Consider the following 286,147-nt stretch of genomic DNA (forward strand, 5'->3'; position numbering starts at 1 on the left):
CCCTGAACCCCTAGCCCTCATGGATCCTTTTACTGTCTCCATGGTTTCGCCTTTTCGAAAATGTTACATACTTGGAGTCATTTAATGTATAGCTTTTTCACATTGGCAACTCTTCCTTAGTAATAAGCATTTAAGGTCCTTTCATATCTTTATGGCTTGCTAGCACATTTATTGCTGGTTAATATCCCACTGTCTGGATGTACCACAGTTTATCTGTTCATCTATTGAAGATTATCTTGGTTGCTTCCAACTTTGGCCATTATAAATAATGCTGAGATAATTTTTGCGTAGATATTTCTGTGGACATCGTTTTCAACTCATTTGGTTAAGTATCAAGGAATGTGACTGCTGCATCATATGGTGTTTAGTCCTCTAAGAAACTGCCAAACTGTCTTCCCATTGGCTTTTGCATTCCCACCAGCAGTGAATGCCCCGTGTCCTCACCTGTATTTGGTATTGTCAGAATTTTAGTCATTCTCTCATTTTAATATTGCAGTTGCATAATAATATATGATCTTGAACATCTTTTTCATATGCTTATTTGCTATCTATATATCTTTGAGTTTTCCATATTTTTGCCCATTTTTAATTGGGTTTTCTAATTATTTAGTTTTAAGAGTCCTTTGTATATTTCGCTAATCCTTTACCCAGATTTTTTTTCAAGATTTTTTCTGTGGATTGTTTTTTCATTCTCCTTTTAATGAAATTCAACTTACCAGTTTTTTCTTTCACTGATCATGTCTTTGGTGTTTAAGAAGTCATCTCCAAACCCAAGATCACCTTGACTTTCCCGTGTATTATCTTTTAGGAGTTTTACACTTTTACATCTTAAAAAGTTTCCAAATAAATGGATAGTTCTCAATTTTTGTTATTGATTTCCAATTTAACTCTTTTATAATCAGAAACCACTCTGTATAACTTCAGTCCTTTAAAATTTGTTGAAACTTGTCTTACAATTCAGGAAATAGTCAAATTTAAATATTCTACCTGTGCGTTAATGTATGTGCTGAAATTGTTGCAGCATGTCCTAGAGAAGCCTATTAATAGTATTTCCATCTTCTATACTTCATTGATTTTTATCTATTTTTTATACTTTTTATTGTTCACATCAAATGAGACAGCTATATTACAAGTCTCAAGCTGTGACTTTGGACATAAGTTATATTTTTGCTTTTACTTAATATTGAGAACATATCATTGCATGCTAAGTCACTTCAGTTGTGTCTGACTCTTTGCGACCCCATGGACTGCAGCCCGCCAGGCTCCTCTGTCCATGGGTTTCTCCAGGCAAGAATACCGGAGTGGGTTGCCATTTGCTTCTCCCAACATATCACTGGAAGAATATATATTTAAAATTGTTACATAATATCTTCCTGGCTAAATGAAACTTTATGTAGGCTGTATCCCTAGTCATACATTATTTTACAGATGGTTTTATCTTGATATAGCCACAGGTAGTGAATGTTACCATGTTCTGCCCAAACCTCCGTCAGGAACTGCCAGCAACCAACAGCTTTTGGTCATCAGCCATGTACAGGAATTGTCCTTGGCTGAAGGAAGTCACCTCAGCCAAAGGCATGTCCCCTTTCTGGACACAGCCAGCATCCTTTGTTAAGAACAGAGTTGCCGAGACCCACCCCCTTGGCCAAAGCCCCTCTTTCTCCTCTCCTCTGAGACTCCAGGTAAATCTTTGCACTCGCCACCTGTCCTCTCCATGCTTCCCTGTGGGTTTCTTCTAGCCTCTCTTCCAGTTCTCCAATAGCTTTTAACTGTCAAATCTGACATTAAACCTACTTCCATAATATCTAGGTTTTTTTTTTTTTCTGTCACTTCTTGTGGTTGTTAATTATTTATTGCTTTTTGAAGTTTGGCTTTATCTCCATGTTTAAGCATGCTCAATCATGTCCAACTTTTCGCTACCCTATGTTGTAGCCTGCCAGGCTCCTCTGAGGTTGGGTTTTTTTTTTTTTTTTTTTCTTTTTTTTGCTTAAACTTTCATTTGAGAATTTGTTTTTTGGAAATAATTGAGAACTAAGATGATGGTGGCTTTCTTCAGAATGAGGTTTTGTTTCCTCTAAAGGACCTTGGTATGCCATAATTCCAAAAAGTGAAGCTTGAGATTCTTGAGTTTCCTCTCCAGAGTAAGCCCTTTGGGGACCACACCCACAAAAAGGAAGCCGTGGTAGGTACTGTGGCCTGTGTTACGTAGTGCACAGAGGATGGGCTAAAGAGGAAGGTGCATCTTGCTACTCCAGAGATGATTCTCCCTATCACTCTGCTCCCCTCGTCTGTCACTACCTGAGTGAAAATGCAACAGAGATGCCTTTATGGATCCTATCACACAGCTCTCTTTTAGCTGCAAAGCATGCTGGAAAACTAGCATTTTAAGGTGTTGTAAAGAGTGTTGCAGACAGAATCCTAAGACAAGCCCCATGATCTCTGCTTCCTAGGTGTTGGCATCTCCAATTAGGTTATACTGCATGGCCAAGGAATTACGCAGATCTAATTAAGGTCCCAAATCAGCTGAATTTGAGTTCATAAGGGAGATTTTTCTGAGGGTCTAATAACATGAGTTTTAAAAAAGTTTTCTCCAGCTGGTAGCATGAGATGAGAGAGATTCCACGTGTGAGAAGGACTGAACATGCCACTGCTGCTTTGAAGGTAGAAAGAGCCACACGGCAAGGCAGTCTAGTCCCTGGAAGCGGTGAGCACTGGCCCACCTGCCCGCCCTCCAGCAGCCAGCAAGGAAACGGGCTCCACACAGCAATCACAAGGAATGGGACTCGGCAAGTAACAGGTAGGAGCTGGAAAGTAGTCAAGCCACTGCTTTGATTCCCGTCTTACGAGACTATATGCAGAGAATTCAGCCAAGCCATCCTAAACTTCTGACTTTAGAACTGCAAGACCATAAAGGAATGTTATTTTAAGCCACTGAGTTTGTGGAAATAATAGTTATTCTTTGTCTTCCACCAAGATTCACAAAGGGGTAAAATGTCCCAAGTACAAAGGTTCAGATACTGGGTGGCCAAAGTGAACAATAAGGTGTTTACTCCAAGGGTTAATAACTGAATTATTTGAGATAAGCTATTCAGTCACAAGGTTTTGTGGAAACTCTTAAAGAAATAGGATGGCCCAGTTCTTAAAAATGCCCCAGCGTTTTAGAGCAGCTGAGGCCCACATGTATGCAAAAAAGAGCAGACAGACAGCTTTCATACTAGCTACAGATACCTTTTGAGTAGAACTCTGATTTAGCTCAAAATGCAGCAAACTTAAATGTACTAAAATGAACACATCCTACAGTAAATTAAATCACATCAGCATGAAAGAACAAGTATATACAAAATCTTTATAAACTCACATATTTTTGCCAAAAGTGTACAAGCAGTCTCATTTCACTGGGACAAAAAAGAATATTTTTGTTCTCCACAGGTCACTGAATGAAGTCATTGTACAATTCAGAGAAGCTATACATAGAAACTGAACTGGGTGTGAAAAACAATACTGTTTCACTCACAGTTGAACTGAAACATTGTAAATGTGTTAATACCTGCTATAAAACAATGTTTTATCTAATAAACAGTATTAACCTGCTTGCTAAATAGGCTTTGATTTATGCACATATTTCCAGAACTGTTAAACATCTCATACTGATACAGGATTCATACAGTTGCTAATTTTTAGTTTTAATAGGGTATTAGCAAAAAATAATATGAACTGGTCTCTTTGCAAAGCCATACACTTACTTTCCTTCTGTGAAAACGACACATTAGTTAAATTTTGTTAGCCTCTCCTCCAAAAAGTCTGGTGTTTTACCAACCCTGAAACCTCACTAGCTGAGTCCACTGCTATTCTCCACTGACAGACTGGCCCAGACCTCAAGTTGCTCAGGACCTGGAATATCTTTATACCCAGAAATGTTCCACTGATAAAGGACAGTGGTCCAGGGGGGACGCAGCCACAGGTGCCACCCCACCATGGGCTCAGCTGCTGCAGTGACAGGACACAGAGCAGGTGAGCCAGGCTCGCTCACCCCCGGCACTGGGCTTCTGCAGTCACTCACGACAGATAAACTGGTTGGCAGACATGGCCCTGAGTCCTTGAATGGTGTTCCCTTTGCCAGGCCCTCCGTGGAAGAGAATGGAGTAGAGGTGGAAAGTAGCTGCCAGTAAAAAATGTCATTCCTCCCCCTCACTCTTCCAAACCCTCCATTCCCTCTTTATGAAAACATTCAATTATAAGAACTCTTCTCTCTCCTTGTACTAGTGGAAGAAATAAAGAGTTAAGAGACTTCAGCAAGCAAGGCCTTTAGTGCAAATAAAATGAGTTCCCATTAAGGTCAAAATGTTATGTTGTAATTAAGTACCATGCTGGCTTCTTGATACCTTTTAAGGTCCAATTTTACCTTCTTTGAAATGGTTAAAGTATGTTTCAGCCAATTTCCTCCTGCAAATAGAGGAGTAGGAACTGTCAAAAACTTCATGTTATTGAAGGCAAAGCAGCCTCACGTCATCTAATCAGCTCAGTTGAGTCTGTTTTTAAAAAGCAGGACCCTTGTCCTATATTCAAGATTTTCTCACGTACGTGAGGCATCTAAATTCTATGTTGTTAGAGTAGCCTATGTTTTATTAGAATATATTTACCTAAGACCAAAGTTAGGTGAGAAAGATTTAAAAAAAAAAAAATCTTCTAAGACTCCTTCCCTTCCAATGAGGAAAGGGGTGACAAAAATTCAAGTGTCAATTTCCCTTTTCTGGGAAGAGGTTTAGAAAGGCTGGGCTCACCTTCAGAACTCTAGCAGTTCCTGTTGAAATCTATCAGATCTAAAATATAAAAGTCAGGAAAAATAGTTACAAAACTGGGTATTTCTTAAAGACATAAAACCTTGGTAATACCGGAAGAACCATGTGAAGGAAATGTTTAAAGAGAGCTAATATACATTCTTGGTTAAGTGAAGATAGAGAAAATGAGGATGCAGCATCTTACATATGTTTTCTTTTTATGTCAGGATATGATACAATGAGGAGTCGCTGAGGCAGCCTGACCCCTGAAGTGAACTGCTCAGCTATTCTGTTACCCTAAAGAGGTTTGCAAAAGGATTGCTGTGCACAGACTGAGCTTTGCGGACTAACCGTGTCCAGTAGCTGTTCTCCTGAGAGAACAAAACCACCTGGCAAACTTAAAGGCAAGTGTTTCCATTCTTTTAATTAACTAGGCTATGTTAAAATTAACATCAAAACCAGCTCTGAACCAACCAGCCCACCATGATGTAGTGCAAATCTCGCAGTGGCAGAATACCCTCGGAAAGGCTACACGTTGGTCTCCAGTCCCAGCAAACGCCCCATTCTCTCCACATTCTTATCAATTGTGGCTTGGCACGTTATCTCCTTAGCACATTCCATAGGAAACCAGCCCCGTTCTCCGTCTCGAAGTCTTTCCCCTTCATACCAGCCTGCAAAAAAGAGCAGAGGTCTCAGGGGACACCAAGTATTTGGAGGAATCTTGATTGTGTTTGGCTCCAAGGGAGGAGCGTAGGGGCAAATTTCAGAGCCAGCATTCTGCTCCAGGTTGGGCACCATGGATGATGCAAGGTGAGGAGAGAGGTGGAACAGAGGGAAACCTTTCAAGAGGGAATCAATGGCATGCCATGATGAAAGGCAGGACATGATCAGAGGCCCTGAAGTCAGCTGGTTGGGAGAGTTTAGGAGCTTGGGCTGAGTTGAAGAAAGGAATGATGATGCTTTGGGTAGCGAGAAAGTAATTTTTTTTTACTTTATTCTTTTAATTGAAGTATAGTTGATTTACAGTGTTTTGTTAGTTTTAGGTGTACAGCAAAGTGATTCAGTTATACACATATATATATATATATATATATTTTTTTTTTTTTTCCAGATTCTTTTTTTCCCTTTAAGGTTGGTTATCTCAGAAGTCTCGAACTGTCCTGATTTGTTTTCATTCCTTTATTCTGTTCCATGGCAGTGATTTCCACTACTGTGTATTCCAACTCACTTATCCATTCTTCTGCCTCATTTATTCTCCTGTCGATTCCTTCTAGGTATGTTTTTCACTTCAGTTATTGTATCCTTCCACTCTGGTTGTTATCTTTTATAACTCTTTAAAACTCTCTGTAACTTCTCTGTGCATCTGTTCTTTCCCATATTCTTGGATCATCTTTATGATCATTACTCAGAATTCTTTCTTGAGTAGATTGCTGATCTCCACGTCAGTTAAGTTGCTTTTCTGAGGTTTTATCTTGTTCCCTTGTCTGAAACATATTCCTGCGCCATCTCATTTTGTCTAAACTTCTGTGTGTTTTTTTGTATATTTGGAAGGTTAGTTGTGTTTCTCAAACTTGGAGAAGTGGCGCTCTACAGGGGATGTCCTGTATGTCTCAACAGTACACTCCGCTCACATCACCCAAGGGCCAGAGGCTAGCTGGTGCCTTCCCACTGGTAGGTGGACCTGGGTCTTGGCTCTCTGGTGGGCCAAGTTAACATGGCCAATCAACAGGGCCATGTTATGGGTTGTGTCTACAGGTGGCTGTGGGTTCAAGAATTCTTTAGGGAGCCTGTCTGCTTATGTCTGTGGCTGTGTTCCTGCTCTGTTGATTGGCTGGCCTGAGGCTTGCCATTACTGGAGCCTCTGGGATGTTGGGTAGAACCAGGTCTTGGTACTAATAAGCCACTATGTCAGGCACCAGGATTGTCATGTGGTTGAACATAACCCAGTACGCCTGCCACCAGTGTCTGTCCAGACCGTGAGCCACAGCTGACTCCTGTTTCCTCAGGAGAACCTCCAAGACCCGCAGGTAGGTCTGATGGAGGTTCCTGTGGACTCACTGCTTTTGCCCTGGGTTCTGCTTACACATGACCTTGTGTATGTCCTCCATGAGTGAAGTCTTACTTCCTCCCGACCTGTGGAGAGCCTACACTCCTGCTGGCTTTTGAAGCCAAATCTCTGGGGGCTACTCCTCCTGATGTCAGACCCCCAGGTGGGGAGCTTGAAGTGGGGCTCAGAACTCACTCCTGTGGGAGAACTCTTGTAATATAATTGTTCTCCAGTTTGTGGGTCGCCTACCTGGGTGGAGGGAATGTGAGACTTGCTTGTATCATAAGTGCACCCCTTGATCTTGTTGGGTTTTTTCTTCTTTGTCTTTGGATATATAGTATCTTTTTTTGGTAGGTTCCAGTCTTTTTATTGATGGCTGTTTACCAGTTGTGATTTTTGTGTGCTCAGGAGAGGGGGTGACCTTAGAGTCCTTCTACTGTACCATCTTGTCCCCCATCTGACTTAAGTGAGGAAGGAGGAAACTCTGGAGCTGAGAACTAGGTCACTGGGGGACCAGGGAGGAAGGAAACCTTTCATGGTTCCTTTTGACTAACAGCCATGTTAACTGCAGCCTATTAAAAAACATTTAGAAACAGTAATGTGTAGATAAAGGAGAGAAAGGTGCATAGGAGAAAAACAAAGGTTAGGGAACATAAGCATTGACAATAAAATGAGACCCTGAATGCTGGACCACCACCATCCCACTGAAACACTCCCACTCACCATCGCTAACACGCTGATAAATAAGGACCACATCCGCCACCTGTAGAGAGAGTTCATCTGGCTGTTTGGCAGTAAATGATCGAATGATTTCCACTTGGGTCAGTGCTGAGGGGGAAAGAGAACATAATGAGAAATGAAACAGGGACAAATCAATAATTTGCATTTACTCAGCCAGCATGGATAGAAAAAAGGTAGGCTCCAAAAAGAAGCAGAAATGAGTTTCTAGGAACTCCCTTACTCGGCCAAGAGCTTCAGTTAGAAGCTCAGAATCAAGAGAGGCCTTTTATGATACATGAATCCCCTCAAAAATAGCCTTGATAAGTCATTAGATACATCACACAATACAACTAGGAACAGCCACAGGGGAAACTGAGGCAAGACAGACTGGGTGTGTGTCAAGGCCATGCAGCTGAGGATAAAATCCAAAATCTATGCAGTTCTCCTGGTTCTCACCCAGGGTGCTGCCCCAGCCCACCTAGAAGCACCTGCGAGCTGCCAGAGAAGTGTAGAAATAAAAAGTTCCAGCCAAATGTTAGATCCTAACAGACAAACTTCTACTTCAGTGACTTGGTCCTGGCTGACCTGAATTCTTACTTTGTTTTTTAATATGAAACTTGATTCCAGAGAAATTTCAAGCCAGTCACTTTAGCTTTGACTTTAAGCTGTGATTTGTGAGTGCTCCAGGAGATCCAGTTTTGTTGCCCCAGTTCTTTGAGTTTGCCCTTCCAGCTAGAATCACCCAGAGCAGCATAACGTCAAAGCAGAATGCTTAGCACGTGGCACTACCCTTCACTGTGTCAGTTCCTAGCTCCCTAGAAAATGAAAACATTTTTAATACTATTTAATAACAAAAAGTCAAAAGGAAGGGTACAGTGATTTACCTTAAGGTTAAAAGTACACTTTAGTATGGAGAAGGTTTAAATATGCTACTACTGCCCATTAACAAACTAGAAATGGAGGAGCTTGATAGTACAAGCAAGGCGGTCGGTGTACATTTAACTTTATTCTCACTATCGTATTATATAAATGATGCACCTAACTTGCAGGTGATTTAAGAGACTCAGGAAGGCTATGCAATGATGTGCCACGTTTATAGAGCAAAGAACTGCACTTCAGGTTGGAATTTGTCCCCTTGTCTTCCAAAGCGGGGTGCACCCAGTGCTGATGTGGGGCAACAAGAAGGAAACCTTGGAAACTTACAAAGCGAGTAGTGTGGAATTTAACCACTAACAACCCAGCAACCAGCAGGGGGCAGAGCTCTCTCTGTTTCAGATTGTCAGCCCTCCGGGTACTTACAGGTCCGATCTGGAGGCTGCTTCCCACTGCTGTGTCCCAGGGCAGTTATCCAACGGGCTCGTTCACTCCTAAACGCAGGGAACATCCAGTTGAGAGATTCGACAGTGCTTAGATACAGAATGAGGTCTATTCTAGAATGTAAAGGCTTCTTTCCCCCAAAACAGGGCAGAGATTCTCTAGAAAGGTAAGCAGCTGGTCTTCAAAACCAATTTTAAAATGATAATCTGAAAAATGTAAATAAGCCCCAAACAAGTCATTGTCAAGAGATTCTGAATGACTCTGTCTTGTTATTAAGTGGAATTTCTCATATGACAGTTTGTTGTTGTTTAGTTGCTAAGTTGTGTCTGAATCTTTTGTGACCCCACAAACTGGAGCCTGCCGGGCTCGCCTGTCCATGGGATTTTCCAGGCGAAAATACTGCAGTGGGTTGTCATTTCCTTCACCAGGGATCATCTTGTTAACAAATAGCTGATTACACTGATAATCACAAAAAGATACTCTGTACACTCACAATCTGATATTTAACATTTCAAAATAAAATTTCATGAAAAAAAAAATCCTAGTAAATCTATCTCTTGCCACTCCCTCCTCTTTTCCCTGCACACTCACTCATTTCCAAATAAATGAGAAAACTGAAAAACTGACACATTTAAAGTTGTTCTGTCCTCCTGCAACAAACATTGCCAAATGTAAGCCTTAGTGAACTAGAAATTCTCTGTTCTCAGATGCTTAAAGTGATTTAGTGATTACAGACAAAAGCAATTTTTTAAGGTTTAAAAAGATTTTTTTTATATTACGCTCTAATTATATGAAACAATAATTATTTAACTAAAAGATCAAAAGTTTAAGATGAGCAAACATTACTCTGTAATACAGTAACCCCAAGTTTCTGATTTGGACAGTCAAATATTAGGACTGTGATTAAATAAACCACACAAACATATACACTTTAAAATCTTTTAGGAAGCATTTGTCAGACATACCACTTGAGATACATTATTTCCTTTAAGTTTCCCAAAAGCCTGTTCAAAGGATGAGAAGATTGAACAGAAGTTCCAAGGTAAGTGACGCAAACCAAGGTCAGTTTCTACTACTACACTCTACCTAAGTAAGAGATTAAGAAAGGGATGCCTTATAATAATAAAAAAATAACCAGATGGGACCTAATCAAACTTAACAAGGTTTTGTACAGAAAAGAAAACCATAAACAAAATGAAAAAATAACCTATGGACTGGGAGAAAATACTTGCAAATGATGTGACCAACATGGGCTTAATCTCCAAAATATACAAACAACTCATACAGCTCATAGGGCTTCCTTGGTGACTCAAGAGAGTGAAGTGCAATGAAGGAGACGGGTTCAATCCCTGGGTCTAGAAAATCGATCCCTGGCTCAGGAAGATCCCTTGGAGTAAGGGAATGGCTACCTACTTCAGTATTCTTGCCTGGAGAATCCCATGGACAGAGGAGCCTAGTAGGTTAGAGTGCAAGGGGTCACAGAGTAGGACTCAACAACTAACTTTCTCACTTTCATACAACTCAGTTAAGAAAAACCCAATCAAAAAATGGGCAGAAGACCTAGACACTTCTCCAAGGAAGATGTACAGGTGACCAGTAGGCATATGAAAAGATGTTCAACCTCACTAATTATCAGGGCTCCCCTGGTGGCTCAGACAGTAAAGAGTCTGCCTACAGTGCAGGAGACCCAGGTTTGATTCCTGGGTCGGGAAGATCCCTTGGAGAAGGAAATGGCAACCCACTCCAGTATCCTTGTCTGGAAAATCCCATGGACAGAGGAGCCTGGCAGGCTACAGTCCATGGGGTCGCAAAGAATCAGACATGACTGAGCGACTAGGCACATGAAAAGATAGTCAGCCTCACTATGAGAGAAATGCAAATCAAAACTACAATGACGTGTCACTTCACACCAGTTAGAATGGCCATCATTAAAAAGTCTACAAATCACAAATGCTGGAGAAAGTATGGAGAAAAGGGAACCCCTCACACTGTTGGTGGAAATGTAAGTTGGTACAGCCTCTATAGAGGTTCCTCAGAAAACAAACGAGAACTACCATAAGGATGCCTTAACAACCTGGACCTGAAAGATGCTTCTGTCATTCCATCTTTATTCCCTGACATGTATTCATCCTTCCATCCAGACTAACTTTTTATAGTTGGGAATTTGACATGCTGTTCCATACCTTTCCTATTCTTCTCAATCTTGAGTATGACCTTTCCTCTCTTTTTAACCAAGCTGTGTCCACTCATTATCACTACTTCGTTTCCCGTGGTGGCTCAGTGATAAAGAATCCGCCTGCCAATGCAGGAGATGCAGGTTTGTTCCCTGGGTCGGGAAGATCCCCTGGAGAAGGAAATGGCAACCCCTTCCAGTATTGCCTGGAATATCCCATGGACACAGGTACCTGGCAGGCTACCGTCCATGTAGTCACAAAAGCACTGGACTAAACAAGATCATATTATTGAAGAACACGCATAAAAAACTGCACTATTCTTAAGTGTATACAGATCTGTAAGTATTACTTAGGTACAACCATGTACTCACACCCCCAGATCAAGACACAGACCTACCAGGAGGTTCCTTTCTGTTCTTTTCCAATCAATGAACTCCCGCAAAGGTAACTGCTATTCTGATTTCCATCACACAGACAAGTTTTGCTTATCTTGAACTTTATGAAAATGGAATCCTATATTGTTGTCCACTTTGATATATCTGGCTTCTTTTGTTCAAAACATTCACCCAATATTGAAAACACAAGGCTCATCTCCTCCAGGTCGGCCTCCTCTGAAGCATGAACCACATTTCTGACGTCATCCCGTTCTGGTAATGCTGTCCCCAGGCCCCCCTCCACACAGCTCTGTCACACTGCTGGGCAGGTACATACTTCCTGAAGGCAAGCACCTTATCTGTGTATCTGCCTGCACATAACAGGAACTAGTAAACACTGACCTCTGCTAAATTGTTACTATGCGTCACACACTGACCCCATCTTTTATGGGCTTATCTGTTTCTCCAACTGGGCCACAGATTCCTCCAGGACAGGAACTGGATCCTGTAAATAGTATAAGGGATTGTGTATATGCCAGGTATGGTATTTAGTGAGTACCATCTCATCTTTAGAACAGTTTTGAAAACTATTACCATTTTTTTTTCCGAGGATGAAGCTGAAGTCTGGAGTGTTAAACACCTGCTCATAGTAAAACTGCTAAGTGGTAAAGTCAGACTAAGCCAGGCAGCCAGGGATCAAAGAGGTGGTGCTCCTTAGCAAGTGCTCACAAAATAACCAGGGAGGCAGGAAGGGTAGAAACTGCAATTTGCTGAAAGACAGACTTACTTAAAAGAAAAAAATGAGGCCAATCCCTGGTTGAGCTGCTGTGTCAAGTAGTAATATGCAAAGTTCATATAGAAACTCGTGACACAGCCTTGCTTTTAAGAACTTGATCTCTCTCTAATACAGGCCCAGGGCTTTAAGGAGGTTTTATAAGGAGCCAGTAAAGCACTACCTCTTTTCATATAATCCCTTTCTTAGGTAAGGGATTTTTTTAATTCAAGCTCAACGAGAATTTCCAAAGTACAAAGGCAATTGAAAACTAAACAGTATCTTAAGGATGGAAGCGCTGTTTGCCAAGCGTAACCTGAAACGATCCATCTGTGTCTCCACACGCCATATCCAAACCTGTCCAGCTCACCATAGCATCTTCACATGGCCCTTACTGCCGTCTGCAGTCCTCACCGTGGACCCTCTCTGGCCCTGAGTGACTGGTCTCAGCAGCAGCCTCACCCCGCAGCCGGCTTCCAGAAGTCCAGATGAAATCTCGCTCCTGTGGCATACTGCCTGGATGCTAATGGCATCCTTTAGACACAGCGGCCCCTCACAGGGACTCCAGGGCACAGAACAAGACACTCCTTGTTGCCTTGCTGAAAGGAGCCGCTTCTTGAAAGGGCTTCAATGGGATCAGCCCCACCCCCTCTGAGATGCCATCAAAACCGCACGACATTACCCAGGGCTTCCACAGACTGTGCCAAGGAGCTCCCGCCTGTCGTGAGGCGGAAAGCACTGCATCTCTAAAGGAGGGAGGAGACTTGCTCCACGTAAAATGGAATTCTAAGAACAAGAAAACCCTAGGCGTAGACATACCCATTATTAAATTTAGATATCAGGTCCAGGGCTCAGAAGCAGACAGCTATTTTCTCTAGGGACAATGAGACAACACAAATTAACAGTCCACACCAAACCTAGTTCATTGAGATTTCCCTCTGCCCAAACAAAGTGCCAGAATCGACAATCAATGCCACTAATGGAGACCCGAGGCAGGTCAACTTTTAAGGCACTTCTGACTCCTCCTTTCAATTGGCATTCACCAAGTCCCTGCCTTTGCAGGAGCCCTGTGGTAGGCAGGGGTTGCTAAGTGAGTAGCACAGGGTCTCTTGCTCTTCACAGCCATCAGTGAGGGATCAGAGCAAAAGACAAACACACAGAGAATCCAACGCATCCTGCATTGTGCTGGGATGGCACCTTCTCCGTAAAACCCATCTGACCAGGAGAGAACGGAGATTGAGCTGAGAGACCCCTTTGACACAGGTATCTGGAAACGCAGTCCTTTCTGTCTACATGCATGAAATGATGCACCTCCAGTTCCCCACTCAGGAGTCAGCCATCGTAGCACCTTGACCTGTCCCTTATATGATTATGCACAGGTTTAAACTTAATTGCACAAAGGTCAAAGACACAGCCAAGCTGGACTTTCATTGAATATCAGGCATCTGCTAGAAAAGACTGATACATCCTGAGAAAGTGGAAGGCAGACTGAAACAGGCAGGAGTGTGGATGAGACAGAAGGGAATGAATGTGCCCACGGAGGGCTTCACTACTGGAGGGGGTCGTCCTGGTTTTTCAATAGAAGCCCAGAGACTTCAGCTGCTGTTTGACCTTCCTTTATCCCTTTTAAAATGGCATTTGACCAGACCCCTTTTGTGCTCCTTTTCACAGCCTGCAAATTTACTTACGGTTCCTTTTGAAACTCCTGTACCCATGGCCTTTGGAGAAAAAGTCCCCTGAGCCTTCCTAAGGTGACCATGCAGACTGCTGTTTCTGTTCATTCTCTCACACATTGAGTTCAACGAGATGAATTCAATATGTGATCCAAAGAAAACCCGCAGGGCAGAAAACATTCTCATGAATGCTGTGCAACAAAGCCTTATAAAGCTGTACCAGCTCAACTTATTTTAAAAACTCGAACCAAAGTAAAGTAGTTCCCCTAGCTCACTAAGAGTTTTAAAATTCATATTCTGTGACATGTCATATAGTTAAATCAATTGTTTCTTGTCTGTCCTATCAAACAGCTCATGAGACCTAGTCTGGTCACACACATCCTAGAGTTAACTTGAAGTGGGTCAACTACCTGTTTCCTTTAAAAAAAAAAAAAAGGCCAACGCCATCACCTGCTCTCGTTTTCCTGGATATCAATGATGAGGAATCACGAAAGATTAAGTATCCTGATGGGCACCTACAAATGTAAAAGATTATTAGACGTAGATTCAAAAAATACTACAACCTAAAATAAATTTTTCCCATACAAAGTGTCATCTCTGGATTTTTCTTAAAGGGTGAAGAGTAGGTTAGACATACTATTTACAGTTTTATTCCATCCTATTTACTTCCTGTTAATTAAGTCATTAACAGAAGCAGGAAGAGAGCAAAAGACTGCCTGCAAACAATGCCCCTTTATCAGGAGGCCCAGGAGTGGGCTGTCTGAATGGCTGACAGGACTGACCACATCCATTAGGCGTCTAGTTCATCTTGTGAGACAAATTTTGAGAAGGACCTCTGATTACAGCTTAAGGTGATTATATCTTATAGCAAAATAGAAGATAAAAGTTTGTGTTCATTACTAAACATGTCCTGCACAGGCTGGACCCAAATGCCATCCAAATTCCACTGTGAACACAGGAAGCCAAGGACACCACTTGCCGCAGCCTCACTCCATGCCAGCTGCAGCTGTCTGGGCTTCCTTCTAATGAAGGCAGACAAAGGGGGCTCCCGGGCTCCAACATTCCTCTTGAAAGGCCAGGGGGAGAAGCGACAGTAGGAAAACATTCTGCCCTCGTCCTTTTATCAAGGGTCAGCTTCTGTATTTTCCACAGACTATTGTCTCATTAATAACATAGTGACTTAAGATCTTTAACAAGCAAACAGATATAACACAGTATGGCTTAGAAGTACATCCTTAAAACGGTTTAACCACATCCCTGCGAACAAATGTTGCAAAACAGGTGGAATTTAGATAACACTTGCTCTAGCAGCACAAAACTAACAACAACAAAATCCCAGTGAATAGAGATTGAGAGAGAAGCAGTATTTCCCTGCACTTGGTTGCAAGTCCACCTTGGCTTGGATATAGAAAAATGAATTAGAATAGAGATTGAGAGAGAAGCAGTATTTCCCTGCACTTGGTTGCAAGTCCACCTTGGCTTGGATATAGAAAAATGAATTAGATTAATTGTGGGGCAATTCCAAAAAATACTCATTGGGAACCTGCCATGTACAGAGTGAGAAAAAGACAAAACAAGCTGAGTGTGGGGATTAGTAGTAAAACCATGCAGAAGCGGAGAGAAGAGTTAGAGGCTCTGAGGATGCCTCAAAAGGTAAAGGATATGCGGGTTGTCCCAGGGGGAGGTGGTGGGATGGAAATGTAGGAAGATGCAATACACTTTGATTCAGGAAGAACCAGTCCAGGATGGATCTGTTCAGACCTAGAAGCATCAGAAATGGCACCAAGTCTCCCAACTGGATAATGTGAAATTAAAGAAACGTGCATGTTAGGGGAAGCAGAGGGTACTAGAGATGACCAATTTCAGAAGGCTGCATTTCTGAAGGGAAAGGGAAGAGGAAAGGTTACATGTGGGGAAAAAATGAGAGTGCACAGATAACAGGTTGAGAAAAATTCAAAAAAGAAGGGTCAGCATAAGAGACCTGGATGGCTAACGAAATGGCATTAGAAGTAAAGAAAGATGAAATCTGGGCTGCTGGGGGTGATCCCCAGGAAGCCATTGCTCATCTTCTGATGCAGTGCCCTCAACCAGGCGGCAGAGGAAGACACCATACTGAAGATAGTTAAGGAGTAACTCAGTACAGGGCATCAGCTGCTCAAGCCAAAGCATCATCGATTCCTCTCTTTCCCTCCCGGCTACCCCAACTCATCCAGTCCTGAAGCTGGCCCCGTTGCCTCTGCCTCCACAGTATGTTTCCATCTCCTCTCACAGACCACAGTCCATGCTGCCATTTGACTCATATAATAGGACCCTAACTGCTCTCCCCAGTGAATCTCCTGCCTCCACACCTGCCTCTCCAGCTTATGCAATTCTAAACCAGTGCTTCTCAAAATACCTGGGGTGAACTGGTCTTCACCACCCCAAGACCCCTACCCCTGTTCCAATTCAGTGTGGACCAACTGTTCTCAAATACAATGAAAATGAGTTGCTGTTGAAATAATCACACACTCTGATACTGCAGAAATGTCAAATTGCTGTATGTTTTTAACTGTTTACCTCAGGCCGGGCCAGGAACAGTGTGAGGGCTGGCAGCCCACAGACCCTACTGGAGCAGCTCGGCTGAAATGCTCCAGGCTCCCAGTGTCTCAACTACCCACTCTCCCCTGACTTACTCTGATCTAGTCACTTTCACTACGTTCAGGCCAAGTTTCATGGCAGTTGGGACATGCTGTGCCCTCTGCATGGACCATTCTGGCCATGCCCTTTCCCACAGGTATTCACCTTCATCCCTCAGGGCTCAGTTCAAATGTCCCCCGGAGATGTCTTTCTGCGCCATCTAATTTGGAGGACATTCTCCACCCTAGCACCTAACACTCACTCCAGAACACATTGTCTGACTTTACTGTTGCCACTGCACTTTTTTTTTTCCACTTATTTTTAATATTAGATGACGAGGGCTTCCCTGGTAGCTTCATGGTAAAGAATGCACCTGCCAATGCAGAAGACATGGGTTTGATCCCCAGTCTGGGAAGACCACACGTGCTGCAGAGCAACTAAGACCGTGCACCGCAACTACTGAGCCTGAGCTCTAAGGTCCCCGGAGACCTCGGTTGGGGGCGGGGGCGGGGGGGGTGGGTGGGGGTGGGGCGTGGTCAGGAATGGGAGAGCAGAGGGCGGGCCAGACGGAACTGAAGGGGAAAAAAGAACCAACAAGCATGGCGCCTGCAGCAAGCGCTCGGAATTCTCGGAACAAGGCCACTCGGTGCTCTCAGGAGCAGCGCTGAGGGGCTCCCTGCAGAGGAAAGACCTGGCACCGGGAGCGAGCCCAAGGACCGAGACATCTGGTAACTTGAGGAGTTCCAAGGGTATTCCAGGAAGTGGGAAAAGTGGGCAAAGGAACAGAAAAGGAAATTTTTAACTGGAAAATAACCTGGGGGGTGCAACATCTATTCAGCCTTATAAACTATTTCAAGTCATATGATGCCCTAAATTTACCACAGACCTTTTCCTGTTTTGAGTCTGTGGACTTACACACTGCACACTTTAGTAGTTTTTCACATTTGATGGCAACTGGCTTCCTGGAGTTTCCCTTTCAGATCCAGAATAAGGCCAGGTGGGAGTGGAATAGTCTCCTGGCTGGCAGCGTCTCAGGAAGAAGCTTAACATTGTTAGAAGGCTAGAATCAGAAAGGTCAAGGTCAAGTCGCATCTTTGTCAGCAACCCATTTCCTGTGTGATTTCAGGCAATTCACTTCACCTTTTGGAATCTCATCTGATATCTGGGGAAAAAGCCGAGGGAGCTGGACATGAGGCTTATAATGAGGGTCACTACATATTGTCTAAAGATGCTCTGGAGAGCCAAAGAGGGGGCTCTTAATTTTGCCAGAACAGACATAACAATGATCCCGAAGAAACCAAGATGCTGTCTTAACTTATATGTCATCTTACTTATTACGTGCTTCAAAACTCTGAAGCACCATCCTCGAGAGACATCGACAGCTCCCTTCTTCATGCTCTCTGGCTGGCTTAGTGTCTGGCCCATCCCAGATGCTTGCCAAGTGTTTGCCCCACTTCCTTTCAGTGAGCTTTTCTGCATTCTTTGTGTAATCAAAGCTATTAATCTGTTCTTGCACAATTCCACTGTCTTATGATAGCCGAACTGCCCCTGTGCCAAAGAGCTGCCCCCTTCCTATTGCTGCTTCCTATTCCCAGGTGGCCTCTACTAAGAACAGTTTTTCAAAGAAGGTAAATATTTAGGTACAGACCTCATTCTTTTTCAAACCAGAGAATAGCCAAAGAATGTAAATAATTGATCTGAAATTCTGCAATTAATCAAGGCCAGGGTGGTGATAAAAACCTTGTTTTCTCAACTAGATTGCTAATGGACTATTTTAACCACATATAAAAGCTAAAAAACATTCTCACCTATACCTTTTGCAAACCTTAGATCAAGGAAAACATTCTACACAAACCAAAACTCTTGACTGTTCAAAACCATGTAGCCCAGTGTCAACCTGCACATTTCCAAATACAGCATATAACAGCTTGCCAGGATTTTAAACAGCTGATTTGAAAAAAAAAAAAAAGTGCCTTTTGACTGTCCTGTTTTTTTCCAGCACCAAAGTATTTGTCCAGATTTTTACTTTGCAACTGTAACTGAGTTGTGATCAGGGGAGAATGAGGGAGTCATTCCTTCCATACCCAAGGAGAGAGCTACCCGTTCACATCTTCTGGAATGTTCTCTTGCTATTAATTAAAGAGCTACAAATATGAGTCATACCCACGGGTTTATGGGTGACACAACTAGATATTCTGAGAATTTCTGGTTGAGGAAATGAACATCCATTCAGTCCACGGCAAGAAAAAGGGTGGAACATGGGTACAGAAAGTCCCAGGAAAGGACTGAGCCTTGGTATAAAAACTGGACGTGCCGGCTTACTGCCTACTCTCTTGGAGTAATCTCAGAAACCAGCAGCAGAGATTACATAAATTATGGATGAGACAGTCAGGAAAAGATCTGTTGATATGTTGGCAAGATCTGAATCAAGAACAAACAATCCTTATAAACACAGAGAAAAGGAAAACATAAGCAAAACCAACAACACTTTCTCCCTTATTAAAAATGACAAACGAATGTCTTCATCTCTGAATAATTCTTTAGAATGTCTGGACAAGCAGTCATCTCTGAAGTGTTTAAGACTTATTTTCATCCTTAAAGTTCTTTAAGATCTAAAGTTCAGACATACTAAATTCTCTTTTTTGAGAGAGGCTTCCCCCAAACAGAGGAGATCTAGGTCTGTCTTTACACACTAAGGGATTTAATCATTTTTTTAAATATAAATTTATTTATTTTAATTGAAGGTTAATTACTTTACAATATTGTGTTGGTTTTGCCATACGTCAACATGAATCTGCCACAGGTGTACACATGTTCCCCATCCTGAACCCTGCTCCCTCCTCCCTTCCCGTACCATCCCTCTGGGTCGTCTCAATGCACCAGCCCCAAGGATCCTGTATCATGCATCGAACCTGGACTGGTGATTCGTTTCATATATGATATTCAGTCAGTTCAGTTCAGTCACTCAGTCGTGTCCGACTCTTTGTGACCCCACAAATCGCAGCATGCCAGGCCTCCCTGTCCATCACCAACTCCTGGAGTTTAATCATTTTTAAGAGTTGAAGAAATGCCTTCAAGAAATGCCTCAGCCTTGGCCTTAGGTGTGTCCCCCTGCTGGTCACCTGCACAGCCCAGTAAGCACCACACCCACCAAAGGTGCCCTCCCGAGACTTGCAAACACAGAGGAGCATCCTTGGAATGCGGCAGGGCTTTCCAGCCCTTTCCTGGAAGAATTCTGGGGCCTAAGGAAGAGGCATTTCTTTGTTTTATAAACAAACAGAGGGGATGGCGCTCCTTTTCTTACTCATTCCCTCTGTCAGCCTGAGAAGTGCATTTGGAATACTCCCTTTCTGCTGTTTTTAAATCTCAAATAGCTTTCTATACCCTGCCCCTCTTGGTTTTCTTTACCCTTTGAAAAGTTACTTCTAGTGCCCAAAACATGAAATGATCATTCATCATTTCACATGGATAGCTTTTCCCCTTCTTTTTCTTTTCTTGTATCTCTAACAAACCAGGGTCCCTGTTAACTATTCTTAGAAGAATATTTAAGAAGAATTTAAGAAGACGGTAGACTTGACAATTAAGCCCCCTTAGCTTAAGAATTCTTATATATTCTTAAGAATATTTAAGAAGAATTCTTTCATTAAGATTTTGTTACAGTCTTAGGGTTGTTATTCACCCTGATTCATTTTCATCACACCGTGTAAGAGCCAAGTAGGAGAGAGTATAGGAACCCCAGAGAACCAAGGATTAGGGACCTTCTTTCCCTTCAAGGCTTCAACCTCTGACCCAACATAATACCTGCCTATGATGCTATGGTTTTTCCTGTGGTCATGTATGGATGTGAGAGTTGGACTGTGAAGAAGGCTGAGCGCCAAAGAATTGATGCTTTTGAACTGTGGTGTTGGAGAAGACTCTTGAGAGTCCCTTGGACTGCAAGGAGATCCAACCAGTCCATTCTGTAGGAGATCAGCCCTGGGATTTCTTTGGAGGGAATGATGCTAAAGCTGAAACTCCAGTACTTTGGCCACCTCATGCGAAGAGTTGAATCATTGGAAAAGACCCTGATGCTGGGAGGGATTGGGGGCAGGAGGAGAAGGGGATGACAGAGGATGAGATGGCTGGATGGCATCACTGACTCGATGGACGTGAGTCTCAGTGAACTCCGGGAGTTGGTGATGGACAGGGAGTCCTGGCGTGCTGCGATTCATGGGGTCGCAAAGAGTCGGACACGACTGAGCGACTGATCTGATCTGATCTGATGACTATTTTAAGAGGAGGCTTCCAGTTTCCAAACAAATTGGCCAACTATCTCTAAATGGACAAAATCGCAATGTAACTGAATAGGATCCTACAGGGCCTTCTCGGGACAGAACCCCCACCCCCACTGTCCTCTGCTGCAGCTCCTTCCAGAGGTACCTAAATAAAAGTATCTGATGCACAGTCTTGAGCTATGTCACAGATACTAAAACCACCACCAAAATGGAAGGAATTAACTACTTGATGATCATGTACCCCCAGACCCACTGGTACCTAAGGATTGATAAGGTAAACCACCCTGTTACCTGAAATCAACCAATCAGAACTGTGCACCAGCTGACCACATACCCTGTAACCCCTTCCCTCACCGGGCCTTTAAAAATGCTTTGCTGAAATCCATCTGGGTGTTTGGGGGTTTCAGAGCACAAGTCACCCATCCCTGTGTTGGCACCTTCACAATAAAGGCTGCACTTCCCTTCATCACAACCCGGTGTCAGTAGATTGGCTTTACAGTGCACAGGCAAGCGGACTCAAGTTTGGTCATTAACAGCGAGGGCAGACTTGACAATTAAGCCCCCTTAGCTTCATCCCATATGGGCTTCCCTGGTGGCTCAGATGGTAAAGAATCTGCTTGCAGTGCAGGAGATCAGGTTCGATCCGTGGGTTGGGAAGATCCCCTGGAAAAGGGAATGGCAACCTACTCCAGTATTCGTGCCTGGAGAATCCTACAGAGAGAAAAGCCTGGCAGGCTACAGTCCACGGGGTCACAAAGAGTCGGCCATAACTGAGCAACTAACACTACCGCTACTACCTTCATCCCATGTGAGAACGGACTGCCTACTAACTGCTGCTGAAACCGCAGGCACAAACGTGATGACTGTTCTGCCTCTGCATAAACTCTGGACAGGAAAGAGGGTTCATCAAAATGTTCCGGAACCACTGAAGAAAACCACCCACCTTGACCAGACAAGACGATAACCACTTGTATGAGTTGTCTCACACCAGGAGGGTCCTGATAAGGAACGGGGTGCTGCCCCAAAAAACTAATCAGAAGAATTTTGGAGGAGCCAAAAGGAGGGAGGAGATGCCACTCTATAATGTGAGCCAACCCCCCAGAAACTGTCATGCCAGAATCCATCATGGCTGAGAGACGTGCATGCCACCAGGGAGGACCCTGAGTCAGACCAGGCATGAGCCAAACAAGATGACTCCTCATCACTATGAAACCCGAGATCGCGGGCTCTGGCAGAGAGGTCCTCCTGGGTCCCCTTACTGCTGCTCTCCACCTGGGCACCACTTCCCTATCAAGTCTCTTGCTTTGTCAGCACATGTGTCTCCTTGGACAGTTCATTTCCAACTGCTAGACCAAAGCCCACTTTCAAGGCCACTTTCCAACTGCTAGACAAGACCCACCTGCAGGGGGTCCCCCTTCCTGCAATAAATATATTTCCCTAAATCCAGTGTCTCTTCTGACAAATCACTGGGCTTTCTGCTGCCTGGCTGGAGGTAGGTGGTTGCAAAATGACTTCAATTTCAGTAGCTACGGAAACACAGGGCCTAGAATCAAACTACCAGTAAGTCATATTCCTAGGGCTTCTGGGTCATATTTTTATCAATAATTAAACTGATTTTTAAACCATTCTGTAAGTATAAAAGCACACTACCTAAAGTACAACACATCCGTCAGGACTCATGGGGACAAAAATAACATCTCTCTCTCTCAGTACGCTGAGAGGATAAGAGTGAGAAGATGAGTTATCTGTATAAAACACCCAGATGCTATGCTTGGTGCATAACAGGCAGGCAATAAAAATACACAGTAGGTAGAGTTTTACTGTTTCTAGGGAGTCTGTGGACCAAGGGTAATTAGACCATCAGCAAATATGCTGAAACCCTCGCCCTGCGCATACTTACTGCGTCTCTGCTCCCAGCAGCATCTCCACTTTCTCGTTTGCGTGGTTACTAAGGACAGTCAGCGTAAAGAGGTGACTGGCCGAGTTCTGTCTTGAATAAAGCATTGTGGAGCTGTTCTTCCCTGGAGAAGAATTAAGCTCTTCACTGTCACAAGACTCCACCAGTAGCTGATCTCTTAAAGAATAGTCATTGACATTGTAACTTTCTTCACTGTAAAGAAAAGGGAAAAGGAACATTATCAGGAATTCAGTGGATGAGACTGACACTGTCGATATTCAAGTCACACTTTGGGGGATGTGGAGCGGAAGGGAAGGAGGCCAGGGAGAGAAGGCGTTATTTTAAATAGGAATTGAACTCTGAATTATTCCTACTGATTCTGAGTCAGTATGTGTGCTCATTCACTTCAGTTGTGTCCAGCTCTCTGTGACCCCATGGACCGGAGTCCGCCAGGCTCCTCTGTTCATGGGATTCTCCAGGCAAGAATACTGGAGATCTTCAGACCCAGGAACTGAACCCACATGTCTTATGTCTCCTGCATTGGCAGGCGGGTTCTTACCTCTGAGCCACCTGGGAAGCCCTATGAGTCAGTATAACCCTCCAAAATGAAAACCTGCTAATTACTATTTTTCTGTTGTATACTGAATTGTATCTTAGGTATCAAAGCAATATCAGGACTCCCCTGGTGGTCCAGCGGCTAAGAGTCCATGCTCTCAATGCAGGGGACCTGGGTTCAGTCCCTGGTCAGGGAACTAGATTGCACATGTCACAACTAAAGATCCCAAGTGCTGTAACTACGACCTGATGCAGCCAAATAAATATTTTTAGAAGTAATTAAAAGCAATATTAAAAACAATTATTAAACGCCCCAGGTTTCCTTTTCCACTATCCTGGCATTGCTGCAAAAAATAAAACATACAGACATCTTGGTACTGCTTGAACAGCTACTCCCCAGTCTCACCTCCATCTGCAGGATGAGATCTACTCACACCCTGGGTGGCAAGGCCGCACTACCAGCCTCCAAACCACCAGGCACAGGAGGGAAGATCAGTCTTCTGGCAAGACCCCCAACCCTTCCTCCCAGCATGCACTGCCTCATCACCTGCTTCAGAAAGCACCCACTGATCCCACCACACCCTCTATCCCTGCTTGTGCCCCAGACTGGCCCCCTGGTGGTCTTCATTCCCCTGGATGCACTCTCACCTGCACAGCCCTAAGCACGTACCTAATTGGGCCTCACCTCCCCAAACCCTTCAGCTGGTTGCTAAACCCTTCCACTGCGTCTTCTGAAAATCCAGCTAAATCTTCTAAATCCTCAGCCTCTTCTCTGAACTCTCTCTCTTTACCTTCTTGCCTTAACAGATACTAGGCTCCTTCTAAAGAGCACCGCCTCCCTAGAAAGCTTTCCACCTGCTTGAGTTTCATTATTCCAGACAACAATCACTTCCTCCTCCCAGAATGTCCCCCAGTTTTGTGCTCATGCCATCAGTCTCTATTTCATCATGAAAGTCATCTCCAGGCCCCTGGATCCTGCCTCATCCTCATTCCTGAGTGTAGCTGCTGGCTTCCTGGTGCTGTCCAACACTCCTTTCTTGAATTTCCATGTGGCAATCCTTCCACAATCCTGGCCTCTCAGTTCCTTGATTTCCCCTTCAAAGATCGACCCTGTTATCATCAACTGCAACCTCTCTTCAATTCCAATGTCAAACCCACTTCCTAACCAGCCCTGCTAGTCTCTTTGACTCATCTCTTCCAATCCTCAACCCCAACAATTTTAAGCCACCATTCCAACAACCCATTGATTCCACCACCTTTCCCTCCATCCTTGAACCCTCATGTCCTCTTATTCACCCTTATTCAATTATCCAACTTGAATTTCCTGATACCTAGTTATATAATCACTCCTTGTATACAGTCATTTTCTTGGCTAATCCAACTCTAGTTAGATACAGCTCTCCTCTATCTCTGTCTGTCCTCACAGTTGAACATGGCAGAGCTCAAAAATAACTGGTGAATAAATGGATAACCATGCAATACATTCTAATGCATTCTAAGAACCATATTGAGCAATTACCTTACCTAATAACAAATGCAAATGTATGAACTCAGGAGAGCTAAGAAAAATCCTAGTGCTCAACTATACTAGGAAATTTCAAAAAAGGCCATTTTGCTCAAGATTTCTGAGAAATTTTTTCATCTGGTAGTGGGCATCTGTCAACCATTCCCTTGTAACTCTCCTTTAAAAACTTTATGGTCTTTTTAAAATTTAGTTTGATAGATCCTTCCCCCACCCCAAACCAGAAAATACAGTTGTATCATCCAAAAAAATGCCTTTTGATCAAGGCTGTTTGTTGCTAGGGTAATAAGCTGTATTAACGGGAAGTTCACATGGCAACATCATTTCTGAAACTCGCTGAGACTGCATACAGACCAGCACAACTGCACTCAGAATATATAAAATATTTCTCATATCAAAATGAGGGTTATCAAAGTTCATGTGACTTTTATAAAAGGAGGAAGCAGGGTAATATACTTTACAAACAAACAATATTATATTTTTTAAAGACCTTGTGTACCAGAACCAAAGCAGTCAATTTTGGGCAAAGCAGGTGTGGGGTTGCAGCCTGCAGGCCTACAAGCCTCGTAGTTGCCCAGCCTCAAGACAGACCCAGCAATGACAGAGACGTCAATGGTTTATGGGAGAGGGGATCTCACATCTGAAACAGAAGGGTCCCAGAGTGACAAGTGTGCTGCAGGCGGCAAGTAGACCAGGGCAGCAGTCTTCAGTGCTTGGGGGAAAAAGCAACCATTTACAGGGGGAAGTGACATCAAGTGGGCTCATTGGTTTCCATGAAAATGTCCCTCTCAGCCCCTCTGGTTAGCAATCATCATGAAGGCAGATGCTTCCCTTAACAGACTAGCATGTGGAGCTGTTCTGGCCAAAGGATCAGAACAATCACCAGCTGGGGCAGTGGGCAAGCACATTCCTGTGAGTTGGGCATAGGTGAGGGAGGGATCCAGCAGGGCATGTACAGAGAATAAGAGAACAGCCATCTTTAGTGGCCTGACCATACAGCAGGTAAGGCTTATAATACTGTCTAGACATCTGAGACACAGATTTAATAAAATCCAGGACTCAGGATAAGACCAAAAGGAAAAAGAATAAAAATGAAAGCAAAACCTCAACAAAAGCTGCAAAAACGAAAGAAAAGAAAAAAAAAAAAAAATGAAGCCTTCTTTGGTACCGTCCTCTCTCTGTACCCCTGAGCTACTCTCTTGGTCCAACTCACAAGCTTAAAAAGATCATCTTTTAGTTAAAATCATTTCCAGTTAAAAACAATTCTGCTTCAGACAGAGAACTCCAAGCTCCCTAATACTGTGCACATGGAGTATTTAGGCAGTGCCCCATGCCAGGACATTGCATAGGTATTCTCTGTATTCCCAAAGAAATAAAAGGCAAAGAAATCTGCATGCTATGAAGGCATCATTCAAGATGATGCAAGTTCCGAAAAGGCTTCAGCATAAAGTGGCCCTACTTTCTGGATGGTCCCCAACAGGATTCCAACTAAGAGTTCATAGGAAACTCATGCAAATGGACATGAATAAGCTACTTAAATCTTTTTTTTCCCCTCTTAATTTTCAGAGTTATTACCCTCTGTGTTTGCCTAAATGCAAACAATATCAGCTAGTGTGTTTCACTGATGTGTTGAATCTCTGACTTCAGGGGGTAGGTAATTAGAGACAGAAGAAGTAGAAAAATTAATAGAATTTTTTTAAATTGTTCTCTTAAGCCATGACAACTACAATCCCGTTAAGACCTAGGGTGATCATGTGACCCAGTTTATGCCTGTTGTCCTCTCAAATGTTTAGCTGGGATGGTGAAGAGCGGCCACCTCATTTATAGCTATGTGAGTTCACCTCAAGATATCTGGTGTCCACATATCTGGATCATTGAACTTTCCCACTGTTTTAACTTCTGTATCCAAAATAGGACACAGGAAACAAGTGTGCTGTTTTCTTAACTGATTCAATAGCAGTCACCCAATATCATTATTTTATCTAGACCTGCGAATGTCTTCATTATGTGATAAATAATGTCCACAACTTCTTCACCCCTCCTTTAATACACTTAATATAAAAAAAAAAACCTTGATTCAACAGTAGTCAAGTAAGCTATTTATCCTTGTCAGCTACTATTCAAACCCAGAGGAATAAACAAGGAAAAGGAACTTGCTCTTGCTAGCATGTTCGTGCTCTCTCACACAAAATACACCCTCACACAGTCAATCTCATAAAGGTTCAAATTACTATCTCCCCCTCTCCAAATCTGCTGAATACTGAGTGAAACTCATTCTCCTCATGACAACCAGCACCTACTAACTCTCTCACTCTAATACAAAAGGATAACTGTTAAAATATGTGCTTAAGGATTTCTCTGGTAGTACAGGGACTAAGAAGGTGCCTGCCAACAGAGCAGACATAGGTTTGATCCCTGGTCTGGTAAGATTCCACATGCCTTGGAGCAACTAAGCCCGTGTACCTAGAGCCCATGCTCCACAGCACGAAGCCACTGCAATGAGAAACCTCTGCACCGCAATAAAGAGTTATCCCCTGCTGGCTGCAGCTAGAGCAAGCCTGTGTGCAGCAAGGAAGACCCAGTGCAGCCCAAAATAAATAATCATAATAAAAATACGTGCATAAGCAGAAGAGGGGGGAATCCAGAGACAGACGCAGCCATTCACAACCCCATTCCCTCCTCTGCTGACCCACCTGTGTCCAGTAAAGTATAAAACAAGCTCAGCTGGGTTGGGAAAGATCCCCCTTCCCTAAGGGAAGTCGATGCTAATCAGACTTCCCCATGTTTGTTTCTTTCATTAGCAAACATATGGTTTCATAGCCTCTGAAACAATCTGGATCATGTATTTAGGAAGTTAAACTGCTCAGAAAAAGGCAAATGGAAAAACCACCTTTCCTTGCGCGGAGCAGTTTACACGTAGACTTCCTCTGATTGTCTTAGCCGCACTCCAAGTTTACCAGCTGCTCATCAAAGAGCAGACGCTTTGTGCAAGCACAGACTCCTATCAGGCGCAGCAATCAAATCGATACAAGCCTGTGGCTCTGTGGCATAAACAATGATGGGTCTCCCTGTCGAAACTTACAGTCTTAGTAACCTTTGGGATGCCTTTTCTTTTTTTAACATGATAAAAAAAACTATCAGAAGAGAACGGGATATGGTGGTAAATAAATACCTCAATTATTCTTCCCTCAGAAGGCATGCTTTTGTTAAGCGGCTCAGATACTGTTTGGTTCTACTGCATGCAACCTAGCAGCATGCACTGAACACTTTTCAGCCCATGATACACCTTTTCTGAGAATAGTTGATTCTTAAAGTGAATATTAGGGAGTGCTTTTAACTTTCTCTCCTGTCAATTTCTATAAAGGTTGGAATGCTTTCATGATGGGCATATATTTGAAAAAATAAAGCAAAAGTATTAGTCGCTCAGTTGTGCCTGACTCTCTGGCACCCCATGGACTGTAGCCTGCCAGACTCTTCTGTCTGTGGGATTTCCCAGGCAAGAACACTAGAGTGGGTTTCGATTTCCTTCTCCAGGAGATCTTCCCTCTCTAGGGATCAAACCTGGGTATCCCACATTGCAGGCAGTCTTCACCATTACCCAGGAAGACCTGGGCATATATTTATTACTTTTAAATAAGGGCAACATTTACAACTTCATACATGCATGAAGTAAAAGTCGCTCAGTTGTGTCCGACTCTTTGCATCCCCATGGACTATACAGTCCATGGAATTCTCCAGGCCAGAATACTGGAGTGGGTAGCCTTTCCAACCCAGGGACCAAACCCAGGTCTCCCGCATTGCAGGCGGATTCTTTACCAGCTGAGTTACTAGAGAAGCCCATATACATGCATGCATGCTAAGTCGCTCAATTATGTCCGACTCTTTGTGACCCTGTGGACTTTAGCCAACCATGTTCCTCTGTCCATAGGGATTCTCCAGGCAAGAATACTGGAGTGGGTTGCCATTTCCTCCTCCAGAGAGATCTTCCCAACCCAGCCACCAAACCCCCATCTCCTGTGTCAATTGCTTTGTAGGTGGGTTCTTTACCGCTGAGCCACTGGGGAAGCTGGTTGCATACAACATACATTTTTAGAATACCAAATTTTACATATTTAGAATAAATATTTAAGATATTTAAAATAAAATTTACATATTCAGAATACCAACTTTTACAATACCAAAGCTGCATATGTATACACACATTAGTGAGTGCAGGATGACAGACACCCAGCTCAGCACAGGACTTACTTTGGGAAGGAGGGGGAGAAAGAAGGGATGATGATGAAGAGGCTCTAGGTAAACCTGCAATATTATATCAGGACTTTTTTTTTAAGAGACCTGGCAGTGATATAACAGAAAAAAAAAAAAAAAAAACAAAAAAAACACCTGTATCTGTTAAACCTGGATTATAGGCATGTTGGTGGTGGTGGTGGTTTAGTTACTAAGTCATGTCTGACTCTTACAACCCCATGGACGGTAGCCTGCCAGTCTCCTCTGTCCATGGGACTCTCCAGGCAAGAATATCGGAGTGGGTTGCCCTTTAGTGTTTGATAATTTCCTGTATGTTTGAAATATTTTGCAATTCAAGGTAAAAAAAAATCTAAATAATAAACGCATAGATGTGAAGACTGCCAGCATTCCAGGTTTTCTGTGGATGCTTGAGGGTACAGGTGAAGGGACTCTTGGGCAATGGAATATTTTTTGCCTTACAATTGATTACTTGCAGATAATATCATTGACTGAAATATATTACAAGGTAAGAGTGAATTCACTAAAATGGCTGGGTTAAAAAAAAAAGGCTTTTCCATATATGAAAAACACTCAGAAAATATAATAGAAGAAGATCTTATTTATAATAGACATAAAACCCACAAAATATTTAGAATTTTAAATTGAAGTTTCTTCTATATGAAGACAGACTTGAAATACTTTAGAAGAAGTCCTGAATGGATAGAAAAGTTTGATACTAAAGAGATATTAATTCTTCCTGAATTAATATATAATTTTAACATAATTTCCTTGAAAAATCTCGGCTTTGCAGGGGCAGAGAGGAGGGGGAATAGTCAAGCTGATTCTAAAATATGCAGAAAATAAACATGTAAGAACATCTAGATTGTGAAAAAAATGAGAGTGACTAGCCATATGATATATTAAGAACATATTCTAAAGCTACAGTAATTCAAAGACTGAGACTAATGGATATTAGTCGACAGAGGGAGTAGTGAAACAGACAGTGGGTTCACAAACTGACCCTAAATACATTTAGGAATTTACTACATGATACAAGTGACATTTCAAATCTGTGGAATATTGATCGTTTAGTCAACAAATAATATTGGGACATCTGGAGAAACACCTGAAAAGTTTTAAGAAGCTGGATCCCAACCTCATTCCATTACTCAGGGTACTTCCTTGAACCCAAGGTATGTAAGCATCATGAAGAAGAGGTGGTGATGGAACAAGTTTTTCTGTAGAGCCTTGTGATTAGAGATGAGCTTTTATACATGCAAATACCATAGGACGAGTTTCCACCTCAACCCTTATGAGCAAACCTCTTAGGTACATAACAAGGATGACCCGGAATGAGAAACAGGCTGGATAACCAAATGGAAACAGGAGTACAAAAGCCAAGACAGAGATGAGGAAAGCAAGAAGAAGCGTTAGACTTTAAAAGACCAGCTTTCCCCATACCCTGATCAAGTCAGCCTTAACTGTCAGTTGTCTTACCTGCCACCTTGCATTGTTCTGGAACTTTCTTTCAGAACCAAAACCTGACAGACTAGAAGGACAGCTTCCAATTATTCCTTTTGTAGAATTAAATTTAAAAGGAAAAATGCAAGCAAGGATTACCCAAAACAAAACACAAGGATTTTCTGCCATCTATCGTCAAGAGTAAGATTTATTTTTACCTATTGAACACCTCCCTTTCCACAGGCTTTGTTTAAAACATGCACGCAGCGTCCCTATCCTGAAAAAATCTTCACTTGAATCTGTTGGTGAAAAGACAAATGTCTACTGAGCTAGCAGCTGCCTGGCATTTTCTCAGACCCTTGTGTCCACCTACCAATGAAATTGCTCTCCAAAGTCATGATGGCCCATCACCCCAACAAACCCAGTAACCTGCATATCACCACTGCTCATCTAGGCACTTGACGAGGTTGAGCACCTGTGACAACCTGAAACTCTTCCTCTCCTAATGCCTTCCAGGACAGTTCTAAGTCATCCTTTTTTTTTTAGTGGCCATACTCCAAGTTTCTCTCCTAGACACTCTTGCTTTCCTCAGGGATCTGTAATGGCTCTGCCATGCTCCCTGTATGTGGATTCACAGAAGTTCCTGGGGTTTTACAAAATCAAAGAGATTCTTCCCACTTCCCTTCAAGACATGTACAAGAATTCTTCCTCTGCAGATTTCAACTTGTTTCTCTTTCCCTTCTGAAAACATGACTGCTATTCCCACACTTGACTTTGTGCTTAACTGGAACAAGAACACCCTAGTTTAACATTTCTAGGAGGGAGGAGATAGGATTATGCTGAAGTCTACTTTGAAGTTAAGAGGTTAAAACACTTTCTTCACAGTGACTGAAGTTGATTTTAATTTTAAATCTTGGTATTAGAATTACACAATTTTTTTTACTAGAATAATATACAATTTTAAAGCTGTGAAGTACAGTATAACAGGTAAGAGTATAGACTTGATTGAGCGTGTCTGGCTCAATTTCATCACTCATGCACTTTGTGATTTTGAGTAAGTTACTGATCCTTTCTGTGTTTTCTCCAATGTAAAAAAATCTCCTGGGGATTACAATACCTCTTAGGATTGTTGGGAGGATTAAATGAAATAATACATTTATTATCTTTTTGCATGTAAAGCTCTTACAATCATGCCTGGCTTACAGCAAATGTTGTTAGCTAATATTTTAAATCTTCCTATAGAATATCATGCCTTTATACTGCCTGATATCTTGTTAAAAGCCTAATAATTATATGTACTTTGCAAATAAGCAAGTGGACTAAGCATAATTAGAGCCAAATACCTGGGTCAAAATATTCATTATTTGGCATAGGCTCCAACCAGCAAAACAAGGCATGAAATTTGCCCCAAAACTGATTTCAAACAGCCTATGTGCTCAATGCCTCAAAATAATTCTGAAGACCAACAAACACGCCACACACAGGTTATGAATATTTACTACAAACCTTTATGAACAGTTTTTATTTCTCTTAGAATGAAACACTGAATGGAATTACTGGGTCATATGGTAGGTTGCTTAGCTTCTTAAGAAACTACGGGGCCACTTTCCAAAGTGGTTGCATCACTGTACATTCCGATAAGCAGTGTATTAGGGCTCCAGTTTCTCCACATCCTTATCAACGCCATCTTTGTCTTTATTATAGTCATCCTAGTGGCTGTGACCCTACTTATTTAACTTATATGCAGAGTACATCATGAGAAACGCTGGACTGGAAGAAACACAAGCTGGAATCAAGATTGCCAGGAGAAATATCAATAACCTCAGATATGCTCATGACACCACCCTTATGGCAGAAAGTGAAGAGGAACTAAAAAGCCTCTTGATGAAAGTGAAAGTGGAGAGTGAAAAAGTTGGCTTAAAGCTCAACATTCAGAAAACGAAGATCATGGCATCTGGTCCCATCACTTCATGGCAAATAGATGGGGAAATAGTGGAAACAGTGTCAGACTTTATTTTCTTGGGCTCCAAAATCACTGTAGATGGTGATTGCAGCCATGAAATTAAAAGACACTTACTCCTTGGAAGGAAAGTTATGACCAACCTAGACAGCATATTAAAAAGCAGAGATATTACTTTGCCAACAAAGGTCCGTCTAGTCAAGGCTATGGTTTTTCCAGTAGTCGTGTATGGATGTGAGAGTTGGACTGTGAAGAAAGCTGAGTGCTGAAGAATTGATGCTTTTGAATTGTGGTGTTGAAGAAGACTCTTGAGAGTCCCTTGGACTGCAAGGAGATCCAACCAGTCCATCCTAAAGGAGATTAGTCCTGGGTGTTCATTGGAAGGACTGATGCTGAAGCTGAAACTCCAATACTTTGGCCACCTTATGCGAAGAGTTGACTCATTGGAAAAGACCCTGATGCTGGGAGGGATTGGGGGCAGGAGGAGAAGGGGACGACAGAGGATGAGATGGCTGGATGGCATCACCAACTCGATGGACATGAGTTTGAGTGAACTCTGGGAGTTGGTGATGCACAGGGAGGCCTGGCGTGCTGTGATTCATGGGTTCGCAAAGAGCTGGACACGACTGAGCAACTGAACTGAACTGAGTGGCTGTGAAACCTAGTTTTGGTTTTAACTTTCATTTCCCTACTGACTAGTAATGTTGAGCATCTTTTCAAATGCTAAGACATTTAGATATCTTATTGGCTGAAATGTCTATTCAAATGTCTGCCCACTTAAAAATTGAGTTGTCTTACTTTTGAGTTTAAGAACTCTTTATGTAATCAGGGTAAAAGTCCCATATCAAGTATGGCTTGAAAATATTTTATCCCAGTCGGTGGTTTGTAAATTCATTTTCTTAGTTTTTTTTCTATTATATAAGTTTCAGGTGTACATTGTTCAGGTCCACTTCATAGCACAGCCAGCTGTAAAAGGATAAAGACTAAGTCCAGTGGTTAAGAATCCACCTGCCAATGCAGGGGACATGGATTCGATTCCTGGTCCAGGAAGACTCCACATGCAACTAAATCTGTGCACCACAGCTACTGAACCAGCAATCTAGAGCCCACACGCCACAACCACTGAGTTCACATGACACACCTGCTGAAGCCCCCTCACCCTAGAGCCCGCGCTCTGCAACAAGAGAAGCCACCGCAACGAGAAGCCCAAGCACCACAACGAAGAGCAGCCCCCGCTCACCGCAGCTAGAGAAAGCCCATGCACGGCAAGGAAGACACAGCGCAGTCAAAAATAAAAAAGTAAATCTTAAAAAAGACTAGACTTCCAAAAAACCCAGAAATGTCACACACTTTCTATTTCATTCTTGAGAACGTGAAAAATAGTGGAGATGAGGGTCACATTTGTTGGTAAGAATCTGTTATGATTTACTGTCACCCAAAAAGACAGCCAGTGATTCACATAGGATCAGAAAACCCCCAATCCAGGTTTATCGTCACTGACCTCTCCAAACGAAGGGAAAAACATACTGAACTCACTTCTATCAGCCACAAAGTTACAGAGTCTCCTAATCAAATACAAGGGATGTTACAAGACAGTTGCTAATACAGATACGCACACATGGATCAGATCACCGTACGAAAGAATAAAAGTTGATCAATGATTATCCCTCAGTCACTTGCCATCTGACACGGGTTCTTGATAGGAAGGGAGAGACATGGTGGTAAATGCATTTACTCCTAAAGGCCACATTTCAGAGGCCATAATCCAGGTTTGGAGAAGGAAATGGCAACCCACTCCAATATTCTTGCCTTGAAAATTCCATGGACAGAGAAACCTGGCGGGCTACGGTGCAGGAGGTTGTGAAAGGGTGGGACACGACTTAGCGCCTAAACAACAACAATCCAGGTCTGGCCTTGGAGTGCACCAGACGTTCAGCTGTACAGCAGTGGCTTAAGGTTTCAAGGCTTCCCTGGTGGCTCAGACGGTTAAGAGTCCACCTGCAATGCAGGAGAACTGGGTTCAATCCCTGGGTTGGGATGATCCTCTCGAGAAGGGAATGGCTACCTCCTCTAGTATTCTTGCCTGGAGCATTCCATGGACAGAGGAGCCTGGTGAGCTACAGTACATGGGGTCAGAAAGAGTTGGACAGACTGAGCGACTAACTCTTTCTAAGGTTTCAAACCATTTTTTAAAATAAGAAAATGTTCTAGAAGTAAAAGGGCAATAATCTGATTTGTGCCAAGTCTTTAGAGAAAGACACCCAGTACTAGGAATAATGATGATACCAGCAGGTATCAGTCCCTCAGCAGGGGCCATTCACTGTGTTAAGCGCTCTGTGAGCACTATCTCAATTCTCACAGACACTCCAGAAGACCATGACATTGCTTGCCTCATTGTACAGATGAGAACACTGAGGCTCTGCGAGATCAAAGGCAACCTGCCCAAGGTCAAACGGTCAGGATTTTGAACACTGTTCTGTCTGACACCAGGATATTTATATTGTGCACTTGGTGCAACTTTTGACACTGAATGGCAACAATGACTCTTCGTACAGAGGCAGAGGAAGTCAATACTCTTAGCTCCCAGATGTCAGAGGATCAAGGCTGTGTGGGGCAGCAAGAGAAAGAGAAGAGGAGGAAGACGAGAGAGGGTTCTCACATCTCTCCCATCCCATCTCCCATCTTGATCTTAGAATCCGATACAAGTGATCACAAACAACCAAGCTGTATATTCCAGGAATAAAAGTGATTTGAGTCAGAGCCTTATTGCCTTTTCTTTATCCAGGATACTCAAAAGTTAATTTGCCGAGGAAGGAGTTTATTCTGCAGAGGCAGAGGGACAATGTCAGGTAGCCTCAGCTTTCTATAGCGGCAAAGCTGTCAAAATAGAAAAACTCGAAACGGGGCCAAACTAGGCCATGACCCTTTCCAGGGAGCCCACACCACTTTAAGCTACTGGACATTCAAACTACTTAGGAAAAGGCAAGTTCTAACAACTCTCTGAACTCCTGATAATAATCAGGTAGAATTCTATTACAGAAAATCCTTTTCTTTAAAACTTGAAGATTTGTAATGTGTCACGGAGTTCAAGTTATGTCAATATACACAATATTTATGGAACTAGGGATCAGGAAGTGGAAAGCTCCGGTCTTAAATATCTGAGGGAAGGAAATGTGAAAAGGAAACGCTCTTCCCCACACTCTGATGCTAGATTGGCTAAAGGTAGAGGAAGGCTCACAGTGCACCTTGGGACCCCTTCTAATTTCCTCTCACGACCAGTAAGACTATAAAAATATTCACTCAAACAAAAACCCTCTTTGAAAAATGTGTTATCAAAGCAAATAAAAAAAGGTGCCAGTTTCTAGGCTATTTTTCCAAGAACATTACAGGATTATAGAAAGGTAAAAATATTCTAGAAAAATGAAATTAAGAATTAATGAACATAAACTGTTAGAGGAGGTTCCGGAGTCAGACTCAGATGAGAATCCTGGCTTTGCTGAGAGACCTTGAAAAAGAGACTTTAATCTTTCTGCCTCAGTGTCCTCATCTGTAAAATGGAAGTAATACTTGATTACTGGGCTAACTCAATGACAGATTCACAAACACTCTGAGCACAGTGAATGGTAAACTATAATGCTCAATAATATAGGCTCTTACCATCATTATCACTACTACTACTCATCTAACCGTAGAGGATACCCCAAACCATCATGGATAGATCATTTGTAGGGATAGAATCTAGGAGAAACTGAAAAAAACACATCACAACATGATTGCATTTACTGGTATGATAAAAAGACTAGATTTCTACATTCCTTTGGTCTTGTGCCCAACACCCACACAAGGTCAATCTATCTGCAGCTCTAAATGTGCTCACGGGCACAGTGGGGCTGGTGGCAGCAAAAAGGCACAGCAAGCAATACACTCATGTGACCACACTGGAGGCCTAGCCCCAGCAAAGGGACGTGGGTTCTACATCTCCAGTCATTTCTGTCTTTTTTGAACCTACCCCCAACCCCATTTATCTTAAAGGCAATGTGTTAGTTCTTTTAAAGAGCTCTTGGGACTTCCTTGGCTGTACAGTGGTTAGGTCTCTGTGCTCCCACTGTAGGAGGCAACAGTTTAATCCCTGGTGAGAGAACTAAAATCCTGCAAGCCATACAGAGTGGCAAAAAAAAAAAAAAAAAAAAAATTCTTTCTCTTTTCCAAACTATCCATTGTCAATTGAGCGTCTGTGGAAAAGAAGGCTTCCCAGTTGTGGCCGTAAATGTCTACTACCTAATCCTCTGCCATCTTCCCCTGCTTCACGGCTAAACTAAAACAATCATGGTTGTCCTATTCCTCTCTGCTATATGCTGGCTTTCCCAGCCTCCTTTGTAAGGTCAAGTCTTGTGACCCAAGACAGATGGGTAAAACACAAGAAGTCTTCTGAAGACTTGTCTGGGAAAGGTTCTCCTCTGCTGAGGAAAAGAAAAGGCACTTGAGAAGAGAGTCCCTTTGTGGTCAGGCTGTATGCCTTGCTCCCCTCCTATGTCCTTGAGTGAAATCATGATGCCTGGACTTGCAACCATGGCGCTATGTGCACACGGGGCAAAAGCGAACAGTGCACAGAGCACGGTGTGGCCAAAGAGTGGGAAGGGGCTGGGTTACTGGTGAGCCCGCTCTAGGTCTTCACGTTTGGTGAGAGAGGCAAATGTCTTAATTGCTTGAGCCACTACAATTTGGGTATCCAGTTACATATAGCCAAGACCCTTCCTAAATAATTTAATAGTAAATTTCTCAAAGTGGAAGAGTATGCAGGGTTTCCCAAGCTCATCTGACTTCTTATGTGTGCGTGTGTGTGTGTGTATGTGTGTATAATAAATGAACATTTTTATTGCTTAAACCCTTTTGTATGGGTAGCTCAAAACATTAGTTGACACAATAATACAAAATAAAAGCAAGTCAAAAAAAAAACAAAAACCAAAAACCCTTCCTTTGCAGAGCACAGTTTTGCAAATACAATCCAAAGTGTTTTTCAGATTGAGGTTATATGTCATTTATGGGTAAGTTTACAGGTAAAATTCTAGAAGATGTGAGAAGCCACATGATAAAGCCCCAGATTTGTTTTTGCCCTGATTAATTAAGTGTGAATCTATAATGGAACAGAACACAAAAATCACATATCTTTTAAAAATAAAAGAGAATTCAAAGAACTTTTAGTTTGGGTGTGGAATGGGGGAAGGCCGCCCACTGAGTAATACTGTCACTCTGTTTATATTTAACCATCTTCACGACTGGTTCACATTTGACAGATATTTATTAAACGGTCATTATGGGCCAGGCAAAGGCTCAGCACTGAGGATGCAAAGGTCATCACGACAGACATGAGCACATAGTAACACAAATATTATGACAGCGAAAGTGCAGGGCTCTATGGGAACACAGAGCAGTGGAAATAAACCCACTCTGGAGGAATGGATAAGAGCTCCCAGTGGATGTGTGGCAATTAATCTACAACCTAAAGAATGAAAAGGACTTTGCCTAGAAAAGATCTGGAGTGGAATGGGGTTATGGGGTAGACAGGAGTATTTCAGGCAGAGAAAAAAGCATGTGCCAGGTTTGGGGGGCTAAAAAGGGGGGCATTATTCAGTGAGGCATTTATGCTGAGTGCAAGGTAAATCACGGAAAGGCTGTTTGCAAAGCACAAACTGAGTCTTTTAAAAAGCACACTGTGGCTGTGGAATGTAAACAAATGGAGGGATGGTGGCATGAATCCAGCTCTGGGCGAGTTCAAGGTGGCGGTACAAGGGCGTGGCAACAAGTGAGGTCAAAAGCTGATCCATCATGGGTAGAAGACTGGTGATTGGACAGATGGGGAGTACGATGAGGAAAAGGGCAAGGAGGGCTTCCAGGTTTACTGAGGAGCAACTGGGTGGATGGAGGCGCCTTTTACTAAGGAGGGAATAAACCCTGGAGAAGAGACAGTTTGAAACAGAAGATGTGTATATGAAGGTAACCTGTGAAACCCCCAAGAGCTCTTCAAGTCACATGACCATGATGACATTCAGAAGTGAATGAAAAATGGCATCGTGCATGCGTGTTAAGTCACTTCAGTCATATCTGACGCTTTGTGACCCCATGAACTGTAGCCCCCCAGGTACCTCTGTCCATGGCTTCTCCAGGGAAGAATACTGGAGTGGGTTGCTGTGCCCTCCTCCAAGAGATCTTCCTGACCCAGGGATTGGATCTGAGTCTCTTATGTCTCCCGCATTAGCAGGTGGGTTTTTTTTACCACTAGCACCACCTGGGAAGCTCATGAAAAATGGCATCAATGTTAAAAAAATAAGCAAACGTGTTCTAGAACTGGCTAAGACATTACAGCACACTCCTTCATTCTATGTTTAAGTGAGGCGGTGGTGATTGGCCAAGCAGTACAAGAGACTGAACTCTGGCCCCAAATATATGCTGAAACCTAAACTCCTGGTTCTGTGCACATGACCTGATTTGGAAATCAGGTCTTTCCAGATGGAATCTGTTAAGATGAGCCCATTCTGGAACCTAGAGTGGGCCTGGATCCCAGTAACTGGTGTTCTTACAAGGAGAGGGAGATTTTAAGACACACAGACACACAGGAGAGAAGAAAGCCAGTTGAAGGTGAAGGCAGAGATTGGAGCCACCAAGAGCAGAGGCAAGGAAGGATTTGCTCCTGGATCCTTTGGAGGTGTGTAGCCCTGCCAGCTTCCTGATTTCAGAATACTGCCTGCATGACCATGAAAGACTAAATGCCTATTTTAAGCCACCCAGTTTATGGTACTTTACTACAGCGGCTGTGGAAACGATTACAGGGAGGAAGACTTTGTTTTAGCTTCAGAAGAAATTGGAAAGGAAGGCCTAAGGTAGATATAAGGCACTGAATGAGACTGGCAAGACCATTGCAAACTAAGTGTTTGGGGAGTCTGGCCCAAGTACTTAGGTCTTGAATTCAGTTTTTATATTTCAAAACTGAGGGCAATAGTACTTACTCTGTCAAGTTGCACATGGGGGTATAGTCTGTGCACTGTCATGGATAATTATAAATATGCTATCGCAAGGCACAAATTAGATATTACATATATTTGTATAGATTATTCTGAGCAACTTCACTTTCACTTTTCACTTTCATGCACTGGAGAAGGAAATGGCAACCCACTCCAGTGTTCTTGCCTGGAGAATCCCAGGGACGGGGGAGCCTGGTGGGCTGCCGTCTATGTGGTCGCACAGAGTCGGACACGACTGAAGCAACTTAGCAGCAGCAGCAGCATATAGATTATTCAGTAATCTATGAACATGACATGGCAATCCCTTCCTCTTTTATTATAATATCACTGCTATTGCCATGTCGAGTCTGATAGATCTGTACATATTCATTCCTCTGAAGGCAAAGCTGGTTGCACTCTGCCATCATTCTAGCACAGTGATCCTCAACTGGGAGACATTTTTGGTTGTCACAGTACAAAGGGGGTCCTACTAGCAAGCAGTAGGCAGAGGCCAGGGAGGCTGCTAAAACATCCTACACAGAATACGGCACCGCCCTCCCCTCCCCCCCCCCCCCCCCCGCCACCCCGCAACAAAGAACTGTCCAGCCTCAACTGTGCCTCTAAACTCTGATCTGGAAGCACCCGACAACCTGCAGCCAAGTTTCAGGTACCAAGAATACACTTTCTCATCCACAGCAGTCAAACTGATCACATATTCTTCTGAAATGTGACACAAAAGACTATTAATACAGTGACTCACAAGTAGCCCGGAGCTAATGGAAACTTAAGTTCTTCTTGATATCCTAAAAAAGAGTGAGGATTCCTGTCTTAGAAGCAGCTAGTGACCATGCCGCTCTGAAAGCACCAGCGGGGATACACATACACACGCTGCAAAGCCGAGGCATCCACACACCCCACCCGTCAGCATAAACCCTCTGCCAGACTGGATTGGAGGAGGAACAGCAACTGTCCTCCCCAACAGTCCCTCCCAGTAGCTGGGAAACCTCCCTGAAGCTCAGAAACCACTGGAGACCCAGCAGCTGAGCTTCCTGACTGAACCCTGGAATTATACATTCAGCAGTGGGTAGCTGGATCAGTCCCGCAGCGCTGGCACAGGTAGTTGGTTATCTTTTATCTGGACCTTGTAGCCAAGCCTGAAGTACTGCCTCGTTCAAAGCTGCTGTATCTTCTCTGTGGCTGCCTCTGGCATGTGAAGCATTTGTAGTTGCCTCCTTGTAGCTATAATGTAAATACGGCTGTGCATACTGTACATTTTTAACCAAGCCTGTTTATCAAGCCTCTGTGGTCTGCTTGTCTCCCTCACCATGTATTCAAGTCATAAACAACTTGAACCTCCAGTGCTATTCTTGGAGTCAAGAGCACCTTAGAAATAGGATGAGCTAATTGTTAAGGGCAAGAAAACCCCAATTTTGGTAAAGGCAAAGTTAGGTACTCAGGGTTGCCCTCTCTGCTGAAGCTGTATGATTTTCTTTTATTGACAAAGAAGTTCAAACATATCTAAGGAAATAAATGTGGGATAGCTCACAGTGCAACATTAAATGGAAAAATCTCCCATGGAGGGCAAAGCACACTCCTAAGTAGAACAGCACGTAAGTTAATTCTAACTTTGAAAAGTCTGTATTTATTGGTTTCTAGGCAAGTTCAAGGATAAAAGTTGTGCCATACTGGTTTAAATACCCTGAATGTTTTCATCACCATAATCAAAACTACATTTACATTTAAAATTGGCTTGGTACTGCCAATGTATCTTTTATCATCAAAATCAAAAGTTAGTTAAAGCTTTTAGTCCATTGAGACAGAGCAAATATTTCAACAGATGGAAAATGTTAAAAGTCAAGAATTCTGGCATTTGAAGATTCATATATAATTACCCTCCTCTAAAAACAAAACATCATGAAGAAAGCCAAAGAAACATGCTATCTCATAGGAAACCAACAATAAAACACAAAAATACAAAAATTACAATTCCTCTCCAATCGGTAAAATAAAATTTACTGAGCTACTTGAGCTTTTTAAACTGCTCCAGATAACAAAGATAATTTCTTCTTGAAGCTATGGGAACACTATTTTCCTAAGTATGAAAAATACTCATCAGCATCTTAATGTCTTCATACAGACACATGGCTTTTCAGGGCAGAACACACAAAATTTTCATGTCACGTTGACAACCAAGCTGTTGAAGCAATTCATGATACAGTCTGATTTGAAGGAGCATAAAGAAAAGCTCAGCCTCTGTTTCAATTCAGTTTGAAAAAGGAGAATTCAAATAACTATTTCATGATAATTTGGACATTAAATTTATATATTCATAGAAGCCTGTTTCCACGATTCCCTTTGAGCAGTAGTGTGTAGTGTTAGTCGCTCAGTCGTGTCCAACTCTGTGCGACCCCACAGACTGTAGCCCACCAGGCTCCTCTGTCCATGGGGCTTCTCTGGTGGCTCAGATGGTAAAGAATCTGCCTGCAATGCAGAAGACCCAGGTTCTATGCCTGGGCTGGGGAGATCCCCTGGAGAAGGGAATGACAACCTACTCCAGTATTCTTGCCTGGAGAATTCCATGATTCCCTCTATCTTGTCTAAACCGTACCCTGTGAACTAATAACTGCTATTCCTATTATATGCCATCAAGTCAGCCTACCTTCATCACCTTCATATACGGAAACAAAAACCCCACAGATTTATATTTTAATTCTAAGCTCATATTCTGGGAAAGATAGACTGTCTACAGAGAAATAGCAGGAAGACATTTTATAATCCTACCTATGTAGAGTACATTTAATAAAGAATGCTCCCTAGGGCTTCCCTAGTGGATCAGTAGTAAAGAATCCACCTGCCAATGCAGAAGATAATGGGTTCGATCCCTGATCTGGGAAGACCTGACATTTCAAGAAGCCACTAAGCCCATGGGCTACAACTATTGAGCCTGTGCCCTAGAGCCTGGGAACCATAACTACTGAGCTCTCACACTGCAATTACTGAAGCCCGTGTGCCCTAGAGCCTTGCTCTGCAAGAAGAGAAGCCACCGCAATGAGAAGCCCACACACTGCAACTACAGAGTAGCTCTCATTGGCCACAACTAGAGAAAAGCCTGTGCAGCAATGAGACCCAGCACAGCATAAATAAATAAATAAATAAAGTTAAAAAAAAAAAAGAAATGCTTCCTAGAGAAAGGCAGTGCTAAGGGCCAAGGAGCGTGTGTATGTGTGTTTTGAGTGGGGACAGTTAGAACAAATGTCAGGAAAAAAAGGCTTGTACAGTAGTCCTCCCGGAAGTTTCCCTAGAGTAGGCCCTGACTCCACAACCAGAAGTCTAAAGTAAGAAGAAAAAACACTCTGCCAACCATGAGACTGACTTTCTTCCCCAAAGAGGGGAGTACTGGAGCATTGCTAATGTCTTCCCCATCGCGGGGAAACTTTTTTGGACTAACAATTTTTAAGAACACTGGATTTTAAATTAAGCTACAAGAAGCATTAGAGTTGCACTTCAGCTTGCTCTCAATCACAGCAACTTTTTTCTGTTTCATACAAAGGTCCTACAGCAGAAGTGTGAAAAATGCTGACAGAGAATAATACCATTGAATAATACCATTGCCTCCCTAGGGATGTCAAGAGAATCCAAGGACATAAACGTGTGAAATGCTTAGCACAGAGGTTTGCAGGCTATCAAAGCTCAGCAGCGGTTGGCTAGAACGATGATGCCGATAACAATTCAAATCTGCTGCAGAGGTAATTTAAAGAAAATGAAGCACAGATGTTCGTATGATTCCCTGTATAGAAATTTTACACTTAACATCTCAAAAGCTTTTAAAAGATGATCACCTTCAATAGTTGCTTGCGCCACAGAGTTTTAAAACTGGATGTACAGAGGGCAATGCCACAAAAAGGCTTACCTCTTCTTCTTGGTGATAATGAGCACATCATTAAAAAGGAAGAAGTAGACTTGCTGTTTGGACGTCCTTTTTGAGAAAAGCACCGTGTCTTCCACGTAGGCTGTCAACTCACCTCTTTTTACCAACCACCGGGAAGAAGAGACTAGAGGAAAAGGCTACAAAGAGAGAAACACTCAGTACCCAAAGCCAAAGTTAAGTCTTTTTAGGATTATTGAAAGTAAAGTATAGGGGAACACATGTATACCTGTGGCGGATTCATTTTGATATTTGGCAAAACTAATACAGTTATGTAAAGTTTAAAAATAAAATAAAATTAAAAAAATAAAATAAAATAAAACTTACATTCAAACAAATGATATGCCATTATTTTATAATAGTTCATATAATAGGTACATAATGGTAAAAACATAATTAGGGAACACATTCTTCAAGAGAAAATCAAAAGGAACAACTTATTTTCCAATATAAAAAAACTATTAATATTAACTTGTCTATATAAAAACTAAAAGTCAGAAAACGTTACTGGGTCAACCAGAAACTGTTACCCTTCCATTAACTCTCAACTTTTTGAAAAAGACGACTGATAAGAAGTCACTTAAAAACGAAAAACCTCAAAATGAAATGTATTGGTATCAACTGCAGCCATTTCAAATACCACAAATCAGAATCTAAATATACCAAAAAATATTGATAACTGTACTTAAAAAGAGACAAATGTAAAATAAGAGATAAATATAAAGGTCTGCATTCAATTCATGAATTAAAAAGACTTTATTCAAAAGGAAAGAAAAAAAAATCCCTGCAAATGTATGTTATGTCTATTGATTATCTACTTAGCTGTATTCTGGAGAACACCTATTCTTAAAAGTTTATGGTAGTTTCCCTCATGGAAGTTAGTCCCTGAAAGCATCATGCCACTTTCTGGTTGTGAAAATGAACTTCTTCCAGAATAATCCATCTTAATCTCATAGAAAAGGCTATATTCAAGGAATCACATATTGCCTTTTCTTTATTCAGTTTACAGTTTCCAACTGGAAAACTCTCAAAACCTCAGAATAATCCTTACCCTTGAGAGTTCTTTTTTTTTTTTTTTTAATTACCAGAAATGCTTACTGCCAAAAATCTGATTTAAAACACGACATCCATAAAATAAGCAAAAGTTCTTGGACACACAAAAGATAACTCTAGTCAGTGTGGTGCAACCAAATGTCAACCATTTCAGAGAATAATGATTAAAAATAGCCAAAGGAAATTGAGGATATAAGGGAGGAAATTTGAAGGCTAAGAAAGGATTTCATTTCTGTTTTTTTAATTTATAAAGGACGTTTCTAAGAAGTCTGCTCACCAATGTATACTTTTTTGGTTGGCCAAAAAGTTCTTTCAGTTTTTAAGTAAAAATAAAAGACACATTTTTCATTCTCATCAAGAACTTTACTGAACAGAATATTCACCATTTTGTTCCACTATCATCTGTCATTTTTCAGGCAACTTCATAATTTCATCTTCCCAAAACTTTTAATTTTTTTAGGCAAAGAACTAAGTGCCTAGAATTGAAATTTTTTTCCATTAAGAGAATTTTGTAAAGAATGAAATAGATGGAAATTCAAAGGTGCAATGTCTGGTGAATATGGCAGATGAATCAGAACCTCCCAGCCAAGTTCTAACAGTTTTTGCCTGGTCATCAAAGAAACAGGTGGTCTTGCGTTATCCTGATGAAAGATTATGTGCTTTCTGTTGACTAATTCTGGGCACTTTGTGTCGAGTGCAGGTTTCAGTTGGTCTAACTGGGAGCAGTACTTGTTGGAATCAATCCTTTGGTTTTCTGGAAGGAGTGCATAAGAGAGGTGAGCCAATCCAATCCCATCATACACACAACATCACCTTCTTTGAATGAAGACCAGCCTTTGGTATAGTTGGTGGTGGTTTATCATTTGTCCAGTGATTTCTTCCATTTATGTGCAATGTTCACTTTTCATCGCCCATCACAAAAATGGGGCATTTTCATTATTTAAGTAGAGAATGGCATGGGGAAAGATGGTCAAGAAGTTTCTTTTTCATTTTAACTTATGTGGAACCCAAACATCAAAGCAATTAATATAATCAAACTGGTGTACATCATTTTCAATGCTTGACTTGGATATTTTGTGTATGTCAGCTATCCCCCATGTGGTATAACATTGAGCTTTCTTAATTAATGTCTTGATTTGGTCGCTATCAATTTCAACTGGTCTATAATCCAGCAAGAAACTTCACAAACCACATCTGATATATTCAGTCAGTCACAGCACCTTCTCCATATACCGCACCAATCTTTTTTTATTTTTGCATTTTAGCCGCACTTTTACCTTTCCTGAAATAATAAGGCATAATATGCAGAAAATGTTGCTTTTTCTTCCATTTTCACTATTAAAATGGCTACACAAAAATTCATCAATTTTGATAAGTTTTTTTTCTAAATGCACACTGATGTGCCAGCTGTCACAGTGCAATCTAGCAAAGTTGTTTTGAATTAAGTTAAAGACAACTAAGCATTATTAGAGCTATCTTGTGAAAAAAACAAACAAACAAAAAAAACATTTTGGCCAATCCATATTTTCCTGAAAATTTAACCAAGGAAGATGAAAGATTATGGCTGATCTTAAAATTTCAAAAGTGTCTAATAAAAGAGTTCATATAGTTGTCAACCTCCAAAGTCAAATCAGTCTATGGCTGAGACTTAAAAGGTGACAGAGAGGTTACTTCAATAATTTAGGAGGACCCCCACCAGCAAACACGAGAGGTCACAAATAATCAGTGTCAGGTTAGGTCCTGCCACAGGACTATAATTACAAGATAACACTGCAATCGTGCCATAGACTGTATAGGACGAATCAATGAGAGTAGTATGTACATGCCACCCTATGCCTATTCTTAGTTTAGAGGACAAGGGGAGAAAAAAGTTTTTTAAACTCTTATTCTTGAAATAGACTGAGTTTTTCTTTTGTCTTATTTTTTAGATTGAGTTTTATTTTTGCATTTTGGCAACCCACTCCAATGTTCTTGCCTGGAGAATCCCAGGGACGGGGGAGCCTGGTGGGCTGCCGTCTATGGGGTCGCACAGAGTTGGACACGACTGAAGCGACTTAGCAGCAGCAGCAGCATAACCCACTAGGCAAGAATAAATTTCCCATGTATATCTAAAATTGACAGTGGCTTTCTCCAAAGAAGACATAGAAATGGCCAAGAAGCACATGGAAAGATGTTCAACATCACTAGTTATTAGAGAAATGCAAATTAAAACTACAAGAAGGACTTCCCTGGTGGTATAGTGGATAGGAATCCATCTGCCAATGCAGGGGACACAGGTTCAATCCCTGATCTGGGAAGATTCCACATGCTGGGGGACAGCTGAGCCCATGCACCACAACTACTGAGCCTGTGCTCTAGAGCTTGCGAGCTACAACTACTGATACTGAGCCCACGTGTTCCAACTACTGAGCTTGTGTGCCACGCCTACTAAAGCCCACACTCCTAGAGCCTGGGATCTGCAACAAGAGAAGCCACCAAAATGAGCCCATGCACTTCAATGAAGAGTGGCTCCCACACACTGCAACTACAGAAAGCTCACACATGGCAATGAAGACCCCGAGCAGTCAAAAAGAAAGAAAGAAAGAAAATATTGCAATGAGGTATTACCTCACACTGCTCAAAATGGCCATCATCAAAATTTATACAAACAGTAAATGCTGGAAAGGGTGTACAGGAATTCTACACTGTTGGTGGGAATGTAGATTGGTACAGCCACTATGGAGAACAGTATGGAGGTTCCTGAAAAAATAAAAATAGATCTGCCATATGAACCAGTAATCCCATTTTTTGGCATATACCCTGAAGAAACCATAATTTGAAAGGATGCACGCACCCTGATGTTCACTGCAGCATTACTGACGATAGTCAGGACATGGAAGCAACCTAAATGTCCATTGACCAAAGAATGGATAAAGAATATGTGGTACATATATACAATGGAGTATTACTCAGCCAAAAATAGGAACGAAATAGTGCCATTTGTAGAAACGTGGATGAACCTAGGGACTGTCATACAGGGTGAAATAAGTCATAAAGAGAAAAGCAAATACTGTATAATATCACTTATATGTGGAATCTAGAAAAATGGTAGAGATGAATTTATTTGCAAAGCAGGGATAGAGACACAGACTTACGGTTACCAAGGGTTGAAGGGAGAGTGGGATGAACTGGGAGACTGAAGTTGACATATATACACTACTATGTATAAAATTGGAGAAGGCAATGGCACCCTACTCCAGTACTCTTGCCTGGAAAATCCCATGGACGGAGGAGCCTGGTAGGCTGAGGTCCATGGGGTCTCTAAGAGCGATTTCACTGTCACTTTTCACTTTCATGCATTGGAGAAGGAAATGGCAACCCACTCCAGTGTTCTTGCCTGGAGAATCCCAGGGATGGGGGAGCCTGGTGGGCTGCCATCTATGGGATCACACAGAGTCGGACACAACTGAAGTGACTTAGCAGCAGCAGCATGCATAAAATAAATAACTAATGAGAATCTACTGTACAGCACAGGGAACTCTATTCAATACTCAATAACAGGAAGAGGGCATTATAACAGAAGTGTGTGTGTTGTTTTTAGCGAGTACTCAGCATCTTCTATGAAAAATCATGGGTCATGTTTCTGCATTTAAAATGTTACAGTCAGGATGTCATAGTGGAATAGTTTACATTAATCTTCAAGTCAGGACATCTAGACCCTAGTCCTGATTCTGCCATCATAAGTCAAACGACCCTATTAGTGATTAATTATTCTCTGAGCTGTATTTTCCTCATTTATAAAAGGGTGTATCAGTGACCCTCAAACCATATGACACAGTAGAGTTATCTGCATAAAGCCGTCATCATTCTAATTCCACTGCACAAATGAGGAACCCGTTCACTATGAAAAAATATGACCTGTCACTTTAAGCTACTTAATTACATTCAAGAGGCATCAAAAGAAATAAAATCACAACCATGAGCACTCACATCCATTAAGGATTCAACTGTGAGCAACAAAGGACTTGACAATGGCCTAGCCTGGCCATTGTCATTTCCTTCTTTGTTTATCCTCTCATTTGCCCCGAGCAGTAAGACACAAGGAGCAATACGTAGCACATACGCAAAAAAAAAAAAAAAAAAGAATTATGTAAGAAAAAAAAATGTGAAAAGAATAATCCACTAATAATCCTTTTTGCCAACTGGGAAAGGAGCCCCCTTATTTGATTGAGGAGAAATATCCTAGTCCAGCTCATGGGATACCACTATTTTGCAGGACACTTTGGCTCAGAGAGTAAATAATCTGCCGACAATGCAGGAGACTCAGGTTCAATCCCTGGGTTGGGAAGATCCCCTGGAGACGGGAATAGCCACCCACTCCAGTATTCTTGCCTGGAAAATTCCATAGACAAAGCAGCCTGCTGGGCTACAGTCCATACAGTCCATGGAATTAAGCGTTGGACATGACTGAGCAACCAACACTTTCACTTTTATTTTTTTGGAGAATAGGAAAGAAATCTCCTTTCCAATCTAAAAATTCTATCATTTTATTACGTTTCCTCAAGTTTGATCTCTTCCGAGGAAGAAAAAAAAAAGTTCTAGTTAGATAATACCTAACTCAGTGGTTTAGAGAAAGGTCACTTTATCTGGGTTAAGCAAGAGCAGAATTACCCACAACAAAGTATCTGCTGCTCCGCCTGCCAGCCTCTGTGTAATCAATTTATGGCCCCGCTCTGACAAGCAAATTCCTCCACACTTTGTTACTCTCCACTATCTCCCTATTCACTGAAGATTTCAACAAAAGCAGTAATAAATCTGTTTATGAAGAAGTACGAGAGAGTACCTTAATTTTAAATTCCAGCTGGGAGTTAATTGTGTACATCATTTCTGTCCTTTCCATCTTCCGGGCTCCTTCATTGCAGAGTCGCACCAACTGGAAACAGAATAATCAGGGAGGGTTAAGAGGTGAAGGAGAGAAACCTCACTTTCAAATGCAGATCTTGCAGGAAATAATTAGCACTTTGGAAAACTCCAGACAGTTCAAGAATTTACAGCTTCACAGTCGAGATTCTATACCCAGTGGGAAGTGGTGTCATTAGGATGTGCAAACAGAGGAAGAGTGTCCTGAGAATTTTCAGGGACAGACGGCCTCGTGTTATGTGTGTTACCACATGACACGCTTCACATACATGAGGCAGGCTCGTTGCGTGGTCCAATCTGTCCGTTCTGCCCCTGCTCCTTGCCTTCACCCATGGGAACCCCACCAACTTCAGGGCAAGCTGCACCTCTCTCTCCTCTTCAAATCAGAGCAGCTGAGGGCAGAACACTGGACTTCAAAGACAAATTCTCAGCTGAATGCTACGCTCAAAACATGTGACGGGTAACCTGGATGCTGGAAGAGGACAGCCTTCCGCTGGAACCTAATAGTCAGTGATTCTTCAACCTGAGGGGAATGCAGTTTAATTAGCACTACTGAGTTATCTACAAATAGATGGACTAATAGTCCTTGGATGAGTAGTTGTGATACTGTGATTTGTAATAAAACAGATATTTTTGTCTTTTATCCACTGTTTCTGGCACATGGCTCCTAAAACCCTTGTAATGTCCTATATAAGAGCCTTGGGGGCTTCTCTGGCTATAATTTAGTATTGTTACCAGTTTCTGAAATAGCTCCAGGACATAAAAGTGAAGTGGGTATCTTCTGTTATTCATAACAAGCCGCTTTCAACCTTGTCTGAATTTATATTAATAAGGCAACTTTCAGAAAGTCCCTAAAGATGGGGTTGGTTGCCAGGGGAACCATTCAAATAATTAGAGAAAAGACTGGAACTTTCAGGCCTACCACCTGACCTCCAGGGAGGAAAGAGGGGCTAGATATGACTTGATCACTACTGAGCAGTGGTTTACTAAATCATGCCCATGTAAAGAAGCCTCAATAAAAACCGCTGAATTTTGGAATGGGGAGAATTTCCAGGTTGGTAAGAAGATGGCCATCTCAAACTCTGAGGACAGGACATCTGGAGCTTGGGACCCAGGACATCCAGAGCTTGGGACCCTTCTGGACCTCACCCTATCTCTTCCTCTGGCTGTTCACTCATATTCCTCAGCATCCTTTGTAACAAACCACTAATCTAGTAAGTAAACTGTTTTCCTGAGTTCTATGAGCCCCTCGAGCAAGTTAATCAAACCTAAGCGGGGGGTGGGTGGTGGGAACTTCTGATTTATAACCAGTGGGTCAGAAGCACAGGTAACAACCTGGACTTGTGAAGAGTAACTAGAGTGAAGTCTGGGGTGTGGCCTGCTGGGCCTGAGTCCTTATCCTGTGGGATGGGCTATCTCCAGGGGGAGTGAAAACTGAATTGAATAGAGTAAGCCATGTGGGCTTCCCAGATGGCACTAATGGTAAAGAACCTGCCTGCCAATGCAGGCAGACGTGAGACACGCATTGGATCCTTGAGTTGGGAAGATCCCCTGGAGGAGGGCACGGCAACCCACTCCAGTACTCTTGCCTGGAGAATCCATGGACAGAGGAGCCTGGTGGGCCACAGAGTCCATGGGGCCACACAGAGTTGGACACGACTGAAGTGATTTAGCACGCAGGCATGCACAAGCCACCCAGCTGGTTGGGCAGAATTGCTCAATGTGGGGAAAGCCTGCACACATTTGGTGACCACAGTGTCAGAAGTGAAGTGTTCTGTGGGTAAAGTATTGAGCACAGAGGATCCACCCAAGAGTTTCTCCTTTATATTGTACTTAATATATAATTATTAGTTTGCTGACCTAAACCAAAAGAAATTTTGTATTGTTAATTTCTCATTAACTGAAAAATCTGTAAAACATGCCCATAACAAGGATCATTGGCCATAAAGACAGTGTGATTGTCAAAAACAGAAGCTAGAAATTCTGGTTAGATTCACTTTAATATTGGTGCTTTATTATAATGTAGCTCCCACTATCAAAAGAAATGTTAACACATAAGTAAACAAAACAGGCCATAAAAGGCTCTGACCTAATCCTACTTCATGGAGGTAACTGGAAACAAGATGGGTTACACTCTTCCTCTTTTTTTCCCATGATTATATGAACATATAAGTACATACATATAATGTGTAAAAATTCTTTTATTTTTGTAAATGGATCGCCGAATGCTTGTCTGTGACTTACTTTTTCACTTGACAATATTTCTCCTTATAACATTCACTGAAAAACAAGTTTATTTTGTACCTGGTATGTGTCAGGTGCTAGGGTAGCCACATTTAAGATACAATCCCTATTGTCATAAAAGAAGGTCAGACACAATAATCAGAGACTGAAATCTTAAGAAAGAAACTGGGGGGCAGGGGTCCAGGGAGGAAGAAGGTGGGGAGAGAGGCGGGCCCTCTCCTTCGAGTCCCTCTGAGCTGCACCGAAGGACAAAGGTAGTGGTAGCACACAATCAAGGGACGGCACTGGTCCAGGCAGAGTGAACATCAGCAGCAGATTGCTGTGTGCCTGAGACAGTAAGATCCTGACGCAGGAAAATGGCACAAGAGGAAACTGAAGGACCAGCCAGGGTCAAAGCATGCAGGTTCTTTCGGCATGTGGGTTGTATTCTAAGTGCAAAAAGAAGCCACCAGCAGGCTTTCAGCAAAGCAGTGGCAGGATGCAATACACGCTGTGAGCACATGTGCTTTCACAGCGCACCTATTCCATTCCCAATTGATGGACGCTTGGACGATTTCCAATCACTTAACAGATATTCTGGGCTTAAAGTGTATGCCTATCTTCAGTTCCAGCACATCTTTAGGTCCCAGTGGTATGAAGAGTTTACTGATGCAGGGACTGATGGTCCACCTGATCAAAGCTAGGAGCTGAGGGACTTCCCTGCTGGTCCAAAGAATCTGCCTTCCAATGCAGGGGACACAGGTCCGATCCCTGGTCAGGCAACTAAGACCCTACATGCCTTGGGGCAACTAGAGTGCCCGCTCACTAACTACTGAGCCCGCACACCACAACTAGAGATGCCCATGTGCTGCACCGAGGAAAGCCTGCACACCTCAACAAAGACCCAGCACAGCCAAAAAAGACAACTCAGAAAGCTCAGAGCCAAAAACATTCTGGCTGGGCTTAGGGGCAACCTGCAGTTAAAGTATCCTAAAAGGTTTCAGACAGATAAATAGCTGAGCTGCTTGGGACATTTTTAAGATTTCTTTTATTTGTAGTTCCCCAATCTGTGTTCCCAGACTTCCATCGTGGTCTGTTCCCCAAGCTCTACCTCCAGCTACCTGGATGGTATCTCTTCTCAGATGTACCACTGCTGTCTGAAACTCAAAATGGGAATGCCCAAACCTGAACACCATCTTCATCTCTCCCTGTTCCAGCCCCATGTTCTCTATGTCAGTGACTAACCCCAGCATAATCCATTTCCCCAAGTCAAAAAGCTAGGCCCTCACCACTCAGGTGTGCCCCTCTCCCTTGTCCTCTATCCAAACAGTTCATAGTATCTCCTTAATGCTGTGACCTCCAGAAAAACATGTTCAGTCTTTATAAGTTCAAATCTGATCATGTTACTCCTCAGCTTGAAATCTTTAAAAGGCTCTTTGAAGCTTCCAGAATTAAGTCTCACTAAGACCAGGATCTGGCACCTACTTACCAGATCCTACTTCTGCTATCTTGGGCCTCAGTGCTACTGAATGTCTTGCCAAAGGCCCTCCCTCTCCCATGTCCTTCACACTTTTGATGTGTTTCCCTCCACCTGAATGCCCTTCACCCCACTCTGTCCAACTGACTCCTTCTTATCTAGATTTATACCACTCTATTTGCCTTTCAGATCTCATCTTGGGTATTACTTTTCTTAAAAGACTGGAGAACAGAGACCGAAATGTCCATATCTGTTAGTTAAGTGCCTGGCCCAGTGCCTAAGACACAAGGAATACTCAGCAAATAGCAAATGTTAATGTGTAAACTTTAAGAATTCTTAAAGAGATGGGAATACCAGATCACCTTACCTGCCTCCTGAAAAACCTGTATGCAGGTCAAGAAGCAAGAGTTAGAACTGGACATGGAACAACAGACTGGTTCCAAATCAGGAAAGCAGTACGTCAAGGCTGTATATTGTCACCCTGCTTATTTAACTTATATGCAGGGTACATCATGTAAAATGCCAGGCTGGATGAAGCACAAGCTGGAATCAAGATGGTAGGGAGAAATATCAATACCTCAGATATGCAGATAATAGCACCCTAATGGCAGAAAGCGAAGAGGAACTAAAGAGCCTCTTAATGAAGGTGAAACAAGAGAATGAAAAAGCTGGCTTGAAACTCAGCATTCAAAAAACTAAGATTATGGAATCCAGTACCATCACTTCATGGCGAATAGATGGGGAAAAAGTGAAAACAGCGACAGACTTTATTTTCTTGGGCTCCAAAATCACTGCAGATGGTGACTGCAGCCACGAAATGAAAAGACACTTGCTCCTTGGAAGGAAAGTTATGACCAACCTAGACAGTGTATTAAAAGCAGAAACATCACTTTGCTGACAAAGGTTTGTCTAGTCAAAGCTATACTTTTTCCAGTATCATGTATGGATGTGAGAGTTGGACCATAAAGAAGGCTGAGTGCCAAAGAATTGATGCTTTTGAACTGTGATGCTGGAGAAGACTCTTGCGAGTCCCTTGGACTCCAAGGAGATCAAACAGTCAATCCTAAAGGAAATCAGTCCTGAATATTCATTGGAAGGACTGATGCTAAAGGTGAAGCTCCAATACTTTGGCCACATGATGCAAAGAGCTGACTCATTGGAAAAGCCCCTGATGCTGGGAAAGATTGGGGGTAGGAGGACAAGGGGCAACAGAGGATGAGATGGTTGGATGGCATCATCAACTCAATGGACATGAGTTTGAGCAAACTCTTGGAGATAGTGAAGGACAGGAAGCCTGGCATGCTGCAGTACACGGGGTTGCAAAGAGTAGGACACAACTGAACAACAATGCATAAACTGCATTCAGAGATCATTTACAAATACTTTAAAAAAAGGGGGGGACATATAGACCAATGGAACAAGATAGAAAGCCCAGAGATAAACCCAGGTATCTATGGGCACCTTACCTTTGACAAAGGAGGCAAGAATATAAAATGGGGAAAAAATAGTCTCTTCAATAAGTGGTGCTAGGGAAACTAGACAGCTACATGTAAAAGAATGAAATCAGAACACTTCCTAACCCTATACACAAAGATAAACTCAAAATGAATTAAGACCTAAATATAAGACCAGAAACTATAAAATTTTTAGAGAAAAACATAGGCAGAACAATGTATAATATAAAACATAGAAAGATCCTCTATTACCCACCTCCTAGAATACTGGAAATAAAAACAAAAATAAACCAGTGGAACCTAATTAAGCTTAAAAGCTTTTGCACAGCAAAGAAACTACAAACAAGGTGAAAAGACAGCCCTTAGAATGAGAGAAAATACTAGCAAATGAACTAACTGACAAAGGATTGATTTCCAAAATATATAAGCAGCTCCTACAACTGAATACCAGAAAAACGCAATCAAATAGTGGGCAAAAGACCTAAAGAGACATTTCTCCAAAGAAGACTTACAAATATCTAACAAACATATGAAAAGATGCTCAACATCAAATTGCAAATCAAAACTACAATGAGGTATCACCTCACACCAGTCAGAATGGCCATCATCAAAAAGTCTACAAACAATAAATGCTGGAGAGGGTGTGGAGAAAAGGGAACCATTTTGCAATGTTGGTGGGAATGTAAATTGATACAGCCACTATGGAAAACAGTATGGAGTTTCCTCAAAAAATTGGGAGTAGAACTACCATATGATCCAGCAATCCCACTATTGGTCATATACCCTGACGAAACCAAAACTGAAAAAGGCACATGTACCCCAATGTTCACTGCCAACACTATTTATATAATAGCTAATACATGGTAGCCACCTAGATAGCCAACATCAGATGAATGGATAAAGAATTTGGTACATGTATACAATAGAATATTACTTAGCCATAAAAAATGAATCCATTTGAGTCGGTTCTAATGAGCTGGAAGAACCTACAACTTATTATATGGAGTGAAGTAAGTCAGAAAAACAAATATCGTATATTTCTCATATATATGGAATCTAGAAAGACAGTACTGACGAACCTATTTACATGGCAACAGTGGAGATACAGACATAGAGAACAGACTTATGGACATGGGTTAGGAGCAGGAAGGTGAGGGTATGACAAATGCTGAGAGAGTACAGAAGCATATACCCTACTATGTATAAAATAGGTAACCAATGGGAATTTGCTGTATGATGCAAGGAACTCAAACCAGGGCTTTGTAACAACCTAGAGGGGTGAGAAAGGATGGGAGGTGGGAGGGAATTTAAAGAGGGAGGGGACACATGTATACCTGTGGCTGACACATGTTGATGTATGGCAGAAGCCAACGCAATATTGTGAAGCAATTTTCCTTCAGTTAAAAACAAATAAGTTTGGGGGAAAAAAAGGTGGGGAGACAAACTCATTGTAAAAGACCCTGATGCTGGGAAAGACTGAAGGCAAAAGGAGAAGGGAGTAGCAGAGGATGAGGTGGTTAAATAACATCACCAACTCAATGGACATGAATTTGAGCAACCTCCAGCAGATAATGGATGACAGAAGAGCCTGGCGTGATGCAGTCCATGGGGTGGAAAAGAGTTGAACATGACTCAGTGACTGAACAACAACAATTGGCTACTGGCTTCTGCACTGGGTAGTGCAACTCTACAAGGGTTTTCAGTATCATTTGAGCAAGAAATTGCACCGCAGTTCTTGTGCTGGGAAGTTGCCAGCCCTGAGAAGATCACAGCTCTAGAATTTCTCATTAGAAAATGGCCTCCGACTTGCTCATGTACCTATGTAGTGTATTCTCTTGATCCACGTTCCTCTTCCTCAAAGTACAAGGATAAATGTTAATTTTATACTCTTCAGGTGGGAAATGGTGGCAAACTGATAATGAAAAATTTTCCAAAAGGTAAAAAAAATAAAAAATAAAATGAGTGGGGGGACAATTCCTTTATCCCATTTTAAAATGAAAGGGAAAATGGAAAATAAATTCATCATCTTTATTTCCTAAACTTTCAAATATCAAGCTCATCAGCCACCACTTCTGAAGGCATATTAAAAACAAAAACATTCCCCAAGCATCTCAAGCAATGGTATCCTCAGTGGACTCTGTTTAGTGACTATTTTAAGGGACAAGCACTAATTAGGATATGTGTGCTCTCGTATTTTCTGTAAAATCAGCTTCTGCATATTGAAACTGTGCCTTCCTTCAACATCTGTCAAAGCTTTATTAAGTTTAGTTCACTAAATTTTTTGCTTTAGGCAAGACTTATGTGGGGAAAAAACCTCAATCTCTTTAATGAAGTATAAATAAAAACAAAATATTTTCAATTTGTCAAATTCACAAAGATGAAAAGAATATTAGACGCTGGGGAGTGTGGAGAAAGATAAGATACTTAGAAATACTTCCGGTTGTCATGGACACAGGGACAATTTTTCTTACAGGTACTTGGGGGCCCTTAAAACATACCAAGCTTTCCTCCCCAATAAACCCACTTCTGGAAACTTTACAACAGAAATCATTGGAGGAGCACAGTCATTTATGCAAGGCCACGCAGCACTATTTACAGCAGTAAATGAAACGGGCACCACATGAATCCATGTTTAAATGTACATTTACATTCACTGGAAGCACACACCATAAAATGACAACAGTCATTACCTTCAACAAGAGTACTAATACATTTTGTTTTCTCTTATTTCAAACTTTCAAATTTTCTGTAATGGGCACTTACTACTTTTAAAAATGTACCTTTGTAAACTTTACATACATTCTTTCAGAGCAATACTTAAAGAGTGAAAACAAAACAACAAAACATTAATTCCTCCCTGCCACACTCCTGTCTCTTCACCATCAGCAACCACAGTTGAAAGTTTGAGTGTGATTCTAAATACTATTTCTGACACACATATGTATATAAACGCATTTTATTATCTAGATATCATTATGCTATTTGTTCTGTTCTGCAACTTCATGCTCTTCACTTAACAATACAGCTTAGAGATCTTTTCATGTTAACAGATATCTACCTCTTTGTAAACAGCTGAAGCAGTAAGTTACAGGAAAAGATTCAGGAGGACTTGGCTCTTCTGCCACTAGCAGAAGAGCTTAGAACTTAATACTATCTCCAAATAGAAGTAGAATTTTTATGAGGTATGAAGTAAAGCAGTTATCCTCTTTCTGTGGGAGAGTAAATAGAAGACAACAGCAGGGGAGATTTCACTGGCATCAGAAACCATCTCTTAACCACCATTTCTTAGACACAGACAGCTCTGCACCAGCTGAACTATCAGGCTCCCAGGAAATTTCCCTCCTCGCAGCTTCACCTCCTGCACAGGAGCAGAAAATCAGAAAGTACATACATGTTTCACTTAATAGAAACATCTTGTTTTGGGGTTGTTTGACTAAGTTAATAAGTCTCTCCAAATGCCCCAATTCCAAAAAATTGTCACCATCATTTCATCAATCAGATCAGATCAGTCGCTCAGTTGTGTCCGACTCTTTGCGACCCCATGAATCCCAGCACGCCAGGCCTCCCTGTCCATCACCAACTCCCGGAGTTCACCCAGACTCACGTCCATTGAGTCAGTGATGCCATCCAGCCATCTCATCCTCTGTCGTCCCCTTCTCCTCCTGCCCCCAATCCCTCCCAGCCTCAGAGTCTTTTCCAATGAGTCAACTCTTCGCATGAGGTGACCAAAGTACTGGAATTTCAGCTTTAGCATCATTCCTTCCAAAGAAATCCCAGGGCTGATCTCCTTCAAAATGGACTGGTTGGATCTCCTTGCAGTCCAAGGGACTCTCGAGAGTCTTCTCCAACACCACAGTTCAAAAGCATCAATTCTTTGGCACTCAGCCTTCTTCACAGTCCAACTCTCACATCCATACATGACCACAAGTAAAACCATAGCCTTGACTAGACGAACTTTTGTTGGCAAAGTAATGTCTCTGCTTTTCAATATGCTATCTAGGTTGGTCATAACTTTCCTTCCAAGGAGTAAGTGTCTTTTAATTTCATGGCTGCAGTCACCATCTGTAGTGATTTTGGAGCCCAGAAAAATAAAGTCTGACACTGTTTCCACTGTTTCCCCATCTATTTCCCATGAAGTGGTGGGACCAGATGCCATGATCTTCGTTTTCTGAATGTTGAGCTTTAAGCCAACTTTTTCACTCTCCACTTTCACTTTCATCAAGAGGCTTTTGAGTTCCTCTTCACTTTCTGCCATAAGGGTGGTGTCATCTGCATATCATGAACAATTTCACTGAAGTATTATTTGCACTAGGCAAATACATTTCATTAGCATTTTAATCACCAAAAAACATATTACTCATTTTTTCCCAAGAATGAATAACTATTTAGAGAGACTTGCCCAAGGGCCTTAGGTGGAATCTGCTTCTAAAAAATTTGGGCCTCAACACACAAAATTTCACTGTAAAATAAGTGCTGGGAACTCTCAGTTTCTCTCATTTCAGAAAGAGCAAGCAAGTGAAAGTCTGCATTTTTATTTCAAACCATAAACGCTCTATGTGCACAATCTTTTTGTTAAGAATACTGACATTGTTTTCCCATCTATAAAAACTCATTGGTAACTTGCACAAATGAAAAAGAAGATGAATCCTTGAGTTGGCGGTACTGATGACCTCAGTTTCCTACAACACTTAGAGACTGAGGTTATAATCCTGATGTTCATGACTCCTACGCAAGAGAGAAAAATGCTGTCCTAGAGAAAACACTTGCTTAGGCCACTCGAACAGCAATTCTTCACAGAGGGTCTTTCGTATAGTAAGTATCAAGGTAGTGCATGCTTAGTTGCTTCCGTCGTGTCTGACTCTGTGCGATCCACAGACTGTAGCCCACCAGCTCCTCTGTCTATGGGATTCTCCAGGCAAGAATACTGGAGTGGGTTCTCATGCTCTCTTCCAGGGGATCTTCCCAACCCAGGAATCAAACCCACGTTTGTTAAGTCTCTTGCATTGGCAGGCAGATTCTTTACCACTACCGTCACCTGGGAAGCCCTGTGTCAAGGTAAGGCAATTAATTTTTGCCAGCCTGCCCTAAAAGCACCAGTGCCAAATCAAGTGAAACAGAGATGCCTAAAGGAACATAGCAGTCTACTCAAACTGGGACGTAAAGTCTCGAAAATATTAGGTATCGTTCCTAATTCAATTCAATCACTACTACCTTCCTCCTTTTTCTGTGCGAATTTTTTTTCCAGCTTCTCAGTTACAACCAAACAGAATCTGACAATCTCTTTCATATCCAAGACTCAACTTCTCCATGTAGCTTCTCCTAAAGATGCCCCCATCCACTACAGGATTTGGGGTCCTGGAGGAGAAACCCACAGGCAGTAGGACCATAGGCAACTTCATACTTGTCAGGCTAAGTTTCTTCACTTAGTGTTTCGCAAAGTGGGATATGTGTATGTCCTTCTCTGATGGAGCAAGAGATGCATTCAAGTGGTTGGCAGATCACTATGGTTTAAATGTTCACATCCTCCCAAAATACATATTGAAATCTTAACTTCCAAAGATGATGGTATTAGGAAGTGGGGACCTTTGGGAGTTGCTCAGAAGTCACGGGATAGAGCCTGCATAAATGGGATTGTGCTTTATACAAGAGGCCCCAAAGAGCCGCCTTGATCCCTTCTGCCTTGTCAAGGCTACCAGAAGTCTCCAACCTGGCTGGAAGAGGGATCCCAGCCAACTCTGCTTGTTCCCTGATCTTAGACTTCCAGCCTCCAGAACAGAGAAAGAAATTTGCTGTTTATAAGCCAATCAGTCTGTGGTACTTTGTTCTAGCAGCCCAAAAGGGCTAAGACACAGATAAACTAATTTTTAGTATAAAAATGTGTTAGAAAAATGAACAACTAGCTTATAAAACTCATGATTTTGTAGTAATTATTGGCAAGGATGAGGATACATAAAGTGGAGTCAGTTTAAAGTTGACTGAGGGACTTCCCTGGTGGTCCAGTGGTGGAGTCTTTCTTTGACTTCCAAAGCATGGGGTACAGGTTCAATCCTTGGTCAGGGAACTAAGATCCCACAAGCCTTGGGGTCAAGAACCCCAAACATAAAAAAGAAGCAATAATGTAACAAATTCAATAAAGACTTTAAAAATGGTCCACATCAAAATATTTTAAAAATAAAGTTGCAACAATAAAATTCAACATAAAGTTCAATTGATAAAATGGATTGAAAGAAACAGTGCTTCATAGTCAAGTATCACAAAGATGCACAAAACTCGAGGCAGCTTAGAGATGCTTAGGATGCTTCTGTGATCATGAGCTTTGCTCTCCTGGGTCTAGCTCATCTCATATCCTCACTGATTCTCAAACCTTCAGCTGCTTTTTCTCAGCGAACTATTTCTATTAGCATTTAAACATACCCACAATTTTCTAATCTTTAAACAAAAGAAGACCCTCCCCTCACTTCCCTTTCAACTACAGCTTCTCTTTCAACTCATTTTACCCTCACAGCCCAGTGGTTGAAACAGCTACACTCACCATGCTTCAATCTGGCTTCCACACCTACCCTGCAAGGACACAACTCACCTGATAATAAATACACCCAGTGAACACATCGATCATTATCTCACTTTGTCTTTCCAGAGCAGCCAAGGGGGCTGCCCTTCCTTCCACCAAATTACATGCCATTTGCCAGACCATTAGAAGGCTTCCCTGATAGCTCAGTTGGTAAAGAATCTGCCTGCAATGCAGGAGACCCCAATTTAATTCCTGGATCAGGAAGATCCACTGGAGAAGGGACAGGCTACCCACTCCAGTATTCTTGGGCTTCCCTTGTGGCTCAGCTGGTAAAGAATCTGCCTGCAATGTGGGAGACCTGGGTTTGATCCCTGGGTTGGGAAGATGCCCTGGAGAAGGGAAAGGCTACCCACTCCAGAATTTTGGCCTGGAGAATTCCATGGACTGTATAGTCCATGGGGTCTCAAAGAGTTGGACATGACTGAGCAACTTTCACTTTCTACTTTAGTACTTCTGTTGTTTTTCAAGTTTCCTCTGCTGTTTCCTTTTCCCTACGGCATTCTTCATGGCTGAACCTCAACACTCTTCTTACTCTACACACTCTTGGGTACTTTTCATCTACTTTCCCAGCTTCAAAAATCATCCCCGTACTGATGATCCACAAACCCATGTCTCCAGTTCAAGTCTCTCCACTGAGCTCCTGACTTGGATATTCTATAGGAATCCCACTCAATTCCAACACACCCACAATGGAATCGTCAGCTTCTCCCTATGCTCATACTATGGAAATAAGAGTATCCATCTAGTTACCCAAGACAGGGACGATTTTCCTTGGCTCATGTCCATAAATATACCCACCCAAGTCATCTCCACGCCTACCTCCCCAATGTTGTAGGCTTGCTTCTTTGCCTTCTAGTATCATATCAGTATAGTCTCCAGTCATCTGTAACCTAAGCAACTATAAAGGCTTCATCACTGGGGCCCATTCTTACTGTCAACTTCACAGCACATGAATCTGTAGCTTCCACAGCAACCTAGGATAAGGTTCACAATTCCTTAACATGGATCCTCTGTGCTCTCTCTCCTGGACTGGGCTCTAGTCACACGAAGAACATTCTAGTTCAAATTCTACAAACAAGTCTTTGGGTCTTTGCATGTTCCTGAAACACCCTCTCCAGTCCCTGGCTCAAAGCTGCTCTTGCTCCAGGTTTCAGCTTCAACATTTCTATGTTCTTCCTCTCATGTCACTCACCATCCTTTATTATAACTCTTATTTCATGTCTGCCTTCCCCTTTATACAGCACATTCCATGAGGGCAGTAACCACACATGTCTTACTCATCCTCACATTTTCAGGCGCTGGCACTGTCCCTGGCACTGTAGTGGATATGCAATAAATATTTCTTGAATGAGAGAATGAAAAAACAGCTATTCAGACACCAAAAGAAAATGAGATCTCTAAAGGCCCTTAAGACTGTCTGAAATAGTAAAAATACCAATTTCATTTGAGTGTAGAAAACATAACTTTGTTTTTCAACTACTTAAAGAATGGTGCACAAATGGCTGTGAGAATCAACCAGTTTTTAGCATCAAATCCAGACAGGTTCTCTTTGGAGAGATCTGAGTGTTTTACTGTCTGATAAGCTACTCAACAGTTACCTTGCTCACTTCTTTTAAGGCTCTTTTGCAGACTTCATATTTCGGAGAATCCTTAGGAGTCTTTTGACAGATAGTCTGCAGTGAAATAAAAGAAGAACAAAATCAGCTGATTTATTCTTTTAAGTAAAATAAAACCAAGGTCCTGCCATATACTCTTACTCATAGCAAACTTAACAATGCTGAACACAATACTATGGATGAATATAAAGATGACATTAAAAAAAAAAAAAAAAGGAAATAGTCTTTAAAAGCATAGGATCCATGTTCATCCAGAGGATGATTTAATAAGAGGATAGACTTCAGAGGTGGGTGAATCTGGTTTCAAATTCTAGATCTGCTCCTTATGAGCTATTCGACCTTGGGCAAGTCACCTTCCCTTATAAGCTTCTATAAGCCTAAGTTTTCTCATCTGTAAAATTGGGATAAAGCCACCTATAAAGCCACAAGGCTGTTAAAAAAGTTAAATGATAATGCATGGAAAGTTCTTTATGAATAACCTGCACACAGTAGGTTTTCAATTAATGACAAAATTACTTCAATGATCCCTGTTACCATCATCATTATTAGAGGTTATTATATTTGCAGATGATATAATGTGAATAAAAAGGTCAAGAAAAAATGGCTGCTGGGTTTTTTCTTGATATGCTTATACTGCAATTTTTGTGATGGTAAAATTGAGTTCAAAAAACATCAACTGAAGATATACTGAATTATATATAACTTCTGAAACTAGATCCGTTCAAAGCCAACAAAACCATTTCAATTGTTAAAAATGTTAACCTCAATTAACAAGTTTAACTAAATCTCCAAATGAAGTAAAATCAAAGAGATCTTGTTTTAAGTACATTTAGATTCTTCCCAGGTGGCCAGATTCTCACACATGGACAACAGATCAGGGCAACTGGCATCTAGCAGAAGCAGAAGATACCAGAAACTAGCAAACCACTGAACCTTACATGCAGAGGAACACCAAGCCAATGAATCTGGAAGTCAGGTGTCAGGAATATTATGTGTGATATGTAAGAAGTACAGACTGGACCGCTGGTGGTTTTATATTAATGTACTCAAATTTTTTTTGACTATGACACCACTGTAAGAAATACTTTTACACTGCAACTAGTACACATGCACACAAAATGAAAGTTTTTTATGAAATAATATTTAATCACATTATGAACAATGTATATATCATATACTGTGTGTTCTACTCTATATTCATTTTCTAAAAACACTACTCATGTTCCAAAAGTCAACTTCATGACCCACTAATGAATACAAAAGCAGTTTGAAAAATATTAGTTTTTATTTCTGGGAGCAGGCCACAGTTTCTTTTGTACACTTCAGTTTTATAAATCTTGCACACACTAGGAAGTCATTCTTCTAAGAATGACTACAGCTTAATCTACAATCTCAAAAGAGTCTCTGACCCCAAAAAGTATCATTTCTTTTTAGACTGTGTGATAGACATGATAAATATTGATACAAAAAATCAGAGCTGGATTTGCAAAACTGCAAGTTTCCCAATATTTACAAGGAGAGAAGTCCCTAAATCACACAAGATGGACAAGGATGGGTGTAAAGGTCACAGACTAGTAGACTGAGGTGGCCCAGGAGAGCAGCAGGTGCTGTGAATTCTGAAGACAGCTGAACCTCCTCAACACTGTGCGGCTGGGCCAAGAAAGTGACCATAATCCCACCTTTTTACTAGTTTCTAAATTTCAGTGCTTCTTTGAATTTATAATGGAATAGAGAAAATGGAATTTATTTTGTAATCTTAGACAATCATAATTTTTGCTATATTTTTATCCTGTATTTTGACTTATAAAAAGCAAGCATGTCAAAACTGACATTATATTATCATCCAAATTCAAAGCAGAACTATGCCAAGATATTTTAACTTGATCAAAAAGATACTTTTTGAACTATCATATGATCCAGCAATCCCACTCCTGGGCATATACACGGAAAAAACAAAAACTCTAATTCAAAAAGATACATGCAACCTGATATTCAGAGCAGCACTGTTTACAATAGCTAAGACATGGAAGCAGCCCAAATGACCATCAACAGACAACTGATTTAAGATGTGGTACGTATATGTAATGGAGTATTAGCCATAAAAAGGATGAAATAATGCCATTTGCAGCAACATGAATAGACCTAGGGATTATCATACGAAGTGAAGTAAGTCTGACAGAGAAAGACAAATATTATATGATATCACATATTGGAATCCAAAAAACAATACAAACGAATCTAAAGATAAAAGAAAAAACTCACAGACACAGAAAACAAACTTAAAGTTACCAAAGGGGAAAGGAAAGCAGGGGAGGGATAAATTAGGAGTTTGGGATTAACAGATACAAACTACTACACATAAAATAGATAAGGAACAAGGAGTTACTGTATAACAAAGTAAATATCCTATAATAACCTATAATAAAAATAATCTGAAAAAATATATACATTTGGTATATCTGAACCACTTTGCTATACACCTGAAACTAACACAATATCATATATCAACTATAGTTCAATTTTATTTTTAAAAAAAGGCGCTTGTTGGCACACTAGCTGGATGGGAGTCACGTCAGGGCACCCCATTCTCTTGTGGCTGCCACTGTGGTTTCAGCCCAGCCAGCGTGCGGCCATCCTGGGCCACTGCCTGGCTGTCCTCCCAGCTGTGCTTCCCACCAGTCCGTCTCTGCTCTTCCCGCAGTCACGTCCTGCACTACTCAAAAGCAAATAGCATTTCTTCATGAATGCTCCCTACAAAAAGATCAGATGTCTGGATTTTCCTCACTCATTCTGAGCAATGCAAACTAGGGCAGGTGTATGCCTTGTGATGCTGAAGAGACTCCTTCCTGTGTGAAATGGGAGCACTTCAGGAGCTTGGGGCAGCCCAGGTGGCACTAGCAGTAAACAAGCTGTCTCCCAATGCAAGAAGAGATGTGGGTTCAGTCCCTGGGTTGGCAAGATCCCCTGGAGGAGGGCATGGCAGCCCACTCCAGTATTATTGCCTGGAGAATCTCATGAACAGAGGAGCCTGGTGGGCTACAGTCCGTGGGGTTGCAAAGAGTCGAACGTGACTGAAGCAACTGGGCACACACACAGCAGCTCGGAACATGACCCAACAGAGGAAACTGAGGCCCAAAGAGATGAATGACGTGCCGAAGGCCTCATGCCTGGTGTTTCAGACGCAAAGGAATTCAGGACTCCTGACTTCAAGAAGTCAATATTCTTCCCATTTCAAAAAATGTTAAGTGAGGGTTGTAATCTAACTTCTTTAGAGTGAACACACAAGCCTAAATTGAAGAGCTTCCCATGTGGGACTTTCTAACCAAAGAGCAACTTCTCACTGAATTGGGAACTTTTATAGAAGGGATATAATTTAAGCAGAAGAAGAATAATTTTCTTAATCAGATTTGTTGCAGCAACAGTTATCCACAGAGGAAAAAGACACCAGGTCACATCTTACATCCATCAGCAGGGGAAGGCGGGTCACCCTCTGCATGGGAAGAATGAGAAACGAGATCATGGGTAGGTTCCTACAGTCTTCATGGGACTCGATTCGGGACAAAACTTCCTTGAAAGATGGGTTGGTGGCTCTGAGGGGAAAAAAAGAGACAAAACTTCAAAGTATTTCCTCTTTAAGAAGCAAGTCAAAATGTATTACAAAACACTGTGGTAAACTTATAGATTATCAATGATTTTTCAATATATAAACAACATAAACACATAATTTCATAGGTGGACATGGATGGCTTGATTGCCTTTTACAGTCAAGACTGAACATAAGTTTAAGGCAGTAATAAGAATAATAAGATGAAAATATAGGTGCCAGAAATTTTTAGAAGTAGAAAGTAAACAAATGAAGAAACAGTGGTATCATAATGGTGAATATATACATTAAAAATTAGTATACATACTACATCTCATATCTGATCATCTACAAACATTTCACTAAAAAGATGACACATATGCTTTAAACCACATCTCTAGCCTGAGATAATAATCTAAGAAAGAAATCTCAGGATTTACTTACTAGGAGGCTTTTGGACTTTTCCAAAGCTTCTGAGACAGAAAACCTTCTGACTATGTCAGCCAGAATATCCTTCCTCTCCCAGGGACATTAGAACAGGGACAACACTGTCACATTTCTATGGAATTTAGCAAAATACACGACATAAAGGATCTCATGTGGCACCATCCATATAACTTTGAAGGGGATTCCAGTAAGAATGTGGAGTCTCAGCAAGGTCCCCAGCTTGCCAAATAAAAGACCTAGCATTCGGTGTAGACAGAAGTCCAACCAAGGTCTATCTGACTTTCAGTGGGTCCCTGACACAGCATCTCTCGTTCTGTCATCTCACTTCACTCTAAGGGTAGCTGTGTGGAGTTACAGTGTGACCTGTGAAGGGGAGGTGGAGGAGGGGTTGGCCCCAGATTCTGTGATCCCCTGGAGAGGGGAGGGGGAGGCCAAGAAGCAGGGTAACGGCGATTGAAACCTTTTTTCAAAACAATATGCTTTGAAACTTTGGTTCAAGGCTGCTAGAAAGAAATCAGGAAATACCCAGAACAGCAAGTTAAAAGAAAGTACTCAGAAATGTTATAATTTCTTTTTCTTAAACTGAGGAGTTAAGTTTCCTGCTAACTTTGAAAAAAAATTTTAGGAAATTAAAAAAGAATCAAATTTTAAGCCAGTTGCATATTTAAATCACTTCTGCTACCTCCAAAGATTCTGAGGAAACCACCCAGTCTAGGATGGACCCCGGGCATTGTTTGTTTGCTGGTTTTCAGATTCCAAAGTGCAGGTAAAGCTCAAAGTCACAGCCCAAATGTAAATTTACATTCTGAAAACACTACTAATTTCCATGTGAAAGCTCAAATGATGATGTCATTGAGCTAATTTAAATAAAACCTCTATTTTTCGAGAGTTACATAAAGTACAGCAGTACTTATTCAAGTTTTTTGTTTTGTTTTGTTTTTTAATCTTGCAAAACAAAACTTAATTTAGCTCTAATTCCAGGCTTTGGCTTTTACACGTGTCACTTGGATTTTCCAATAGTTAAAGAGTAACGTTTACATCGCAATTCCCATGGTGGATGAGGGCATCAGGTAACCTCTGGAGACATTCCTGGTTATCAAGGCTGAGGTGAGGCTGTGCTACCAGCAGCTGATGGACAGGAGCCTGGGGTGCTACAATGTATAGAACAGTCTCCACAACCAAGACTAATCTAGAACAAAATGCCCCGCAGTGCAGACAAATCCTACTTTGTGCTAATAACCTCATTTAGGGCTGGCAGCTGTGGGTTTTCCTCCCTGCCTGTACAAGATTTTAAGGAGGATGTGGAGGGGGAATGGGGCGTCATCAGCCCTTCTCACCCACGTGGGGGCTGTTTCTCTAAGTGACCATGAGGTAATCATCATCATAGGGTCTCTCACATTGTCTAGAGACTGGCCAGCGTGCCACGCTTCGGTTGTAAACACCACAGCTCACAGAAGGAAAATAACAGCCAGTCAGCCCCCAAACTGAGTTTACAGCGATGTCCAACTGTACTGCCAGACACGGAGCTCCTTGTGATAAACAAGCCCCGGCCCCAATAAAGCAATACAGACATTGCTGAACCACTGCTGAATGCTTTTCAGACTAGAGATGGCATATTCATCACACCAAAACTCTCAGTAACCTAAATAATAGAAAGGGAAAAGGTGTGTGTGGAAATTTAAGATTTACTTCTTTTTCATTTCACAATTAGAGCCTTTAAGAACTTAAAAAAAAAAAAAAAAAAACCTTCCTTCAGCCCATCCTTGTTCTCCTCACACCTAACCACCCAGAGGGAAAAGATGAGTGATTCCCATAAACAACTAAATACAGAGTTGTCATTAGAATGGGGGAAGATTAGAATACTAGAGGACACTTTGGCTCCTAGGCACTAGTTCAAGAACTATACCTTGGCCTCAGGCAAACTATTTAATGACCAGATAACAGCTTAGAGAACAACCTTCTCACCATTTAGAAAGATGATCACCGATCATCATTACCCTCCCCCACCCCACGACCCAGTCTTGCAGGAATTTAAAAAAAAAAAAAAAACAAGGAAAAAATCAACAAGCTATAATTTCAGAAGAACTTTAAAGAAAATTCTCCACAACTGGGTTTTTCTAATCTAACACCCCTGCCCAAAAGCACTTCTCTTCCCAAAAGACATTTAAGAGATCAATTAATTTCAATCAACGTGACCCAATTAAAACATGATTACATCATTAAAGCGGCAACATTCAATACTGCTTACAACAGTTTTTGCAGTGTCCGCTGTTGGTAGACTTCATTTGTGCAGTATTTCACATATGGGTCAAATGTGGATGTTGTGTGCTTTTCCACAATGTCACTTATATCTTCTATGAAGATATTATTCTGATGCCTTGCTTCCAACTCTGTAAAGAATCTAAAAAAAAAGAAAAGCATTTACACTGCCTTCCATATGCTTTAATAGACAACAGATTATCCTCATGAAATGTTATTATACAGGGTTTGAAAATACCAGAAGTACATGGTACCAAAAAATTACAAGAAAAAACTATAAAACAGTCTAAATTTAATCTATCATCAGTTAAGTTCAGTTCAGTCGCTCAGTCGCGTCCGCATGCGACCCCATGAATTGCAGCACGCCAGGCCTCCCTGTCCATCACCAACTCCCGGATTCCACCCAAACCCATGTCCATCGAGTCAGTGATGCCATCCAGCCATCTCATCCTCTGTCGTCCCCTTCTCCTCCTGCCCCCAATCCCTCCCAGCATCAGAGTCTTTTCCAATGAGACAACTCTTTGCATGAGGTGGCCAAAGTACTGGAGTTTCAGCTTTAGCATCATTCCTTCCAAAGAAATCCCAGGACTGATCTCCTTCAGAATGGACTGGTTGGACCTCCTTGCTGTCCAAGGGACTCTCAAGAGTCTTCCCCAACACCACAGTTCAAAAGCATCAATTCTTCAGCATTCAGCTTTCTTCACAGTCCAACTTTCACATCCATACATGACCAATGGAAAAACCATAGCCTTGACTAGATGGACCTTTGTTGGCAAAGTAATGTCTCTGGTTTTCAATATTCTATCTAGGTTGGTCATAACTTTCCTTCCAAGGAGTAAGTGTCTTTTAATTTCATGGCCACAATCACCATCTGCAGTGATTTTGGAGCCCAGAAAAATAAAGTCTGACACTGTTTCCACTGTTTCCCCATCTATTTCCCATGAAGTGATGGGACCGGATGCTATGATCTTCGTTTTCTAAATGTTGAACCTTAAGCCAACTTTTTCACTCTCCTCTTTCATTTTCATCAAGAGGCTTTTTAGTTCCTCTTCACTTTCTGCCTTAAGGGTGGTGTCATCTGAATATCTGAGGTTATTGATATTTCTCCTGGCAATCTTGATTCCAGCTTGTGCTTCTTCCAGCCCAGCGTTTCTCATTAACATCTTATTCCTTCATATGAAAGTGAAAGTGTTAGTCGCTCAGTCGTTTTGGATTCTTTGTGACCCTATGGACTGTAGTCCACCAGGCTCCTCTGTCTATGGATTCTCCAGGCAAGAACGCTGGAGTGGGTTGCCATTTCCTTCCCCAACCCAGGGATCAAACTCAGGTCTCCCACATTGCAGGCAGATTCTCTACCATCTGAGCCACTGGTGAAGCCCATTACTTCATATGGTTAGCTTAAAACATTGATAGTCCAGGACATTTCTGTGCTTTCAGGTATATTTTGGAATGTACAGATTTCACTATTTTTTCAAGAATTCCCTAGATACTTGGGGACGGGGTACAGCATTAATCCTTAAATATATTATTGTATTGAAAAGCATATGAGCAAAATACCTAAATAAGTGCCTAAAAACAAGTCTGAAACAAACCTAATTCTATGGGGCCTTTCTCTCCAAATAAAAATAATCATATCATTTACATCTAATTAATACATGACATTTAAATGACTTTGTAAATGATTTAGATTGCAATTTAGAGTTGCCTTGTGTGTTGTGTGCACTCACACACACCTATATTGTGTCTAGCCCAGTCAAAATTAAATTTCAGATAAACAATGAATAATTGTTTAATACAACTATGTGCCAAATACTGCACAGGACATCTTGGGTGTCTTGTATTTCTTTTGTCAACCTTATATTGGATCCAATTTTAACAAAGTATCAAATCAGCTATTTGAAATGGAGTGTTCTTCCTCTGGCCCACAGACCAGCAGCATTGGTACCACTTAAGAGCTTATCTAAAATGCAGAATTTCACCCCTCACCTCTCCCAGTCTGAACCTGCACTTTATCAAGACTGCCTGATAGTCTGAATGCACACTAAAAACTGAGAACTTCCCTAGAGCACACTTACTGACCACATTCAGAGCAGCAGGCAAATCTATCAAAAATAACTATCACACAGAGACTAAAGGGTTTTCTTAAGAGGGTGAAATCAACAATAATGTCTAATGTTGACTCTATAATATTAGTACAAAGGAAGGTTAGTTTTGGTATTTAGCACGTCATTGCTCCTTACCAGTTTGTTGGGTGGACTCCATAATATAAAATTCAAGACAGACAGTGAATGAGACAACAGAAATTTATACAAGATTGTTAATAGTAAATATGGGCTAACATTTTCTTACATTTATATCTCAGTTCTTTTCAAAGAAAATCCTGGCACTCAGAAACAAAACAATTATGACATTAAAGATCTTATTTTTATAAGGGTTGGGAAGATCCCCTGGAAGAGGAAATGGCAACTCACTCTAGTATTTCTGCCATGAACAGAAGAGCCTGGTGGGCTACAGTCCATGGGGTTGCAAAGAGTCAGACACGGCCAAGTGACTGAGCATGAACGCATATTGACACATACATTAAACTCATTTTAATACAAATTGTATTAGCTTGTCATCATTATCTATTCTACTTTTATTTATTTATTTTTTGACTGCAGCACACAGCTTGTGGGATTTTAGCTTCCCAATCAGGACTATGCTGAGAAAGTGAAGAGAAAGTGCCGAGTCTTACCCACTGTACCACCAAGGAATTACCTTTACTCAATTTTTAAAAGTCTCCAAAGGAGCTTATGAAACAAAGAAATGTATTTTAACTTCTTAGAAGAATTAACATTTATATTCTGGGAAAGCACCTACATGTTTATTACCTTTAAAAAGGACTCAGGAAAATAGTCAATATGGCTCCTATCCACATGACCTCATCATCCAAACTCCTTGTTTAAAGAGCAAGAGGAGCAACTAAAAGCACCCTGTGCTAGACTATTCAGCCTTTCTTCCAATGGGATCAGGCTGAATACGCAGTGTCCCTCAGGATTAGCAGGTCAGAAGAACAGACAGCCCGTCAGAAGAACACATCTGTGTTTCAAAACTCAGTCAGTGACTTCATGTCACTTTGTCACGCTGAGTTTATTCAACATTCAAATAAAATACCAAACCCTCTCTAAAAGGTTTCAGAATTTTAAAAATATCCAACTCCAAACCCTAAACAAACAAAAACCATGTTACTTCCTATTTAGACTAGTCCCTCACTTCAAGAAATCTGTGATCTATTAAGGCGGTAAGAATGATAAATATAAATGATACAGGAAAACAACATGCTTATATATAACTAACTACATGTTGAAACATACATGCATAAGAGTGCTGGTGGCAGTATCTTTTTAAAAAATTACACAAGCTATATATCTTTTATTCTAGTAAAATATATATTACATAAATGTTGTCATTTAAACCATTTTCAATGGCTTCGATTACTGTCACAGTATTGTGCAACCATCATCACTATTTCCAAAATACTTTCCTTTCCCCAAACAGAAACGCTGTACCCATAAAGCAACAACTCCCCATTCCCCCCTCTCCTCAGCCCCTGATACCTGATAACCTCTTATCTGCTATCGCTCTCTGGGAATTTGCCTATTCTAGATATTTCATATGAGTGGAATCACACAACTTTTTCTCTAGCTTATTTCACTTAGTATTGTGTCTCCTAGGTTCATTCATATTGAGGCGTGTATCAGAACTTTTTCTTCTTTATGGCTGAATAATATTCCATTGTAGGTACTTATTATAATTTGTTTATAATATGAACAGGTTGTTTCTACCTTTTAGCTACTGTGAATAATGCTTCTGTCAACATACCCATCTGGGTATCTGTGTGAGTGGCGGTTTTCAGTTCTCTGGGATATATATCTACAAGTTGAATTTCAACCTTGCTGACTCTGCTACTAATAGTATATACCAAGAAATGATAGTATAATAACAAGAATCAATACAGAAGAAGCTGAGTTAGATGCCAAGGAGAGGTTATTTCATTAAATGAAGGTTGAGTAAGAAATAAACGATAGAAATGGTACAGACCTAACATAAGCAGAAGATATTAAGAAAAGGTGGCAAGAATACACAGAAGAACTATCCAAACAAGATCTTAATTTCCCAGATAATTATGATGGTGTGATCACTCACCTAGAGCCAGACATCCTGAAGCCCGAAGCCAAGTGGGCTTGAGGAAGCATCACTATGAACAAAGCTAGTAGAGGTGATAGAATTTCAGTTGAGCTATTTCAAGTCCTAAAAGATGATGCTGTGAAAGTGCTGCACTCAATATGCCAGCAAATTTGTAAAACTCAGCAGTGGCCACGGGACTGGAAAAGGTCAGTTTTCATTCCAATCCCAAAGAAAGGCAATGCCAAAGAATGTTCAAACTATTGTACAATCACTTTCATCTCACACGCTAGCAAAGTAATGCTCAAAATTCTCCAAGCCAGGCTTCAACAGTACATGAACTGTGAACTTCCAATTGCTAAAGTTGGATTTAGAAAAGGCAGAGGAACCAGAGATCATCTTGCCAACATCTGTTGGATCATAGAAAAAGCAAGAGAGTTCCAGCAAAAAATCAACTTCTGCTTTATTGATTTCACCAAAGCCTTTGGTTATGTGGATCACAACAAACTGGAAAATTCTTAATGAGATGGGAATACCAGACTACCTTACCTGCCTCCTGAGAAATCTGTATGCAGGTCAAGAAGCAACAGTTAGAACCAGACATGGAACAACGAACTGGCTGCAAATTGGGAAAGGAGTACGTCAAGCCTGTATATTGTCATCCCGCTTATTTAACTTATATGCACAGTACATCATGAGAAACGCTGGGCTGGATGAAGCACAAGCTGGAATCAAGACTGCTGGGAGAAAGATCAACAACCTCAGATATGCAGATGACATCACTATTATGGGAGAAAGTGAAGAGGAACTGAAGAGCTTCTTGATGAAAGTGAAAGAGGTGAGTGAAAAAGCTGGCTTAAAACTCAACATTCAGAAAACTAAGATCATGGCATCTGGTCCCATCACTTCATGGCAAATAGATGGGGAGACAATGGAATCAGTGACAGACTATATTTTTGGGCTCCAAAATCACTGAAGATGGTGAGTGCAGCCATGAAATTAAAAGACACTTGCTCCTTGTAAGAAAAGCTATGACCAACTTAGACAGCATATTAAAAAGCAGAGACATTACTTGGCTGACAAAGGTCCATCTAGTCAAAGCTATGGTTTTTCCAGTAGTCATGTATGGATGTGAGAGTTGAACCATAAAGAAGGCTGAGCACCAAAGAATTGATGCTTTTGAACTGTGATGTTGGAGAAGACTGTTGAGAGTCCCTTGGACTGCAAGGAGATCAAATCAGTCAATCCTAAAGGAAATCAGTCCTGCATATTCATTGGAAGGACTGATGGCTAAAGCTGAAGCTCCAATACTTTGGCCACCTGATGCAAAGAACTGACTCTGATGCTGGCAAAGACTGAAGGCAGGAAGAGAAGGGAACGACAGAGGATGAGATGGTGGGATGGCATCACCGACTCAATGGACATGAGTCTGAGCAAGCTCCGGGAGTTGGTTATCGACAAGGAAGCCTGGCATGCTGCAGTCCATGGTGTGGCAAAGGGTCAGACACAACTAAGTGACTGAACTTAACTGAGTAAGAAATGGTTCTTTACCTCCTGATGCTCAGAGGCGAGTGGCCCATGGGGGCAGGGAGCCAATCACTTGCAATTCGAGACCTATGACAGGGCCATGCAGTGGCGACAGTGTAGGGCAGGGCACCTGGAGGCCCGAGGTGAGGAAAGGCGTGAGGGGCCATCACTGATGAGGACGGTAATGCAGGAGGCCAGGGGACAGAGCAGCTGCAGCAGCACACGATGTGGGCAAAGACACGAATCTCCTTCAGAAAGACTGTGGGGTTAGCAGGGCGAGATGTCAACCACAGGAGGAGCAGGAGCAGGAATGGGAGTGGCAAAGCAAGTGGGCCTGGGCTAGACTGCAAAAGTCTGACTGTCTACTGAGGAGCTTGAACTTAATCTATGGACAAAGAGAACCTGCTGGAGTTGTTGAAGCCAATAAATCATCCCGTTGGACAGAGACAACTGACACAGAAGTGGGGAAGCCCATCTGCAGGCCAGTGAGACACTAACCTAGGCAAGTAACAATAAAGCCTGCATGGGAAATCAAAAGGAGAGGACACATTAGGGTAACAGTTTGGAGGGAAAGTTAATACAATGGAGAAACTCATTAGATAGAAGAGTCAAGGAAGACACTGCGGTTTCTGCTCAAAGTTTCCAGCTGGGCAATAAGTTGGGTCATTAAGCCACCCATGAAGACAGGAACTTAGAAGCAAGAGGGAGAGGCGAGAAAAACGCAGTTTAATTTTCCCTGAAAATATACATCTGTGAGAATTCAGAGCCACAGGAATTCTAGGTAGTATGTAACCAGGACTAGTTCATTTTTAGCTGGTTTTCATATAAATGCAAACTATTTGTAATTTCTTTTAGCTCCAAGTGTCCTTTAAGAAAATGTTCAAATAAAATTGAAAAAATAAGAAACCATTCATAAGATCATTATCATGTAAATCTAAGAAATATCTCAGAGGCAAAGATCTCTTCCAATTTCTTGTCTTCAGCTAACTGTTACAGTCGGAAAGAATGCAACTATATGACCAAAAACAACAGTAACTTGGCTTTTCCCAATGAAAAGGGAAATTCATCTATCACTCTTGAAAGTTTGCCAAAGTACAAGATTAAAAACAAAGCACTAATGAAATATCTGTTTACGCTACTTATTTTGATACAATATAAACGAAGCCACCCATCTTTTATTTTGACATAAGCATAATTAAGACATAATTCAAAGCCTTCTATGTTCAATTCTCTATTGGTTATTTTGGGCAAATTTGCATATTTCACTAAATGAGCTGAGCTACCAACAGGCCAAGAAAGTATTACTAAAGAATGAGGTATTATTTCAATAACCGAGAATGCTGGAGATCCAAATGAAATCTGAAGCAAAAATAAAAGCATTCTGATTCCCTGGGTGAAATCTGAATGGAGTCTGTGAAGCAATCTGGCTTACTTGAAGAACAACTTTTTAATGGAAATCTATTTCAGCCCAATGAATTTTTTTTTCCTGGCACAATACCTTCATTATTTCTTCTTTGTAGCAGTACCAAGATGATCATGTTTTACAACCGATCATGTTACACAACCTTTCATTTTTTTTTTCCAACCAAAATTTTAATGTCATCACTAACATCTAGACTTTGAGAAACCTCTGATGGACCAGGAAAGGCCTCTTGGAAGCACTGCCTCTTAACCAGATGCCCCAGTTAACCCTGTCTGACTCTTGACTAACCATCACCAGCATCCGGTAGCTTTGAATTCTCGCAGATGTGTCTTTTCAGCATCTGTTTCACCTCTTTAAAGGGAAATTAAACTGCTTCTTGCTTTTTCTCCCTCTATCTAATCACATCCATACTTCACAGGAGGGCTGCAAATGATTGCAGCCCCTCCAGGAGAGCTCCTTGGCTGTGCAGAGAAAAGGTCAGGGCCACCAAGAAACACCAGGCCAGCCTCCCAGGAGGTGGGGACTTCAAGATGAGAATCACATGGTCACATCTGAGGAGCCTGCTCGAGGCCTGTAGCCTCTCCTCTAATATTTCCTATAACTACAAGGCCTGCATATTCTTTAGGCCTTTCATGGTTGCTTTATCAAATGATGGTTTTAATTGTAGCACTGCATTTTTAGGGAAAAAGCAAAGTCAACAGGGAAGTAGCCGCTTCTGACACACTCAGTACATATACTTTTGTGAGCATCATTTTCTCCCTTCTGTAGTAGGTGGAAAAGACCTACCATATGAGGGTAAATGTTGCCAGACCACAACTAACAGCCTCTTCAAATTCAACTGGTAATGTCATTGGCATGTCAGGGATGAGTAATCTTGAGAGATCTTTGGAGACAGTATATCCACTCATCTACAGAGGAGAGTAAAATTTATTTAATACAGACAACAAATCTGGCTTCAACTGTCAGCCAACAAAATCTCCTCCCATGTGTTTAGCACAGGATGACATGCTTTGACGGATGTCAAGTAGCCAACAATTGATAACCATGAACACCACTCACTGTGCCAAGTCCAGCGCTTCCCACACACTGCCTCATCTAACTTAACCCTCAAGTTGACTTTATGACTGCCAATGAACCCATTTTACAGATAAGAAAACCAAGGCTAAGAGAACTTAAGTCAAAACTCTAAACAACAAGCTTCTGTTTGAATGCAGAGCCTTTCTGAGTCCAGAGCCTGCTTGAACTACTTCACCTACTGCCTCTGCTCACAAGTACCCACTACTCTGTTACTACTGGCCAGTCCTCAATCCGAATATCCAGCAAGAAGGCTGACAGCTGGACCTTAAAGAGGAAATACATTACTTTCTAAGAATGACTACCGAATTGTCTCAACAAATGATTTACACACATCTACAGAGTAAAGACTTTCACAGTGGATTTATGCCGTGGCAAGAGGTGCAAGACAGCAGAGGAGCTGACCGTCTCCCTAGATGCTGCCTCCAGGAGGGTGGCAGCCAGTGATGTGTTCTGGCCCTGGTCCACAGAGTGAGAGCAGATATTGGTTTAGGGGTGGCTGGTGAAACCCTCTGGGAGTCATTCCTTGCCACCCCGCCCCATTCCCTGTTACCTTCCCCTTTGCCCAACTCATCCTTCAAGTCTCAGATTCACTTTCACCCCCTCCAGGAAGCTTTCCCTGACCCTTCTGAGTTGGGTTAGGTCCCCTTATTTTATGTCTTAATAAACCTCTATGCTTTTCTTTTGGTGTGTCTACTATGACTGTAATTAATTATATAATGATTTTGTTTACCTTTATCTCTTTTAGCAAGGGGGCTAGAGGACAGAAGTCATGTCTGTTTTGTTCAACACTCTATACGTGGGGCCTGGCCATAGGACTTGAAGTATAAAAGACAATTAAATAACTGATGGATGAATAAATCTAATTTGTGTTTTAAACAGTAAATATGAAGATGGAATCCATTCAAGGAATTTTGTTCTAATGCTATTTATATGACACCTACAAAGAAGTCACTCTCTACCTTGATCTGTGCTGTGTCGTGCTTAGTTGCTCAGTTGTGTTTGACTCTCTGTGATCTCGTGCACTATAGCCCACCAGGCTCCTCTGTCCATTGGGATTTTCCAGGCAAGAACACAGGAATGGGCTGCCATGCCCTCCTCCAGAGGATCTTCCCAACACAGGGATCAAACCCAGGTCTGCCACATTGCAGGCAGATTCTTTACCCTCTGAGCCACCAGGGAAGCCCCTACCTTGCTTTATTCACTGGTAAATATATATTAATATTTACTGACCACAAACTGAGTTCCCAGAGTTATTCTTATTCTAGGCACAGTGAAGGTTTCAATGAAGACACCATCTCCCAGCACAAACTTTTACAATCCTGTCAAGTATGGTCAGCACTTCCTAGGTGGCTCAGTGGTAAGGAACCCACCTGCCAATGCAAGAGATGAGGGTTCACTCCCCGGGTCAGGAAGATCCCCTGCAGAAGGAAAAGGCAACCCACTCTAGTATTTCTAGAATTTCTAGAAATTTCTAGTATTTCTAGAATTTCTGTCCTGGGAAATTCCATGGACAGAGGAGCCTGGTGGGCTAGAGTCTGTAGCTCACCAGGCTCCTCTGTCCATGGGGTTCTCCAGGAAAGAATACTGAAGTGGGTTGCCATGCCCTCCTCCAGGGGATATTCCTGACCTAGGAACTGAACCTGTGTCTCTTAGGCTACAGTCCACGGGGCTGCAAGAAAGACAGATTTAGAGACTACATAACACGTATGATCACTAAGATGAGATGCAGTTTAGCCCAAGTTTCTTCAGTGCCAGCTGCCCTTACTGAAAACCTTGCCAGACTGGCTCCAGCTTCACCAATTTAGGGAGGATTCCGGGCGACTAAGAAGCTCTGCAGTGAGTGCTCAGGCTGAGGAAGCAGAGAGCAGGGCTCTGGTTATGATCAGCGCTGCCTTGTGCCTTTCTGAGAATGGCATCCTTTCAAGGTACTTTTCCTTCATTAATATGCATGTGCCTAGCAAACTCAAATCATTCCTGGATACCTTCCTCCCTTGGATGAGCTGACAATCTAAGTGGCTGTTGTATAGCACTGGAGAGGGTCATATTCATGTACGCCAGAGGCATGTAACATACCAGGAAGGTTTCACATGTCTAAATTGCTATTATATAATAAAAAATATCTTCACTAAACAAAGAAATATTCCAGATAAGTAGCAGCAAACTATGTGCTCCTGGAAATACTTTCCTAACAGATCAACAAGAGAACATTCTGTACTCCACCAAAATGAATTTCTACTCTGCTGAGGATAAGTGAAATTTGAGGCTTATTTGTTTGCATCTGTTGGGGGTTTTGGGGTCTTTTATTTTTTTGGTTTTTTGGTGGTGGTCACGTTGACATTAAAGCAATTTCTTTTAATACAATAGACTGGAGAGCAAACTCATGGCAAGAATACCACCACTAACCCACAGCAGGCATCATTAACAGATTATGGTGCTCTGCCCATATGCAGAAGCTGTACTCAAGGGAGCCATTATCAGTCAATTAAAATAAATGATGAACATGATGAAGTTCACCTATGAATCCTTCACTGGACTCACTGATGGGAAATCTGTTAATTCAACAGAAATAGAGGGCTGTTGCTGCTCAGTAAGAATACCCTACGTCCTGATCTGGAAATGGCCTCGCAGGGTTTCCTCCCCAGCAGACTATACATCTTTTCCCATTCCATTTTAGTGTTTTGTGAAACTTTCTCTCTGGATTGATAATAAAGGGATAAGGGCTGAATCAGAAGTGTTTTAGGAATGCGAGAGAAAAAAAAAAATTCTCAACAAAGATGTCCATAACTTCCATCCTGAGAGCGACTGTTTAATCCTGAAAATCTCTAGGATGGATTTTGTTAAAAGATTCTTATCATCTTATCAAAACCTTTTAAATCAACCTGGACCTAGGACAGAGGTGATGGAGGTGAGAGAGATAAACAAAGGGTTTTTTTCTTATCCTTAATACCACACAACACAGAGCCTAGAGGTTTAAATCCAGCTCCCCACAGATGCCTTCAGTCCAGGGCATCCAGCAAATCTCAAAGATGAAAGGCGGAACTGGGGGCTGGGGAAGGGATGGGAGGGAGCGAACACAGAACCAAGTGCTCCCAACACTTCCCTGCATCAGTTAAGGCTCCTGCTTGCTTAGTTCTTTCTCTCACTGATCACAGACAAGCTAGAGGGAAAAGAAACAGGACCAAACAAATAGTAAAAAATACTATTTTTAAATTTCTTGAAATTTTAATACCATTAGAACAAGTTTTTACTTAAAAATGAGAATTTAAAGTATTTCTCATATGAATCTGCTTCACAGAAGCTGGAGGAAAGGGGTCTCGTTCCCATGGCAACCTTCTGCATACTCGATTCTTTTCTTTCAGCACTACTCATGAATTCACTCACATTTTAACTTCACTCAGAATGAAGATAACGCTCTAATGAATGACAGGAAGCATTTGCCAGAACTCTTCTCAAAACACCCTGAGAAGAAGCTTTGTGTAGGCATAGGCCTGGGATGCTTGGGCTATGATGGACAGTTTTGCAGTTTTTAATTATGGTTTTTAAAAATCTGAACACAACTGTACATTTCTATCTGAAAGAAAATCATACCCCCTCCCTATAATTTTATATATAACTGTGAAGACCGAATATGCCTGGCTCATCACTGGATTTCCAGGACCTAACAAAGAATGAGGACTCTATCGCTCTGCTGTGCCCCCGAAACCGTTACAACACTGTTAATCAACTATTCTTCAATATAAAATAAAAAGTTTTTAAGAAAAAGAAACCTTTAATTTATTATACAATTATTTCAGATGTGGAGGTGAGAATGGAGGTGAAATTCGCCTACTGTTTTCAATCTGCTGGCCTAACCAGAAACACTGTTAGCTTATCTTGAAATTTATTTTGATTACAGAATTGAAGGTTACTCATATACAATAAACTTCAAGTGTGTTCAGTTCAGTTCAGTTCAGTCACTCAGTCATGTCCGACTCTTTGCAACCCCATGAATTGCAGCACGCCAGGCCTCCCTGTCCATCACCAACTCCCGGAGTTCACCCAAACTCAAGTGTGTTACACACTGTAAATAAAGGGAAAAAAAATCATGATTGTTTATTTTTCATGGCTGACCTGATTGCAAACTTTTATTTAGTGTTGTTCTTGAACATTGTTTCCTTGTGATGAATAAAGATTTGGGGCTAATTTAAAGAAAAAAAAAAGAATGAAGACTTGATAACTGAATTGATTGAATCAACACTAGGTTCCTATTATTCATCCTTGCCCCACTGTTAAAGTGCTGACTTCCAAGGAGAGGAGCAGTGGGTGATAATATGAAACAAGTATCTCCCAGGAACATGAGTTAATAACTTCAGACATGAGTTAAATTATCAGGGTCCTCACAAGGCGGTGGGCAGGGCCGAATGGCCCTAACGGCTGGCAAGCAAGGCAGGTGTGTGTTTGTGCTCCTGACACAGCATGCAAGACACGGGGCGTGTAACTCAAGAACAGTTTTGCTAATCCACTGCCTGGCCAAAATTCTTTGAAAACTCCAAACCTAGAAAAAATTTATGACTTTCGGAGGGACTGTTTCCTTTTATTAGATGACAGTTACACAACCAATTCCATGACCCTTTCCCCTTGGCCACCTGGAAGGGTGTTTTTGCATTTAACCCTCACTTGAGCTAGCAGCTCTAGCAGGAGAGCTGGCTGGGCGCACTGGCTACCCTTGTCCTCGCCCTGTTCCCCATTTCCCACTCAAACAGATGGACTGTGTACATGTCATCCACTGCTGGTAGTCTTGAGCCTTTGGTGGATGCAGTTGGAGGATAAAATATTAATTATGAACAAATAAGCCAGGAAAATGTGGATGCTTGGGTGTGCTTGGAAATAGCACCAAGAATAAATTTATAGAACGTTTGAACAATATCAAGTAAAACAATAATATCTTTTCATGCTGAAGCTCCCTTTCCTATTGTGAACTGATCTATTTCAAGTCAGAATTTAACCCACAAGGAAGAGTAACATTTCAATAAGCCCCAAAGCTTTGCATCTTCACTTCTCTTTATTAAATATGCTCCCAAAAGTTGTCTTCCTAAAGGGAAGCAATGCTTTCTATAGTTCCCATCAGTTTCAGCAGAAAGAAAAAGGAACCAGGACACAGAATTTTGAAAAACTCTAGCAGCTGGTTTCCTAAGCCATAATATCCTAAGAAAAAGGATGCCTGTCTGAACGAGGGAAACAGAATTCCATGTCTTTGCTGATATTTTTCAAACCTGCTCCAGTTTATCGGCAGCTGGCTCCAGTCAGGCCCTTTCTCACACAACCCTCTCATTCACCTTTCATCGTGGATTTTTTAAATACTTTCTTTTTAGATGGCTATTAGCGCTGGCCAGCAAAGTAGCCAAAGAATATGATCTACAGGGTAAACAAGTTCTTAACCTGGTCTTAAGTGGATTTGCGATGATGATAAATTTGTTCCTGCATTTATTAAAATGGAAGGAAACGAGTACAGAAGACTGGTCAACCATTAGCCCTGCAACATGCAGAAATCAGCTCAAGACCAGTGGCAACACAGGGAAGCCAGAAACCACAAGGAAGAGGGGAACAGATGCTACGGCCCAATGGCAGGGGAGCATGAAGACATGAAAAGAGAAAATGTGCAAATATTAAACCTCCTCAATACCAAAGACCAGATTTTTCACTTTCTCTTTTTCTCAGTCTTTACACTTTTCTCCAACATTAGCTGTATGTGATCTCTTATCTCATGAGTATTAGATAACAGTATCTATAAATAAATACACTTCCAGCTGAAGTCTGTTTTGCACTGTACTACTATATAGCAAGCCTATCATGTACCATTCCATCATACCTCCAGAAGATGGATGCAGGGTACTGGTTACAAGTGCAGGCTCTTACAAGACCCAGATGGCCTGGGTTCAAATCCTGACCTGTCTTCTGCTAGCCTTGTAGCCTGAGGCTACTTAATGTCTCCATGACCTATTTCCTCATTCATAAAGTGGGAATAATAATGGTATGACCTCATGTGGTTCTCACGATGACTTAATGAATTAAAACAAGTGGCCAGAATGTGGTCTGGCATGAGGTATGTGCTCGTTAACATTAATTATTACTCAAGTGCAATAAAATTCCTTTCCCTCCCATGTGAATTTACACAATTCACATGTCTTTTAAATGAAGCCACTAAGCTTTCTTGATTTTCCAATCCACTCTGTTCAAGGACAGCAAGTCTAGCTCCTATATTTCCATCAATTAAGTCCAGGTGGGAAGATGTAATATCATCTTGCCATACACCAAATCTGCTCAGAGTCATAGGCATACACTTCTTCATCAGCTTACTAGAAATTGTAATAGGTACTTATCAGTGACAAAATTAGAGGAGGATTAGCTCAGTTCTTCATTGGGCTTAAGAACCACTGGCTTTGAATCAAAATAGTTTAAAGTTAAATTTCTAATTATTTGAGAATTTTATATCTCATTAAATTTAAAAATGTTTTCTCACCATAAGTTTGTTTTTGGTGTCTAGGAGTCTGTTTCTGCTTTGCAGATAAATTCCTTTGCATTATTTCATTATTTTTTTAGTTTGGAAAACTCACGGTTACCAAAGGGAAAGGGGAGGGGGAGGAATAAATTAGGAGTATGGTATTAACAGATACACACCACTGTTCAGAAAATAAACAGTAGGATTTACTGTATAGCACAGGAAATTTTAAGGGCTTCCCAGCTGGCACAGTGGTAAAGAATCTTTCTGCCAATGCAGGAGACATGGGTTCCCCTGGAGGAGTAAATGGCAACCTACTCTAGGATTCTTGCATAGAAAATTCCGTGGACAGAGGAGTCATGGGGTCGTAAAGAGTTGAATGCAACTGAGTGACTGAGGACACACACACAGGAAGCTGTATTTGATATTTTGTAATAACCTATAATGGAAAAGAATGTGAAGCCTTACCCCTGGAAAAAGTCTGCTCACAGTTCTAGAGTTCAATATCCATCTCATTGATCTCATATCCTACCCCAGTCATTTCTCTTTCCCTTCATTATCACAGAGATCACTTCCATATGAAGAGGTCTGATTCATTCCAACCCTGTGCAACATGACTTTTGCCCATTTCATCCCATAGACATCACTCCCTCAAAAGTCTCTAGGGTTTGACACTATCATTAGGTACTGCTTGCTTTTTAACCTAAACAGATAATTCTAAACGATTTAAAAGAAAACCATTTTTACTGAAACCATGATAAATAATTATAAAATCTGCATGTTCTTTAATTCACATTTTAATGACAATATATTAAAATTTTGTAATTTTTTAAAGTAATATTTATTCTTATTTATTTGATGGTGCCAGGTCATAGCTGCAGCACGTGGGATCTAGTTCCCTGACCAGTGATTGAACTTGGGCACCCTGCATTGGGAGCATGGAGTCTTAGCCACTAAACCACCAGGGAAGTCCAATTTCGTGCATTTTGAATCTAATGCCATTTTGCTTTTTTATTGTTTAGATTAGGACTATCCAATAGAAATATAATGTGAGTCACATATGTGAGCTACATAAGTAGAAACTTCAGTGGTTCTCTATTCCTTAAGGAAGGAATTGAAGCTATTTGATATGGCAGTCTGAGTTCCCCCCAATCTAGGCCCTGGCAACAGGTATAAAATTTCAACTTCCAGTAATTTCTTTTCAATTCAGTATTCAGTATTCAATTCAAAATTCAGTATTTAGTAAGTATTAACAACTTACAAATAACAACTTATTTGTATGGTATGTGAATCATTCTCTAATAAATCTCTTTTAATAAAAAGGGCAGCAGCTGGGAAATGGACAGAAGGGGTAAGAGCTGATATGCACACATTCTGTTCATGGATAGAGTCCTCTTTTCCTACTTTCCCAGAGAGTGAATTCTGTGTGTGTTTCATCTCTTTTCAAGAGACTCTTATGAAAAGTCGCAAGATTTAAACAATAAATGAGAGCTGCCCTGGTTCAGGCTGGGTCAGGAGGCCCAGAGTCCAGTTGTTTGGACCAACACCCAACTTGGCCGACCCTAAAACGCCTTCAGGGAATTCCGGGCCCCTGGGAATGCAATCTGAAACCACTCAGTGGATCCAAAGGGCTGAGAGATGTGGGAATGTGAAGCATCTTTGTAGGGTCAGCAAGAGGGAATCCAGCCAGACTCTGCCTAGTCACACCAGGAAACTGGAGACGAGAGTTTCCGCACCAAAGCAGCCCTGCCCACTGCTCACACCTTCAATACAGTGACAACTGTCTGCCCTCTGCCCTCTCACCATACACACTCCCTTGTAATGGGTTCATTTATAGAAAGCTAGGAAAGGTCTGGTTTTACACCCTCCCTTGAGGTTTTCAAAGAGCTCCAATGATGGTAACTGTGTTCAGAAGAGTCAAAATGATCCAAAATCTTACCTGGTATTTGACTATAACTAAGACGCTAGCAGCTTTCAGTTTTCTTTAGTAACAGTGAATTTAGAATTACAAAATACATTATAGCATGCATAATGGAGTTTATGTTTCCTGCTGCCAATCTGTAACCTATAAACCATGAGAAGTGATGTTTCACCACTGTTTGTGTTCTGTTTTATACATGTACCCCTTTTCTTGCACTTATTTCTCTACCAAAATCCTGGTCCCCAAACACAAGTCTTCAGGAAAAGTATTTTGCACTTCATGTTATTCCCCACCCTTTTTTTTTTTTTTTTCCTGCTTCAATCCCACTTTTTCAGAACTAACAAAAACCACTTCTAAAAGCTCTGGCCCCATCATCCCATTCCTCAGGACTATCAGTGAGATCCAGCTGTCCGAATCACATCTCCAATTGCTAACTTCTAACCACACAACTGCCTCTGAGAAAAGCCCATGGACGCCCTTCTCCTCCTGTTTCCTTTCTAACCAGCTCTGTGAGCCACTCTGAGCCACCAAGTCAGCCTACTACCTGCACTCACCTACATCTTGCAGAAGGGCAGTGCCATTGCAGAACCTTCTTTCATTGCTTCTTAACAATGTTGACAGTAGATCATCACAACTATTCATTCACTAGGATATGCAATGGCTGTAGAGAGGTATCTATTTGTTTGTAGGGAGTTAGTCACTCCCTCGGAGAAGGCAATGGCACCCCACTCCAGTACTCTTGCCTGGAAAATCCCATGGGCAGAGGAGCCTGGTAGGCTGCAGTCCATGGGGTCGCTAAGAGTCGAACACGACTGCGTGACTTCACTTTCACTTTCCACTTTCCTGCATTGGAGAAGGAAATGGCAACCCACTCCAGTGTTCTTGCCTGGAGAATCCCAGGGACGGGGGAGCCTGGTGGGCTGCCGTCTATGGGGTCGCACAGAGTCGGACACGACTGAAGCGACTTAGCAGCAGCAGCAGCAGCAGCAGCAGTCACTCCCTAGTTTTCCCTCTTTTTTTTAATTGACATCTTCACGGTTGTGGCAGAAACAGTTATCAAAAGCTAATCTGGACTTTTAAAAATTTATTGGAGTATAGTTGCTTTACACTGCCATGTTATTTTATGCAAAGTGAATCAGCTGCACATATACATTATTGTTTAGTCACTAAGCCATGTCCAACTCTTTGTGACCCCATGGACTGTAGCCTGCCAGGCTCCTCTGTCCATGGGATTTCCCAGGCAAGAATACTGGAGTGGGTTGCCATTTCCTTCTCCAGGGGATCTTCCCAATTCAGGGATCAAACCTGCATCTCCTACATTGCAGAGGGGTTCTTTACCACTGAGCCGCCAGGGAAGCCCATACACATATGCCCCCTCTTTTTCAGATTTCTTTCCATTTAGGTCACCACAGAGCACTGAGTAGAGTTCCCTGTGCTACACAGTAAGTTCTCATTAGTTATCTATTTTACACATGGTAGTGTATATATGTCAGTGTCAATTTCCCAGTTCGTCCCACCCTCTCTTTTCCCCTTGGTGTCCACATGCTTGTTCTCCAAGATACATATACACTTGCCTTTGGTCACTTCGCCAGAGTAGCTCCCAACCATCTTCACTCTCTGCCACAGAAGCAGGGAGGGCAGGCTCCCTGCAAGCTGCAGGAACTAGAAAAAGAAACTGCCTACTTTGGCTTACTCGAGGGAGAGCTGCACTGTGATACCTTCATAAGGTGATGGTCTGATGGTCTGGAGTTTAAAAGGAATGTGAGCAGTTATACCTGGAGGAGGGGAGGGAGCAGCTCCCCGAGAGCTGGACCACAGGATCCCCTGCCAAGGCATGTGACCGCTCAAGTTGTCAGCAGCTTCTCTAGTTTGTCTAGAAACTGAAAATGCCTGGGCACCTGTGCTAATACGGTCAGCACGAATTTCAGCCTCAAAACTGTTATCTGTTATTACACCTGATAGCTTAACTAGACATTGTATAGTACTTCACAGTTTCCAAGGGGTTTTCTTCATCTTTCTATTATACAGTAGTACCTTTTCCAAGGGCTGTCTTTGGCTTTTAGCTATGAAAACTAAATCCCCACTGGCTACTTTCTAAAACAAAATGAAACAAAACATAACAGTATAAATTCTTTCTGGGGGATGAACTGAAAAATTGTAATTCAGCGATAGAGGACTACTCCATGAGAAGCAGTTTCTCAAATAAAAGGTCATTTAGAGGTTTTATTATTTTTAATGCATCAGTGATATCATAAATAAATCAGAGGCAGTCAGCTTTTAATCTCTAGGAATTTTAAAAGAATTCAAGACCTTTGAAAAATATAATTGTATTAAGGTTTGCTTTTCCTTTATAAACCTTCAGGTTTCAGTATATTAATTATATATATATATATATATATATTTTTTTTTTTTAAGGTTGACTTTAAGATAAACAATAGGAAAAAAAGAAGGAAGTTCTTCATTTCCATAGAAAGTTGATGGACGTATGAGGTTCTAGGTAGGAAGAGTCACCACCATGCCTGCCCTCCTTCCCCAGTGGTCTAAACGGCCTACAATACGGCATGTCCATGCTCTCAGCTCTATGTGCAGGCCGAAAGCCAAGTTAAACTTGAATTGTTTGAAGTGCAGCTGCAGGTATGAGGATACAGATCAAAAGTCTAACCCTCCCCTCCTTTTTTTTTTCTTTTTGGCCACACCACCCTGCCAGGTGCAACTTTTAGTTCCTCAAATAGGGATCAAACCAGTGCCCTCTGAAATGGAAGCTCAGAGTCCTAACCTCTGGACCACCAGGGAAATCCCTGACCACGTCCTTCTACAGAGACCGATCAAAGGGATGTCAGCACAGTTCCTTAGATTTTCAAAACCTGGACTTCACCCTCTACTCTATGACACAGGGTAGTAAATTCAATTTTCTAAAAAGTTAACTCTTCAAACATTCTAAAGTAGGAGACTCTTCAGTGGTAAAATCCCGATCTGCAGGTGGATGGTGCTTCTACTACATCTAGGACCTCCCGAGTCTCGGCCTAACAAAGATCTCCGTCATCACCTTCTTCTGCTGTGCTTTTACAAGCTATGTTTCTCTTATTGGGCTATTTCCTAATTTCAAGCATTTCTCAGTTTTCAATGGTTGCCTCACCTCTTTGTCAGACTAATACCTTGAAGCCAACTCAAGTTTTTTAACTGTTTTAAGCAGGTGAGAAAAAAAAAAAAAGTGTGCATATGTATCTTTTGGGTTTTTTTTGTTTGTTTTCCTGTTCCTTTTTTATTTAAAGCGCATTGTTTTTACTCCCATATTAATACTGTAAAAAAAGACAAATCAACCTGATCCCTCAGTTGCTCTAATATCAAAAATTGACAAAGGAGTATTATTTAACCCATCTAATTTTAACAGAGGGGGAAAAATAAAGGAAAAATAAGCATGAGTTATTAAAAATTAAATAACTGTACTTTCTTAATGCCTCAAATTATACAGTATTAGAGACAAAGGTATACTGAAAGTCCTTATGCTTAATTTCCCTAAGTCCTGGTGAAAGCATTCACCCTAATACATGAAAACATATTCTCCTTCCACCCCCTCCATACTTGCTGAGTTGATAGAGAGGGTCTCTGAGGAGCTTCAAGATTGTGACCCTGTGCATGCACACAACCCCATCGATTTTCAGGCTAATTCAGAACAAATGATCAAACCAACAAAATGAACACCCGAGCTCTCAAATGGGTGGCTGATAGGTTGAAACTGCCCTACATATGTGTATTTTTAACACATGTATACCTGTGGCGGATTCATTTTGATATTGGGCAAAACTAATACAATTATGTAAAGTTTAAAAATAAAATTAAAAAAAAAAGTCTGAATTATCTTCCAACACTTAAAAATCAAGAGACTGTATCCACACACCCAGATTTCCCACTTTTGAAATATCAGCTCTCAACACTGAGCTCACATTCTCACAACAGCCACAGTGGCTGGGGCTGTACTCACAACCCCATGTACAGTGATCCACGCCCCCACCCCCCGCCCCCACCACCACCACTCAGAACCCATCCTGCTTTTCAGCTATGTGACCTGGTCACCAAGACAATTTCTCCCCCTCTAGAGAGGGCTCAGAGTCAGATTTGGCTCTCAGTTTTGGCTCATTCTTTAGCATCTAAGTACTTACACAGCTCAGTTCAGTCACTCAGTTATGTCTGACTCTTTTTGACCCCATGCACTGCAGCACTCCAGGCTTCCCTGTCCATCACCAACTCCTGAAGCTTGCTCAAACTCATGTCCATCGAGTCGGTGATGCCATCCAACCATCTCAACTTCTGTCATCCCCTTCTCCAAGTCTCTAAGTTCCCTTCTTCTCCAAGTAGTAAGTAATACTTACTACTTGGGTGCAATTTACTTAACCTCTATGCTTCTCATCTGCTTAAAAAGATCTATTTCCTGCATAGATCATGGCAAGCATTAAATAACACAAAGTCAAAAAGGACTTAGCATAGTACCTGGCACATGGGGCTGAATAAATGATGATAAATGTTGTCATTAACATCATCATCAAATGAAAAAGCATCCAAGGGACACTTGGGAAGATGCAAATTTCCATGCAAGTCAGAAAGTTTCTGAAATCACTATTTCCACTTCCTTAAATGTATATATTATTTAGAAGAAATCTAAGTTACTAGGGACTCATTAAACTTTTGCTTCCATGTATCAGGATCTTGCAAGCCCAGACTCCACATATGTGGGAAAAAAAACAAAAACCTACATAACACCTGGTTTTCATTTAATTCCTCAGAAGAGTAACATATTGTTCAGAAATATTTTTATACACAAATCAATCTGCCCTATACCCCTGAGAAACTTCTCCTATTAATATAAAGAGAGAGAATACAAGCTTTTATCAGCTTGAAAAAAACGTTATTTAACTGTGAAGAAGAATTAATTGCAGCAATTAGCATCAAATTTTAACAAACATATGGCTGTAAAATGTTTGTCTTTCACTATAAAGGCTTTGGAGTTCACAGATTGCCATAACTGATACCTCTGTAAGAACTGTAATTAATTGGGAACTTTTACAGTTCAATTACAGCAGAAATAAGGAAGAAAAATTCAGCTATCACTTCATAACCTTAATGCAACCTATGTGAGTGGAAATCAGTAGGAAAGTCTTGTCAATTATATTCATAATTTGAGCCAGAAGAAATTAGATGAGAGGCTAAATCCAATTATTTATAGCATTCTGGCAAAAGTCCATAATGAATTTTTAGACGGACTGGGGGAAGAGGGGAAAAAATACCCATAGAAACCTTACTAATAAACTCTCTTGCAATGGCCTATTTGGATATTAATAGCACCTGGCTGAACACATCATATTCTGATGGTAAGTTAACTGTGCTATAAAGCCTTAAGTTTTCCTCAAATGTTGATTTTGGCTACTGAATATTTAAGAAAAAAAGAAAATTGGTATAAAAAGGGTTAAATTATGATCCTCATAACCATTTTACTTCAAAGTCAGTAATAGTAAAGCACAGCCCAACCCTTATACAATAATGTGAAGTTATAAGAACAGGCACCTTGTTTATGCAATAGATGTTTTTATAGAGCTAACTTTTTTTTTTGTTTGTTTGTTTGCAAATCAAGTCACTACAAATGACTAAAAAATACCCTGGATGTTTCATCTTGTAAAAAGAAATGCAATCTGGGAGTGCAAATGCTCCCCGTTAGAAGGCATCTGTGCTATGTGTCTGGCTCTTAAGCCGGTCTGTTTTTAAACACAACCAGTACTTCCTGCATTCAGAAAACAAGTGAGACCAGAAGAAACGTCCACTCCCACTGCCACAGCGAAACTTCAACAACAGCATTGTTGCCTCATAGAGTATGCACTCTCCCCTTCCTTTCTGTTTAGAAATGATGCCAATTACTCTGACAATCCTGTTAGTCACAAAAGCCACGTGGAGACCAATGGGTTCTGAAGGTGCATCCTTGATCACTTGGTCCAGAGCAAATTCATCTATTGCTTCCTGTGCAGAACTTTGCATCTCACAGACATAATGCCAAATACAGTTCCTCAAAAGGATTCCACAAGAGACTAATGTCATTGTTAAGGTACGTTGATTTTTTTTTTCCATAAAGGAAAAGAACAAAACCTAGATGCCACTTGGCTTCTAGAGCACACCATTCTTCTTGGGTTTCCTTCTGCCCCCACTGGCTGTGCCATCTCAGTCTCCTTTGCTGGCTCCTCCCCCATCTTCAAAATCTCTTAAAAGCTGGAAGGTCCAAGCGCTTGGTGCTTGGTGCCCTCTCCTCTGTCTCCATCCTTTCTCCAGGACACTCATCCACACCATCGCTTGAAATTCCATCTACAAGTCAACCACTCCCCAGAATGTCTCCACCATTCAGACTGGCCCAGTCCAGATTTATATAACGAAATGCCTCTTCAGCAGTACCTCTGACAGCTCCCAGCCATCTCCAAAGGTACAGGGCATGCGGGGCAAAGAACAACATCAGGACTCAATGCTTTGTTAAAGGCAAAACTACAGAGACACTAAAAAGATCAGTGGTTGTCAGATGCCTGAGCAGAGGGAAGGATGAACAGATAGACCACTGAGGATTTTTAAGGCAATGAAAACCATTCTGTATGTTACTATGATTGCAGATACATGTCATTGTTCATTTGACAAAACCCAGAGGCTGTACAACACCAAAAGTGAACCCTAATGTAAGCTAGGACTTTGGACAATGTCAAAGTAGGTTCAGAAATTGTTTAAATGAGCCTCTCTGGTGAGGATGGTAATAATAAGGCAGGCTGTGCTTGTGGGAGCTCAGAGGGGCTATATAAGAAATCTCTGTAGTTTCCACTCAATTTTACTCTAATCCAAAACTGTTCTAAAAAATATAGTATAAGGACTTCCCTGGATGTCCAGTGGTTAAGACTCCACACTTCCAATGCAGGGCACATGGGTTAAATTCCTGGTTGGGGAATTTAAATCCTACATGCTGCATAGCAAAGTCAAAATAAAATTGCAATTTGTTAAAAATAATAATAATAAAGTATTAAAGAATACAGCTTAACAGTGAATGAACAAAGTGAAAGACAACGAAAAGCTTATCATTCCATGTCTGTTCCACTGTCCCAGGGTGTATTTCCAGCATCCCAATTAGACAGGCACATAATGCTTTTCCTAAAAGACCTCCAGAAGAAAGGAGAGTCATAGGCCCCCTTCAGTAGGTGTGACATCACTCACTGGTGTATACCTGCTGACATCCACAGGCAACCTGACTCTTCTCATGAGGTTAAAATTTAACACAGGCTTCATGAGAACTTTCTTAACAAGACTCCGATCTCTTAGCTCCCTTGACCAGCGGTATTTCCCACAAGTTTCTCCCGGCTCCTGAAGAAAAAACTGACCAGTGGGAAAGACATGGACTCTCAACTCTGGTACCAGGGCCAGACTCTGGACCACTCTTTCATAGAGCAGGAAACAAAATGAGTAAGACTCACATAGCTTCGTGCCACATTGTCTCTCCCTCTCCTTTTCCACTTCTCCAAGCAGCTGTCCAAAACTAAGAGGAGTGAGTTCTCAAGTTAGTTCTTGAAGAGGATAAAGAAATTAATCATCCCAATTTGTATTTGCAGAAGTAGCCACTGATTAGGTATTAGGTCATACTTAAGAATCATCCTCACAGCTGACTGGCATCACCACCTAATTTATCCTTCAAACTGGGACACCTCTTGAGTGAGAAAAGACTAATGAATGATTACACCCAACTACTGAAATTAAACTGGGCCAACAAGGATGTGTGGTTATCCTAATAAATTAAAGAGCACTTCTATATACTAGGAACTACTCCAGCTGCTTTTCATGTAAGGACTAATTTAATTTCCACAACAACCCAGAGTAGGGACTGCCATCACCTCCACTTTGCACACACGCATACTGAGAAATGACATTAGGAAGCTCGCTCAAGGTCGCACAGGCCAAGTGGAAGAGCCAGGATTGGAACCCAGACGGACTGATGACGCTGCTAGTCACCACCCCAATACTGTCAGTAGCACTCTGCTTAATGACATTCTAAGAGTCCCAATGTTTACAGTGTTTTAGAATAAACAAAAGTTAATTGTTGTTTTTCACAGTCCTGAGTTATTTCATTCCTGAGAATTTTTTTTTTTTCTCTCACCATCTAACTGAAATTAGTCCTGCCGTACCTCTGGATAGAATGAGCAGAAATAAACCCAGCTAGAGCTAGCAAGCAGCTGGCCGCTTAGGTTTTGCGTGTGTTGCCTGTTCTTGCTATTTGCGGTAGTTATGTTCTATAAAGTTACTGGGAACACTGAATTAGCAAACACTGAACCATTACTCCTAAGCAGAAATACAGAGATTCCTATAAGCCTCTGATCACAGTAGTTTCATCAACTGATCGATACATAACCTTTGATTTCTTAGCACTACATTCATGCCAACAGCACTGTCAATTATGCCTGAATAAAGGTTACCTAACACATGTTTTCTCCGTATGATACACTGCAGTCCTCCTGCACTTGGGAACTCTACACAGCGCTTCAGCACTACATGTGAGGACCATTTTAAACAGCAAAATCACCCACCCCAAAAACCCACAAAAATGCAAAAAATGTGGATTTAAATAGACCACAAGTCTGAATGACTACAAGAGCACAAGCATTGATTTGGCGTTACAAATAAATTTTAGTGGGAGGCAAATGAACAAATATGGATACCACAAATAATAAGTATCAGCTCTTCATGTCCCTCACTCACTAAGGTACCAAGCCTGTGATACAAAAGCAGCACAGAGACTTCAGTTCTAGCCAGCAAATCTGAGTGCAAGTCATCAGTCAGACACCCACGACTTGATGGCTGTGGGTAACTTACTTTAACCTCCCTCTGAGCTCTCTTTCTTCAACTGTTAACTAATACTGCCCCAAACCTTCTCTTCCTTGGGTCATATAAGAGCAATTTCAGTAGTTTTCAATCTTGAGTCTTATTTTCCACTTCTCATCATTCTTCACTACCAAGTCTTTACAGAGCTAAGTTCCCATATTTGTCATGTGCTATGGAATTCAGGCTGGGGCTTCCGCAGGGTCTCAAGATGATAAAGAATCTGCCTGCAATGCAGGAGACCTGGGTTTGATCCCTGGGTCAGGAAGATCCTCTGGAGAAGAGAATGGCACCCACTCCAGTATTCTTGGCCTGAAGAATTCCATGGACAGAGGAGCATGGCAGGCTACAGTCCATGGGGTCACAAGGAGTCACACTATTGAGTGACTAAAACTTTCACTTTCACTTTTTTCTTCTTGGAGTCAGGCTAAACAGAGCAACATGGTTCTGCTCTAACTAGCAAATGAAATATGATCTGTAGGTACAGAGGCTTCTCAAAACTTTTCACTTAAATTTCAATGAGAGGGGGAAAAAAAGATGCAGAATAGTGTATATCATCAGTATGCTACATTTTTTAAAAGGGGGACAGTAAGAACTAATTTGCATTTGCCTGAATTTGCATAAAGAAATGCTGGAAGCTGAAACAAGACATCTAATACATTAATAGGAAGTGAAGGGTTAACAGGGTTGACAGAGAGGGAGTGAGCAGGTGTCTCTGAATACAAGTAGGTATCATTTGATATGGTTGTACTTTTACACCATGTCAGTATATAACTTATTAAAACCACAATGAAATATCCTTTCCTGTAAAATAATGAGCCAAGAGTTAAAGGTTCCAGGTTCTAGCCTTACCTCTGATTCTAGTTAGCTGTGAGGCCTGAGGTAGTCTGTGGGTCTCAGAATGGGATAGATGGCCTCTAAGCTCCCTCTCTATCCCAAAACTGCACAGAAGTAATCAGTCACAAGACAAAATAAAAGAGTAAACCGAGCTTGTACCAAAGTGTTTACTAAGAGAATAAATTAACAGCAGGTGAGCTCTCTCTTAGCCAAGCTACCATGACTGACAGATTTTACAATTTCTATCTCCTATTTAAAATAAATTATCTGAATTTTTAAAAACAAGATAGTAATCATGAGAAATTTTAACAAAACCAAATGTTACCTAAGGACATGATACAAAAGGAGTTCTTAGTAAAACTGAAGCATAAATGACTTTCCCTTAAGCTAGATTAACTGAAGGTGTCCAAATCTCCCAGATTTGTAAATAATTCAGAAGCAAGGAAATTGAAGAATTATGCACTCTAGCTAGAAGTATGTTCAGTGTTTTGAACCAAGACACAACCCAGACTCTATTATTTTTCAAGTAAAAATCTTCATATTGTAGTTAAATGACCAATTTAATATGCTGTAGAAATGTTTATTAAGTTCCACTCTGTACATCCCAATTGCCCATTTAATAAAGTTACCAGCAAATATAAAATCAATAATAACAAATGACTACTGTGGAACTTCTACATATAGAGACTAGGCTGACTTATATTTGACCTAAAACATCTATTAACAAAGTACAGCATGGGGACGTACAGCATGGGGACTATAGTTATTAACATTTTACTGTATTTTTGATAGCTGCTGAGAATGAAGCTCTTAAACATCTTTATCACAAGAAAAAAATGTTATCACTATGTACAGTGGTGGAGCTTAACTAGATTTACTGTGATCACTTCACAATAGTTTATACGAATATCAAATCATTACATTGTACACCTGAAACTAATGTTATATGTCAATTGTATCTAAATTAAAATTAAAATATATTAAAGACCAGGCTTCCCTGGTGGCTTAGAGGTTAAAGCGTCTGCCTGCAATGCAGGAGACCTGGGTTCGATCCCTGGGTCGGGAAGATCCCCCGGAGAAGGAAATGGCAACCCACCCCAGTATCCTTGCCTGGAGAATCCCATGGATGGAGGAGCCTGGTGGGCTACAGTCCACGGGGTCGCAAAGAGTCAGACACGACTGAGCAACTTCACTTAAAGACTGTTAATCTTAGGAGACTAATATGATGGAGCATAAGGAAAGACAAGTAATTAAGAGTTAGAGAAAAGACCCTTCCCCAGTTCCCCCACTGCAAGGTCTTGCTTTGAGGGGTATCCTGTTCTCAGGTTTCTGTACCATGTGCATTTATCCCACCAGATCACCAGGACAAAGATTTTTGCCGCCTGCCATCTTCACTGTTGTACTTCCAGTGCCTAGCATGTTGTCTGGTACCCAGCAGGTCCCCGATAAATGACATTAAAGCAAGTTAACTCTAAAATACTTCATTAAAGAATAAAGACGTAATGCTCAATAAAAATCTCATATTCAGAATAATGCCTAGCTCCCCAAGAAAATAAATCCCATAACTCATGTGGAACCACTCATTTAAAGTTCCTAAATAGAAGAAACTAGGCAGAGGTCACCCTGGCTTACTTTAAGTATAGGAAGAGAAAAAAATGGATATCTACTGTTTGTCTTCATTCAAGACTCTGGCTATTTTAAAGACTGAAAGAAAAGTAAAACATCAGTGCATAATAGTGTGGACAGTAGGCTATCATTGTATTTTTTAAATAATTTATTTATCTTTGGCTGTGCTGGGTCTCCACTGCTATATGGGCTTTTCTCTAGTTTCAGCAAGCAGGGGCTACTCTCTAGTGGCGGTGAGTGGGCTTCTCATTGAGGTGGCTTTTCCTGCTGCAGAGCAGGGCTCTAGGGTGCGCGGGCTTCAGTAGTTGCGGTTCTCAGGCTCTAGAGCTCAGGCTCAACTGTTGTGGCACACAGGCTTAGTTAATCCCCTGTATGTGGGATATTCCCAGATCAACGATCGAACCCAGGTCTCCTGCACTGGCAGGTAGATTCTTTACCACTGAGCCACCAGGGAAGCCCTATAACTGTATTTTAAAAATCACACTTATATATGCAGAGAACATCTCTGGAAGCTACATCACAAACCAGCTGTATGGGGTAATTCTCACTGCATACCCTTTGGCAGAATTTGAATTTTTCACCAGGTTATGTATTATTCTGGGCAGTAGTGGGTGGGATGTCTCACCCACTGTCTGTTGGATGAAAGCAGAGCGGCCTCCTCCATGGGAATCAACACCAAGCCAGCCCTTGATGAGGACATACAAGGCTCACAAGGGAAAAGCACACAGAAAATGTCAAACGGATGACAGATGTTCTAGACAAGTCTAACAGGTATCATGTCAAACTTTGCCTACTGCTCAATCCTAGGCTTGTTGAAAGAAACACATCCACTGAGATTATCAAAATGCCATGCCACGTTTCCCCAAATGCGGTCGGTGTTCAATGGTTCCCAGGGGAAGGAAAAGGCAGCCCTGCGTCATCTGTTTTTCATAGCTTGGATGTTCACTCTCAGAAAACTGTTTCCATATATCACCCTCGTATTAGAGGATTATTCACATCTCTTCTTCCTCCAGGCTCTCTTTCCCACATTAAAAAGACACAACGTGTACATTTTTTATACCATCCCTGAAAGGCTTTTTACTATAACCAGGCTCTCTAATGGAAGTCAGATTTCTGAGCTTAAGCTGGCATTTACAAAGTCCACCCTCTGTGAGACCAACCTGCCCAAGTTCATATGCTGTACAGAGAATATACTGTGTAGAAAAAGCACTGATAGGAATAAGTAATTCTCCAGTGTGAGCTGTGATAATAGACTCACAGCAGGCTAGGACCTCAGTGACCTGGTTTTTGATTCTTCAGTTATTCCCATCACCATTAGCTCGCTGCTTATGGAGCAGCTGACATGCAAAGGGATGAAGTGATCTTCCTAAGGATATTAGGAGGATTCCTTATCCAGGCCTCAGGAAAGAGAAACGTGTTCAATAAAGACTCATCTTCAATGTTGGGAATTAAGTTCATGCCAAGAAATTCTGCAATAAAACAAAGGAAGACAAAGTTCCTCCAGTTTGAACATCTAAGTTTCCAAATACAGAAGGTCTTCAAGGAGTCCAGAAGAATCTGTTGTATTCAACAGTATGCAGGGGAAGAGTTTATGGAAGCTAAAGAACTATACTTTCCTCGCTAAGTTGGAAATGATACCTCATGAGCAAAAAAAATATTGCTCAGTCTACCTTTCAGAAGTATCAATAAAATAATACTCTGATCTTTAAATGTACTAATAAATTGGTAAAATTCTGATACTCTAAAAAAATTTCATTCTGAACCCAAAAACTGTTCTATGGAAGTAAACTGGATATTAGCCAGGAAGACTAAAAAAGAAAAAGGGATTAAGAGATAAACAAAGGTTAAAACAGAAATGATTTTAACACAAGTGAGCTCCTGGGACAGCAAAAACACAAACAAGGTAAATTCTTAACCCGTATTTAACATGAATTCTCAAGCGACTCAGATGCTCCAAAATTTATACATACAGTAGCTAAATCATATAGGTTTTAAAAAACCTTCCTCCTAAAGTTTTTTAACTTAATGCCACTTAGTGAAATCCAAGAGAACAAATTCATGGTTTAATCATTTCTGACCTCTTTGGAACTGGACAGATGCAAGGAAAATTGCAACTTGTTGAGAACAACTTTCAAACATATCCTGCAAAACATCTTATTCCTGGCAGATTTTTCAAAGATATCTGTATGTACACACAAATACATACCTAAGTATCTATATAACTAAGTGTCATGCATCAAGTAGATATGCAATAGAAGAAAAGTAGGAGTTACATGGCAGGACAACTTCAGCAGATAAACACAAACACTACTATTGTACCCTGTTCTGGTTGTTCATATCACTTCTCTGCTAGAAAAGAAATTCCAATGAACTCCCGATATACAGACAGTTTTCTCGCTACAAAGGGACTTTTGTTTGAATCCCCCACAAGTGACAAGGTCAATCTTAACCAATCTTGACATTTCTATGGAACCTTTCCACCAAATTTTTTTCCAAGTTCAAATCATTTCCTGAAACCTATTTGAAATCCAAAGAAAACACTTCATAGATAAAGTATAGGGTAAATTCTTTAACAAATGCCATTCATGACACACATTTTCCTCAGTATTTTTCTACAAATATACTTGCAAAATCTAAAATCACAAGGCTTGATTGTGAGTTAATCCACATCCTTAAAAAGTTAGACTCAGAGTATGGTAATAATACACTGAATTAATATTTAAAACTGTGTTCACCTGTATTCCTAGCATATGGAAAGTGATTTCAGAATTTTTTTAATAAAACCGTATTTTCACAGCTTTTACACAAGTTGACATTTTCAAAAGTTAAAACATTTTACCATGGGGTTTCTCTGTATTTACATAACTAAGGGATAAAGAATTCTTTCATTTAAGTCCTAAGAAAGACTTGTAAACTCATTTTTTATGAAAGTTTATTTTAGAAACATTAGTTTTTCAAAGAAGCAGAAAAGTATAATTGGAATTCAGACAGCATTTCCCAAATAAGCATTTTCTTTTCTTCCTTGGAGTTTACTATAAGCAACTTGGATATCTTTTTAATTTTACTGTACTGTTGAATGTTGGGGCACCTGATGAGATAGCAACTATGTAGGGCACTTCTGTAATCAACTGGCTTATTTCTAGAGAATACTGCAACATTTCAACCATGGAGAAGCATTCAGATACTGCTTATGATAAAGATACTGGAAAATACCCCTCACTTAGAGCACATTATCCACAAGGAAATGACAAGCCAATGATGTCTATGACATGCCTCGGAGCTGTGTCAGAAAACTGGATGCTCTTTGCTTTTAAGGTATTCACATTCTAAGGGGTCAAAGACATTCAAGTTGAAAATGCATCTCATCACTCTCCACGACTAGCTTCATGGGTGATATATATCAAAAAGAGCAAATCCTAATATTTTTCCAGATAAGTAATCCTTAGCAGAAGCCTAAAGTGAAATTTAGTTCTTTGGGCTGAAACCTTAAACATACTTAGAATACATGTAATTTTGCAAACGTGGTCTAGGAGAATGCATTCTAAAGAAAGAAAAAACTCACTATGAGTTTCAATTTCATTTAAGTAAATGATCTTAAATTTTCATAAAAGTAATTGGGGTCTCAGTCTCCTCACCTGCAAAAGGGAAATGATGGTGCATCACAGGACATGCTAAAGGATTAAATCAGATAAAACAAGAACTGTTGGAAAAACACAAAATTGATGCCCAGAGGCTGAAGAGTAATGCACAGCAATTAGAGGCAAGATCCCACAATAAACAAGCAATCAGAAAGCTTGAAAGAGCTTGCTTTTGAAACATAATTCATCAACCATCTTCCTTGTTCTTAAATCAAGTGCTAGATTTAACTTGGCTAAATCACAAAGTTTACATTAAAATCTTTTCCATCAGCCAGAAAAACTGTGTGGTCCTGTGCTTGTTTAACTTACAACTGGCAAAGTCAAAAATCCATTTAATGGTTCAAAATCCACAGTTGCAAATGCAGTACAGATGAAATACAGCAACTAAAATCCAGCCATTGTTTCTTTTTCCACAAAGTTCTACCCTAGTTTAAGATTGATAACTGCTAGTGACTACGCTTGGTAACACTTTCGTCTATCCCAACCAGGATCGTTAGCCAAGTTTAAATCTCCATGTGACAACTCAGAATCCACAGACTCTTGGAGCTTGCAAAAGCAATGCAAAAAGGCAAAAAAGTACATAATGGCCCAAATGTCTGCAAAAAATAACCAGGAGAACAGCCTGGTTGGCAGCTGGAACATGTCAGGGCCTGTTTTGAAGCCCTGGTCCAAAGAATGTACTACACACAAGCAAACACCAGTCTGAAAAGAAGCAAATAGCTCAGCTTTTAATCCTAAGTCATGATTAATACACTTTATGATTAGGGAAGAATCCATTTATTTTGAAATCATTCAATGTCAAAATAAAGATGATCACTACATGTTGCAAAGCTCGCCACAACCGTCTTGAATTATAAACATGCACACCATTGCCCAAGAGTCTTTACAAAACAAGACCTGTTCTTTAACCTAGTCCTAGACCAATGCCATCAGAGGCTAATACAGAGAGGATGTACGATATATACCAAAGTCAATAAATACAAAATCTAGAGATATTTCAGATTACCAGATTAGATGATCAAAATGACAATAACAATATCAACAAAACCATTGCTATTTGAGAGCTTACCAAGTGTTGAACTAACCCCTCTACATGTATTATCTCATTTACTTCTATACCAACCCAAGGAGGTTAGATATACTATTATCCCCACTAGACATCAGGAAACACTTAAGATTTAGAGTTAATAAGTACTTGCCTAACATATTACTGAAATGGCTCTCTCTATATATATATAAATTTGTATTTTTTTTTTTACATCTTGGTTGTACCACAAGACATATAGGATCTTAGTTCCCCAGGGATCGAATCCATACCCTCTGCAGTGGAAGCCAGGAGTCTTAATTGCTGGACTGCCAGTGAAGTCCCAAAATGGATATATACTTTAAAGTTTGAGGCTTTATTTGTGCTGTACACCTACAAAGCTTAATAATAATAAGTTTGAATATAAACATTCTAGTTGAAAATTATAAAATGTTACTTAACTTGAATTAATGCCAGTCACCATTTGACAAGAATAGGGTGAAGGTAGCACATATGCCTGGTGGCCAGGGTTCTAAAAGGAGGGTTAGGGCAGAAGCCTTCAGGTGTCAACAATCAGTATATCCTTGTTTTCTGTACACTGGCCACTTCCTCACCTGGGGCTGGGTCTCCTGAATCTCTTGATCCAGTGTTCATCTATTTAGCCCCACTGCTGGGTTGAAGTGAGGTATCCTCCAGTGGTGTGGAGACAAAAAGGGAATCTGGGCTCTGACTACAGCTCAAATAGGCTGTGACGAAAACTCCTGTTTATAGTCACACCTTTACTCCAACTTCATCAATTCCTGCACCTTCCAGAGGTGCCGGATTTAAATCTGATTCCTTCTTGGCTTTCTTCACTACCAATTTAAACTTTCTCAGATTACCTGAAGTAATCACTGCGAGTCTTTATGCTTTTTTTAGGTTTCAAAATATCATTCATTGCTGATATCTCTTTCTTGGTTTTGTTTAATTTTGTAAAAGCTTTTGTGCCTTTGTGCATTGACTATCCCATCATTTTTAATGGGATATCAGAAGGGAATAAACGTTAGAGCACATGGCTACTCAGGCATCTGCCTCCCATTAACTTTTACAGAGACTTTAGATACCCTCCCTGCTTTTCTTCAGTCTTAACTAAAAGGACTGGATCTACTAATAAAATATTTGGGGGCTCCCTGCCAGTCAAGTGGTTAAAACTCCTTGCATCCACTGCCAGGGGGCTCAATTCCTGTTTGAAGAACTAAGATCTTACATGCCATTCAACATGCAAAAAACAATTAAATTTAAAAAATAAATATTTGTTGTCTTTATGCCTCTACTTGAAATGATACTTAAATAATGACTGTTTATTACTTCAGACACTGGTTATTGGTAAAAGCTGAATAATGGGGGCTAAAATACCCACATTATTGTAGAGTTCTTGAGGTGAATTTCAAATTAATTTCTTTGTTGATTCATCTCAGAATAGAGAAAAAGTCATCATAAAAGTAACTTCTGAATGTCACTATCTCAAATGTCAGCTAAAGACGTTTGATTTTAGAAAGAACAGTTTTTCTGTTACATCTGCGAAATCGGGCAATTGCTTTAGTTACTGAAAAGCTTTGTAAAGTTGGTACCAAATAAAGTTGGTAAATTTATACTGGATACTGTGGAAGCAAAGAACATTTGCTAATGAAAAACAATGGCAATAGCCATTACTTCAGGGCAAAACTTAAACAGGTTCTACAACATAAGGAATTCCATACTCTCTGGCCAAGTTAAATTTAATATGTTTTTCTTTTAAAATTTAGCTTTATGAACTAGTCAGGAAAGACGAAATGCTAGTATTAATACTACAAAACTTTTGATAGTTTACTATCGATGTCTTCAAGTTGACAATTCTAATCACCAAATAGAGAAAACACTGCACAATATAGATACATTGTGCTGTTACTCGAGTAAAATGTCATTTTCTGTGTAATACAGTCGTTTTATAAAATAATATTGAAACGTGCATTTAACAGTATCCAGGGTTCCATGACATTTTCATTTGAATATAATCTGATTAAAATTAGATAAAAGAATCTTCTGGAGAAGCGAGTTCTGGGTGAGCCCCATTTTGTCTGCTTACTATTACTGTAATTTACTTCTCCACACTAAGCAGAAACTGGAGAATCTGGCATTAGCTGCTCATTACATGTTGGGAACAAATTCAGTTCCTCAGGACACAAAAGCACATTGATGGATATTTTTATTTTACTCGGCAGAAATTGAAGACAGCATAGTTTTAGCTTTCAATTACTTCCCAAAGAAATACCAATGTTTTAACTTTGTAATGAGAACAAGAAAAATAAGCATCTCAAAGTTCTTTAGCAGCATAATTTTAGAGGTTACAAATAATAGTATATACTATTATTGAAAAATGTAAAAGAAATAGCATAACCTAGACAATTAGAATGAAAACTCAGAATTAAGATTGAAAACATATTGTGTTATAAAAAATCAAAGAGAGTTTCATCTAGTCTTCATGTTGCAGAAAACTTTTTAATACAGAAGACCTTACTTAGACCTTAACCCCGTAGCTGTGAGGTTGATAATTTAGCCCTATACAAAAGGCAATTTCCTTTTCTGATAGTATCAGTCTTTTACCATCAATAGAGCTTAAACTTAAAAACAAGTGGAATTAAGATCATATTCTGTCCCAAATTCATGTAAATTAATCATACTTGGTCTTTTTCTATTAATATGACATCTAGCTATAAATTATTGTAAATAAACTGATATGTGAAAGCAGAACCGCCCCCCCAAAAAAAATAAAAAATGTTGAAAGTGTTAGTTGATCAGTCGTGTCCAACTCTGCAATCCCATGGACTGTAGCCTGCCAGAATTCCTGTCCATGGAATTCTCCAGGCAGGAATACTGGAGAGGGTTGCCATTTCCTTCTCCAGAGGATAAGGATGTATACAAACAGATGAAGTATATACTATATGTGATGTTTAATAATGAATTAAGTATTCATTCCTAAACACAAGATATCTAGTACTACATTTTTTTCATGGGATGTTTAGGGTTTTAGGACATCTTTGGGCCTCAAATGACAGAGACCATGAATCCAGGAAGATTTCCCGCATCTAAGTCAGAGGGAAATGGGCACAGTCGCAGATAGAAGGAAGTAGGTTGGCAGCTGGGAGGTCAAAGACTCTGCCTTAACACTGACCAAGGACATACTGGGACAGATGTAGCTCTTAATCATCCCAAGAAAAAGAAAAAAGCCACACCCTTTGTAGGAGGGGTCAAATACAAGACCAGTGGGGTTCCAACTGCCTCCCCGTGTATGCCTTTAAAGAAGGTTACAAAGCAAACAGCTGCCTGGCCTATGGCACTGACACAGGGGGTGACAGGCAGGCATTCAAGAGAAGGGCAATTCTCCACAGTCAAGGGGCTTGAGAAAGGTGCATGCAGTGCTTCTTACCCTCTCTGCTTCAATTCTGCCCCACCCTCCAGGTTCCTTAAACGTTCCTGTGCCGAAATTCTGACTATGGCTTTCTTTTTCTCTATCCATGCTTCTCAAGGAGGACACAACTAGCATCTGGGGGGTACAAGTCACGCTTGTCTGGGGGCAGTCCTACTAACACGTCTGGCACTTTCAGCTCCCATCTACTAATGCCAGTACAGTCCCAAGGTCACTGGAGCAAGCAAAAATACATTCTGAATGCCCCAAGGAGGCAAACTCAACGAACACCAGCAGTTCAAAATCAACTCTACAAGCTCTAGTATCTCATTTAAACCCACAGTGCCAAGAACGTACACGACTCAAAACTACATCTTGTGTCAAGATTTTCCTGGATTTCTAATCCTTCTCCTTTCAACTAGACATCTTCCCCTCATGCTCCACAGTTATTTTGAGCTTGCCCCAAATTGAATTCCCTTATCTCCCTCAATAAGCCTCAACCTGCTTTTCTTACACCCTGGCTAATAAAACCATCATTCAAGGTCAATGAGGCAGAAACTGGGAGGCAAACAAAACTCTTCCTCTTTCTCAACAAGCCCTCAGAATTTTAAGTTCTAAATATCCCTCAAGTCCTTCCTCTTAGGACTGCTATCAGATTCCCATCATCTCTGGCTGTGTTTAGCAATGGCCCCAAATTTTTCACCATCTTCACCTCCTCTCTAATGTAAACACTGTACTACTATCATCTCCCAGGTCACCAGTTCACTTCCCAACTTCATTGCTCATTATGCCCACCCAGCCTTCAGGAAACAGAAAAAGATCCTCAGCAGGAACACAAAAGCCTTCACCATCTTGTCTCATCTTCGCCTCTGATTCTCACCAGGGGCTCTAGGCCCACAAACTTTAGCTTGACCTAAATCTGCCCAACTGGGGGAAGCACCCTAGTCTAGGATGCCTCTGCACACACACTGGGGAAGCTCCACTGGCAATCACCGACCAGTGAGGACCAAGAGCCACAGGGCAGATGCTTCCTGTCCAAAATGCTCTAGAACCCAGGCATCTGGCAGAATAAGAGGCTCCACATGTATTGACTGAAATGAACAATTCTTTATATAGAAAATTCAGTAGGAATATCCACTGACAAATGCATACACCCAGAATCAGAATGGTCTTGTCTGTTTTCATATAATGTCATCTTTCACAGAAGGGCTTCTTGGTGACACTTACTGGCAAACAGTGAAGAACTCAAGCAATTATAAGGAGGACCAGACATCACACTATTGAGTCAAATGCTGAGCATGCAGTGATCTCAGTCTCCACTAAATATCCCATCACCTACAGAGACAATTTTTCATCAGGTAAAAGTAAAGCAATGAAGACAGTCTTGATTATGCCACACTTAATAATGCCACACAATCAGTAATCAGTTGAGACACTGTTCATTAGTTAAGTCAAGGAAAAAAATGAAAATTTTATGATTTCTTAAGACTGGAAACTCTTTCATGGGTAGCACACTGAGAGTCGCTCTTGGAGCCCAAACGCTGAAAATTCAACAAGCAGGCATTACATAATGAAATAGGTTTTGTAAATCTTCTGAGCACTTTGAATTTTTAAAAGGCCATATTTAAGACTTCCCTGGTGGGTCCAGTGGCTACAATTCTGCATTCCCAATGCAGGGGGCCCACGTTCAATCCCTGGTCAGGGAACAAGAGTTCACATGCTGCAACTAAAGATCCCGTAGGCCACAACTAAGACTCAGCACAAGTGAAGTTGCTCAGTCGTGTCTGACTCCTTGCAATCCCATGGACTGTAGCCTACCAGGCTCCTCCGTCCATGGAATTTTCCGGCAAGAGTACTGGAATGGGTTGCCATTTCCTTGTACAGGGGATCTTCTCGAACCAGGGATCAAAACCAGGTCTCCCACATTGCAGGCATATGCTTTACCATCTGAGCGATCAGGGACTCAGCACAGCCAGATAAAAAAATTAAAATAAATTAAAAAAAAAAAAAACGCTGTATCTAAAATGAATGTTTCAAACTTAAACTTTTGTAATGTAAGTTATTATGATACAGACATAGGATTACCATGTAGAAGCTAATCATTCTTAGTTGAAATATAACAAGAGATTAAATTACACAGGTAGGCATCTCTCCAAACTAAAACACTGCATTTCAAATAAAAACAGAAAAAAAAATGTAAAGGATAAAGATGTTTCTTTTTTATCATTTAATGGAGGTTGAGATGTTTTTGTTTTAAAAATTAAAAATAGACAAAAAATGTCCAGAATAGCCTCTTAATTATAAGTTACTATCAAAATGAAAACATTTAGATAAAATCATAAGAGATTTAAATTTTGTCAGGGAAATTAAAATAATAAAATGTTCATCTATAATTGAAATGAAATGACTTATTTCAGGGTTAACCAATTATGCATTTTTTTTTAATCTCCATTTTATAGCTAAGTTGGAGAGGTTCAGAAACCTTCTCAAGCCTAACCTACTACCTGCTGGGGCCCAGGCTCTTTCTAAATCACGCACTGATACATGAGCAGTGCAATCAAGGACCCAAAACATCCTTTGTTCAAGAACTGCTGTTACTCAACAATCAGAATTGACTAGCAGCTTTCTCAAGAGCCATTGATAGGCTGTGAGAAGTGGACTCATGGCCACACAATTCAAAGAACAGTTCCAAAGAGGAGTAAAAATGTGCACCATGATTTTCAGAAAATAAATTCTAATTAAAATCATAACTTACATGCTATAGTTATCAAAACAGTAATAATTCTGTGTAGCAATATAACTAATATAGAGATTTATTGTCATAGTTAAAACAAAGTACAAGTTAAAATGAAAGAGACTCTTTGAAATCTGAACACCTGTAGAACCAGGACACACCATCTAAGGCTCTCCTTTTGTTCTCTTCACTAAAAGGAGAACGATTTTTCATTTCTCTTAACAAAATGGGCATTCTCTTAACAAGAATGGTGCCCCCCAAAAAAGCAATGGGCTGAACACAAGCAACGACTCAGGTTCTAAAGAGGACTTTTCAAGCTGCAGCACATGTCACCACCTGCACACCACAGGCCTTTCTTCTCTAAGGTTCAACAGGTCCTCTGAACATGAATTTTTAAGTATCCGTGTCAGACACAAGATTGCCAAGATCTTTTCTTGTGGCAGAATCTGGCTTCAGAAGTTGTGTAACTAGCATAAAATACTAGGAGCACTCACTGATCTGACCATGAATCTCATCTCTGCTGTAGCCCAAACTCACACACTAACCTGTTCATCACAGAATGTTCAATCTTGTAATTCCAAAGGAAAATCTATTATACCTGCACACAGAGACGGAGCCAGGAACACCTTCGCATTACCATCACTGCCTACCTGGCTCTGTCCTAAAGTGACAAATGAACAACATCCAGATTCACCAAGGATATTCACGCCCTTGTGGCAGGTCCAGCCTTTGTGGGCCCTGAAGCCTATACAATTTGGAGGCCCTCTAAGAAAAAATCAGGCACTATAGCAAATATTTAAAAGATGCCCTTGCAAAGTAAGCAGACTTAAAGCTTAAGCTTCACAAGTTGAACGATAAACCCACCTTTGACTCAAATAAAAAATTGCCAATATTCAAACCATTTTGACCACCCAAAACAGCAACTTTGCACGGCTCAATTTAGTACACTGCTGCATAAGACTCCAGTACAGCTATGTAGTTCCTCAGGACAGAAGAGTTCACAACTGAGGTACAAACTGAGCTTCCTGCCCTCATTAAAAATATAATAATAATGAAAGTTTTTCTAACAGTGCTTATGGAAAGTGAAACAGGGAAACCTACAGAAATCATTATGGACACTATGACTGCACTTTAAAAATAATATATACATATCTTAACAAAGCAAGAGTGTGAAAATGTAAACAAATAATTTTTGTATTTAAATGTTATGATCATGAGTTACTTTTTTCTTTTCCAAATAAATGTTGTTATATTACTGGCATAATTAAAAAGGGAAAATAAAAGGGATAAAGTAGGGAGAAAAACAAGGAATATGGAGACCTCAGATACAAACGTCTGCTGTGTTGATTTACTACACACTTAGCATCTATTTACACATCAGCAACTTGAAACAGACCTTAAATTTACTCCAAGGGACAAAGATAAAAGCCGACTGAACAAATGAGAGGCTTCACACCTCTCCTTTTTAGAGAACCCAGATGTTTGTTAGTAAGGAATATCTAAAGGCAAATGAAAGTGAACTTACTTTTTGCTTGCCTCACAGACATCTGTAATATTGGAGAAAAGATGGTGACTCTCGGTTTTGGTCATCGTATTACTCAGTGCTTTAGAATTTTTAAACATTCGTATCAAGATCTCCAAACTGAGTAAATATGAATGTTCAGAGGATATGACTTCAAAAATAGCCTGAAGAGGAGGAAGAAGAAATGAGTTGTTAATTCTTTCAATTAAAGAATTTAAATCGAGCTCTCATAATTCTGCTCTAAGAATAACAGTATCTTTAAAAATGCAAAACTGTAAGTATAAAAATAAAAAAAGTACATTACCAAACTACTGTCTTTATATAAGGCACATATACCCAAATTTTGAGAAGCACAGTCACTGCCTAGAATGTAAATAGGAAAATATGAAAGCACTTGGCATCCTGAGGTCATGTTTTGCCAGAGGGCAGAATCTCCGGGAGGAAGCTAGGGCAGGTCGTAAAACCTCAGGGTGACATTCATTAACCTTTGGGGTCATCTCCTCCAGCCCTGATTTCAAAGCATGCTGTTCTGGGACAGTGAAGATTTATGGACCTCCCTTGGGATTCAGAGACAATTTCTCACAAATCCATTTCTTCCTCCCCTATGGGTCCTTTCTCTCCCTGTGTTTTAATTCAACTAATTTGTAGTTAATATGAGCAAATATTCTGGGTGTATTAAAGAGCATGTCTGGACCTACCCTCAAAAGGTTCTTATCAGCCACAGGAATTCTTTTATATAAACTCATACAATCGAAAGTAATTCTGTCCAATAAGTCACTCTTTCTGCCCTCTTCAGTGTCTCAAGAAGGAGTGAAGGACCCTCAGCAGAAACTCTTGGTGTCAGGCACACAGTGGTGGTTCACCTGATAAGCCTTCATTAACGATGAAAAGCCAACCCACATATGTGGAGAGATACCAACACCCTGTGTAAGGAATTCATCTCGGGCCTTAACAAAATCAGATTCTCCTAGAATGGCCAGGCAGAGAGAATTCCTCCTCAGGGAAGGGTGAACATCCTTGCGGGCTTGCAATTCCCATCCTTCCTGGAGATCTTCCCTAATAACAGAGCCATCATCACCTTGGCCTCCAGGGCTCCTCCCCTTAGGGCTTGGCCCAGAGGGACCCAGAAGAGTCTCCTTATAAGAACTAATGCTCCAGCTGAGGTCAGGTGGGAGCAGGCAGGCACAGGCAGGTGGATGCCCCGCTGCTGGCAGGTGGGCCATACTCTGTAATACTCTGTAAATCAGGTTAGTGGTGCTAATCTCATTGTTCACCTCTATTCTTAGCATCCATAATCATTTAGGTAAGTCTTACTTCAACGTGCTGATCTAACCTTGGTTGTGTTCCAGGGACTTTAAGTGATATAACCATCTAATGATTATGTCATTAGATGTAAAGACAAGGACATTAATAAGAGTTTCATTTAACTTGTATCTTGTGTGATTCTACTCAGTTAATAAAATTATCCCCAGGAAATGTAATACAGACTAAAGAAAGTTCACTCTTCCTGACCAAAAATAATGGACTTCAGGTTGTTGATGGATATGGTGCCTTGGAATGATTAAAAACATTTCAAAGTAGGGGCTTTTGTAATCAAATCCAAAATGTGAAGATTCAAACAAAATGATATGATAAACTATACAGAATAGATCACAGGAAAACATGAGTATGAGGTAGTTTAATATACTACATGTAATGTAATAACTTAAAACATCCTGCAATAGAAACATCAACTACTTAAAGGCAAATCACATTAGATCTGTTAAATATCAGTACAAGAACAGAAATAAATCATAATTAGATTTGCTGCTATCATTACATTTTTATATCACAAATCTGAATAAGTATTCTCAAAATGTAAGGGAAATGGAATAGATTTAAAAGAAAAGAAATATCCTAACAGGATCAGGACCCTGGAGAAGCTCTTGAGCTGTTTATGCCACAATGTTAACAGTTAAAAAAAAAAAAAAAAATACCGCCTACTGTCCATCATTAGGAGAACATATTTTCTTTAGAAGTATTTATAGAATGGAATACTATATAGTAGTTTGAATAAATGACCTAGGTTAATATGTCTTTACATGGATAAATCTCAAAAGCAACGTTAAATGCAAAAAGCAGTCAACCAAAACATACGTTCAGAATCATATAATCTACCTACATCTTAACAGGCACACACAAACATATGTACATAAATAGATGTAATACGTGAACAGATGGATACCCATAGATACATAATTATAGTCGTCTCTAGGGAGGAGAGGAAAGGAATGAAAGGAGGAGAATGTAAGACTTCTATTTTATTGAAAGTCATATTTTCTTTAGAAAAATTAGAAAAATTATAAATGTAATAATTTTTAAAATTCTCTGTGATGTATACAGCAATGTTATACACTATTCTGATTTTTTTTAAATAGTCCTATAATTCACCCTTATATTCTTGTGCTATTGCAAGCCAATGAAATAAGAAAGGGGTACCTCATATCCTCTATGGAATTTATTTATATGCATACATATGGCTAAGCTTATTTATCTCCAAACTCATATACATAAGACAGAAAGAAAGTGCTTTGAGAACTTCAAAATATTATTACAATGAGCAATTTTCTTAAGCTGCATTTACTAAATTTCAAGTTATGAAACTATTGCTATCTGTTCTACTTTCTATTAAGCAAACGTGTTTTGGTATAATTTTAGATTTCTAGAAATCTTGCAAAGAGGGTTCAGAGTTTTTCCACTATCATCCTTTTTCAGTTCCAGAATCTAATCAATATCTTTTCCGTTTTTCAACATATTTCTTCCAATGTAAATATTATGCCTGGACTAGGTGCTTTGTTAAGTTAAAATGACATTTTGTTTTTAGTTTTTGTTTGCTTAATTGCTCAGTCATGTCCAACTTTTTGCAATCCCATAGACTGCAGGGTCCTCTGTTCATGGGACTCTCTAGGAAAGAATACTGGAGTGGGTAGCCATTCCCTTCTCCAGGGGATCTTCCTGACCCAGCAATTGAACCTGGGTCTCCTGCATTGCAGGCAGATTCTTTACAGTCTGAACCACCAAGGACTAGGTGCTTTGTTAAATTAAAATGACATTGGGATATTTTAAATTTTCTTTTCTGGGAGCTTACATGTAATTTTATTTGACAATAATCACATAACCTTTTTGTAAAAAAAAAAAGAAAAGAAAATGAATACACTGTCAGAGGAAAATGCTCAACAAAACAGGCACCCCTGAGAATCCTAAAGAATCTGCTTGGTAGAAAATATACCTTTTGGAACTTCCCTGGTGGTCCAGTAAGACTCTGTGCTCCCAATTCAGGGGACCCGGGTTCAGTTCCTGGTTAGAGGACTAGATCCCACAAGCTGCAACTAAGATCCAGCACAGCCAAATAAATTAATTAAATTTCAAAAAAAAAAAAATACCTCTTGTCGCTTTCTTTCCTCCTGGCTAACTGTTTGAGATAATCCATTTCTTTTCACCTAGAGCAAAAAGCAAAATAAAGTTGAGCTCATTTACTTTCATAAACAACTTTTTTATTATGTAAGGCATAATTTTATGCCCTTCAAATATGAATTAACTGCAAAATGCTGAATTCAGTACATATTAATTTTGAGTCTCATATCCCTCAGATGACATTTAATCACATTAATAAATTAGCATAGTACAACATTAAAGGAATGAAAAGTGTCTAGAACACTACCCAATGGGTTTGAGTTAATTTGTTCTGGTCTTAGTTCTGGCTATTCCTAAAGTACTTACAAAATTAATCTCCCAATTCATAAGTGAAGAAGTCCCTGATAATAAAAGAAAGGAAGCCACTGCCCTAAGTTTACTGCTTAGAAACGCTGGTCAGTGATGTGGTGTCCTTATTACATTGAAAGTGTAATTTTAACACTACGTGAACCATCTGTGAAAACAGAGACTCAACGGAATACCAATGCTCTTTATACAAAACCAATCAAACAAGAAAACACAGTCCTCTTGGCCCAATTTCAACAGGTTTGGGGGCATATTTAATTTTGACAAATAAGGAAGTTAATCTGATATTCTTTGATGAAGCAAGAGTACCTGCAAGAGCCAAGAATGCCAGTACCATACCTGGAATAATGCAGTTGTGTCCCTAGTTGAATTCCGAAGTCCTTATCTCAACTGTTATACATTTCTCCTTGATTGCTGCAGTTCCTACCAAAATTCAGTCTCTAATTCAGAACAGAGGTTGAATTATGAACCCCATGAAGGCAGGACCTGGAGTCTGTTCTAATATACCTGGCCCTGAGTCCAGCACGTGAAAGACATTCATGTTTTTCAGTTAAAGTTTAATTAACGAAAAGTAAGGCATGTACACAATACCAACCAATTAGATCTTGCACTTAACAGAAGAGCAGCAAAAAAGGAGAATGTCCTCCCCTTGTGTGAAAAAGCAATAGCAATAAAATGCAACAGAGGTCTTCAAACGTTTTGCTATCTACTTCCTAAAAAAGCTAACAAACCATGTTCCCTTAGAACCATTTTATGTTGACATTTCAAATTTTCATCCAAAATTTAAAGAATCTTAAAGACATATCTTCCTCTTAATTGTAAATCTAGACATTTTAACCATGTGCTATCATATTCTTTTAAATGGGTCGCCAAGAGTCAGACACGACTAAGCAACTTCACTTTCACTTTTCACTTTGATGCACTGGAGAGGGAAATGGCAACCCACTCCAGTATTCTTGCCTGGAGAATCCCAGGGACGGTGGAGCCTGGGACCCCATAGGCTGCCATCTATGGGGTCGCACAGAGTCGGACACGACTGAAGCGACAGCAGCAGCAGCAGCAGTGGAATATAAAAACCATGATGACAATATCCACCATCATCCATTTAAAACATATGGAGATTTTACATTATTCTTCTTTCTCCTTGAAAACCCATTTCTATGTCAATTTTCCCTCCAAATTTCCTGATGTAATTCTGTGTCACAGCATTTAATTAGTCACTCTAGCATATTTAGGGCATAGGTTTTTACATTTAATTTTCTAAAATTTCTTGTGATCAATGAGCTTTAAGTATAAAGACTCTTCTGGATTGTGTAATCACTACAAACACCATTAATAATCCATAATCAAAATGATGCAATTATTTCCAATTTCAATACATTAAGCACTAAAAGTAAAATTTTACTAAGAATGCAACTCTGAGTGAGACGGGGATAGGGGTGTATGGTGGCTTCATTAAAGGAGGTTTTGCTGAAACCAATATTTCAAATTGACCCCATTTTATTTTGTGCTGTGATTTAACATGCTGACACAGGGCACCAAACACCAAAGTAAGAATTGAGATGGGCTTTCTTTAGAAAAATGGCAAAAGGGGTAACTGTGAAAACTGGAAATTGGACAACAAAATCTGGTGTAACACTTTAACTGCAGATACACTCTCAGTTTTAGAGAAAAGAATGCCTAGGAATTGAGGATCTGGAAAATGGTCCCCTTAAAACTATTCCTGCCCACCTCGCCTGGTCTTGCTGAATGCAGGTGTGTGATGTGTACCGCAGTGTGAAGACCGCTGGTATACAGTTCTTTACATGGTGGGGTCAGGGAAATAAAGACAACTATATGTTACTGCCTTCAATCTGGTTGTTAGAAAAGATTATAGAGAGTAGTACAATAGAGTAGAAAGAGTCCTAAGTCAATAGTAAAATCAACAATCATTTACTGACTGCCAGGAAATATGCCAAGTATTTTATATCCCTGTGATCACTGAATCCTCAGAAAAACTCTAAAAAGCCAATACTATTCTTATGCCCATTTCCCAGACAGTAATAACAACGAAGACTTAGGATTCCAGATCACATAGCTAACAGATAGGAAGGCCAGCATCCTCATCCAGGTGTACCAACTCAAGGGCTCCCGCTCTTAATCATGATTTTATCAGGGATAGGGGACCCCCAGTTTTCCATGAAGGCACCTTACTTCTAAGGTTGGGTGACTGTCACTAATGATGATCCCTTCTAATGCCAGGTCTGCACCAAGTCTCCATATGTTTGCTGTCATTGCACATATCACAGAATGTTCTCAGCCTTATCTACCATGCTGAGACTGGGTCAGCCTGTCAGCAAGAATTCACGGTTAAAAAGACTTCTTCATACATTTTAATAAGGGAGGAGACTGCCCAAAAGAATGAAACCTTTCAGAGCTGCTCCCATTTGGTTAACGTTGAGCAGGGATTTCACAGGATTTCCTGCCTGACTCAAAGCCCAGCAGATCAATATCCTGGCGCTGTGCCCACAGTCTTGGCAGGTGATGTCACCAGCAAGAATTTCCACGCCACCAGCATCTCCATCCACAGCTACTACTGAGTTCAAACCCGGAAATCTTAAGGGGAAGAAAGTAAAGCATGTGGGCTTAGAGACCTACCCAGATACAGCTAGGTCACTGAGGGATTAAGAATACCTCAACCTATCAAAAAGAAAAAAAAAAAAAAAGAAATCCCCAGCTAAAGTAGTTGTCCTTCTGAGGGAGAAGAGAGAAGGTAGTTTTGAAAAAGGCAAAACACTCATACATAGAATTATCATCTTTCACCAACACTAATAAAAAATGATCAACATTCCTTTAACCAAGAAGTCATCAATTAGAAACGAGTAGCCCATACAGAACTGACCGATAAAGAAAACAAAAGGTTCTAGAAAGTACATTCTTGGGTTATAATTAAGAAAACTGACACATTCAAGGATCCAGAAGGCCAGGTCTGGAGTTATGACAAGCCAGCTCCACCTGGCTGACTGCCAGACCACTGCTTGGGGCCCGGCTGGACAGGTTCTTCTCCGGAGCCAAGAGGAAGCTTTGTGTCCACCTGAGATCTTCCACATGCAACTCTAAATTACACAGTACCTGAGAGCAGGTGCCTGGAGGCAGAAGATCAAGAGTGGGCAAGAGGATTTCAGAGACTGAAGAATGTGGAAAATGAAACTAGAAAAAGAAGGGGAGAAGGGATATATAAGAGGGCCCCACAGAGACTGGCAGAAGACAGGCAGGAGAAAACTGGGGAGAATGAAAACACAGAGCAAAATGTCAAGTGGAAAGAAACAAGGAAAGAAGGGGGAGGAAGGGAGAGAGGGAAACAAAAGAAGGAGAAAGACTGTGTGCAACGATTTTAATAGTATGTATCTCTAGAAATTTTCTATTCAAAACGAATGACCTATTGCTAAACCGAAGTAAAAATCACTGGTAAGCCCAGGCTTTTCTTTTGCACAAGCACACAAATATCTGTGTAAAACATATGTTTACAATAATACCTATAGTTTTTACATTTACATGTTTTCTGCAGTTTGCTAAGAGAATTAAAATATCAAGTTTATCACAATTCTCCAAGTGTTCTCCTTGTTTTCACGTGTGGAAAAGATAATACTCCAGCTTCCAAAATGCGATTCCTATTCTGTCATCTAAAATGAAATAAACTAAATCATACAGGCTCTTTTTTAAAACTTTTTACATATGTATCTTGTGGCGGCTCCAGCCCAGCACAAACAGGAACACACGGACTGCCAAGCAACAAGCCCTTACAACTGTCTTCTGACCTCACTAGAACTTGCTCATTGCTTTAAATTTCCTATTTAACTATATCATCAATAAGTACAGTTACAAATGTAGTTGAATGAAACATTAAGTACTACACTCAGTTTGAGGTTCTTGGTTTTGTACAATCCAACTAATATCACAAAACTGTTCAAATCTTGCCATGGCAGATTCTATACTCTTAGGAGAACATGTGAATATATGTTAATATTTATTTGACATATATGACATATATTCAAATAAAAGTAGATAAAAATTAATTCAAATAAAACAATACTGCAGCCCACAACTACAGTTCTGACATCTATTAAAAAATATGAACATATATTATGTGGCTTGTCAAAGCAGTGAATGCAGGGAACTCATTAATCTCATAATAGTTCTAAATTAATAATTATAAATTATATTTTTACTGCTGTAATTGGTATTAAAATTCTCCACTTATGATTTTTTGTAATCAACATATTTTCCATGTTCAAAAGAGACAAAAATTAACGATTGCCTAAAACTAATAACGAACAGTAGGAGATACTTCTCCAATGGATATACTGTCTAACTGGCCCCAAGATACAATTTTTGAAATTTAAGGTAAACTCCCCAAAGGATAGATCCAAAAGTTACTCCACCTAAAACTGATGCCAAGTTACTCTGAGAAAGACAAATATCATATGATATGACTTATATGTAGAATCTACAAAAATTACATAAATGAACTTATTTACAAAATAGAAACAGATTCACAGACATAGAAAGCAAACTTATGGCTACCAAATGGGAAAGGAGGAGGAGAGATAAATAAGGAATTTGTGATTAACAGGTGCACACTTCAACACAGAAAACAGATAAACAGCAAGGACCTGATATATAGCACAGGGAACTATACTCAGTACTTTATAATAACCTATATGGGAAAAGAATCTAAAAAAGAATAGATATATGTACATGTACAACTGAATCACTTTGCTCTACACCTGAAACATGACATTGTAAATTAACCATGCTTCATTTTTTTATGATTAAAAAAATTAATAAAATGGATGCTAATTTCCTTCATGATCCTTTGCAAGTCTGAGCTTGTTAGATGACTATCTCATGAAGGAACAAGCAGGCTTTAGGCAGTAATTTCACTTCTGCACTCATCACAGCTACAGGTGATTTCACCTTGTGAAAAACTGTCTTAAGAAAACCTAGGCAATGTTCCTTGGCCTCTGACGCCATTGACTACAGTAGGTAGTAAAAGCCAGGTTCTCTAAGTCTCTAAAAGAATCCTGAGGTTGCCATGTATAACTAAGCCTATCTACAGGATAGAGCCTGCCCTGTAACTGTGTACAGAGCCAAGAGAAATTACCCCAGTCTCTAGGCTGATCGGATCATTTTCTATGGGGTAAACAGGGATATGACCTCAGGCCCTCTATGACTGGACATTGTTTCTATATAGATAAGATGGGTGCACATTCTTTCTCTTTTTCCCACCAGCCAAAGAAACCAGAATAGGAGGGCCTGCAAAAGACTGACCGACCAAAGAGGCTCAGAAAAGTAGTCAATTAAAAATGAGATCAGATATTTATAATCCAAGTTCACTCAGGCTCCATAAAGCACTGATGTCCACTGAATACCCACTGGAGCGAAGACCTTCAAACTTAAGAGTTATCCATTTGCTGAAAACCAGCTGGTTTATTCATGCCTCCTGGTGACTCGCTATTCATGGGCTTCTATTCTGGAGAGTTCAAGTGGGAAGAGAATGAATTGCAAAGTAAAATTATACCACTGGACACAATCACTCCTAGGTCTTTTCTACAGACTTAATACAAATTGAACAGTCCCGGAATTTCCAATGAGTTACAAGTTCTTTCACTTCAACAACATAGGAACAGCAGCTCTCTGAGAATATGCTTGAAGTTCCTAAAAAGAAAAATCTGCCGAGGGCCTGAAACTGTCTTCTGAAAATAGCCCCCGCAGGTTGTCTCAGGCCCCGCCTCGTCCATTGAGAAATCACTGAGACACTGTCCACCTAAGTCACAAGCTGCGGCAGAACACCCATACCAAGGGCCAGAAATCCAGATGATCAAAGATGAGATAACTGAGGTCAAGATGGGGACGGTGCCATATTTTTAAGGAGAAACAGGTACACAGATGACTATTTTTTAGAATAATGAGAGGTAGAAGACAATGGCCCATTTAATAAAATCATATGCTTAATTTAAAAAGATCTCCAGTGACATGCCAGGGATCTCATCATTTGTTCAAAAAACCAGAGTGCCTCTCTCATCTACTGCTGTTAAAACAGTAAAATTCTATAATCTTAAAACTATAAATTCTATAAACTTAAAACTGAAAATTCTATAATCCTCACCAAAATTCTTGAATCTCAAGAAACAGCAAGCTCACCAGCCTCCCAGAGGTAACCTCAGGTCTGCTAAAACTGTGGCAAACTCAGACAAGGCAAGGCAGGGCTCGGGGCTTTGACCCTGCAATGGCCTGTGTCACCCTCTATAGTCAGAGCCAGCATTCCTAACTGAGTCCCAGCTACTTCAATACAGATATGAGGCAGAGAGTACAGACCACAAACAGCAAGGTCATTAAATAAACTGCTGTGCCTGGTAGAATTTAGGAGACAAGAGTACATGTGTTACTTTGTAGCCAGCCCCTGTAAACCAGCATCCTTTATTTAGCCAGGACCTGATTCAGAGTTCTGGTTGGTTCCTCTTGTATTTCTCCAACTACTGATGTATCCAATGCTTATCATGCACCAGGCACTGTTCTTTCCATGCATCTAAACCTTCTAACAATACCACAAGAAAGGTATTACTATTGCTATTTTACAAATAAGAAAACAGAGACACAGGAAAGTTAAGTCATTGTGAGCCCTAATAAGTGGTCAAGCTGGTATTCAACTCAGGCGTGCCTGCTGCCCACAAGGACTAACTTCTTTACCATCACGGTGCACTGCCTTCTCACACTTCTGAATTTCTTCGAGGTGTGTGTGACCCGCAGCTACCCTTCCTTTAAACTAAGGTCCTCCCCTTGGATACCTCAGAAACTGCATCCCCAAATGAATTCTCAGCTCTTGCTCCAGAGACAGCTAAGCTGTTGGCAGGGTGCCTGGCAATTTAACTTGCTGATTAGTCCTGACAGCCGTGGAATCTCCACAAATTCCTCTCTTTGACATGCGGCTCTCAATACCATTCACTCCTCTGTGTGCTACTGAGCCTGGACCCAGGTGGACTCAATCTCTATCCCCCAGTGAGAGAGAAACCCACTTTTGCTTTTTCTATCAGCAACCAAGGGGAGAAAATGAAATCAGGACATACATGAAAAGCTAATGTCACAGAAGTAAGATAAAAAGGAAAACTGGTTTTAGGGGGAAAAGGCAATTCTATAAAATTATTTCATAAAAGGTGAGCAGTTTTTAAAACTGGAATATTAAATAAAATACTGACGAAGAGACCAGACTAATAATGGTGGTGAACAGTGGAGGGAGTTGGGAATGGTGGTAAAACCATAGCAACTTTCAGTCTTGTTGTGTTCAGTTTTGTAATAAGGTGAATGCACCTACATTACCTTTGTAATTTAAAAATGACTATTTCAAAGAACTTAATTTAAATTTTGTATTCAGAACAAACTAATGACTAACTAAGGGGAACTGGTTAAAAGAACTAAACATTAAAAAAAAAAAAAAAAAACCCAAAACCAAACATTTACCTATTTGATGAAATATAAATATGGGCTTTACAAAGGTTGTTATGGAAGAAAGTTTAATGACATGAAAAGTCATTCACAGTGTTGTTAAGAGAAAAAAAAATGGGTTAAAAAACAGCAGGTTTAATGATGAGCAAATATTTACAACATTATTAAAGGGAAAATATGAGCAAAAAGACAATATTATTTTATTAATTTCTGCTTAAAGGAAGAGGAAAATTCTAAATACACATTAAGGAAAAAAAAAAGTCTGAAAAGTTATATACCAAAATATCCACAGTGACTACATGGGAAGGATTTCAAACAATTTTTATTTTCTTCTTTTTATCTATTGGTACTTTTTAATTTTTCACTAATAAACATCTCTTACCTTTGGAATTAAAGCATTGCTTTTAATAAAAACTAAGCTTCAAAGTCTTCTCTCAAAAAAAGAAACAAAGCAAGTAGGGTAGGCAAATGGAACTGTTTAGAGATGCCAACAATACCTGCATTTCTTAGTTGCTGCCCACAGGAAAGCTCATGAGAGGTAACCATTCACAGATAAAGGGAGCTAAGATAAAGGGAGGCAATGAGAAAGGTTTCGGTCAAGCCCAAACCAGGCAGTGGCTTATGAGGCAGTGTTGACAATGAGTGATGACAGGCAGGTGCGCAGATGGGCAAACAGAGGAGGACAAGGCTAGAGGTGCGTAACTGACAGTGAAGCCGACAACACATGGCTGAAGGCATGAGTCAGGAAGGGGCTGACGAAGGCAGAACAGGTTTGAGGTGCTCTTCTTGCAGAAAAGGACACCTGTTTATAAAGGAGGTGCCAACATCTTTGTTGCCATTCTGTTTTTGCTTGTTATTTTTGTCAAGTGGTAGATGGATAGAAATGATCACCTCCAAACAGTAAATTCCTTAGAACAATACTGACACTGAAGTTAGTTTTCTAGATTTGCAATACAATCTAAACTTGAGCAAAACTGGTTTTGGAAAAGTGGGTACTAAAGCGAACTGATGTTTTACATGCAATGTTCAAAGCATGCCATGATCCCACTGGACAGGAATTACCTTATATGGAGGAGATCTGAGAAACAGGCATAGAATTACCAATATTCTCCCATTTACCTATATCTCAAGTTTCATTTTCAATTCAATTATTCTAGCAATTATTTTATACTTCTATTGTTTTTATTTTTGACTCTTCACCCATCTAGCCCATCTAGATTTAGTCATAATATTTAGAGAGCACTTTCCTGACCTTTACTGCTTTCCATGACCTCTATCTGTGTCACTCATTTCTGCATTTTGCCCTAAATTCTTTCAAAAACATCGCTTAGACCTTTCATTTCTACTGTCTCCTAAACCAGCTTCTAAGTTCCCACGGAGTAGGTACTGGCTTTAGGTTTGTTTTGTTTGCCCCATCCACCCCGAAGCAGCGGAATACGTATGAATTTTGGAGTCAGATACTAGCGTTTCCAGACTACAAACTTATAATCACTTAGTGAATGGCAAAATACAGCCCCCAAATTTCTGACTGTCGTCTACATCAGGGAAGCAAAACAGAAAGGACAGGACAGAAAATACCATAGTGCACTGTGTGTATTAAGGGTAACTTCCACTTAGTGAAGCTTTTGTTTCACATACACAGACACATGCACCCATGAACACACATACTAGGTGATAAGTAAAATGTATTTCTCATTATGTTAAGCTACCGATATAGACCATGGTTGCAGGATAACTCCACCATGTGTAAATTTCCACTAGATATGTCCGTCATGTCACTTTACACTCTCATTCACATGTAAAAGAAAAGCTGTACTACTCAGAGATTCTGCAGAAGCAGCAGCCCAAGTAGCCAGATTTCTCATCATGTGGGAGGTCAAAACAGATTGGAACAGGGCTGGTTAAGCACCTGATCAAATAACAGTAAATGTTTAAATGACCTATTTAAGTGTGTGTGGGGGGAGGGTGGGGGGGGACAGGATTAGTTTTACGTCTATATGATTCTCTCTTAAGAAACTCAACAGGTAACTATCCACGGAAGCTGAAAGAGTAACACGAGGAGGGCCAGGACCATGCTAGGTAACCTCAACTCTAAGTTACAAGAAGTCAGAAACTTTGTGTGTGCAGGAGCTCTCAGGAGAGCAGACAGACCAGGCAAAAAAGAAAATAAGAAGACAGCCAACAGGCCACTTCTGAGATGAAGTCACATTATTGGCCAAGTACCCACCTGATGGAAATGCGGTTTCTGCTCTTTCAGGGCCCTAGGTACATGTCCGTTATTTAGACCAACTTCAAAGGCTGTGCTCCAGGTAACCTCAAGACCATAAGAAAAACAGTAGGAGAGTAACCATATTTGTCATCTCAGAGTCTCAGCTGCCTCAATATATGGTGGAGAAACAGCAGTCACCCCCATGGTATTGTCACAAGGATGATATAAGCTGAGTGAAATGACCTAGTTCAACCCCCGGAGTACAGTATCCTCGGCAAATACTGGGTTAATACTTCACCTACATGTAAAAAAATTAATATCATGATGATCCAATGACAGGTCCCAGAGCTACAGCCACCCTGCAAGTCAGCCTCTACACTGCCTGCTCACACTGAGACCAGTGGTGTATGAGTTTAGCAGACAGCAGCCATAAACCTTTGTATATCACTACCAGAAGCAGGGTTTCCTGCTGCCCCAAATGGGAACTGTTCCATTTTTATTATTGCAGTCAGATGAGTAGTAGAGTTTATCTCCTACACCAAAGGGGAAAATAATCTGCAATTTCCTTTCACTGGCAATACTACTTCCTTCTGCAGAAGCTGTCCACTGGCTATATAGTCCTTATGCCCCCAAATAACAGATATATAAGTAACAAATGCCAAAATGATCCTAAGACAGAAGAGTACAGATTAATCATGCAGAAAATCAACAGGCTTTAAGTATTCTGGATAAATCAAACAAGTTTAGAAACAAACTTTTAAGCACTAGCTCCATATTTATAGATTCAGTAGTAATTTCAATGATGACAATTTCTCTATTCAATCATCTTGGAGACAAATTGCTCTGTGGATGTGGAATGGCCCCATCACTGGACCAAGAGAAGAGACACCACAAGGGGACATCTTAAGGTCAAGAGGGCAAACACAAGAATCTGATGGATGATTTCCACAAGCCCAAGCTTAGTACTATAGAGCCCTTCCCCATAGTTATTCAGACCTCCTCAAGCAACTGAGCTGGGACTTTCCCTGGTGGCCCAGTGGTTAAGAATCCACCTTGCAATGCAGGGAACATGAGTTCAATTCCTGGTCGGGGAACTAAGATCCCACATGCCGTGGAGCAACGAAGCCCAAGCACCACAACCATTGAACTGGCACACCGCAACTAGAGTTCATAAGCCTCAATGAAAGATCCCACGTGCCGCAACTGAGACTAAATGCAAATTAACACATAAAAAAGTAAAAGTAACTGAGCCTTCTTTCCTTTTACTTAATTACACTGTATTCCTACAGACTCCTGTTGTTCTTAAATGCATCCCATCCACCTCCCCAAAAGAAATTATCAAGTGGAAGACAAGGCTGTAATTTAATTTGATTTCATAGTGTGCAAACATGAATGTAGGTAGTTTTAAACTATGAAGATACCAAATTTCCTAATGTATCAAAGACATTTATTAAATCCAGGATGTAGCCAAGCAAATGTCAAGAACTTTTCTTTTAAAATAAAAATTAAAAACAGCCTCCACATAGTCCCTAAATAGGAAACTTTCTGGCTATTTTAACTGCTGGGTAGCTTTCTGTTATTTTCACTCATGGGATTAGGTTTCGTCTTCATTCATTCACTCATAAATTCATCACAGATTTACTGCAAGCCTACTGTAATTCAGGCACTGTTTCATGTGCTAGGGATATAATAGAGAACAGACAAAAATCTGCCTTCGTGCAGTTTTTATTTCAGTGGGAAAATATGGACAATTAACAAGAAAAGTAAATCACATAGTATGTAAGAGGGGTAAGTGTCAGGAAGAGGATAAGAAAAGTTAAGGAAGTGGTAGTGAAAGAGTCAATGGCACCCCACTCCAGTACCCTTGCCTGAAAAATCCCATGGATGGAGGAGTCCATGGGGTCGCTCAGAGTCGGACACGACTGAGCGACTTCACTTTCACTTTTCACTTTCATGCATTGGAGAAGGAAATGGCAACCCACTCCAGTGTTCTACGCCTGGAGAATCCCAGGGATAGGGGAGCCTGGTGGGCTGCCGTCTATGGGGTCGCACAGAGTCGGACACGACTGAAGTGACTTAGCAGCAGCAGTGAAAGAGTCATGTGTAAGAGCAAGTGCAAAGGTCCTGAGGCAGAGTACACCTCGCACTGGAGGAACATCAGTATAACTGAGCAACAAGCAAGACAGAAGCAAGAGAGGAGTTCAGAAGAGTAACCAAGAGCCAGAACACACAGTCTCACCAGCCTCTGTAAGGCTTGGTCTTTACTTTGAGTAAAGAAATCACTTAACACTTCAGAAAAAACATGATAACTTAGTACACTGTAACAGGATCACAAATCAACAATATAATTATATAGCTGCTATTTGGAGAAGACACCAATAGGCACAGAGGCAGATGCAGGGAGCTGAGCTGGGAAGCACAGGGGACAATGCCCCTCCATGTTGACAGACTGGCAGCAGCAAAGCAGCTCTATTCTGAAGGTACAGGCAACAGGCTTTGCACCAAATTGGAAGTAGGTTATGGGAGACAGAGAAGTGTGAGGAATGGCTCCAAGGGTTTTAATCTTCAAGACTGGAAAATGGAGTCATTATTTGCTGAGGAAAAGAAGAGATTGTGAGAGAAGCTGATTTGGGTGGGAGAGAAGGGAGTGATCTGAAGTCACCTTTTGGACAGGTTAACTTTGAGATGCTGGCTGCTGCTGCTGCTAAGTTGCCTCAGTCATGTCCAACTCTATTTGACCCCATAGACAGCAGCCCACCAGGCTCCCCCGTCCCTGGGATTCTCCAGGCAAGAACACTGGAGTGGGTTGCCATTTCCTTCTCCAATGCATGAAAGCGAAAAGTGAAAGTGAAGCTGCTCAGTCGTGCCCACTCTTAGCGACCCCATGGACTGCAGCCTACCAGGCTCCTCTGTCCATGAGATTTTCCAGGCAAGACTACTAGAGTGGGGTGCCATTGCCTTCTCCTGAGATGCTGGCTAGATACCAGAAATGAAGTTGGAGATCCTTGTCTGATGCTCAAGGAAAGGTCCAGTCTACAGATAGAAACCTAGTGATCATCAGAGGCAGATGATGTATTTAAAGCCACAAGACTAGAAGCAATCAACCTGGGAGTGCAGATCAGGGAGGAGCCCCAAAGATGGAGCCTTGGGACTCCCATCAGTTAGTGACTGGAAGAATAAAGAGGACTCACAAGGAGATCAAGAAGCACCAGGTGCACTGACTTGATCTCAAATCCCCTGACCCTCTATCACTTCAAAGGGTCTGTGTACGTGATGTTTCCCTGCCTGGGACTCCTCCACCCTGCACCCACCCCCTCCAACAACAACTCTGCCCTGACATTTATCTGGCAGCTGATCAGATGGCAGCTCTCGTCACCTTCTTTGCCACCTTCCCTTGACTGACAGCAATGTGCCCAAACAGATGCCCTTCCCCACAGGATCTCAGAGCAGCACAAGCACAGGCTTCATGGCAGTCACACAGCAATTCTGCATGTATTTATGGGATTATTTGGTGTCTGTCTTACCAGTTAGGGTGTCTGCAAGGACAGGAAAGCAGGGTGGGGTCTGTTTGTACTCCATCACCAGTGTCTAGAATAGGGCCCTCCATAAAGAATAGGGGAATGAAGGAATCCTTGATCAACGTCTCTCTCATCAATTTTCTGTTAAATTAAATAAGACCCTCTTTGTGTGGGTCCCAGGTCAAGGTTTTCAGCTGAAACATCTCCTTTTGTACTTATGCCAACCAAAATAAAATTCCCTTGTGCTCATGTCCTCCCACTTTCTTGGAGCACCTGTCTCTTCTGCCCCCTACCTCCCCTTGGGGCCTCAGGCATACACACCCATATTTTCACAACCCATTGTTCTCCCCAGAGAATCAATAACATAAATATTGGCACGTAAATTAGTGCACTCATTTGCCCTTACTTACTAAGCTCCAGCCAGAATATTTATTTTTATTCTCAATTTCTATGTATTTCCAAAAAGGGTTATATAGTTCAAGTTCCACCATCACTATAATAGAGAAAAAATGCCATTTCTAATAGTGATATGAACAACATGAAATGCACTGAGCTATACTGATGTGTCCCCAGTATTTGGAGATAAAAGAAAAAACACTCCCAAACTGGAACTGAAAAAAAAAATTATAAATACACACTTCAAACATATACCTGTGTGTACATTTTTCTAAAGAGAAGGTCTGTGGCTCATAGCTTTTAGCAGATTCTCAAAGCAGATAACAGCTCCCTAGAAAAGAACGATGATAAAGTGCACATCCAACCTACAGACTAACATAGAGACTAGAAAGAACACTGAAATCATCATGTATAGACATGAAATAATTTTTAAGAACAAGTTTTAATATCTGCACAGGCTTCCTTGGTGACTCAGTGGTAAAGAGCCCACCTGCCAACACAGGCGACTTGAGAGACATGGGTTTGATCCCTGGGTTGGGAAGATCCCCTGGAGTAGTAAATGGCAACCCACTCCAATATTCTTGCCAGTAAAACCCCATGGACAGAGGAGCCTGGTGGGCCACAGTCTATGGGGTCGCAAAGAGTTAGACACAATTCAGTGACTAAACAGCAGCAACAATATCTGCACGGTATATTATTTATGTAAATGCATGTAATCTTTATTTCTTCTCCTTACATATATATACATGGATTTTGAGAGGAGTGTTACCAAATTGAGAAGAGCATTACCTACAGAGAAAGGGAAAGAGACTGGGATTGCAGATATGATCAAGAGAGACTTTGGTCTTATCTGAAATGGTTTAATTTTTTTTTTTCTTGGAGAATGTGTTAAGTATTGCTTATATAGTCAAAATTAGCTTTCAAACACGTTAAGGGAATACCTTAATTTAATTGTACTCAAATGGCAAGAGAGTAACAGAGCTCTGTCCTTGCCTCAGACTAAGCAGAGCCCAGCTCCAGCCCTCTTGGCTGGACCAGGATCTCTGCTGGGGGTCTCAGGTCATGCGCACATAGACCTCCAGTTCTGTTTATAAAGATACAAACACTCCAGGAGACCTACTGTCCAACTGAAAAGCTTGCACCAGTACACACCTAAAGCCCTGACTGTTTACGTGGTGAGTACTGAAAGTAAGCCAGATGTGAAAAATGAGAATTTTTTTTCTTTTTAAACATAATAGATATGATAAAAGACATTAATCACCATTTAAGGTAAAAAAAAAATAATTTTATGAGGCCGCTGTGTTGCAAAAATGTAAATGGAAAATTCTATGACCGAAGAGATTATTTTAAGCAGCAAGTCACTGAATAACTGAAAATTAATTCAGACAAGTGTGAAAATGTAAGGGGAAACGATGAAAATTTCAATGACCTCTAAATACTTTAAGCATTTCTGCAAACAGAAGGATATTCAGGTTTATTACATCTGCTGAGCACTGATTTTCAGTAGAAAACAGTCTGTCTTTTACAATAAACATAGTATAAATTCTAAAAGAATAAGTCCCACCAGATGGAACTGCTAAGACTCCGAAGTGTGTTATATTATAAGTATAATGAAATTATACTTATAATCAAATAGCCAGTTTTCAAATCATCCTTTCTCGTTTGGCAGTTCCAGAAAATCATCCAGAGCAAACTGTGTGTCTTAGGAGCGAAGTCCAGTACTCAAGACATCAGTCCTAATTCTGGTCATGAACCTAGTTGGCCACACTAGGGACAGCTGAAGACACACCTCACAGAACACATACAGAACCAGTTTCAGAATAAAGTGTTTAAAATTTCTGAGCACACTGAAAAAATATGCAAAGCAAGTAGAATTACTGAGAAGTCGCCTGTCAGCAAGTCCAAAGGAATAGTCCAGTAAGAGGGTGACTGTATGAGGCATGTATCTGGTGACTGCATTCGGTATTGAGCCCAAGTAGAGTTCTTGCCTCTGGAGCCTGAACACCCTTGTCAAAGATACCTGGCATGTCAAGGCTATGGGAATTACACAAACACCCCATGGCAAACAAATGGCGTCAGGGCAAGTGTGGCTTTGGGACTGTCACCAAACTTAACAAATACTAGTTTCGCAACTGTCATTTTTTCAATCTAACGCATAGTACCTGAAAGGGGGAAGGGTCGAGTTATGACAAAAGGCAAAAAGACTCCAGCCAAGGCTTATTTTTTATTTTCTGTAATACCGTAAAGCCTTCCGGGATCCTATGAAAGGATAAAGCTTATTAAAAACCTGAAGCTCTCTGCAGGGGGTGCTCAGCTGCTATGCACCTGGCACGAACTTCTACGTAGTGTTCTATCCCATACCAGTAACACAATCAATATTTTTCTTCAAACCCACAAGCCCAGAAATCCAAGCACTGTGCTCTTAGTCCCCACAATGCCAGTTTAGGTGAGTTGTTGAGTAAATCACCTGTGAATGGCAGGTTCCTTTGTCTCTGGGCACAGATCTCCAGAGGACAGAAAATTAGTTTTTCAAATTGAGACCTCAAATTTCATTTCAAACCAAGCAAAACCTGAAAACCACGATCATTTAAGTTATTTTGCATACATTAGTGTTCCCCAAGACCTGAAGTGAAAGTGAAGTCACTCAGTCATGTCTGACTCTTTGCGACTCCATGGACGGTAGCCTAACAGGTTCCTCCATCCGTGGGATTTTCCAGGCAAGAATACTGGAGTGCGTTGCCATTTCCTTCTCCAGGAGATCTTCCCGACCCAGGGGTTGAACCCTGGTCTTCCACATTGTAGGCAGACACTTTACCATCTGAGCCACCAGGGAAGCTCAAAGAGCAGCGAAAAGTTCTGTTCCCTGGAATAATGAAGAAATCCTGTATTTCCAGTGAAGAAAAGATTGATGCACTGACAATCAAGTAAAGGAAAATAAGTCTGGCACCATCTGATGACATTAAGGAGCCCAGGCTGTGATGCTGACACCGGAGAACACCCCACTTCTACGTGGGGGGGACCTGCCAACAAAGCCACATTGCTACACACATTCACCAAGTCACTGTAATCCAATTAGGGAAGCCCGAGGCAACCTAAACTTTCTCTACTATGTTAAGGCCCAATTAAATGCCTCTCTTACTCATTCCTAGGTGACTACAACACTCCAGTTAAACCTGTCGCAACACCTTACACGGAGAACCACCTCTTGCCTGTGTGGTTGTCCAATGAAACTGAAGGAGACGCATCATAAACAAATGCACTAAGACAAATTTCACACAGACTGAAGGTTTCAACACCTTACAAAACAAGTAGAAGTGACTGCAAATTGCTGCTCTTTTAAAGCTCCCACACACTGGATGCTTCTTACAGTTAACTGATAAGAAAAGTTTCATCATCTCAGGAGACAGTCAGGCAACAGAGATAAGAGGTTTTCACAGCATAGGACAATCAACAGCAGCTAACACACAGGTGTGCTCATAAGCACCCCTTTCCAAGTAGAAAGTCAAGATAGATCCAAACAGAGAGCTAACCGCTTTGCCAGAAAACCCTTCATTCTACTCCCTTTCTGGAATCAAGGCCTCACTCAGAGAAGAGTTTTGTGTTAAAGACTGGATGGGGACAACCTTACTTATTTGGTATTATTAAAAATTAAGCATGGAAAGATGATGTAAAAAAATGCAAAAAGTCGAAGTGCTCCAAAACCTACCTTAAACACTGCAGCCCCTTTACAAGAAGAAATCAGGGCACAATATCAGACAGAGATAATGGAGGTGCTGACTGCTTATGGAAAATACCCTGACATTTTTCATAATTCACGAAGCCTCTTTTCTTTAGAGTCCTAACTGCAACCTGGACATTTACTAACTACTAGAATTTTAAAAAAGTAATGGCTGCTTTTTGTTGTTAAAAGTATCCAGTTTTTAAAAAAGCCTAAGTGGACTGCCACTTTTTAGTGGACAGAAAACCCATGTGGGAAGGACAGAATAGAACTTCAGGACAGTAATGACACCTGGGGAGGCAGGAAGGAGAAAAGGACTGGAGAGGAGGATGGTTAACAGGATCTGCCTTAAAAACTAGAGGACTGAATATTAAAATGTTAACATCTGTTCAAGCTGGTACCTGTGTGGCAGGTACATGGAGATCTATTACACAGACTTACATGTTAGTTTATCTGCACGCTTGCCCTCTTGCCTTTCGAGATGGCCCACACTCTTGTCCGTGGAGTGTGTTTCTCTCTAAATAAATCCACGTCTTACCTATCACTCCGTCTCTTACTGAATTCCTTCTGCCACAAGACATTGAGAACTTCAATAAATCCTGAGACCAGACATGATCTCAGTTAAAAGACCATGAGTTCAAGTTCCAGATCTGGGATTTAGCTAGGGTCAAGTCCTGGACTATAGGTTCAAGGCCCAATTTGAATTACATGGTTTCAGAGGGTACATTACAGATGAAACGACTTAAGAAATATGATTAAGTAATCACTATGTACGACCTTAAATTGAGAAAATGTGAATACTGACTGGGCACTGGATGGTATTAAGAATTTTTTTCTGAATTTTTAGTTGTAGCAATTTTAATTATTTTTTATTTTAAAAATCTGTATTTCTCTGAGATATATAATGAAATATTATTTACAGATAATTTTTCTGCATGCTTGAAGTTGTTGTCGTTCAGTCGCTAAGTTGTGTCTGACTCTTTACAACCCCAGGGACTATAGCCTCCAGGCTTCTCTGTCCATGGGATTTCCCAGGCAAGAATACTCGAGTGGGTTGCTATTTCCCTCTCCAGGGGATCTTTTCGGACCAGGAATCAAACCCACATTTCCTGCACTGGCAGGTGGATTTTTTACACTGAGCCACCAGGGAAGCCCTGAGCTTGAATTAAAAAAAAAAAAACAAAAACTTAAAGTGTTTAAAAGTGAAACAGAGACACAGAAGGGCCAAAGAAAACGCAGGCTGGAGCCCAAGTGATGCAAAGGGCAAAGTCCAATCATGATGCTTTGGTTAAATGTAATTGCCAAGCAACACAATAAACACATACAAGCCCTGGGAACATTCAAATCCAAGATAACACAGTTCTGCAGTCAGAATCTACATTTTATTACCAGATAGTCTTCTAATATCAATTTTGTTAACAAAAGGCACAACAGTACATTGATCCTTTGCCAAATAAAATGCATGCCCATATTTGAAGTATTGAAAGTTTGAAAGATACAAAGTGTTGTTTAAATTTCCATATGTTAATCTAAATGAAAGCCAAACTCCAGGAAGCATAAATATGGCCTGACTTTCGGTACTAAAGCTAAGTTGGAGAAGTGTGTAAGTGACAGAGAAGTACATGTTTTTGTTGAGCATTCAGAGATCAACAGCAAGATTTAGGCCTGGGCTAACAAATACAGCTGCTGCCCTAGAGAGAAAACTCAAAAAATTCAGTTCTTTTCTCGAGTATCCCCTACCAAATGGGCTATACCAACAACAGAATGACAGTCATCTAGGGTCAACTTGGCCTGTTATGTTGCCAACCAAGGTCCATCTAGTCAAAGTTTTGGTTTTTCCAGTAGTCATGTATGGATGTGAGAGTTGGACTATAAAGAAAGCCGAGTGCCGAAGAATTGATGCTTTTGAACTGTGGTGTTGGAGGAATCTCTTGAGAGTCCCTTGGACTGCAAGGAGATCAAACCAGTCAATCCTAAAGGAAATCAGACATGCAGATTCATTGGAAGGACTGATGCTGAAGCTGATACTCCAATACTTTAACAACCTGCTGCAAAGAACAGACTCACTGGAAAAGACCCTGATGTTGGGACAGATTGAAGGCAGGAGGAGAAGGGGATGACAGAGGATGAGATGGTTGGATGGCATCACCAACTTGATGGACATGAGTTTGAGTAAGCTCCGGGAGTTGGTGATAGACAGGGAAGCCTGGTGTGCTACAGTCCATGGGGTCAAAAAGAATCAGACACGACTGAGTGACTGAACTGAACTGGCCTGTGTGGGGGCCTCCCAGGTGGCACTAGTGGTAAAAAATCTGCCTGCCAATGCAGGAGACATAAGAGACACAGGTCTGATCCCTGGGTCAGGAAGATCCCCTGGAAGAGGGCAGGGCAACTCACTCCAGTACTCTTGCCTGGAGAATCCCATGGATAGAGAAGCCTGGTGGGCTACATACAGTCCATTGGGTCGCAAAGAGTCGGACACGACTGAGCAACTACTGGCCCAGAGATAGTCTTGGGCTCATGAAACATTTTTTAAAACTTAAATTAGAATGATACTTGAAGGGACTTCCCTGGTGGTCCAATGGCTAAGATTCTACGCTCCGCATCAGGAGTCAGAGTTTGATCCCTGGTCAGAGAACTAGATCCTACATGCCGCAACTAAAGATTCTGCACGCTGCAACAAAGATCGAAGATCATGTGCTGCAAGTAAGACCTGGCACAGCCAAATAAGCAAACATTAAAGAAAACAAACAAATTTTGCTGTTGTTGTTCACTCACTGAGTTGTGTCCGACTCTTTGGGACCCCATGGACTGCAGCACACCAGACTTTCCTGTCCTTCAATATCTCCCGGAGTTTGCTCAAACTCAAAAGTCTGACTTTCTGTATTCTCTTTTCTAAATATCAGAAAATATTGCAACACTCAACTCGTTTGAACTAAGTGGCAGCTGTTCAACTTATACAAGGCCTGTGGATCACATTTCCCGCCACTCCCCATCACCCACACTCACCAGCATCACTTATAACACTACTTGGCCTGCCTCCCTGTGGGCATTTTAATCTGTGGTATAACACTAAGGATGTCACTCCATGGTGTGACGCTGTTAATACATAATTTCCCCTTAGCACAAAATTAGGGGGTAGGAGGGAGACAGAAGAAAAGGTTTGGTTTTTTGAATTCTGAATTCCAATACAGTGAAGAGAGGGGAGGAAAAACCTGAGCCAGATGTCATCTCCATAATCAACATACACGCATTTCCGTGGTCAAGTTTACAAGTGCTTCTTCGCTTACACTGACGGTACACTTAGGGAAGTACACTTACGTACTTCCCTAAGTACACTTACGTACTTCCCTAAGTACATGAGATTCCTGATTCTGGACTATGCTCATTTCGGCTTAAGAGAGAATCACTTCTGCTTCCATATTGCTAAATGACTCACAGAGGTGCACTGGCTTGTTTTTCATGCAACATTCCCACCACCCAAGCCAGTTATACGAACTCTTTCCTACCTACAAATGCTGTACCCAAACTCACATCACATAAACTAAGCATCACACTGTGACATTGTTAAGCCAGGAGGAAAAGAAATTATGGCTAAAAACTAAAGCAGTTTGATGCAGAGAGGAGAATTTACTCATCAATGCAAAAATAAGTATCAGACAGTGGCCCACAAAAGATGCACATGTAGAGACAAGACAGATGCCATTCATTAACCAATTTCAAGAAAATATAAATGTGTCTCTATCAAATGAAATTTCCAAGGAAGAAGTGTAACACATTCCCTGTTTTACATAGGTACTATACATACAAATATCATACATACATATATATTGTTGTCATTCAGTCGCTAAGTCATGTCCAACTCTTTATGACCCCAGTGGATTGTAACCCGCCAGGCTTCCCTGTTCATTTTTCAGGCAAGAATACTGGAGTGGATTGCCATTTCCTTCTCCAAGGGATCTTCCTGGATCAGGGATGGAACCTGAGCCTCCTGCATTGGCAGGTTCATTCTTTACCACTGAGCCACCAAGGAAGCCCCCAAACATATGCACACACAGCCATAATTACGATACAGTTTAGATATATTAAGAGATATTAAGCTATCCCTTAATATAGATATATTAAGCTACCACTACATACACACTATATAAAAAACAAGAAAATATACTGAGAAAGAAGAGTTTCCAGAGTCCATAGTACATCAGTCTTAAAGCACTTTATTTTATAAAAACATGATAAATTTTCCTGATCAGAATTGTCAAAGTTCACTTTCTCACTGCAGAGTTTCAAGAAATATTTCACAATCTAAAAGGAAGAATCTTTCTCCTTAGGGTTACAGGATCACTGGTAAAAAAAAAAAAAAAATAAAACCACAACCAGGTATAATTTCCACAACTTGGTCTCTTCACTCCCACAGATAGAAAAACATAAGGTACACACTCACCGCAGACAGCTGGCTCCACGTGGACCTCAGAGGCTTGTGGTGAATCACAATTTTTTCATCGGATTTCTGTTCTTTCGGCTCTGACTCCTCATCAGAGTCAATGTCAAGGGCCTTTTCTTTGTAGTTCTGATACAGGACAGCGTTTTCTGCAAAAAAGGAACCAAACCCTACACATCACTAATTGTCACCCCCCCATCATGTTGCTACTTGTTCTAAAGAAACCCAATATTTATATGATGTTTGGCCTCCAGTTTAATAAACAAGAGATAAATGGATTTCTTCATGAAGAGTCATGATCAAAAATTTATTTTCTCACTCATACAGCTCTATCCCCCATTCATCTGCAGGGGACAGGGAAGTGCCTGTACATCAAATGCCAACTGAAGCAAAGTTTCCATGACTCTGTCCACCACTCATGAAGGTCATGTCTATTACCTCATTGTTTTTTAGGTTAAATTGAATTTACACCCTTTTATTTTTCGATTTAACAAACATTTATAGTACATCTACAATGTGCCAAGGGCTGGGAGTAAATAGAAAATAAAAGACACTTTCTGTGCCCTCATGAGCCAAAAATTTAATGAGAAATATAGTAAAAGTCAGTCATTCATGAATTCATTCAACTGATACTTAGAAAATGTCTACTAGACGCCAGTAAATGCTAGGTGCTGGGGATATGACAAAGAACAAGAACAAAAAAAAGAGAAAAATCTCATTCTTCAAGGAGCTGACATCAGAGTGATGAAAGAATGAAAATAAATAAACAAGCAACTTTTATAATATGGCATATGCTGAAAAGTAACATGGTGAAAAATCAAACAGAGAAAGAGTGTTATAAAGGGTGATGCGTAGATTTTAAACAGGGTAGTTTAGGAAGGCCTCATAAAGGTGACGTTGAAGCAAAGATCTAAAAGAGGTTAAGAAAAGAAACCATCTATACAACTGGCAACAACAGAAACATCAGCAAACACAGACAACAGCAAGTACAAAGGCCCTGGGGCAGGAGTCTGCTTGGTGTGTCTTACGATATGTACAACGATCGGCAAGGAGGCCTGTGTGGCTGGAATAAGTTAAGGGAGGGGAGGAAGTATAGGAGATGGGCGTTGGGATGAATAGAGGGCTGACCATATAGGGTCTTGCCTCAATGCCATTGAAAGGACTTTTGTTTTTTTACTCTAAGTAAGACAGCAAGTCATTTTAAGGTTGAGGACACAATGATCTGGCACAAATACATATCTACAAACCAAAAGATTTATACACAAGTGCTCTGAGAACAGACTGTCAGCAGAACATGATTTAGTCTGGGGGTCAGAGAGGTGTTAATGAAGAAAATCTTAAGATCTGAAAGCTGAGAAACCACAGAGCTACAGAAAAAACCACCTCCAAAAGCAAGAGGAAATAAATTACCTTAGAAGAACAAAAGAGGTCATGAACTGGAGTGTAGGTGTCAATCAGACAAAGGGTGTAAGGTGAGTTTAGGGAGAAGAGCCAGACAGTTCAAACCAGACAGAACTGGGTTTTAACCTGAGCCCAAAAGCCAGAGTTTCTTTCATACTGTAAAAGTTGTATTTTATCCCGACTGCAATGAAAATCCACTGAAAGACATTTTTAGATTGGAAGAGCAAAACATTGACTAGTTAAGGAACTAATTAGGATGCTCTCGAAGTGGTCAGTGAAAAGCAGTGGAGACTTGAGGGGGTTGGACTGGATACAGGGGTCAGACTGGCTGTGGTGGTCAGGATATTTTCTAGCTCTGTTAAGTCCCACAACTGAAGTGGAAGAAGGGAACTCCAGAAGAGATTCAGCTTTAGTGGAAAGATTATGAGTTTGGTTTTGGAACATACTGAGTTTGAAATGCTTTCCCCATCTACTGAAGCCAGCAAACATCTGCCTCATTTCTCATCAACTATGGCATGTTCTGTATGCATCAACACTAAATACTCAGAGTTCATGCAAGATTTTACTGTTCTTGATTGGTCTGCATATGAAAGCAGATTGTAAGGGTATAGATCTCTGCAGAACCCTTTAAAGTACTTAATGTATGACATAAAATGCATTTGGACATTGTTGATATGATGTCTCACTCATCTCACAACAATGTAGGCAATTATTAGCTTCATTTTACACAGGATAAAACAGGCTCAGTGAAGTTGAGAGGCTTGTTCAATGTCACTCAACTGATGACTAGAAGCAGCAGGACAGAAACTCAGGTCTCTGGTTCCAATATCACAGGATCTTACCACTCAACCACACAGCTTCTTGACTTACATTCTTGTTAGTCATCAACTGCTAAGACTCCTGCATTCCTCATGTACATATATGTGAAAAAGAATGTCTAGGTCATCATATTTAAGAAGAAAGGACAAGGTGCACAGAAACAGCTCCTTGTAAAAGGAAACAGCATAAAACTAGTTATAATGAAGGTCTGTCCTCAGACTTCAAAAAAGCTCAACATTTTTAACTATTTGAAGCAAAGGTCACAAAACTAATGCCAAATTCCAGAAGATGCAAAACATCTCTCATGATTGATATTAGATAGATGCTCTGTTCACTTCACAGTCATAACAGGGTACAAGAGAAAGCAAAGTGCGTGAGAACCAGGTGTCTGTCCTGGTCCCGGCTGTGTGACAGTGGATAAGGTACTAAGCCTCTTTGAGATTTCCAGATTCCTCGGTTATAAAATCTGGACGATGACTTTATCCCAGCCAGCAAAAATACTATATCTGGGTTTCTTCCCCATAGAAAACATTTTTCTAAGATGAATACAATAAATACATTTTTATAAACTGGTCATATTTAAATGATAAAATGGGAACTGATTTTTATAAGAATGATATGGGGAAATGTTTTGTAATCAGCCAAGTTGATACAACTCTGGGTGGTTTTACCTTTGATTTACTTACAGAGGGGCATACCCTTCTTCACTGTTTTTTTAAAGGCAGGAAAATCTTACCATTTCAAAGAATGACAGGAAGTAACTACCCTCACCTCCACCACACTCCCTCAGCTCTACAAGCTCTTCTGGTCCATTGACACTGGATCCATTTACACAAAGTTCCCTAATCTAATTAGGGTCTGAACACCTGGTGAAAGCTGCTTTTGTTTCCATCCTTCACAAAAACACTATATGAGGTCGAAACTCTTAGCAGTAGGGTTCTGTTAATGAAGCGAGTTTGATTTCCTCCAAATTGAAACTTGGTTATGAAACCATATTAATGATATTAAAATGTAGAAATATGGGGATAAGTCAAAGGAAATATGACCTAAGGAAATACAGACATAAGATCTACATGCCAAACCTTGAGAATTTTAAATTGAAGAGCTAGAGTTTATCCTTAATCTTTCTTCATTTTTTGAGGGAGGTGGGGATGGAGCCAGAGTAGAGGAGAATTAAAAATCCCAGAACACTGGTCTGACAAAGTCATCGGCTTACAAAGAATGCCATTAATTTTATTCACTGCTGGTATTACTGGATGAAAATTTAGCTTAGTACAGAGCTTTGTGCTGTATAATTTGAGAAGTTGTACATTTTTCTCATCTTGTGTTTTTGTTACTTCAGTTGGATTTCAACTTATAATTGATATTCCACATTGAAACAGCAATAAAAGTCTGGAAAATCAAATGCTTACCTTCCCCATCAAATGTTCCTTGTCCTTTCAGCATTTTTTTCTAAGAAACAAGAAAAGCAAAAAGAAGAAAAGCAAAGCAAACTATGTATGAATGAGCCAAACAGAAAATACAGCTATTTCAAGAAAAAGTACTTTTTTTGTGGTCACATTCATTAGATTTCCAACAGCATGCACAGATGATCCCTGGAACAGTCATATGACTACTACCACTCACTAAAAAGATGAAATAAAATGTACAATATCCCCCATGCTCAGCCAATACAGCTTGAGAATCCTCAAATGACCAATAGTTTTTAGATTACTGATGATTCACCATCTGTTAAACTGAACTCTGCTATACTTGCAGAGTTGGGGGGGTGGGGAAGCACATAAAATGTTATGTAATTTCTTTACTTAGAAATTAGTTTGCTTAGTCGCTCAGTCATGTCCTATTCTTTGTGACCCCATGAGTTGAAGCCCTCCAGGCTCCTCTGTCCATGGGACTTTCCAGGCAAGAATACTGGAGTTGAGAAGACATTCCCTTCTCCAGGTGATCTTCCCAACCCAGGGACTGAACCCAGGTCTCCTGCATTGCAGGCGGATTCTTTACCATCTGAGCCACCAGGGAAGCCCACTCATGATTCACCACCACTGTTAAATTGAAATTTGTTAAACTTGCAAAGTTGGAGGGGGAAAAAAATACACATAAAATGTTATGTAATTTAAGGCCATAGGATCTAAAATAAAACAGGCTCACTTGTGTATTACATATGTGACATTTATATAGACTGGTTCCAGCTTTCTGATTAATCAGGAAAAGATGTGGCTGCCAAAATGAATTTCTGCCCTATTGCTGAGATCTGTCTTGTGTCTGGAGAAGGCAGCACACGCACACTCCAAAATCTCCTTCCCTAGTCTTCCCTATTTCTTCATGTCATATTTGGTAATATTTTAAGGAGTGCAACTCCTAGGTCTTTATCTGGGAGCAACGCCACCCCATTCACTCCAACCTGAAGTTTCAAGCTCCCAACTTGTTAAACGCACTCAAGGGTTAAGTGGGCACAAAATGGGAATGAGATGCAGCCAAAGCCACTGGTGAAAGAAGCCAGAAAGAACAAAGATGACAAACTATGTCTTTTGTGATTCTGGCAATTGACTTTTACGATTCACATTTTACCTGGGCGGTATATAGTATGTGATCATTATGGAAAGGAAAAATATTTCAGTAATTAAATCATTAATGTAAGTACTTAAAATAATCAACCGGCTGAAAGGAAATTAGTGTTTTCCTGTATCAGCTGTGGTGAATCAGCAACCAGTAACGGACACTTCTAAACAAGCACCACACTGGCGTGACTACTAAAGAGTGCAGATCCACGCCTGCCTGCCACTCCCTTTGCATCCACCTGTATTAAAAGTGTTCAAGATTCACTCCACCAATACCTAATTTGCTGGGTTTTTTCTCCTACTTGTCCCCCACATTTTGCTGAACTTAGAAAATGAATACAGTGATAAGAGTTTCAGTTCCTCCCATGAAACTGCATCAACCTGGGCTGTGCCTACCAGCAATAAAATGGCCAAGAGATAGATTGCAGGGGTCTGATCAACAAACAATAAAATTAAAAAAGAACAATAACCTTTGGCTCCCTCCGTGCCCCTCCTCCCCACCCCAAACATCTTCACTGGCGGCTTAATGACTGCCTAACATGCGACACTCTTGCCCACTTTTACCTTTATCCTTCCCAGGCTGGAAAACTTCTCCTTGTCTTCCATCACTGCTTTCAGAACCGGCTGGGACATCCTGTTCTTCTTCTTCGAGGTGCCAGGACTGTCAAAATCAACGCCACTGACCACCGCCCTGCGATAGGAGGTGGACCGCAAGCCTCTCCGCAGAGACCCCGGGCTATCCAAGTCGTGCTCCGCCTCGCCCTCGTCCTCTGCTGGGCCCAGGGGGGCCCCAAGGCCCTCCACCATGCTGCGCACCTTGAGCAGTCTCTTGTGAGGTTCCACGTTCAGACTGTTGGATTTACTAATTTTAATTTCCGAGGCCAAGCTCTTCGGAATGATCTGCTGTTTTCCCACTTTGAGGGCGGCGGGGCTGTTTGTGCTCAAAACTACCGAAGGATTCTCCAGGAGTTCGTTCTCCGGTGAGGGCAGCCTTTGGAGAGGCAGTTTTTGTTCCAAAGACCTTTTGGGGAGCGAAGGAGAGAGTCTCGAGGGTCCTCGCTCAGGGTCCTTAGCCATATTGCCGGAGAGCGAACCGGCGCCTTGGGAGGAGATATTAGGGGAAAGCCCATTTGCAGCCGGCGATGGCAGGGGGCTGGTGGGGAATCCGGTCTTGTCCCCCTCGGGGCTGCAGGGGGAGGGCGCTCGAGGAGTCCGCGGGGGGTGCAGCGGCTGAGGCGCGGGCTTGGTCACTGTGCCGTTCGCTGGGGACTTGGGGGAGCCGCCTGACGCCACTCTGGGGACTTGGGGTGACTTGGGCCGTCGAAGCCGAGGAGAGACAGCCCTGTACTCCTGGGAGACGGTCCTCCCATTGGTCACAGCCCTCCGATGGGCGCATAGAAGCAGGGGGCTTCTCTGGACCGTCCTGCCGTCTGAGGCGCCGGCCACTTCGGCCAGAGTCTGCGCCGCAGGGAGCGTCTCTCGGTCCTCCACCGGGAAATCCGTGATCAGCAACCCGCTGGGGCTCTGATAGGACTGGGGCCTCGGCTTGCTCCGGCCCAGGAGCTGGGGCTGAGGGGTTGAACGCCTCCGCCACAAAGGGGTTAAGCTGTTGCTGGAAAAATCCACTTCGCTCTCGGTGTCCATAGCGGAGCCTCGGGGGTCAGCCCCCGGGGGAGTGGGGGACAGCACCTAGTCAGTCTTGCCTAAAGAGGAAAGAAGTCATGGAGCTTGACCTCCGGACTACCAGGCACGCCTTGCAGACGCGCGCGCTCTGAGCTCGGGGATCACCCGGCTGCCGAGGGACACAACTGCGTTCAATTACCCACCCTTTCTGGGGCAAAAACTGCGCCCACCGCGGCGAGGGGTCCAGTACAGAAACCTGGGTCGCGCCCAGGCGAATTAATCCAATCACCTCCGCGCCTCTCTCGCGGCCCAAGACCACCCGCACAGAAACAGACCGCCACCAAATCGCCGGTGCAAACTGATGCACAGGAAACTTGGGACGAGTTCAGCTTTCTTGGGAAACTCGTCGCAGGACGCTCCCCTCCTCCGCCATCCAGCGGCCCGCCCCCGTCGTAGGTCCCCTAGAGCTCCAGCAGCCCGTCTCCCAGGCGGATTTACCTTCAGGGCTTGTAGAGCCCAGGGCCGACGAGCACCCCCGCCCAGTGGGTGGCCCGGGTCCCGGACCGAATCTTTGCAGCGGGAGCTCTAGAGAGCTCAGCAGCCGACCCAGCGTCGGCTCCGCCCCCAAGCTTGATCCCGCCTACGGCATTGGCCACGCCCCGGCCCGCCTCAGTCGCTGCCTTCTGGGAGCCGCAGCCTTCCCGCCCTGGTCTCTCGTTAAAACACTCAAGCGCACCTGGGCTGTGTGCCGAGCTCCGGGTTCCCGGCCACGAGTTGCAGGGAGGGGGCGGCGTGGGAGCTGCGGGCGCGCAAGGCTGTTGCTCGGAGCACAGCGTGGGAACAAACGTAGGAGCCCTGCCCGAATGTAATTTGCGAAGTCCTGGGCCCCCGGGGGATCTCCCTGGTAGAAGCTCGGAATGCCGAGCATAGTAAGGTGCGTGAGGCTGGAACGCGTAGCTCTGAACGCAGAAAGCCAGGCGCCTCTCAGTATTGGGGGGTCTTAAATCCGATGCCCTACTCCTCTGCTTAAAATATCTTATGGACTGATAGGCTTGCTTGTGCCTGGAGTATTTCTGGAGAGATACTTATAGCCAGTTCGGGGGAGGACAACTGGGTGGCTAGGAAACCGGAGGGACGGAGTGTTTTCATTCAGTCATCTTTGAATCTTGTATGCTTTACCTATAACCATAATTTAAATTGCCAAAAAAAAAAAGAAAAAAAGCGTACTGGTTTCTAAGCGTACACAGGATAAAATTTAAAATCCTCTCCAAGGCCCTATAGGACTTGGCAACTGAGCACGAGCACACCAACAGGAAGTGCTTACCTCTGTAGCCTAGACTTCCCCCAACCCCTACACTTGTTCCTTCACTAGTTTTAGGCCATACCCACCAAGTTTGACAGGCTCAAACCTTCCCTTTTGTTTCTCCTTGACCTTCTGACCTGTCCGTCAGAGAGGACTTCCCTCCTGAATCTGATTATGGCTACGCTTATTTACTTTCCTGGCCACCTTTTCTCATCTATCGACACTCATCACAAATGTGTTTAATCATATATTTAGTTTTATGTTTATTATCTGCTTTGTCTTCTTTTGACTGAAAGCTGCAAGAGGGCAGGGGCCATGTTTCTGTATTGTCCCCTCTGTATTCCAGGCACATAGAGTGGCACTTAATGAATATTTGTCGAATGAATGTATGAATGAATGAGAGGGTGACCTGAATGAAGACAGTGACCAACCACCACAGAGTGCTCTGTTGCCAAGTAGTAGAAAGTTGGCTGTGTCCTGGACAAGCTCCAGCAATGTGAGAAGAATAAGGCAAACTTGAGAAGACAGATGATTTTTAGAATGTAAGATCTGTGTAATTAATTCTATTACCAAGACATATGGGCTGTTCTCCAAACTCTCTTTTTTGGCATTCACAAATTCAACAAGGGGTGTACTGCACATCCACGAAGTGTTCCTGTTTTCCCTGGATAGGTTGAATTTGATGACCAAAAATAGTAAAAGGCAATTTCTGGGTGGTGATGAGATGAATGTTTTTCATGCTTATTTATACTTTGCTATACTTTCCAAATACTGTACATTAAATATATGTTACTTTGATTTGAGATGTTTTCATAAGTAGAAAAAATGGCATCAAAATATTTATAAGAAATTTTTCTAAAAAAAGAAATTTACCAAATATTTTGGTTAAAATATACGGCTGATTATATACTCGTACCTATGCACTTTTTAATATAGGGTATTTTTCATACTAACAGGTATTACTTGTATATTGGGAAAATATAATACAGTTAATTTTTAAAGTGCTTAGTTAATGACAGATGAAGTGTTATCTAATTCAGGATGCAATCTGTGACTTAAATTAAGAAGTTTTAAATGGTGATGTGAGAAACTAGCTTCTCTTCAAATTATGCTGGTTCTGCAAACAAGCTAGCTGATGATTATGAGGAAATTGCAGGATATTCCTACCTCATTCCTAAGCAACAACATAATACCCACCAAAACAACAACAAGGGCATAACATAAAGTTCTGTTACTTCACTAAGCTTCGAAATCCACAGATCTACTGCCCATTTTACGGTCCAGTCAATTTATCATAATTTTTCAAATCTAGGGCATTGTTGATAGCATGTGCTATCAAGAAAAAAAAAGAGCTGTGAATTAAATTATGAAACAGTGTGTTGTTACATAGGATCTTTTTAATACTTATGGTTTTAAATTTAGATATGATTTTTTCAGTAATGTACATATTTAGAAAAGGAAAATATAAGCAAAAGAAATTGATTAAATATTTCTACAAATTCTGTACACGAGTCTAATTTTCCTAAATCCCTCTTCACACAGAACATCATGTGCCTGTCCACACAGTATCATTGATATACATGCAGTATTTCCTAAAAGGATGGCCTAACCATGTCTCTGGGATTTGCTTCCTAGCCAGACATTCATTCTTCAAGTTTGATGCTGGCATATTCCTATTAGATTAAAAGCATAGTTTTCTTGTTCAACTGAATTATATGTCACTACAACATATGTAGGGCTTCCCTGGTAGCTTAGCTGGTACAGAATCCACCTGGAATGCAGGAGACCCTGGTTCAATTCCTGGGTTGGGAAGATCCCACTCTGGTATTCATGGGCTTCCCTGGTGGCTCACATGGTAAAGAATCTGCCTGCAATGCAGGAGACCTGCGTTCAATCCCTGAGTTGGAAAGATCCCCTGGAGGAGGGCATAGCAACCCATTCCAAAATTCTCGCCTGGAGAATCGCCATGGACAGAGGAGCCTGACGGGCTACAGTCCATGGGGTTTCAGAGAGTCAGACACGACTGAGCAACTAAGCACAGCACAGAACAGCATAGTACAACCTACATATCCTCTCTATTAATGGCCAGAAAGAAGTTTCTGACAAGCTGAAGTTCCAGGCCCTCGCTGCCATCCTGTGTGATCCATGAGTTGGTTATATTACCCTCTTGTTCCTTTGCAATTTCTTTCATCTAATCTGACACATCTGGCAATTTCTCCTGCCTTCAACTGCAGTTCTTAGCATATGGCTTTGACACATGTAGTATTAAATTGCATAGAACTCAGTGAAATTACAATTCAAATAGTTATAACTATGTTCACAAATGCAAAGGCAATGTCAACTATATCAGGACTGCCCCATGGCCAATGGCTATTTCTTAACATTATAGTAAGATGAGTCGCTGGTAATGCAGTTAGTAAAAAAAAAAAAATCTACCTGCAATGCAGGAGGCCATCTGCAATGCAAGAGGCCTGGGTTTGATCCCTGGGTTGGACAATCCCCTGGAGAAGGAAATGGCAACCCACTCCAGTATTCTTGCCTGGGAAATCTCATGGACAGAGGAGCCTGGCAGGCTACAGTTCATAGGATCACAAGAATCAGACATGACCTAGCGACTAAACCACCACCACCACCACCATCACCACACACCCCAGTTTCAGAGATGTTAAAAATGTGAGACCAAAGTGCTTCTTAGAATTGGAGAAATACAGGTCCGTCTAGTCAATGCTATGGTTTCTCCAGTGGTCATGTATGGATGTGAGAGTTGGAGTGTCAAGAAAGCTGAGTGCCAAAGAATTGATGCTTTTGAACTGTGGTGTTGGAGAAGACTCTTGAGAGTCCCTTGGACTGCAAGGAGATCCAACCAGTCCATTCTAAAGGAGATCAGTCCTGGAAGGACTGATGTTGAAGCTGAAACTCTAATACTTTGGCCACCTTATGCGAAGAGCGGACTCATTTGAAAAGACCCTGATGCTGGGAAAGATTGAGGGTAGGAGGAGAAGCGGACGACAGAGGATGAGATGGTTGGATGGCATCACCAACTCAATGGACATGGGTTTGAGTGGACTGTGGGAGTTGGTGATAGACAGGGAGGCCTGGGGTGCTGCAGTTCATGGGGCCGCAAAGAGTCGGACACAACTGAGCAACTGAACTGAAGTTGAGTAAGGTGTATCATGAAGCTCCCTGTTCCCTGAAAGCCTCTGTGAAGGAGTCTGGGTGGAAGTGGACCTGAAGAATATGTAAAATGTCATGAGACAGAGGGGAGGAAAAGGATATCTTAGAGCCATGTCCCAGAATGAATAGAAACACAAGGGCATGGCTTGAGAACTAATATTTACTAAGTGCCAACTATATTTCAGGAACTAATCTCAAATTAATCCTCTCTCCACTTAAATAGGAAGAAGCCGAGGGTCTAAAAGCTTTTCTTGTACTGTTGGTAAGCGGTTGAGTCAGAATCCTATTAATAACTGGGATCTGTCAGACTCCAGAGCTCTGGAGCTCCACATACCAGAAACTAAAGTCACAAGAACAGGGAATTTGCATTAAGAAGTTGTCGGAGATTGATTTGGCTAAATAGAGACTAGATTGTGGTGTGTGACATAAACTGAGGGGTCTGAATTTTACTTGGATAACGTCTGACACTCTGAAAGTATTTAAACTTTGCTGTCTTTTAAAACAATATACCAGATAACACCAATCTCAGAGATAAAATAAATAAATAAAAATAAACAGATTTGTTTGTGCATTAAAAAAAAATCCACCTAAACCCATAAAATCTGAGGGAAATCTTCTCTTGGAAAGAAACTATAGAAAAATATTTAAATATATGCATAACAGACAAATATTAGTATCTAATCACTCACAAATCTTTAAGGAAAAGACTAACAGTGGAAAAATAAGCAGAGTGAGAATAATTTTAGAGTAGACACGAGTGCTTTCTATACATAAAAATACACTCAGCCCCAATTGGTAACAACAAAATTAAAACAGTAATGAGATCATAGTTTTTCATTCATTAGATCAACAAAGATTAAAAAAAAAAAAAACAACACAGTAAAAGTGCAGGGAAAAGAGGATTCTAATTCATTCATGGTAAGAATGTAAACAACTTTTCTGAAAAGCAATTAGATGATACTTAATCAAAACCTTGAAAACAGGCATATCTTCAACCAAGTAATTCCATGCCCAGGAAATAACCCTGAGGAAATCATCTTTGATGTGTAAAAATATATATGTTCAAAGATGTCTATTAAAGCATTTCTTACAGTAGCAAAAAATCAGAATCTGACTCTTTACCAAGAGATTTGTTAATAAATCATGATGTAAAATGCAACAACCAAAAATTATAGTGTAGACATAAATTACTCATACAAAAATTCAAAATACTGTATGGTAAGTAGGAGACGAGTTATTTTTGAACGCATTATGCAGAATGTCCTACATTGAGTGTTTTGTTTTTTTAATGCAAACAGCTGTGTATAACTACTTAATGATAGAGAATCTGCCTGCAATGTGGGACACCCAGGTTCAATCCCCAAGTTGGGAAGGTTCCCTGGCAAAGGGAGTGGCAACCCACTTCAGTATTCTTGCCTGGAAAATCCCACAGAGAAGCCTGCTGAACTACAGTCCTTGGGTTGCAAAGAGTCAGACACGAATGAGTGAATTAACACAACTACTTAATATCTAGATTTGTAATATTCAAAATGTTAGCATGTCCACCTCTGGGACAAAACTAAAGGTGGTATTTCGTGCTTTGCTGTAAAACAAACCACCTCACCACTTAGTGGCTTAAAATAGCAAATTGTATTATTTTTATTGCTCCTCACCTCTCTGTGAACTGGTATGGTGGGTTCTTCTGAGGGTCTCCCCAGGCTCTCCCACATGGCCACAGCCAGCTGTGGGGTAGGCTGGATCAGATGCACAGATGGACAAGGACAGCCTCACTCAGTTGGCTGAGGGTTGGTTGGTGCTGGCCGTGAACAGGTTCCTCAGTTCTCCCGTTCTCAGATCTTAAACATCCTGGACAAGCTTAGTAACCCTGGTACAATGAAGTGATGAGTCAAAATGACAAAGAAAAAATTGGAAAGGATATTTGAAAAAGATAATTTGAGAACTGATTAATTCTCACTGGGAAAAAAGTTCTTAAAAAGATAACTTTCTTACAGCACTTATAATAATGATTAATATATTACCTTCTGCTTTTTAAAACATTTTTTGAGCACTTGCAATATGGCAATGGCACCCCACTCCAGTACTCTTGCCTGGAACATCCCATGGACGGAGGAGCCTGGTGGGCTGCAGTCCATGGGGTCGCTAGGAGTCGGACACGACTGAAGCAACTTAGCAGCAGCAGCAGCAATATACCAGACACTCTATGAAGTGCTTCAGCTATATCATTAATACATGACTTAACCTTCACAATGACCTTATGAGGTACCACTGTCTCCAGTTTATAGGGAGGAAACTAAAATGCAGAGAGGTTAAGTACCCATGCAGTCTGGCTCCAGTCTGCCTCATAACTATCACTGCTGCTGCTGCTGCTAAGTCACTTCAGTTGTGTCCGACTCTGTGCGACCCCATAGATGGCAGCCCACCAGGCCCCGCCGTCCCTGGGATTCTCCAGGCAAGAAGACTCCTCCATCCATGGGATTTTCCAGGCAAGAGTACTGGAGTGGGGTGCCATTGCCTTCTCCGCATAACTATCACATCATTATATTATTTGTGATTCCATTATTCACTTGTATTCTTTTCCCACAAATAAAACAGAAGCACCCCACTGTCGATTCTTCCTCTATCTCCTATAGAACTTCAGTAAAATGAACAGATTGAGCAATCAGTGAGAATGTTAGTCCAGAGGAAGAGGAGGCACACCAATCAGGGTCATCCAATCAGGAAATAAATGCAAACGCCTTGGAAAGGAAGACTTTTTGAAAGGAAAGTCAGTGTCGTTGATCAGCTAGTATTTTTTTGGCTCCTGATGGGTATCAGGCTCTGGACTTGTAGATATAGTGGTAAAGAAAGTAGGCATGATTCTGCTAACTGTCCCTGCCATAGTCTTGCTAACAACCTATCAGGAAAGACCAACCCCAGGTGGCATCTAACCCATGTTGCTCACATAGTGCTCTTTCAATCAGCCCCTCTCGTCTTGGTGGGCATGGAACCCAACATACAGGGCTTCTGGAGAAAGCAGGCAGCCTGAAAACAGTGCAGGCACTTAACTGCAAGTGTGGGAATTCTGACAGTAAAAGGAAAAGAGAAAACAGAGCAGTTGCTGGAGGGAAAGGGAGAAATAAGCAGTTTTATTTCAAGACTGGGGACACTTGGCTGGAAGTCAGGCAGCTGTCTTTTAGTTTGTGTCTGCTGCTTTCTAACTGTGGGAATGAGGACATGTCACTGAACCTCTAGACTGCAGTTTCTTCAACTGCAAATATGAAATTGTTCCTCTTCTCAGCACAGTTTGAGAAATACTGGTCAGTTAGAATAATTTGGATGTGGCCAGCCCAATGGCTGGGGAAAATGGGATGCAGGAGTCGGGGGGAGAGGAAGGGAGGCCACCTGAACTGTACAAAACAAATTCCTAATCACCTTTCCTCTATTTTGAACAGTGGGGCTTCCCTGATGGCTCAGATGGTAAAGAATCAGCCTGCCAAGGCAGGAGACTTGGATTTGATCCCTGGGTCAGGAAGACTCCCTGGAGAAGGAAATGACAACCCACTCCAGTATTTTTGCCTGGGAAATCCCATGGACAGAGGAGCCAGGTGGGCTCCAGTCCATGGGGTCACATGAGTTGGACATGACTTAGCGCCTAAACAACAACAATCTTGAACAGAACATAATCAGAATAAAATTCTGTTGTTTCCAACTCTAGCATAAAGGAAAAGGATCATAGTGAGAAAAGGATGCTGAAAATGGCTCAGAGGACTCTTGTTGATAGGACCCAAGGAAATTATAAGAGAGAAAGGGCTTCTTTTCGCCAGTCTTAGCCAGCAGCATCTAACCTATTAATTCACAGCTATGACTCTGAGAATGAGTCACATCTGATTGACCCCCCAGTGACGCTGGGGTTTTGAGGGGAAGCTCTCCATTTAACTAGGGTGATTAAGATCCTAGGTAAACTACAAAGTCAAGGTAGACAGTGACTCCCTAACCTGTTAGGTCCCAAAGAACAACTGTTCACTGTTGTTCTTTGAATTATAGGGATAAGATAAACCACTGAGCAGCCACTTTTCAGTAGATTCTAGTCTGAGGTCACCGCATGGCTTGAACAGACCTTTCACCTCTTTAAGCAATAGTTTCCTTGCAGGTTTGGTCTTTTTTTTTTTTTTCCTTTTAAAATTTTAATGCATTCATTTGGTAAAAATTGGGATTGTACAAAAGTAAAACATATCTCCAGCTCGTCTCTAGTTTCCTACCCCGCCCTCTAGAGGCATTCACTGTTAACTGTTTGTGTATTTTATAATTTTCAGATTTATGGTGGGACATAAATAAGCATATATATCCCCACATACCCTGGACACCCCCACATGCACTAGCATCCTATAACGACATTCTGTAATTTATCATTTACGTGGGATATTATTCTCCACCAGTAATTACAGAGCCAGTATCTATTTTTAACATCTGCACAGCATTAGGAAGAATCAGAAAATGTACTATCAATTTCATATGGTTCCACCTAATCTTGCATCACTTATTGGCAAATTTCCTGTTGATAAACATTTAACTTATTTCTTCACAAAATCTGAGCACCAAGAAGGAAAAAAAAAGTTGCCTTTAGTTCTAAATTTCCATAATTCTTTTTTGTTCCCATTCTTCAATGCCTGGGCCAGGTAAGGCAGTAAAAGAGAACACTTTATTAAACAAAGATACAAGGATGATTTAATTCTGTGACGAGTAATTAGGAGTCTGCTCTTAACACAATTAATGGTGGTATATGGTGAACATCCTCTAAGTGTGTTTCTTTTGGGGGAAACTAGATTAGGGGTGCCATCATCACTATTACTGATTTCCCTTGCTGATAATTTCCCAGTCTCTCTCTCTTTAGTCTCCGAGTTTACCCAATTCTTTGCAGTTCCTCTGTCCATGGAATTCTCCAGGCAAGAGCACTGGAGTGGGTAGCCATTCTCTTCTCCAGGGGATCTTCCCAAACCAGGGATCAAACCGGAGTCTCCTGCATTGGCAGGCAGATTCTTTACCATCTGAGCCACCAGGGAAGCCCTATGCCCCTTCTATACTGTCCTTCTCTGGATCCTGCTCTTTCTTTGAATTATCAAAGCGGTATGAAGAATCACAACTCTTGTTTCATGAAGTTTGCTAAGTAATTTGAACAAAGAATTATCTGAATAGGCCATAATGTTCCTTTTGTGTGAAGTATTTGATGTTTGCAAAAAGAACTTGAGATAAAAAATAATTCTTCTGTGTGCCCTCATTTTCCAGGTAAAACTCTATCAGGAATCATGTGGGGATACATAAAGCTAGCCAACACATTTCAAGTTTTCTTCTGCCCAGATTTGTTTGGAAGAAATCCAGTCTTACCTATCTCAAAAATTCAGCAGGGAAAAATAGCTGAAATAAATTAAAAACGTGATTACTAAATTCTGTGTTTACCTAGACAGTCTGGCATTTGGCTTAAAAGACAAAGCTTTTTAGAAAGTGTTATTTAAACTCGGTTTCACTACAGATTTTAAATTGGAAGAAAAATGGTGAGAGGGGAAAGCTCTATAAGCCATACACGTTTAGGCTCATTACCAAGTACTCTCACCAAGCAGTACTAATAGAATTTGAAAAATGCTTTCCTGAGTTGAGATCTGCCACCTAGCAACCACTGTGAAATGCTTCCTGCGCTGGCCCAAGACAACTCAAAGTGCCCAGCTTTAAAATTGGTGAGGTGTTTCTTTAAAATTGATGGGGTGTTTTGCTGTGCATGGGCCACAGTCATTGAAGGGAGGATTTAAACTTTGTTTTTAGGGCAAAGATATGCAGATTAGAAGGACTGTTTAATTTAACTGCTCAGCTGAGTTTTGGAACAGAGTTGGCCGATTAAATGCAGATTAAAGATGGCAGTAGACCGATTATAGTAAAGATTATTTGTAGTTTATCTGAAATTCAAATTTGACTGTGCATGCTGTATTTTTATTTGTTCAATCTGGCCACTCAGTTCTGAAGAAACTTTTGTAGTACAGAGCAGGGGAATATTTATAGAATATACATCACTTATGGGCTTCCTCTGTAGCTCGGCAGTAAAGAATCTGCCTGCAATGCAGGAGCCGCAGGAGACACAGGTTCAATCCCTGGATCGGAAGATCCCCTGGAGGAGGGCATGGCAACCCTCTCCAGTATTCTTGTCCAGAGAATTCCATGGACAGAGGAGCCTGGTAGGCTACAGTCCATGGGGTCGCAGAGTCAGACACGACTGAAGCAACTTGGCACGCACGCATGCACGCAGATACGCATACATCATATATATTAACTTGATCCTCAAGGCTAAAGATGTTATGGATCTAAAATGCCTTTCCAAGAGCACTGGCTATTGGATAGGAGGGAGCATGAAGCATAGGAGGCCACAAGTAGGGTGGGAGCTAACAAAAGGGGACAAACAATCAATCCAGTGTTGCTCCTGAGAAAGCTAAATGAGAGGAGGACAGGCGAAGGAAGGGGTTAACTGTGTGGGAGCAGGGATGCCCCAGAGTGTAATGGTGCCAGGTGAGGAGAGGGGGCTGCCTAGACTTCTGGGAGGAAGAGGAAGTGGGGTGATGTCAGCATTCATTTCATTTTTAAGGGGTGGAAGGAGGAGAAAGCCCACCATGTAAATGTGCCTTCTGAAGCTTGGACGAAGATGGAGTAGTGCAAGAGGTCACTGCCACCTCCAGGCAGCACCCAAACAATCCTCAGGCCGCTTGCAGATGCAGAGCCAGCCTGGGGCTGAGAGGCTTTGTCAAGGCCCTACCCTTCCCGCTTCACCTGGCCCAACTCTGAGCCTGGGAGAGGCTGTCACTTTGTCTTCAATCCAGATCACAGCCCCTCATCCCCACCTGAGAAATCTGCAGCTCATTAACTCAGCAGCACAAAATACTTTAGATAGAATGCATATATAATTCCTATGTGTTTGCACATGATTGAACATCTCCTAAAGGACACATAGGAAACCACTAAATGGGGTGTGGAGAAAAGGCTTTCCTTCTATACTGTTGGTGGGAATATAATTGGTGCAGCCACTATGAATAGGATGGAGGTTCTTTAAAAAAATAAAATAAAACATAGAGTTGCCATATGATCCAGCAATCCCACTTCTGGGCATATATCTGGAGAAAACTCTAATTTGAAAAGATTCCTGCACCCCAATGTTCATTGCAGCACTAATTACAATATAATTACAATAGATAACACATGGAAGCAATATAAATATTCATCAATGGAGGAATGGATAAAGAAGATATGGTATGTATACAGTACAATTGGGATTCCCTGGTGGCTCAGAGGGTAAAGCATCTGCCTGCAATACTGTTGTTGTTTAATTGCTAAGTTGTGTTCGACCCTTTTCTGACCCTATGGACTGTAGCGCCCCAGGCTCTTCTGTCCATGGAATTTCCTAGGGAAGAATATTGAAATGGGTTGCCATTTCCTTCTCCAGGAGATCTTCCTGACCCAGGGATTAAATCCATGTCTCCTGCATTGCAGGAGGATTCTTTACTGCTGAGCCACCAGGGAGCCCCACTGGAATATTATTCAGCCATAAAAGAATGAAATAATGCCATTTGCAGCAATGTGGATGAACCTAGAGATGATCATACAAAGAGAAGTCCAACAGACAAAGACAAATATATGATATCACTTATATATGGAATCTGAAAAAGTGATACAAATGAACTTATTAACAAAACAGAAACAGACTCACAGACATAGAAAACAAACTTCTGACTACCAAAGGGAAAAGGGGGTAGGGATAAGTCAGAAGTTTGGGATTAACATATTTACACTACTATATATAAAAAAGATAAATGACAAGATCCTACTGTGTGGTACAGGGGAAAATATTTAATATCTTGTAATAAGCTATAATGGAAAAAAATCTGACAAAGAATATATGTGTATACATGTATGTGCTTGTGTGGTTAGTCACTTCAATCATGTCGGACTCTGTGTGACCGTAAGGATTGCAGCACACCAGGATCCTCTATCCAAGGGATTCTCCAGGCAAGAATATTGGAGTGGGTTTCCATGCCCTCCTCCAGGGGACCCTCCTGATACATGTGTATATATTTATATACATATGTGTGTGTGTAAACTGAATAATTTCTCTGTACACCAGAAATTAACACAACATTGTAAATCAACTATACTTCAATTTAAGAATTATTTTTTTAAAAAAGAAACTGCTAACTGTGGCTACCGGGGTGGGGAGGACTGGAGTAAGGCAGTGGTTGGTGCGGGGGGGCGTGGGTTCTGAAATGGAGGTATATTTGCTCACATACTTTACATACTCACTGATTTATTTTCCTACATGTGTTTATTACTCACTCATAATAAAAATTCAAATTTAATGACTATAATAAATTCAGTCCAGAATCTGATTCATGTTTCAACTTGCATCTTTGATTTAAGACGACTCATGGCAATAAGGTGTTTTAAAATAAGTATCTCTATACACAGTGTCTGTTAAAGAGGACTGGGAGCTGACATTTCGGCACACTTTCTGGAAAACTTGCTGTTGAAATCAATGACAAAAATCAACCCTTGGCAGAAAGTTTTGCTTATTGTTTTACACGTTCACTCTGAATTATGTGCCATGTTGTTTTATATATAGGTATGTAAAAGCTCAAAATGAAAATCTGATGGAGATTAAATCTGAGGCTTTTTTTTTTTTTTAAAGTAAAAGCAATATTGAATCCCATCTTGTAAGTTCTGCTAGGTCAGGTGTCAGCCTCTGTTCAGTAATGGAGCCTTAGGACCTAGAGCAGCTTATTGGCACATATTAAACCTCAATAAATAATTGTTGAATGAAGCAATACATGATTCATATAAAAATTCAAATATTACATAAAAAGATTGTCTAGAATGTGAAATACCCTCTAATCTCTTTCCTTTTTATAATCTGCTATTCTAGTCTTGTAAAATAAAAGAACAAATCATTTACTTCTTAAAGAGTGAAAGTTTCATCCTAAGTATGCTTTTAAAAGATAGTTAATTGAATGATGCCATAAAGAATGAAAAGACAAGCAACAGAATGCAAGAAAATGTAATAGATATAACTGGCAAAGGACCAGCACCGAAAGTATGTAAGAACTCCAATCAATTAGAGAAACTGGCAAAATACTTGAATACACGTTTCATGTTAAGAGTAGCCCCTAACTGCCAAAATCAAATGAAAAGCACTCTTTTATTTAGTCAGGAGAGAAATGAAAATTAAAACTACATAGTCGGATTTCCCTGGTGGTCCAGTGGTAAAGAATCCGCCTGCCAATGCAGGGGACACAGGTTCAATCCCTGGCCTGGGAAGATCCCACATAACAAGGAGCAACTAAGCCTGTGTGCCACAACTACTGAGCTGGTGCTCTAGACCCCATGCTCTGCAACAAGAGAAAGCCACTGAAATAAGAAGCCCTCCCATGGCAATGAAGGGTAGCCCGTGGTCACCACAACTAGAGAAAGCCCCCACACAACCAAAAATAAACAAACAAAAAGCACATGAATCTAAATTTTAAAAAACCTACCCAGTCAATAGATGGACAAAATAGCTGAAGTCTTACAATAGTAAATATTGGTGAGGATCCTGAGCAACAGGAATGCTCATATATAGTCTTGAGTGAGGAAACTGGTTAACCCAGTGTAGAAAACTACATGACATTATCTTCCACAGCTGAAGATGCAGCAATTCCATCCCTAGTGTGCAAGAGAAATTCATTAACATAGCAAAGTTGAAATAGGCCAAAATTGAAAAACACCCAATTACCTACCAACAGAAGAATGGATCTAAAAATGTGGTATCATCTCACCATGAAATTCTATATGGCAATGACAAGGAACAAAAGGCATCTTCAGGCAACAATATGGATGAATCTCACTGCTTACAGTCATCACAGAGCTCTGCTATGATTTCCCTAAGGGGATCAGCAGCTCATTTCAGAGGGCAGACTCTTCTAGCAATTCAGAAATGCCCCAGTGCTGGAATAGTTCCTTGTAGACAGCAAGCTCTACCTGAGGGCTGAGAGGTTATTGAGGCTCTCTGCTGGGAGGAGAGGCGCACACAATTTCACTAAAGGGATATGTGGGTGGACGGTAGACTGTGAAGCCAGGGACACATTCTGACAGTGGCATGAAGTCCCTGACACAGAGATGAGAGGATAAGTCTGGGCTAAGGTTGTCGGAACCTCTACTGGGGGGGTCTCTGCCCTGGGGCTCCCAGGACTGCTGTGGGTCAAGAGAGTGAGGTTTGCTGAGATGGGGATTCTCAAACACCTCCATAAACATGGGCTGCAGAAACCCTCACACTCCGGGATCCACAGGGGCAGAGGCTTCGGTGCTTGATCCTTGTCTATAGCCTGGAGTCATTACTTCTGTTCTGATTGCTACCGCCTCTACAGCTGAGGGTCTTTGGTCCAGTTGTTCTTGAAGGGCATGTGCATTTGTGCTCAACTCAGGTTTTGTTTCAGACACGCCTCCCTTTCTTTGTAAAATGGCCACCTTGTCTTCCCCAAGTGTTTCTGTTAACCCCTATTGCTGTCTCCTGCTGCAGCGGTGTGTTCTGGCCCTGCTTTGCTTTGGGAACAACTGTGTGGTCATGTACCTCTCTCTTACTTGTGACACGGGCTCTTTCCTCCTAGACCACAGGTGCCTGAGGTGCTCTCCTCCTTCACTACTGCCATTTATGCCTGTTGTCGTCAGTCTGTTTTGAATAACTGCCATGAGTTTGTTCTACAAAGAGAAAGAACTGTGAATTTTAGGGGGTTTCTGTGAGGGGTGGAGACAGAGTTTGCACTTGTGAAAAGAGGAGTAAAATCTGAGCTCCACTATCCTCTAGGTTAGTCTCTGAGCCAGTCTAAATCTCTCAACTTTATTTCCTTATCTTTCAGTTCAGTTTAGTCAGTCATGTCTGACTCTTTGCAACCCCAATGGACTGCAGCACTCCAGGATTCCCTGTCCATAACCAACTCCTAGAGTTTACCCAAACTCGTGTCCATTTAGTCAGTGATGCCATCCAACCATCTCATCCTCTGTCATCCCCTTCTTCTCCCGCCTTCAATCTTTCCCAGCATCAGGGGCTTTTCCAATGAGTCAGTTCTTCACAATACTTCATGGCCAAAGTATTGGAGTTTCAGCTTCAGCATCAGTCCTTCCAATGAATATTCAGGACTGATTTCCTTCCTTATCTTTAAGTGGGGCTAATAATACCTGCCATGACAATCATCCTGATTGTAATGTGAATTTGGAATTAGAAAACTACTTGTGTAAGAAGGTTCCCTTACGCTGTTGGTGGGAATGCAGACCAGTACAGCTACTATGGAGAACAGTGTTCTTAAAAAACTGGAAAAAGAACTGCCATATGACCCAGCAATCCCACTGCTGGGCATGCATACCGAGGAAACCAGAGTTGAAAGAGACACATGTGCCCCAATGTTCATTGCAGCACTGTTTACAATAAGCTAGGACATGGAAGCAACCTAGATGTCCATTGGCAGGTGAATGAATAAGAAAGTTGTGGACCATATACACAATGGAATATTACTCAGCTATTAAAAATGCATTTGAGTCCGTTCTAATGAGGTGGATGAAACTGGAGCCTATTATACAGAGTGAAGTAAGTCAGAAAGAAAAATACCAGTACAGTATATTAACATATACATATGGAATTTAGAAAGTTGGTAATGACAACCCTATATGCAAGACAGCAAAAGAGACACAGATATAAAGAACAAACTTTTAGACTCTGTGGGAGAAGGCGAAGGTGGGATGATTTGAGAGAATAACATTGAAACATGTTTATTACGATATGTGAAATAGATTACCAGTCCAAGCTTCATGCAAGAAACAGGGCACTCAAAGCTAGTGCACTGGGACAACCCAGAGGGATGGGATGGGGAGAGAGGTCGGAGGGGTTTCGGGACAGGAGGACACATGTACACCCATGGCTGATTCATGTTGATGTATGGCAAAAACCACCACAATATTGTAAAGTAATTAGACTGCAATTAAAATAAATTAATTAATTTTTTAAAAAGAAGAGTACTTGTGGAAAACACTCTGTAAACTCTATACAAAACAAAGGTGGACATTTTATTACTGACTCACTGCAATGCGGGAGACTTGGGTTAGATCGCTGGGTTGGGAAGATCCCTTGAAGAAGGGAAAGGTTATCCACTGCAGTATTCTGACCTGGAGAATTCCATGGACTGTATAGTCCATGGGGTTACAAAGAGTCAGACACAACTGAATGACTTTCACTTCACAGGGGTAGAATTCTTAAAGGCAAGTCCCATAGGAATCACCTTGAGAAGTATTTTCAAAGGACTCAAGGTCAGCTTGCCTAGACAACCATGGTCTTCTGGTCTCCAGGAGATTTTCACGTTGTGGTCTGAGTCAGTGCCCATGAATCTGTATTTCATAAAGCATTCATATGAGTTTAATGAACGTGATCCTTTGACCTCACGTTGAGAAAACGCTGGTTCCACTTTAGGAAATATTACCTTTGCCTTCAGCTTTCAGCTTCTAAAACATCCGGGAATGCGACATCCAGGCATCCCGGAATGTGAAGTTAAGTGGGCCTTAGGAAGCATCGCTAAGAACAAAGCTACTGGATATGATGGAATTCCATTAAGCTATTTCAAATCCTAAAAAATGATGTTATGAAAGTGCTGTACTCAATATGCCAGCAAATTTGAAAAACTCAGCAGTGGCCACAGGACTGGAAAAGGTCAGTTTTCATTCCAGTCCCAAAGAAAGGCAATGCCAAAAAATGTTCAAACTACTGCACAATTGCACTCATCTCAAATGCTAGCAAAGTAATGCTCAAAATTCTCCAAGCCAGACTTCAACAGTATGTGATCCACGAACTTCCAGATGTTCAAGTTGGATCTAGAAAAGGCAGAGGAACCAGAGATCAAATTAACAACATCCACTGATCATCAAAAAAGCAAGAGAGTTCCAGAAAAACATCTACTTCTGCTTTATTGACTATGTCAAAGCTTTTGACTGTGTGGATCACAACAAACTGTGGAAAATTCTGAAAGAGATGGGAATACCAGACCATTTTATCTGCCTCCTGAGAAATCTGTATGCAGGTCAAGAAGCAACAGTTAGAACTGGACATGGAACAACAGACTGGTTCCAAATAGGGAAAGGAGTACGTCAAGTCTGTATATTGTCACCCTGCTTTTTAACTTCTATACAGAGTACATCATGAGAAATGCTGAGCTGGAAGAAACACAAACTGGAATCAAGATTGCCGGGAGAAGTATCAATAACCTCAGATATGCAGATGACACCACCCTATGGCAGAAAGTGAAGAGGAACTCAAAAGCCTCTTGATGAAAGTGAAAGAGGAGAAGTGAAAAAGCTGGCTTAAAACTCAACATTCAGAAAACTAAGATCACGGCATCTGGTCCCATCTCTTCAAGGCCAATAGATGGGGAAACAATGGAAACAATGAGAGACTTTATATTTTGCGGCTCCAAAATCACTGCAGATGGTGATTTCAGCCATGAAATTAAGATGCTTGCTCCTTGGAAGAAAAGCTATGACCAACCTAGACAGCATATTCAAAAGCAGAGACATTACTTTGCCAACAAAGGTCTGTCTAGTCAAAGCTATGATTTTTCCAGTAGTCATATATGGATGTGAGAGTCGGACCATAGAGAAAGCTGAGTGTGGAGGAATTGATGCTTTTGAACTATGGTGTTGGAGAAGACTCTTGAGAGTCCCTTGGACTGAAAGGAGATCCAACCAGTCAATCCTAAAGTAAATCAGTCCTGGTAATTCATTGGAAGGACTGATGCTGAAGCTGAAACTCCAGTACTTTGGCCACCTCATGCGAAGAGTTGACTCATTGGAAAAGACCCTGATGCTGGGAAAGATTGAAGGCAGGAGGAGAAGGGGATGACAGAGGATGAGATGGTTGGATGGCATCACTGACTCAATAGACATGAGTTTGAGCACACTCTGGGAGTTGGTGATGTACAGGGAAGCCTGGCGTGCTGCAGTCCATGGGGTCTTAAAGAGTCGGCCATGACTGAGTGACTGAACTGAACTGAACTGAATATTACCTATTTCATATACAGACATTATTTGTTCAAAGAAATGTGCTCATTGCTTTACTCATCCAAATAAAATATTTCAGTATTTTCTTTTATGTCATAATTAAAAAGGTCTATCCCTTTCTATGATTGTTTTAAAAATTACCCATGGTTTCTTCTGGGCAGTTATGGCCGGAGGGTATTTTGGCACTAGCCATAGGGACTTCAACAAATATGGTCTTCCCTTCTTTCCACTTAAGGCTTATAAATCATTGAATCAGTTGCTTTATTTATAATAACTCTTAATTTTACTATCTCATCAGATGTTACTGTCTGAACTTTACTATGAAACCTAGAGAAGTCTTCAAATGAGTAGAATTCTCCTTCTTCCCCTATCCTCTGAGACAGCTTAAATAGCACAAGACCTGTGTGTGTTTTAGAAGCTGGAAAAGTTAATAATGAAACAGCTTGAACCAGACTTTTGGGTGCGCAGTTTTTTATACTCCTTGCAGAATTACTCAGCTACTTAGATTTTACAGCTTTTCTTGAGTCAGTCTTTGTTTCTGTATTTTCCTAAATTCATTTTTTTCTTAACCGTCTTAAGTGCCTCTAAGATCAGTTTTATTTTATGTACTATTATTAATATTCTGCATTTTTTGCATTATTATTTAACACTGCCATACAAGTTTATCTGTTTATATATGGCATTGTTTTCCAAATGATTCTCAAGTTTATTTAATCAATCCTACTGACCTAATCTTTCCGAATTTCTTAATTTCTGTTTTATCTTTAATCATGTCTTTATTTTTCTTTGTTTTGTTCTTTTTCTAATTTCTTGAACAGTTTGTTCACACATTATATTGGTCTGTATCCAATTAGGAAAGGAAAAGCATATAATAATTTACACAGGAAAGGTTTAGTATGAAGAATTATTAACCACAACGAACGATTAAAGTGATTACAGATTGTTTCAGTTCAGTTCAGTTCAGTCGCTCAGTCGTGTCCGACTCTTTGCGACCCCATGAATCGCAGCACACCAGGCCTCCCTGTCCATCAACAACTCCAGGAGATCACGCAGATTCACGTCCATCGAGTCAGTGATGCCATCCAGCCATCTCATCCTCTGTCGTCCCCTTCTCCTCCTGCCCCCAATCCTTTCCAGCATCAAGTCTTTTCCAATGAGTCAACTCTTCGCATGAGGTGGCCAAAGTACTGGAGTTTCAGCTTTAGCATCATTCCTTCCAAAGAAATCCCAGGGCTGATCTCCTTCAGAATGGACTGGTTGGGTCTCCTTGCAGTCCAAGGGACTCTCAAGAGTCTTCTCCAACACCACAGTTCAAAAGCATCAATTCTTTGGCTCTCAGCCTTCTTCACCGTCCAACTCTCACATCCATACATGACTACTGGAAAAATCATAGCCTTGACTAGATGGACCTTTGTTGGCAAAGTAATGTCTCTGCTTTTGAATATGCTATCTAGGTTGGACATAACTTTCCTTCCAAGGAGTAAGCGTCTTAATTTCATGGCTGCAGTCACCATCTGTAGTGATTTTGGAGCCCAGAAAAATAAAGTCTGACACTGTTTCCACTATTTCCCCATCTATTTGCCATGAAGTGATGGGACCGGATGCTATGATCTTTGTTTTCTGAATGTTGAGCTTTAAGCCAACTTTTTCACTCTCCTCTTTCACTTTCATCAAGAGGCTTTTGAGTTCCTCTTCACTTTCTGCCATAAGGGTGGTGTCATCTGCATATCTGAGGTTATTTATATTTCTCCCAGCAATCTTGATTCCAGCTTGTGCTTCGTCCAGTCCAGCGTTTCTCATGATGTACTCTGCATAGAAGTTAAATAAGTAGGGTGACAATATACAGCCTTGACAAACTCCTTTTCCTATTTGGAACCAGTCTGTCGTTCCATGTCCAGTTCTAACTGTTGCTTCCTGACCTGCATACAGATTTCTCAAGAGGCAGGTCAGGTGGTCTGGTATTCCCATCTCTCAGAATTTCCCACAGTTTGTTGTGATCCACACAGTCAAAGGCCTTGGCATAGTCAATAAAGCAGAAATCGATGTTTTTCTGGAACTCTCTTGCTTTTTCCATGATCCAGTGGATGTTGGCAATTTGATCTCTGGTTCCTCTGCCTTTTCTAAAACCAGCTTGAACATCAGGAAGTTCACAGTTCACATATTGCTGAAGCCTGGCTTGGAGAATTTTGAGCATTACTTTACTAGTGTGTGAGATGAGTGCAATTGTGTGGTAGTTTGAGCATTCTTTGGCATTGCCTTTCTTTGGGATTGGAAACCTATTAAACTGATTTCATGACTATGCATGTTTGAAAAACATGACTGTAAACTTTCTCTTTTTTTCCTTTATTTCAGATACTTCTGAGTTCAATCTGTTTTACTTTTTCTTTTTCCTTAGAGAAATAACTTGGTTTTTTTTCCACTTGGGTGCTCTTAGAAATATTTTTCCTTTATCTTTGAAAGTAATTTAAGTTTACAGATATTTTATATGTACTTTCAGTTTGAAGAATGACATGTTTTCTGGGTACAGGGATATTTTCTCCTATTTAATTTATTAAATCAAAAAGTTTATTATCATTTTTCATAGCTTCATGTCTTTATCTTTTGCTCTAAAATCTGTGAGAATTTCTTGAATAACCTTCTAAATAACTGATTATGTTTTCTGTAATATTTAATGGGTTTTTCATTACTGAAATCATATTTTAAAATTGAATTTGCTTTCAAATATATATAAGCTTTTTTTATGCCATTTGATTATCCCCATACATACTTGCAGAACATTTTTTTCATAAAGGACTTTTATCTATAATATATAAATTACTCATATGTAAAGATACTCAGTAAAAACATGAGCAAATAATATGAACACACACTTAACTAGAAAAGATGTACAAATGGCAAATATGCACATAAAAAAATGTTCTACACCATTGGTCATTAGGAAAATGTAAATTAAAACCATAATGAGATACTGCACACCTACTAGAATGGCTGAAATTTAAAAGACTGATAATATCAAGGGTAGACAAATTGCAAGTAACTCGAAACCACAGAACTTGCTTACGGAAATCAGTTTGGCAGTTTCTTATAAAGTTAAATACACAATTTACCATGTGACCTAGCAATATTATTCCTAAGAATATAACCAAGAGGAACAAAAATATATTCCTTCAAAGATTTGTATGTTTATAACACCTTTATTCATAGTAGCTCCGAAGTGAAAACAACCAAAATTTCCATCAACCAGTGAATGAATAAACAAATTATAGTGCATTCACACAATGAAATAGAACAAACTACTTATACATGCAACATGAATTAATCTCAAAATCATTATATTAAGTGAAAAAAGCCAAACACAAAGCTATATGCTGTGGAAAAGGCAAATCTATAGTGACAGAAAAAAGATCAGTGTTTGTTAGGGGTCTCAGTGTGAGGGCAGGGGTTTGACTACAAAGGAGCTGGAAGAAATTCTGTGGAGTGATAGAAATGTTTAATGTGGTACTGTATACATTTGTTAAAATCCAAACTTTAACAAATTTTACATTTGTTAAAATTCATGGAGACTTTTCACTTTAAAAAGGTGAATTGTACTCTGTGTAAATTATATCTCAATAAATTTGACTTTAAAACCAGATGAAGGGGAGAGCAACCAAGATGTTGAAGTAAGTAGAAAGATGCTGAATTCACCTCCTTTCATGAGCACACCAAAATAACTATCTGCAGAACAACCGCTGATGAAAAAATAGTGGAACCTACTAGAAAAGATCTTTGACAACTAAATATGTAAAGAAGGAACCACAGTGAGATGGGTAGGAGGAACAGACTCATGGTATAATCAAATCCCATACCACTAGGTAGGTGACTCACAAACTAGAAAATGATTATATTTCAGAGGTTACCCTACAGGAGTGAGAATTCTGAGCCCCATGTCAGGCTCCCCAGTCTAGGAGTCCAGCACCTAGAAGATGAGCCCCTATAGTATTTGTCTTTGAAGGCCAGTGGGGCTTAACTGCAGAAGCCTCCTCTCCACATCCCCCCAAAAAGGTTTAACTCTTAAATGGTACATATAAAATCTCACATGCACCAGGACCCAGGGAAAAAGCAGTAATTTGATTGGAGCTGGGACCAGACCTACCTGCTGGTCTTGGATAGTCTCCTGAAGAGGCAGAGGGTGGCTGCAGCTCACCCTGGGGATGTAGACACAGGCAAAATCCAAACTCCTAGGGATATATCTGGAAAAGATGAAAACTCTAATTTGAAACTATGCATGTACCCTAATGTTAGTAGAAGTACTAATTATAGTAGCCAAGATATAGAAGCAAACTAAATGTCCATCGACAGATGAATGGATAAAGATGTGTATGTGTGTATAGTGTACACACACACACACACACACACACACAATCAAGGAATATTCAGTTTGGTTCAGTTCAGTTCAGTCGGGAATATTACACTAATATTCAGTCGGGAATATTAGTCATAAAAAGAAATGAAACAAAGTCATTTGCAGCAACATAGATGGATCCAGAGATCGTCATACTAAGTGAAGTAAGTCAGAGAAAAATATCATATGATAGCACTTATTTATGGAATCTAAAAAAATGATACAAATGAACTTCCTTATAAAATAGAAATAGACTTCAGTTCAGTTGCTCAGTCGTGTCCAACTCTTTGCAATCCCATGAACCACAGCCTGCCAGGCCTCCCTGTCCATCACCAACTCCCAGAGTCCACTCAAACCCATGTCCATTGAGTCGGTGATGCCATCCAACCATCTCATCCTCTGTTGTCCCATTCTTCTCCTGCCCTCAATCTTTCCCAGCATCAGGGTATTTTCAAATGTGTCAGCTCTTTGCATCAGGTGGCCAAAGTAGTGGAGTTTCAGCTTCAACATCAGTCCTTCCAATGAACACCCAGGACTGATCTCCTTTAGGATGGACTGGTTGGATCTCCTTGCAGTCCAAGGGACTCTCAAGAGTCTTCTCAAACACCACAGTTCAAAAGCATCAATTCTTTGGCGCTCAGCTTTCTTTATAGTCCAACTCTCACATCCATATATGACCACTGGAAAAACCATAGCCTTGACTAGACGGACCTTTGTTGGCAAAGTAATGTCTCTGCTTTTGAATATGCTGTCTAGGTTGGTCATAACTTTCCTTCCAAGGAGAAAGCGTCTTCTAATTTCATGGCTGAAATCACCATCTGCAGTGATTTTGGAGCCCAGAAAAATAAAGTCAGCCACTCTTTCCACTGTTTCCCCATCTATTTGCCATGAAGTGATGGGACTGTATGCCATGATCTTAGTTTTCTGAATGTTGAGCTTTAAGCCAAGTTTTTCACTCTCCTCTTTCACTTTCATCAAGAGGCTCTTGAGTTCCTCTTCACTTTCTGCCATAAGGGTGGTGTCTTCTGCATATATGAGGTTATTGATATTTCTCCCAGCAATCTTGATTCCAGCTTGTCCTTTGTCCAGCCCAGCGTTTCTCACGATGTACTCTGCATAGAAGTTAAATAAGCAAGGTGACAGTATACAGCCTTGATGTACTCCTTTTCCTATTTGGAACCAGTCTGTTCCATGGAACCTGTGGTTCCATGTCCAGTTTTAACTGTTGCTTCCTGACCTGCATACAGGATTCTTAAGAGGCAGGTCAGGTAGTCTGGTATTCCCGTCTCTTTCAGAATTTTCCACAATTTATTGTGATCCACACAGTCAAAGGCTTTGGCATAGTCAATAAAGCAGAAATAGATGCTTTTCTGAAACTCTCTTGCTTTTTCGATGATCCAGCGGATGTTGGCAATTTGGTCTCTGGTTCCTCTGCCTTTTCTAAAACCAGCTTGAACATCTGGAAGTTCATGGTTCACGTATTGCTGAAGCCTGGCTTGGAGAATTTTAAGGATTACTTTGCTAGCATGTGAGATGAGTGCTATTGTGCGGTAGTTTGAGCATTCTTTGGCATTGCCTTTCTTTGGGATTGGAATGAAAACTGACCTTTTCCAGTCCTGTGGCCACTGCTGAGTTTTCCAAATTTGCTGGCATATTGAGTGCAGCACTTTCACAGCATCATCTTTCAGGATTTGAAATAGCTCAACTGGAATTCCATCACCTCCACTAGCTTTGTTCGTAGTGATGCTTTCTAAGGCCCACTTGACTACACATTCCAGGATGTCTGGCTCTAGGTGAGTGATCACACCATCATGATTATCTGGGTCGTGAAGATTTTTTTGTACAGTTCTTCTGTGTATTCTTGCCACCTCTTTTTAATATCTTCTGCTTCTGTTCGGTCCCTACCATTTCGGGTCCTTTATTGATCCTATCTTGCATGAAATGTTCCCTTGGTATCTCTAATTTTCTTGAACAGACACAGCAATCAAGCCTAACAGTTACCAAAGGTGCGGAGGGATAAATTAGAATTTGGGGATTAATAGATATACAGTGCTATATATAAAAAAGATGGAAAAAAAAGGGAAAAAAAGGACCTGTTGTATAGTACAGGGAACAATATCCAATATCTTGTAATACCCTATAATGGAAAGAATCTGAAAAAGAATATCTATATGTCTATATATATAGATATATATATGGCTATGTGAAAGTTGCTCAGTCGTGGCCAACTCTTTGTGACCTCATGGACTATACAGTCCATGGAATTCTCCAGGCTAGAATACTGGAATGGGTAGCCGTTACCTTCTCCAGGGGAATCTTCCTAACCCAGTGATTGAACCCAGGTCTCCCACATTGCAGGCAGATTCTTTACCATCTGAGCCACCAGGGATGCCTATATATATATATAGGCTATATGTATACCAAGCTATAGAAAAAGAATGAAATAATGCCACTTGCAGCAACACGGATGGACCTAGAGATTATACTAAGCAAAGTAAGTCAGAAAGGGAAAGACAAATACCATATGATATCAGTTATGTGTGGAATCTAAAATATGACACAAATCTACAAAACAAACAAACTCACTGACATAAAGAACAGACTTGTTGCAAATAAGGAGGGAAGGATTAGGAGTTTGGGATTAGCCGATGTAAACTATTATATATAGAATGGATAAACAACAAGGTCCTACTGTATAGCACTGGGAATTATGTTCAATATCCTGTGATGAACCATAATGGAAAAGAATGGAAAAGCATATATATAGGTATAACTGAACCACTTTACTGTATAGCAAGAATTATAAATCACACTGTAAAGCAACTACACTTTAATAAAAATTTTTAGAAGAATATATATATTCATATATATAAATATGAATCACTTTGCTGTACACCTGAAATCCTATAAATCAACTGTGCTTCAATTTTAAAAATTTAAGGAAAACAGATAAAGAAAATTTGGTCATTGCTTTTTCTTCTGTTAAAACCTCTTTGGACCTTAGAATGTACTCACAATAGAAACAATATCCTTTAGACATTTACAGAGACTACAAATTAGAAATTTCTTAGAAAAATTTTTGGTTTCTTGAAGTAAATTTGCTTCCTAAGGAGTATAATTTCTCAGATTAATCCCTTCCCTTTGTACTTTTGATCCTTTTGACTATTGATTTTTTTCTACTCATACTTAAACAATTAGGATTACGATTTGCCAATTAAAGAAAAACTTTGTCATGTTAAAACTTAGCCTATAATGATAAAGGGGAAAGGAAGAAGTTTCCATTCTCTGAAGTTTTCCATTCCAGATAGGGTATTCAGTTGACTCTGCACATAGAGCCTGTGGAAAGTAGCTCTGGATTAGGCTGTTACTTCCTTAGCCACAATTTACAGCATTTCTGCCATCTGGAGTGCAAGATCAGTGCTGGGGAAGCTCGATTGTTACCATATTGAGGGCATGAGCACTGTGGGTGGGCAAGTTCATATCCAGGCCTTGAGACTGATCACAGACTAATGAGTCTACAGAGGCCTAAAGGTAACTTACCTGTGCAAAAGAGCCTGTGGAGATCTATGGGAGTCCGGAAAATGGACGCCTTGTCTAACAGAAGCAGCTGCTACTCAGCTTCAGTGTATTGTTGCCACGTGGGAATGTGGGCTTGGCACTGCCAGAGGGAGAGCTTCTGATTCAAGAAAAGCCAGAAACCTAGATTTTTTTTTTTTTAATGCAAAATCTCCTAATTTTTAAAGCCTTGGCAGCTAGTTTGAAATCTTAAAAATATTCTGTGGACCAACAATGTGTGGTCCAAACAAAATCCATCTGTGGCCTACCAGTTTTTGACCTCTGCACTAAGAATTGTTTCAGAGAGGCTGCGTTTATTTAGAGAAGGTGGTGGTAAATCAAGGTTTAATGACTAAGAGCCTGGATTAATTTTTTAAAATGCTGAACAGCTTCATCATCCCTCAGACAGAGATTCTTTTAAAGGCATTACATGGTCATTGTGATTGTGTTCTTGGTATCTGTTCTGCTCCTTCTCTTACGTGCAATAACCATATGGTTTTGTTACCAAGTCCAAGCTCGTACTGCTCACTGAATGACAGGCCAACCAATTGAGAGACGAGTTGCTGGGGCAAAGAACAGAGACTTTATTTGGAAAGCCAGAAGATGGCTTCATCCTTCCAGCAGATGCTTCCTGTGAGCTAAAAAAGATATTTTTTTTAACTTTATTTTTCATTGAAGGATAATTGCTTTATAGAATGTTGTTTTCTGTCAAATCTCAACATGAATCAGCCATAGGTATACATATATCACCTCCCTTTTGAACCTCCCCCACCTTCTCCCTCCCACCCCAGCCCTCTAGGTTGATACAGAGACCCTGTTTGAGTTTCCTGAGCCATACAACAAATTCCGGTCGGCTATCTATTTTACATATGGTAATATAAGTTTCCATGTTACTCTTTCCATACATCTCACCCTCTCCCCATGTCCATAAGTCTATTCTCTATGTCTGTTTCTCCATTGCTGCCCTGTAAATAAATTCTTCAGTCCCATTTTTTTTTAGATTCCATACATATGCATTAGAATATGATATTTATCTTTCTCTTTTTGACTTACTTCACTCTGTATAATAGGTTCTAGGTTCATCCACATCATTAGAACTGACTCAAATGCATTTCTTTTTAGGGCTGAGTAATATTCCACTATGTATATATACCACAATTTCTTTATCCATTCATCTGTTGATGGACATCTAGGTTGCTTCCTTGTTCTAGCTATTGTAAGTAGTGCTGCAATGAACAATGGGATACATGTATCTTTTTCAGTTTTGGTTTCCTCAGGGTATATGCTTAGGAGTGGGATTGCTGGGTCATATGGTGGTTTTTATTCCTAGTTTTTTAAGGAATCCCCAAATTGTCTTCCACAGTAGCTGAATCAATTTACATTCCTACCAAGAGTGCAAGAGTGTTCTCTTTTCTCCACACACTCCAGCATTTATTGTTTGTAGACGTTTTGACGATGCCCATTCTTACCAGAGTGAAGCGATATCTCATTGTAGTTTTGATTTGCATTTCTCTGATAAGGAGTGATGTTGAGCATGTTTTCATGTGTTTGTTAGCCATCTGTATGTCTTCTTTGGAGAAATGTCTGTTTAGGTTTTTTTTCCACTTTTTGATTGGGTTGTTTGTTTTTCTGGCATTGAGTTGTCTGAGCTGCTTGTTTATTTTGAAAATTAATCTTTTGTCAGTTGTTTCATTTGCTATTATTTTCTGCCATTATGAGGGTTGTCTTTTCACCATGCTTATAGTTTCCTTTGCTGTGCAAAAGCTTTTAAGTTTAATCAGGTTCCACTTGTTTACTTTTGTTTTTATTTCCATTACTCTAGGAGGTGGGTTATAGAGGATCTTGTTTTGATTTATGACATCGAGTGTTCTGCCTATGTTTTCCTCTAAGAGTTGTATAGTTTCTGGTCTTACATTTAGGTCTTTAATCCATTTTGAGTTTATCTTTGTGTATGGTGTTAGGAAGTGTTCCAATTTCGTTCTTTTACATGTAGCTGTTCAGTTTTCCCAGAACCATTTATTGAAGAGGCTGTCTTTGCCCCATTGTATATTCTTGCCTCCTTTATTAATAATAAGGTACCCATAGGTGTACGGGTTTATTTCTGGGCTTTCTATCTTGTTCTATTGGTCTATATTTCTGTTTTTGTGCCAATACTATACTGTCGTCATGACTGTAGCTTTATTGTATAATCTGAAGTCAGGAAGGCTGATTCCTCCAGCTACATTCTTCTTTCTCAAGACTTCTTTGGCTATTCGGGGTCTTTTGTGTTTCCATATGAATTATGAAATTTTTTGTTCTAGTTCTGTGAAAAATGCCATTGGTAATTTGATAGGGATTGCATTGAAGCTGTAGATTGTGTTTGGTAGTATAGTCATTTTCACAATATTTATTTTTCCTACCCAGGAACATGGAATATCTCTCCATCTCTTTATGTCATCTTTGATTTCTTTCATTAGTGTCTCATAATTTTCTGTATATAGTTCTTTTGTTTCCTTAGGTAAGTTTATTCCTAGATATCTAATTCTTTTTGTCACAACAGTGAATGGTATTGATTTCTTAATTTCTCTTTCTGATTTTCCATTGTTAGTACATAGAAATGCAAGTGATTTCTGTGTATTGATTTTGTATCCTGCAACTTTGCTAAATTCACTGATTAGCTCTAGTAATTTTCTGATACTATCTTTAGGGTTTTCTATGTACAATATCATGTTGTCTGCAAACAATGAGAGTTTTACTTCTTCTTTTCCAATCTGGGTTCCTTTTATTTCTTTCTCTTCTCTGATTGCTGTAGCTAGGACTTCTAGAACTATGTTGAATAATAGTGGTGAAAGTGGACACTCTTGTCTTGTTCCTGATCTTAGGGGAAATGCTTTCAGTTTTCCACCACTGAGAATAATGTTTGCTGTAGGCTTATCATATATGGCCTTTACTATGTTGAGGTAGGTTCCTTCTATGCCTATTTTTTTAAGAGTTTTAATCATAAATAGATGCTGAATTTTGTCAAAGGCTTTTTCTGCATCTATTGAGATTATCATATGGTTTTTATATTTCAGTTTGTTAATATGGTCTATCACATTGATTGATTTGCATATATTGAACAATCCTTGCATTCCTGGAATAAACCCAACTTGGTCATGGTGTATGAGCTTTTTGATGTGCTGCTGAATTCTGTTTGCTAAAGTATTCTTGAAGATTTTTGCATCTATGTTCATCAGTGATATTGGCCTGTAGTTTTCTTTTTTGTGTGTTGTCTTTGTCTGGTTTTGGTATCAGTGTGAAGGTGGTCTCATAGAATGAGTTTGGAAATGTTCCTTCCTCTGAAATTTTTTGAAAGCGTTTTAGAAGGATAGGCATTAGCTCATCTCTAAATGTTTGATAGAATTCTCCTGTGAAGCCATCTGGTCCTGGGCTTTTGTCTTTGGGGAGATTTTTGATCACAGCTTCAATTTCAGTGCTTGTAATTGGGTTGTTCATAATTTATATTTCTTCCTGAAGATATCAACTTTTCTAAGACTCTGTCCATTTCTTCCAGGTTATCCATTTTATTGCCATATTGTTGCCCATAGTAGTATCTTATAATCCTTTGTATTTCTGCATTATCTATTGTAACCTCTCCTTTTTCATTTCTAATTTTGTTGATTTGATTCTTCTCTTTTTTCTTGATGAGTCTGGCTAAAGGTTTGTCATTTTGTTTATCTTCTCAAAGAACCAGCTTTTAGTTTTATTAATCTTTACCATTGTTTCTTTCATTTCTTTTTCATATCTTTCTGCTCAAATCTTTATGATTGCTTTCCTTCTACTAATTTTGGGGATTTTTTTTTTAAGCTTTATCCAGTTGCTTTAGGTGTGAAGTCAGGTTGTCTATATAATATTTTTCTTGTTTCTTGGGTAGGATTGTGTTGTTATAAACTTCCCTCTTAGAACTGCTTTTGCTGTATCCCATAGGTTTTGAGTTGTCATGTTTTCATTGTCATTTGTTTCTAGAAACTTTTTGATTTTCCTTTTGATTTCTTCAGTAACCTATTGGTTATTTAGAAGCATATTGTTTAATCTCCACGTGTTTGTGTTTCTTACTGTTTTTTTCTTGGTATCTAGTCTCATAGCATTCTGGTCAGAGAAGATGCTTGATAACAATTTCAATTTTCTTAAATTTACTGAGGTTTGATTTGTGACCCAAGATGTGGTCTATCCTGGAGAATGTTCCATGTGCACTTGAGAAGAAGGTGTATTCTTCTGCATTTGGATGGAATGTCCTGAAGATATCAATGAGATCCATGTCATCTAATGTATCATTTAAGACTTGTGTTTTCTTATTAATTTTCATTTTGATAATCTGTCCACTAGTGTGAGTAGGGTGTTAAAATCTCCTACTATGATTGTGTTACTGTCAATTTCTCCTTTTAGGTCTGTTAGTGTTTGTCTTATGTATTGAGGTGCTTCTATGTTGAGTGCATAGATATTTACAATTGTTATGTTTTCCTCTTGGATTGATCCTTTGGTCATTGTGTAGTGTCCTTCCTTATCTCTTGTAATCTTCTTTATTTTAAGGTTTATTGTCTGATATGAGGATTGCTACTCCAGCTTTCTTTTGCTTCTCATATTCATGGAATATATTTTTCCATCCTCTCACGTTCAGTCTATATATGTCTTGAGGTCTGAAGTGGGTTTCTTGTAGTTGGCATATATGTGGGTCTTGCTTTTGTATCCATTCAGCCAGTCTGTGTCTTTTGGTTGGAGCATTTAATCCATTTACATTTAAAGCAATTATTGATATATAAGTTCCTATTGCCATTTTCTTAATTGTTTGGGATTGATTTTGTAGATCTTTTTCCTTCTCTTGTATCTCTTGTACACTAATCTTGGTTGTAGATTTTTCTGTTTTAGTACTTTAAATATATCCTGCCATTCCCTTCTGGCCTGCAGAGTTTCTGCTGAAAGATCAGCTGTTAAATGTGTGGGGTTTCCCTTGTATGCTTTTGTTGCTTTTCCCTGGCTGCTTTCAATATTCTTTCTTTGTGTTTAGTCTTTGTTAGTTTGATTAATATGTACCTTGGTGTGTTTTTCCTTGGGTTTATCCTGTACGTGATTTTATGTGCCTCTTGGACTTGATTGACTATTTCTTTTTCCATATTGTGGAAATTTTCAACTATAATCTCTTCGAATTTTTTTCATACCCTTTTTCTCTTCTTCTTCTGGGACCCCTATAATTTGAGTGTTGATGCCTTTGATATTGTCCCAGAAGTCTCTGAGACTATCCTTAGTTCTTTTCATTCTTTTTACTTTATTCTGCTGTTTAGAAGTTATTTCCACCATTTTATCTTCCAGTTCACTGATTCATTCTTCTGCTTCAGATATTCTGCTACTGACTCCTTCTAGAGTATTTTTCAGAGAAGGCAATGGCAATCCACTCCACTACTCTTGCCTGGAAAATCCCATGGATGGAGGAGCCTAGTAGGCTGCAGTCCATGGGATCGCTAAGAGTTGGGCACGACTGAGTGACTTCACTTTCACTTTTCACTTTCTTGCATTGGAGAAGGAAATGGCAACCCACTCCAGTGTTCTTGCCTGGAGAATCCCAATGACGGCAGAGCCTGGTGGGCTGTGGTCTATGGGGGGTCGCACAGAGTTGGACACGACTAAAGCGACTTAGCAACAGCAGCAGCAGAGTATTTTTAATTTCAGTAATTGTGTTGTTTGTCTCTGTATGTTTATTCTTTAATTCTTCTAGGTCTTTGTTAAATGATTCTTGCATTTTCTCCATTTTGTTTTCAAGGTCATCTTTTGATCATCTTTACTATCATTATTCTGAATTCTTTTTCAGGTAGTTTGCCTATTTCCTCTTCATTTATTTGGACTTTTGTGTTTCTAGTTTGTTCTTTCATTTGTGTAGTATTTCTCTGCCTTTTCATTATTTTGTTTTAACTTATTGTGCTTGATGTCTCCTTTTCCCAGGCTTCAAGATTGAATTCTTTCTTCCTTTTGGTTTCTGTCCTCCTAAGGTTGGTCCAGTGGTTTGTGTAAGCTTCCTATAGGGTGAGATTTGTGCTGAGTTTTTGTTTGTTTGTTTTTCCTCCAATGGGAAAGGCTGAATGAGGTGGTAACCTTGTCTGCTGGTGATTGGGCTTGTATTTTTGTTTTGTTTGTTTTTTAGGTAAGGCATCCCGCACAGGGTGCTACTGGTGGTTGGGTTGTGCCCCGCCTTGTATTCAAGTGGTTTCCTTTGGTGAGTTCTCACTATTTGATACTCCCTAGGGTTAGTTCTCTGGTAGTCTAGTGTCCTGGAGTCAGTGCTGCCACTGTAAAGGCTCAGGGCTTGATTTCTGGTCAGGAAAGAAGATTCCACAAGTGGTTTGTTATGGCATTAAGTGAGATGAAAACAAATACCCCAAAATGAGAAATCAAAGATGAACCCCAGAAAAATGGCAGTTACAAAATCAGGCTAATAATAATTAAAATAATGGAATATACACATATACATATACACCCATAAGCAAAGTCAAAATAGTCCCACAAAAATAAAGTACAGCAATTTGACCTGGCGAACAAAGGAAATCAAAAATTATATTTACCAGTTAAGAAGAAAACTAACTAAAGTACAAACTGGAAAACAAAAGTAAAGCAAGGTGCCAAGTGGGGAATAAAGCAATGAAAACAAAACAAACAAATATGTTGAGAGGAAAGGAAAGAAAGAATAGATATGCAAAGTTAAATAGAGTTAAATAAAGATTTATATACATTAAAGATTAACTGCAAGGGGAAAAGAATAGTAGGAAAGGCAAACAAAGGAATAAATGTAGAAAAACACAATAGTTTAAAAAATTAAAATTATAAAAAAGAGAATAGAAAAAAAGAAAGGAAAACTCCACAGAACTGCAAAAGCCCAACATGGAGGCAGAATTTTATAACAACAATAAGAAGTGTGACTGACTATACATATCCACATATACACCCATAAGCAAGATCAAAACAGTCCAACAAAAATAAAGTACAATAGACTGACCAAGTGAAGAAAGGAAACCAAAAAGTATATCTACCAGTTAAGAACAAAACTAACTAAAGCACAAACTGGAAAACAAAACTATAGCTAGATGCCAATTGGGGCATAAAGCAATGAAAACAAAACTAACAAATATGTTGAGAGGAAAGGAAAGAAAGAAAAGAAAGAAAGAATACATATGCAAAGTTAAATCAGATCAGAGATCAGATCAGATCAGATCAGTCTCTCAGTCATGTCCGACTCTTTGAGACCCCATGAATCGCAGCACGCCAGGCCTCCCTGTCCATCACCAACTCCCGGAGTTCACCCAGACTCACGTCCATCGAGTCAGTGATGCCATCCAGCCATCTCATCCTCTGTCGTCCCCTTCTCCTCCTGCCCCAATCCCTCCCAGTATCAGAGTCTTTCCCAATGAGTCAACTCTTCGCATGAGGTGGCCAAAGTCCAGGAGTCTCAGCTTTAGCATCATTCCTTCCAAAGAAATCCCAGGGCTGATCTCCTTCAGAATGGACTGCTTGGATCTCCTTGCAGTCCAAGGGACTCTCAAGAGTCTTCTCAAAAACCACAGTTCAAAAGCATCAATTCTTCAGCGCTCAGCCTTCTTCACAGTCCAACTCTCACATCCATACATGACCACAGGAAAAACCATAGCCTTGACTAGACGAAACTTTGTTGGCAATGTCTCTGCTTTTGAATATGCTATCTAGGTTGGTCATAACTTTCCTTCCAAGGAGTAAGCATCTTTTAATTTCATGGCTGCAGTCACCATCTGTAGTGATTTTGGAGCCCAGAAAAATAAAGTCTGACACTGTTTCCACTGTTTCCCCCTCTATTTCCCATGAAGTGATGGGACCGGATGCCATGATCTTTGTTTTCTGAATGTTGAGCTTTAAGCCAACTCTTTCACTCTCCACTTTCACTTTCATCAAGAGGCTCTTTAGTTCCTCTTCACTTTCTGCCATAAGGGTGGTGTCATCTGCATATCTGAGGTTATTGATATTTCTCCCGGCAATCTTGATTCCAGCTTGTGTTTCTTCCAGTCCAGCGTTTCTCATGATGTACTCTGCATATAAGTTAAATAAACAGGGTGACAATATACAGCCTTGACATACTCCTTTTCCCATTTGGAACCAGTCTGTTGTTCCATGTCCAGTTCTAACTGTTGCTTCCTGACCTGCATACAGATTTCTCAAGAGGCAGGTCAGGTGGTCTGGTATTCCCATCTCTTTCAGAATTTTCCACAGTTTATTGTGATCCACACAGTCAAAGGCTTTGGCATAGTCAATAAAGCAGAAACAGATGCTTTTCTGGAACTCTCTTGCTTTTTCCATGATCCAGAGGATGTTGGCAATTTGATCTCTGGTTGCTCTGCCTTTTCTAAAACCAGCTTGAACATCAGGAAGTTCACGGTTCACGTATCGCTGAAGCCTGGCTTGGAGAATTTTGAGCATTACTTTACTAGTGTGTGAGATGAGTGCAATTGTGCAGTAGTTTGAGCATTCTTTGGCATTGCCTTTCTTTGGGATTGGAATGAAAACTGACCTTTTCCAGTCCTTTGGATTTATCAACATTAAAGATTAACTGCATGGGGAAAAGAATGGCAGGAAAAACAAGCAAAGGAATAAATGTAGAAAAAGTACTAATAGGTTAAAAAAAATAAACATTAAAATAAAAAAAGAGAGAGAGAAAAAAAAGGAAAACTCCACAGAACTGCAAAAGCCCAACTTAGAAGCAGAGGTTTATAACAACAGTAAAAAATGTGACTGAGGGGAAAAAAAACTCAAAAGCTTAATTGGATTTCATAGTGCCAACAAAATCAATATCTACAAAAAGAGGGGGAAGAAAAAGAAAAAGAAAAAATCCAAAAGAATCTACTGAAGAAATCAAAACATAAGAATAATAAATGTTTTTCTTGAGTGACTGCTGTCAGGGTCCTTTCCCTCGCTGGGAGTCACAGCCCACCTCACCTCCCCAGGATGACCTCCAACATTGTGCTGCTCTCTGGACCTGCTGTGGGGGCAGCTCAGATTCTAATCTGGTCCTACTCCTGTGTATTCTTGCCTCCAATGTCCACAGCTATCAGAACGAGTGCATTTTCTTTTGTGGGAGCTCTCAATGTCCTTTTATATACTCCATAGACAGAGTCTGCCTAGTTGATTGTGTGGATTTAATCTGCAGCTTGTACAGCTGGTGGGAAGGTTTGGGTCTTCTTCCTTAGTCACACTGCCCCTGGGTTTCAACTGTGGTTTTATTTCCACCTCTGCATGTGGGTTGTCCACTGGGGTTTGCTAATGAGGCTGCCCTGGAGGACTTAGGTTTGCTCCTGTGAGGGCCAGGTGTGGAGGTGATGCAGCTGCTTTGGTCGCAGGGGTTCTGGCAGCACCAGGTACTCAGGGGAGTTGGCAGCTAGGGCAGCAGGAAATATATTTCTCTAGAAGGGTATGGCAACCAGTATTGGCCAATACGCTTCAGTATTCTTGCCTAGAGAACCCCCCTGATAGAGAAGCCTGGCAGACCACAGTCTACAGGGTTGCAAAGAACTGGACACGACCGAAGCAACCCTGTGTGCGTAGATGCAAGACTTTTCTTGCCTGTGGCAGTTCTGCCCCAGTGAGAGTTGAGCATGAATGTGGCTTGGCTGCTTGGCCTGCAGGGACCCTGGCGTTGCCAAGTGTGCAGGGACACAGATTGCCTCTGCTACTGGAGTTATGGCCTTATCAGGGTCTTTTTTCAAGCCTCTTGTAGCTGGTGATCAGAAGGCCTCTTTGGCCAGTCTTTCTCTGTAAGCTCTGCCCATTCAGGCCCTTAGAGGGCTCCCTTGCCTGGGGTCCTTCTCTGTTATTTGGCATGTCAGGCACATTAGAGGGGCCCCCCTGGCTGGGGTCCTACTCTAGTTTGGCACATCAGTCACTTAAAGGAGAACCCTGGGTGGGGTCCTACTCTGTAGTTCAGTGCATCAGGCACTGTCGGGCCAGCCTCTCTATTGTTCAGCTGCCGATGCTGGCATGTGGGGAGAGAGAGGCTATGGTGACGGCTCTGCCCCCTACACGTGACTCAGCAGTATTGCCTTGCTTCCGTGGCTGCCTGGCTTTCCTCCACAGGTATTTCCCGCCACAGTCTCCTCCCTCACATCCCCTTGATCTATCTCTCCACAGTCCAAAGCAGCCCTCACCCTGGGATTGCTCCACAATCCCTAAACTCCATCTCCCAGCCGGTGTGCCTTCTAGGGGACCTGTGCCCCTGTCCAGAGTATGTATAGCTGCAGTAAGGACTATCTGATTCTTATTCCTTAGGCTGCCACAGATCAGCTGTTTCACTCTCAGCCTTAGAAGTTTCTCCTCTGGCTCAGACAATTGCCCTGATATGGGGATCAGACCTCTGCTTCAGTCCCCCACCCACTGAGGGCAGGTCCAGTCCTACTAACACTCCTGTCTTTCCCCCTAGTTCCTTCATCCTACCAAGTTTTGTGTGGGTCTATAAATTCTTTTCCGCTGGTCAGGTACTCCTGTCTGCTCTCAGCTGGTGTTCTGCATGAACTTCTGAGTCTGAAGGTATAGTCCTGATGTATATGTGGAGAGAAATGTACTCCACGTCCACCTACTCCTCCGCCGTCTTATTCTCTGTCTTAAAAAAAAGGTATTTTAGCTTTATGCTAATTACCTGGGAGCAGGGTTCCCAGAGAAGGGCCAGTATGTATAATTTAAGCTTTATAGGCAACACCCCTTTAGTGATTAACTTGTAATAGAATACAAAGTTTCTTCTCTATTACATTTTAGGAGTGATTGATCCTTTCTCTACTTCTGGTACACTATCCCCCTTGCCTACATCAACAGATAGTAACTCAGGCCTGAGCCAACCAGCAAACAACATTTCTGAGACACAAATCAGACCACGGTGACTTAACTGGGTGAGGTTCACAGATTTTAGGGGCTTCCTTGGTGGGTCAGTGGTAAAGAATCCCCCACCAATGCAGGACACACAAGTTTGATGTCTGGGTTGGGAGGACGCCCTAGAGAAGGAAGTGGCTACCACTGAGAAATCCAATGGACAAAGGAACCTGGCGAGTACAGTCCATGGGGTCGCAAAAGAGTCAGACATGACTTAGCAACTAAACACCACCATCACCAAGAATAGATTTTAGAACTTTGAAGAGACTCTGGAGTCTAACCAGTTATTTTCAGATGAGGAAATGAAGCTCCAAAGAAGTGATATGATTTGGCCAAGGGTGTGCAGCTGTCTAGAGGTAGAAATGAGACCGTAACTAGTCTCCATACTCTACCCGCTTCATTTATTATGTTACCTTTAAAAACAAACAACTTCCTTAGAGGTATTTTGCATTGATAATTCTCTTACAGCTATTACTACTTATATACTTTTATAACTTGACCTAATTCCCATCCTATTATCATATTTCATTCATATAAAACACTTCCTTCCTCTGAACTCTAGATAATATGTTGTTAATACCACTCATTTGACAACTGTATCAATCAAGGCTCAATTAAGAGAGGCAAAAAGCCAAGTACACTTGCCTTAGCCCCAACTTTTTTTTTTTCCAACTGAGCAGTCCGTTGGGGACACTGCTGGAGGCAGGGGTTCAGTGATGTCACTAGTTGTCTCTGCTTCTCTTGGTGGGCTGGCTTCTTTCATCCTGAAGCCAAAAGCTTCCTCTATGCAGCTGGGAAGATGGCTGCCAGAAGCTCCAGGCTTACTTAATCACACTTTAATAACCACGTGGAGAGAAGTCTATTCTCTCAAATTTGTATGTCTCTCAGAGGGAGACTCTGATTCTTGCATCTTGTGCCTGGCCCCTGGACCAATTTCTGTGTCCAGAAGAACATGCTACTATTTTCTAGGTTCAGATTGGATCTTGTTTTCCTGTCTCCTGCCAGGGAGAAAGAGGAGGTACTGAGATGGAAACCTTCACTAGGAAAATGGGGATCATCAAGAGGATTGGATATTGATAAGAAATATCTATCAGAGACCAGGAAAGCAATTATACAACCAATACTGTTGCATCCCAGGATGGTTATGTTTGGGAAATAAACTGGATCCTGCTAGTTCCAGTGCATCCAAGAGTTAGGCTTGGCTAAAGTCCAGGAGAGTATATCCAGTGATGCCAAGAATGGTTAGTGATGAGGAAATAGAATACTCTTTTTATTTATTTATTTTTGGCTGCATTGGGTCTTTGTTGCTGTGTAGGCTTTTCACTAGTTGTGGTGAGCAGGGGCTACTCTATAGTTGTGGTGCGTCAGCTTCTCATTCTAGTGGCTTCTCTTGTTGTGGAGCAAGGGCTCAAGGGTGCAAGGGCTTCAGTAGTTGCGAGTCCTGGGATCTAGACCATAGGCTCAGTAGTTGCTCTGCAGCATGCGGGATCTTCCTGGACCAGGGATTGAACCCATGTCTCCTGCATTGGCAGGCAGATTCTTTACCACTGAGCCACTAAGGAAGCCCTGGAAACAGAATACACTAACGAGAGATATAAAGCTGTGTCAAGAACAGGAGAGAGAGATGTGGGTAGGAGAGATGGAGATGAGGCAGGGAATGCTTTCATGAGATGTGCACAGAGCCATCTTTGTTGGTCTTAGCATGACAGCAGTAACTTGTCCTACAGATGGGTTTTTAAGTTAATAGAAAACTCCTGACAAATAACACTTTCTAACAGATGCCAGACGTAGAGCAATTGCTGGGAGAAAGTGTAAATTAGTTTAAATTTTTTGAAGTTTACAATGAATATGCCCTTTGACTCAGCCATTCTTCTTCTCAGAATTAACCCTAAGGAAATATTTATATATGGAGATTGTGCTGTAAACTGTTAATTGCTGTTATAAGTCGAAAAAAGATGGAGACAACCTAAACATTTCACAATATAAGACTGGGTAAGCAAAGAAATCATTACAAATACAAACAAAGGAATGTATTGCAGCCATTTAAAATGCTATTATGAAAGCGTATTTAAAGAAAAGAAAATCTGTTCATAATATGTTACATGAAAAAACAACTTCCAAAATGTCTCAAGATTAATTACTTTTATTATACTCTACTATATACCAGACAGTTGTATGATCTGATTTAATCTTTACAATTCTAGGCAGTGGTTATTATCTTTTCTCCCATATTACTTAACTCCTCCTAACTTCATTTCCTTCTCTATAAATGTGATATAGTTGAGGCAGTCAGCTGGAAGCCACATGCCTGGATTTAGAGCTGGCTCTGTTACTTACTATCTATGTGACTTTGGACAAGTTGCTTTTTTCATCACCAGCACTTTAAAAAATATGCTTTATATTGCAAATCAGGACTCACATGCACACAGAGATGCAAAATATAAATGGAAAGAAAAATTTGCAAACCAATACTTATTCTTCCTATCTTGGATGCATTCTCATATTTTCTTTTCTATATAAATCCATTTCATTCTGATCTACTTTATTCTATTCCATTTTATTTTTTTTAATGATGGTTACAGCCCATCAAAAGAACCCACTAATGGTAGTATGACTGACATTCTTTAGATGCTCAATAAATGGCAGCTACTATTTTTTCTGAGTTAAATTCACCCATTTCAGTCCATTTTAGTTCGCTGATTACTAGAATGTTGACATTCACTCTTGAATTTAACTCAGATGACCATTATATCTACTACTGCGGGCAGGAATCCCTTAGGAGAAATGGAATAGCCATCATGGTCAACAAAAGAGTCTGAAATGCAGTACTTGGATGCAATCTCAAAAATGACAGAATGATCTCTGTTCATTTCCAAGGCAAACCATTCAATATCACAGTAATCCAAGTCTATTCCCCAACCAGTAACACTGAAGAAGCTGAAGTTGAACAGTTCTATGAAGACCTACAAGACCTTTTAGAACTAACACCCAAAAAAGATGTCCTTTTCATTATAGGGGACTGGAATGCAAAAGTAGGAAGTCAAGAAACACCTGGGGTAACAGGCGAATTTGGCCTTGGATTACAGAATGAAGCAGGGCAAATACTAATAGAGTTTTGCCAAGAGAACGCAATGGTCATAGCAAATACCCTCTTCCAACAACACAAGAGCAGACTCTACACATGGACATCACCAGATGGTCAACACCAAAATCAGATTGATTATATTCTTTGCAGCCAAAGATGGAGAAGCTCTATACAGTCAGCAAAAACAAGACTGGGAGTTGACTGTGGCTCAGATCATGAATTCCTTATTGTCAAATTCAGACTTAAATTGAAGAAAGTAGGGAAAACTACTAGAGCATTCAGGTATGACCTAAATCAAATCCCTTATGATTATACAGTGGAAGTGAGAAATAGATTTAAGGGACTAGATCTGATAGACAGAGTGCCTGATGAACTATGGACGGAGGTTCGTGACATTGTACAGGAGGCAGGGATCAAGACCATCCCCATGGAAAAGAAATGCAAAAAAGCAAAATGGCTGCCTGGGGAGGCCTTACAAATAGCTGTGAAAAGAAGAGAAGTGAAAAGCAAAGGAGAAAAGAAAGATATAAACATCTAAATGCAGAGTTCCAAAGAATAGCAAGGAGAGATAAGAAAGCCTTCCTCAGTGATCAATGCAAAGAAATAGAGGAAAACAACAGAATGGGAAAGACTAGAGATCTCTTCAAGAAAATTAGATACCAAGGGAACATTTCATGCAAAGATGGGCTTGATAAAGGACAGAAATGGTATGGACCTAACAGAAGTAGAAGATTTTAAGAAGAGGTGGCAAGAATACACAGAAGAACTGTACAAAAAAGATCTTCACGACCCAGATAATCACGATGGTGTGATCACTGACCTAGAGCCAAACATCCTGGAATGTGAAGTCAAGTGGGCCTTAGAAAGCATCACTACGAACAAAGCTAGTGGAGGTGATGGAATTCCAGTTGAGCTATTTCAAATCCTGGAAGATGATGCTGTGAAAGTGCTGCACTCAATATGCCAGCAAATTTGGAAAACTTAGCAGTGGCCACAGGACTGGAAAAGGTCAGTTTTCATTCCAATCCCAAAGAAAGGCCACGCCAAAGGATGCTCAAACTACCGCACAATTGCACTCATCTCACACGCTAGTAGAGATGAGGGCTTCCCTGGTGGCTCAGAGGTTAAAGCATCTGCCTGCAGTGTGGGAGACCTGGGTTCAATCCCTGGGTTGGGACGATCTCCTGGAGAAGGAAATGGCAACCCAGTCCAGTATTCTTGCCTGGAGAATCCCATGGATGGAGGAGCCTGGTAGGCTGCAGTCCATGGGGTAGCAAAGAGTCGGACACGACTTAGTGACTTAACTTTCACTTAATGTTCACACGCTAGTAAAGTAATGCTCAAAATTCTCCAAGTCAGGCTTCAGCAATACATGAACCATGAACTTCCAGATGTTCAAGCTGGTTTTAGAAAAGGCAGAGGGATCAGAGATCAAATTGCCAACATCTGCTGGATCATAGAAAAAGCAAGAGAATTCCAGAAAAGCATCTGTTTCTGCTTTATTGACTATGCCAAAGCCTTTGACTGTGTGGATCACAATAAACTGTGGAAAATTCTGAAAGAGATGGGAATACCAGACCACCTGACCTGCCTCTTGAGAAATCTATATGCAGGTCAGGAAGCAACAGTTAGAACTGGACATGCAACAACAGACTGGTTCCAAATAGGAAAAGGAGTACGTCAAGGCTCTATATTGTCACCCTGCTTATTTAACTTCTATGCAGAGTACATCATGAGAAACACTGGGCTGAAAGAAGCACAAGCTGGAATCAAGATTGCTGGGAGAACTATCAATAACCTCAGATATGCAGATGACACCACCCTTATGGCAGAAAGTGAAGAGGAACTCAAAAGCCTCTCGATGAAGGTAAAAGAGGAGAGTGAAAGAGTTGGCTTAAAGCTCAACATTCAGAAAACTAAGATCATGGCATCTGGTCCCATCACTTCATGGGAAATAGATGGGGAAACAGTGGAAACAGTGTCAGACTTTATTTTTGGGGGCTCCAAAATCACTGCAGATGGTGACTGCAGCCATGAAATTAAAAGACGCTTACTCCTTGGAAGGAAAGTTACGACCAACCTAGATGGCATTTTGAAAAGCAGAGACATTACTTTGCCAACAAAGGTCCATCTAGTCAAGGCTATGGTTTTTCCTGTGGTCATGTATGGATGTGAGAGTTGGGCTGTGAAGAAAGCTGAGCGCAGAAGAATTGATGCTTTTGAACTGTGGTTTTTGAGAAGACTCTTGAGAGTCCCTTGGACTGCAAGGAGATCCAACCAGTCCATTCTAAAGGGGATCAGTCCTGGGTGTTCATTTGAAGGACTGATGCTAAAGCTGAAACTCCAATACTTTGGCCACCTGATGTGAAGAGCTGACTCATTTGAAAAGACCCTGATGCTGGGAAAGATTGAGGGCAGGAGGAGAAGGGGACGACAGATGATGAGATGGCTGGATGGCATTACCGACTCCATGGACATGAGTTTAGGTAAACTCTGGGAGTTGGTGATGGACAGGGAGGCCTGGCGTGCTGCAAATTCATGGGATCGCAAAGAGTCAGACACGACTGAATGACTGAACTATTTTTTCTGTTCTACTTCTTTCTTCTTCTTCTCCTGCACCTCCTCCCTCTCCCCTTGCTCATCTTCCTTCTCCTTCTTCTTCTTGTTACTATTATTGGTAGTAGTAGTAGTAGTAGCATGATCATGACAGAAGGTGGTAAAGGCAATGCCCTTCAGAAAGAGTAGATTCCCAGCTTCAGAATGTGGAAGTTTATAAATACAAGTCAAATTGCCACAGTCATTATAAATGTAACTTCTAACAGAACAGATGGGTTTATCCTGTTCTTAACAAGTCCAACTGTCATTGGTGGCGGTAAAGCTGAAAATCTGTTGTAAGAAGTCAGCAATACTCCCTGGAGGAGTCAGAAGACTAGACTGACTGTCAGACTTCAGTGGTACTAGGACTCATTCAGTTACAGGTGACCGAATATCAAAACCAGGATTTTTGGAAAAAAGAATTTATTGGCTTACATACAGAACGAGGTAGTAGTAAATCTACACGCTTTGGCATTGTTAATGCTTCCCTCGTGGTCAGACAGTTAAAGACCTTTTTGCAATGCAGGAAACCAGGATTCGATCTCTGGGTCAGGAAGATCCCCTAAAGAAGGGAAAAGCAACCCACTTCAGTATTCTTGCTTAGAGAATTCCATGCACAGAGGAGCCTGGTGGGTTACAGTCCGTGGGGTAGCAAAGAGTCAGACATGACTGAGAGGCTTTCTCAGTACTGTTAGATCCAGATGCTCAACAGGGTCCTCAGAAAATTCTTTTCTAAGTTTCAGTTATATTTTACTACATTGGCTTCCCTCTCTGCCAGATATTTTTTAATGGTGGCCCCTGGCAACTGAAGCTTTAAGTCTGGAAGAAGGAAACAATCTCTCTTACCAAGTTCCAGTAAGTCTTGGGCCTGGCTCTCCTTGACTCACATTGTGTTCCATCTTGGACCTAACCGCTGCAAGCAGGGGGTTAAGTTGCTCTGGATGGCCAGGATCCCCAGAACCATATGGGCTAAATGAAAAATAGGTGGGCTGTCAAAGGAAACCAGGTTGCTGCCACCAGTAGTAGGGAGTAAAGATGTGGGTGTACAAAAATGTCTACTATAGTTAGTAATGGGCTTCCCAGGTGGTGTTAGTGGTAAAGAACACGCCTGCCAATGCAGGAGACATAAGAGACGTGGGTTTGACCCCTGGATTGGGGAGATCCCCTGGAAGAGGGCATGGCAACCCACTCCAGTATTCTTGCCTGGAGAATCTCATGGACAGAGAAGCCTGGTGGGCAAAGAGTTGGACACAACTGAAGCAACTTAGCACACACGCATGAATAGTTAGTAATATTTCAGAGTAAGACAGAGGATCTCAGAAACCCACATAAAGTGAGTGGTCAGAAGGGGTTAAAATCCAGGCATGAGCCACAGACAAATGTTCGAGCATCAATAACAAAAGAACTCCAGAAATCCCTATGTACTTTGTCCATCTGCACGTGCAGAGATCTGGTTAGGAGCATCCTTCTGAGATAAGGAGTAAGGAAGGGAACTAGGGCCAGGAAATTGCATTGAACTAGTTAAGTATTATCTCATTTAGTCAACCAAAAGTTGGTCCTTAGGTGGATAGTGGTATTTCCATATAGGCACAGGGGAAAACTGAGATCATACATCTAGAAGGTGATGGAGTTGATATTTCAACACAAGTTTTGTTTTACCCAAAGCCCACACTCATTGCCTCTGCCTGAAACTCTTTCCGTATTTTCCTGACTATGAATTTCCAATTACACTTAAGCTTGTCAAGATTTATCATGCATCTCAGGGCTCCCTTACACTTAATTCACAGCCCTGCAGAATCTTTTAACATGGTGCTGTATTAGTTGCTAAATCCGTCAATGGTCTTCAAACTTCATTAATCATACACTTCTATTGGTCAGAATTTTGGGGTAGCCTACTCCATGTTTTTTATTTATTTATACTTACATATGTTTATAATAGAAATATACTTATTACATGTTTATAATACTAACGTTGGTATTTACATAAGATGGTGAGACCCTTGAGGGCAGTGGCTATTATGTCATCTTCAGCCAGTACCTAGCACAGTATCTGATACATGCTATGATGACAAAATTCTCAAATAAAAAATTTTGAACATCTGCTTTTGCACATGATCATGATATAATCACTTGGTGTATATATACCTTTGTTCTATGTTTCAGAAAATGTAATCCTCATATTAATTCTAAAAGGTAAGACCTATGTTTTCCATTTGACAGTTGAGGAATCTGCCACCTAGTCGATGGCAAAAATCATATTCTAGTCCAGGTCCTTAGATGCCTAAATGGTGTTACTGCTAAACACGTTGTTAAGGTCTATTTTAATACATAAATTGACAATGAGTCAGAATTTAAATAGATGCTGTCCTGGAGAATTTAGAATATATGGCTAAATAGCCTTGTGTTACTGACATTTCTCCTAGTTTCCTGTTTTGCCTTCCTGACTAGATCGTAAGGGCCTATGAATGCATGATGTTTTACTTTTTTCTATCCCTCCTTGCATTGCTCAGATGCTTCGCTGAGCCAATGTTTTTGGCTGGATTATTTCTGAGAATGACCAGGGAAAGGTGTGCTCAGGAGTGTGGGGCTATAGGATGTAGGGGTGGAGAGGTGTCAGTCAAGTGGAGATGAGGTAGTTGACAACAGGCCTGCCCTTAAACCACTTCCCATATATCACACACCATAGGCTGCTAAGCCTGGTGGCCATGGGGAAAACTCCTGCTCCCAACTGCTTCATTAACAGGAGTATCTAGTTCAAAAGAGACACTTCCACAGAATATTAGGTACTAAGATTTCAAAACTCATGGGTGAGAGAGACATAGAAATGATCATTCTGAGTTACTGAGAATGTTTATTTTTTAAAAAATTCTTCAAGATTAACTGTCAGTAAGAAGTTGAAGGGAAAAGAAATGGGAAGATTTCAGCAGGGAAACAGTGTCTGTGGTACTGACTAGAAGTTGTGAAAAGCAAAGGAACTGGTTAAGAATGAAATAGAAATCAGAGGTGCGTAGACATATTGTCCCATTTTAAATGTTACAACATAACAGAGAACCAGAAAAACTTAAAAATGACATTGGAATCCACAAACCGGAAAGTGCTTGACTTTGCTGACAGCATTTTTTTCCTGGTACTAAATCATCTGTATCAGGCAAGGCACCTACTTGGAAATGAACTCATTTATCTATTATGTTGCAGTGGTGAAGTGATGGTATAAACCCTTAGATATAAAATTGGAGAAATTCCCTTATTTTCACATGCCTGGGAACAGCCCAGCTGTGCCCTCTAGTGATCATGCTGTCCTGTTGCTTTATTAGGAGACAAAAAAATACTTAAGCAAATGCATTCTGAGTGCCTCTTCCACCTTAGAAATTAGCTTTCTATGTGGGATGATTGCTTCTATGGAAAACAAATGTTTCTAAAGAAATATATATAGTGAAGGTGAATCACAAATTTCTGTAATTCTGTTCCGTGGAGCACCCTTTTCCTTCACTTATAGATTCCTTTATGAATTTGGGTCATTGGTGAAACTGATGTTTTCAATTTCACCTAGTCAGTTACCAGGGGATGGATTGAAGTATAAAGAATTTTTCACAGATCCAGTATTGCAAATAAGTCGGATCAGGTTAGGACAATCATTTCTAAAAGGGGGTATTACCTTACTTACACATGTTGGGATATATGGTATGGCAAGAGGCTGCCAGGGTAGAGGAATTTTCAGTCAAATTCGACTCTCGACTTGATTTAATTTTACCAGGAATATGTGTGTACCAGTCTTAATTTCTTTGTTTGGTTGTAATTTCTATGTATATAAGTCTTGTGTATTCTAGAACTTAGTATTTTGTACTGTATTTCAAATTAGGCCTTGCATATAGAAGGTTTAAAATTTTTTTTGAAACTTTCATAAAAGGTACAAGTATTCTTTTTTTTTTTCTGGACCACTTAAGAGAATGTTGCACATACAATGACACTCCTGAGTATTTTAACATGTATTTCCTACAAATAAAGATTTCTCCTACACAACCACAATGCCATCCAAATCAGAAAATTAACATTGATGTGTTACTAAACCTCAGACCTCATTTAAGTTTTGCCTGTTGTCCTGTTAATGTCCATTAGAACACAAAGATCAATTTCAGTATAATGTGTTCAGTTCAGTTCAGTTCAGTCACTCAGTCGTGTCTGACTCTTTGTGACCCCATGAATTGCAGCACGCCAAGCCTCCCTGTCCATCACCAACTCCCGGAGTTCACCCAAACTCAGTCCATCGAGTCAGTGATGCCATCCAGCCATCTCATCCTCTGTTATCCCCTTCTCCTCCTGCCCCCAATCCCTCCCAGCATCAGGGTTTTTTCCAAATGAGTCAACTCTTTGCATGAGGTGGCCAAAGTATTGGAGTTTCAGCTTTAGCATCAGTCCTTCAAATGAACACCCAGGACTGATCTCCTTTAGAATGGACTGGTTGGATCTCCTTGCAGTCCAAGGGACTCTCAAGAGTCTTCTCCAACACCACGGTTCAAAAGCATCAATTCTTTGGCGCTCAGCTTTCTTGACAGTCCAACTCTCACATCCATACATGACCACAGGAAAAACCATAGCCTTGACTAGATGGACCTTTGTTGGCAAAGTAATGTCTCTGCTTTTGAATATGCTATCTAGGTTGGTCATAACTTTCCTTCCAAGGAGTAAGCATCTTTTAATTTCATGGCTGCAGTCACCATCTGCAGTGATTTTGGAGCCCCAAAAAATAAAGTCTGACACTGTTTCCACTGTTTCCCCATCTATTTCCCATGAAGTGATGGGACCAGATGCCATGATCTTAGTTTTCTGAATGTTGAGCTTTAAGCCAACTCTTTCACTCTCCTCTTTTACCTTCATCAAGAGGCTTTTGAGTTCCTCTTCACTTTCTGCCATAAGGGTGGTGTCATCTGCATATCTGAGGTTATTGATAGTTCTCCCAGCAATCTTGATTCCAGCTTGTGCTTCTTTCAGCCCAGTGTTTTTCATGACGTACTCTGCATAGAAGTTAAATAAGCAGGGTGACAATATACAGCCTTGACGAACTCCTTTTCCTATTTGGAACCAGTCTGTTGTTCCATGTCCAGTTCTAACTGTTGCTTCCTGACCTGCATACAAATTTCTCAAAAGGCAGATCACGTGGTCTGGTAGTCCCATCTCTTTCAGAATTTTCCACAGTTTATTGTGATCCACACAGTCAAAGGCTTTGGCATAGTCAATAAAGCAGAAATAGATGTTTTTCTGGAATTCTCTTGCTTTTTCTATGATCCAGCAGATGTTGGCAATTTGATCTCTGATCCCTCTGCCTTTTCTAAAACCAGCTTGAACATCTGGAAGTTCACGGTTCACGTATCACTGAAGCCTGGCTTGGAGAATTTTGAGCATTACTTTACTAGCGTGTGAGATGAGTGCAATTGTGCGGTAGTTTGAGGATTTTTTGACATTGCATTTAGCTATTTCTCTGTAGTCTCACTCTGGAACAGTTCTTCATGTTTTTCACTTTCATGACCTTGATAACTTTTGACAACTATTTGCTGATTGTTTTCTAGAATCGTCCTTTATTGGATTTGTCTGGTGTTTCTTCACGATTAGGTTTAGGCTGTACATCGTAGGCATCAGTGTGACAGAGTAATGCTGTATTTATCTATCAGGTGACACTTGTTTTCAGTTTGTCCCATTATTAATGATTTTCACCTTCATCACCTGATTAAAGTGGTGTCTACAAGGTGTTTCCAGTGTAAAATTACTCTTTTCACTTGGTAATTTATATGTGCTTTGTTTGGAGTTCTTTTGCCTATATATTCTGTTTTTCATTAAACTTGCAATTTACTCATTTACTTATATCTCTTTAGATTCATTTCTTAAAATTTTATTCAATTGAATTAATTTTATTCAATGATTCATTAGTAACATTATTTATTCTGCTCAAAATTTCCCAGTTTGGTCAATGGGAACCCCCACAAGTTGATTTCTGTGTCCTGACCTGTTTCCATTGTTTTTTGAGAGTTTTAAAATAGCTTATTTATTTTTTATTGAAATATAGTTGATTTAAAATATTGTAATTGATTTCAGGTATACAGTAGTTAATATATATATATATATATATATATATTTTCAGATTCTTTTCCTATTCTGGTTATTGTAAAATATTGAATATAGCTCACTGTGTTATACAGCAGGTCCTTGTGTATTTTATATATATAGTTGGACTGTGAAGAAGGCTGAGCACCAAAGAATTGATGCTTTTGAATTGTGGTGTTGGAGAAGACTCTTGAGAGTCCCTTAGGCTGCAAGGAGATCCAACCAGTCCATTCTGAAGGAGATCAGCCCTGAGATTTCTTTGGAAAGAATGATGCTAAAACTGAAACTCCAGTACTTTGGCCACCTCATGAGAAAAGTTGACTCATTGGAAAAGACTCTGATGCTGGGAGGGATTGGGGGCAGGAGGAGAAGGGGATGACAGAGGATGAGATGGCTGGATGGCATCACTGACTCGATGGACGTGAGTCTGAGTGATTTCCGGGAGTTGGTGATGGACAGGGAGGCCTGGCGTGCTGTAATTCATGGGGTTGCAGGGAGTCGGACACGACTGAGCGACTGATCTGACCTGATCTGATCTGAATGTGTATATTTTACTCCCAAATTCCTAATTTATCCTCCCAATCACCTTTCCCCTTTGATAACCATAAGTTTGTTTTCTATGTCTGTGAGTCTGTTTCTGGTTTGTAAACAAATTCATCTGTATCATTTTTTAGATTCCACATACAAGTGCTATCATGTGGTATTTGTCTTTGCCAGACTTACTTCACTTACTATGATAACTATGGGTTACTATCTGGGTTACTATCGGGGTTACTATCTGTGGGTCTATCCATGTTGCTGTAAATGGCATTATTTCGTTCTAGTTTATGGCTGAGTAATATTCCATTGTATGCGTGTATGTATATATATACACACACACCCCACATCTTCTTTAGCCAGTCATCCACTGATGCACATTTAGGTTCCTTCCATGTCTCGGCTATTGTAAGTAGTGCTGCAGTGAACACTGGGGATATGCTCAGTTGTGGGACTGCCAGATCATACGGTAGTTCTTCTTTTACTTTTTAAGGAAATTCCATACTGTTGTCCATAATGCCTATACCAATTTACATTCCCACCAACTGTAGGAGGGCTCCCTTTTCTCCACACCCTCTCCAGAATTTATTGTTTGCAGAGTTTTGATGATGGCCCTTCTGACTGGTATGAGATGATACCTCACTGTAGTTTTGATTTGCATTTCTAAAATAATTAGCACTGTTGAATATCTTTTCATTTGTCTTTTGGCCATCTGACTCATTTGAAAAGACTCTGATGCTGGGAAAGATTGAAGGCGGGAGGAGAATGGGACGGCAGAGGATGAGATGGTTGGATGGCATCACCAACTCAATGGACATGAATTTGAGTAAACTCTGGGAGTTGGTGATGGACAGGGAGGCCTGGCGTGCTGCAGTCCATGAGGTTGTGAAGAGTCGGACACAACTGAGTGACTGAACTGAACTGAACTGATGTCTTCTTTGGAAAAATGTCTATTTATATCTGCCCATTTTTTGATTGTTTTTTTATTTTTTAATTTTATTTTTTTATTATTCTTTTTTATTTTATTTTTTAACTTTACAATATTGTATTGGTTTTGCCATATATCAACATGAATCTGCCACGGGTGTACATGTGTTCCCCATCCTGAACCCTCCTCCCTCCTCCCTCCCTGTACCATCCCTCTGAGTCAATACCCCAGTGCACTGATGTATAGAACAGTCTTGTGGGCTCTGTGGGAGAGGGAAAGGGTGGGATGATTTGGGAGAATGGCATTGAAACATGAATAATATCATATATGAAATGAGTTGCCAGTCCAGGTTCGATGATTGAGTTGTTTTTTTATTTGATATTGAGCCATATAAATTTTTGGTATATTTTGAAAATTAATCCCTTGTTGGTCATACCCTTTGCAAATATTTTCTCTCATGGTGTAGACTGTCTTTTCATTTTGCTTATGGTTTCCTTTGTTGTTCACAAGCTTTTAAGTTTAAGTGGGTCTCATTTGTTTAACTTTGTTTTTTTGTTTTTGTTTGGGGGTATTGATCATCTTATACCCTTTCCCAGTCCCAGTCCTGGAATGAGTCATTTTTCCAAGGAGGTCCTGAATCCTTTTAGTACAGAATGGTATTTAGAAACCAAGATCTGGGCAAGATGCTCTTTTTGCCCTCTCAGAAAACTGAGCTAAAGACTAGATGTGGTACACCCCCTCCCCATATTTCTATATCTATCTATATTTATTCAAGACTGTAAGTGCATACTGATTCCAGTTCAATGTGGAGTTAATTCTAGTTGTGTTTCTTCCTTTGTTGTAGTTCCTTCTACGAGAGTGAGAAACTTGGCCCTTGTTTTCCTTGGTAGATTTACTTAATCAGCTCACCTTGATGTTGCTCCTACACACGTCTGCTCTCCTCACCCCAGTTCTAACACCCTGAAGGGTTACCATCATATGGGCATCCTCTGTGTCCAGGTGGCTCCCTGACTTCCCATTTTGAGCTGCCCCTGGCATTCCAGCCCTGCTCACCTTCATCAGGCTCTACCACCCCATTCCAAGTTTCCCACATTCAAGAACACACTCCTCACTTGGGCTCCTTTAGACCCTGTGGTTGGTAGGGGGAACAATAATGATCCCTGGAGCTTTAGGACTAACATTTCAGGAAAGAAAAGGAAAGTAAGGATGAAGGGAAAGAACTTCTAAATTTTTTCCTTGAAATGTGTTTGAATGACTAGCTGAATGAGTGAATGGTATATTAGTTTCTTAGGGCGATTAGAACAAAGTGCCACAAAGTGGCTATATTAAAACAATAGAAATTTGTAGTCTTACCGTCCTGGAGATAAGAAGTCTGAAATTAAGGTGTAAGCAGGGCCATGCCCTTTCTGAAGGCTCTAGGAGGGGATTCCCCCTTGACTCTTCCCAGCTCCTGATGGTTGCCAGCAGTCCTTGGTGTTCCTTGGCTTTTAGCTGCGTAACTTCAGCCTCTGCCTCTGTCACATGGCATTCTTCCTGGGTGTCTGCATCTCTCTGTGCTTCTTTAAAAAAAGCTACCATGTTCAAAATAAACAAGCCACAGGGATATACTACACAGCACAGAGAATATAGCCAACATTCTACAATAACCCTAGATGAAGTATAGTCTACAAAAATATTGAATCACTATGTTGTACACAAGAAACCAGCACAATACTGCAAATCAACTATACTTCCATAAAAATAAAATAGAAGACATAGTTTTTGAATTTATAAAAAGAACTTCACATATCAGATTTTTCTAGGGCACAAGACAAAAATAAAACTGGATTATTTAAACCATGATTTGTTTTTCCATGCATCTCATATCTTCTCTTCCTATAAGGACACCAGTTTTATTAGATTAAGGGCCCACTGTACTTGTTAACTAACTGAATCTTATCAATCAACTAACTAAAGAATGATTGAATGAATGGTATTTAGAAATCTAGATCTGGGTGCTAGGGATTCCTGTCACTTGGCCACTTTTAAGTCACTTCCCCCTAACTTGGAGATGCTAATGCTTAGGGCTCCATGTTGAGTCCCTTTTATCTTTACCATCAGCTCTCTCAACTATTCCTGTGCTTTCCTATATCATCTCTATAACAATTTCCAATACTATACCACTTCCAACGTAGACCTCACTTCTAAGCTTCAGATTTTATATCACACACTGCCTACATACCCCCATTTGACTGTTTTACATATTCAGAACCAAATTTTTATCTCTCTCTACTCATCCACCTCCATCTAAAACTGCACCTTCTCCCATATTTTCCATAATAGGTAGATCAAGCCACACCTGCCTGTCATACTCGATACTAACCTTCCCTCTAATATCTTTTCCCAAGTCACTGCCACAAATTCTCATATCTGTTTACTCTTTGTCATCTTTCCAACTTAGCAGTCACCATCCTTGTCAAAACTTCCAGTATTTCTCATCTCATTGACTGCATTTGCCCCTAACGTATAATCCCAATTCTGAGTATTTCCCCTTTCAATCTATTGTCCACCATAGGGTGATTCTTTAAATAAATGAACAAATTTTTTAAATAGATTTTTTTAGCCATATCCAAAAGTAGAAAAAAATAGTGCAATGATCTCATATAACCCGTCAACAAGAATCAACAATTACCAGCATCTTGCCACACTTGCTTAATTGATTAACCTATGCCTTTTTTCCTTCTTTCCATCCTCCTTCTTTTCCTTTCTTTCTTCCTCCCTACCTCCCCCACTTACTTCTTTCTTTATATTTCTTCCTTTTACTTATTTATTTTTGCTGGTATATTCTCCAGGAAATTCTTGACATCATAAAATTTCACCTCTACTTGAGAAACACCTCTAAACAATAAAGAATAAGGATATTTTTCTTATATAGCCAAACACCATTAACAAATTAAAAATAATTCCTCAACATCATCCACTTCTCAGTCCATATTAAAATTTCTCTAATTGTCTCAAAAATCTTTTGACATTTTGCTTGTTTGTTATAATACTCATTTAAAAATAAGAATTGCGCTTAAGATTGGGTAGCCCCATGCTTTCCAACTCCTCCCCTTACAACTAAAAATACCCCTGAAGATAACACAACAAACAGCATAGAAGATTCTGAAAAATGGAAAGAAGGCAATGGTCCAAGGACCTCGGGACTTGAGGAAGGACACAGCAATGAGTCCCTGGGTTTCTTTATTGCCTTTCATGTGTTCCAGACAGGTTGTTCCCTCCAAACTGGAACTGCCAACAGGCACAGACAGAAAAGCTCCAAGAAAAATCCTGTTTCCATAGCCAAAGGATCAGGAAAAGGATGGCCAAACAACAGAAAATCTTTTTGGCAATACCTGCCCTACTCCAGCCAAACATCTACAGAAATACTGCCTGGCTTCCTGTGGTTTCAATGGGGTCAAACAGCAAGCTGATTTTTCCATTTCTCCTCTGTCCTCACTCGTGGAAGCAGACAGTGGTACTCTGATTCTCTTGTCTGTGGGGGTGAAGTCGGTGAGATTGAATGAGGAGCTGACCTTCTGTCTTCTGCTCAGTGGAAGCAGCTGATGCTCTGACCCCCCTGCCTAGTTAGTGTCAGCTGGGCTGAGTGAGGAGCTGATCTTTCCACTGGAAGTTGAGTTTGCTCCCCTTTTCCTGCCAGGGTAGTATTGGGGAGGTCCACAGTGTCAGGGAGGTTAGTGGCAAGTTGAGCCTCCATTCCCATCAGGCAATGAGATTGAATGTGTTAGTACTTCATTATCTCCCAGCTGGGCGACAGCAGGGGTCAGTGGGGAGGGGAGCTTCTGTTCAGACACTGCAGCAACAATGTGTGTGACTTTGCACTCTCATTCCCCCTTCCCTGAGGTCAGTGGAGCCTAACAGAGAGCTGAGCTTACACCCCTACTAGGATACAATGAGACAGAATAGTTAGTTCTCTGCTTTCAAGAGGAAGTTGTCACCAGGGCTGAGGAGGAGCTGAACTCTCCTGCTCCAATGTGGTACAATAAGGCGGTGTAAGTTGGCATTCTACTTTTGGGGGGTGTTGTTGGCAGGGCCCAGAAGCAAGGCAAGCCTGTAGAACCACACAGCCCCTGCATTACATCTCAACAGGGAGTTGTTGTGATTTAGTCACAAAGTCATGTCTGACTCTTTGTGATTCCATGGACTGTAACCTACCAGGCTCCTCTGTGTGATTTTTCAGGCAAGAATACTGGAGTGGGCTGCCATTTTCTTTCTCCAGATTATCTTCTCGACCCAGTGTCTCCTGCATTGAGCCCCTGTCTCCTGCATTGGCGGGCAGATGTTTTACCACTGAGCCACCAGGGAAGCCTCTCAACAGGGAGACTGCTTGCTGAAAAGGAAGATTAAGAAGGATCCACAGTTTTATGTATGGCTGCTGTGGATCTTTGTTGTTATGCACAGCCCTTCTCTAGGGGCAGCAAGTGGGGGCTGCTCTCCAGTTGCGGTGCACAGGCTTCTCACCGCGGTGGCTTCTCTTATCGTGGAGCATGGACCCCAGGCCCATGGACTTCAGCAGTTGAGGTGAACAGGCTTAGTTGTTCCATGGCATGTGGGATCTTCCCAGATGTGGGATTGAACCCACGTGCCCCGAATTGGCAGGTGGATTCTCAACCACTGGACCACCAGGGAAGTCTCTACATGGGTTAACGTAATCAATACCCGTAACAACACTGAGGTGAGTGCTATTATTATACTCTCCCATTATTTCTATCTTACTTTGAAGAATGCTGTTGTAGAGTGACTCACTCACCCCAGGTGACACATCTTGCCCGTGGAGGAGGAACCAGGATGCAGGCCAGCAAAAGGAAATCACTTTGAGACTGGATGACTGAAAGACAGGCCAGTACCCTTGGCTTGGATGCAAAATTTTTGAAGGACTTAGAGAAGGGGTGTGACCAAATATAAAGGTCAGTTAGATTTTAGTAAACAGGTTGGGTGGATCAGACTAAGAGAGCTTCTAATGAGGAGATTATGGAACAACAGGGGTCCAGGACACTTGGTGGCTATGAGAATGAACCAGAAAGTACTGAATAACAGCATCTAGTAACAGATTAGAAATAGATGTGAAGAGGATAAAAGCACCTCTCATGTCAATAATCAAGGGATGTCAAAGATCCCTGGACTATGGCATGAGAGATGTGAGCGTGGTCAGGGTTTTGTCATTTACTAGTTGTGTGTGCCTTTTGGCATGACACTTCAACTCTTAATCCTGTCTTCTCAGTTTTCAAATGAAATTCTATTAGAGGCTCTAAAGCAGAAGCTACCAGGACTTCCCTGGTGGTTTAGTGGTTAAGACTCTGTGCTCCCAAGGCAGGGGGCCTGGGTTTGATCCCACATGCCACAACTAAGACCTGGTGCAGCTAAAAAATAAATAAAAAAGGTAATTATAAAGTAGAAGCGACCCTACTTTGGGACTTCCCTGGTGGCTCAGATGGTAAAGAATCTGCCTACAATGCAAGAGACCCAGGTTTGATCCATGGGTCAGGAAGATCCCCTGGAGAAGGGAATGGCTACCCTCTCCAGTATTCTTGCCTGGAGAATTCCATGGACAGAGAAGCCTGGTGGGCTACAGTCCATACAGTAAGTCCATGGGGTTGCAAAGAGTCGGCCATAATTGAGAGACTTTCACTTTTCCCCTACTTTATTGTTGTTGTTGTTTTCATTAAAGAAAGCAATAAACCATTTTTATAGTAATTTAAACTATATCTGTCAACATTTGAACATTGAGATTACACACAAATCTGGATTTCTGTCTTTTCATGAAAAACCAGAAGATCTGGTAACACCAGGCTCCTGATCTCACATGATAGCCATGTGCTTCACCTTGAGAAGCAGCTATCCCTCTAGCCAGGTCACCTGCTTTCTGCCTTTCCATCCCTCGAGTTTGCTTCAGCTGTATCAATCATACAGCTCTGGGCTCTGTAAGTATTCAAATATTTTTAGCCCTGAACTAGTTGATTTTCCAGTTTCTTTTATTTGTGAAACTTGCAAATCTGTAACTTTCATATGTATCCTAAAAGCAGGGCGAGGAAGAGGTAACAGTAATAGGTTTAAGAGCTTACCTAGTGCACTATATTTTAAGTGCTTTACATATATTATTTCATTTAATCCAAATTTCATTTGGCTTCATCACTATTATTTTTTGTCATACCCAAAAAACACCCAGAAGGCTAATTTGCCTAAGATCATATGATAGTTGTGTTGTTAAGTCAGGATTTGAACCCAACTGTCTGACTCCAGATCTAATGCTTCATAATCATTAAGCTCTGAAATTTGAAGGTCAGTGAATTTTGGAAAAAGACTAGTTGGTTCTCAGTGTATGAGAGGCTGATAGTCAGTGTACCCTGGCCGTGAAGGTGATGAAGTGATCCAGATACTTGCTACCCTAGGCAGAAGAGTGAGAACCCTCAGCCCTTATAATTCTTCACACCACCTGTTCAAGCGCTGGAATAAGAGACTCCGTGTAGTCCTGGTGGTAATGAAGTGTTAAGAGCTGGGGGGATGAGAAAGGCTTTGAAGGGATTTAAGAATTAGAGGGGAATGGGAGCCAAAGCGACAGCTTGAAGTGAGGGGAGCTGGCATGGTAAAGCTGGACGCGTGCTAGTCCTTTTACTCTGCCAGGAAGCTGTAGGTGCAAACCCGAGGTCTGGACGAGGCCAAACAGGTGAGCTACGGGCTGCACACCCATCAGAGCAAGTTTGCAAACTATGGTGAGAGAGCTATTTTTCCAAAACTATCCCAAGTACTGCTGTAATAGAGTTATAGGGAGGGTATAATGGCTATTTTAATTTGCTGCTTTATCAGCTATGATATCTATTAATAAAATATAACACAATTCAGTAACATATAGAAAAATGTACATAAGTCTTCAGGAACTTATAAACTATGAAAAATCTTAAATATGAGACCACAAGTGGCATATTTTCCCTCAATCATATATGTGAGCATTTTCCTTCTTGGATTATCATAATTTTCCTTTTTCTGTTTCATTTTGTATTCCTTTTGTGGGGTAAAACAGTTATGAGAAATTACTTTAAAGTTATATAATTAATGAGAGTCAAATGGAGCATATACATAAATGGAAATAATAGTCTTTTATAATAACTGGGCCCACTGAGATATAAATTAGAGAACCATTTTATCTGCTATGATATATTGTTCAAAGAGTTGCTAATAAACTAAATTCACAACTTTTATTTTTCTACTTGGGAAATATTTCTTAAGCACCTGTTTTGTGCTGGGATCTAGGTGGGAGGCAGAGGGAAGAAGACAATACTGAAGACTCAGTGCAGGCTTCAAAGAATCTATAATATGCTCCAGTTCTCTGAGGTCTGATGACAGTGACTGATATTTAGTTTGGCTCTTTTGAGGTGAAGGATTATCTGCCCCAAGGTGTGGATTGATCTACTGCCCTAAAATCTTCCCCTATTTACCTGACACTGTGAGCTGTATGTTAGGATGGAATCAGGGACCATCCTGAGCTAATATCTGATCTCTAGTCTGATACATAAGCAATGACTCACTTCCTTTTTTCCAAATTGTGAAAAATATGTGTAAGTTATAATTTCTGTTTTTCTAATCAATTCATAAAGTGAAAAATGGTTAAGCCAGCTCTGTATAAACTGGCCCTATTCTCTACGTCTGTTAAAACTGCTTTTAAAAGTATACAGAGTGTTTTTAGGCCAGTACTCATGGCTTATGCTGTTTTTTAACTTCAGGAAAAGATTAAGACAACCGTGACCAGGATTGGCAAGCCAGGAGTTTGTGAAAAAAGTGAAATAAGATTTTGGATCAGCTCCTATGACCAAATACTACCAGTTTCTAAAAGTACTATAATCAGTTGTGGCTTCCCTGGTGACCACAGTGGTAAAGAATCTGCCTGCCAATGCAGGAGACAATGCAAAAAACATGAGTTTGATCCCTAGGTAGGGAAGATCCCCTGGAGTAGGAAATGGCAACCCACTCCAGTATTTCCTGGAAAATTACATGGACAGAGGAGCCTGGAGGGCAACAGTCCATGGCGGCCTAAAGAGTCAGACATGACTGAGTGAGCGCACATACAATCAGTTGATGTGTCTAAGGGGTGGCTTGGCCTGATTTTTATCACTGTCCCCAAAGTCATTCCAAGTAAATTTCCTGTACAATCTATGGAAGAACTGGGTTTGCTAGGCAAATGAAGGTTGAAGGAAAGCCCCACAGTACCCCCTTTTCAGAGAATGACTCCTCTGAGTGCCTCTTACATAAAAATTCTGGAGCAGCCACCAGCTAAAATTCATTTTGCAGAAGTTGTAAACCAGCTGCAAAGATCTGACCCTGACTTTGTCCAGTGTTATCAATAGAGTCCTTCATCAGGCCTAACAAAGTTTTTTTTTTTTTTAAACAAGCAAACCCTCCTGCAAGGACTAAATAATGATGTACAGTGAAGGAAGTTTTGGTTTGACCGATTAATCAATTTTTAGGGTTTTATGTATCTGGGAAGACTAGAGAAGGAAAGTGTTTTGATGGTGGAAAAGAATGTGAATCTTTATCACTATCCAGGAAAGCTGGCCTGCTTGGGTGTGGGGCTACATGAAAACCTGCAGAATGGAACCAAGACCCTGAGATATTTTCCCTTCATTTCAGAATTCTGTCTTGAATGGTGAGTAACAGTGAATCAAAGAGAGCTGGCCCTTAGAGCATAGTAGGTCCTCATCCTAAAATAGGTCAAGTGGTCTTTCATTTAGGCTCCTTTATTGATTTGTATGTATACTTGGGCAGATCACTCAATGCAACTTACCAGAGTGTTGTCCTCATCTGCCAAGTGAAGGCCCTGGACCTTCAATATTCATGCCTTCTTCCATTTCTGGGCACCTGTTTCTAGTTAGGATCCTTTGCAGTTGACAGGTTCAAAGGATGCAATGATGTCCATATCAGATGTTTGGAATGGTTCTCTTTATCACAAATGTTAAAGGCCTGTCCTAATATAAGAAAGGGGAAACAAAAAAGAGATTGGCTTGGTATTCCGAGCTTCAAGCAGAATCTACATTTTGGTGAGTGAAGTGAGTTTCATTTGGTTTAGGGTATTCAGAATGGATGGTTTCTTTATCTCATCCAGGGCCTCTAATTACAGAGAACTGGCTAAGTTACAGTGTGGTGGTGGTGGTTTAGTCGCTAAGTCTTGTCCAGCTCTTGTGACTCCATGGACTATAGCCCGAGAGGCTCCTCCGTCCATGGGATTCTCCAGGCAAGAATATTGGAGTGGGTTGCCATTTCCTTCTCCAGGGAATCTTCCCAACCCAGGGATTAAACTCAGTTCTCCTGCATTGCTGGCCGATTCTTTACCCACTGAGCCACCAGGGAAGTTGCAGTGAATCCACTGCAATTGTCAAAGAAAATGTGATTTAAACCTTCAAGAGTGAAACAGGCTATAACAGGAATAAGCTGATTCTTTTAGTCTGACTGAAAGACTTAAACTTTGCCATTTTAGAGTTCTTTACACTGTTCATACAAACAAAGCTTCTTAAAACTTTTTTTGAGAAACAAGAAATTTAATACATAAACCCTAAAAATTAATGTGACTAAACCCCCATATTTATACATCTCAGATATGTCTGTGCTATGTTAAAACAAGGATGTGTAACTAATATTGTAAGAATATGGCAAGTGGGGTGGAGAAGGAAATATATTTTAAAATAAATTTTTGAGTCACTGTAATTAATAGAAGGAAATACATAAGCTATTTTCACGTAATCAAATCCACATGGACAGTTTCCACTTGCATCTTGGGTGTGGATCTGAAGGCAACATGAAATAAGGAAGGAGCCAGCTTTAAAGATGTTTATTTTTTCAGTTTATGTGGAACATGTGGAGTTAACTCTATAGAAATACTCATCTGAAAACTAAATAACTGCACCAAAAAGTCAACATTCAATTCTTTGTGGGCAGAAATGGCCTCATTCAGTTTTTTATTCTTAGTATGTCCAATAGTACTTGCTAACCAAAAGGCATGTGGTACATTTTGAGAGAGGAAGGAAAACTTTTTCCCTGAAAAAAAGTTAGGAAAGAGCTCACTTTTGCTTGACTCTGAGGAAGAACTAATCATTTTCAAAAAGTAGATTTTTAAAAATTCACAAATAAAAGCCAGATCATTTTATTGAATACAGTTGAAGTTACCCTTTTGCCAAATGTTTATTTTTTGATTCCAATGGGTTGGATAATGTACAAGGGCTAACACAGCTCAGAAGAGGAATAAGACACTCTTTGCCCTCAGGGGATAGTGAATAGTGGATCAAATAGTGGAGAAAAACATGCACAATCAAACGGTAACAAAGATATAGTGGTATAAAGGTGTGCTATGCTGTGTACATGTTCAAGAGAGCAACTACTTTTGGCTGATTGAATTGGTTGATTACCTATTACAGGCTGGGCACTTTAAAACTTATTTCTTTTGCAAAGATGGGCATTATGATTTCTACCTAACAGGATGAGACTGAGGCTCAGAAATGTATGCAAGTGAAGAATTCATAGCTGTCACTTAATGCAGGATGCATGGGGCTCTTTTAATTAACACATGTTGCCTTTCAGGAGCAGAGAAGGTACATGCAGGAAGTAACATGGGGGCTGGGCCTTACAGACCTTTGTCCTTAGCAGATTCCAGTTCCCTAAGGTTTCCCCTCTGATCAGTGCTCTGTGACTTTCTTTTTGTCCCTTCCTCCACTGTCCCACTTTAAGCCAGGTCAGTTAGAGTCCTCCCTTGAGAATTAGACTGAATTTTAAGGAACAGAAGCAATCACACTTGTGTGTAGGAACTGTGGAGAATAGTGTATTCTCACCTTTTGAGATGGTCCACACTCTCCCTGTGGAGTATGTCTCTCTAAACAAATCCACTTCTTACCTATCACTCTGTTTCTCACTGAATTCTTTCAGCGATGAGACATCAAGAACCTGAGTTTCATTGTCTTGAAACCAGGCATGTGATCTCAGTTAAAAGATCGTGGGGTCAAGTTCCAACTAGAGTTGCGTGGTTTCATTACTACTACTTTATTACTTGGACTGCTACTACTGAAGGTCTTCAAAAAGAGTTGTGTTGCCATAAGGGTACATAAGATGGGTTAGAATGGGAGAGAGATTGGAGGAGGAGAGACCAGGGGTGCATATTTGAGTGTATTAAATGAATTAATCTGAAGGCTATTGAAATAACTCAGATGAGCAGGTAAATAAAGCTGGTTAGTGCATTTTATAAAATCCTATGGTTCTCTAGATGTCTTTGGTTTTCTTTTTTTGATTAAAAAAGCATGGATATAGAAAAACATTTCTATACCAAAAGAAGATCAAATATAAGTGGCAACTGAATCTTGGTCTTGGTATTAGAGAGATAATAGGAAGCAGTAGGGACCGAGGGAAACTGGAGAGTATACACACACTGTGAAGAAACTACTATTGCTCAGAAGCAGTTGATTAATTCCATGTGAGAAATCGGGCCCAGTGCTGGCACACCTTTGGATTTTTGGAGTGGCTGAAATCCTGAGAATTGCATGAAATCACTCACATTTTAAATGTTGGCTCAAATTTTTCTATAATATCATGTGAGCCAAAGAATACATTTCTAAAGGCCTCGTGTAGGCCATGGTTGTTAATTTGCAATTTCTGTGAGTAGCGGGGAGGCTCAGAAGCCAGAGTATAAGGATGTGACTTCCCAGAGTGCTGCTACCATATCTTATTGTTTATTTATTTTAAGAGTTCTATTTATTTAGGCCCCACTGCATGACCTGTGGGGTCTTAATTCCCCAACCAGGGATTGAACCCGTACCTGCTGCACTGGAAAATGGACTCAACCACTGGACCACCAGGGAAGTCCCTACCATATCTTATTGATATTTGTATATTCAGTATTAGTAGCACTTCTCAGGCACAAATATCAGTAAAATGATCCTTCTCTTAAAACTTAGGTGGGAGATAGACACATAAGCATGTATTCATAATACAATGTGATAAATGTAATGACAGAGTTGTGTCAAGATATTAGGAGAAAAAAAAAAAGATATTAGGAGAGCACAGAGGTAGAGCAAAAAACAAGGCAGGCTATATCCAGCAAGGCTTCTTGGAGGAGGTGATGGGGCATTGCTAGGCAGTAATGAGAAAACCTAAGAGGTCAGATATACATCTTTTTTCAACATTTATTTTAATTATCATTTAGAGTGGGAAAAGCAAATTTTGAAATTTGAAGAATCATTTAGTAATTCTATACCTTATTCTGCTTCACACTGTGGAAAACAATCAGTGCATAATATTTTAACTCAGGAATGAAAATGCTTGGGGAAGCAAGAAAAAGTTGTTTGCCAAATAGTGAAAAATTTTATTTCCTTAGAAAATAATCACATCATCTGACAGGAAAAGTTATTTCAAAATTATAAGAGTGGCTGTTCAGTCAACATTAAAGGAGGCCGATGTTATAGTTATTCTTTCATTTACTTCTCAGACTCTGAAAATATGTCAGGCCTTTATCTGATTATCAGATAAGACTACTTTTTCCTTAGTAAGAGAAACAGATTTTATTGTCAGGAGATAATACAGAATGTTTATATGCATATTTCAGTTGTGGAATAATTAAATGTTTTAGAAAAATCAGTCAGATGTACGGTTGCTTTTGAAGATCTTCATGATCTTTTTGAGATCTAAAATCCTGCTTTCTTTTTCTTTTTGTATGAAAAAGACATTTTGTTCTTGGTATAGATGTATCCTATTAAAAAAGAAACCTGAATAAATGTGCAATCACAAACCTGCTGGACTAGTTCAATTAGCATTTTAACAATCATTAACCTGAGCAACACAAAGGTTTTGAAATGGAAAGATCACATTGTTTTGAGTCAACTCCTATAGTTTATTATTTTTAATTCTTTTTCTTTCTTTTTTTGATGAAGGATGTAAGAGAGACATTTTAGAAGAGAATGGAAGACAGAAATCTTCAGAACTAGAAACTACATAATTTACCTTACCTACTTAGAATTCTGGCTCCAAGAGCTAGTTCCTGTAAAATGGTTCTGTAAAATGTTAGTAATTCTGGCTTTGGATAATTCATAATTTATAATAAACCAGATGGGTCACGAGGTAAAACTTGTTTTTGAACCATGTAAGACAGGGTAAAAGAATTTTAAAGCAGCTTAAGGTTATAAATGAGTCTGCAGATGAGATGTTTAAGATGATTTGAAAAAAAGAACAAGCTGTTCTCAAACACTTTGGAAGTATGGACTTAAACAAACAGATGAGCCATGTGCAAATTATTTCAACTTTTCCTAAGCTCTGTCATATTTGGAGGGAACCTTGAAAGGTTATTCTGTGGCATTCTAGATTCACGATCATAAATATCTTTATTTGAGAATACTTTGCTTAAAATATCACTAGTTAATCATATAATTACTTTTCTTAAAGTACTCTATAATGACCACTGTTCTTTTTAGAAAGGAGTCTAAATCAGTGTTTTTTCAAAGTAATATCTGTAAACTATTTTGAATTTTATTTAGATTTTCCCTCTTTCTAAAGATATAACTTTAAGGTTTAAAAAATCTGTTTATTTACTAATTTTTTAATAACATATCTTGGGTTTGTTCCAGCAGCACCTCAAATACTATGACAGGTGGACTGGAGTGCAGAGTTGGAGGTAGCCCTACACTTGGCCTGTGAATAGACCTGGTGACAGATGCTCAGTGGATCAATCTGATGAGCAGGTTAGGGTAGTCCAAATGATATAGGATAAGGAAAATAAAGTGTTGAGGTTTCAAGAAAGTATCCTCAGAGATTCATGGGGCAGAGTAAAAAGAAATCAAGTGTTGGTCTATCATCCAAAGCCCAGACATTCAACCTCAGTGAAGTTAGTTAGTAGATCTCAGTACTCAGATCTATAGCGGAAGTGTTGGAAAGAATAAGGAAAGACCCATCACTAAATAGCATGGGTAAGAAAGCAGGCAACTAAGGAAAAAAAAAAAAAGACTAGGTCCATAATCAAGGCAAAAAACACTGACCCAAGAACTGAGGTATTTGGGGTGGACAACTGTCCACAGTGCCCAGCGTCCATTCCCTTTTTTCTTACCATAGGTCTGCTTTGAGAAGCCAGACAGATAATGAGCATGGAATTGATCATACCCAGTTCCTGGGATGAACCCTGGATGACTTAAGCTGAGCAGCATAAAGTCTATGGCTAAGTTGGATTAATCATAGTGACTGACGGGACTTTAAGACTATTGGCATTACAGTCTCCTCTCTTTGGAACTACTGAAGTCAACTCTAGTTTCATGGCGGGGACCCATATTAAGGAAAAAACTGACAGGTTTACGGACATGAGAGACTGGAAAACGGGCAAGGAAATGAAGACAAATCCCTAAAGATACAGCAAACCCATGTATCTTGTGATGACTAAAGATAGCACTATTCCCCTGGACCTTTTAGTTGTTTGGACCAATGAATTTCCTTTTTGTTGCAGCCATTTGGGTTGGGATTTCTGGTACTTGTGACTGAAAGCACCTGGTACATTAGATGCTGGCCAGGAATAAAGAAGAAACCCAGTTGTTAGAAGATGATTCATGGTGGGGACCAAGTCTCAGGGATAAGACCAGTCTGGTTATGATTTGAGTGACTTGAGGTTAGAGATGTCCTGATGTTAAATCCCAAAGTACTGAACAAGAACTACTTAAATTTCTTTTGCTGAAGATTAGGATTGGTTGCATCTTAATTGGTTGAATTTACAGTGAAAACTGAGCCTGAAGATGGCAAAAAATTTGCCAGGAGGAAGATGGTCTAAGAAATAGGCTGGGTGAGTCCACTTACAGCATTCCTCAGTTCAGTTGTCAGTCATGTCCAACTCTTTGTGACCCCATGGACTGCAGCACACCAGGCTTCCCTGTCCGGCACCAACTCCTGGAGCCTACTCAAACTATGTCCATTATGTTGGTGATACAAGCCAACCATCTCATCCTCTCTTGTCCCCTTCTTCTCCTGCCTTCAATCTTTCCCAGAATCAGGGTCTTTTCCAATGAGTTGGTTCTCTGCATCAGGTGGCCAAACTTGATTTATTCTTGGAACCGGGGGCAAAGATTTTGAGAGACACTTAGGATCCTGGAATGTGAAGTCAAGTGGGCCTTAGGAAGCATCACTATGAACAAAGCTAATGGAGGTGATGGAATTCCAGTTGAGCTATTTCAAATCCTGAAAGATGATGCTGTGAAAGTGCTGCACACAATATGCCAGCAAATTTGGAAAACTAAGCAGTGGCCACAGGACTGGAAAAGGTCAGTTTTCATTCCAATCCCAAAGAAAGGCAATGCCAAAGAATGCTCAAACTACTGCACAATTGCACTCATCTCACATGCTAGTAAAGTAATGCTCAAAATTCTCCAAGCCAGGCTTCAGTAATACATGAACTGTGAGCTTCCAGATATTCAAGCTGGTTTTAGAAAATGCAGAGGAACCAGAGATCAAATTGCCAACATCCACTAGATCATAAAAAAAGCAAGAGAGTTCCAGAAAAACATCTATTTCTGCTTTACTGACTATGCCAAAGCCTTTGACTGTGTGGATCGCAATAAACTGTGGAAAATTCTTCAAGAGATGGGAATACCAGACCGTCTGACCTGTCTCTTGAGAAACCTGTATGCAGGTCAGGAAGCAACAGTTAGAACTGGACATGGAACAACAGACTGGTTCCAAATAGTGAAAGGAGTACATCAAGGCTGTATATTGTCACCCTGCTCATTTGACTTCTATGCAGAGTGCATGAGAAATGCTGGGCTGGAAGAAGCACAAGCTGGAATCAAGATTGCCGGGAAAAATATTAATAACCTCAGATATGCAGATGACACCACCCTTATGGCAGAAAGTGAAGAGGAACTAAAGAGCCTCTTGATGAAAGTGAAAGAGGCGAGGAAAAAGTTGCCTTAAAGCTCAACATTCAGAAAACGAAGATCATGGCATCTGGTCCCATCACTTCATGGGAAATAGATGGGGAAACAGTGGAAACAGTGTCAGACTTTATATTTTTGGGCTCCAAAATCAGTGCAGATGGTGACTGCAGCCATGAAATTAAAAGACGCTTACTCCTTGGAAGAAAGTTATGACCAACCTAGATAGCATATTGAAAAGCAGAGATATTACTTTGCCAGCAAAGGTCCGTCTAGTCAAGGCTATGGTTTTTCCAGTGGTCATGTATGAATGTGAGAGTTGGACTATAAAGAAAGCTGAGCACAGAAGAATTGATGCTTTTGAACTGTGGTGTTCGAGACTCCCTTGGACTGCAAGGAGATCCAACCAGTCCATTCTAAAGGAGATCAGTCCTGGGTGTTCATTGGAAGGACTGATGTTGAAACTGAAACTCCAATACTTTGGCCACCTTTTGCGAAGAGCTGACTCATTTGAAAAGACTCTGATGCTGGCAAAGATTGAGGGCAGGAGGAGAAGGGGACAACAGAGGATGAGATGGTTGGATGGCATCACCAGCTCAATGGACATGGGTTTGGGTGGACTCTGGGAGTTGGTGACGGACAGGGAGGCCTGGCGTGCTGTGGTTCATGGGGTTGCAAAGAGTCAGACACGACTGAGCGACTGAACTGAACTGAACTGGGTCTAATTTCATAATGTAGGACAAAGTAAGACATAAATGTACAAAAATACATTAATTGTTTTGAAATAAAATATTTTATATATATCTATATAAATATCTATATACCAGCTTTTCCAGTAGTCACATATAGATGTGAGAGTTGGACCATAAAGAAGACTGAGCACTGAAAAATTGATGCTTTTGAACTGTGGTGCTGGAGAAGACTCTTGAGAGTCCCTCACAGCAAAGAGATCAAATCAGTTGATCCTAAAGGAAATCAACCCTGAATATTCATTGGACACTCTGATGCTGAAGCGAAACTCCAGTACTTTGGCTACCTGATGTGAGGAGCTGACTCACTGGCAAAGACCCTTATGCTGGAAAGAATGAAGGCAGGAAAAGGATACAACAGAGGCAAGGTGGTTGGATGGCATCACTGACTAAATCGACATGAGTTTGAGCAAGTTCTAAGAGGTGGTGAAGGACAGGGAAGCCTGGAGTGCTGCAGTCCATGGGGTTGAAGAGTTGGACATGACTGAGTGACTGACCAATTTATCAGAAAGTGAGGCAGACTTATATAATCAATCTCTTTATTTTAATTTGTATGGAGAATGCACATGAGACTAATATGGTGACAATTTTAATTAATTAGAAGTTAAATTTCCTTGCTATTCTCTCTCAGAAAGACCCTTCTAATTATGTTTATAGTATCTAGAAAAATTATTGTTTGGCAAATTGAATAGATAATTTGGTTGTCTTCTTATAGGCTGTCTCCAAAGTTGACTTTGACATAGGGACTTGGGCAGAGGTGGTTTATTTCAGATGTGAATTCAGATGGCCAAGCAAGGAAGTAGAGAACTGAAATAGGGGAAGGAGAGGAATGAATAAAAGACATGTTAATAAGCCAGCCACCATTATAGGCAATAGGACTTCAATCACACAGTGGATATTGAAGAAATCATGTAGAACATGCCTCAGAATTTTTTCCCGTGGATATTGGGAAAACTACAACTACTTTGCCTTCCACATCTCATTTCTCACTAGGGGGGGCTGACTCCATTCTAGACATACTTATGTTGCGTCTGTCTATGGTGGCCTAAGCTACTACAGTGTGTAGAAAGCCCTCTGGCAGAGGAATGGGGACAGCCAGGAACTTAGATGGGGAGCTAAGTGTCTGCCAGAAACAATCTATCACAGCAACAGGTGAACTTTGAGGCAGATCAAGAGGACATCTATGGCATCAGCCACACTGGTAATCAGGACATCTGTTTTCATCTGGCCAATATCTCTTCCCCACCACTTTAGGTCATGGCATTTCCCCTTTACCTGGTAGACTGATACTCCTCTCCCACCATGCATTTCTATGTCTGTCAATGAAGCATTTCTGGATTCCCTCTTACTGCCTTAGAATCTTGTATGTGGAACTTGGGAGGATGAGAAGATCTCTCTTTCCTCTGAGTTCACAAACTTAAATGATTCATAACTGGACTCATGAAATTAAAAGACACTTGCTCCTTGGAAGGCAAACTATAACAAATCTAGACAGAGTATTAAAAAGCAAAGACATCACTTTGCTGACAAAAGTCCATTTAGTCAAAGCTATGGCTTTTCCAGTAGTCATGTACAGATGTGACAGTTGGACCATAAAGAAGGCTGAGTGCCAAAGAATTGATGCTTTTGAATTGTGGTGCTGGAGAAGACTCTTGAGAGTCCCTCAGACAGCAAGGAGATTAAACCAGTCAATCCTAAAGGAAACCAACCCTAAGCATTCATTGGAAGGACTGATGCTGAAGCTGAAGCTCAAGCTCCAATATTTTGGCCACCTGATGCAAAGAGCTGACTCATTGGAAGAGCCCCTGATGCTGGGAAAGACTGAAGGCAAAAGGAGAAGAGGCCAGCAGAGGATGAGATGGTTAGATATCATCACTGACTCAATGGACCTGAATTTGAGCAAACTTCAGGAATTAGTGAAGGACAGGGAAGCCTGGTATGCTGCAGTGCATGGGGTTGCAAAGAGTTGGACATGACTTAGTGACTGAACAACAATAACATGTGCAGCCATGCTGCAAGAGGGAAGCCATATATAGAGAGATGGAACCAATATTTACAGAGAGAAGCAAAATTAAAGAATGGAGAGAACCATAACATAGACAAAGTTGAGTTCTAAAGTGAAGTTATTTCTTTTTTTTTAATTTATTTTTAATTGAAGGATAATCAAGATTGCCAGGAGAAATATCAATAACCTCAGATATGCATATGACACCACCGTTATGGCAGAAAGTGAAGAAGAACTAAAGGGCCTCTTGATGAAAGTGAAAGAGGAGAGTGAAAATGTTGGTTTAAAGCTCAACATTCAGAAAACTAAGATCATGGCATACGGTCCCATCACTTCATGGCAAATAGATGGGGAAACAGTGGCTGACTTTAGCCATGAAATTAAAAGACGCTTACTTCTTGGAAAGAAAGTTATGACTAACCTAGACAGCATATTAAAAAGAAGAGACATTACTTTGTCAACAAATGCCCATCTAGTCAAGGCTATAGTTTTTCCAGTAGTCACATATGGATGTGAGAGTTGGACTATTAAGAAAGCTGAGCACAGAAGAATTGATGCTTTTGAACTGTGGTGTTGGAGAAGATGCTTGAGAGTCCCTTGGACTGCAAGGAGATCCAACCAGTCCATTCTAAAGGAGATCAGTCCTGGGTGTTCATTAGAAGGACTGATGTTGAAACTGAAACTCTAATACTTGGCCACCTGATGCAAAGAGCTGACTCATTTGAAAAGACTCTGATGCTGGGAAAGATTGAGAGCAGGAGGAGAAGGGGACAACAGAGGATGAGATGGTTGGATGGCATCACCGACTCAATGGACATGGGTTTGGGTGGACTCTGGGAGTTGGTGATGGACAGGGAGGCCTGGCATGCTGTGGTTCATGGGGTCGCAAAGAGTTGGACACGACTGAGTGACTGAACTGAACTGAACTGAACTGAAATTGCTTTACAATATTGTATTGATTTTTGCCATACATTGACATGAATCAGCCATAGGTATACATATGTCCCCTCCCTCTTTAACCTCTCTCCCACCCCGTCTCACCTCTCTAGGTTCTCACAGAGTACCAGTTTGAGCTCCCTGAGACATGCAGCATATTCCCACTGGCTATCTATTTTACAAATGGTAATATATATGTTTTCATGCTACTCTGGCCATTCGTCTCACTCTCTCCTTCCCTCCTTGTGTCCAAAAATCTGTTTTCTATGTCTGTGCCTCCATTCTGCCCTGCAAATAGGTTCATCAGTACCATCTTTCCAGATTTCATATATATGCATTAACATATGATATTTTTCTCTTTCTGATTTACTTAAAGTGAAGTCATTCCTTAAGGCTGATCTACTCCTGTCAGGAAAGTTCGTTCCCCTGACTCATCTAGTCTCATGAGGAAATCAGTGTTCCACTCTACTCCACCCTCAGATTTTGTCTTTGGATATTCTAAACTGAATTAGCTTTTTCTAACTAACAACCAAGATAGTATTACACAATGTACTTTCTTTCCCTGTTGGCTCAGGCAGTAAAGATATTGCCTGCAATGAGGGAGACCTGGGTTTGATTCCTGGGTGGGGAAGATCCCCTGGAGAAGGCAATGGCCACCCACTTCACTATTTCTTGCCTGGGAAATCACATGGAGAGAGGAGCCTGGGGGGCTACAGTCATGGGGTCACAAAGAGTCAGACACGATTAAGCGACTAACACTTTCAACTTTCTTTCAATATACTTGCTTAAAGCAAGAAACCATGTGGTTGAAATAGAGTAACGATTAGTTTCTAGGAGGCAGAGAATCCTAAAATGTACAACACAAATCTCATCTATCCTAATAGAAAAGCAGCTGGGAAGAAAATACTTCCTGCTCTGCTCCAGGAAGAGAGAAAAATGACACAAATCTTGTGTGATCTACAGAAGAACAAATCACTGTAGAAGATCCTGAGTCAAGTACATATAAAGGTGGGTTTTATAGACGTTTTGCTGTTTGTTTGTTTTAGGATGCTAAAACACTGAGGGATCATGTTAGGAGGAATCCTTCAAGAAAAGCTTATGTCAGCAATTGTCCTTGTCTTTTGTATGTTATTCTAAAGGTCTTTTTAAAAGTTTTACTATGTATTTATTATCTTAATTATAAATTAGTACTTCACGATGACATCTTAAACACTCCTGCTTTTGCCTCTTCAACTACTATAAACAAATAGAGAAGTAAATAGCTTAACAACATTGTTACCTACCTTATAAAGCTTTTTAAAAATTATCATTTTTCTTTGGCTAAATAGAAAATTCCTATACTTCTCTCAATCTGTTGCTATAAAACCCTGTTACTTGATTTTCTGACACTTTCATAGCATTTATTCACATTGAAAAAATAGCTCCAATTATTTGTATTGTACACAACCCAGGAAATTTCACATAAAAACAGGAAATCAGGTTTTGAGAATGCATAAAAAATTGACAAATGCATGATTCTGATGAGAAACCATGGTGCTTAATATCATTTAAAAAACTTTTGAGTAGCTGATGCTGGTCAGGGACTGTGATAGACTGAAAATAACAGGCTGCATATCTAGGTTTCTTATAAAGCCTGGCAGATGATTCTTGTTACTGGAGAAGTAATATCAAGAGATTACTGTGAGGTTTGGTTGTCTTCCCTGCAATGGAGTTCTGAGAAAGCAAATCTAGAACCATGGGGTCGATAACCTGATATTTCCATCCCACTGCCAGGGGGACATTGACCCCTGCCCGTGAATAGTTATGTTACTCTGAACAACTGGAGCCAGAGAGTTGCAGGGAGAGCACAAGGAACAGTTAAGAAGAAAAGGGGGGGAGGTCGTGGTGGGACCGAGTATCAGGTCTGGAGGAGGTTAGGGCAGTAAACAGGAAATGAGTTTTGAGATGACAAGAGGGAGTGCTGAGAAAAAACTGGATCAAGAGAGTGAGTGTTAACTGTGTAAACAGAGGATTGAAGATCCACTTTTCTGGTATGCCAACAGGAAAGAACCTGATAGCTCAAAGGAGCCATTCACAAGCAGATATCATCCACAAATCAAAGAACTGAAAAACAACGGAAGCAGTCTATCAGTTTACTTACAAAATGCCAGATAACTTGCTAGAGTAAATTGCTTCTCTCAAAGTCATTGAAACAACTTACATTCCCACCTGAACTGTATGGAAATTTTAGTTGCTCCACATCCTCACCAACAGTTGGTATTGTCAGTCTTTTTTATTTTAGGATCATCAATATTAAAAGAAAAGGACCTCCCATATCTCATGAGGAGCAAGGTTGAGAACAAGTTTTCTATAATATGAGAGAATCATACTAGATAGATAAGAATATTTAATAGAAACTGACATTTAGAATAGACAATAGGAAAATTACTTGATTGCTTCATGTTTAGCAATTCTCATTTATAAAATTAGGATAATACTTCATAATGTTGCTGTGAGCATCTGAGTGTGTAAAGACAAGCAAAGCACATTGTGTTTGCAGTTTTAACTATTGCTATTATATCTGCCATGCTGCTGCTAAGTCACTTCAGTCGTGCCCGACTCTGTGCGACCCCATAGACGGCAGCCCACCAGCTACCCCGTCCCTGGGATTCTCCAGGCAAGAACACTGGAGTGGGTTGCCATTTCCTTCTCCAATGCAGGAAAGTGAAAAGTGAAAGTGAAGTCGCTCAGTCGTGTCCGACCCTTAGCATGGACTGCAGCCTACCAGGCTCCTCCGTCCGTGGGATTTTCCAGGCAAGAGTACTGGAGTGGGGTGCCATTGCCTTCAACCAAATAGTAGACAAACATTCCTGGTACGTTCTCCCACAGGTTATGTGAGACCTCCCCAAACACTCCTGCCTTCTATAGGTTATCCAGTCACTCACTCATTCATCAGGCAGGAAGTTTACTAAAGGCATGTTTTTAGTCATTATCTGATAATGACAGACCAAGAAAAAAAAATACATGATGAGAAAAAATGGTTGAATAGGTGACAAGGGAAAATGAGGACAGATTATGTTCTTTATAATTTCCATTATTATATATAAACTCATGAAAATTATGAACAGCCAAAAACATTCATTTTCTCTCAAATTTGAACAATTGTTTTAATAAATATGTGTCTTAAATTTTAAAGTCTTCAAAATAAAATGGAGAAAATTACATTTGAAAATCACTTCTTACATGTACCCCATCTTCTTTATTCATTCACCTGTCAATGGATATTTAGTTTGCTTCCTTGTCTTGACTATTGTAAATAGTGCTGCTATAAATATTGGGGTGCATGTATCTTTTCAAATTAGAGTTTTCTCTGGATATATGCCCAGGAGTGGGATTGTTGGATCATATGGTAACTCTATTTTCAGTTTTTTAAGGAACCTCTATACTGTTTTTGATCATCGCTGCCCCAATTCACATTCTTATCAACAGTGCAGGAGGGCTCCCTTTACACCACACCCTCTCCATCACTTATTATTTGTAAGCTTTTTTATGATGGCCATTCTGACTGGTAATAGGTGATACCTCATTGTAGTTTTGAATTGCATTTCTTTAATAAGCAGCGATGCTGAGCATCTTTTCTTGTGCCTGTTGGCCATATATATCCCTTTTGTTGAGAAATGTCTATTGAGACCTTCTGCCTACTTTTTCATTGGGTTGTTTTGATATTGAGCTGTATGAGCTGTTTGTATATTTTGGAAATTACACCTTTCATTTGCAAATATTTTCTCCCATTCTGTAGGTTGTCTTTTCCTGTTTATGGTTCCTGTGTGGTGCAAAAGCTTTTAAGTTTAATTTGGTCCCATTTGTTTAACTTCATTTTTATTTCCATTACTCTAGGAGATAGATTCAAAAAGATATTGCTGCAATTTAAATCAAAGAGTGTTCTACCTATGTTTTTCTCTAGGAGTTTTATAGTATCTGGCCTTAACTTTAGTCTTTAAACCATTTTGAGTTTATTTTTGAAAAGAGTGTTAGAGAATGTTCTAATTTCCTACTTTTATATGTGGCTGTCCAGTTTTCGCAGCACCACCTTTTGAAATTGACCATGGGTCTGTGGATTTATTTCTGGGCTTTCTGTCCTGTTCCATTGATCTTTATTTCTGTTTTTGTGCCAGTACCATACTGTTTTGATTATTTATAGCTTTGCAGTATAGTCTGAGACCACAGCACCTAATTCCTCCAGCTCTGTTTTCTTTCTCAAGATTACTTTGGCTATTTGAAGTCTTTTCTGCTTCCATACAAATTAAAATTTTTTTCTTCTAGTTTTGTGAAAAATACCATTGGTAATTTGATAGACTTAACAAATTGAATAATCTGATTGAATCTGTAGATTGCCTTGGGTAGTACAATCATTTTGATAATATTCATCCTTCCAATCCAAGAACACAGTATATCTTTCCATCTGTTTGTGTTGTCTTCAATTTTTTACATCAGCATCTTAAAGTTTTTGGAGTATAGGCCTTTTGACTCCTTAGATAGGTTTATTCCTAAGTATTGTATTTTTTTTTTTTTTGACATGATGGTAAGTGAAATTGTTTTTTTAATTTCATTTTCTGATCTTTTGTTGTTAGTATATAGAAATGCAACAGATTTCTGGGTTATTAATTTTGTATGCTGCTACTTTATCAAATTTATTTATGAGATCTAGTAGTTTTCTGATGGCAGCTTTAGAATTTTCTATTTATAGTATCATGTCATCTGCAAACAGTGACAGTTTTACTTCTTCTTTTCCAATTTGGGTTCCCTTTATTTACTTTTTTTCTTTTCAGATTGTTGTGGCTAGGACTTCCAATAGTATGTTGAATAAAAGTGGCTAGAGTGGGCATCCTTGTATGGTTCCTGATTTTAAAAGATATGCTTTCAGCTTTTCATTGTTGAGTATGATGTTAGCTATAGGTTTGTCATATATGGCTTTTATTATATTGAGATATTTTCCTTCTATGCCTTCTTTCTGCAGAGTTTTTAATCAGAAATTGATGTTAAATTTTAACAAAAGCTTTTTTCTGCATCTATTAAGATGATCATATGGTTTTAGCTTTCCAATTTGTTAATGTGGTATATCATATGAACTTATTTACACACACAGATGAACTTACTTACAAAACATAAATAGACCCACAGACAGAAAACAAACTTATGGTTACCAAAGGTGAAAGGGGTGGGAGAGGAATAAATTAGGAGTTTGGGATTAACGTATACACAATATTATATATAAAATGGGGCTTTCAGATGGCTCAGTGGTATAGAATCTGCCTGCCAAGGCAGGAGATGAAGGTTTGATCCCTGGGTTGGGAAGATCTCCTGGAGAAGGAAATGACAATCTACTCCAGTATTCTTGCCTGGAAAATTCTGTGGACAGGAGAATCTGGTGGGCTACAGTCCATGGGGTTGCAAAGAGTTGGACACAACTTAGCAACTGAGCATAGCACCAGCATATATAAAATAGAGAGCCAACAAAAACCTACTGTATATCACAGGGAGATAGACTCAATATTTTATAATAACCTATAAGGGAAAAGAATCTGAAAAAGTATGTTTTATGTATATGTAATATATACATATACATACATACATATATATCTTAATCACTGTCATGTACACCTGAAACTAACACATCTTGTAAATCAACTATAACTTCAATTAAAAGAATACCATATTTTGCTTGTGGTTATTCAGTATGCAGGAACAAATAGATCAAGCTTTACTCTTGAGGCAAGGTTGTGAATAAATCAAGAATTTTAACTTGCTACCTACATCATAACCAGAACAAATTACCTTTCCATGTAAGAGTCCAATGTACATTGTCACATTTTTTGATCTGATTATGTATATATTACTTTATAAATAACTTATATATAACCCTATAACAAAGATATAACTTAAAACCCTACCACCACTAATGTTTTGGCGTTCATATTTGAATGTTAACACTAACATCTCTCTTTGTCTTACTGGGTTCCTCAGGTTCAGATACAATACCTTCGAATAGACAGTATAATATGTTCACCTGTTGGATGCTTTGCTCTATCCATTCTTTCCTTCCTCTTTTCCAAAAATACTTCAAAATTCCCAACCATCAGTGGATTGTTGTGGTTCTTGGTCACTGTCAGCCAGACAGCATATTAGCCCAAGTGGGTACCAATAAGCTAGGCCAATTAGGAGGACCCATGAGACTAAGTTCTTGGATTCCAATTGTGGGAAGTGACTTGCCCTTTTCTGTTGGAAACATGTAGCCTGGAGACCTTCTTGAAATGTCAAGAGGAATGCCTTTTGAGAATGGAGAAACCGCTAAAGAAATACTGCTGAAGAATGAGGGCAGCAACTACATTCCACTCACATTGTTTTAATCATTTCATCAAACTTCTGAAACAAAACCTACTCTGGACTTTTCAGTTACGTGAGACAATAAATTCTCTGTATTGTTTAATCTAGTTTGAGCTGGATTTTCAGTTATTTGCAGCAAGGAAGGAAGAAAGGAGGGAATGAAGACAGTCAGTCCTTGTTGGAGATAAACTTGAAAATTTAAAACACTCAGAAAAGCTGTTGGCCATTTTCAAAATGGAATATTTTAATCACTGTTTCAGTGAACTTTTTAGACAAGGGCAGATACAGTATGGCATTTTGTACTTCTTGCTCCCATGTATTTGCTCCTTTCTTTTCAGGCTGTGTTCAACTGACATTTTCTTCCCAGAAGTCCTCTCTAATCCTGTCAGCACAGAGGAATCTGACAATCTTAAGATTGCACACAATAGTCACTGTTATGTTATTTATTATTTTTAAGAGCCAAATTCTCCTTACTTGGTTGCAAACTCAGAGAGGCAGGATTTGTTTGGTACATATCTCCCCCATCAGGCCAAACATGATGCCTTGGTATCATAGGTCCTCAGAAAGGTCTGTTGAATGAGAAAGCTTTGTTTTCTTTCCCTAACCCTATAATGAAAGACACTATGATGCAATTCTGTTCTTTCTGGCTCTTGTTGTAAGAAGCAACCACAACAAATTTTTCTATAAACCTCCTCATTTAGAGGCAGCAGTTCCAGTCTGCAAGTTCTGAAACCAAAGCAGGAAAGGACATTATGTATTGATGTTAGAAATCCACAAATGCTTCAGTTTCAAATACTTTCCACTGTTTTTTTCCCCTTTTCATCAAATGAAATCTTTCCATGTTTTTTTTTAAACTCTCAGAGAGATTAAGCACATTCAATCTAATTATGCAACTCACTGACAAAAGCAATCTAAATGTGAAACACTCTGCTAGTTGTATTTCACAGTTGCCATTGGAAACAGACAAGTTTGGAAAACTGCAAGTCAAGTCTGAGCCTTGGCATTATAATGCCTCTGAGGGAAGGCATTACCTGGCTGTATTCTTTCTTCCCTTTGTTTGTGAGCTGTGTGTGTCCAGTCGGCCTCTACAAATAACCAGAAACAACTGCATTGAGATGGGACTACCATATATGCTTAAAAAATGAAGAAGAGCTCTAAAAGTTAAACAAATAAGCAAACAAACAAATAAAACTGCCAGGGAGTCTGAGACTTGATATCTTCTGAAAACAGGTAGAATACGATTTGTCTGATGTTGGGGAATAACAATCTTCCTGGCATTAAAAAAAAATTTCCATACTTCATCATTGATGGGAGCTTCTCAGGCTCCCAATTCAACCTGATGTATTACGGTTGCAGCAGTAGGTTTTGTCTTTTACCCTGGCAGTATGTTATATTCAGACACAGAAGAGATTCACTACTTCTCAAACACATTTTTTAATTAATTTTTACTCACTTGAGGCTAGCAAAATTATGAATAGTCTATTTTCTTAGTAAAAATAATTTTGCAGACTATTTTGAATTCTAGGCTGAGTTTATAGGAGAGCTCTAAAATATTTTGGAAGTAGAAAAGTGAATGCTGGCATCCATGTGGGAATCCATTAAGATGCACAAAATGGATTCCTTGAAATGAGAGTGCTCAGCCATGGAAAGACAGTGGGTTTGACTGGTTTCTCTTGCCCTCAACTCTCCAGCCTCTCATATGTTATCCGACTGGAACAGTCTTTGGAACTGACTGACAGGTCTGACAAACCCTTGCAGGATTGCTCTTTGTAATAGAAACCAAGCTCCGTGTTAACCTCTCCGTAAACTCTGAGCACCCAAGCATTCGTCTCAGCAGTCTGGACTGTTTTCCTGAGCTCCTCACCTCACAGGAAGCCCCGCGCTCATGTGTGCTATAGAGGAGGCAAGATTTTCTCCGGCCCTCGCTTCCTCCGCTTTTCTTCTGGCCTAGGATACTGAAGTCCCAGAATGCCTTGAGGTAGGATCCACCCAAGGAATGGCTTGAATAGACTAATTTGCACAAATCTTGAAACCATTAAGAATGCTGTTTCTACATTCTATTTCATGTCTCAGTCTTGTACTATTAGCCTCCACCCAAGACCTCCCAGCTGGAATCACAGTGCTTCCCAGCTGTAGGATTAGCACTGACAATTTCCATTCATTCATTTATATATTCACTCATCCAGTTATCTCTCCATGCTGTCACTAAACAAATATGTCTGTGGATCACTGCTATAGACTGAATGTTTATGCCCCCCAATCTGTATATTGAAACGTAAATCCCCAGAGTGATGGTATTTGGAAATGGGAACTTTTGGAGGGCTCTGCCCTCATGAATGGAATTAGTGTCCTCAAAAAAAGAGACTCCAGAGAGCTCCTTAACTTCTTCACCACATGAGGACACAGCAAGAAGACTGTAGGCTGTAAATCAGGAAGAGGGCTCTCACCAGATGCCAAATCAGCCGGCACATTAATCATGCACTTTCCATACTCTAGACGGTGAGGAATGAGTGTCTGTGCTTTATAAGCTTCTTGGTCTCTAGGGTATTCTGTTAGAGCAGCCTGCACTAAGACAATCTTGTATCATACACAGTATGACAATACAGTGATAAGCAAAAGCAGAGACACAGTGATCTTACAGTCCACTGAGGGTCAAAACATTTAAAATTAGAAATGAGGTAGGTTCTGTGAAGACAAGGTACATCTGGCTATGAAAGAGCTTATCAAGTTGAAACAGGGAGAGGTGGGGTAAGCAGAAAGGTTTTCCAGTTTGTGTGAGGTGAGTTGGAGTTATGCTGACAAAGGAGTGAGTTGGGGGTGGGGAGAGTACTTCCTACAGAGGGAGTCATCCACAAAGCTCCTCTGGTAGGAAGAGGCTCGGCGCTTCCCAGGAACTGAAGTAACGGCAGCCTGACAACAGTGCAGAGTGAGAGGAAGTAGCATGGGAGAGGATCCAGAGGAGGGCTTGTAGATCAGGACAAAGACTCTGAGGAGCAGGCTAAGAGAAATGACTGGACACTTTAAATTGTGACAGTGGACTGGTCAGACTTATGCATATTTTTTTTTAATTTAATGTAATTTTATTTTGGCTATGTGGCATGCAGGATCTTAGTTCCCCAACCAGGGATCATAGCCACGTTCCCTGCATTAGAAGCTCAGATCTTACCCCTTGGACCACCAGGGAAGTCCCTAGACTTATGCTTATTTTTAAAGATTATCTCGGCTACTATGTTGAAAACATAAGTTGGAGTGGAGGTAGGAATGAGAAGGGTGATGATAACCATGGTACAGATGAAGATCCTGGGGCCATGGTGGTGGTGGATATAAACAGTGGTAGAGGGATGTCAGAGATTGTCCAAGTCAAATTCACTGGCAAGTTATGTACTACATAGGAAGTATAAAGGACAGGATTCTGGGATTGAACTTTCTGACTAGGTCAATCACTCATGGAAGGGGAACTGGAGGTGGGTCCATCTGGAAGAGAAAAACCATCAAAGCAGCTGGGGACATTCTGAGTTGAGACACAACTGGAGATGTCCAGTAGGTATTTGGACATTCAAGTCTCAGGTTCCGGGGAATGATCTGGGCTGGAATGACGCCCCTGTAGATTACTGCTGCATATACATAGGGGCTAATCACACCTGTAAGTATGGATGAGCTCTGCTAAGGAGATGCTGTGGAGTAAGAAGACAAGAGGACCTAGGACTGGAACATTCCAATGTTTAATTAACAAAGAGAATAGAGAAATGTTGTCAGACAAATTAGGAGAAAACCAGGAGAGAAGAGTGTGCTGGCTATTCTCCATTTCTCTTTCCTCCCTTCTCCATGCTGTTCAGTGCCCTTGGGAACTCATTTCTATGAGCTGTGTCACCCAGGCTCCCTTGCCTCAGTTTGATGTTGGGCTCAGCCAACAAGAGAAGAGAGAGATCAGATATATGTCCCTGGTTCCTTCCTGTTATGCTGTAGTTTTACGTGGTTTCATTTTTCTGACATCAACAGTTTGTATTTTGGCATGAGTTAAAAAGTATATTGAAGAAAAAAAAAAGAGTGAAAGAGAATATGTACTGATGAATCTTAAGAGACATTTTATATGGCCTTAAACAGAAGAATACAGCCAAATCAGATCACAGCACAGCAGCCTGGGTTTGAGGATCCCCTACATAAAAAGCATCTGTTGAGATTTTCCTGTCCTATGTCTTTATCCTTTTCCACATCTTGCATATTGCTCTTCAGCTTACTCTAATCTGTGAACTCACCAACATCTTGCATAAAAGGGAAGAGTCATAAGAAAATACCTGGAGGTGACTATGGGTCCAAAGGACAATTAAACACCACCACCAACAATCCTTAATCAGGTCAAGAAGTATATTTAAAGCTTCAGGATCAACATGCGGTAGAGATCTGGAACCAATGCATTTGCTGTAGGTCTAGTGTCTAGTGTGCAACGGAAGAGCCTCGCACACACATCCAAACAACCTGGTGTGTGCTGCTTTTCTCCATTCCTCTCCCCAGTGTCCCAGTGTGTCTGATCAGGTCCCTGCTTGCTTACCTTGTTTGCCTCTCTGGGGCAAATGAGGTCTTTATTTGGTCTTGACAAAAATAAAGAAGTGGGTCTATCTAGTTCTAATAATCCTAAAGGCTGGAGGGTTCTTAATTTGAAATGCTTTAGCAGCAAAAGTCAGACACGACTGAGTGACTGAACTGAACTGAATGGAGCAGCAAAAAGAAATTAAAATGGCTAAGCCTATATTTTGGAAGGCTAACTATATAAACTGTTTTGTAGAGTTAATAATGAATCATGAATAATGAACTAATTGTGAAATTAATATTTATATCTTACCTTTTAAGTCCTTGCTAAAACTTTGAGCCAAGTGAAGTGAAGTGTTAGTCACTCAGTCGTGTCTGACTCTTTGTGACCCCGTGAACTGTAGCCCACCAGTCTCTTCTGTCCATGGGATTCTTCAGGGAAGAATATTGGAGTGGATTGCCATTTTCTTCTCCAGGGGATCTTCCTGATCCAGGAATTGAACCCAGGTTTACAGCATTGTAGGCAGATTCTTTACCATCTGAGCTACTGGGCAAGTCCAAATGAAGTTATACATTTATCTCTGATCTTGTTTTCTTTACTTGGGTTATCTGTGTTGTTCTGACATATGCCTCTTGCTTTCTGCTTATCTGTGCTAGGAAAGTGATATCCTTGAGTCTGTGCCTTAATTGCCAATAACAGAGGGTTTAAAATTGTTTTTAATTATAGTTCTGAGTTCATTTTAAGTATTGAAACACATTATTTTTAAATGAAGTGGCTTCTACCCAGGCTTTCCGCAAAATGCCTTCCACTAAGTCCAATTATTCCCTAGAAATGGTTTCTTTTTCACTTGCTGGAATGCAACATTTGGCTTTAAAAAAAAAAAAAAAAACTCTCTATGGCCTCTGAATTCTACCTGTGTGTTGCAATGTGAAGGGATTTATTTCACTTATTTTGTGATGGGAAAGTAATTTGCAGTTTGAGTTTGAGCTGCAAAAGACCTCCCGCTGGGCAAGAACAGTAATGCCATGCTCACTCCTGTTTAAGTCTGTTAAGCATCCTTTCTGGATGCAGGAGCTTGGGAGTTTGTTTTAGAGCCAATATCATGTGGGCTATTTAGATACCAAAATTTGGATATAGACAAAAGAGTTTTAAAAAGTAAGGGTACAGAAAAGGAGTTTAAAACTAAACCGGATTTCAAATATGAAACATTCCAGTTCCAAATTCTCCAGCTCCCTAGGTATTTTATACTTGGGGGATAAAACAGTCCTCATAAATTTTATGTTGTCAGAGCTTCTTATAATGGGCCCATAGCCACCTCTATGGAGTAAGCACACACACACACACAAAGTCTGTGGATTTGGATCAAATTTGCCCTTCTGGCTTAGCACTTCTATTCATACTCACCCATAACCTGGACCCTGGACTCAGCCCAGGTATCTGCTTCCTGACTGCTTTACATTAGCTGAGATTCCCTAGATTCTACTACTTGTCTACCCAAACTCTATCATGACCCTTCTGATTTGTCCAAGTTCCCAATCTGGGCCCTTTGTAACCAAGGGACTTCCTGACCCTTGCCACGTTCTGTATGGCACTAGTGAGACCACATGATATCATGGAAAGGCACTGAATTTAGGATGAAATTACAGGGTGCACTGGCACATTAAAACAGATAAGCAAATGATTGTTAATAAAAACTGACATACAGTTCTCCTATCCTTACTTATGAACATAGTCTCTATAAGCATACAGCATGTAGACAAATTAACACATGCCATTTGATGCAGATGTTCAGCCAAGATATAAATATCAAGGAGGAGACTCAAGATATCCCTTCTTTCAATTCATAAGGACACTTCACTATAAATATCCTAGGCTACAACCATGTTCATTCTTTAAGTTAAGAAGAAAGAGAGTATATATTTCCTTAAAGAGTGTTGTTATAACTAAGTGAATACGATCTTTGCAGTCATTTGTGGATTTTGACAAAGTGTGGAGGTTTTTTTTTTTTCAAGTCACCTGTGTAATAGGAATGTTCAGTTCAGTTCAGTTCAGTTGCTTAGTCATGTCCAACTCTTTGCGACCCCATGAACTGCAGCATGCCAGAACTCCCTGTCCATCACCAACTCCCAGAGTTCACTCAAACTCAGGTCCATCGAGTCGGTGATGCCATCCAGCCATCTCATCCTCTGTCGTCCCCTTCTCCTCCTGCCCCCAATCCCTCCCAGCATCAGAGTCTTTTCCAATGAGTCAACTCTTCGCATGAGGTGGCCAAAGTACTGGAGTTTCAGCTTCAGCATCAGTCCTTCCAAAGAACACCCAGGGCTGATCTCCTTTAGGATGGACTGGTTGGATCTCCTTGCAGTCCAAGGGACTCGCAAGAGCCTTCTCCAACACCACAGTTCAAAAGCATCAATTCTTCGGCGCTCAGCTTTCTTCACAGTCCAACTCTCACATCCATATATGACCACTGGAAAAACCATAGCCTTGACTAGATGGATCTTTGTTGGCAAAGTAATATCTCTGCTTTTCAATATGCTATCTAGGTTGGTCATAACTTTCCTTCCAAGGAGTAAGTGTCTTTTAATTTCATGGCTGAAGTCACCATCTCCAGTGATTTTGGAACCAAAAAAATAAAGTCTGACACTGTTTCCACTGTTTCCCCATCTGTTTGCCATGAAGTGATGGGACCAGATGCCATGATCTTTGTTTTCTGAATGTTGAACTTTAAGCCAACCTTTTCACTCTCCATCAAGAAGCTTTTTAGTTCTTCTTCACTTTCTGCCATAAGGGTGGTGTCATCTGCATATCTGAGGTTATTGATATTTCTCCTGGCAATCTTGATTCCAGCTTGTGCTTCTTCCAGCCCAGAGTTTCTCATGATGTGCTCTGCATAGAAGTTAAATAAGCAGGGTGACAGTATACGACCTTGACGTACTCCTTTTCCTATTTGGAACCAGTCTGTTGTTCCATGTCCACTTCTAACTGTTGCTTCCTGACCTGCATATAGATTTCTCAGGAGGCAGGTCAGGTGGTCTGGTATTCCCATCTCTTGAAGAATTTTCCAGTTTGTTGTGATCCACACAGTCAAAGGCTTTGGCATAGTCAATAAAGCAGAAATAGATGTTTTTCTGGAACTCTCTTACTTTTTCCATGATCCAGTGGATGTTGGCAATTTGATCTCTGGTTGCTCTGCCTTTTCTAAAACCAGCTTGAACATCTGGAAGCTCACAGTTCACGTATTGCTGAAGCCTGGCTTGCAGAATTTTGAGCATTACTTTACTAGCCTGTGAGATGAGTGCAATTGTGCGGTAGTTTGAGCATTCTTTGGCATTGCCTTTCTTTGGGATTGGAATGAAAACTGACCTTTTCCAGTCCTGTGGCCACTGCTGAGTTTTCCAAATTTTCTGGCATATTGAGTGCAGCACTTTTATAGCATCATCTTTCAGGATTTGAAACAGCTCAACTGGAATTCCATCACCTCCACTAGCGTTGTTCATAGTGATGCTTTCTAAGGCCCACTTGACTTCACATTCCAGGATGTTTGGCCCTAGGTGAGTGATCATGCCATTGTGATTATCTTGGTCGTGAAGATCTTTTTTGTACAGTTTTTCTGTGTATTCTATTGCAGTATAATTACACATTTAAGTTAAAGAATCTCAAAGTTTGGCTTTCTTCTTTTTATAATTTAAATGAAATTGTCTCATTTAGTTTATAAATACTAAAGTAATAAACTGTAGAAAGTATGAATTTTTGACCTCTTTTAATTACACTGAATTTTCTCAAAACTTTTGTCATTTAATGGTTTTATATATTTTGATGTCTTTTTTAGGTGCATACAAATTAGAATTATTATCTCTTTTTGGTTAACTGATACTTCAAAAATTATCAGTCTCCTCTAAGGAAAAAGCAGCTTCAAATTCTTCAAAGACTCACTTCTCTTATTGTTGTTGTTTAGTCACCAATCCCAAAGGCAATGCTGAAGAATGTTCAAAGTACCACATAATTGCACTCATCTCACACACTAGCAAAGTAATGCTCAAAATTCTCTAAGTCAGTCTTCAACAGTATGTAAACTGTGAACTTCCAGATGTTCAAGCTGGAGTTAGAAAAGGCAAAGGGACCAGAGAATCTGTTGGATCATCGAAAAAGCAAGAGAGCTCCAGAAGAACATCTTTATCGACTATGTCAAAGCCTTTGACTGTGTGGATCACAACAAACTGTGGAAAATTCTTCAAGAGATGGGAATACCAGGTCACCTGACCTGCCTCCTGAGAAATCTGTATGCCGGTCAAGAAGCAACAGTTAGAACTGGACATGGAACAACAGACTGGTTCCAAATCGGGAACAATGCTATGTATTGTCACCCAGCTTATTTAACTCATATGGAGAGTACATTACGTGAAATGCCAGAGTGGATGAAGCACAAGCTGGAATCAGGATTGCTGGAGAAATATCAATAGCCTCAGATATGCAGATGACACCACCCTTATGGCAGAAAGAGAAGAACTAATGAGCCTCTTGATGAAGATGAAAGAGGAGAGTGAAAATGTTGGCTTAAAACTCATCATTCTCCATGCAGGACACAGGAAGCTTGGGGCTGGTGCACTGGGATGACCCAGAGGGATGGTATGGGGATGGAGGAGGGAGGAGGGTTCAGGATGGGGAACACATGTATACCTGTGGCGGATTCATGTTGATGTATGGTAAAACCAATACAATATTGTAAAGTAATTAACCTCCAATTAAAATAAATAAATTTAAATTTTAAAAAAAGCATACATGCAGCTGATGATGAATAAAGTAATTTAGAGGAAATGCACTATAAACATATTTTCAGATGTTAATGTATTTTCAGGGAGGGATTATGCAAAATTACTGAAATACTTTATATTTTGTGACTGTCCCCTGGAATTTTAAAGAAAGAAACATGCATTTAAAAATTTCATGTCTACTTAATTTTTTCCACTATAAAAGCAAGATAAAATTCTTTTCAAGTGTATTATATGCTGCTGCTATGACGCTTCACTTGTGTCCATTCTGTGCAACCCCATAGATGGTAGTCCACCAGGCTCCTCTGTCCCTGGGATTCTCCAGGCAAGAATACTGGAGTGGGTTGCTGTTTCCTTCTCCATAGGTCATGCTTTATACTTATTTGATATATCTAGAGGCAAACATCAAGTGTGCTATTATAGTGAAGCAAGTTTGATAACCTGCTTAAAGTGATGTCAGCCAGATCTCTCTATTGTAAAAAAATATATTTCTTTGTTATTAAGAAATTTGTGGGAGGATATGAGATTTATGGGTATAGTCTTCTCTAACAGAATTATAAGGGCTTCCCCATTGGCTCAGCAGCAAAGCATCTGCCTGCAATGTAGGAGACGCGAGTTTGATCACTGGGTTGGGAAGATCCCCTGGAGGAGGGCACGGCAACCCACTCCAGTGTTCTTGTCTGGAGAATCCCATGGACAGAGGAGCCTGGCAGGCTATGGTCACAAAGAGTCAGATATGACTGAAGTGGCTTAGCATGCATGCACAACAGGATTATAAGAAATGATTTTTGTAACAACTGGTGGTCTTTGCTGAAAGAATGTATAAATTGTGGATTATGAAATGATGATTTTCTAATGCTATCATTCTTTCTCTTGGCTGGCATTTGCTAAAGAAGATTCTTTTTTGAGAATCACAGAGAGTTCTTTCTTCCTTGACACTGTGAGGAGCACTGGCTCCAGGTGACCCTGGCATACATCCTCAGTCCTGTATTCCACAAAGAATAGTCCTTCAGTAGTTCAGCTACCCTTTTAATAATAATCCTTCCAATCTTTCTTTTTATTTAAGTTGATCAGTCAATTTTTAAAGTTGGCACCAATTTTCAAAACCACTAGCAGTGTTTGAAAATACAGTTTCTCTGTACAATATTATATGTTTCTCTGTTAAATACTAAACCCATCATAAAATAATTATATCTACCTTTAAAAATATTTTCACCTACTGGAAATACAAGCTTAAATTGTGAGAAGATTAAAATGTTGCTGTTTCTATTTAAACATTTTATCAACTTTTTAAAGAAGTAAATTCTTCTTGGACAATTCCACAAATATTCACTGAGCATGTTAGCTAGGGATTGGAGCCTTAGTAATGACAGAGAAAGACATGGTTTGTATCTTTGTAGCTTTCAATCCAATGGAAGAGACAAACTAAACAAACAATTACATTATAAAGAACTTGTGTTTCAAAGAATCTCAGGTACTTTGATGCTTTTTCAATTACTGTACATCAGAAGCCCCCAGCAGAAAGCTTTGATACAACTATGCCATGATTGCCACCTGGCTGGCAACAACTGCAAGATGTTATCAATTATATGACAACTCCTCATTTCAGAAATGTAAAAATATGAATTCCATCTTGAAATTCATTGGGAAGGACACAGAAATGGTCAGGAAGGTGGACATCCACAGTGGAAGAGGTCTTTTCTGAAGGAAGTAAGGTCTAGTCTGAGATGTGAAGGATGAGCGGGAAGTTGTGAAGAAAGTGGGAAAGAGGGTTCCAGGCAGAAGTCACTTTCCATGACATTTTCCTCATCTTTGAATTTGGGAGTTTAGGGGGATTAGGATATATGTATTATTTTAGTTCTTTATTTTGTGTTGGCAGCAAATTTTTGAAAGGAAATTCTATCTGTAATCCTAATACATAACACATATAACATAACACATATAAATATAATATATATATAATACATATATATATACATATATATATACATATAATATAACATAACACATATAAATGGGTAGTTGCTTTTATCAAGAAGGTGGGGGTGGGGTTGAGCTTTATTCATTTCCCTTCACTTCTCCCCTTGAGGGGGCTCCCAGGAATGTAGTTTGAAAGCCACTGGACTAGATGATACCAAGATCCCTCCTACTTATAATACTCTATAATGCAGTGTGACAAGTTCATCTGGACACTATCCAAAGCTCAACTCAGCTTCAGAAATTTATATAACTGGTAAGTGACAAAGGCTAGCAGATACCCTGATTCCAACATTTGCACTTTTAACTTCATATTATACTGACTCCAATAGTATTACTAGTATTTCTTTGATATGTAAAATGGGGATAACACTATATTCTAAGGCCATTGAACACATGAGTGTCATCTGCGCATTTGTGGTGGTTGGGTATGCCCATAAAGACATTGTGCATCACTGCATAACAAATTGCCCCTGAATTCTGTGGCTTTGGACAATACTAATTTTATTTCTTACATGAGTTTGGGAATTTAGGCAAGTTTTGAATCCACATGATGCAGACTGCACTTAGGATCTTCCTTGATGGTCTCTCCTCTTTTATCTAATGGCTGAGGGTGCCAAGAGTGAATAATTCTAAGAGATAGAAAGTGGAAGCTTTCACTCTCTTAAGGGCTGGGCCCAGAGACTAACACAGCATCACTCTCGCCATATGCTACTTGTCTACACATTCACAGAAGCAGCCATATTCAAGGGATGGGAACACAGATATAATCTTTTGATGAGCAGAGTACCAGAGAGTTTGAAGCCATCTTTAATCTGCCAGAGACTCAGCTGAGGAAGAAGTCCATCAGTGCACAGGCAGCAAAGCACAGATGGACTGCAGTCTGGATTTATATTTTCCCCGTTTGCTTTCAGGGGTGTGGAAATTACAGTATGCTAGAGGATTTATGAAGCAATTCACTTAGTCAACCAAGTGTGAAGTTAGTTCTTTATCTTGGGGAAGGAAAGGCTCAATATAGGACTGCCACAGCCTGTTTAAGGAAGTCAGTGGTCTCAGGAAAAGTGAGGGACCAATGTGAATAAGGTAACTATGGCAAGGGCAGAAGAAGATATTGCTCAGATGGAAAAGGTTTAAGGTTAAATGTTCTTTTACTGTGGCTCAAGAAATGACTTCATTTTCAAATATGGAGCTCTTGGGATAGAGGAAAGGTATACTATCTTTAAGTGTCTTCTTTAAGAGATGGGGCTGTGGTAACCTATGAGAAAAGATGACTGGTTATGTAAATACTCATGATTGGCACGGGAAGAAAGGAGAGGGTAGAAAGAATGTAAAGTGGAAGAAGGTCAAATAGAACAAATGAGATGGTAACAGCTATTAAACGAATGGAGAGAAACTACCTGAAGCTTGAAAGGAAGAGGAAAAATAGTGGATTTCATTTCAGGAATTAATACAAACAAGTTGTGGATTTTGGAAAGCATATGGGGAAACGTGAAGGTAGAATTGAGTGTAATGTAGCAAGAAACTCAGAAGGGAGCTCTTGCAGTCAAAGGGAAACAGTGGAACGTGGCTTTGTGAATAGAAAAGAACAGGAAGATGGGAAAAAAGTGTAGAAGAGCTCACAGATGGAAAGACCAAAACAAATGACACTAAGAGACCCAAGGCAGACAGAGCAAAGCCCTAGAAGTAGGAACACAAAGTAGAAACAGTTGGAGGAGGTGGAAGAATCTGACAGCTGAGGTGAACGAGAGGGTTAAAGAGAAGACTGCAATTATTGTCAATGCCACCATGGTTGTCTTTATCGTTGTGGTTACTGGTATTGTTGTTATTTCTTTGTAATTTCCTAGAGGAGTTAGGAAACCATTTCAGGAAACCATTTCAAACCTAGAGGAGTTTGAAACCATTTCAAATGGTTTCCACTCTTTAAACTATAATCTTTTTTTTTTTTTAACTCTAATTTTATGCTCAGCCAGTAACAGTAATGCCTATTCTATTGAGAAGGGTGAGGCAATGATATGAATTCCACCAACTTCCGTCAAGTTTACATCAAATTGTCAATGTATCTAGTAATCATCTTTTCTTTTTTTAATAATTTTTAAATGTCCCTTCTTTTTCAAGGTACCCTTGGTGCCACTCCTTCCAATCTGTTGTAGGAGCTCTTTAATTATCCATTTTTTTCCCCATGTATGCAACATCTTCCTTCTTTCTGGGGAGAAGCATTTTCCTGTCTCTCCTGGGCTGAAAATATCTTGTTCCTTTATTTTCTATAACCATGAACTATACATTTTTATTTATTTCATTTCACTAATAGCTTCCTGTAAAAGAAAGCCTATATATTTTCAATCCACAGGTTAAATATTTAGTTTTAAAATGGGAAAGAATAAGTGTACCATTTCTAAAGAAAAGAAAGTCATGCAGAAGGAGAACTGCAGTCTACTCTTCCACCCTACTACATCTCAGCCAAAGATGAAGACAGTGGAGCCAGTTCCCAATGGTTCTTGGTGGATGAAGGAAGTGAGAGGAAGGATTTTGTCAGACTGCGTACTATACACTACGTCTGCAGTGTATTCTGAAGAAAGAGAACAAGGTAGACAGGAGAGTCATAATCATGAGGATGAAGATCACACTAAACCTAATTCCATGGAAAATGAGAAATATATAGAAAGTAACACACATACTCTTAGGTGGCTCAGCGGTAAAAGATCTGCCTGCCAATGCAGGAGATGCAGGAGACGTGAATTTGATCCCTGGGTAGGAAAGATCCCCTGGAGAAGAAATAGCAACCCACTCCAGTATTCTTGTCTGGAAAATTCCATAGAAAGAGGAGCCTGGTGTGCTACAGTGCATGAGGTCGCAAAGAGTCAGACACGACTGAGCATGCAGGCATGCAACACACACACACACGCATGAAAAAGAAACAGAAGGACATGTGTGCCTGTGTGGATATGTCTTTGAGTGTTTGTGGTGTTTTATAAGTGATAGAGAATATTTTTGAAATTTTGTCAGTTTGAAAGATAAATTATAAATATATACCATAAGTAAGTATTCATCTTAAGCCACATGGCCAACTTTGCAAGACAAGTGCATTACTTTACTTCCTTCAAATCAACTTAAACCATACCCTGGTTTCTCCATTCTGAGACCTGGCTGAGAAATGAGGAGTCAGTCCTGATCTTGACTCTCTCCTCTCTCTAGGACAAGGCAGAGATTCAGAGGTTTCTGCAGTACTTAGCAAATAAAGTCTGGGTCTCAGATCTCTTGTCTATTGTGGTTGCTACTGATATCCTTATAGCCCAAGCACCCATGAACCCTTGAATGCAGCAATTTTATTTTTGGTGCCATCTGTTGAACAAACCTCCTGTCTGGGCTTGCCATGTGCCCTGGACCTTTGCCAGGGAGCAGGATGTAGACTTTCCAGAACTCTCCTTCCTTCCCCAAACTGCTTCCCCCACCAAAATCCATGTCCCACCTCCAGTGCAAACACAGATGAACACATACACATACACCCTCAAAGGGACTCCAGGAGAACTAGTGTGGTATATCTGCTGGGTATAGACTTTCACAAAAAACTGCCTCCCAGCCACCCTACAAATATCCCTGTGGAGTCAGGTTTGGGTTTGAGGATAGGTAAGAACTATAATCCGGACCCTGTTTACTTCTGAAGCAGAGTAAAAGCAGAGCATAAATGCATGGGCAATGACACAAGTGTGAAGGTACAGCTCTCCACTGCCTACCTTGTATCTGACAGACATATATCCAATCTCTGGGATCTTAGCAGGCCCTGAAAAGGGAAATATCCACCAGGTTGGAGGGTCACTGCCTTCTATATTTCTAGCCACATCAGCACCCAGAAACAAGAAGTTACCATAAAAGGTAATTCTTCAGCCTCCTTGGCAAACCAGTTCAGAAATATGGGTTCCAGGCCTTGGAATGGTTGTTCTGCCAGCACATAGACTCTCCTTATCTGAGTTTCCCATTTAAATCTGCTTAGGGATGTCTGTGGGCAGCCCTGGCAGCAGCCACCACACTGAGGGAAGGATATAAGAGAGAGCCTGTCTACCTTCTTGGAAAGAAAGAAGGGAAAATACAGAAGGAAAAAACAGATTAATCCACCAATAACTTCTGCCAGACATATGTAAATATCTTTTATTATGTAGGGGGAGAAAATTAGAGTATGTATGTAAAAATGTTCAGATAAATGGATTGCTGCCCTTGAACATGTTTGATTTCTGTTTTTCAAATTACAGCTTCCAAATATCCTGAGTAAGGTTTATGACAAAGACATAACTTCCATTTAGACAGTTTTGTAGCAGTTTATTTTAATCATCTATTTTAGGAATTCATTTCTTGCATAATGAGTAAGATAATGTTTTATTTTGAGCCTGAGTGTTGCTCATTGAAAGAGAAATATTGTCAAAACCATAATTAACTGGCAAGTAATTAACTAGAATTATATACTGGGATATTGGCTACAATAATTGCTCAATTAATATCATGCTTTCTTTGAAAACATCACTTTGATTGATGAGATTTCTGAAGCACCTTTACTCGGAACATTTAGGAAAATAATCAATAGAGATCAGTTGCCAACTCTAATATTTATATACAGACTAAGCAATTATTTCTAATTCCTCTTATAAGTAACATAATTCTCTTCATTTATGATACAGCAACACAGTCTTTCACAGGAAATTATGGCTTACTGTACCCACCATTCTCAGTAAGGGGTAGATTTTGAGTTTTCCCTTAGTGGCATGGAATGGATTTATATTGAAGAATTCATGTTTCTCCAGGGGGAAACCCTGCAACTAATTTCACATATCTGTAGTTGGCTGACTGTCCATCAGAGTGCTGTCCCAGAAAGTCCCTCCACTATAAGAGGGACCAGAACACAGCAATCTGCTGGGCTAACCAGAAGTTAATTCCCACCCACCCCCACTAAGGCCAGAGTAGGAAGAATGGAAACAGGCAATGTGTGAAAAGATTTCTTAAATGTGATGAAATACACAAATTTAGAGATTTTGATAATCACAACAAATTCTAATCATACTTGGATAAACCTTGGTAGAATGACAGAAATCTAAAAGTAAAGAGGAGATTTTAAAAATAAGAGATCAGATGCAATTTAAAAAAAAATCAGATTAACAGCAAACTTTTTAGCAACAATAACAGATCCAGAATGTGGTGGGGATATTTATTTAAACTGCTGATGCAAAATAAACATTAATCTAGAACTATAACCTATGCTAAATTTTTAAGAACAAAAATAAAGACATTTTCAGACATAAAGAATAAAAACAATTGCAACCACTAGGTACTCGCTAAAGGAAAACTCGGGCTTCCCTGGTGGCTCAGACGGTAAAGAATCTGCCCACAATGCGGGAGACATGGCTTTAATCCCTGGGCTGAGAAGATCCCCTGGAGGAAGGGATGGCAACCCCCTCTAGTATTCTTGCCTGGAGAATCCCATGGACAGAGGAGCCTGGTGGGCTACAGTCCGACCCTTGGGGTCACAAAGAGTCGGACACAATTGAGTGACTCAGCACACCACAGTAGCAAAGGAAAACTTAGGAAATGTGCTTGAGGATAGTGTTTCTTTTAAGGAGTGAGAAAAGTGTTCTAGAATTGATCATGGTGGTGGCTGCAAATCTCTGAATATCAAAAAAATCCCCATTGTATTGTACATTTGTGTGCAAGCTAAGTTGCTTCAGTTGTGTCTGACTCTTTGCGTCCCCACGGACTGTAGCACACCAGGCTCCTCTGTCCAAGGGATTCTATAGGCAAGAACACTGGAGAGGGGTGCTATGCCCTCCCCCAGGGAATCTTCCCAACTCAGGGACTGAACCCCGGTCTGTTTATGTCTCCTGCATTGGCTGGTGGGTTCTTTACCACTAGTACCCCCTGAGAAGCCCGGGTTCACTTAATTGTGTACAAATGGTTGAATTGCATGATATGTGTAGAGGTTTGAATGAGGTCCCCCCTATCCCAAATTCATGTCTACCTGGAACCTGATAACGTGACCTTATTTGGAAATAGGGTATTTGCAGATGTAATTAGATAAAGTTCTCAAGATGAATGGAGTCAGAGAATGAATTATGCTTCCACAAGCCAAGGAATACTGGAAGCTATCAGAAGTTGGAAGAGGAAAAAATTGGTTTTTGCCCTAAAACCTCTGGAGGAAGCAAAGACCTGTCAACACCTTGATTTCAGACTTCTAGCCTTTGTACTGTGAAAGAATAAATTTATATTGATATAAGTGGTAATTTGTTACTCAACCCCAGGAAATTAATACAGTATGTGAATTATATGGCACTAAAGCTGATACACATGATGTTCTTGAAGAAGAAAGTAAAATTTCCAAGATTTATGAGAGGCAAGAAGGACTGATGAGCAAGGAAATTGGGAAATTTAGAGGTAAATCTGGAAAAAATGATTTGATTGTAAAAATACTAATATTTGAGTTGGATAATTAAATCAAGATAGAACATAAATATGGAGCATAATTAACATGTAAAAAGGAGAGATAATAGGAATTAAAGGTAAAATATTTGTTCTTGGGAAGAAGTTTGAAATAGAAATTTTAGATGTTAAAATAAGTTTGCATGTTGAAATCTTAAGGCTAACAATTGAGTATAAATAGTATGTTCAACTTTCAAAACTATATAAAGAAAAAAATTAAACTTACAAAAGAAGAAAGTGAGAAAAGAGGCTAAACTCACAACTAGAAGATAGATGTTGTTAAGTTAAATTAAAAGAAAACAGGGTTTAAGATATGCTGTCACCAAGAAGTATCTAAAATGAAAAAAAGACATATACACAAAAGCAACCTAGATGTCCATCATCAGATGAATGGATAAAGAAACTGTGGTACATATATTCAACAGGATATTACTCACCCATAAAAAGGAATGCGTTTGAGTCAGTTCTAATGAGGTGGATGAACCTAGGACCTATTATACAGAATGAAGTAAGTCAGAAAGAGATAAACAAATATTGGATATTAATGAAGTAAGTCAGAAAGAGATAAACAAATATTGGATATTAACGCATATTAGATTTCATTGGATATGAAATCTAGAAAGATGTACTGATGAAACTATCTGCAGGCCAGCAATGGAGACACAGACATAGAGTACAGACTTGTGGACACAATTAGGAGAGGGAGGAATGAATTGAAAGAGTAATATGTAAAAGACAACCAGTGAGAATTTGCTGTATGATGAAGGGTGCTCAAACCCGGTGCTTTGTGACAGGGTAGAGAAGTGGGATGGGATGAGAGGTGAGAGGGAGGTTCAAGAGGGAGGGGACATATATATACCTATGGCTGATTCATGTTGATGTATGTCAGAAACTAACAATATTATAAAGCAGTCATTCTCCAATTAAAAAAGTAAACAGATGTAAAATTTTAAGCAAAGTCAAAATGAAAAGACAGAACCAGTTATACAGTGACTACATTTTGATTTGCTCTAATCTCTCTGCTTTTGTGTTGTGTATGTTTGGAAATGTCCATAATAAAAAGGCAAGTCAAAGAAAAAGGGTGTCATTGGAAGCAAGAGTCTGACATGACTTAGCGACAAAACACAATCCTAATTATTTCTACAGTTCTTCCCTGTCATTGCTTTTTGGTATTCAACTGAATGAATATATGACAACTTCTTTATCCATTTACTTTTTATGGACTTGAGTTGTTTTCAGTACTTGGCTGTTATGACTGTTACTATGAAATTTGGCACATGTCTCCTAAGCATATGAGGGGCCATACCTAAGAGTGGAATTGCTGAGTAACAGGATATGTGTATGTTCAACCTTGTAGTTAATGCCAAATGATTTTCCAATTTGTTGACCAATTTATATTCTTAGCAGCGGAATGTAAGAATTTTCACTGTTTTCATTTTAGTCATTCGATAAGTACACAGTGAGAACTCACTGTGACTTTAATTTGCAATTCCTTGATTACTAATGAGGTTGAACCTGTGTTTTTCTGTTTGTTAGTCATTTGAAAGTCTTTTAAAAAAAGTTCTTATTCAAGTTTCTTGTCCATTTTTTCTGTGGTCATCTCTCTTTCTTACTGGTTTGCAGAAATACTTAGCATATTCCTGATATGAACCCTTGGTTAGATTATGTATTTTCTGTCATTCAATAACTTGTATTTTCACTCTTTAATGGTATTTTGGATTATCAGAAGTTATTCATTTTAATGTAGTCTAATCTATCAGTTTTATCCTTTTTATTTATTCCCTTTTCATTATTTAACTGGCTTGGTCAACCAATATAATGTTGAATAGAAGCAGGGACAGCAGGTATCTTTGTCTGGTTCTCAATCTCAAAAAGAAAGTACACTTTCAATTCTGTATGTAAGGAGTCCAGAAGTCATCACTCTGTCCTGATAAGTGAAAAGCCAAACAAATTGAAAAACCATCAACTCTTCTTAGACACGTAAGAAAAGTGAAGTCACAAGGAAGATGATTGCCTCCCAAGCTGAAAAGACAGACGGGAGGATACAGAGAATCACAGTATATTGGAACAGAAATTTCTGTTGGAAGCAGTGCTGTGGTAGGAAAACCGGAACTACAATTAATGAATTGCTGGAAGCTCAGTGTGGACAAAGTTGAGAATTAAAAACTCCAGGAGGTCCCACTAATAGAGGAGCCCCATTCTTTGCAGCTTTATCTCCAGGTGCTCAAACAGATTTTCACAGTAAATATCAGAGAAATTTCCCCTCATGTTTCTAGCAGGAAGAAGGGAAAAGAAACTTTCAATTTTGCAGTGAACCTAAAAATGCTATAGGAAAAGGAAAACTTACATTATTTTATCATAGTGTACATATGTTTTCTGTTTGAGATTGAAATCATCATCTCTATTCTTACCTAGTATAGACTTAAAAAAATAGGATTACATTTTGAATTTCATTAGTTATATATTTATTTTTGTAATGATTGAAATTTTTGTATGATTTTTAAACTGTGGTTTTAAAGATAAACTTCATTGAACTTAAAATTGTTGGCTGAGAGCATTTTTCTTTTCTGCAGCCCTTTTAATGTTGTTCCAATGTCTTCTGGCTTTCACAGTTTCTGAGAAGTCAGCTCTTTTTTTTTTTTTAATTTTATTTTTAAACTTTACATAATTGTATTAGTTTTGCCAAATATCAAAATGAATCCACCACAGGTATACATGTGTTCCCCATCCTGAACCCTCCTCCCTCCTCCCTCCCCACACCATCCCTCTGGGTCATCCCAGTGCACTAGCCCCAAGCATCCAGTATCGTGCATCGAACCTGGACTGGCAACTCGTTTCATACATGATATTTTACATGTTTCAATGCCATTCTCCCAAATCTTCCCACCCTCTCCCTCTCCCACAGAGTCCATAAGACTGTTCTATACATCAGTGTCTCTTTTGCTGTCTCGTACACAGGGTTATTGTTACCATCTTTCTAAATTCCATATATATGTGTTAGTATACTGTATTGGAGAAGTCAGCTCTTAATCTTATTATTACTCTATATAGGTGTAATTTTTCTATAGTTGATTTTGAGATTTTCCCTTTGTCTTTGACTTTCAGCAATCGGACTACAACATGTCTAGGAGGGGATGTCTGTGCTTTTCTTGCTTGAGTTGTTGAGTTTCTTAGATATGTAAAATTTTTCATCAATTTTGTTCAAAGTTTTCAGCCATTGTTTCTTCAAATATTTTTTTCTGCCCTTTTTTCTCTCTCTTTTCCTGTGATTCCAGCTACTCATGTGTTACACTAATTTTTACTGTCCCGTTGGACCCTATGGTTCTATTTACTTTTCTTTAGTCTTACTCTTTTTTCTGTTTTTCTAACTACAGTTGCAGTCCTTAAGTTCTCCTTGTTTGTCTACCATCTCCAGGCTGCTGTAGTGTTCATCCAGAGGTTTTATAACTTTAATATTTGTACTTTGCACTTGATAATTATCATTTAAAATATTATTTAAAAGTTTATTGAGATAGCCTATCTTCTTAATCATTGATACCATATTTTCCTTTAGTTCTTTGAACATATTTATAGACATGATAATTCTCTCTGTGGTGAAGCCTCCATAAATGCCTAAATACTTGGATCACGACCAAAAGGACATAGGAGAAATCCACAGAGGACTAGGTTAAAAAGGAGGGCAAAGAAACAAAAACAGGACAAAAAAGCAAGGGAAGATTCTAAGGATACAAGTAATTTGTTTGCTTTGGAATCTACATTCTGTTTGCTTTGGAATCTATATTCTGACCTTGAGATTTCTGCTACTTGATCGTCCCAAAATTTGGAATGCATTCCTTTAAGAAGGGGATTAAATTCACATATCCAGCTCAGCATCACTCTATTTACAAGAATAGATTTCTCTCTGTTTTCTATCTGCTTTTCTGTGGTTTCCCCACAACACATGAATAGTTTAGCTTTGAGTCAGGGATCTGGGAAATTTAGTTTCTAAATTTGGGTCTGTTGTTTTCATGCTGTGAGTTCAAAACTCTTAGTCCTTCTAGTGCTTGTAGTTTTCTTGAGTTTATTTATGCTTTTAGATATTTCTTAGTGAATTTAAATAATTTTATTTAAATTTTTCCCCCATGTTTTATAATTGTTATCCGTTGCAGGTTCATGAGACCACTCTTTCCTGTCTTTCCTCTACCATTCCTAGAAGTTAATCTTGAATTAACTTTGAATAGTCTCAGCTTTTTATAACCTAAAAATGTACTTTTCCACTCTATATTTGAAGAATAATATTGCTGTGTATAAAATTTTACATTGTCAGTTATTTTTCTCTCAGTATGTTAAAGATATTTTACTCTTTAAGCTTCCATTGTTGCTTTTGTGGAGTCAGATGTTAGCTTAAATTTCAAATACTGTTTCCCTCTCACCTGATATACTGCCTATTGCTGTATTATCTCTTTCCTTAGCAAGTATTACTATCTAATCTACTGTATGTTTTCATATTTTTTATAAATCTTATTGGATGCCTCTCTTTCACCTAAAATGTGGTCTATGGAAGCAGAATTTTTTCCTATTTTGTTCATTGCTTTACCCCCAAGAAAATAGAGGATGCCATATGATAAGTATTTGGTAAACATTTGTTGAAGGAATGATAGAAGCTTTGTCCCTAAGATGGGCTAGCCATGAGTTGGAGTCTATTTAAGGAAAGTTTCTCTAAGTTCCTTAAGAAACTTAATACTGGTCAAGTACTCTTTTTATTAAGATTAAAATGTAAAATGAAAAAACAATGATCTATGGGAGCTGGTGACTAATATACTAGTAATTAATAAACAGTAAAGAAATAGTTATTAAAGTTTAGCTTGTTTAAAAAGATAAGGATTCTTAATAAAATAAAGGTTCCTGGAAAGTTCCTTTAGCAGAGATTCTAAGTCAGCTAGGAGGGAGGAATGGCCAGTAATGTGCATTTTACACTAACATCTCAAACTTAGAAAACTTCGGTATGAAGAATCACAATTTGTTCCTTGAAGCATGGAGATGAGTCATTAGTAGCTGAATTTGATAAAATATTTCTTTCTCTGACCATTGTGATTACACGATTAGTGCATATCGTTTCAGTGTCCAGTTTCTAATCTCCACAATACTTTGCTGGAATTCCCAGGAAAAGGCCAACTTCTTCACATTCTAGTTTTCTTTTCTGTGAATTAATTATGGACTCACACCTACTATCTGATATTTACAAAGTGGTGAAAGTGCATTCCTGGAGTGGAACTGAATACATTAAAATATCTGATAATAAATAGAGATTGCATTGTGGAGAAGTTCATGGGGCAGTACTTTATTCTTTTGGACTAGTAATATTAAAATGCTTACCATCTGTGTTCAATCAGTATTTCTTTCTTTCACATTTGAATGTAATTCCCAACTTGGAGACAAAGAGCTAAGAAATATATTCTAAATTTGATCAGAAAGAGAATTAACTACCTAACCTCATACCTCTTCTCCACTGACCTATTTTTTTCAGGCTCCATTTCAGTAATCCACAAATCTGATACCCGAATACAAAGTATTAAAGTGTTGATTGCAAAGTCTTTGTTTTTAGGGGTCAGGGAAGGGTTACAACATCCTGGGACTGGATTTTATTCTTTTCTAGACTTCCTGTGTAATATTATACCCTTTCCATAATATTGCACTAAGTGTTCTAATAGAATAAAAGAGAGATTTCAGTCACTTTCTTTCATTGGTTTGTAACTGCATTTCTAATAACAACTTTCCAACAAAGGTGCAGGTGCTCATGTAAAGAAAGGCCATTCTTACAACATCTTGAATTTAAAATACGCTTAGGAGAAGACGCTTTCTGCTTTCCACCCTGCCTGCCCTCTTACTTTCAATTTTAAAACAAGTGAGTCTTCCCCTTATCCCAAAACTGTTGTGAGAATTCTTCTACTAATCTACTGAATTGAAACATCTATTTTTTGAGGGTCTATGAGGATAGTGGCATAAATATGTGACAGTTATTGTTTTTAGACATACAGTAAGTTTTTCTATGTGCTCCTCCCAACTTCATAAAATGGGTACTTTCTTTATCCACCCCAATATTCATGAATAGGAAGGAGATCCAATCTTATCCAATAGGTGAAACTACTCCCCTGGCCATATAAATATGTTCAGAGTTGAGTTAAATGACATCAGCCAACCAAATTCTTTGGGATATTTCTATTGTACAAAGGTAGAAAATTCTTTCCTGTTTTGTGATCCCTTTGCTAGAAGAATATAAATCTAAAATTGCTAGCAACTACCCTCCTCAGCATGTGGATGGAATCTGCCAACAACAGAGAAAATGAGGCCCAGCCTCAGATGGAAGAAAGTGAAAGTGAAGTCACTCAGTTGTGTCCAACGCTTTGTGATCCCATGCACTGTAGCCTACCAGGCTCCTTCATCCATGGAATGTTCCAGGCAAGAGTACTGGAGTGGGCTGCCATTTCCTTCTCCAGGGGAATCTTCCCAACCCAGGGATTGAACCCCATGTCTCCTGCATTGCAGGAAGATGCTTTACCATCTGAGCCACCCGGGAAGCCTCAGATGGAAGAGCCAATACCCAAATGAAAGGATCCTCATGACATGGTCCGGAATATGTTTATGCTTGATGCTGTGGCCAGGCTTTCACTTCCCAGTGACATGGTCAATAATTTCCCTTTTTTTTTTTTTAAACCTTAAGCTAGTTGAATTGGGTTTTTGTTACTTATAAATGAAAATGTTCGGACTAAGCAATGACAAAAGCAATAAACAGAAATGGAAATTAAAAAAAAAAATGAAAGTACTTAATAATCTCTTGAACTATATTAATGAATTTTTTGGATACATCACAGACCTTGCCATTTTCATTTGTACCTTAGTTTTGTGTCAGAATTCCTTTACTCCTCATGTACCCAACATTAATAATTTTCTATTTTTCAGTGAGGGAAACAGGAAACTTTTACAATATTAAGTTTAGGTAGATCTCAGAAAATTAGTCTTCGCAAACTCTTTCATAATCTGGCTACACTGTCACCTTAGGCTTAGGAAGCCAAAAATAAAGGAGATAAAAGAGTCTCTTTCCTGAGGGGAGAATTCCAGAGTAGCTGAACTGGTTTGTTCTCTTTGGGAATCATGATTCGTGGCTCCACCTTTTTAACACTTTAAGGGGAATTTTACATTTGCCACTGAAGATGTTATTTCAGTGCTTACAAATCAGATGGATTAAAGACAGAGTGTAGTTTATCATACATGCTGGGACACTTTTAATGAAAGGGGCCTTTGTTAAAAAATTAGATGTGGGACAATAGATTCACATCAAGAACATGCTGGGGAAACAGGGGGTATATGGTCATTTTAGCCCAAAATAGTAGTTTTCAAACTGACTTTGCATCATATTTGCCTGGGAAAATAAAAAAATAAAAATAAGCCAGATCTCCCTACCAGAGATTTTTGATTGAATTACCTAGGGTGAACTCTGAGAATTTCACTTTAAAACAGTAATTCCTCTGCTGATTCTATTGTACAGCCAGATTTGAGAAATATAACATCTCTGGTTGAGTTTAACTATTTTAACTACAGTATCTAAGTTTGTAAACCTGAGACTCAAAAGGTTAGGACCTGGCCCCTCTTCTTCCATTAACTACATAGGTGATCTTGGACGAATAATTTTCTGGGGTTTAGTGGCTTCATCTATTAAATGAGGGACTTACACTAGAAAAACTCTAAGACCCATTGAACTCTACAATTCTGATCCTGTTAAAGAATTCTTCTTTCAAGGGATTAAAAACTCTTGAAATCAGAATCTACTTCCTCCAGTCTTGGATCACAATGGAACATTACTTGGAGGAAGGATAAATCAAGTCCATTTTTTAAAAGCCAAGGATTGGATTTGTGGTATAAATGAAGTGATAGAACATACCCGCACATTTGTTCCAGGGCTGTTTGACAGTGCTTAGCTGCTTTTATGCCAGCCAAGAGGATGAAAGGACTGCAGCCCTCAGAGAGATTATGTAATTTTTGTAATCTAATCTGCACAACATTCAACAACTAAAATGTCCAAGGATGGGGTTACTTTCCCCAGAAAGAATGTTTATAGTTTTACATAATAGAGGCACTGCACTGGTTGTCTTGTTAATGGTCTAATTCTGTGTGTTCTTCTGCCTACAAATAGAGACAAACTGAGGGATACACAGCTTGTCTAGAACAGAAGGGTGTGTTCAGGGTGTGAAATGTATTTTGTTAAGTCATTTTATGACTCAATTTCTCATTCCCTTTAAAAACAAGATTCTTTAAGGCCTTAACACTAGTACTTAATTACTTTAAGAACCATAATCCCATAAAACCCCTCTCACCCATCTGCTCCTTTTGCCCTGTCTGGGTGAACATATCAGGTGTGTGCATGCTCAGTGGCTCAGTCATATCTGATTCTTGTGACCCCATGGACTATAGCTTGCTAGGCTCTTCTGTCCCTGGATTTTCCAGGCAACAACACCGGAGTGAGTTGCCATTTCCTTCTTCAGGAGATCTTCCCTACCCAGGGATTGAACCCATGACTCCTGAGTTTCCTGCATTGGCAGATGGATTCTTTGCCATTGAACCACCTGGGAAGCCCAATGTACCGGGTAAGACATGTTAAACCTGCCCTTTTCTGCCCCACTCTATGGAACTCTTTTTCAAACTCACTAACTAGCAATTCTCCCTTTCCTTAAATATCCTTTTCCATTCTTCTATAGAATAATCCCTAATAAATAAAAATGACGGGACTACCTCACTACTTAACATTTAACTCCTGAGTTAACCATATATAGCTTATTTGTCCAAACACATGCTTGAGTTCATACTAGACCTTTAAGTTTAGTATTGCCCCAAGATTTTTTAAAAAAATGTATCTCTGTATCAAGGCCTATAAGACCCCACAAAGTAATCCATGCTGCAAAACACTATTCTTCTAGGTCTAAAAACTTCAAAGAACCACCCCCTTTCCTGGCAATAGTATCAGCTAAGAATTAAGGGAAAACAATCAGACTTAATTAATGTACATTACTCTTTAAATAGGATAATCAAATCTATGCATTCTATTTAGCTACTTATAATACTTTGTTCTTTTTCCACATGTTCTCTATAAAAATTCTAAGCTTTCCCCTCATATGCATTTCTCAGAACAAGCTGAGTTTGCATTTGGGGGCACTTGGTGCATATTTCCCCATAAAGTGAAGCTATTAATCATGGTTAGCTGATCATCAGTTCCCCCAAAACCCACTTAATGCTTCTTGTAAAGTATAAACAGAACTATTAGTAAGTGTTGCATAAGTGAAAAACTGAATAGAAGCTAGGCAAGACTTCAAGACTTCTTTCCATTACCATCCTACATTCATCACTACAGCCTTGCTCACAGAAGGCCTCCTTGCTCTAGTATTGCCTATTTCTTCTCGAAGTGTTAGTCACTCAGTCATATCCAACTCTTTGTGATCCCATGGATAGTTTGGTTAGCTTCTATTTGTTTATTTTTGCTTTTCTTTCTATTGCCTTGGTACACTAATCTAAGAAAATGTTGGTACAATTTACATCAGAGAATATTCTATGTTCTCTTCTAGGAGTTTTATGGTGCCATGTTTTATATTTAAGTCTTTAAACCACTTTGAGTTTAATTTTGTGTATGGTGTGATGGTGGGCTCTAACTTCATTTATTTTCATGTGACTGTCCAACCTTCTCAACACCATTTGCTGAAGAGACTGTCTTTTTTCCATTGTATATTCTTGCCTCCTTTACTGAAGCTTGCTGGTAGGTATGTGGGTTTATTTCTGGGCTGTCTATTTTGTTCCGTTGATCCATATGTCTGTTTTGTGCCAATTTCACACTGTTTTGATTACTGTACCTTAATAGTATTTTCTGAAGTCTGGGAGGGTTATGCTTCCTGTGTTATTCTTTTTCCCCAAGATTGATTTAGCAATATTTGGTCTTTTTATGGTTCATATAAATTTTAGGATTAGAAAGTAATTTGATTTAAATATAAGACTCCAAGATTGTTTGTACTTTAAAGGAACATATATGTAACCCCAAAATGTGCCTCGTAGTGGCATTTTACACAGCTTGCCTAATTAAATCACCTAGTCCAGGCAGTGCGAGGGACTATATTTTGGTCAAGGGGCTAACCTACCTAGTGTGCTGCCTATATCTCTCTCTTCAGAGCTACCTCCCCTTTCATATCTTTTCTTCTTTCCTTTAAAATAGTAAATTATGGAATTTGTCCACATAGGTCATTTATCTGGACAATAGAATGAATTTTTCAAGTATTTTAAAATTTATTCATCATTTTCATTTTTTTTAAATCCATGCAAGAATAATTGTCTATTTGCTCTCAGGCATCAGCGCATTAGTACCAGGTAATGGTGTGATCCAGGAGGCTGAGAACCTGGGGCAGGAGGCAGTGGGTGCTGAACCATAGCATGGGTGCTACTGTTGCCAGACATGGGTGTGACCAAGTAGATTATCATGGGGAGACCAAAGATACTCTCAGAGGCCATTTTATGAAATAAAAATGATTTATCACTGAGCAGGAGGTATCCAAGTTATAGAAGCCAAAGGAAAAATTTGCTAAGCAAAGATGAGGAAGATCATATGGCTGGGTCTTTCCAAGTACTGCTACGTCATTTTTTCCATAGTCTTGTGTGTGTGCTGCATCTATATACACGTAGTTAGTGATTCTGACACATTGCATATGCACATCAACACAAACTTCCCCTAAAGTACACATTACATAGAACTTCAGTGATTGTGAGATGTTTTTTGTTAGTGCCACTTTTTTTAGGAGGTAAATATTCACTTTGAATTCTGATTTTTGTTGCAAAAATAAGTAAAATGTACTCGCTAAGGTTTTGTGAGTAACCACTTAGTTTTGTTTTTTTTTTCTAGAGGTGAACCTGGGATAATTTCAAGTGAAGCAAAACTATTCAAGAATCAACTCCTAATTCACTAGTGTTCTCCCCCTCTACCTATATTCATCAATACAGCTAAAAAGGACAAGAGGCTGGAGGACCCAAAGAAAGGGTTTGAATTCTTACATAAAAGAGAAGGTACAAAGAAAGAAATAGTTCTGGACCAGGGCTTAAAGAGAAAATAATTTCTTTTTTCATTTTGTTTTGTTTTTCCCTTCCCTTTGTTTTGACAAATGAGAGGCTCTAATGGGTACGACTGAGTGACTTCACTTTCACTTTTCACTCTCATGCATTGGAGAAGGCAATGGCAACCCACTCCAGTGTTCTTGCCTGGAGAATCCCAAGGACGGGGGAGTCTGGTGGGCTGCCGTCTATGGGGTCGCACAGAGTTGGACACGACTGAAGCAACTTAGCAGCAGTAGCAGCAATGGGTATGTAATTTGAGAGTTCTAGAAAGGAGGAAGGAAGTGAGACATGTCAACAGCAAAGTTGGCCAAGCCCTCAGAAATGGAGCCCCTTTGCTGTCTTTACAGAGATTTAACTAAGAATGGAATTTGCAAGTCTGGACGGATATCTTTGTTAGATGCTACTCTGGGGCTAAATGTCATGGGTTACAATCAGAAAGGGTTAGACTCCATTTCTTCTTCAATCGAATACATGAAATAATTTTATTACATTAAAAAGTGAAGACAAATACATTTAATACTCATTTTTATACCTTATATCCCTTAGTACACCTCTAAAGCTCTGGAATTTTTCCTTCCCCTCCACCAATACTGAGCTTTTGTCTAAAATTCAAAAATATGAATCCAGAGAAGTATATATTCTCTGATCATTCCTGAAAACAATCTTTCATTATAAAAGTAATATGATCAATTTATAGAAAATTTGGGGGAAAAAAGAAAAATACCACCTACAATAGTATTATCATGATGTAAACTGCCACAAATGAATATGATACTATTTTGTCAATTTTATCTCTTATTTTTTGCTTAATAAAATCCTATTAATTATTATATTAAATACTTTACCTTAGACAAAGCATTCAGGTTCACCTTTCAGAGTAACACAATGAGTCTCAGGAATTTGGGATCTAAGGAGGATGATTATTAATAGCTATTTTATACATGTGTGCTATGCTGTGCTAAGTGACTTCAGTCATGTCCAACTCTGTGGGACCCTATGGACTGTAGCCTGCCAGGCTCTTCTGTCCATGGGGATTCTCCAGGCAAGAATACTGGAGTGGGTTGCCATGCCCTCCTCCAGAGGATCTTCCCAACTCAGGGATTGGACCCAAATCCCTTATGTCTCCTGCATTGGCAGGCAGGTTCTTTACCACTAATGCCACCTGAGAAGCCCACTATTTTATACACATCAGGAGTTTATATGTCAGAATCAGGTTGTTCAATAGGTTCATGTTAAGGTCTATTAAATTCTGAAAGTCCTGGGACAAAGTCTACATTTATCCTTAGAAAAAAACGGTAATCCTGATAATGCCCCAGAAATAAAATTTCTTAATGAGATATCATTATAATGCCCATATTTTTCATATACCTAACATTATGAGACTGTATATTTGCCTCTTACATTCATGTCTGGATAGCAAGATGATGTGCCAAAGCATCTTGTCAGGATGTTGCTACATCATGATGTAGTCAAAGATACTGGAGTAGGTGCAGAGACACTTGTTTTACCCTTTGGGGGGTCCAATTTCCACATTTTGTAATAATTTCCACATTTTGTAAGAATTAGATGATCTCTAAGGTTCTGTCCTATTTCAGCAATATAGGCTATAGAGTTGAGAACTTGAAGAGTTTCTTTGGTTTAGTACAGGATTATTTTTAGACAGAAATGTCTTTTGTGTTCTCAAGACATATGAGACTAGGCTTCTAACATTTTCCCCTTAAATATCTGTTAAAGGAATTTTGAAAAAATATACATTCTCTTGTCCATCTAAATGTACATTTAAAATTTCTCAACATAATTATAAACAAAGGATACAATTACCAGTATAATGTAAATATTGCCTTTTTAAAATAAAGCTATTTAAAAAGCACTCAGTATAACTTAAAATCATACCAGTGTGCTGCTAACCATAATCCATTAAAAAAAATCACTGAATAAAACCTTTCAAACTAGAAATTCCACTTTTAGTTTGCTTTGTGCTTATGTTTCCATTCCACGCCACCCACAGAATTTCATCCAAATGTAGTATATTGTATGCTTAAAAATCTTTTATTAATCATCAGATTACTCTGTAATAAAGTTAAGTGTACCAATTTGGAAGTACGTTTTTAAAGATTTGTGTCCCTGAGGGTCTAACTTGATTCTTTGAAGTGAGTTTTTGTTACAATTGTGTGTGCATGCTAAGTTGCTTCAGTCATGTCCAACTCTTTGCATCCCCATGGACTGTAGTCCGCCAGGCTCCTCTGTCCATGAGATTCTGCAGGAAAGAATCCTGGAGTGGGTTGCCATGTCCTCCTCCAGGGGTTCTGTCTGACCCAGGAATCGAACCCGTATCTCCTTTGGATCTTATGTTTCAGGCGGATTCTTTATTGCTGAGCCACAACAGAAGCCCTTGTTATGGTTATTAGTACACAATTGAACTAAGCAGAAGAAATATATATTATAAAAGTTGATACATTATTATTAAGGAAACGCATTCCTTAGGAAGTACATGCATGCATGCTCAGTCATTCAGAAGTGTCTGACTCTTTGTGACCCCATGGACTGTAACCTGCCATGCTCCTCTGTCCATGGAATTTTCCAGACAAGAATACTGGAGTGAGCTGCCATCTCCTCCTTCAGGAGATCTTCCTGACCCAGGGATCAAACCCACGTTTCCTCTGTCTCCTGCACTGGCAGACAGATTCTTTACCACTGAGCCACTGGGGAAGCCCTTTTAGGGAGATAGATGGACATTTTTTTTACAAATAATCCTCTGTAGACATAGACAAATAATCCTATGTAGATGTTGCTGTGAAGGCACTTCTGAAAATGATTAACATTTATCATCATCTGACTTTAACATAATGGGTCTCATCCAATCAGCTGAAGGCTTTAAGAGCAAAGACTGAAGTTTTCTAAAGAAGCAGTTCTGCTTCAAGATTGCAGCATATTGATATTTGGCAAAACTAATACAATTTTGTAAAGTATAAAAAAAAAAAAAAAAAAAAAGATTGCAGCATAGAAATTCTGCCCGAATTTTTAGCATGCTGGTCTGCCCTGCAGAATTTAGGCTCAGTTGCTAAAGTTAGATACCATGCTGCCCAATAAGAATAAATCTAGTCAAGACACTCTGTAAATCTTTCCTTAAGAAAGAGACATATGCATCTCCATAATTATTTTTGACTTCTTAAGCTTAAGGTGACAGTGTAGCCAGGTTATGAAAATATGTGGAAAGACCATTTTTTTCTGGCATTTGCCTAAATGCTATAATATAAAATATGTATCTCCTACTGGTTCTGTTTCTCTGGAGAACCCTGACAATCTTAAAAATATGTTTAATGATCTATCATATGACATCTAATTTAGGTCCTTTTAAAATATTTTAAGATAAGGAACTGAACACTCCCTGATTAAAAAAAAAGAAAAAGATTTCTTACCCAGTGGCTAACTTTCTCAACACCTACACCAATATGTCAGATTAGTGTCTTTGGTGCTCCAGAGGTTTTTATATCTCTAAAGCAATGCCCTTTCTCCTGTGAAGCAGAAGGACAATCATGAAAGAGAAATACTTTAAGCAGATTTATTTTTGTAAAACAATCTTTGTCCCAATACTCCATGGGAAATCTATGGCAGCCTCAGGATTACTATATTCTAGCTGGAAAACAGCTGATATCAACCATCTTGCTACCTACCTAAGTATCATTCTACTTGCTACCTAAGTGTCATTCTTAAATATGTCTTCTATTATATATTTGTGAACAGCATTTCGGCTGTGGTAGAAATAAAACATACTAAGAATGACTAAGCTTAGAAATAAGAAAAAATCCAATGATGATCATTTATTTGGAAGTAATGATATTTTAGTAATATTAATGATATTATTGATATTCAGTTAAATGTATTTCAACTCTAGAGTACTTTGACCAAATTCCTTCTGGTACATTTGTACTTAATAATAATTTTTTACACATTTCTAGTTAAATATACCAAACTCAACTGAGTAATTGATGTTCATCATTTATTTTACTACTAAGAGCACACATTTAAGTTATGCTTTGGAATTATTGTTTACTACAATATACCTAAAACTCTGTTTTAAGTCATTCATCAGGAAAAGGGATATAAACAACATTTTAGGACATCTAACCCAAGAATTTTTGAGGCAATAGCCCATGGTTTCTCCCAGACCTAACATAAAGTATGGGCTTTATAAACATTTGATGATTAAATGAAAGTACAAAAGTCAGATTCTTCAGTATTAAGTGCTCAAAATTATGGCTGTATCTGAAAGTAAGAAATCACTTTCAGGATAATAACTCCTTTTATAGATTGACATGATGTTAAAATAATAAACTGTCTGTTTAAAAAGGGACAACAGGGGCTTCCCCGGTGGCTCAGTGGTAAAGAATCCGCCTGCCAATGTAGGAGACACGAGTTCGATCCCTGATCCAGGAAGATCCCACACGCTGCAGAACAACTAAGCCCTTGCACCACAACTACTCAGTCTGTGCTCTAGGGCCGGGAAACCGCAACTACTGAGTCCATGTGTTACAGCTACTGAAGCTTGCCTGCCCTAGAGCCTGTGCCTGGCAACAAGAGAAGCCACCACAGAGAAGCCAGCACACCACAACTAGAGAGTGGCCCCTACTTGCCACAACTAGAGAAAAGCCCATGCAGCAGCAAAGACCTAACACAGTCAAAAATAAATAAAGTTTTTTAAATTAAAAAAAATACAAAGGGCCAGCAGATAGCAAAAGTTTGACACTTATTACCTGTAAGCTATTTCATTTCCCTTAGATAATTAATGTACCAGTACTGTGGAGTAATCTTACTAGTGAAATGTAATCTTAATTAATTTCATAAAATATAATCTAAAAATCCTTAAGTGGATTACTATGTGTAAGTGTTAGTTACCATTACTGTAGCTATCATCCACTAACTTGCTTTGTTCTTTTCATAGGTGGAATGCCATCCTACTTATCAAATTTCCTGGTTGTGCTAGTTAAACTGGCAGTATTGATTAATGTTTGACATATCATCTAAATTTCTTTCTTTTTGAAAATTCTGTATTTAAGAACTGGTATAATTAATAAAATCGAATAGAACAAATTTGCCAATGTTTAGAAAATGATGTCTTGTTTCAAAACTTTGAATAGCAATTAGATGATAGAATAACTTAAGGAAAAACCAGGTTTCATGCCCTCTAGCTTCCCAATTAAAAGGAGCCCATTTCTAGGCTGGGAGAAGATGCTGGTAAGATCATTCCTCCTATTTGAAAATCATACAAAACTTTTCAGAGTCACACAGACTGGGAGTACAGATGAATGACATCCCTTCACATCTATAAAAGCTGTTGTCTGCTTTAAAAGGAAAAGCTCTCAGCATGACTTAAAGGTTGCATTTCTGAAATACAGCTTGAGGCTCTTCTCAGGGCTGAGCAGAGCCATGAAGGTAATGATTATTATCTACTTCGTATTAAAAAAAAAACAACCCACTGACTCAAAGATCTGCTTATTGTCTTTAGGCTCTGCTTTAAGGAGCCCGATAAAATATTTCTTTAAAATCTGCTTTTATTCTTTAGAGTTACCTATGACTATAGTGTTGATTTTTCTCTTGTGCTATTATATTCAACCATCTCCAGATGAGGTCTGATAGTATAAAAAGATGATACTTGTGCTACAGAATTTTTACCTAGGTAAAAATATAATGAGTAGATTATAAAAGGTTACATTTACCATAAATCACACCCTGAACTACATATTTAGATTAGCAAGATACAGATAGGACTATCAATTCAATTTTGATGGTACAAGAGTATCCCCCACTATCCCCCCAACACACAAACAACTGGTGTGCTGGAACTGGTTTGCACTGGCTTTTGAGAGCAGATTGTGAAATTTTCAGGACTCATGTAGGCAGCTTGATATCTGTCGTGAAGGGAGTATGAAAACCAGCAAACATTATAAATCAGCACTTTTCTTTTCCAGAGAAGCCAGTTCTTAAACATTAACCAGCATACCTATGTACACACACACACACACACACACACAGAGTGAAGTTTGTAATGTTTGGGGTTAAAAAAAAAATGAACACTTATTATCCAATTGTCTATTTCTCTGTAAAATTATGAATCAAATATTCTTGGAAGATAAAGGCTATACAAAAGATGAATGTCTTACAGAAAATTTATAAATTGGTTTTAGAACATACAGTTGTAGATTTTCTCTTCAACTGAAAACATGTTTAGTGAAAATGAATAACTGGTTTATCAGCTTAAGAAACAAGGGCTCTATTTACAACTAAGCCACTGTCTTTTTTAGGGGAAACTTCTTATAAGATTCTTCTGTCCTCAAAAAGGAGCCCAAACTTAGACTCACTTCCCATTTAATCTGAGACAATGTTTCTTGGCAAAGCAAGAGAATTATAAAGCTATTCTGCCAACATGGAATTAGCCTCAAGGCACCCTGTCCCCAATACTATTGCTTATATTGTTCCCAGTTACAAGGGCCTTGATTGTAACTAATGTAATACACACACAGGGAAAGGAAAGAGTCAGTATTGGTGGTGGTCTTATGAATTGCACACATTTGCTTCCTAGGCAGTTATGTGCAGCAAGACTGGGCAATGTGTGAATTAGCTGACATTAGTATCCATTGTGCCTAAATAGCCTTCCAAATGTAATACTGAAATTGCTCTTTTCTACCCCAGAGTTCACATGTTAAGAGTTATTGACTTTAGAGGCTTGTGAGATTGATAACGCAGACCAGTGAAATCCAAGATTCTCTCTAGGCTGCTTTTAAGAAAACTTCTGAGACTTTAGTTCACATTTCTATTCTTTCAAATTTTTGTTTTCACAATGACAGCTCCTAAGCAATAATTAGAGCTTTGTTACAGTCTTGTATAATTTTATCTTTAATAAACCAGATTGCAGTGTAATTATTGTGGAAATCAATTGTTCACTCATTATTGACAGGCACCTATAATTATATGAAAATTTGGCTTCTTGTCTTCAGTAAAGGGTTTTAAAATTTTATTTTTACATAATTTGAAATAAAATTATGTAGCATGTAATTACATTTTGTAAATATCCCATTTATTTTTGAACAGAATGTATATTTTCTGTGTGAGAGAACTCACGAAAGTTTCTTCACATGATAAGGTCTTGCCAATTTCTCAATTGATTTCTATACTTTGAAGACATACTTGGCTGTTTTTCCTTCTTGGTAAAATTATTTCTTTGATAAATTTGAAATAACTGTGTCCTTCTTAAGTATCTTAAAATCTACTTTAAAAATATTAAATACTAATATTAATACATAAGATTTGTCTTTGTTAATATTCACCTGTTATAGATTTTTTCATCAACTATCTTAAATCTTTTGTATCAGTCTTCTTAAATGGGCCTTTTAGAAATCCTACAAAATAGATTTAGAACTGAACTATATCTCAGAATTTCTGTCTTTTAAGAAGTAAATGTAAGCCACTTGCATTTAAAAAGAATTACTGATAAGTTTGGACTTATTTTTACCATGTCATACTTTGTACTCCACTTACCATGTTTTTTATTTCTTGGTGTTCCCTTTTCTATTTATTTTTGGGTTGGTCAATCATTCTGTTTTTATTTGTTTTTATTTGCATTCATAGTTTAAAGTTCTAAATTTAAATACATTCTATTTTTAAGGGTTCTCTAAACTTTTGAAAATTTACTGATTTAAAGGCAAGAAATCACAAACATACAACTTGATTTTTTTAAAAGAATGTATCTTTAAGACAAGTTTTGGGTTTTAAAAAAATGAGAGAAAGGTACAGAGCTTTCCCTTATGCCCACTACTCTCACATAGGCACTCATCAGAATGGTACATTTATTGCCAAGGATGAACCTACATTGACACATCTTAATTATCTAAAGTCTATACAACTGTAAGCTTCACTGTTGATGTACCTTCTATACTTTTGGACAAAAGTATAATGACATATATCCATCATTATAGTATCATACAAAGTATTTTCACTGCCCTAAACTCTTCTGTGCTTGGCCTGTTCACTCCCCCATCACTCTCTTTTTCCTAGCAACCTAACCACAGATCTTTTTGTTTCCATAGTTCTGCCTTTTGCAGAATGTCATATAGTTGGAATCATACAGTATGTAGCCTTTTCAGATTGGCTTTTTTCGCTTAGTAATATGCATTTAAGATTCTCCTATTTCTTTTCTTGGCTTGATAGCTCATTTCTTTCTAGCACTGAATATTACATTATCTGGATGTGCCACAGTTTATTTATCCATTCACCTACTGAAGTACAGCTTGACTGCTTCTGAGCTTTGGCAATTACAAATAAAGTTGCTATAAACATGCATGTGCAGGGTTTTGTGTGGACATAAATTTCCAACTCCTTTGGGTAAATAGGAAGAAGTGTAATGGCTGAATCATATGTTAACAATGTGTTTAGTTTTGTAAGAAACCTCCAAACTGTCTTCTTACATAGTTGTGGTGCAAAGTTTTGGCCACTCTAATAGGTATATAGTGGTATCTCACTGTTGTTTTTTTTAATTTGAAATAAATCCTGGTAACATAGGATGACCACATGCTTATTTGCCATCTGTTTATCTTCTTTGGAAAAGGTGTCTATTGAGGTCTTTGGCTCATTTTTAAATTATATTGTTTGTTTTCTTATTGTTGAATTTTAAGAGTTCTTTAACTTCATGATTTTTCATACTCAGATGAAGACCAGAGATCTTTAGTAGCGTCCAGAGGTTCCCTGTACCCGCATGCATGCTAAGCCACTTCAGTCATGTCCAGCTCTTTCCGACCCTATAGACTGTAGCCTGCCAGTCTCCTCTGTTCATGGGATTAACCAGGCAAGAATACTTGAGGGGGTTGCCATGTCCTTCTCCAGGGGATCTTCCCAACCCAGGAATCAAACCCAGGTCTCCCACATTGCAGGCAGATTCTTTACTGTCTGAGCCCACCAGGGAAGTCCTGAGAGTCCCTGTTGTTGTTCAGTTGCTAAGTTGTGTCTGACTCTTTGCAACCCTATGGACTGCAGCACGCCAGGCTTCCCTGTCCTTCACCCTGAGCCCCCTTCAGTTCTAATCCTCTTCCCAAGAATAACCAATTTTCTGACTTCTACCATATAGACTTTTGAACTTTATACAAATGGAGTCATGCAGTATCTCTTTTTGTTGTTGCTGTTAACATTATGTTTGTGAGATTTTGTTACATGTAGTTTTAGTTTGCTCATTCTCATTATCGCACAGTATCATTGTATCACTATGCAAAATCCATTCTACTGTTAATGGACACTTGGATCATTTCTAGTGTTTGGCAGTTACATATAATGCAGCCATGAATAGTATGTGAAAGTGAAGTTGCTCAGTCGTGTCCAACTCTTTGTGACCCCGTGGACTGTAGCCTACGAGGCTCTTCTGTCCATGGGATTCTCCAGGCAAGAATACTGAAGTGGGTTGCCATTTCCTTCTCCAGAGGATCTTCCTGACCCAGGGAAGGAACCTGGGTCTCCCGCATTGGAGGCAGATGCTTTAACCTCTGAGCCACCAGGGAAGCCATGAATAGTATGACTATTTGGATATATGAATAGTATGGCTATTTGTAAATAGTAGTACAAGTCTTTTGATGTACATTTGTACCATTTCTGATATTGTATTTCTATAAACAAAATTACGGAGTCATACAGCTTTAGTATAGTAGTACAAGTCTTTTGATGTACATTTGTACCATTTCTGATACTGTATTTCTATAAACAAAATTACGGAGTCATACAGCTTTTGTGTAAGTTTAGCTTTTATAGGCAGGACCAGTTTCCTAAAGTGATTGCACCAATCTGAGCTTTCACCACGGTGTAGGAAAGTTCTATTTGCTCCATATTCTTGTCAACACTTGATACTGCATGTCTTTTTCATTTTAGCATATATATTTTATATTTTAAAAATTTACCACATATTTAAATATACTTTTAAAGTAACACTGGGTTAATACTATCCATCTTCTTCATGGATCAGTGCCTTGTCATGGTGAAGGGGCTAGGATAACTCAATGAAGCTATGAAGTATGCCATGCAGGGGTCACGCAAGACAGATGGGTCATAGTGGAGAGTGCTGACAAAATGTGATCCACTGGAGGAGAGAATGGCAAACTACCCCAGTATACTTGCTGTGAGAACCCCATGAACTGTACAAAAAGGCAAAAAGATATGACACCAAAAGATGAGGCCCCAGGTCAGAACGTGTCCAATATGTTTTGGGTAAGAGTGGAGGACAACTACTAATAGCTCCAGCAAGAATGAAGTGGGTGGGCCCAAGCTGAAATGACACTCAGTCGTGGATCCATCTGGTGATGAAAGTAAAATTCAATCCTGTAAAGAACAGTATTGCATAGGAACCTGGAATGTTCGGTCCATGAATCAAAGTAAATTGGTCATGGTCAACCAGGAGACAGCAAGACTAAACACTGACATCTTAGGAATCAGTGAATTAATATGGATGGGAATGGGAGAATTTAATTCAGATGACCATTATATCTACTACTGTGGAAAGTAGTAGAAGTAGATGTGAATGGCCAACTCATTGGTAAAGACGCTGATGCTGGGAAAGATTGAAGGCAGAAGGAGAAGAGGGCAACAGAGGATGGGAAGGTTGGATGGCATCATCAGTTTAATGGACATGAACTTGGGCAAACTCTAGGATATGGTGAAGGACAGGGAAATCTGGCGTGCTGCAGTCCATGGGATTCCAGAATTGGACACAATTTGGTGACTGAACAACAACAATCCTATCCAAAAAGCCTAAGTCTTTTTTTCTTACTTCCTCTTTCTGTCCATATTGTGATCATCTGGGATTTTACTTGCAATTTTTATTATTACTCTGTATAAACAATATTTAACATTTAACATTACTTCTTTTTGTTTTATATCTGATTTTTTCTTAAGTAAATTTCTTAATCTTTCAGGGAGAGTTTATGAATATTATATTAACTGAGAATGTCTTTGCCTTTTCATGTAAATGATATGAAATTCTGGCTGCAAAATTATTTATCTGTGAAGAGTTTTGTAAAAGGGCACAAACTTTTAGTTATAAGATGAATAAAGTTGAAGATCTAAATGTATGACATGGTGACTATAGTAGATAACACTGTATTATATAATTGAAACTTGATAAAAAAGTAGACTATGAAAGTTCTCACACACACAAAAGGAATAAATATGTGCGATGATAGATGTGTTAATTAGATGGAGAGGATACATTCACAATATATAGGATACCAAATCATCATGTTGTATACTTTAGATAACTTATAATTTTATCTGTCAATTATAACTCAATAAAGCTGAAAAAAACCTATTTCTCTCTTAAACCACTGGAGATATTTTTTATGTTGCTATGTACTCATTTTTACCAGAGACGTTCGTTATATGTCATTTCAATTCTTTTCTCCTCTCTGAAGGATTTTGAGAATTTTTTTTTGGTGTCCTGAAATTTTACCATAATGTGTCCAGGAAATGGTTATTTTTCATGTATTCTACTCACTAAGCATTTTAAAATTTCCTGCCTTCTAAAAATTATGAAATTAAAACAAAAATTATAACTATTTCCCCTTTCTATTTTCTTTGGTCTCTCCATTTGTATTTTCAGTGAAATTTTTGAAAGCTTTAGATCTACTTCACTGGCCTTTTATGCTGCCCTTTCAGTGAAATATTAAGCCTATGTGTGTGTGTATGTTTTCTGCCTGTATATATTGAAACCCCATACATCTATCAATCTCAAAATTGTCAACATTTTCCACTTTGTTTGAATCTATTTCTACACATGTACTATATACATATATACATATGGACACATATGGTACATGTGTAGAAATAAAATATTATATATTACACATATAATTATTTGCTGAGGTATTTTTAAAGCAAATACAAGATATATCTTATATTGCAACCTTGTACATGAAATTTATAGTTTTAAATAAGTAACAAAAGAAAGTAATAAGTAATTTAGGTTGAATTTATTTATTTTATAAATAAGTATTCTTTAGGGATTAAACTTGAATTCAGCTAATGGGATTTAGGGTGTTATTAATCACTCTAATTTAAAAAATTAAAGTATAACTAAGTATATTTGACACAGGCTTCCCAGGTGGCACAGTAGTAAAAAAGTCCACCTGCCATTGCAGGAGACACAGTAGATGTGAGTTCAATCCCTGGGTCAGGAAGATCCCCTGGAGAAGGAAAGGGCAACCCGGTCCAGTATTTTTGCCTGGGAAATCCCATGGATGGAAGAGCCTGGTGGGCTACTGTCCATGGGGTCACAAAATTGGACAAGACTTTGTGACTAAACAACAGCGACAACAAGATATAGCACTCCATTTATAAGTTCTTCAATATTTCTCACAGAGAAAGATTTTTCAATTTAACTACAGTACCATTATCATTCTTAAGAGAATTACAATCCAATTCCTTAATAGCATTTAAAACCCATCTAGTAAACAATTTTCTCTGAGTACATATATCAGTTGGATTGTTCAAATAAAAGTAAGTTTACATAGCACATTTGATTAATTTGTCTCTTAAGTCCATTTAATCTATAATAGTCCCCACTCATTTAAAAAAATGCTACCTGTTAATTGAATGAATTAAGTTATTTGTTCCGTAGAACTTCTCATATTTTGGATTTTGTTGATTATATTTTGTGGTATCATTTAACACCGTTTTCTGTCATCTGACTTTTCAGTAAACTAACATTTTTATTCAGTTACTTGATGAGATTCAGATTCAGTTTTTGACACCTAGGTATTAGGTTATATAGGTGATACTAGGTGTGTGATCAGGGAAGGCGATGGCACCCCACTCCAGTACTCTTGCCTGGAAAATCCCATGGGTGGAGGAGCCTGGTGGGCTGCAGCCCATGGGGTCGCTGAGGGTCGGACACGACTGAGCGACTTCACTTTCACTTTTCACTTTCATGTATTGGAGAAGGAAATGGCAACCCACTCCAGTGTTCTTGCCTGGAGAATCCCAGGGACGGGGGAGCCTGGTGGGCTGCCATCTCTAGGGTCGCACAGAGTCGGACACGACTGAAGCAACTTAGCAGCAGCAGCAGCATAGTCAATTCTGTCATTTTTTTCATGGATGTGGTAATATCTTGTATTTATCTCAGAATGTTATACCTCATTTATAGTTTTCTTTCTTTTGTTCTGTTGACTTTACTGCATCAGACTCTATTTATTCTACCTTTTTTGAGGCCTCACTTTAACAGTTTGGTTTTTCTTGAAAAATTGCTTATCCTTGAATTTCAGATTCCTTTTACCCTGGTGAGTGTACATGCAGTACCATTTCAGTTCAGTTCATTTCAGTCCCTCAGTCATGTCTGACTCTTTGCAACCCCGTGGACCGCAGCACGTCAGGCCTCCCTGTCCATCACCAATTTCTGGAGTTTACCCAAACTCATGTCTATTAAGTCGGTGATGCCATCTAACCATCTCATCCTCTGTCATTCCCTTCTCCTCCTGCCTTCAATCTTTCCCAACATCAGGGTCTTTTCAAATGAGTCAGCTCTGCACATCAGGTGCCAAAATATTGGAGTTTCAGCTTCAACATCAGTCCTTCCAATGAACACCCAGGACTGATTTCCTTTAGAATGGACTGGTTGGATCTCCTTGCAGTCCAAGAGACTCGCAAGAGTCTTCTCCAACACTACAGTTCAAAAGCCTCAATTCTTCTGTGCTCAGCTTTCTTTATAGTCCAACTCTCACATCCATACATGACCACAGGAAAAACCATAGCAATGGCTAGATGAACCTTTGTTGGCAAAGTAATGTCTCTGCTTTTGAATATGCTGTCTATGTTGGTCATAACTTTCCTTCCAAGGAGTAAGCGTCTTTTAATTTCATGGCTGCAGTCACCATCTGCAGTGATTTTGGAGCCCAGAAAAATAAAATCACCCATTGTTTCCCCATCTATTTGCCATGAAGTGATGGGACTGGATGCCATGATCTTAGTTTTCTGAATGTTGAGCTTTAAGCCAACTTTTTCACTCTTCTCTTTCACTTTCATCAGGAGGCTCTTTAGTTTTTCTTCACTTTCTGCCATAAAAGTGGTGTCATCTGCATATCTGAGGTTATTGATATTTTTCCCGGCAACCTTGATTCCGGCTCGTGCTTCTTCAAGCCCAGAATTTCTCATGATGTACTCTGCATATAAGTTAAATAAGTAGGGTGACAATATACAGCCTTGATGTACTCCTTTTCCTATTTGGAACCAGTCTGTTTTTCCATGTCCAGTTCTAACTATTGCTTCCTGACCTGCATACAGGTTTCTCAAGAGGCAGGTCAGGTGGTCTGGTATTCCCATCTCTTTCAGCATTTTCCACAGTTTGTGATGATCCACAGTCAAAGGCTTTGGCATAGTCAATAAAGCAGAAATAGATGTTTTTCTTCTTACTTCAGTACTTAAGTAAGTACTGCTTACTTCAGCCTATCTTGAGTAATTTTGGGATAGAGGCAGGGTACGATATGCCAGGAGCTAGAAAGATTTCCTTCTTCCTCCTGGGTCTTGGGAGCCACCTTGGTTTCTCCCATTCCACCATAAGCACCTCCCAGCACTGTTACCACCTCTGTTCTGTAGCCCACTGCCCCATGATTGGCACATCAAAGAAGAGGCATGAGGGTCTGAGCGGTTTCGAGCAAACTGGCCACCTGCCACCTCCGCAATCTCCCAATCGATTGCCCTGATCACTGTCCTAGAGTTAGCTCACAATTGAGAAGTTTGGCCCAGTTCTTACTCTTTCCTACTTTATTGGCAGCAGGGCTCTCTTGTGTTTTGGGTTGTGCTTTTGTCTTTCAGTTCAATCATATCTACCTGTTCTGTCTTTCAGAAACTTATTATTTCTGGTCATCCAGTGTTCTCACTTCTTCATAATTTTTTTTTCTTTGTTCTGTTTCTTTAGTGTGTGTGTGTGTGTGTGTGTGTGTGTGTGTGTGGCAGGGGTGCATGTTGTATGGCTTGAGAGATGTTAGTTCCCAGACCAGGGATTGAATCCAGGTCTGCAGCAGTGAAAGAGCATAGTTCTAACCACTGGACTTCCAGGAAATCCCTTCACTGTTTTTCCTTTGAAAATTTTAAAGCATACGATAAGTTTAACAAGGGCTTCCCAGGTGGCACTAATGGTAAAGAACCTGCCTGCCAATGCAGGAGACATAAGAGACATGGGTTTGATCCCTGAGTTGGGAAGATCCCCTGTAGGACTGCATGGAAACCCACTCCAGTATTCTTGCCTGGAGAATCCCGTGGACAGAGGAGGCTAGAGGGCTACAGTCCCAGGGTTGCCTAGAGTTGAACACAACTGAAGCTATTTAGCATGTATGCAAGTTGAACATACAATAACTATTCAAATATATCTGTTATCATATGGAAACATATGTTATCATACAGCAATATATAATATGCTCTCATAAGGAAATAAATCATTCATTGTCATATAGAAAATCTAAACACATGTTCAGCAGTGATCACAACTGTGGTAGCCTTGTTTCAGACCCAACCCCAACTTTTTTTTCTGGATTATTTTACACAAATTGTATGCAACTCATCTTTTGGTCTAAATATATCTATTTAGGCCATGTAATGGGATCCTAAATTATCTTACCCAAAATATTTTCCTCAGGACTCAAAAATGAGTCCAGGGGCAGTTGGGTTATAATCCTCTCTAACAAAAAACAATTTCATCTTGGATCCACATTTAAATGTCTATGCTGGACAAAAAATAATCTCAAATTAAGTAAATTAAAAACAGCACTCATTTATTATCTCACAGTTCTGGAGATGAAAAGTTCAGGCGGTCTTCAGGTCCTCCACCTAAGCCTCACAAGGCTGAAACAAAGTGTCAGCCAGAATGGGTGCTTATCTGGAAGATCTGAGGAAACTCACAGGAAGCGTCCCAGAAAGAATCTGTTTCTAAGAAAATTCAGGTACCTGGCAGAATGTAGTTCCTTGTGACCTTAGGACTGAGATCCACATTTCCTCAGTGGCTGTCTGCTAGGAGTCACTCTCACCCCTAGAGGTCTCTCTCCAGACAGTGTACACAGGTCCTCTCCATCTTCACAGCCATCAGTGGAGCTTCAGGTCCTGTGCTGTGAGTCCTCTGACTTCTTCTTCTACCACCAACCAGACAAACTTCTCTGTCTTTGAAGGGCTTGCGTGATTAGATCAGGTGCATGGAAATAAACTTGGCTTATGCTGAGCACCAAAATATTGATGCTTTTGAACTGTGGTGGTGAAGACTCTTGAGAGTCCCTTGGACTGCAAGGAGATCCAACTAGTCCATCCTAAAGGAAATCAGTCCTGAATATTCATTGGAAGAACTGATGCTGAAGCTGAAACTCCAATACTTTGGACACCTGATGTGAAGAACTGACTCATTTGAAAAGATCCTGATGCTGGGAAAGATTGAAGGTGGGAGAAGGGGATGACAGAGGATGAGATGGTTGGATGGTATCACCGACTCAATGGACATGAATTTGAGTAAACTCTGGGAGTTGGTGATAGACAGGGAGGCCTGGTGTGCTGCAGTGCATGGGGTCGCAAAGGGTCAGACACGACCGAGCAACTGAACTGAACTGAACTTGGTTATTTCAAAATCAAGCAATTAGTAACTTTAAATCCTTCTGGAAATCCCTTTCCCATGTAAGATGACATATCACAGATGTACTAGTTCATTATATCAACAAATCAGAGGATTAGGGAAGAAAGTCTTCAGGAGTGATTTTGGAGTCATGCCTACTGCAGACCTGCTCATTTTTACTTCCCTCTTTGTCCTTTAAGGATGATTTAGCTTCCAAAAACCTTCTGAAAAATAGGCTTCTGATGGATCCCCACCCCTGGCTTGAAAGTTTGTATCAGAATTTCAAATGATGCTGTAGTTGAAACATGCACACTTCATATATTCAAAGGATAAGTACATATTCAAAAGAATTTTTGACTGTTAATATGAGTCTCTCATTTGGAGGAATGCTTAAATTTTCCTCCATAAAAATGTTTAGTTCCTTTTATAATGTTACTTTTGAGAAGAAAACTATCATTGAAAAAAACATTTTCAAATGTAACTATTGAGAGTCTTGAAGTAAGCACAGAAAACTATTTTCTAAATCCTTTCAAAATGCCAACACTTTCTGATAAATCAAAGGTCATGTTAATTCTTTTGGCATTTAAATCAGCACCTTTAACATGATTAATTGATGTGGCATTTAATACATGATTGTACTTGTATTCTACTGTTATTATATGGAAATACTGATTTGAAACCAGAAGAATATTAAACAATCATTAGTTGATTCTGACTGTGCTAATTCCTGCAATTAATTCTCTCCTTTTATTTTAATGAAATGAAAAAAATTTTTTTGCTTTTATAAAATGAACCTGCTTTGCATTTTAGTTTATGCTTATGAAAATTAAATGCATAGAAAGTCTCATAATAAAGACATGACCATAATACTGACCAATGTGAAAGTTATATGACCATTTGTGTTCAAAGAACAAATGCTTTAAAAAACAGTATTTTATTTTCAAGGAAAAACAACTGCAGAAAGAACTTTTAGTTTTTTTGCCATCTAGAGATGATTCATGTTAATTTAGAAAGTGGAAATTCTCTTATAATCTATTTTATTTCCTATCCTTTACATTAGGAAGAATAATGTAGATGAGTCTATTGAATAGAATTCAAGCTCTGTTTTGACCCAGAATCTCTTTGCAAAACTTAACTCCCAATAAGATTGGTACATTGTCCTCCCCAGGGAAATTGAGCCTCAGTTCAGTTCTGTTCAGTCACTTAGTCGTGTCCGAGTCTTTGTCCGACTCCATGAACCACAGCACGCCAGGACTCCCTGTCCATCACCAACACCCGGAGTCCACCCAAACCCCTGTCCATTGAGTCAGTGATGCCATCCAAACATCTCATCCTCTGTTGTCCCCTTCTCCTCCTGCCCTCAATCTTTCCCAGCACCAGGGTCTTTTCAAATGAGTCAGCTCTTCGCATCAGGTAGCCAAAGTACTGGAGTTTCAGCTTCAACATCAGTCCTTCCAATGAACACCCAGGACTGATTTCCTTTAGGTTGGACTGGTTGGATCTCCTTGCAGTCCAAGGGACTCTCAAGAGTCTTCTCCAACACCACAGTTCAAAAGCATCAATTCCTCTGTGCTCAGTTTTCTTTATAGTCCAACTCTCACATCCATACATGACCACAGGAAAAACCATAGCCTTGACTACACTTTGTTGGCAAAGTAATGTCTCTGCTTTTTAATATGATGTCTAGGTTGGTCATAACTTTCTTTCTAAGGAGTAAGCATCTTTTAATTTCATGGCTGCAGTCACCATCTGCAGTGATTTTGGAGCCCAGAAAAATAAAGTTGCCCATTGTTTCCACTGTTTCCCCATCTATTTCCCATGAAGTGATGGGACCAGATGCCATGATCTTCGTTTTCTGAATGTTGAGCTTTAAGCCAACTTTTTCACTCTCCTCTTTCACTTTCATCAAGAGGCTTTTTATTTCCTCTCCACTTTCTGCCATAAGGGTGTGTCATCTGCATATCTGAGGTTATTGATATTTTTCCTGGCAATCTTGATTCCAGCTTGTGCTTCCTCCAGCCCAGTGTTTCTCTTGATGTACTCTGCATAGAAGTTAAATAAGCAGGGTGACAATATACAGCCTCGACGTACTCCTTTTCCTATCTGGAACCAGTCTGTTTTTCCATGTCCAGTTCTAACTGTTGCTTCCTGACTTGCATACAGGTTTCTCAAGAGGCAGGTCAGGTGCTCTGATTTTCCCATCTCTTTCAGAATTTTCCAGTTTATGGTGATCCACACAGTCAAAGGCTTTGGAATAGTCAATAGATGTTTTTCTGGAACTCTCTTGCTTATTCAATGATCCAGCAGATATTGGCAATTTGATCTCTGTTCATTTCCAAGGCAAACCATTCAATGTCATGGTAATCCAAGTCTATGCCCCAACTAGTAATGCTGAAGTAGCTGAAGTTGAACAGTTCTATGAAGACCTGCAAGACCTTCTATAACTAACACCCAAAAAAGATGTCCTTTTCATTATAGGGGACTGGAATGCAAAAGTAGGAAGTCAAGAAACACCTGGAGTAACAGGCAAATTTGGCCGTGGAGTACAGAATGAAGCAGGGCAAAGGCTAATAGAGTTCTGCCAAGAGAACACACTGGTCATAACAAACACCCTCTTCCTACAACACAAGAGAAGACTACACATGGACGTCACCAGATGGTCAACACCAAAATCAGATTGATTATATTCTTTGGAGCCAAAGATGGAGAAGCTCTATACAGTCAGCAAAAACAAGACCAGGAACTGACTGTGGCTCAGATCATGAATTCCTTATTGCCAAATTCAGACTTAAATTGAAGAAAGTGGAGAAAACCACTAGACCATTCAGGTATGACCTAAATCAAATCCCTTATGATTATACAGTGGAAGTGAGAAATAGATTTAAGGGCCTAATCTGATAGATAGAGTGCCTGATGAACTATGGATGGTGGTTCGTGACATTGTACAGGAGACAGTGATCAAGACCATCCCCAAGAAAAAGAAATGCAAAAAAGCAAAATGGCTGTCTGAGGAGGCCTTACAAATAGCTGTGAAAAGAAGAGAAGTGAAAAGCAAAGGAGAAAAGGAAAGATATAAGCATCTGAATGCAGAGTTCCAAAGAATAGCAAGGATAGATAAGAAAGCCTTCCATAGTGATCAGTGCAAAGAAATAGAGGAAAACAATAGAATGGGAAAGACTAGAGATTTCTTCAAGAAAATTAGAGATACCAAGGGAACATTTCATGCAAAGATGGGCTTGATAAAGGACAGAAATGATATGGACCTAACAGAAGCAGAAGGTAATAAGAGGTGGCAAGAATTCACAGAAGAACTGTACAAAATACATCTTCATGACCCAGATAATCACGATGGTGTGATTATTGACCTAGAGCCAGACATCCTGGAATGTGAAGTCAAGTGGGCCTTAGAAAGCATCACTACGAACAAAGCTAGTGGAGGTGTTGGAATTCCAGTTGAGCTATTTCAAATCCTGAAAGATGATGCTGTGAAAGTGCTGCCCTCAATATGCCAGCAAATTTGGAAAACTCAGCAGTGGCCACAGGACTGGAAAAGGTCAGTTTTCATTCCAATCCCAAAGAAAGGCAATGCCAAAGAATGCTCAAACTACCACACAATTGCACTCATCTCACACGCTAGTTGATGCTTAAATTGAGCCTGGGATTTTGTAATTTTATCATTATGGTGAGCATTTCTTGACTTCACTCAACATTCATGGGCTGTTCCTTTCATAACAGCCACTATATTTCCTTTAGGAAATTCCCTTATGCCCTTTGCCTTAGTTTTCCCCTAGCCATCAGATGCTTTCCTCCTGGATGAAAGCAGTTGAGACTGATACATTCCTGGTACTGATACTCTCAAGAAACAGCCTATTTACTGCTACTAGAAGTAGCCTGATTACTGCTACTAGATCCCTGGAGTTTTTCAGATTTTTGTCCTTCCTAAAGCCTTCTACACCTTTTCTTTCAATATATTTTCTTTTAGTATATTTCCTTCCCTCCTCCCCTCAAGTTAGCAAGAGTTACATTCCTTTTCCTGCAGCCAAGGAAATCTAATTGATATATTCACTAAGGTGTATAGAAATGAAATTCAATTCCATATTAACTAAACTTATCATATAATCATCATGTTACTATCCTCAAAGGCCCCAATATCCCAAGGCAGTAAGAATTCAACTGAACTTGCCCAAGATTTTTCCCCACTGCTGTTTTAATTGATGAGAGACTCAAATGTTAACACATAGGGACTACTCAAATTTTCTTTTTGTGTTGCTGAAATCCTAAACACTAAATCTGGATAACAATAAAAGGACATGGAGATCAATTCTACATTTTGGGGGAACATTACCTGTGTTTGGAGGTGTGTGCTCAGTTGCTTCAGTTGTGTCCAACTCTTTGTGACCCTATGGACTGTAGCCCACCAGGCTCCTCTGTCCATGGGATTTCCCAGACAAGAATACTGGAGTGAGTTGCCATGTCCTTCTCCAGGGATTGCACCTGCATTTCCTGTGTCTCCTTCATTGCAGGTGAATTCTTTACCACTGAGCCACTGGGCAAGCCCATATAGGGTAGTAGGAAATCATCTGACAGGCTGAAGAATGAGGATAGTTTCTGGGAGTCCAAGTAACTTGGTCAGTAGCCCAGGGCAAGCCAGATCTAGAAAGTAGGAAGACAAAGGGGGAAGGTACTTGTTGCCTCCTGCCACCCTTTCCTGATCCTATCTCCGGCTCTCTGCTGGGTATTCCCCTGATCACCATTGTAAGTTCTAGTGATTTCCAGCATTCCTCATTTAATTTTAACTGATATTAATTAAAAGAAAAAGTAATGGTATTTTTGTGGATGTTAAATATAGAGTAATATTAAATACAGATGTAATATAGATGCAAATATCTATATTAAATATAGATGTAAATATAGATGTAATATCAAGATTACATCTCAGCTACTAAATGTAATAATCAATAAGGTTAAAGAGTAAATCATACATAGTGAAGTCAGAAAGAAAAACAAATAATCATATATTAATGTATATATGTGGAATCTAGAAAAAGGGTATGCTGCTGCTGCTAAGTCGCTTCAGTCATGTCCGACTCTGTGCGATCCCATAGACGGCAGCCCACCAGGCTCCCCCATCCCTGGGATTCTCCAGGCAAGAACACTGGAGTGGGTTGCCATTTCCTTCTCCAATGCATGAAAGTGAAAAGTGAAAGTGAAGTCGCTCAGTCGTATCCGACTCTTAGCGACCCCATGGACTGCAGCCTATCAGGCTCTTCCGCCCATGGGATTTTCCAGGCAAGAGTACTGGAGTAGGGTGCCATTGCCTTCTCCGAGAAAAAGGGTATAGATGATCTTATTTGGAAAGCAGAAAAAGATACACAGATGTAGAGAACTAACGTTTGGAAACCAAGGTGGAGGGAGGTGTTAGGAAGAATTGGGAGATTGTAATTGACATGTATACACTATTGATACTATCTATAAAATAAGCAACTAATGAGGACATACTTCATAGCACAGGGAACTCTGCTTAATGCGCTGTGGTGACCTGAATGGGAAGGAAGTCCAAAGGGAGGGGATCTATGTATATGTATGGCAGGAAGAGAAGGGGACGACAGAGGATGAGATGGTTGGATGGCATCACCAACTCAATGGACATGAGTTTGAGCAAACTCTGGGAGATGGTGAAGGACAGGGAAGTTTGGCGTGCTGCAGTCCATGGGGTCACAAACAGTTGGACACAACTGAGTGACTGAACAACAACATGGCTGATTCATTTTGCTGAACAGTAGAAACTAACACAACATTGTAAAGCAACCAATTTCCAATAAAATTAATTTTTAAAAAGAGTAAATGAATTAAGACTGAAGATGTAAAACTGAATCAGAAACAAGAATCTCAAATTAATAGGCATTATGAGAACCTATTGTGGGCAGAGTCCCTTGAAGCAATAGTTACTGACAGAAGTCAGCAGAGGAATTGGAGTGGAAAGCACATGGGAGAATATGCAAGGTTGATGCTGCCCAGGAAGGATGAGACAGGAAAAACTGGTGTGAAGTCCCAGGTGCATATCAAGAATTGGAAAGTTAGGTTTGTTTCTGATGTTTCATAGAGCATTTTTGAAGCAACTTAGAAATTATTTTTAGTAAACTAGGCTTTGATGTTGTTGTTTATGTTTTTCTTCTAAAATCCAAGCTGTCCATCAAATCTTAAATAATACGTTTTAGTAACATTGGCTCCATACTCTTCCCATCACTTTGGAGTATTTATAGACCTCAAATATAAATGTGATTATTAAAAACAAGGCAGAGTTTTGGCTCTCAAACAGAACATCATGAAAACATGCCTTAAAGGCAATTTATCAAACTTATAGATCAAGTCTTTTTTTCTATGAAGTCTCAAATTTAAGGTAAAGTTTCTTGGAATCTAGGTCACATATAAATTGAGTATGTTTGTGTTTACAGTATGTATCTCGATCAGAAGGTAGAGCATAAAAGAAAAAAGCATGAATTAGATCATGGAAGACCTAAATTCTACCATTGGCTCTAGTACTAATTTGATTCCTCAATTTGTGTAAGTTAATTAATATCCCTGAGCCTCAGCTTATGTATCTGTAAAGCTGATTGTGGAACAATCATACTATTACTTCATTTTTAAGAAAAGATATGCTTATAAACTAATACTTAAGTGACAGAAGCTCACAGTAAAAAGGTCAAATAGTATCAAAATGGCAAATGTAAAATACTCGATTCCTTTATCAGATCCCCAATTCTTACTTTTTATTCACCAGTGATAATCTCCCTGGGCTTCCCTGGTACCTCAGCTGGTAAAGAATCCGCATGCAATGAGGTAACCCCAGTTCAATTCCTGGGTCAGGAAGACCCCCTGAAGAAGGAATAGGCTGCCCACTCCAGTATTTTTGGGCCTCCCTGGTGGCTCAGATGGCAAAGAATCTGCCTGCAATGTAGGAGGCCTGGGTTCAATCCCTGGGTTTGGTAGATCCCCTGGAGGAGGGCAAGGCAACCCACTGCAGTATTCTTGCCTGGAGAAGCCTTGTTGGCAGAGAAGCCTGGTGGGCTACAGTCCATGGGGTGGCAAAGAGTCGGACGTGACTGAGTGACTAAACACAGCACAATAATCCCTCCTACTAGAAACTTGTAGACTTTCAGTAATTTTACCTGCCTATCCAAATGGAGAAATTCTTAGGCCCAGATGGAAAAAGAGATCAGGTCCTAGTTCCCAGCCTGGCCCATGGTTGGGTCTCAGTAAAGGACTCGAGAATGACTGATGGATGCCCGAATGCCTTGATCCTTGTGCCCCAGGTCCTGCCTTTAAATGGGGTGGCATTCAATTTCTCCTCCTTCCTTGTCCTGCCTTTTTTTTTTTAATCTCCTTCACTGCTGGGCCTTTGAGCTCTGCTCATGAAGCTCAGTCTATGGCTGGGACTCTGCTAACTCCTGAAAAAATTTTTCTGAGCCAAGAACGGCTTCCCATCTGGTAGCAGCATGGCACCACTGGGCACACCCAGTACTTGTCTTAATCTAAGCCATCTCCCCTGCAATCTGGTTAACTCTTCCAAGTGTGGTGGCTGCGCCATAAGAAAACACATAACAGTATGGGTATTTTTAGGTCTGTGGTATTTTTTCATGTGTCTGCTGTACAGTTGGACCATAAATGGGCAACCCAGGCCAGCACAATCATCTGGAGGCTGTGACATAAGTACAGTGGGGCTGCAGTTTATTGGCTCTGAGTTTTCCCAGCATGACCTCAAACTATCACTTAGGTCTTTATAAAAGCAAACAGACGGTTGGCTGCCTACAGGTTCTGGTACAGATGCCTAGAGGAGTGACATAAAATATGCGGCAGATTAACTGTCTAGAGGGACTACATGTGGAATTTGAAACCATCAACATAGCCTTGGGCTGTCTCAAAATAACTGTTCTGGAAGTGATGTTTCTGTGTCAGCTAATCCATGTGTCTGACAGGCCACTGTAATAAATGCACAGGGTCATGAAAATGCTTTTGCATATTCGGTTTGAATTTAAAATTTCATTAAATATAAATGGTTAGCTGCTAAACATTATTCTTTTGTAACTTATTGTCCTTCACATTATGTGTTAGACATTTATTTATTCTGATACATTTGGCTTTAGTTCATTTAAACTGATGTGTAGTATGCCATCATATGAATACACTAAAATGTCATCCATTCTCCCATTGAGCTACGAGCATGAGGATAATTATAACTTCACACCACTGGCTGTTGAGTGGTTTGTTATGCAGCTTTATTATGGCAATAGCTAACTGATACACAAGGTATGTACACCAATTTCACTAAATACTGAAAAATTGCTATTCCAGCTGTTTGTACCTTTTGTAGTCCTATGACAGCTTCTCAACATATTTGCCAAAACTTGGTAGCTGTATATTGTTACATTTGTGTTAATTTGATGAGTGGGAAATGGTATCTCATTGCTTTAAATTGCACTCTTCTGATTGTTGGTCAGTGTGATTATCTTTTCCCATGTTTTCTTTTTTGGTCATTTAGATTTCCTATTCTGTGACTAGTATCTGTTCTAATTCTTTACCTATTTTAAAACTTGATTATGAAAATTATTTGTTATACATTTTCTTTAATACTTTTTTTGTTTGACTGTACCTGGTCTTAGTTGTGGTCCTTGGGATCTAGGTTCCCTGACCAGGGATTGAACCCAGGTCTCCTGCATTGGCAGCACAGAGTCTGAGCCACTGGACCACCAGGGAAGTCCCATGAATATTACTGTTATTAATTTTAGGAATTCATGTGTTTATTCTGGGTACCAGTGCTTTTTCAGTAATGTGCTGCAAATATCTTCTCCTACCCTTAGCTTTTGATCTAAAGCTTTTGCTCTTGTCAATTTTTTTTACTTCCTTTATGATTTGTGTAGTTTATGTCGTTTAGGGAATTTTTTCTTATGCCATGCCATAAAAATTCTATATTCTCTTCAAAAGTTTTAAAATTTTGTTTTTAACATTTTAGCTTTTAATTCTTTGACATTTATTTGATATATATGGTGTAGGGTAGAAATATGAGTGACTTTGCATTTTGAATAACCAATTGTCCTAGCCCTATTTACTGAATTATTTGCAATGCCACCTCTGTTATAGATGAAGTCCATATATTCCTCTGCTTCTGAACTCTATTCTGTTCCTGGCCTGTTAGTGTTTCCCTGTGTCAATGCTCTCCTAGCTTAAATGATAAAACTTTAAAAATTAAATATCTTAATATCTGTTTAGCTTTTGTTCTTTATGTTTTTTGGTTATTATTCTTTCCCATTTATTTTTCATATGATTTTTAGGATGAAAAACTCTGTTGAGCTCTAGGTTGGAATTATGTTTATATATTAATTTGGGGACTTGTTACATTTAACTGGTTTTAAGCCTTGTCATTCATAACTACAGTACTGCTGTTCTTTTCTTTAGATCTTCAATAATGTCTTCCAAATTTCTCCACAGTTTTGGTTAGTTTTTATTTTTGGATTTTAAAAACATTTTTAAATGTTATTGCTGTAGAGAATGGTATTTTTTCCTATTACCTTTTAAACTACTTATTAATGGCAATAAAAGGCTATTTTAATTTGCTGATTTCTATTCAGCAACCCTTCTGAACTCTCTCATTAATCTGAATGATAGGTCTGAAAGCTCTTCTAGATTTTCCATGTAGACAGTCATGTTGTCAGCAGAGGACTGTTTTGTATATTCCTTTCCTATTATTATCTTCTTTCTATGGCCTAGTTTCTCCCTAATGATGAAGGGAAGCAATGTGGCTTTGAGAATTTTGTTTTCATGCCTCTGGACTAAAGAGAGAGGCAGGAAAAATAGAACCATAAATTACACGGCTGGAAATGTCCTTTTGTAAATTTATTCCTTTGGAAAATATTGTGCCAAATCTTCAACAAAAATTATATTTTTCAAATGATAATAAGTTAGTGGCAGAGTTAGGATGAGACTATAGGCTTCTGCAGTATTCACTCTTCTAAAATTTGACATAAATTAATTTGTTTTATCTTTATCTTGTGAACTATGTATGAACATTCCTATCTGCAGATAAGAAAACTGAGGCACAGAGAGGTAAAATGATTTCACAAAGGTCACACGACTAGTAAGTGGCTGAGCCAGAATTTGAACCCAGGTTGTTTCATGAGGGAAAGAGTTTATTTTTCTGCTTTGCTCAATTATGATATCAAGTCTAATACTTGCAAAGATTTCCCCAATTTGGGCAGGAGGGCCCTATGGAGGGTGAAACCCATCTTTAGAATTAGAGAGGTTTGAGTTCAAATTTCATCTTTAGCCATACAGCTTTGCAAAATTCCTTACAACAACTTGAACCTCAGCTTCCTCACTCATAAAATGGGCATACAATCTCATCTTTCTTCAAGGGATGCAAAAACTCTCCCATGGATTATTCCAGAGCATGGGGGTGTGAGCACAAAGAGTAACAAAGCTTTGTCTGATGGGGTGCTTGGATCACCTAGGAAATGAGCATCCTTTGGGTTCTGGGCTTTGGCTTCCTACCCACCCGGTTCCTCTTTCCTTTCACAGGGTCTCTGCCGTGTCAGTTCCGGTGATCATAAAGTAACCCCGGGTGCTATTACAGAAGAGTGAGGTGAGAGCAGGAGAGCAACGAGGGACAGCGGGAAGGCTGTGTTGAGAGGCAGATGGGGAACTGGGAATGAGCCCCATCCTCTTTTCATTGTTTTTCTAGATATTTCAATAGGATGCTGAATAAAAGTGGTGAAGGGTGTGTTCTTGTTTTTGATATTGAGGGGAAAGCCTTTAATGTTTCTATGGGTTGCTGATAGATATCCAGCGTGCTGATCATTTGTGTATTTGCTCTCAAATCTCTGCCCTTTTCCTGTCATCTATATCTCCCAGACACTCTCAACTGGATTTCGGCTATTCTTGACTAATAGAATGCACAGCTAGGAGACTAGAGTGGCAGGAAGGGAGAAGTCACAGAGTTTCTCCCCCTCTTTTGACTCAGCAGAGCTCTATCTTCTCCATGATGTTACCTCCTGCTAGACAATCCCTTACTTTGTGGTCACAGCTTGTACATGATAGCCTCCCTGTAGCTCTAGCTGCCTGGAGGTTTCAGATCTTGGACTCTACTTACCCTGCTTCCTCCCTCTGTCTCTTCACTAAGGAGGTTAGAGCTTCTTGAGCTTTACTAATGTCTGTCACCCCTCTGGCTTCCAGCTGTCCCCACGTCTTGAACTTGTTCCCTAAGGTAATTTCCTTTATGGGAATTTTGGCGTGAGCCCTATATTCCTGACTGGATCCCAACTAAAACATTAGATTGGAAAAGTTCTAAACCATTCTTAGTTTGCTTATGGTTTTATTTATTTTTCTTTGTTTTAATAAAAAAGTTTAATATTATATTTTACCAAATACGTTTAGTGTTGAGTTGCTATATGTTAGCAACTTTGGAGAGCTTTATATGTTATTTCTATTTTGTTCTGTTAATATGGTATATTAAATTTAATAGACTCCTCAATACAAACCATCTTTGTACCCCTTGAGTAAACCCTGTTTGTTCATTATACTGTTGTTTAAAAACAGTATGCTGAATTGTTTGCTATATTTCAAAAGATTTGCATCTATATTCAGAAGCATAATTGTTCTATAATTTTGTTTTAATATTTCTCTTAGTGTAGTGGTGAAATTTCTATATTCACAGCTTAATTTCTGTCCCATTTTCGTTCTATATACAACAAATAGAAAAAAATAGTTTGCTATTTGTTTTTGCTTTTAGAATTAAGTCTTCACTTTTGATGATTACAGTTTTACCATGATTTTATATTTTGAGATATTTATCTTTTAAAAAATCACTTCTTACTTTCACATTGTTTTATCTATCCTTTTCTTGTACTCCTATGAGATTTACATTGGACACACTCTCACCTCTATGCTTTTTTAAAACTTAACTGTTTATAACATGTTTTTATTTAATTTTTGCAAGTTTGGATTTCTAAAGTCTTTATTTTTAAAATTTTTACATTGTCTCACTCTTAAAACTGAAGCAGAATTGATTTACAATATTATACTAGTTTCAGGAATATAGCTAGTGATGCAATATTTTTTGCCTATTATACTCCAATATAGGTTATTACAGGATAATGAATATAATTCCCTGTGCTATTCAGTATACCTTTGCTGTTTATCTATTTTATATATAGTTTGTATCTATTAATCTGTTAATACCCTTAATTTGTTCATTCCCTCCTATCCCGTCCCCTTTAGTAACCAAAAGTTCATTTTCCATATCTGAGTTAGACTAAGATATATTCGCTTATATATCTATGTAAATGAATGTTTACATAGACATTCATTTGTATTACTTTTTAGGTTCCAAATATAAGTGATATCATTTAGCATTTGGGTTTGTCTGACTTATTTCACTAAGTATTTTCCAGTTGTTTTTGAAGTTCTTCTCTGTTCATTTCTTCTTTTTGCTTTTCCTATTGTGGTTTGATGATTTTCTTTTGTAGTATGCTTGTGTAAGAAAGGATTTCTTTCTGGTTTTGTGTATATATTTTGGGTTTTTGATTTGTGGTTACTGTGGAGTTCACACATGTTAACCCATAATTATATCCACTAGATTTGAACTGGTAGTAATTTAAGTTCAAACATATTCTAAAAGAAACACATTTTTTTCTCCCCTCCCCCACATTTTGTTTTTGATGTCATATTTTCCACTTCATGCTTATCCCTTTTTCTCTAAGCTTTTAAATTAATTTTTTCCATGGGTAAGATTCCTTTTTCAATTTCAATACCATCAGTTCAGTTCAGTTCAGTTGCTCAGTCGTGTCCGACTCTTTGCGACCCCATGAATTGCAGCACGCCAGGCCTCCCTGTCCATCACCAACTCCCGGAGTTTACCCAAACTCACGTCCATCGAATCAGTGACGCCATCCAGCCATCTCATCCTCTGTTGTCCCTTTCTCCTCCTGCCCCCAATCCCTCCCAGCATCAAGGTCTTTTCCAATGAGTCAACTCTTCGCATGAGGTGGCCAAAGTACTGGAGTTTCAGCTTTAGCATCATTCCTTCCAAAGAACACTCAGGACTGATCTCCTTTAGAATGGACTGGTTGGATCTCCTTGCAGCCCATGGGACTCTCAAGAGTCTTCTCCAACACCACAGTTCAAAAGCATCAATTCTTTGGCGCTCAGCTTTCTTCACAGTCCACCTCTCACATCCATACATGACTACTAGAAAAACCATAGCCTTGACTAGATGGACCTTTGTTGGTTCAATACCATAATACATGATTAAAAATTCTTTGTCAGTTTGCTCAACAAAATTAATTTTGTCCTTAGTAAATTAACATTCTGATTGTATATTTTGCTGGTTGTCTTTCTGAGCATTATATTTTGTTGTAATGTTTAGATTTTCAGTCTCATTTTGAATGGTATTTTTTTTTTTTGTCCCTTCTCTCTTCTTCTAGATTAGTCTTCTCTGATGAGTATATTGCTATTGTCTTCAGGTAGGCTGCAGACCCACACTGAGGACTAGATATTCTAACGTATATTGATGCCTCTGCACTGATGCAAGTTTAGTGATTTTGCAGATCCTATCATTAAGCCTATTACTAAGTTGGTTTAGTTTATAAACTTGAGCCTGTGTTTATACTGATATGCCAACTGTATCAGACAGAAAAGTGGCCCCTAATGATGTCTAGATCCTAAGCCTTAGAACCTGTGAGTATGCTACTTTATACTGTATAGTAAAAGAAACTGCAGATGTGATAAAGGCTAAGGACCTTGATTTGGGGAGGTTATTCATGTGGACCCAATATAATCATAACCACATAAACCTTTAAAATCAGAGAAGCTTTACCATCTGCACTCAGTGAGAGAGAAGTGTGATGACTGGGAGAAGGGTCAGAGAGTTGCTGGCTTTGAAGATAGAGGAGGGAGACCAAGAGCTAAGGAATGATGGATGAACAGTGTGTAGGAGCCGAAAAAATAAGGAAACAGAGTCTTCTTTACAGCTTCCAGAAAGGCATGCTGACATCTGGTTTAAGCCCCACGAGAACTGTAAGATAATAAATTTTAGTTGTTTTAGGCCATTATCAGAGAAGGCAATGGCACCCCACTCCAGTACTCTTGCCTGGAAAATCCCATGGACGGAGGAGCCTGGTGGGCTGCAGTCCATGGGGTCGCTACGAGTAGGACACGACTGAATGACTTCACTTTCACTTTTCACTTTCATGCATTGGAGGAGGAAATGGCAACCGACTCCAGTGTTCTTGCCTGGAGAATCCCAGGGACAGGGGAGCCTGGTGGGCTGCCATCTATGGGGTCGCACAGAGTTGGACACGACTGAAACGACTTAGCAGCAGTAGCAGTAGCAGGCCATTATGTTTGTAGCAATTTGTTACAGCAACGATGGGAAGTTAATACCAACTATAAGATATATCTAAAGTTGGAAATTGGTATCATTTTAATCAAGTAATTAAAATTTTCTATTTTATTTCTATTAGCTTTTTAGCTATACTCTCCTTATTAAACATTTTCTTTAGAAATTATAATATACATTTTCACTCAGTCTATCTTTAATTAATGTTATACCACTTCACACATGATATAGGAAACAACTTTTGCCCTTCCTCTCCTTTGTTTTGTCATATATTATACTTCCACATGTGTTATAAACCCCACAATGCAGTCTTTTCACTTTAAATAATTATTTTGAAAGATTTTAAAAGAACAATATTTTAAATTTTCCTACATATTTACCATTTCCACTTTTTCCCCAAGCTTCCATACAGTATACTTTCTCTTCAAGTTGAAGACTTTATTAAGTGCTTCTTATTGAATGGATCTATTGGAAAAAATTCTCTCAGCCTTCATAATGCCTCTATTTCACTTTAATTTTTAACAGAGACTTTTTATGAAATGACATTTTAGGCAGGTTTTTTTCAGTACTTTAAAGATGTCATTTCATTTTCTTCTGGCTATCTTTCAAAAGTCTGATATTATGCTTATCATTGTTCCTCTTTATACACTAAGACTTTCTTTCTCTAGCTACTTTTAAAACTTCATCTTTTAGCAAGTTGACAATGACATTTAGTTTCTTTTAAACTGTGATTTTAAAGATGTGGTTTTTTAAAAAATACTTACTGTGCTTGGAATTTGTTGAGTTTCCTGCACCTGTACTTGATGCTTTACCACCAAATTTGAAAAATAGTTAGCTGTAATTTCCAGTATTTTCTGCTCTACTCTTCACTCTTTTGTAACATCAATTATACATGTGCAACACCACTTAAATCTCTCACAAACTACAGATGTTTTATTTTTTTCAAACTATTGTTATTTTCTATTTCAGTTTAGATAATTTCTGCTCATCTGTCTTCAAATTCACTAAGCTTTTCATCTGCAGTATCCAATTTGTTGTTAATCTCATCCAGTGAATTTCGAAATTACAGTATTTTTCACTTGGTTGTAGAACTCTACTGGTTCTTCTTTCCTAAAATATGCTAGGTTCTCACCTAATTTGTTATTATAAAATGTATTTACAATATTTGTTTTAAAGTCCTATCTGATTTTTAATTAACTGGGTCACCACAGTTTGTCTTCCATTGAATGTTTTCTTTTTTTTAATTTTATTTTATTTAACTTTACAATATTGTATTGGTTTTGCCATATATCAAAATGAATCTGCCACAGGTATACATGTGTTCCCCATCCTGAACCCTCCTCCCTCTTTTTTTTTGATTATGGAGAACAATTTCCTTGTGTGTCTTAAAATTTTTTATTGTATTCCAGACATTGTATACAAAACAAAGAAAGAGTAGAAGCTTTTTTTTTTTTTGGTCTTTTACAGAAAGTGAGAAGCTGATTATGCAGATTGCTGTTAAACTTAAGTTGTTCCAAACTGGGCTACAGCTTTAATTAAATTGAGTTCACTTGTGATTAACCTAACCTTCCATATCTAGGACAGCTGCCTTTTTTTTTTTTTTTTTTAATCTTTTTACTCTTTTCTGTGTTTGAGTTCAGAAGGGACTGAGCTGCAGTTTTGATATTTTTTGCTTTAGAGTCACTCAGATTATGTTCTAGGAATCCAATCACTGTGAAATCACACAGGACTGCAGTTCTAGATTCCTCTACTCTTCCTCTAATTGAGTGAAAGAAGGTGAATTTGGGGGCTAATGAAAAAAAATTTTTTTTTGGAATTGCATCTCTTCCAATTTTCAACCTGTCTTTCTGGCCCACCCTGTTTTCCATAAGCTTGACTAATTTAGCCTCTTCACTGTAAAATGTCTCTATCTATAGAAAGGCTGCTACTTTTTCTTCCAGTATCTAAACCAGGTGCCCATCCCAAGGTATGGAAATTACTGTGGTCTCTGTTCTCCTAAGAATGAGTTTGGCTGAAATTTCTTTCACTGAACAACAAATAAATGTTGAATGGTTTGATGCTATATTAAAATATGCTATATATTTTAATTGGGGCTTGAATTTTCTCATGTAGATTGTCTTTTTCTCTTTTTCAGAAATTATAATGACTTTTTAATAAGTGAACTTTATTCTTTTTACATAGAATTAAAATATTCTTCTGCCAATCTCTCAATTGTGTCCAGATAACATGACTTTTATTATCATTTAGAAAAGTGGGAAATATTTCCTTAAATGGTCCAGAGAGTTTTGTTGATGTGAAACGCTTTAGAATGGTTATTTCATTAAGTATTTAAAAGACTTTTATAGTGAGTATTACAAGGAGGCTGGAGGAAAGTGTGCAATTTACTTTCACTTATTCTAATCTCTTCAAATCTCTGAACACACATGTATTAAAATATGGGGTGTGAGTTCTTCTCTTCATTGAATTGTTGCTAAACTATCAAAACTGAAAATAATTGCTGATTTGTATATCTCCTTCTAGGCATATATCCATTTGATCTTTGAAAAACCAAGAGAGTTCCAGAAAAATATCTATTTCTGCTTTATTGACTATGCCAAAGCCTTTGACTGTGTGGATCACCACAAACTGTGGGAAATTCTTCAAGAGATGGAAAGACCAGACCACCTGACCTTCCTCCTGAGAAATCTATATTCAGGTCAGGAAGCAACAGTTATAACTGCACATGGAACAACAGACTGGTTCCAAATAGGAAAAGGAGTACGTCAAGGCTGTATATTGTCACCCTGCTTATTTAACTTCTATGCAGAGTACATCATGAGAAATGTTGGGCTGGATGAAGCACAAGCTGGAATCAAGATTGCTGGGAGAAATATCAATAACCTCAGATATGCAGATGACACCACATTTAAGGCAGAAAGTGAAGAAGAACTAAAGAGCCTCTTTATGAAGAGCCACTTGATGAAAGTGAAAGAGGAGAGTGAAAAAGTTGGCTTAAAGCTCAACATTCAGAAAACGAAGATCATGGCATCTGGTCCCATCACTTCATGGAAAATAGATGGGAAAACAGTGGCAGACTTAATTTTTTTTGGGTTCCAAAATTACTGCAGATGGTGACTGCAGCCATGAAATTAAAAGACACTTACTCTTTGGAAGAAAAGTTATGACCAACCTAGACAGCATATTAAAAAGCAGAGACATTACTTTGCCAACATAGGTCTGTCTAGTCAAAGCTATGGTTTTTCCAGTAGTCATGTATGGATGTGAGAGTTAGACTATAAAGAAAGCTGAGTGCCAAAGATTTGATGTTTTTGAACTGTGGTGTTGGAGAAGACTCTTGAGAGTCCCTTGGACTGCAGGGAGATGCAACCAGTCCATCCTTAAGCAAATAAGTCCTGAATATTCATTGGAAGCACTTATGTTGAAGCTGAAACTCCAATACTTTGGCCACCTGATGCGAAGAGCTGACTGACTGGAAAAGACCCTGATGCTGGCAAAGATTGAAGGCAGGAGGAGAAGGGGACAACAGAGGATGAGATTGTTGGATGGTATCATTGACTCAGTGGACATGAGTTTGAGCAAACTCTGGGCGTTGGTGATGGACAGGGAGGCTTGGCGTGCTGCAGTCCATGGGGTCGCAGAGTTGGACATGAGTGAGTGACTGAACTGAACTGGACTGAGTCACATATCAAGTGCCATGTAAGAATGGAACTGTTTGTGGACCCTCTCTATTTCACGGCTCTATTTCTCTGTCTTTCTTAAAAAGTGTATTTATTAATTTATTTTGGCTGTTTTAGGTTTTTGAAGCTGCACAGTATTTTCTCTAGTTGCAGTGTGCAGCTTCTCATTGGCGTGGCTTCTCTTGTGGCTACGAGGCTCTAGAGCACAGGCTCAATAGTTGTGGTGCATGGGCTTAGATGCTACACAGCATGTGGGATCCTCCCAGATAAGGGACTGAATCCATGGTCTCCTACCTTGGCAGGCAGATTCTTTTCCACTGAGCCACCAGGGAAGCCCTATTTCTCTATAACAGCTGAGTTCAGGTGTGGGTTTACTTTTGTCTGTACTACTCATTGGACTTCCCTGGTGGCTCGGCATTAAAGAATCTGCCTGCAATGTAGGAGATGCAGGTTTGATCCCTGGGTCTGGAAGATCCTCTGGAGAAGGAAATGGCAACCCACTCCAGGATTCTGGCCTGGGAAATTCCAAGGACAGAGGAGTCTGGCAGGCTACAGTACATGGGGTTGCAAGAGTCAGACACAACTTAGTGACTAAACCACCACCACCATACTTAACAACAGTCAGTGTGCACATTATACGTGTGGATCACATTTCTCTGCAAGTCAGGGAAATTATCAGCATTGTATTTTCAGTTGTTGCTTCCTATTCATTCTCACTATTCTTCATGTCTGGAGCTCTGATTAGTCTAAGGTTGGAACATTTACGTCTATCCCCCCAAGACTCTTAACTCATTTTCATATCTTAAAAAGTTTCTTTATATCTTTGTTCAGGCTCTGCCTTTTCTGTACTCTTCCAATTCATTAGTACTCTCTTTGGCTAGGATTGATATAATCTATTAATTTTCCAATAAGAATGATTAAAATTTAATTTCTCAGATTTCTAAGTACTATTTTCCCTCTCATTCATGTTGTCTCCTCCTTTCCTTCCTCCCTTACTGCTTTTTCAAAATCTCTACTGTCCCTAATGCATAGCTACTTATTTTTTTATTTTTTTATTTTTTTTTTTTTTTTTCTTTTTTTTTTTTTTTAATTTTATTTTATTTTTAAACTTTACATAACTGTATTGGATTTGCCAAATATCAAAATGAATCCGCCACAGGAATGGGGAGGGAGGAGGGGGGAGGGTTCAGGATGGGGAACACATGTATACCTAATGCATAGCTACTTATTTTTTTAGATAGTCTTTAATTTAGCTTTTGGGAAGAAGTTATTCTTTTTAAAATTTTTTTGAGTACTTTAAGGACATAAAATTTTTTTTCTAGGAGACATCTTTATTTTTGCATTTAGTTGGAATTGGGTCTTCTCATTTACTAAGTGGTTTTAAATTGTTTTTGTTATTTTCATTTTGTTATCTTTTTTTTTTATCATATTATCTTTATGTGCTCCTGAACTTTAGTTTGCAAGTTCATCTTGTGAAGAAATTTCTTATGTCTTTCCCTCCACTTCTTACCATTTTTCCACATATTGGTGTCTTTGGTAGCTTTACAATTGCTTCCACCAGTCTCTGCAGGGCCCACCATTAAAAAAAATTACCTATGTTGTTGGACCAGGACTTTTGTTTGAAGAGATATCACAGATCAATTTCTGGGCAGTAATCATTTGGCCGAGCTCTTGCTACTTCTTTCTGGTCACTCTAAGCAATGACTCCTTCTAGGCCTCTACAGAGGCAATATCACTGACTCTGGTTAATGAATGGGAAAGTCCCCATGGCAGAACAATCAGGCTTGACACAGGAGGTCTGTCTGCTTTCTTTCCCCACAATGACTGGGGACTTCCATCCCAGCTACCACAGAAGAGGTGAAAATTCTCTGCTTGTTTTGGATCTCAGAGCCACTGCTTATAACCTTGTATTTTTGTTCTTTTTTTTCCCCTCTTAGTGGAACCATTTATGAGAATGACTATGGGTTTTCATATTTTCTTGTATTATATCTTTGCTATTTTGGGATGGAAGTGGGAGGTGGAAGTGGTCTTCCAAGAAACCCCACACCATGTTGACCAGAAGTCCAGATTTGTGTTTTAGAAATGTAAATCTGGAATGACTATATAGTGAATTCGAAGGCACTGAAGTTTGAGACATGAGTTTTGTTCCAAAGAATTCCAGGAACAGAGATAAAGGATAGTTTGTGATAAGAATAGAGAAAAGAGAGGTAAATTAGAGTTGGAAACATTATTCAAGTAAAGCTGGATTTACTTTAAAGCCCTGGTTCTCAACAGGGCTATACTGCTCCCTAGAGGGTGTTTTGGAAATTGGTGGTAGTATTTTTGGTTGTCATCGTTACGGGGGAGCGTTTCTGATATTTGGGGCTTCCCTGGTGGCTCAAATGGTAAAGAATCTGCCTGCAATGCAGGAGAGGTGGCTTCAACCCCTGGGTTGGGAAGATTTCCCAAGTTGGGAAGATGCCCTGGAGAAGAGAATGGCTACCCACTCCAGTATTCTTGCCTGGAGAATCCTATGAACAGAGGAGCCTGGGGAGCTACACAGTCCATGGGATCACATAGGGTCAGACACAACTAAGAGACTAACATTTTTCTGATATTTAACAGGTGGGAGCCAGCCATGGTTAATGTCCTAGCATGTGCGGAATGCTCTTATACTTTGAAGGACTATCTAATGTCTTATATGACTTTCAAATATCCCAGACATTTATGTGAGTGAAACACCTATTTAAAATTAGATAATTTACATATTTATTTTACACAGAATTTTATTTCACACTGAATTTTTCAACAGTACATCTACCATGTTAATTCAGTGAAGACTTTGTTTTGTTTGAAACCTAACCAAAATTATTCATCATCACAGAAAATCAATTTGTTGACAGCAGCAGTGCTCATGGTATATCAATCTCCAAAACTGGTGATCTGAAATATTTTTTCATCTGTGACTTTCATAGGCAATAGAGAAAATAAGAGATCATTTTGAAGAGACTTAGAAAATCTCATGTAACTAATGAGATCATATGAACATGAGGATCTAACTGAATTTTGTTAATAAGCTGTTGAAAGAGTTTCATATTATATCATTATACACTGAATATATATAATGATATAACATTTCATATTATATCATTGATATATTTTTATTTATGTGTGGCACAATGTGATAAATACATATTTCAAAAATTACATAATGGAATTAATTATTGTTTGGGGCTTTTGCTTTTCAACATTACTCTGATCCTGTCTCCAGAGGTCTAACATACTAGTTTTCTTGTGCTAAATTGCTTCAGTCATATCCAACTCTTTGCAGCCCCATGGTCTGTAGCCCACCATGCTCCTCTGTCCATGAGATTCTTCAGGCAGGAATACTGGGGTGGGTTGCTGTGCCCTCCTTCAGGGGATCTTCCCAACCCAGGGACTGAACCATCATCTCTTGCATCTCCTGCATTGGCAGGCGGGTTGTTTACCACTATCCTCACCCCGGAAGCCCACAGTTCTTTTGAGTCTTTTGCATTCAGTTCCTTTTTGGAAATCATACCTTATTTCCCATCATCCAACAAAAGCTATGTTTTCTAGAGTCTTTGCAAATTCTGAGATTAAATGTATGCTTCAACATGTGGAGAGAGATTTCAAGAGAGATGTTTTAATACTACTCTATCTCATGTCATAACAAAAGGATCATTTTAATGCTGTGTTTATAAATATGGTCTAGCTCGTTTATGAGAATATTTTACTCATTCTTTCCTTTTTGATAGTGTGTAATTAACCTTGGCATTTATCCCTCCTTCATCCAATGTTACTCTCTTCTTTCTCTATTCTTATACAAACAATTCTGGTCTATTGTTCCTTATCTCAATAGGTTTTATAGTTTTGCTATTCATGCTGCTACTTTTTTTTCCCCTCCAATTACTCTGTAGAGTTCTTCATCATCTTACTTTTCTTAAATTTCAGTGTTTTTATTATATGTAGATGCAAACATCTGACTACTTCAATATATCATTTATTGTAGCAATGCCTAAGAATTTATACATTGAAATACAAATATATATATATATATATATATATACATGATTTCACGATAATTTAGTTGCTTTTATTCACTTTCATATTATAGGCATGATATTATACTGCTTAATATAAGTATGTACTGAATTGTGTTCCCTTAAAATTCATATGATGAAGTCCTAACCCACAATACAACCCCCAATGTAACTATATTTGGAGATGAGATCTTTAAAATGGTAATTAAGGTAAAATGAGATCGGAAAAGTAGGGCTCTGATCGAATAGGACTGGTATCTTTATAAGATGAGGAAGAGACACAGGGGATGGGCACAGACGGAGAAAAGATTACGTGAGGACACGGCACATTGATGACTGCCCGTAAGCCAAGGACAGAGGCCTCAGGAGAAACCAAACCTGCTGACACCATGATCTCAGACTTCCAGCCTCCAGAACTATGAAAATAAGTTTCTATTGACTAGGCCACCCAGGCTGTGGTCTTTGTTATGCTAGCTCTGATAAACTAATACAAATATTAGGTATGTGGACAGGTGAAATTGTCTATGGTTACCTCCTTCAGGTTATTTAACAGGTATTACAAAACATCTGTTGTAAAAGGGGTTTGGCAGATTCAGAGCACTCACAAATAGCCACATGCTTCCCCATATTTTTGCCCCCTACACAGCTAGGTGGGGTCAGTTCCAACATGGACTGTGAGCAGAAATGACTTCTGTTACTTCTGAGATGAGCTGTAGATGAGTTGTTGTGTGTGAGCTTCCAGCTCCACCTCTTTATCTATTGCAACAACCAGCAGGGTTCTGGTTTTATCCGTGTTTAGCTGATAGAATACAAAGAGCTACAGCTCTGAGATAGCTGCTCTTGAGAGATGTGAAACTCACAATGGTGAGAATCAGAAATCCCTTCTCAGGTTCCCAAGGTTAACCTGTTAAGACAGTATAATT

The 286,147-nt window shown here is 39.9% G+C and overlaps 1 protein-coding gene and 2 long non-coding RNA genes across 8 annotated transcripts; 1 reads left to right on the forward strand and 2 right to left on the reverse strand.

Annotated features, from left to right (window-relative positions):
* Nucleotides 1-3,320: 3,320 nt before the first annotated feature.
* On the reverse strand, nt 3,321-141,714 carry ARHGEF26 (Rho guanine nucleotide exchange factor 26). 5 transcript variants are annotated; one of them, XM_055569284.1, is made up of 16 exons: nt 141,576-141,714; nt 140,019-141,157; nt 138,309-138,348; nt 134,680-134,825; nt 122,622-122,708; nt 112,576-112,632; nt 109,157-109,317; nt 68,868-69,017; nt 66,047-66,176; nt 62,569-62,643; nt 49,169-49,258; nt 43,279-43,433; nt 22,646-22,855; nt 8,845-8,912; nt 7,549-7,653; nt 3,321-5,449 (listed from the first exon to the last, which is right to left on the reverse strand). In XM_055569284.1, exons 2-16 carry the CDS (start codon nt 141,096-141,098, stop codon nt 5,307-5,309), a joined length of 2,697 nt encoding a protein of 898 aa, XP_055425259.1. In that variant the 5' UTR covers nt 141,099-141,157; nt 141,576-141,714; the 3' UTR covers nt 3,321-5,306. The 5 variants fall into 5 exon arrangements, with proteins under 5 accessions (XP_055425259.1, XP_055425257.1, XP_055425262.1 ...); XM_055569282.1 differs by having other exon boundaries at nt 68,865-69,017; nt 141,576-141,712; XM_055569287.1 differs by lacking the exon at nt 68,868-69,017.
* A 42,848-nt stretch (nt 141,715-184,562) lies between these two features.
* LOC129644959 (uncharacterized) lies at nt 184,563-195,204 on the reverse strand. 2 transcript variants are annotated; one of them, XR_008711086.1, is made up of 4 exons: nt 195,069-195,204; nt 193,048-193,265; nt 184,980-185,102; nt 184,563-184,695 (listed from the first exon to the last, which is right to left on the reverse strand). It is a non-coding gene; the product is annotated as an uncharacterized LOC129644959 (long non-coding RNA). The 2 variants fall into 2 exon arrangements; XR_008711087.1 differs by lacking the exon at nt 184,980-185,102 and having other exon boundaries at nt 184,579-184,695.
* A 48,571-nt stretch (nt 195,205-243,775) lies between these two features.
* LOC129644960 (uncharacterized) lies at nt 243,776-251,576 on the forward strand. Its single transcript, XR_008711088.1, has 3 exons — nt 243,776-244,006; nt 246,298-246,458; nt 251,449-251,576. It is a non-coding gene; the product is annotated as an uncharacterized LOC129644960 (long non-coding RNA).
* Nucleotides 251,577-286,147: the final 34,571 nt, after the last annotated feature.

The sequence above is a fragment of the Bubalus kerabau genome, chromosome 2 (genome assembly GCF_029407905.1).
Source record: "Bubalus kerabau isolate K-KA32 ecotype Philippines breed swamp buffalo chromosome 2, PCC_UOA_SB_1v2, whole genome shotgun sequence".
Lineage (NCBI taxonomy): Eukaryota > Metazoa > Chordata > Mammalia > Artiodactyla > Bovidae > Bubalus > Bubalus kerabau.

Coding starts and splice junctions, on each gene's coding strand:
- ARHGEF26 (XM_055569282.1), bottom strand. CDS start 141,098: ATGGACACCGAGAGCGAAGTGGATTTTTCCAGCAACAGCTTAACCCCT. Junction 112,633..122,621: donor AGAAACCGCATTTCCATCAG/GTGGGTACTTGG, acceptor TTTTTGCTCTAG/GTGAAAAGAAATGGATTATC. Junction 5,450..7,548: donor TTATCAGCGTGTTAGCGATG/GTGAGTGGGAGT, acceptor TCTTTTTTGCAG/GCTGGTATGAAGGGGAAAGA.